The 288,358-nt window shown below is 45.6% G+C and overlaps 11 protein-coding genes across 21 annotated transcripts in view; 7 read left to right on the top strand and 4 right to left on the bottom strand.

Moving 5' to 3' along the window:
• The window catches only part of ABCB10 (ATP binding cassette subfamily B member 10), a 46,871-nt gene extending 43,426 nt beyond the window's left edge, over positions 1-3,445 (top strand). The window contains exons 12-13 of the mRNA XM_040355893.1: positions 1,607-1,641; positions 2,897-3,445. Coding sequence (XP_040211827.1) covers positions 1,607-1,641; positions 2,897-3,155 — 294 coding nt within the window. The 3' untranslated portion in view covers positions 3,156-3,445. The remainder of the gene's footprint in view (positions 1-1,606; positions 1,642-2,896) is intronic.
• A 2,906-nt stretch (positions 3,446-6,351) lies between these two features.
• Positions 6,352-15,473, top strand: LOC120942930. The gene is made up of 4 exons (XM_040355894.1): positions 6,352-6,798; positions 10,054-10,180; positions 11,152-11,228; positions 14,330-15,473. Exons 1-4 carry the CDS (start codon positions 6,480-6,482, stop codon positions 14,740-14,742), a joined length of 936 nt encoding a protein of 311 aa, XP_040211828.1. The 5' UTR covers positions 6,352-6,479; the 3' UTR covers positions 14,743-15,473.
• Positions 15,474-29,136: 13,663 nt separating this feature from the next.
• Positions 29,137-43,657, top strand: LOC120942928. The gene is made up of 4 exons (XM_040355892.1): positions 29,137-29,588; positions 37,460-37,586; positions 40,448-40,515; positions 43,192-43,657. Exons 1-4 carry the CDS (start codon positions 29,270-29,272, stop codon positions 43,566-43,568), a joined length of 891 nt encoding a protein of 296 aa, XP_040211826.1. The 5' UTR covers positions 29,137-29,269; the 3' UTR covers positions 43,569-43,657.
• Positions 43,658-60,147: 16,490 nt separating this feature from the next.
• On the bottom strand, positions 60,148-80,397 carry LOC120942927. 3 transcript variants are annotated; one of them, XM_040355890.1, is made up of 10 exons: positions 80,323-80,397; positions 78,143-78,423; positions 73,888-74,079; positions 71,649-71,671; positions 69,721-69,795; positions 65,418-65,492; positions 62,530-62,613; positions 62,221-62,283; positions 62,024-62,107; positions 60,148-60,347 (listed from the first exon to the last, which is right to left on the bottom strand). In XM_040355890.1, the coding sequence occupies exons 2-10, from the start codon at positions 78,393-78,395 to the stop codon at positions 60,288-60,290; spliced, it is 909 nt and encodes a 302-aa protein (XP_040211824.1). In that variant the 5' UTR covers positions 78,396-78,423; positions 80,323-80,397; the 3' UTR covers positions 60,148-60,287. The 3 variants fall into 3 exon arrangements, with proteins under 3 accessions (XP_040211824.1, XP_040211823.1, XP_040211825.1); XM_040355889.1 differs by having other exon boundaries at positions 80,318-80,394; XM_040355891.1 differs by lacking the exon at positions 80,323-80,397 and adding an exon at positions 80,298-80,321.
• A 4,912-nt stretch (positions 80,398-85,309) lies between these two features.
• Positions 85,310-102,566, bottom strand: LOC120942926. Of its 3 annotated transcripts, none has more exons than XM_040355885.1 (10): positions 102,464-102,566; positions 99,073-99,354; positions 96,427-96,681; positions 96,000-96,031; positions 94,297-94,371; positions 91,911-91,985; positions 90,000-90,083; positions 88,154-88,225; positions 87,955-88,038; positions 85,310-85,483 (listed from the first exon to the last, which is right to left on the bottom strand). In XM_040355885.1, exons 2-10 carry the CDS (start codon positions 99,326-99,328, stop codon positions 85,424-85,426), a joined length of 993 nt encoding a protein of 330 aa, XP_040211819.1. In that variant the 5' UTR covers positions 99,329-99,354; positions 102,464-102,566; the 3' UTR covers positions 85,310-85,423. The 3 variants fall into 3 exon arrangements, with proteins under 3 accessions (XP_040211819.1, XP_040211820.1, XP_040211821.1); XM_040355886.1 differs by having other exon boundaries at positions 99,073-99,360; positions 102,464-102,540; XM_040355887.1 differs by lacking the exon at positions 87,955-88,038.
• A 3,490-nt stretch (positions 102,567-106,056) lies between these two features.
• LOC120942925 lies at positions 106,057-130,410 on the bottom strand. 3 transcript variants are annotated; one of them, XM_040355882.1, is made up of 16 exons: positions 130,153-130,410; positions 125,510-125,571; positions 125,190-125,218; positions 123,126-123,194; positions 122,242-122,307; positions 119,385-119,480; positions 119,214-119,297; positions 117,650-117,899; positions 116,226-116,417; positions 114,535-114,563; positions 113,075-113,131; positions 112,421-112,492; positions 110,958-111,026; positions 108,782-108,871; positions 108,616-108,687; positions 106,057-106,358 (listed from the first exon to the last, which is right to left on the bottom strand). In XM_040355882.1, the coding sequence occupies exons 2-16, from the start codon at positions 125,526-125,528 to the stop codon at positions 106,278-106,280; spliced, it is 1,275 nt and encodes a 424-aa protein (XP_040211816.1). In that variant the 5' UTR covers positions 125,529-125,571; positions 130,153-130,410; the 3' UTR covers positions 106,057-106,277. The 3 variants fall into 3 exon arrangements, with proteins under 3 accessions (XP_040211816.1, XP_040211818.1, XP_040211817.1); XM_040355883.1 differs by having other exon boundaries at positions 106,264-106,362; XM_040355884.1 differs by lacking the exon at positions 110,958-111,026 and having other exon boundaries at positions 130,153-130,409.
• Positions 130,411-140,718: 10,308 nt separating this feature from the next.
• LOC120942924 (3-oxoacyl-[acyl-carrier-protein] reductase FabG-like) lies at positions 140,719-172,747 on the top strand. Its single transcript, XM_040355881.1, has 8 exons — positions 140,719-140,806; positions 145,654-145,824; positions 146,220-146,398; positions 153,913-154,006; positions 160,023-160,092; positions 161,794-161,830; positions 168,643-168,706; positions 172,499-172,747. The coding sequence occupies exons 1-8, from the start codon at positions 140,786-140,788 to the stop codon at positions 172,655-172,657; spliced, it is 795 nt and encodes a 264-aa protein (XP_040211815.1). The 5' UTR covers positions 140,719-140,785; the 3' UTR covers positions 172,658-172,747.
• Positions 172,748-175,556: 2,809 nt separating this feature from the next.
• On the top strand, positions 175,557-211,000 carry LOC120942922. 2 transcript variants are annotated; one of them, XM_040355878.1, is made up of 4 exons: positions 175,557-175,766; positions 195,689-195,750; positions 206,867-207,217; positions 210,189-211,000. In XM_040355878.1, the coding sequence occupies exons 1-4, from the start codon at positions 175,627-175,629 to the stop codon at positions 210,371-210,373; spliced, it is 738 nt and encodes a 245-aa protein (XP_040211812.1). In that variant the 5' UTR covers positions 175,557-175,626; the 3' UTR covers positions 210,374-211,000. The 2 variants fall into 2 exon arrangements, with proteins under 2 accessions (XP_040211812.1, XP_040211814.1); XM_040355880.1 differs by lacking the exon at positions 175,557-175,766 and adding an exon at positions 195,412-195,571.
• Positions 211,001-230,340: 19,340 nt separating this feature from the next.
• On the top strand, positions 230,341-240,032 carry LOC120942921. Of its 2 annotated transcripts, XM_040355876.1 has the most exons (5): positions 230,345-230,861; positions 233,444-233,665; positions 235,372-235,403; positions 238,089-238,163; positions 239,884-240,032. In XM_040355876.1, the coding sequence occupies exons 1-5, from the start codon at positions 230,594-230,596 to the stop codon at positions 239,989-239,991; spliced, it is 705 nt and encodes a 234-aa protein (XP_040211810.1). In that variant the 5' UTR covers positions 230,345-230,593; the 3' UTR covers positions 239,992-240,032. The 2 variants fall into 2 exon arrangements, with proteins under 2 accessions (XP_040211811.1, XP_040211810.1); XM_040355877.1 differs by lacking the exon at positions 238,089-238,163 and having other exon boundaries at positions 230,341-230,861.
• A 10,509-nt stretch (positions 240,033-250,541) lies between these two features.
• Positions 250,542-264,023, top strand: LOC120942920 (flocculation protein FLO11-like). 2 transcript variants are annotated; one of them, XM_040355874.1, is made up of 5 exons: positions 250,542-250,727; positions 253,696-253,962; positions 254,159-254,244; positions 257,835-257,885; positions 258,850-264,023. In XM_040355874.1, the coding sequence occupies exons 2-5, from the start codon at positions 253,713-253,715 to the stop codon at positions 260,734-260,736; spliced, it is 2,274 nt and encodes a 757-aa protein (XP_040211808.1). In that variant the 5' UTR covers positions 250,542-250,727; positions 253,696-253,712; the 3' UTR covers positions 260,737-264,023. The 2 variants fall into 2 exon arrangements, with proteins under 2 accessions (XP_040211808.1, XP_040211809.1); XM_040355875.1 differs by lacking the exon at positions 250,542-250,727 and having other exon boundaries at positions 253,645-253,962.
• A 21,032-nt stretch (positions 264,024-285,055) lies between these two features.
• Positions 285,056-288,358, bottom strand: part of LOC120942919 (interferon-induced very large GTPase 1-like) — a 20,567-nt gene continuing 17,264 nt past the window's right edge. For both annotated transcript variants that reach the window (XM_040355873.1, XM_040355871.1), the window contains exon 4: positions 285,056-288,358. This exon is cut by the window's right edge and continues 1,812 nt beyond it. In XM_040355873.1, coding sequence (XP_040211807.1) covers positions 285,510-288,358 — 2,849 coding nt within the window. In that variant the 3' untranslated portion in view covers positions 285,056-285,509.

Below are 288,358 nucleotides of genomic sequence, written 5' to 3'. Positions count from 1 at the left end.
AAAGTCCCGGACCCTTTTTTTCAGGCGGCATTGGCGTTCGGCCATAGACAACAATGTGTTGTAAAAAAAAAAAAGACCCGTTTTGTCGCAGCAAATCGCGGGTTAAATACGCCGCAATTTGTCGCGGCAAAATACGCTGAAATACGCCGCGTTACAGTGTGAATGCAGCCTTATTGTGGTTACCATAGGCGTGCACACAGGGTGTGCCAGGTGTGCCCAGGCACACCCTAATCACCCTGTGCAGCACAAATTCCCCCTACTACCCTGGCTTCCCCCCCCTTCTCCCCACAGCGCTTCTGACTTCCCTCCTCTCCTCTCCCGCTGGCTGTTGCTGTGGGGATGTTTTAGAATGAGTGGGGGGCGGGAGGGGCTGATAAATATGTTATTTACTGGCCCCCTCCCTTTCTGAATGAAGGTCGTGAGTGATCGGTAGTGTGTGTTTGAGCTTTGCGGTGCACACCCTAATGCAATAGGCTGCGCACACCTATGGTGGTTACCCATACCTCCATACCTGTTCACCTATAAACACCTGGATGCCTAAGGGGACATTCTTAAAGCTGAGCTCCATGTATTGTCTTTATTGCATGGAAACCTGGTTTTGGCTTGTACCAATGCAGTGTGTTTGTTTGTTTGTATGTGTGTGTGTGTGTGTGTGTATGTGTGTATATATATATATATATATATATATATATATATATATATATATATATATATATATATATATATATATATATATATATATATATATATATAATTACATTTTATTTATTTATGGTTCATGTGGTCAAGGAGAGAAGCACACACGTCTCACCCCCTTCCTGGCATGCCTGGCTGCATAAGGGTCTGGTATGGTTTTTGGAGGGGGTGCATTTTGCATTGGGTTCCCCAAAAATTCATACCAGACCTGAAGGGCCTGGTATGCATTAGAGGAGTTTTGATTATTTTTTTTATTTTTTATTTTTGGTGTGTGGGGTCTCTGATAAAATCCATTTGGAGAGTACCTCAACCTTTGGTTTGTTTTTGGGGTGTTTGCATTGGTTCCCCCCAAAAATTAATGCCAGACCTTAAGGGCATTGGATTAAAGAAGAAACCTCTTCTTTTTTTTTTTTTTTTTGTGGGGGTTCCCCAATAAAGTCCATTTGGAGAGGACTCCAAGATTTTTTTTTTTTTTTTGTTCATTGGATCCCCCCAAAAAATCATACCAGACCTGAATTGCCTGGTATGCATCAAAGGAACCACGTGTGTGTGTGTGTGTGTTTATTTTTTTGGGGTTTCCCTAATAAAAACAATTTGGAGAGAACCTCAAGCTGTTTGTTTGGGGGTAGGAGTTGCATTGGGCCCACTGTAAAACTTACGCCAGGCATGAATTGGAGAAGGCAGTCTGCCTCTTACCTACTTGATGTCGGTTTACCTGCACTGTCATCATTGTAGGGGCCCCAGAGCATTTCTTTGCCCAGGGGCCCATGATGCTATTAAGATGCCACTGATTGGACACCCAAACTTTACTCCTATTCACTGAAGTGTGTTGAACTCCTCACTTATTTTCAGGGTAATGTTATTATTTCCCCTAATGTGTACTATAACTCTGTATTCTTCTCCTCCACAGGATCCCAGAATTCTCCTCCTGGATGAAGCAACGAGGTAATAATCCGTTCTCAGCTTTGTGTCCCAGCCAGACATGGTCTAAAAGTGTAAAAGAAAATAAAAAAAAAGGATTAAAAATTAAAACAGCCTGAAGCGTCGTACATACAGGCCGTATGGCACCCAGTCCAACAAAAGTTTTTGTCGGGCGAGCATGCTTGAAAACCAGCAGCCATCCGGCTTCCGATCAGCGCACTCAGCCATTGGCCTGCCTAATAGTACTGCAGTGTCCAACTTCCTAATAATGGCATGTCACATTTCTTTTCCTCCTCCTCCAGTGCATATCCCCCTCCTCCCAGGTAAATATCTCCCCCATTCCACCCCAAGTAGAGTTCACCTCCCCCCCTCCCCCCAGTAGAGTTCCCGTTCACCTCCCCCCAGTAGAGTTCCCGTTCACCTCCCCCCAGTAGAGTTCCCGTTCACCTCCCCCCCCTCCTCCCCCAGTAGAGTTCACCTCCCCCCCTCCTCCTCCTCCCCCCCCCTCCTCCTCTTCCAGTAGAGTTCACTCCCCCCCCCTCCTCCTCCTCCTCCTCCTCCTCCTCCTCCTCCTCCCCCCTTAGTAGGTCACGCTTGCCAAACCAGGGCAGTTCATATTAATGGAAGTCTTCCTTTTGGCTGGGTCAAGTGGCTGGAACAGGGGAGAAGCATCATCCCTCACTCCTAGCTGACAGGCTGCAGGAGCAGCCCCTGCTTTGGGTGCCCAGCATGGCTGTCGGCACCACAGTCACTCTGGGGGGGGGTTGAATCCCCCTGGCCCCCCCTTTTCTACGCCCCTGTATATGTGTGCCTTATCGGGCTAATGATATCACAGGGGGAAGGGGCGTTTTATACCTCCATAATTCATTGTAGTGCTAAAATTAGGACTACAGTATCATTGGATCCAAGACTAGAGTCACCCATGGTGAGAAGAACATGCTCTATTTGAGTGTCAGGAGCTTTCTCTGAGCCATTCCTGTATGGAATACGCTGCCAGTTAGAGGGAGGCCGTGTGCCATGTAGTCCATCACCGTTCTCAAGAAGGTCACCCAAAAGTGACATTCCAGGTATAGAGTCTGGTGGGCTCTTTTCCATTCGCTGTCAATACATTCATTGTTGGAAAGTGGAGATCTCCCTGTCGCAGTTTCTGACTCTGTGTTTTCGTATTATTGGCTTTTGGGTGTTCCCAAGGTGAAGGAGAAGTAAATCCTCTATTAAAAAAAAAATTGTATCAATGTGTTTTTTTTTTTTTACATTAAATTTTTTTATTGATTTCCAGCGCATTGGATGCAGAAAACGAATTCCTGGTTCAGGAAGCTCTGGACCGGCTGATGGAAGGACGGACGGTCCTGATCATCGCCCACCGCCTCTCCACCATCCAGAACGCGGACGCGGTGGCGGTCATCGACCAGGGCCGGGTGGTGGAGTGCGGTAAACACGAGCAGCTGCTGAAAAACAAAGACGGACTGTTCAGTAAACTCATGGACAAGCAGGCCACCCTCCTGCGCAGCAGAGACGCCGTCCTCGCCGCACAGTGACAAAGTTCTCCTCTGGGATGACTACTTCTTCTTCTTCTTCTTTTTTTTCTTTTTTTTTTACTTTTTAAAATTTTGACTTTTTTTATGTTTCTGTGAAAAGATACAAGAGGGGTATTTTTGACAACATGGTATTTTCTTTTTTTTAACCAACAATTTTTTAAGTGCCGGTCATGTTTACATTGTAATGGTCCTCCTGATTGTTAATGTTCTGATTTCCTGTACTGAGAACATATATATATATATTTATATAAATTGTCAAATAATAATGAAAATGATTGAGATTTAATATAAAATAAAAAAAAAAACTATAAATATATATTGCGAGAAATAAAAAATGACATTTTATGTGAGAGATTTCTGCCTGTTGGTCATTTTTCATTGGGTGGCTGCTAGAAGCAAAGCCTGCTGGGAGGAATTCCGGTTCTATAGAAGCCAATGGCTATCAGGTTTGTGAGGTCGGACTTTTCTTAGTTGACCGCATGATGACCCCGCAGTGCAGGGCAGCCATCAGGAATTATGGGGCCCCTTACACAGCTTCAGCAGAGAACCGGGGGGGGGGGGGGGGTGTTGCCACCTGAAATTGAGAATGAGAAGCGGGGGGGGCCTTTACAAAAAAAGAAATAAAGAAATATATATATAAAAAAAGGGGGGCCCTTTAATAAAAAAAAATATATAAAAAAAAAAATAATATATATATATATATATATATATATATATATATATATATATATATATATATATATATATATATAAAAAAGATTGTTTTTATAAAAAAAAGGGGGTTGTCATCCGGGGCCCTGGAAATCTCCGGGCCCCTGGGGACCTCCGGACCCCTTAAAAAAAAAAAAATTGGCCCTTTAAATAAAAAATAAAATACAAATATATTAAAAAAAAAATATATATTTTTTTTATAAAAAATAAATAAAAAAAGGGATGGGTTGCCATCCGGGCCCCTGGAGACCTCCGGACCTCTAAAAAATAAAATTGTCCCTTTTAATAAAAAATTAAACAGAAATATATTAAAAAAAATAAATATATATATTTTTTATAAAAAATAAAAAAATGGGGGCTGCCATCTGGGGCCCTGTGGGCCTCCAGGCCCCTGGGAACCTCTGGACCCCTAAAAAAAAACAAAAAAACATTTTTTTTTTTAAAGAGGGCTGCCATCCGGGCCCCTGGGGACCTTCGGGCCCCTTACAGGTGTACTGCCTGTACCCCCCTGATGGCGGCCCTGACCGCAGTACTATATACAGTATATAGATTAATTATGACTATGACCTCTGGCCTCCCCCTTCAGTCTTGTACAGGTGTACCGGCTCCTCTCCTCTACTGAAATGGCTTCCTTTAAATTTCACTAAAAAGAAGAAAGTATTCCGCGCTTAGGGCCCACCAGGGCTAGTGCAAATGACAGTGGAATAATACGCTGGGGGAAATGGGGTACTATAACAAATATCCAGTAAAATCCAAAAGAGTATCCAGTAGAATTTATGTATAAAATTCTAAAATAAAATTAAAATTGAAATGTCAGGCTGCAGCCCCCCAAAAACGAATCCCCATAGGGGATAACAAGAGTAAAATGAAAATAGGATGGGGTGTTGGCGCTGCCCTACCTATAGACTGTGCCAAGCCGTAGTTGTGAACAGTGACCCTAAGGGGTGCGTATTATAAGTGTAGTGATCAAATAACCAGCATAATTTATGGAGACAAAATCATGTCCCAGCTAGGTAATAAATGTAGTGGCAGTATCTAAGTGCTGGCATACATGGATGAACCAAAACAAATACAGGTGTAATATAAACAAATAAAGCAAACTGTGCTGCCACTGACAGACTGTCAGATAGCCTGTGCAAACCTCCTATGTGTAAATACTAACATTCATAAAAAAAAAAAAAAAAAATGATGCTCATAGTAATAATAAAGAAATAGTCCAATCAATGTGTGCAGTAAAATAGCTTTCTTCAGAGAAAAATATATAGATGCAAAGTCACATAGAAAAAGCCCATCCAAGGGGTGGTAAAGTCCGTGCTTGCAAAGGTGCACCTATAAAGGTGGGTGCTCAAATATGCAGTAGTGGAAATTCCACGCAGTGGTCGCGGTGCTCCCCCTCCTGGGTCCCCACTCACCAGAGGCACTAACCCCTGCACAGGGGTAAAGTGCAAGTAGTTAGCCTCCCACGGCTCTGGGATCTTCCACGACTCCTCTGCTATGCTTGGGACCTCCTTCACTTCGTTCTGATGGTTCTCCAAATCCAGAGATAAAGGTTGTTTTAAAGGTCCACAGTCCTTACACCTGTTGTGTACCACTTATCTTTGGAGCCAGATCTGAGCTATGTGGAGGGTCAGAGAGGGATGTCTGGGAGGTATGGGCGTGGGCCCCCTGGAGTAGAGAACCAGAAGGGGGGCTTCTGGTTCTCTACTTCAGAATGAGGGACAAATGAGCATACCCCCCCCAAATGAAGTTGTTGAGCGGGGGGGGGGGGGAATTCCGTGGATCGGAGTTGTTGAGCGGGGGGGGTTTGTCGCCAATCGCGGGATTTAGCGCAAATTGCGGGAACGCGGGATTTACCACGAATCACAGTACTCGCTGGGGGGAAATCGCAGGACAATAGCACTGCTCGCAGGACCGCGCAAATCGGGGGACAGTCAGGCGAAATGCGGGACGGTTGTGAAGTATGCACGCCTGAAGCTGTGTAAGGGGCCCCATAATTTCTGATGGCGGCCCTGGGAACTACAGGAGATTAGCAGCACTACGATACAGTAAAGGGTGGAAATAAGGTAAAAAAAAAAAAAGTACTAAAAAAATGACAATGAGTAAATGAAATGTCAATCTGTTGATGTTTAAAACATAAACAAAAGCAAATAAAAATGTTGTGAGATTGTGACAATTGCGAAATGCGTCTCTAATAATATTTGTGTGTAGGAAGTGCAGAAAAAAAAGTCTCTTTCCAAAGATCATTCTGGTATGTGAGGGGTTACTATGTATCGTGTCTGTTGGGGAGTGGCTCAGCTACCCGGAAATGTTTACACAGGAAACATTGTAAAAAGTAGACAAGCTACAAAAAGTTACAGATGAAGGTATTAAGAAAAAATAAATAAAAATACTTTTTGTATTTAATTAAACTTTTTTTAAATTGTTTATTGTGTGTGCGGGAAATATCCTCCCTTCCTGTAAACTCCCTCCTATTTTTTCTCGTCTGCACTGAAAGTGAAAGTAACTTTGAGCTTTTGCTACGCTGCAACTGAACAGAAAATAGAAACAAAATACTGAGAAAGATAAGGGGGGAAAAAGCAAAAAAAATTATAAAAAAAGTAAGAATTCTCAGCGATGGACATTAGACAGCTCGGGGTCAACATCAGGGACTTCAGCCTGGAAGACGGAGATCTGGGCAGTCAGGGTTACACCAGGGTCCTACTACAGCTGTTTGGCTACACAGGTCATGGGAAATCTTCCTTCGTTAACTCCTGTAAGTACGTCCTGGAAAAAGGCGAGAGCTTAGAAGAACACGCCGAGGCCCGAGAAACCGACCATGGACTGACCATGGTGAGAAACGCCTATCCGCTTACCGATGTGATCACCGTGGTAGACAACCGAGGCTGCAGCAGTATGAACGGTTTTCAAAGAGCTGAAGTGTATGCCCAGCTGGGTGAGTAACATTCTGAGAGCTTCAAAGGCATACAGGATTGGGAGGCTAGCCCAAAAATGAAACGTATTTATCTGGGTATAGCGCGCACCGGCGTATAGCGCGCACCCCAAGTCTAGAAGGGAAATTTCAGGGGAAAAAATGAATTACTTACAGTTTGAATGCCCCTCGTCGGTGTCTTGCCCGGCGTCCATCGGCGGCCTTGTCCGGTCCGGCGTCCATCTGCGGCCTTGGTGGTGTCCTCCCTGCTTCTCCCGTGCACTCGGGGCCTTGGTGGTGTGCTCCCCACTTCTCCCATACACTCGGGGCCCTGGTGGTGTCCTCCCCGCTTCTCCCATACACTCGGGGCCCTGGTGGTGTCCTCCCCGCTTCTCCCATACACTCGGGGCCCTGGTGGTGTCCTCCCCGCTTCTCCCATACACTCGGGGCCTTGGTGGTGTCCTCCCCGCTTCTCCCATACACTCGGGGCCCTGGTGGTGTGCTCCCCACTTCTCCCGTACACTCGGGGCCTTGGTGATGTCCTTCCCGCTTCTCCCGCGCTGTCTCTGAGCGCCGCCGCCGACATTGGTGGTGTCCTCCCTGCTTCTCCCGCGCTGTCTCTGAGCGCCGCCGCCGACATTGGTGGTGTCCTCCCCGCTTCTCCCGCGCTGTCTCTGAGCGCCACCGCCGACATATACCGAGCGCAGTACACTCGGCTAGGTTCGGGCACGCTCGGCTCCTCTCAGATAAAGGCTAGGAGGCGGCACAGGGCATGACCGCGAGCGGAGCCGAGCCTAGCCGAGTGTACTGCGCTCGGTATATGTTGGCCGCGGCACTCAGAGACAGTGCAGGTCGGCGTATAACACGCACCCATGATTTTCCCCTGTTTTTAAGGGGAAAAAGTGCGCGGTGTACGCCGATAAATACGGTAATAATAGATATGGCCAAAAATAAATCCAGATGATGTCTCTTAGCTTTGTGTTGGTCACTCCATAAAAGACCCTAAAGCCTCGTACACACGATCGGACTTCCATCAGACTTTTCCATGGATTGTTGTCCGAAGGGCGTTGGCCGCGAACTTGTTCTGCATACAGACGGCACAACATTTTCAGCCAACATTCACCAAATGGCGTGGTTTTTCAGTTCTTTACCGCCACCTTTTGGGCAACTTCTGCTATTGTTGTCTGATGTTTAGCATTGGTTCTGAGCATGCGTGTTTGTACTTTAGTCCGATGGACTTGTATACACATGATCAGATTTTGCTCCATCGGACACTTGTTGCCGGAAAGTTTGAGAGCATGCACAGCGAACATTTGTCTGTTGAAAAACCGAAAACAATTGTCCGATGGAGACGGTCGGATTGTGCGATCAAACACATCCGTCGGACCGTGGTTGTCAAAAAGTCTGATCGTGCGTATGGGCCTTATGTGTGCATGGACACATAAGCCTCGTACACACGATCGGATTTTCTGCAGACAAAGCGTAGGACTTTTGTCCGAAGGGCGTTGGCCAGGAACTTGTATTGCATACAAACGGCAAAGAATTGTCAGCCAACAAACACAAAAATAGGTGTTTTTTCAGCTTTTTAGCGACACCCTTGCCGACGGAAATCTCCGAACCTGGGCCGGCATCCAGGCTCATTCCTTAACATCCCTGTGGATTGGAGGATGTTAAAAAAAGAGCCAGGAGGCCGAGTGAAGCGAGGACGTGAGGCCGACTGGCCACTTTCCTCAAATTCCACGTCGCCCTGGATGCCGGCCGAGGTTCGGAGATTTCCGTCGGCAAGGATTGCGCCTGCGCAGTCCTTACAGGAACCATCTGCCTTGCTACTTTAAATTACGCGGGATTACGCCGGACCATTTACGTTACGCCGGCGTACATATGGGAGCAAGTGCTTTGTGAATACAGTACTTGCCTCTCAATGTTACGTCGGCGTAGCGCATATGAGATGCGCTACGCCTAACTAAAGATGCGCCAATCTCTCTGAATCTGGCTAATAGTGTCTACAAAATAGGGAATAGTTTTATGGCATTTTTATTAATCATTTTTTTTATTAGTAATGGCGGCGATCAGCGTTTTTTTTTTATCGTGACTGCGACATTATGGCGGACACATCGGAAGCTTTTGAAGCTATTTTGGGACCATTTCATCAGTTCAGTGTTGGATACTGGAGTGAACGGTCACAACTTTTCCCTAGCATTGGCGAATGCGTGGTTCCACGGCAGGCTAATCCGCCCCCACTTTGTGTGACATTGCACAATACTCGCAGGGTCGCTTGCAATTGTTTGACCCCCGTGGGTTCCCTGGCTCGCCCCTTTCTGGGATTATATGTGCGGTGGGGGAATTGTACCAGACTATCTACGCTCCCCCAGGGGTATGCCACCTCTTGGGCCTCTGGTGGAGAATTGAGAGCACACTTTGCTCTTAAATGCTTTTACTTAGAAGGGTCACACCAACTTGGTGTATATTACATAATATTCTTGCTTAACTATACCCTTGAAGAAGGAAATACTGATATATTCCGAAACGCGTCGGTGGCAAGATTTTTTTCAAACAAATTCTAAAAGCATTATGGTGATGTTGATAACTTTTCTCAAGCATTTTTACAATGTTATGTATTTATATATATATACATGTGTTTTATACAATTTTTTCTTATAAGAAAAACATTGAATAAATTATTATTACGCTATACATGCTTCAAGAAATCTGTGCCTTAAAAGTCCACCATACGGGGATTTTGTTTTTCTCTATATTGGGACCATTGTCATTTATACAGTGATCAGTGCTATAAAAATACACTGATTATTGTATAAATGATACTAGCAGGGAAGGGGTTAACCACTAGGGGGCGATCAAGGGGTTAAGTGTGTCCTAGGGTGTGATTCTAGCTGTAGGGGGATGGGCTACCACTGACATGACAGAGATCACTGCTCCCGATGACAGGGAGCAGTAGATCCCTATCATGTTGCTAGGCAGAACAGGGAAATGCCTTGTTTACATAGGCATCTCCCCTGTTCTGCCACTCCGTCTCACAATCGCGGGCTGCTGGCGAACATCGAGTTCGCGGGGAACGCTCTTGCGGCGTGTGGCGGGCACGCGTGCCCGCAAGGCGGCAAATTCAAAGGGACTTACCTGTAAGCCCATTTGCCTGCCTGTGCCATTCCGCCGACGTATATGTGTGTGCGGCGGTTGGCAAGTGGTTAAATGTAATAAGTATTTTTGGACTCCAGCTTTCTGGTGTGACGCATTCCAATCCCTTTGCCTTGTCAATTCCAGGGAACTTCTTCCCCATCGGACAGAGTGTAGAATGGAAAAACAATTACAGCGATATGATGGAGGCCATCGAAAGTTCAGAATTGGATCCGAATTTCTCAGACTTTATTGTCCCCATCTTTGTGTACAGGTAAGTGATCCCTGTGTGAGATGATACATCCTTGGAGCAGGTTGGTTGCAAAGGAATCAGATGGGGTGGCTGATCTGATGGTATATTTGTTGGTGATTGTCAGAGAACACCCCCGCAGAACAACTGGCACATGTGCTAATGCCCAGCAGAATTGTAGATTGGCGCATAGACATTCACCATTGGCGCATAGACATTCACCAATGCTAATACGCATGCGCACACAGGCACAACCTACCACAAAGATTCATGTGCCAGTGTGCATGCGCCATGCGTGACAGATTCTGGCGCCCAGTGGCCTATTTAAAGGGGAGTTCCACCCACAATTTCACTTTTTAAATATAAATACCCCTGTAATACACAAGCTTAATGTAGTCTAGTAAAGTTAGTCTGTAAACTAAGGTCCGTTTTGTTAGGTTGTTAGAGCATTTAGTTCGTTTATAATCTAGAAATAGACCGTGGCCATCTTAAGTGTGGGCATCATGAAGCCAGACTGTATGACTTCCTGGATTTTAGCCTTGCAGATCTCGCACATGCTCAGTGCTGCACAAGCGATGTAATAGGTTTCAGTCAGGTTTCCATAGCAACGGGAGTGTCAGAGGAAGTTGCCGCCCCTTCTCTATGCAAATAGGCTATTTGCAAGGACTACTGGGATACATGATGCCTATCCCAGAAACCCTTGCGAATAGCCTTGTGACTTAATAGCCTAGGCTAATAAGGAGGAGGAAGTAATGAAGGATTACAAAATAAAGGTATTTACAAGCAACAAAATAAATAAAAATTGTCCATTCTGACCACTATGAGATTAGAGCATGCAGCACAGACAAACATAAAAAAATGGGTGGAACTCCACTTTAAAGCCAGCAGCATCAGCCACTAGTTGCTGGATGATCTTCAGCATCCCTGTGTGTTCCTGTTCTTGGATACTATTGGATTTCCTGTTACCGACATTGTGTTCTTCTTTTCTTCTCCAGTGCCAGACAAGAAATATCAGCTAAAGAAATACAAGATGATGTGCAAACATTTATGGAAAACTGCGTAAAAATGACAGGTACCCATTTCCTGTTTGAAGACCTTATTTTGGTGTCAAGATTCTATTACCCTTTCCCTTTAATTGCTGTTCATTCTACTAACCTGCCAGCTGCCAGCTGTTTTGGCCAGCATGCGATTGGCCACATTACCTGTCATTCAAACACCAATGGTGGGATAAGTTCGGCCTGAACATTGTCCTTCGGTGAACACCCAAATTTGGCAGGATGTTCGCCCACTGAGCACCCCACAATGCACTTTGTGCTGCACAGTGCATTCTAAGCACTGATTGGGAAAAGCTTTGCCCAATCAGGGAACAGTGAAAGCTGGTTGTTAAAGCGGGGGTTCACCTGTATTTTTTTTTAAATCAGAATGCTACTAATACAGCAGCTGCTGACTTTTAAAAAACAAACCCTTACCTGTCCAAGTCGCCGGCGACGCCGGCAGCAGAAGCCGAGCGGCAGCTCAGCTCTCGGCTTCCCCCGCCTCCATCCTCTGTTAGGCCCCGTACACACGACCGGATCTATCCGCTGGAACTGGTCCGATGGACCAGTTCCAGCAGACAGATCCGGTCGTGTGCAGGCCAGAGCGGACAATTGTCCGGCGGATCGGACAGTTTCCAGCGGATAAAAATTTCTTAGCATGCTAAGAAATCTGTCCGCTGGAAACCTGTCCGTCAGACAAATCCGACTTGTCCGACCGACCGCCATCCCTCGGATGCGTCGAAGTGATTCGACGCATGCGTGGAAGTATTTACCTTCCAGGGTCGCGCACATCGCCGCGTCATCGTCACGGCGACGGCGCGGCCACGTTGCGACACGTCACCGCGTATGTTTTCCGCTGGGATTTTGGTCTGATGGTGTGTACAACCATCAGACCAAAATCCGGCAGCGGACATATCCGATGGAAACGGTCCGTTTTTTGTATTTCTTTTATTTTTTTTAGATGTTACTTTATAATTATTTTTTAATTAATTAATCTTTTTTTTTTTTTTTTTTTTTATAATTAACTTTATTGCTAACACATAGGTGACTAATAGCTGTAATGACTAAGTTCTCTTTATTGAGAAATGAGTGGTCTGACCGCTGATGTCTCCCTTGCCTTCTACTGAAGCTAATGGAGTGCAGATTAAGGCCCCTTTCACATTGGACCGCCGGGATTGCCGCGGGAATCGGCCGCTAGCGGTGCGGTTTTAACCCCCGCTAGCGGCCGATAAAGGGTTAATACCGCCCGCAATGCGCCTCTATAGAGGCGCATTGCGGCGTGATTGCCGTGGTTTCCCATTGTTTTCAATGGGAAGGAGCGGTGAAGGAGCGGTATACACGCCGCTCCTCTCACCGCTCCAAAGATGCTGCTGACAGGAGATTTTTTTTGTCTCCCCACCAGCGCATCGCCTCAGTGTGAAATCCCTCCGGATTTTACATTGAGGTAGCTGGGCAGGAGTTTTTCAGGCGGGATAGCAGCGCAGTTACAGTTGAACCCAGAAGTGATGCAATACAAATCACATCTATGTTCATGCAGCAGAGGGGAGATCAGAGAAAGAATGTTCAGTGGTCTCCCTCTATTCCAGGAAATGACCCCGGCCATACCACTCCCCAGTCTTCAGTTGGAGCCTAGAATACATGGGGGAGGGGGTCCCTTCAGCAGGCTACAGGAGCCATGACTGTATTCAACCACCTGCAGTAGACATTCGTTTTTGTTCCAAATTAGTTTTTTTAACAAATTTAGTCAAATTCAGAAATATCCGAATTAACGAAAACCTGTTTAATACATTTTTCTGAATATTTGTAAATTTTAATATTCGAAAATTCGGTAATTCGTAAATTAAAAAAATTAGTAAATTTTAAAATCTGAACTAATAACTAATAATAACTAACTATTAAATTATAGGTATAGGAATTTCCTTTCAAGTTTGGCTGTTAAATTCGTATTCGTTACGTTCACTATCTGAAGTTACGAATTATCCAAAATAACAAATGCCGCATCTAAACGAATGGAACGTAATGAATTAATAATGTTACTTTTTATTATTGTTCATTTGTTCCATTCCATTTGTTTAGAGGCCGCCTTTATTATTTCGGATAATTCGTAACTTTGGATACATTTGTATTCGTTACGTTCACTAACAGCCAAACTTGAAAGGTAATTTTTGAATTGACAAATTTTTGAATTTACAAATTTTTGAATTTACACATTTTTGAATTTACACATTTACGAATTGCGATTTATAAGGAATGACCCGAAAAATGAAAAAAAAAAAAAAAACGAATGAAATGAAAACAAACAAATTTCATGTTTTGTTTTCATTTCATTCATTTTTTTTTTTTTTTTCATTTTTCGGGTCATTCCTTATAAATCGCAATTCGTAAATTTGTAAATTCAAAAATGTGTAAATTCAAAAATTTGTAAATTCAAAAGCATATCTAACTAATGAATAATAACTATTAAACTATAGGTATTGCAAGTCGTTGTGGCTATAACCATTGGACCTCTTGAAGATTTACACCCCTTCATGACCAGGCCATGATTACAGCCAATTTTCTTGTCGAGAAACCTGAAAGCCTCGTACACACACTCGGTATACTCGGCAAGATAGCTCTGCCAGCAGTTTTCTGTCTCTTGCCGGGTAAACCCAGCGTGTGTACCAGGCTTTACACACAACCAGTTTTCCCATTGCCATGACAGCCTTTGGCCGGGAAAACCGCCGGGAATCCTGGTGGAAAAAATTAGAACCTGTTCTCTTTTTTTCCTAACGGGATTCCCGTCTGTCTTTTTCCTGGCAGTTTTCCTATGGGAAACACTGCGGTGGAGCATACACACGCTTGGGTTTCCTGGCCAAAGCTCTCATGACAGTTTTCCTGCCAGCAAAACCGGACGTGTGTAGGGGGAAAAAGCTGCTGAGCAAGTTCTCGGCGGTAAAAAGTTTTTACCGCCGGGAAACCCGTACATGTGTACGAGGCATAATAACATTCAGTTTTGCCCCCATTTGCACAGAACAAATGAACATGCAATTTCACAGTAATACACAACCACCCCTAGGCACAGGTCTGCCGTGCCTAATTAGAAATGCTCATTTGTCTACGGAGAATTCTTTGAGATGCTCACTGCGTTCCTCTTCTTCAGGTATTGTTCCCATCATTGTCCTCACCTTCAAAACCAAAGGAGATTACCTGGAAGTTGAGAAAAGATTCAGACTAATGGGGGCGGAGACGGTGATCGCCATCGAGAATTACACACCGGAGAGCCACATAAAGACCCTGGGAAGAACCACCGACATCCTGATGGTGATAGACAGCGCCTTGAGGAACGTCAGATTCCGCCTGGAACAGCCGAGAAACCCGAAAAGAGAACGGATTGAGAGGAAGAAATTTATGTACAACTACATCCATCAGATCCAACTTCATCAGGAGAGAGAAAAACTTGAGAGAGAAAAACACGAGGGAGTAAAATTTGAGAGAAACATAGTAGCATATCCAATATATGGAGGGAATCTGAGGAGCTTTGCTCGTGACGAAGATAAGTGCCGATTATCGTAACATTCCATCCTTATGGTAACATTATGAGCTGAAGGAGTGTTTGAAAATGGCTCCATCATTAAATCAAAAACAGTTTACAGATATAAAGTTCAGGCCCGGTAGGGGTGTTTATACCTGACAAGTTCCCCCAATAAGGTTGGATTCCAATCCGTTCTGACAAGCAAAGCTCTAACACTTCTTCATAGTATTAGGGCTCATTTACACTTCCTTCGACTTCAACACACATTACCGGCTAGTTTACACGCTTCAAAACAAGGCTTCGGACAGGCTTTGTTAAAGATCTCTGAACGCCAGTCAAAGCTCCTGTCACTAAATAAAATAGGGAGCTTACAGTCCTGTTTACATCTTGCTTTTGCTTTGCTTCGGCTTTACTTCAAAACTTATACCCGCGTGTAGTTTTAGTTGTGCTTCAAAGCATCTTCAAAGCCTTCATAGAAGTCTATGGCAAAGCTCACTTGAAGCCCCACTGAAGCCTGACTGAAAGCCTCATCTAAGCCCCACCAAATCCTCATTGAAGCCCCACCAAAGGCTCATCGAAGCCCCATTGAAGCTTTACCAAAGCATAATCGAAACCCCATCAAAGCCCTACCAAAGGCTCATCGAAGCCCCAACGAAGCCTCATCAAAGGCTCATCAAAACACCCCATCAAAGCTTTACCAAAGCCTCATCGAAGCCCCACCAAAACTTTATCGAAGCACCAAGCAAAAGCAAGGTGTAAACAGGACTGTAAGCTAACCATTTTATTTAGTGACAGGAGTTATGACTGGCGTTCAGAGAGCTTTAACAAAGCGTATCCAAAGCCTTGTTTTGAAGCAAGTGTAAACTAGACCTTAAAGCGGAGGTCCACCCTAGAAAAAAAAAAAAATTGCCAAAAAGGCTGAATACAATTTGTAAAAAATAAAATTAAATTAAATGTATACTTACCATGCTCGGAATCGAGCAGAAGAGCCGAACTTCATTTTTCTCGTCTCGTCGTACGTCTTGTACGTCACTGCGTTCTTGACGGATTTTATAATTGTGTGTACAGAGCAGGACATATTTCTATTGGCCAGTTTGGTAGTCCAGCATAGTCAGAGGCCAATGAAATGTGGGGGAATCTGCTCTAGACATTTCACAGCTTTGTCTACCGGAACGGCCTGGAAATTGGCCGGATCTGCAGGCTTTTTTTAGATGTTTTAAATGTTTTTTTTTGGGCTCATCAACATATTATATTATATATATTGTTAAAATATGATCTACTGTATAACATATGCCATCTATGGTCCATTATGAGTAGGGAGTCAATTGTGAATCCTCTATACTGTATGTGGAGATCAGGGGTTCTTAGGGGAATGGATGCTCTCACACATTGCAGCTATTCTTGTTACTGGCAGATGCAGCTTATAGGTCAGTTCTGTGTGGTAACTACTATACTGAACAGCTTATGCATTGCCAGCTCAGAGTCTAGGGGAGTGCTCTGAAACTCCCCCCCCCCCCCCAACCCACCCAACCACATACCTAACATGTGCCCATTTAGGTAAAGGGGGACACTGATGTAAGATGGACTCTGATGTAAGGGCAGCACTGATGTAAGATGGAATCTAATGTAAGGGGGGGAATGTTATGTATGATGGAGCATTGATGTATGTGGGACACGACGTTAGGGGAGACTTTACTGTAAAGAAAGACTCTGATGTAAGGGGGGCTATGATTATAGAGTGGCCACTGGTGTAATGGGGCACATTGATGTAAGGGGGGATTGCTATGTGAAAGGGGGACCTCTTATGTAAAGGTGGATAGAGGGAGACTCCTGATGTTAATGGGGCTCTTTATTTAAAGAAAACTCCTAAAGTGTAGGGGGTTGTCTAAAGTGAAGGCAGACTCTGATGTGAATAGGGGTTGTTAAGTAGTGAATGATTATTTTATGAAGTTCTTCTGTAGGGTAAGCTAAAAAAAAAACATATTTTATGGGAAGTTTCATTTTTTTTAACTGATTGTGAAGAGTGTTTGTTTGTGTCTGTTACACTGCCCATAGATGGATCAAATCTCAACCGGTTCAGCAGAGACCGGTCAGGATTCGACCCATCTATGGGCAGGCTGGGTGTACTGAAGCTGATCCATCGGTCAATTTCTTGTACAACTAGCCTGTCAGATTTATTTTCATTTGATCACTGCTGACGGCTTTAGGGCTTTGGCCTCAAGCAGTGATCATTGTGTTCTGCTGGCAGAGAAGGCTCCCTGGTAGCAGAACACAGTAGCTCTGCGGGAGGGATTCCCCCATCAATATAGCCAGTGTTGATGGGGGAATCAAGCATTTTTCTTTCCTTCCACCTGTGGGGGAATTGTGGTGGAAGGAAAGAAAATTGAAGGATCTGTGGGCTGCTTTAGACTCAGATTTTATTGAATTATGCCACACCCACCATTTGGCGTTGGCGTGGCGTGCCACGCGTGCTGCTTTACTAATACAAAATGTATGTTGAATGCAGGGTGTTCGAAAATACTTGTTTGGAACCAATGGAAAGGCAATTCGAAATTAGTTTAATGTACATCAGGGTCATTGTAGACCTCCTGACTTTTCCTAATGCTGCGTACACATGACCAGTTTTCCCGACGGGAAAACTGACATTTTTTCTCTTGGTCGGAAAAAAACACCCGCCCGACGAGAAAACGGTCGAGAATCACGATGGGAAAATTTAGAACATGTTGCTCAGCAGTTTCTCCATAGGGAAACACTGCGGTGGAGCATACACACGGCCGGTTTTCTCGACCGAGAGAAAACCTGTCGGGAAAACCGGCCGTGTGTAGGGGGAGCAAGATGCCGAGCAGGAGCTCAGTGGCCCCCCCTCGGTTTTTTAGCCGGTCTTTTGACCAATGAGAAAACCGACCGTGTGTACTCGGCATCAGACTTGACAAAAGTTAAAAGTTGGTTCATCCTCATTTAAGTGGCAGTTGGGGCGTAATCTGGAGTAATGACAGTTGTTTTCCATTCTTTTGGAGGTATAAAATAGATTGTTAAAGGTTCACAGTGGCTTCCTTTAACCCTTCCATCCCTTCCCTCCTCTCATCAGGGTGTTTTATTTGGTAGGTCAAGTTACGGTTGTAATATGTTACATTATTAATTATACATATACAACATATGTTACATAACTATATACAGTACATATATATATAAAAAAAAACAGGAAAAAAAAAAAAACATTATGAACCCAAATGACCCGATTTACCTAATGTAAAAAAAAAAAAGACCATGAACTACATATTGCACAATATACAAAGTCTTATTAGAAATATGAAATCCAAAACCTATTAAAAATATTATAAAGAAATATAGTATATACTGTATTATTATATTAATGTAAGAAGGGATTTAATGTCACTTTATTGAATATGAATATAACATTCTTCCCCGATGTGTACTTTGTATCCTTTATACTGTGTGAAATGTAAACTATGTATTCAAATATCAAACAAATACATTAAACCTGATAGATATCATTTGTAGAGTGCTAATCTGTCACTATGCAGCCTGGTCTCCAGCTGTAATCTGTCACTATGCAGCCTGGTCTCCAGCTGTAATCTGTCACTATGCAGCCTGGTCTCCAGCTGTAATCTATCACTATGCAGCCTGGTCTCCAGCTGTAATCTATCACTATGCAGCCTGGTCTCCAGCTGTAATCTATCACTATGCAGCCTGGTCTCTGGCTGTAATCTATCACTATGCAGCCTGGTCTCCAGCTGTAATCTGTCACTATGCAGCCTGGTCTCCAGCTGTAATCTGTCACTATGCTGCCTGGTCTCCAGCTGTAATCTGTCACTATGCAGCCTGGTCTCCAGCTGTAATCTGTCACTATGCAGCCTGGTCTCCAGCTGTAATCTATCACTATGCAGCCTGGTCTCCAGCTGTAATCTATCACTATGCAGCCTGGTCTCCAGCTGTAATCTATCACTATGCAGCCTGGTCTCCGGCTGTAATCTATCACTATGCAGCCTGGTCTCCGGCTGTAATCTATCACTATGCAGCCTGGTCTCCGGCTGTAATCTGTCACTATGCAGCCTGGTCTCTGGCTGTAATCTATCACTATGCAGCCTGGTCTCTGGCTGTAATCTATCACTATGCAGCCTGGTCTCCAGCTGTAATCTATCACTATGCAGCCTGGTCTCTGGCTGTAATCTATCACTATGCAGCCTGGTCTCCAGCTGTAATCTGTCACTATGCAGCCTGGTCTCCAGCTGTAATCTGTCACTATGCAGCCTGGTCTCCAGCTGTAATCTGTCACTATGCAGCCTGGTCTCCAGCTGTAATCTATCACTATGCAGCCTGGTCTCCAGCTGTAATCTATCACTATGCAGCCTGGTCTCCAGCTGTAATCTATCACTATGCAGCCTGGTCTCTGGCTGTAATCTGTCACTATGCAGCCTGGTCTCCGGCTGTAATCTGTCACTATGCAGCCTGGTCTCCGGCTGTAATCTATCACTATGCAGCCTGGTCTCTGGCTGTAATCTATCACTATGCAGCCTGGTCTCCGGCTGTAATCTATCACTATGCAGCCTGGTCTCCAGCTGTAATCTATCACTATGCAGCCTGGTCTCTGGCTGTAATCTATCACTATGCAGCCTGGTCTCTGGCTGTAATCTGTCACTATGCAGCCTGGTCTCTGGCTGTAATCTGTCACTATGCAGCCTGGTCTCTGGCTGTAATCTATAACTATGCAGCCTGGTCTCTGGCTGTAATCTATCACTATGCAGAATGGTCTCCAGCTGTAATCTATCACTATGCAGCCTGGTCTCCAGCTGTAATCTATCACTATGCAGCCTGGTCTCCAGCTGTAATCTATCACTATGCAGCCTGGTCTCTGGCTGTAATCTGTCACTATGCAGCCTGTTCTCTGGCTGTGATGTCAGAGGTCCTGTCTACTCTTCATCCTATCATCTCTCAGTGGGCAGAGTTTTGGGGAATTCCCACTTGCTGTGGATATTCTGTACACTTTGGGCCAGATTCACGTAGAATCGCGGCAGCGTAACGTATCCTAGATCTGTTACACCGCCACAATTTTTCATCGCAAGTGCCTGATTCACCAAGCACTTGTGATGAAAACTACGCCGGCGGCCTCCGGCGCAAGGCGGGCCAATTTAAATGGGCGTGTGCCATTTAAATTAGGCGCGCTCCCGCGCCGGACCTACTGCGCATGCTCCGTTTCTTAACTCCCGCCGTGCTTTGCGCGCCGTGACGTAATTTTTTTGAACGGCGACACGCGTAGCGTAATTCCGTATTCCCGGACGGCTTACGCAAACAACGTTGATTTTTACATTTCGACGCGGGAACGACGGCCATACTTTAGACAGCAATACGCTTGCTGACTAAAGTTAGGGCACTAAAAAAAATTACTAACTTTGCGACGGGAAACTAGACTAGCGGCAACGTAGCGAACGCGAAAATCCGTCATGGATCCGCCGTAACTCCTAATTTGCATACCCGACGCTGGTTTACGACGCGAACTCCCCCCAGCCGCGGTACTGCATCCTAAGATCCGACAGTGTAAAACAATTACACCTGTCGGATCTTAGGGATATCTATGCGTAACCTGATTCTATGAATGAGTCGCATAGATAGAAACAGAGATACGACGGCGTATCAGGAGAAACGCCGTCGTATCTCATTTGTGAATCTGGCCCTTTTGTCCTATTATTGCACCTCTGATCCAATGAAGGTGGATGATTCTCCCTAAAGGTAAACTACAATGATTTATTATTTTAATTAAAAAAATTATATTTACTAGCAAAATGTGCCCCTTCCAGAATGAGCAAGGTAGGAGTGCTGAGAGCAATAAGGGGGATGTTGCAGGGGCAATGCCAGAGAGGGGGGTACAATTTTTTCAGGTTGGTTGCATGGAGGGGGGTGGGGAGCTGCAGGAGCAGTGTTCAGAGCAGTAGGGGAGGATGAGGGTGATGGGCATTGGATGCCAGAGAGGGGGTGCGCTTCTTTTAGGTGGAGGGCATGGACGGGGGGATGGGGAGATGCAGCAGTGTTTAGAGCAGGAGGGGAGAATGAGGGTGATGGGCATTGGATGCCAGAGAGGGGGTGTGCTTCTTTTAGGTGGAGGGCATGGACGGGGGATGGGGAGATGCAGCAGTGTTCAGAGCAGGAGGGGAGAATGAGGGTGATGGGCACTGGATGCCAAGAGAGGAGGTATGCCTCCTGCAGGTGGGGGCATGTAAGGTGGAAGGAGGTGGGGAGCTGCAGGAGCAGTGTTCAGAGCAGGAAGAGGGGATGAGTGTGATGAGCAATAGATCCCAAGAGAGGGGGTATGCTTTCTGCAGGTGGGTTGCATGGAAGGGGACGGGGGGTGGGGAGCTGCAGGAGCAGTGTTCAGAGCAGGAGGGGAGGATGAGGGTGATGGGCACTGGATGCCAAGAGAGGGGGGTACGCTTTTTGCAGGGGGAGGGGCATGGAAGGGGGGTGAGGAGCTGCAGGAGCAGTGTTCAGAGCAGGAGGGGAGGATGAGGGCGATGGGCACTGGATGCCAAGAGAGGGGGGTACGCTTTTTGCAGGTGGAGGGGCATGGAAGGGGGATTAGGGGCTGCAAGAACAGTGTTCAGAGCAGGAGGGGAGGATGGGCACTGGATTCCAAGAGAGGGGGTATGATTCCTGCAGGCGGAGGGGGCATGGAAGGGGGATGGGGAGTTGCAGGAGCAGTGTTCAGAGCAGGAGGGGAGGATGAGGGTGATGGGCGCTGGATGCCAAAGAGGGGGGTACAATTTTTGCAGGTGGGGGGGGCATAGAAGGGGGATAAGGAGCTGCAGGAGCAGTGTTTAGAGCAGGAGGGGAGGATAAGGGTGATGGGCAATAGATGCCAAGAGAGGGGGTACGATCCCTGCAGGTGGGGGGCATGGATGGGAAAGGGGGATTGGGAGCTGCAAAAACAGTTTTCAGAGCAGGAGGGAAAGATGAAGGTGATTGGTACTGGATGCCAAGAGAGGGGGTACACTTTTTGAAGGTGAGGAACATGGAAGGGGGATGGAAGGCTGCAGCAGAGTTCAGAGCAGGAGGGTAGGATTAGGATGATGGGCACTGGATGACAAGAGTTCCTGTCCTGTTATACCGCTGGATGGTCTTGGCCACCGGGCTGCAGCTCAGTTTCAGGGTCTTACCAATCTTCTTGTAGCCTCGGCCATCTTTATGTAGAGAAACAATTTGTTTTTTCAGATCCTCAGAGAGTTCTTTGCCATGAGGTGCCATGTTGAACTTCCAGTGACCAGTATGAGAGAGTGAGAGCGATAACACCAAATTGAATACACCTGCTCACCATTCACACCTGAGACCTTGTAACACTAACGAGTCACATGACACCGGGGAGGGAAAATGGCCAATTGAGCCCAATTTTGGACATTTTCACTTAGGGGGTGTACTCACTTTTGTTGCCAGTGGTTTAGACAATAATAGTGTTGAGTTATTTTGAGGGGACAGCAAATGTACACTGTTATACAAGCTGTACACTCACTACACAACATTGTAGCAAAGTGTCATTTCTTCAGTGTTGTCACTTTGGGGGTATTTGATCACCTCTGCGGTTTTTATTTTTTTGTGCTATAAACAAAAATAGACCGACAGTTTTGTAAAAACACAATATTTTTTACTTTTTGCTATAATAAATATATACAGTTGTATGCAAAAGTTTAAGAACTGAACTGTTGGTATAAAGATATGAAACCGCCCCTAATATCCTGTACCACCACTGCGCCAAAGAAAAAAATGTGAAATAAAAGCTGCCACTTAAAAAATAATAAAAATGATAAACTGAATTTCAACCTACAAATCAAACTGTGAAAATAGGACAAAAATGTAGCGCTCATGAGATCAGTACCCAAGTACCAATCACTAGATAACTGTAAACAAATCGCCAGGGATGGACTGGCCATCGGGACTACCGGGAGTTTCCCGGTGGGCCGATGGCTCAGTGGGCCGGCTTCAGTGACAGCGGACAGGGGACTGGAAAAGCATGTGGGGACCAGAGAAGCATGAGGGTACAGAGGAGCATGGGGGAACAGAGGAGCAGGAGAGGAACAGAGAAGCATGTGAGGGACCAGAGAAGCATTGGGGAACAGAGAAGCATGTGAGGGACCAGAGAAGCATGGGGGAACAGAGAAGCATCGGGGAACAGAGAAGCATGTGAGGGACCAGAGAAGCATGGGGGAACAGAGAAGCATGTGAGGGACCAGAGAAGCATGGGGGAACAGAGAAGCATGTGAGGGACCAGAGAAGCATGGGGGAACAGAGAAGCATGTGAGGGACCAGAGAAGCATGGGGGAACAGAGAAGCATGTGAGGGACCAGAGAAGCATGGGGGAACAGAGAAGCATGTGAGGGACATGAGAAGCATGGGGGAACAGAGAAGCATGTGAGGGACCAGAGAAGCATGGGGGAACAGAGAAGCATGTGAGGGACCAGAGAAGCATGGGGGAACAGAGAAGCATGTGAGGGACCAGAGAAGCATGGGGGAACAGAGAAGCATGTGAGGGACCAGAGAAGCATGGGGGAACAGAGAAGCATGTGAGGGACCAGAGAAGCATGGGGGAACAGAGAAGCATGTGAGGGACCAGAGAAGCATGGGGGAACAGAGAAGCATGGAGGAACAGAGGAGCAGACGAGGAACAGAGAAGCATGTGAGGGAACAGAGGAGCAGGAGAGGAACAGAGAAGCATGTGAGGGACCAGAGAGGCATGTGGGGGACCAGAGAAGCAGGGGAGGACCAGAGAAGCAGGGGGAGGTCGGGAGGAGCAGGGGGGATGACAGAGGAGCATGGGGGGGAGGACCAGAAGGAGCACAGGGTAGGGGAAAGACAGCTGACTCAACAACTATGGCCTGGGAGTTTCTCACTTCTGCCTAATCTTGTCCCATTGGGGGGGGGGGCACCGAACTGATTCTTTGCCCCAGATGAAATAATGTCTAGCTTCCCCACTGGTACTGCCTATAAGAGTACCAGTACCAGACGTTCTACTCTAATAAAGTAGAACGGCTAGTGAAGGGGGAGGGGGGGCTTGGGTGGCCATCAGGGTTGGCCGACTGGGGGGGGCGGGTTTGTCTGGCTGCCATGGGAGAGACCTGTCAAAGTGGCCAAATTTGTTTCCCAGTCCAGCCCTGCAAATCGCTAGTGATAAAACTAATATATATATATATATATATATATATATACAGTGGGGATGGAAAGTTTGGGCACCCCAGGTAAAAATGTGTATTAATGTGCATAACGAAGCCAAGGAAAGATGGAAAATTCTCCAAAAGGCATCAAATTACAGATTAGACATTCTTATAATATGTCAAAAAAAGTTAGATTTTATTTCCATCATTTACACTTTCAAAATGACAGAACAAAAAAAATGGTGTTTGCAAAAGTTTGGGCACCCTGCAGAATTTCTAGCATGCACTGCCCCCTTTGCAAAGCTGAGACCTGCCAGTGTCATGGATTGTTCTCAATCATCGTCTGGGAAGACCAGGTGATGTCAATCTCAAAGGTTTTAAATGCCCAGACTCATCTGACCCTCCCCCAACAAGCACCATGGGTTCTTCTAAGCAGTTGTCTAGAAAACTGAAAGTGAAAATAGTTGTCGCTCACAAAGCTGGAGAAGCTATAAGAAGATAGCAAAGCGTTTTTAGATGTCAATATCCTCTGTTCGGGAATGTTATTAAGAAATGGCAGTCATCAGGAACAGTGGAAGTTAAAGCAAGATCTGGAAGACCAAGACAAATATCAGACAGAACAGCTCGCAGGATTGTGAGAAAAGCAATTCAAAACCCACGTTTGACGGCACGATCCCTCCAGAAAGATCTGGCAGACACTGGAGTTGTGGTACACTATTCCACTATAAAGAGATACTTGTACAAATATGGTCTTCATGGAAGAGTCATCAGAAGAAAACCTCTTCTACGTCCTCACCACAAAAATCAGCGTTTGAACTTTGCAAATGAACATATAGACAAGCCTGATGCATTTTGGAAACAAGTTCTGTGGACCGATGAGGTTAAAATGAACTTTTTGGCCGGAATGAGCAAAGGTACGTTTGGAGAAGAAAGGGCACAGAATTTAATGAAAAGAACCTCTGTCCAACTGTGAAGCATGGGGGTGGATCAATCATGCTTTGGGGTTGTATTGCAGCCAGTGGCACAGGGAACATTTCACAAGTAGAAGGAAAAATTGATTCAATAAAATTTCAGCAAATTTTGGATGGTAACTTGATGCCATCTGTGAAAAAGCTGAAGTTAAATAGAGGATGGCTTCTACAAATGGATAATGATCCTAAACACACCTCAAAATCCACGGGGGATTACATCAAGAGGCGTAAACTGAAGGTTTTGCCATGGCCTTCACAATCTCCTGACCTCAACATAATTGAAAATCTATGGATAGACCTTAAAAGAGCAGTGCGTGACAGACAGCCCAGAAATCTCAAAGAACTGGAAGACTTGTGTAAGGAAGAATGGGAAAGATCCCTCAAACCAGAATTGAAAGACTCTTGGCTGGCTACAAAAAGCGTTTACAAGCCGTGATACTTGCCAAAGGGGGCAGTACAAGATATTAACTCTGCAGGGTGCCCAAACTTTTGCAGACGCCATTTTTTTGTTTTCTGTAATTTTGAAAGTGTAAATGATGGAAATAAAATCTAACTTTTTTTGACATATATTATAAGAATGTCTAATCTGTAATTTGATGCCTTTTGGAGATTTTTCCATCTTTCCTTGGCTTCGTTATGCACATTAATACAAATTTTTTCCTGGGGTGCCCAAACTTTCGATCCCCTCTGTATATAAATAGTCCCACGTAACATGTGACTAATTAATAAATAAATAAATTAATTAATAGGCCATAAAGTGAAGTGATATTCAAACAAGATTCAATCTTCTTAAAATCTTCCACCACACCACCGTGCTTGTGACACCACCCCTCGCACTCACCAGCTAAAATTGCCTTCCACTCTCGTGTTCGGCTCAAGGGCTTATCCACACATGTAAATAGGAAAAAGTGCTCCAATAGTGTAAAATAATAACGACCAATTTATTAAAATCCACACTAACACTTCAATCATTGTACTCACATGACGAACTTTAAAAAACAGACCTGAAATATCACAGCAAACATGTGTATATGATGGCTCTGCAGTGCTTTGCGGTCACAGCGGACGCGAGATATGTGCTCAATCAAGGTCTCTCACCCCCTCCTGGATCCCAGACTGTGCTGATCGTATCCCGTGTTTAGCTGTGGCGTCTCACGTCAGTGTAGATTCCTGTCATGCATGAATCCCATGAATAAGTCCAAGTGACGAAACGTCGGGGGCGTGGCTGCATGACAGAGGACCGCCCGCTAAAGAAGAGAATACCGGGGTTATGGTATTTAGCTGCTACCATAACAACGATATTTATCTTCAAACAAAGGACGTAAAACTGCGGCGGGTGGTCCGGAAGTGGTTAAAAATGCATTTGCCCGAATTAAGGTTGAATCTGTCAATTGGAGGCTTATGGTGTCTGCATGGGCGCCGCGTCCGCTGAAATTTTTTCAGGGGGGCGCTTCGGCAGCGGTGATACACAGTCGCATTTAACACTTTCTTCAAACGCTAGCTGGGGTTAAAAGCAACCCCCTAGCGGCCGAATAGCATAGCTAAAACAATGCTGCTATACTTGAGATAGTTCAGCTTCACTCCATGTCTATATAAATATAGCCTAGAGAATGTACAGACCCCCCCCCCATTCTGCACAGACCCCCCTTCAGCGCAGACCCTCCATTCAGCACAGATGGACCCCCCATTATGCACAGACCCATCCATTCAGCACAGATGGACCCCCTTTAAGCACATACTCCCCCTTCAGCACAGATGAACCCCCCTTCAGAACAAACCCCCCCTTCAGCACAGACGCCCCCCTCCCCAATCCCATTCAGTACCTCAGATCAGCCATCAGCGCGACACAGGCATCAGGTTCCCTCCCCCTGTGTACACATAAACACTGGAGGGGGAGATGGCTTCACTCTGCTCACTGTGCCTGTGTGACTGCTCAGACAGCCCGCGGCCGCGAGACTCTTCAACACCTAAATTTTCCAGGGAGGGTCAATTGCCCCCCCCTTGCCCTATGGAGCGGATGCCCATGGGTGTCTGTTGAATGTTCTAAGAATATTCAACGGAGCAGCTACTAAACTATACAACGCCGCGATCGTACATTTCCGGACGAATGCTCTGCCCACAAGCTATAGTAGAATTCTAATGTTGTATGACACTAGTAATAATTATATTTATTATTTATTATCACTGGTCAACCAACATTAGAATTCTTCTATAGCCTATGGGCCGAGCATTTGACCATAAATGTCCGCTAGCGGCGATCGTATGTTTTTAGCTGCTTCGTCAAATCTTTATGTCTCTATAATGTCGAGTCTTTTCTCTCTATGTAGAATAATCTCGGACTAATAGAGTTAGGTTAGGCACATTCAACCGCAGGTTCCATAGACACAGATCACTATTGTCACCGTCATGTCCAATCTTCTATCTATATCGTCGTCACAACGAAAACGAAAATAAAGCATCTTTTTATGTCGGATTTCGGATTCTGCGCGTTCGTTATCGTTTGTTAAAGGGAAGGGGTTAACATCAGGGGTGATCAAAGGATTAACTGTGTGCCTAACCAGTGCTTCTGTACTTTGGGGAGGAGCTTTTACTAGGTGAAGGCATGGATCCATGTCTCTGCTTTGCAGGAACACAGGATCCATGCCTTCCCTCCTGACAGACTTTATTTTTATTTTTTATAGCTAAACCCTTTTATACCCCTTCCATAGCTCCATGCAGAAGCTATGAAAGGGGTGCTTTTAATGATTTTTTTATTTCATATACCTTTATTGCTATCACAAAGGGACCAACAAACTGCTTCTTACTACAATAAAAAGTGAATGGGTTGCCGTAGAGCTGCCCAGATCACTTTAAGGCCCGGTTCGCACCTATGCAGGTTGTACTTTGCATATTCCACGTGCGATTTGCGTTTTTTCAATACATGCTTTTGAGCCATTGAAGTCTATTGAACCAAAAACCAGAAAAAAAAGTCCCCGGCCCTTTACCATAAAATGCACAGATGTAAACTACAGTGAAACCTCGGATTGATTGCGAGTAATGCGGTTAAAGAGCGTTTCGCAATACGAGTATTTTTTTTTCTAAAATCCTGACTCGGTTTGCGAGTGTTGTCTTGCGAAACGAGCAGGATTCAAGCCTCTGCGGTGTGCAGTACCACATTTGGCCACCGGTGCGGGGGCGCCGGAGCCAAGCGGAAGCCGTATGGAGCCGTTTGGAATTACTCTGAAACACTCCGTTCCCGAGGGTTTCCGAGTTCAGCCGATCTGTAAGGAAAGGAACTGCCGCTCACAAAGCTTCGGGAACCTTCACAAAAAAGTGTCCCGCCCTACTATGAGCTTACAGGTGGACGGCCGCACTCCGTGAAAAGGCATCTTTATTGTAGAAAATAAAATTAAATCCAGTATACAGCAGTCAGGTCATAGAAACAGGGGAGAATAGCTAATGTGTTTCACATCATTCGATGCTTAGTCATAGCTCCGAGCTGTCCCAAGTATTTCCGAGGCTCTCTGGCGCCCCCTCACCTCTGGCCACATGCGGTATTGCATGCCATAGAAGTCAATGCGGAACGGATTATTTTTGTTTCCATTGACTTCTATGGGGAAATTCGCTTTGATATCCGAGTGCTTTGGATTACGAGCATTCTCCTGGAACGGATTATACTTGTAATCGGAGGTTCCACTGTACATCCATAGGAAACCATGTTATATGGACTTATGGACTTAGGTGTGTTTCTGCAAAACTGAAAATGCATAAAAAAAAAATGCATAGGTGTGAACCAGGCCTAACTGAACGGCCTATTGCCGGTGATCTGATGTGCTGGTTCCATGTATCATGGAAGTTCCAGCGCATGCGCGAACTGATGCGCTGAGATGGTTCCAGCCATCGGGAAAGTTCCTTCAAGCACTGCGCAGGTGCAAACTTGCTGACGGAAATCCCCGAACGGCGGCCGGCATCCAGGGCGACGTGAATTTTGAGGTAAGTGGCCAGTCGGCCTCACGTCCTCGCTGCGCTCGGACGTCTCGCTTCGCTCGCTCGGCCTCCTGGCTCTTTTTTTAACATCCTCCAATCCACGGGGATGTTAAAGAATGAGCCTGGATGCTGGGCGAAGGTTCGGAGATTTCCGTCGGGAAGTTTGCGCCTGCGCAGTCAGTGGAGGAACTTCCCCCATAGGGGAACATTGAGGACAAGTCACCGGCTATAAAAATGATACCGGCTGCAGCCTTGAGCTTGTTATAATCACTTGAATCCAGGACTTTTTATGAGTGGTTAATAAACTCTATCTCTGTTTGCTGTGTGTCGAAAGTATCTCCTCCCTCCTGCTAATCTTTTATTGACACAAGAAACAGAAAGCGAATGCAAAGTCCTTTCTACTGAAGTCCTAACATTGACAATAGAGAAAACTGAGAAAGAGAAAAAAAAGCACAAAATAATAATAACTATCAACAATGGACATTAGACAGTTGAAGGACAACATCAGGAGCTTCAGCCTGGAAGATGGAGATCTGGGGAGTCAGGGATATAAGAGGGTCCTTCTACAGCTGTTTGGCTTTACTGGTCATGGAAAATCTTCCTTCATCAACTCCTGTATGTATGTCCTGGAAGAAGGTGAGAACTTCATAGAATACGCCGAGGCCCGAGAAACACTAGAAGGATATACTATGATAAGAAATGCCTATCCGCTCACCGACCAGATCACCATCGTAGACAACAGAGGCTGCAGCAAACTGAACGATTTTGAAAGAGCTGAAGTGTATGCCCAGCTGGGTGAGTAACATTCGGAGAGCCCCAAATGCTATAGGACTATATACTATAGGACTGGTAAAGTAATGTAGCACTACCCCCTAAGGTGCCTCTGAGTTGTGGGTCCCCCTATAGTCTGCACAGCCAGGCAACATTCATTTTCCCACTAGCATCTAGACACAAGAACATGGACTTTTGGATTTTTAACTACTTCCCACCCGGCCACTATACTTACACGGCTGGGTGGGCGCTTCCTCCTTCTGAGTGGACATTCAAGAACGCCCCTCAGAAGGAGGGGGAACGTGCACGTGCGTGCCTGCGCAGCAGCGCGATCCTGATGCGCTCGTGTCACCTGGACACGGCGCAACTCGGATCAGCAGGAGGGCTCTGTGATTGGCCCTCCTGATCACATGACAGCTGTGTCCAATTAAATCTGTGATGTAAATAGAGAGCCAGTTGCTAGGCGATTGGCTCTCCTCACGCAGAAGTTGTCAGTGAGGAGAGGAGAGCCCAGCTTGACTTAAGAATAACAAAATGAGGACAGTTTCCTTCTCTAGCACATATAGATGGGCCAAATTCCCCCCCCCCCCCCCCCGTTCAGTTTGCAGCAGAACTCCTGAACAGGGGAAATGTTCTAACCCGAACAGCGAACCCCATTTATGGAAAAGTCAAAAGTTTCCATTTTGAAAGCTCATATGCAATTTTTTTGGCCATAGAAAGGGGTATAGGAGTCTGGGTACTGCCCTGGGGGACATGTATCAATGCAAAAATTTAACTCACATTTGCGCGGTCGTGCGACGTGGCTCCCAAACAAAATTCGTGTTTTTTTCCCCCACAAATAGAGCTTTCTTTTGGTGGTATTTGATCACCTCTGCGGTTTTTATTTTTTGTGCTATAAACAAAAATAGAGCGACAATTTTGAAAAAAATTCAATATTTTTTACTTTTGCTATAAAAAATATCCCCCTAAAATATATGTAAAAAAAAAAACAGTTTTTTTCCTTAGTTTAGGCCTGTTACGTATTCTACTACTTATTTTTGGTAAAAAAAAATCGCAATAAGCGTTTATTAATTGGTTTGGAAGGGCTTAAGTGTGTGGGGGCGGGGCTTACTGTGACACAATACTGATCACTGCTCCCAATGACAGGGAGCAGTAGATCAGTGTCCTGTCACTAGGCAGAACAGGGAGATGCCTTGTTTACATAGGCATCCCCCTGTTCTGCAGCTCCGTGATACGATCGCGGGACCTGGGGGGTCCCCCTTAATGTGCCTGTAAAGTGGCACATTAAGGGGGATGCCCATGCACTGTATTTAAAGGAATTTTTCATGTGGGATCCCCCCTCCAGTCCATACCTGACCCTATGGATCTGGTATACATTATAAGTGGAACCCCACACCAATTTTTTTTTTTTTAAATAGCAAGGGGTCCCCCCCCCCCAAAATCCACACCAGTCTCTTATCCAAACACACAGCCTGGCAGGTCACATGCGGTCATCCTAAAGCACCTTGTCCCCATGTAGATGGGCTGGCCTGTGCTTGTGGGGGTCTGTGGGCATGGAGCTTATCGTAATCTGGAAGCTCCCTTTAACAAGGGAAACCCCCAGATCCCAGCCCCCCCATGTGAATGAATATGGTGTACATTGTACCCCTACCCATTCAACAAAAAAGTGTCAAAGTAATAATAACACAGAGACAGTTTGTGACAATTCTTTTATTATAAAAAAATATGTAAATCCATTGTCATTCACGCTGCCAGTCGCACCCAAAAAAAAAAAAAAAAACACCCCAAAAAACACTCTGCCTTTATTGATGGCCGACTGCTGAACACCTCCTGGTGGCACTCTTGTGATGTCACGGATCGGTACGTGTTGGGGAACTTCATGCAAAAAACAAAAAGTCCTTATCCAAGCTTTCTTGTGATACCAATAAAGTAAAAAAAAAAGTAAAAAAATATAAACTATGGCCCGGATTCACATACATCGGCGCATATTAATGCCGCCGTAGCGTATGTCTTTTACGCTACGCCGGCGCAGCGCGGAGAGGGAAGCATGGAATTCACAAAGCAAATGCTCCCAACGTTGCGCCGGCGTAGCGTATAGTCGTAGGCGTAAGCCGGCGTAAGTGGAAGTAGGTGGAAGTGGGCGTGATACATTTAAATGAAGCGTGACCCAATGCAAATGATGGGCCGAGCGTCACACAATTCCTTAAAACGAACTGCGCATGCATCGTGCCTTGGACGCATCCCAGTGCGCATGCTCACAATCACGTCGAAACAACTGCCTAAGATACGTCAAATCACTGCCTACGACGTGAACGTAACCTACGCCCAGCCCTATTCACGTACAACGTTAACTACGTAAAATGCGACGGCATTCGTTCCCTGGTCCATACCTTTGCATGAGTTGCGCCTCCTATATGGGGAATAACTTTACACCGGACGTACGACTTACGCAAACCGCGTATATTATGCGCTGGGCGCAAGTACGCTCGTAAATCGCCGTATTTGCCTCATTTGCATATTTGAATCGAAAATCAATGGGAGGGCCACATGCGTCCAGCGTAAATATGCGCCCACTCTACGCCGGCGTAGGAAAGTTACGTCGGGCGGCTGAAGCCTATTTTTCGACGTATCTTGGTTTGTGGGTCGGCGCATAGATACAGCGACGCACATTTGTACTTACGTCGGCGTATCTGGAGATACGTTGGCGTAAGTGCTTTGTGAATCTGGCTTTTTATGTCTAGATCTCTGTAAAAAGGAACACCGACGTCCCTATATCTTTTTGTTCAGTCCTATGAATAAAACATGAACATGTACATTTGTTTGATTTTCTAATAGTTAATAGGGACTGTGTGTAGGCTCCATCTAACTTTTTCTGTCGAATTTCTGACAGCAAAAATTTGAGAGCTGGTTCTCAAAAAGAAAAGTTCTGTATGCAATTCCGACGCGCAAAAAAAAACATGCATGCTCGGAATCAATTAGACACATGCTCGGAATCATTGAACTTCATTTTTCTCGGCTCGTCGTAGTGTTGCACGTCACCACCTTCTTGACGGTCGGAATTTTGTGTGACCATGTGACGGTCGGAATTTTCCGATCGTGTGTACGCGGCATAAGTGATGAGAAAATCTGAACGCTCAGGTGAGCGAGTTCTCCTCATAAAGAATTGTCACCAAAAAAGTAACAACCAGCTGTTGACGAGTGTGCCTACAAACTATCCACACAGCTTTGAATTACTCCTAAGGCAAGCCATGCATGGGTTGAATTTTGAAAGAATTTTCTTTTTCGAAAATCTTTTCTTAGGCCCCGTACACACGATAGAATCCATCCGCAGATAAATCCCAGCAGATGGGTTTCAGCGGATAGATCCTATAGTGTGTACACGCCAGCGGATCTTTTTCCGCGGATAAATCTCCCCTGGGATGGATTCCAGCAGATCGGATATTTGCTGACATGAAGAACATATCCATCTGCTGGAGTCCATCCCAACGGATGGATCCGCTGGTCTGTATAGACTCACCGAATCCATCCGTCCGAAGGGATCCCCCGCATGCGATTCGACGCATGCGTGGAATTCCTTATATGACAGTGTCGCGCACGTCGCCTTGTCATAATCGCGGCAACGGCGTGACACGTCATCGCCAGAGGATTTCGGCGCGGATTTCAATGCGATGGTGTGTACACTCCATCGCATGAAAATCAGCCGAAATCCTCGAGAGGATTTATCCGCGGAAACGGTCCGCTGGACCGTATTCGCGGATAAATTCTATCGTGTGTATGGGGCCTAAGAATTTTTGTTTGTATTTCTCACCATTAGTGGGCTGCAGCAACAGCAGATTTTCTTGCGGCCATAGAATTTTACAGGGGGAGTTTCTAAAAAACTTAGGACTGTTAGGCCCCGTACACACGACCGGATCTATCCGCTGGGATTTATCCACGGATCAGTTCCAGCGGATTGATCCGGTCGTGTGTAGGCCCGAGCGGACATTTTCCAGCAGATAAAAATCCAGCCGACGGATTTCCAGCGGATAAAAATTTTGTAGCATGCTACAAAATCTATCCGCTGGAATTCTGTCTGTCGGTCGTCTGTACAGACTCACCGGATAAGTCCGTCCGATCCCCATCCCTCGCATGCGTCGGAATGATTCGACGCATGCGTGGAAGTATTTACCTTCCAGCGTCGCGCACGTCGCCGCATCATCGTCGCGGCGACGGCGCGTACACGTCGCGCCACGTGACCGCGGATGTTTTCCGCCCGGATTTTAATCTGATGGTGAGTACAACCATCAGATCAAAATCCGGAGGAGAAATGTCCGATAGAAACGGTCCGGCGGACCATTTCCATCGGATAACTCCTCGTCTGTACGGGGCCTGACTGATTAAAATTTTCATGTTTGATCAATCTATTTTTTTTTTAATCGATTAATCAACTAATTTCGATTAATTATATCTCACATACAGATCCAACTACTTGTAGCTGATCTCCTTGCATTGCAACTCTGCATTAGTCAGTGGTAAATGTGGTATACACTATATACCAGGCAAGTCCAAAGTCCGGCCCATGGGCCTGGTGATTTAATACGGCCCCCTGGGGATTTGGATATATATATTGTTTGTGGCCCCCAGGGCCACAAAAGGATATATACCGTATTTATCGGCGTTGCCTCGGAGGGGACAGGGAGGGGGCGGGATGAGCGCCATTAGATTACACAAAGAGAATCTCCTGTTTAATCAGCGGCGTCTGTAATAGGAAGTCCCGTCTCCTGGGATGCCATTGGATGACTTTTCTGTCTATCATAGGAGGCGAGACGTTGTATTAAAGAGGTAACTGAGTAAACAAGAGATTCTCCTGTTTGTAATCTGTCGGCACCCCCCGTCCCGTCCCCTCCGAGGCTGCAGATGGGCATCAGTCAGGCTGCATTCATGGCATGTGAGGCTGCATTAATGGCATATGGTAAGCCTGTGCGTGTAATACGCAGACAAATACAGTATATCTAAATAACACGCCCAAGCTCATCCTTATTCCTGACCAGCGCTCAGGGATTCGTTGGGGCCACAAAAGAGATATATACAGTATATCCAAATAACACGCCCAAGCTCCTCTCTTCACCATACACAGCCACAAAGGCAAGAGAATTCTTGTTGGGTATTAGTTCTCAGAGTGCACCAAATTTTAATGGTTCAAAGAATGTCGGGGCAAAATGGTCGGCCCTCATACATGTTCACTTCATCAAATCTGGCCCTCTTTGAAACAAGTTTGGACACCCCTGCTATATACAATCACCATAACACTGGTTAGTTTCCACAATCCATGACTTAACTTCACAGTTCACACAAATACGTTTTAAATTCAAACTGTGGCACTGACATGAGTAATTTTTTCTTATTAAACTTTAAGAAAAATTTAGAAAGTTTGTTTAACTTTAATTATAAAACTTATCTAGTATATTGACTGTCAGTCACTTTATAGGAGACAAGTAGGCATCACTTTAGCCAGTCACACAGATACACCAGAGTGTTTACATTTTCTGGAAGCAGACATGGTCACATTTTATTGACAATATACCCTGAAGAACTGAACAGTCTTTCGCACGGAACAGATGTTCCGATACACAAAGAATTGTCTGCACAAAACTGCTTAGGACAGGAAAACAATGGTTATTTTTGCCCCCTTCCCCTGATGCATCCTCCTGCTCCACAGATGCAGAGGTACCTCAATCCAATGGGTGCAGTTTGCTCGCATCCAACAGGGTAAGTCTCACTGTCCAGGCTGTCCAGTGATGTCAAGAATTTTGATCGATCAAAAAAATTAAAGATTAATCAAGGAATTAATCTTTAATTTCCCCAGCCCTAAAAAAAGAGGGCCAGATCCTCAAAAGGGATAAGCCGGCGTATCTACTGATACGCCGTCGTATCCCTGTTTCTATCTTTGGAACTGATCCACAGAATCAGTTTTCCATAGTTAGGCAGAAGATCCGGCATGTGTAAGGGACTTACACTGCCGGATCTTAGAATGCAGTACCGCATCCGCCACTGGGGGCATTTCGTGTCGAAATGCCGCCTCGGGTATGCAAATTAGCACTTACGGAGATCCACGAAGCGGTTCAGCTTCGTGAAATCTCTGTAAATACTTACGTTGCAATCGTAAAATTAGGGCTGCTTTTACAAAGTGTAAACTGTTTACACCTTGTAAAAGTAGACCCTTCTTTGCAGCGACGCTGATTATTATTATTTTTTTATTTATTTTTTTCCACCGTATCTTTTTTTACCCGGCGCAATTTACAAAACACGGCGTGACGTAATTTCGCGCTATGCCCGTCGGGAAAATGACGTCACGAGCATGCGCAGTACGTCCGGTGCGGGAGCGCGCCTAATTTAAATGGGACTCGCCCCATTTGAATTGGGAACGCCTTGCGCCGGCCGGATTTAAGTTACACAGCCGAAAATTTCTAGGTAAGTGCTTTGTGGATCGGGCACTTAGGTAGAAATTTTGCGGCAGTGTAACTTAAATCAGAATAGTTAAGTTACGGCGCCTCTTTGTGGATCTGGCCCAGAATTTTTCCCCTTTTTCCGACAAACCGAATGGGATCTGGGAAAGGTAGGGGTTTTTAGGGTGGGGAGAGTCACTAGGTGGAGATGCACTTAGGGTTAAAGTTCATAGGTCAAAGGTCAGTTAGGGGCTAGGGGGTTAGGGTTAGTGTTAGGGGATTAGGGTGTTATAGGTTTAGGGTAGGGTTAGTGGTTGGGGATTAGGGTGTTATAGGTTTAGGGTAGGGTTAGTGGTTGGGTTGGGTTGGGGGTTGGGTAGGGGTTGGGTTGGAGTTAGGTACACACGATCAGACCTTTTCGATGAAACTGGCCTTAAGGCCAGTTTCATCAGACCAAATTGATCGTGTGTACGGCCCATCCGACCGTTGTCAATCGGACCAAAGTTTTAAAACTTGCTTTAAAATCTGTCTGATGGACGCCTGACCGTCGGACCAAAACGATGGTTAGTACACAAAAGCATCGGACCAAAAACCCGCGCATGCTCAGAATCAAGTCGACGCATGCTTGGAAGCATTGAACTTCGTTTTTTCAGCACGTCGTTGTGTTCTACGTCACCACGTTCTGACCCGATCGGATTTTGGACTGATGGTGTGTACACGCATCAGACCATCAGACCACTTCAGCGGTGGTCCGTCGGACCATTCTCATCGGACCGGTCTGATCGTGTGTACAGGGCCTTAGGGTTATGGTGTTAGGGTTAGAGGGTTTGGGTTAGGGTTTTCCCTTAAAGAAGAAGGCTAGGACTCAGGAATTGGAACAGGGACCTCCCCAGAGGTCAAAGGTTAGAAGGCGGGTTCCCAGAGGCCAACGGTCATGGGGCGTGGCTGACCCACCCCCACCAACGTGTACCACCTACCCCAACTAGGTCAAGGAATAAACAAGTCGGGGAATGAACAAGTTGGGGGAAAGCATCGGACATGTTGGAAACGTTTTGAAAAACAAACAATTTTTTTATCAAGAATCGTGCGAGAAATGTAATTGGAAAATAAATACGCATGTATAAGAAAAGAAAATTCCCGGAAAGAAAAGAAGATTCCCAGACACAAAAATTATTTTCTGCAGCAACATGAGGTGAAATTAAAGGTTTAGTTAGTCTAATTTCAAAATCAATAGTGGCGCCATCAGATCACAAGAAAACTCACACATTTCCTGATTTTCAAAAGAAAATTCGATCCATGTATGGCCAGCCTAACTCACCAAATTCACATTTTGTTTAATGCCTGAACAAGGAGGAACTCTTAATGCATTGGCTGCACATACAGATTTTGTTTGAACTGTTTAAATTAAATAAATACTTTTGGACTCCACATGTTTGGTGGAGCCCATTCTCTGTGTCTTATCAATTGCAGGAAACTGCATTCCCATTGGACAGAAAGTTGATTGGGAAAAAAATTACAGCGCTATGATGGAGGCCATAGAAAATTCTGAGTTGGAACCAAATTTCACAGACTTCCTCGTCCCCATCTTTGTGTACAGGTAAGTGATTCTTGTGTCGGATGATCCTTGGAGCAGTTTGTTTGCCCGGAATTAGGTGAGGGGCTGATTTGGTGATGTATTCGGTTGTGAAAAAAAAAATGTCTTCCTCGGTTTAAGCCAATACATATTTTTGGTAAAAAATCACAATAAATGTATACTGATTGGTATAGCGTCTACAAAATAGGGGATAGGTTTATGGCATTTTTTTTTGTTACTATTAATGCAATTTTTAGTGGGACTGCGACATTGCGACAAACACTTTATTTGTTTTTTGGCCCAGTGACATTTATACAGCAATCGGTGCTATAAAAATGCACTGATCACTGTATAAATGACACTGGCAGGGAAGGGTTTAACACTAGTGATGATCAAGGGGTTAAATGTGTTTCCTGGGAGGTGTTTCTAACTGCGGGGGGAGGGGACTGACTGGAGGAGGAGAGAGATCACTGTTCCTGATCACTAGGAACAGCAGAGCTGTCTCTCCGCCCCTGTCAGAATGGGGATATGTCTGTTTACATTGACAGATCCCCATTCTGGCTCTCTGTGGAGCGATCGCGGGTGGCCGGCAGACATCGCCTGCGATCGCACGCCCACTGTATCTATTGCACAAACTGAAGTACAGCTATGCCGATTTGCTCAATAGAGCCAACCTGCTGAAGTTAAATGACGCCGGCAGGTCAGCAAGTGCTTAATTAGTAAAATGAAATGACCCACCTACAGGTAAAATAGCAGGGATCGGCACGCGGAAGTGCTGGAGATCACTCTCAGATACAGGCCAGGCAACCAATCCCCAAATGACACATGGGATAAGAAGGAAGCTGTATTGATACTTTAAAAAATGTAAGACTCCATGAGACTCCGCCCAACGTGTTACGTCCGATTGGACATCATCAGGGGCTCCTTCTGAAATGCCTTCAAGTCTGTGCATGTCCATGTTACAAACATGTTCCTATACTCTATAGCCTTTAAAATGCGCAGCAGTTTCAGATGTTTCCAACATGAAATAATAAGCCCCCCCTGACACAAACACCCCCTCCCCCCACAAAAAAAAACTTTTTTTTTTCCAATAACAACTTTTACTCAATTAAAATAAACATATTATTGAATGTACACAGCTGAGAATAGGCCTTTTTTATCCATTGTACGTCGATATACATGGTGTAAGGTTAGAGGTTTTACTGAACCCAGGCTTTATAGGACTTCTGGATGTATGGAACCCTATCATGCATCGGCAAGTCAATCCACCCACACGGACATATGGTGTAAAAAAATAGACTTTATTTCTCCTGCGTACATATTCAAATCATAAAATAAAGGAACGCCCTTGTCTCAGCCAATCATATCTAAGTAATTAGGTTATACAAGTAATATTCATCACAATTTATACAGCGTGTGCAAAATATAGCAATCTATCTTCTATGTGTCCGACTAACCCTTGTTTATACTGCGTCTTATCTATGTTATTGTTCTTTGCCCAGTACATAATAACATTTGGCAAGGTTCCTGGCTTTTGTGTAACTAATCCTAGAAGCTCAAGAATACATCTTCATACAAGCATTAATCACTATGGGGGAACTCTAGCAAGCCTTATAATGCATTGATATTATGGGGGAACTCTAGCAAGCCTTATAATGCATTGATATTATGGGGGAACTCTAGCAAGCCTTATTATGCATTGATATTATAGGGGAACTCTAGCAAGCTTTATAATGCATTGATATTATGGGGGAACTCTAGGAAGCCTTATAATGCATTGATATTATGGGGGAACTCTAGCAAGCCTTACAATGCATTGATATTATGGGGGAACTCTAGCAAGCCTTATTATGCATTGATATTATGGGGGAACTCTAGCAAGCCTTATAATGCATTGATATTATGGGGGAACTCTAGCAAGCCTTACAATGCATTGATATTATGGGGAACTCTAGCAAGCCTTACAATGCATTGATATTATGGGGGAACTCTAGCAAGCCTTACAATGCATTGATATTATGGGGGAACTCTAGCAAGCCTTACAATGCATTGATATTATGGGGGAACTCTAGCAAGCCTTATAATGCATTGATATTATGGGGGAACTCTAGCAAGCCTTACAATGCATTGATATTATGGGGGAACTCTAGCAAGCCTTACAATGCATTGATATTATGGGGGAACTCTAGCAAGCCTTACGATGCATTGATATTATGGGGGAACTCTAGCAAGCCTTATAACGCATTGATATTATAGGGGAACTCTAGCAAGCTTTATAATGCATTGATATTATGGGGGAACTCTAGGAAGCCTTATAATGCATTGATATTATGGGGGAACTCTAGCAAGCCTTATAACGCATTGATATTATAGGGGAACTCTAGCAAGCTTTATAATGCATTGATATTATGGGGGAACTCTAGGAAGCCTTATAATGCATTGATATTATGGGGGAACTCTAGCAAGCCTTACAATGCATTGATATTATGGGGGAACTCTAGCAAGCATTATAATGCACTGATATTATGGGGGAACTCCAGCAAGCCTTATAATGCATTGATATTATGGGGGAACTCTAGCAAGCCTTACAATGCATTGATATTATGGGGGAACTCTAGCAAGCCTTACAATGCATTGATATTATGGGGGAACTCTAGCAAGCCTTATAACGCATTGATATTATAGGGGAACTCTAGCAAGCTTTATAATGCATTGATATTATGGGGGAACTCTAGGAAGCCTTATAATGCATTGATATTATGGGGGAACTCTAGCAAGCCTTACAATGCATTGATATTATGGGGGAACTCTAGCAAGCCTTATTATGCATTGATATTATGGGGGAACTCTAGCCTTTCACATTGTGTTCTTCTACTCTTATCTAGAGCCACAAAGATGATAAATGAAATGGAGGAAGTAAAAACCTTTATGGAAAACTGTGTGAAAATGACAGGTAACTTATTCCTGTGTGAAGATCTTTTTTGGTGACACCAATCTATCTACCCTTTTCTTTTATTGACATTCTTTTTACAGCAGTGCTGCAAGTTATTTGGCTCTTTTGAAGTAATTAAGCTTGCTGGTCAAGATCTCATGTGTTGTTGAAGAGACTAAGGCCTTGTACTGCTTGTCCCTCAGGGGTCTCCAAACTACGGCCCTCCAGTTGTTCAGGAACTACAATTCCCATCATGCCTGGTCACGTCTGTGAATGTCAGAGTTTTACAATGCCTCATGGGACGTGTAGTTCCGCAACAGCTATAGGGTCATAGTTTTGAGATCCCTGCTGAATTTTCTTCTACATTGTGACTTGGTGGCCATGAATCTACGACCCACACTGAATCATTAACTGACACCTTTTTTTATTCATAGGCTGCATATACATTTTAAACGTAAGAGCTGGCTACTCCTTTAACAAAACACATACCGTATATACTCGAGTATAAGCCGAGTTTCTCAGCCCTTCTTTTTGGGCTGAAAATGACCCCCTCGGTTATACTCGAGTCAGTACCTGGGTCCATTGCCGCCTGACCATTGCAGAATCCGATCTGTGTACCCGAGTCTGTGACATAGATGGTGACCATGCTGTTTTAAAAACTCGCACACCTCCTTGTGCTGCTCCGTGATAGGTGGAACGCTTGGTTTCCCAGAAAACACTGTGTTCAGTGTTCCGCCTATGAGGATCGCCCTCTCGTCTATCACAAACGAGAGGGCGATCCTCATAGGCGGAACACTGAACACAGTGTTTGCTGGGAAACCAAGTGTTCCTCCTATCACAGAGCAGCACAAGGAGGAGCGTGAGTTTTTAAAACAGCATGGTCACCATCTATGTCACAGACTCGGGTACACAGATCGGATTCTGCAATGGGCACGGTGAGGTCAGGCTGCCGGTTACAGTAGAGAGAATGTAGGTGAGAGGATGGTTGAGTTGAAGAGCTGCAATGGGCACAGTGAGGTCAGGCTGCATATGGGCACAGTGAGGCTGCAAATGGGCATTGTTGACCCTTTTTTCCACTTACAGTAGCTTCTGCATTTCTCACCGTAGGCTTATGCTCGAGTCAATAAGTTTTCCCATTTTTCTGTGGTAAAATTAGGTGCCTCGGCTTATATTCGAGTATATACGGTACTTTGCCTTAATTACCTCTTCTTTTACTTAGTATGTCTCTGGTGGTGGAGGGTGGGAGGGTCACATTGTCAATATTAGGAAAGACAGGGCATTTCCTTGGCTATCTGATAAGTGAATGGGTCCAAATTTAAACCAACGAAAGCATAATTCACACGATCAGAAATTCCGACAAGAAAACCGTAGATTTTTTTCCAACGGAATGTTGGCTCAAACTTGTCTTGCATACACACGGTCGCACAAATGTTGCTTGGAAATTCCGAACGCAGTGATGTACAACACTACAACGAGCTGGTAAAAATGAAGTACAATGATTTTGAGCTTGCGTCAAATTGATTACAAGCATGCGTGGGATTTGGATACACACAATCGGAATTTCCAACAAGAACTTTTGGCTCTCAATCTTTTGTGGTCGGCTGTCTCGGCTCCTCCCTGCAAGAGCTAGACCCCTTCTGGGAAGCGCTCTCCCAAGGGGGTTATCTTGCAGGCGGGCTCCCGTGTGATACAGTCGGCGGCCATAGCTGCCATGTGTCTTATTCGGCCCTGTCCCAGGCACGCCGCGTCATTGATTTGATTGACAGCAGCGGGAGCCAATGGCTGTGCTGCTATCAATCCCCAATGAAGAGCTGCCCCAAGGTGGGGGAAAAGCATCGCGGAGATCACACCCACAGAGTTTCGTGGCTCAGGAAAGTAAAACGGGGGGCCCGAGAGTGCAAGGTGTTTTTTCATGTTTATATTTTTGTCCTGTTTACCATTATCATTAAAAAGTGAAAGTAAAAGAAAATCCCAAATTGGGTCGTCCTTAGAAAGTTAATATTGGGGAAATCTTCTAATTTTGGTGACCTGGGGTACCCCAATAAACTCCCTTCTTTTGCAGGGATTTCCTCTCACTTCCTGCTTCGGCTGTAGGACAGGAAGTGATGGAAAATCTCACCATTGGGACATAAAGCGCAAAAATAAACCTTATTGGGGGTTACAGAGTTTTGCCTATAGTTCTACTTTTTTTTTATGATAAACTTAAAAAAGTAAATATATATACATGAAATAGATCTAGAAATACTTTAATGCTCAAGGTCAAACAGAGGAGGCTCTTTGCTTTGTGATGCCTTAGGCAAATCTGAGACATGAGGCCCCACTCACATCCATAATGGGAAAAATAATTCAAGCGATGAAAATTAACTGTATAAATTGCATATATTAAGAGTTTTAAATTCTATGAATTCAGTGTTTATAGAATTTTCTCTAACCAATTCTTTAGGCAAATTAGACGGCCGCGAGGCCCCTGTGGGGGCGAGGCCTAAGGCGACCGCCTAATTTGCCTATTTAGAGAGACGCCTCTGAGGTCAAAATATGGCATAGTATTATAGGCCTTGCTTAATCAAATGTGACATTTCCAGCATCTGATTGGCCACTTTATCTGACAGATACCTATGGATAGGAGCACGACAGACCACTGAGGTAGGGAGGAAAATACTGAAAACTTTGAGATGCTCACTACATTCTCTTCTTCAGGTATCGTTCCCATCATTGTCATCGCCTTCAAAACCAAAGGAGATTACCTGGAAGTTGAGAAACAATTTAGACTCATGGGAGCGGAGACGGTGATCGCCATCGAGAATTACACAACGGAGAGCAAAATAAAAACTCTGGGAAGAACCACCGACATCCTGATGGTGATAGACAGCGCCTTGAGGAACGTCAGATTCCACCTGGAACAGCCGAGAAACCCGAGAAGAGAAAGGATAGAGAGGAAGAAATTCATGTACAACTACATCCATCAGATCCACCTTCATCAGGAGAGAGAAAAACATGAGAAAGAAAAAAGTGAAAGAGAAAAAGAGAAAAAAAAACAGGAAGAGGAAAGAAAAGGGATATGTACACTATTGTAACATTCCATTGCATTGGGACTGTTTAACCACTTCAGCCCCGGACCATTTGGCTGGTCAAAGACCAGGCCACTTTTTGCGATTCGGTACTGCGTCTCTTTAACTGACAATTGCGCGGTCGTGCGACGTGGCTCCCAAACAAAATTGGCGTCCTTTTTTTCCCACAAATTTAACTTTCTTTTGGTGGTACTTGAACACCTCTGCGTTTTTTTTTATTTTTTTGCGCTATAAACAAAAATAGAGCGACAATTTTGAAAAAAAATGCAATTGTTTTTACTTTTTCCTCAGTTTAGGCCGATACGTATTCTTCTACATATTTTTGGTAAAAAAAAACAAAAAAAAAACAACAAAAAAACGCAATGATCGTCTATTGATCAGTTCGCGCAAAAAAAATTATAGCGTCTACAAAATAGGGGATAGTTTTATGGCATTTTTATTAATATTTTTTTTTTTTTACTAGAAATGGCGGCGATCAGCGATTTTTATCGTGACTGCGACATTATGGCGGACACATCGGACACTTTTGACACATTTTTGGGACCATTGTCATTTTTACTGCGATCAGTGCTATAAAAATGCACTGGGGTAGATTCAGGAACAATTTCCGCCGGTGTAGACTGAGATGCGCGGCGTAAATGCCAATTTGCGCCGGCGTATCTCCGCGCCGTATTCAGCAAACAATATTACGCCGTAACGTAGATTTTTTTTTTTCGTTTGGACCTTTCCACGCCGGTGCGGCGTGGGCGCCCATTTACGCTGGTCTGAACTAGCGCGGCCCTGGTTTTTCTATTTTAAATATGCAAATGAGGGAGTTGGTCCGATTCAGCAAATTACGAATTGCCGGCGCAGGCTACTCCCGGTGCGTGTAACTCTGGTTTGCAGCGGAAAGTTACCCTTTATAAAGCAGGGGTAACTTTACACCACACTTGCACAGGTCAGCTGGAGAGCAGCTAAAGCAGCAGCGTTACAAACGACCTGAGCAACAACACTTGCTGGACAACACATAGAGGCGGTCCCCATGTTGGGAGAGGCCCTCAATAATTACAGCCCTCTCCTCTGGGCTGAAATTGGTCATCCGCCCACCTGAGGATTCCTCATCAGCCATAACTGCCCCACCACAATGCAAACCACCTAGCTTAGAAAATAAAAAGCTTCAGTACATTTGCACCTGCAGGGCGGAAGTCTGGGCTGATTCATGGACTGGGCTTTGGTAGTGGGTCGGCGTAGCTCAGGGATCACGCCGGGGCGCAGTTCTGAGCATATGCAGATTGGGGCATTTACCCCTGGATGTCACTGAGCATGTGCGGTCTAAGATGCGCCCCGCCGTGACCCCTGCGCCACGCTCCCCGCTTCATTAGCATAGGGAGCCACCCATTTTATTCTACCCCGCCTTACGCCGCGCTACGCCGCCTTACGCCGTGTAAAATCCGCCACGCCGGGGCAAGAGACAGGAAAAAAGTTTCCTGAATCACTAGCATGCCTCTCTGCGCTGCTCCGGCGCAGTGTAAAAAAGATGCACTGCGCCGGACCAAAGATCCGCTGATGTTCCTGAATCTGGCCCACTGATTACTGTAAATATGACACTGACAATGGCAGCGAAGGGGTTAACCACTAGGTGGCGATGTAGGGGTTAAGTGTTCCCTAGGGAGTGATTCTTACTGATAGGGGGCGTGGCTACACATGACACATCACTGATGACCGTTCCCGATCACAGGGAACGGTCATCAGTGACAGTGTCACTAGGCAGAATAGAGGAATGAAAGATGATATGAATCCGCGCTACGGAATAGAGTTTAGAAAATATATACTGCAAGAAAGTAGATGCTGGAAGTATGAAATGGTAATCTACAGTGGCTGCCCCTACATATGTACCCCACCTGGGTGGAGTATGGAATGGATAAGAGATATTAGTAGGTGGTGGCGCCTACTAGTGATAGTGATGACTAAAGTATAAAAAGTGTGTCCTCAATATGTAATTAAGTGCTATGGGCCAGATTCACAGAAGAAATACGCCGGAGTATCTGCTGATTCACCGGCGTACTTTCAAATTTCCCGCGTCATATCTTTAGTTTGATACCTCAAACCAACATACGACGGCTTCTGGGTTCGATCCGACAGGCGTACGGCTTCGTACGCCTTCGGATCGTAGGTGTAATTTTCAGGCGGCCGCTGGGTGGAGTTTGCGTCGTTTTCCAGCGTCTGGTATGCTAATTAGCATTTTCCGTCGATCCACGAAGGTACGCGCGGCCGTCGCATTTTCTTACGTCGTCGCTAGTCGGCTTTTCCCGGCGTATAGTTAGAGCTGGTATTTTGTGGCCTATATTTAGACTTGCCATGTTAAAGTATGGCCGTCGTTCCCGCATCGAATTTAAAATTTTTTTTTTTTGCGTAAGTCGTCCGTGAATAGGAAAGGACGTAACTCACGTCGACGTTCAAAAAATTACGTCGGTGCGACGTCATTTCGCGCAAAGCACGGCAGGAAATTTCAAAACGGAGCACGCGCAGTACGTTAGGCGGCGCGGGAACGCGCCTAATTTAAATGATCCACGCCCCCTACCTGGATCATTTGAATTAGGCGGGCTTGCGCCGGAGGGATTTACGCTACGCCGCCGCAACTTTACAGGCAAGTGCTTTGTGAATCAAGCACTTGCCCGTAAAACTTGCGGCGGCGTAACGTCAATGCGATACGTTACGCCGCCACAGATGTACCTGAATCTGGCCCTATGTCTTCACTGCTGTGGGCGCACAGCCACTGTGACTCATCAAAAAAGTGCAAAGTTTAGCTAAAATAAAAAATAAATATCCAATGATCTACCCTTGGTGTGATCAATCAAATAAATAAATTAATAAATACATTTACATGCAGTTTTAACCATCAAAAATACTGGCCCAGATTCAAGAAGCACTTGCGCCCGCGCAACCATAGGTTGCGCGGCGCAAGGGCTTACTTGCTCCGGTGTAACGAGTGCTCCTGATTCAGGAACCTCGTTACACCGACTGCAGCCTAGGATGTGACAAACATAAGCCTCCTTATGCCTTCACATCCCAGGCTGCATTCTTGCGTTGGCCGCTAGGGGGCGCGGCCATTGTGATCGGCGTATAGTATGCATTGCATACTACCACCGATTCACAAAAGTTGCGCGGGCCCTGCGCACGCAAGGTACGGAGTTACCCTACGGCCACTTTAGCATAAGGCTGCTCCTGCTAATAGCAGGCGCAACCAATGCTAAAGTATAGCTGCGCTTCCCGCTCGCGACGTTCAAATTTTACGTCGTTTACGTAAGTGAACCGTGAATGGCGCTGGACGCCATTCACGTTCACTTAGAAGCAAATGACGTCCTTGCGACGTCATTTGCCGCAATGCACGTCGGGAAAGTTTCCCGACGGAGCATGCGCTGTTCGCTCGGCGCGGGAGCGCGCCTAATTTAAATGATTCCCGCCCCCGGCGGGATCATTTACATTAGGCGCCCTTACGCAGGGCTATTTAGCATATCGCCCGCGCAATTTACGGAGCAACTGCTCCGTGAATCGCCGGCAAAGCGCAATATTTGCGTGGGCGCAGAGAAAAATTTTTGCTCTTTGCCCACGCAAATATTGCGCGATTCTACCTGAATCTGGGCCAGAGTGTATAAATAAATACATATGAATTGAGCTGAATAAGAACTCAAATCATCCAATCAGGTGATGTAATTAATTGTATAACTGCATATAACTTAAAACTGCTAGAATAATAAATAATAGTCCATGCAAAGTGCTGTGTGCTTGGTGCCAATTCTAATAAATTGTTCTGGTGTTTCACTCTGTGCTCCCTTCCCCCGTGCTCTGGTGTGCCCCCCCACTCACCAGATCCACACCCCCTCCTGGGGCGACAGGCGTTCACAGTATACGCTCTGTGCAGCGCTCTGGCGGTTCCTATTAATCCCTTTTGGTCCTTTTTCCAATGTCCACTCAGAAAGAGAAAAGAGTCCCAATAGTGTGATACCGGATGCAACTCAAATTTTATTGATAAAAAATCGCTGGGTACTCACATTTAGATAAAATCAAACAGGCGTTTGTGTAATTCCGCGTACACACCATCACTTTTTGACGACGTTTTATGTGATGTTTTATGTTATGTTTAAAAAACGACGTAGCATACACACCATCGTTTTTTCAAAATGCTCTAGCAAAGCGCGGTTACGTTCAGCACGTACGACGGCACTCTGTTCCATTCAAGCTCGCTTCATAACTTGCTTCTGAGCATGCGCGGGTTTAAAAACGTCGTTTTAGGCCCCGTACTCACGACCAAACATGTCTGCTGAAACTGGTCCGCAGGCCAGTTTCAGCATACATGTTCGGTCGTGTGTGGGCGGCGAGCGGGCCGAATTCCAGCAAACATTTGCCCGCCGGGCCTTTTCCCAGCAGACAAATATTCCTGGACTTGTTTTAAAACCGTCCGCTGGAATTCTGCCCGCTCGGACATGTACGGTCGTCAGTACAGACCTACCGTACATGTCCAGGCGCCCGCCGTCCCTCGCATGCGTCGAATGACTTTGACGCATGCGTGGAAGCATTTTAAAGGCGGGCCGCCCACGTCGCTGCGTCATTGTCGCGGCGACACCGCGTCATCGACGCGGCGACACCGCGGACACGCCCCGCGTATTGTTTACGCGCGGACTTCTGTACGATGGTGTGTACAACCATCGTACAGAAGCCCTCTGGCAGACATGTATGGTGAAAACGGTCCGACGGACCGCTTTCACCATACATGTTTGGTCGTGAGTACCCGGCCATAAACGTCGTTTTGCCCACACACACACTGTGGTTTTAAATGACACAAAAAACGACGTTTTGAAAAACGACACAAAAAATTGAAGCATGTTCGAATTTTTATTTGTCGTTTTTCAGAAGACATAAAACGACGTTTTCCCCCACACACGGTCATTTTAAATGACGTTTTTAAAAATGTCTTTTTTTTTCCATCACAAAAAGTGATGGTGTGTACGCGGCATTAGTCTGTGGAAGTGTTGTGATCTGCGTGCGTCCGCTCATAGAGGAATGCTTTGTTTTACAAAGGCATCCCCCTGTTCTGCCTTTGCCGCCCGCAATCGCAGGCCGCCCGGAAACATCGAGTTCCCGGGACCCGCGAACACGCTCACGAGACATGCGGCGGGCGCGCGCCCGCTGAGCGGCAAATTTAAAGGGACGTACCAGTACACCAATCTGCCTGCCCGTGCCATTCTGTCGATATACATCTGCGCGCGGTGGTCAGCAAGCGGTTAAAAAGCACAAAAACGTCTTCAGGTATAAATGTCAGGCTCATACCGTAGATGTACTTATAGCTAAACCAGCCACACAAAAAAAAGCCCCATTAGGGTCAGGTTTTGGGCCATTTTGACAGGCAAAGCTTTGACACTTCCTCATAGTGCCAACGTCTGCCCACATACTTCTGCCTCTTGCACATTCCTATTGGCCAGTGATGAAACCCATCTTAGTGATAGGCCAATTGAATGTGGTGGAAGTGGCGGGTAGCAGCTTAAGAAATGTCCCAGCTTTGTCTATGAGAACAGCCTGCATCCAGGCACAAATATGTTGATTTTGGTTGACCAACATATTTGTTGTTAAGGCTCCATTAACGCCTTGCGGGTTCTCGCAAATCACGTGAGAGAAATGCACAAAAATGGTGCCTGACACATTTTAAAAATCACACAGTACCAAAAAGTGTGGTACATTATGGGCCAGATTCTCAAAGGCGTTACGACGGCGCAACACCATTAGCGCCGTCGTAACTCCTCATCTGGCCCCGGGTATCTATGCGACTGATTCTCAGAATCAGTTGCGCATAGGTACCCATTAGATCTGACAAGCGTAAGGCTGTTACGCTGTCAGATCTTAAAAGTAATTTTTTTTTCCCGCCGCTAGGTGTCGCATCGTCGCTTTTCCCCGTCGTCTATGCAAATGAGGTAAGTACGGCGATTCCCGAACATACGCGAGGTCGACGCAGCGAATTAACGTCGTTTGCGTAGCGTACCCGACGCGTAAGGTTGCCCCTGCTAATTAGCAGGCGCAACCAATGTTAACTATGGCCGTCGTTCCCGCGTCGAATTGAATAAAAATTACGTTGTTTGCGTAAGACGTCCGTGAATGGCGCTGGACGCCATTTACGTATACATCTAGGCAATTGACGTTGGGGCGACGTCATTTAGCGCAATGCACGTCGGGTAATTTACGCGACGGAGCATGCGCAGTACAGTCGGCGCGGGAGCGCGCCTAATTTAAATGGTGCCCGCCCCATTTGAATTGCAATCTAACGCTACAGCAATCTAACGCTACACCGCCGCAAGTTTACAGGTAAGTGTTCTGAGAATCAGGATTTAAACCTGTAGACCTGCGGCGGTGTAACGTAGAGCTCATACATTACGCTGCCCAGGAGCAGCGCTAATGTATGAGAATCTGGGCCTATGTTTTTTCGGCATGCACAAACACATACGTGTTAGCAAGATCCATGGGGGTGTAATTAAAGCGGAGGTTCCATGGCAAATCGTTTTTTTTTTTGTTGCATTCAATGTATTTTTAGATCACTAATTAGTACTCACGTGTTTGGTGACTTCAAACCTCCCCTGTCTGTTTTCGGGCAAAAGATGAACTTTTAAAACCAGCTTTATGAAGATTCCATTTTAGTTGTGGGCATTGTGAAGCCCACAAGCACTGACTTCCTGGAAGTGGTGGACGGTGTTCTGCTGAAGAAGGTCCCCCCCCCCCGGCGGATAAGGACCCCCCTGTCCTGCGCAGGCGTGGCATGAACCTCAACAGTGTTTCTGAAAGTAGTAACATGTAGAGCTGCGAGTTAGCTCTACACGGCGCCTGCGCAATCACTAGGAGCCGTGTAGAGCTGACTGCGCAGGCGCCGTGTAGAGCTAACTCGCAGCTCTACATGTTCGGGTACTTCCAGAAACTCCGTTGAGGTTCATGCCACGCCTGCGCAGTACAGGGGGTCCTTATCCGCCGGAGGGGGGGGGGACTTTTTCTGAACTCCCAGATTACATTGCGCCTCAGAATAGAAACGCCTACTCCCGCAGGAGTTAGTGACATAAACATAATACGGTATGTACAACATTAAAAAAAAAAGATGTGGCTACTGGACATGTTAGTAGTGTAAGGAGTGTGCACAGCGGCGGAGACCACGCCCACTGGGCTGCTTCTGGGAAAATAATACTCAATACACCCAGCCCGCTGCATTTCCAACCTTGACCCGTGGTGACAGCGACACCCACAGTCAAGTGGAAAATGTGCAACGCAGCTGAACTAGAACAGAAATTTGACATAATCATTCCGAGCTAAACTACAGCTCAGATAACTTAAATTTACAAATAGCGCCTACCCAACAGGAGCAGGGCGCTACATAAACATAAAATTAAATATTGAAAAAAATAAATACATAAAAATAAAATAAAAATTTCTGTACATTTTGATGTATTTCTATTTTTTAAGTTGTGTTTTTTTTTTTTTTTGTTAATTTTATTTATTTATTTTTTCAATATTATTTTTTTACATTTTTCAAGATTATTTACTTGTTCAATATATTGGTTTTATTATATTTGGAGTAATGTATAACCATGGTTAAGATGGCTACAGTGTGGGGGAATAGTGTGCAGAGTCCGATTTGTGCACATTATTTATGGTACATGTATCGGGCCAATTGATCTGGTTGTGTCCCCAGTAGAATTCTGAGTGACCCCTTCCTGTGCACGATATGTCCGTATGGGCGGCGTGAGATGCGCTAATTAGCTACCTGTGCGTGCTGGGTAATAAAGGGGAGTATATAACCTTTAGTAGGGATGTGTTAACTCCACTCGTTTCTGAGGAAGCCAACGCCCTGATGACATGCGTCTAGGGGGCGGAGCTTGCAGAGTGACATCACATCGTGATTTCAATGCTTTACAGCTTACACAAGCTGATTGTGCTATCCATGTGAGTGTATTTATTACTTTTTACCATTGTTTTATCAAGCGGAGAGCACTATACAGTATGTTGCCTTTTTCTTGCATATATATTATACCTGATGAGTAAGATGATCGGGGTCTTTGGAACCCATTAAGGAGTCTTTCTGGAGAGCAACATAGGAAATAACTATTTGCTTGGTTAGTTCTCTTGCCTCTCTTGTCATCTTTATCCACCGACCACCGCCTCCCAGTTTGGACCTCCAAGTCTAATACAACTCCTGCAGTAGACCTCCTTTGGTGGTTCCCTACTGGACAGTCGTGTTTTTTTAATATGGGCTGAACTGTACCTCATCAATAGCATATTCTCTTGATGAACTGGATAAAGTATAACTAAAGGCAGAAATTATGGGGCCCCTTACACAGCTTCAGGCATGGGCCCCCTGGAGCAGAGGACCGGGGGGGCTGCCGCGAATTGAGAAGCGGGGGGGGGGCCCTTTACAAAAAAAAGAAGAAATAATGAAAAATATATATAAAAAAAGGGGGGGGTAGCCATCCGGGGCCCTGGGGACCTCTGGGCCCTTTAACCACTTCCCGACCGCCGCATGTAGATATACGTCGGCAGAATGGCACGTACAGGCACATTGGCGTACCTGTACGTCCCTGCCTAGACGTGCGGCGGTCGGATACCCGCGGGGAGCGATCCGGGACGACGGCACGGCTATTCGTTTCTAGCCACTTCGTCGCGATCGCTCCCCGGAGCTGAAGAACGGGGAGAGCTGTATGTAAACATGGCTTCCCCGTGCGTCAGACCTACAGCCACACCCCCCTACAGTTGTAAACACACACTAGGTGTACCCTAACTCCTACAGCGCCCCCTTGTGGTTAACTCCCAAACTGCAACTGTCATTTTCACAATAAACAATGCAATTTAAATGCATTTTTTGCTGTGTAAATGACAATGGTCCCAAAAATGTGTCAAAATTGTCCGAAGTGTCCGCCATAATGTCGCAGTCACTAAAAAAATCGCTGATCACCTCCAATAGTAGTAAAAAAAACAAAAAAATAAAACTATCCCCTATTTTGTAAACGCTATAAATTTTGCGCAAACCAATCGATAAACGCTTATTGCGATTTTTTTACCAAAAATATGTAGAAGAATACATATCGGCCTAAACTGAGGGAAAAAAAAAAGTTTTTTCATATATTTTTGGGGGATATTTATTATAGCAAAAAGTAAAAAATATTGTTTTTTTCCCCAAATTGTCGCTCTATTTTTGTTTATAGCGCAAAAAATAAAAACCGCAGAGGTGATCAAATACCACCAAAAGAAAGCTCTATTTGTGAGGAAAAAAGGACGCCAATTTTGTTTGGGACCCACGTTGCATGACCGCGCAATTGTCTGTTAAAGCGATTCAGTGCCGAATTGTAAAAACCCCTTGGGTCATTTCGCAGCATATTGGTCCGGTCCTTAAGTGGTTAATAAAAATAAAAATAAATAAAAAATATATATAAAAAATATATATTGATTTTTTTTTTAAAAAAGGGGGGTTGCCATCTGGGGCCCTGGGGGCCTCTGGGCCCTTTAATATATATATAAAAAAAGAAACCTCTGGGCCCTTTTAATAAAAAAATAAATTATATATATATATATATATATATATATATATAAAAATAATAAAATAAACATTTAAAAAAAAGGGGGTGGTTGCCATCCCGGGCCCTGGGGACCTCTGGGCCCTTTAATAAAATATATATAAAAGAAATAAAAAGATATAAAATAATATAAAAATGTTTTACATTTTTTTTTATAAAAAAAGGGGGGGTTGCCATCCCGGCCCTGGGGACCTGTGGGCCCTTTATTAATAATAATAATAATAATAATATATATATATATATATATATATATATATATATATATATATATATATATATATATATATATATATATACTGTATATATATTTAAATAAAAAATAAAAGAAATAAAAAAATATATAAAAACAAGATTCTTTTTTTTAAAAAGGGGGTTGCCATCCGGACCCCTTACAGGTGTACTGCCTGTACCCCCCTGATGGCGGCCCTGACTAAAGGTAAAACGTTTTATTTTAGTTTTGGATAGAGATGAGAGGTATTAGAATGCTTGCCAGCTTTGAATGCTGTTTGTACCCCCATTAGAGAGATTCACCCTGTATTCCCCCTCTATTCACCCTCTCTATTTTGTCCTGTTTACCGTTATCATTGAAAGTGAAAGTGAAAGAAAACCCCCACATTTTGGGTTCTCCCTAGAAAAGTAATAGGGGAAATCTTTCAATGGGGACACTAGTCCTGGGCACCTGGGGATCCCCAATGAATTCCCTTAATTTTTCAGGGATTTCCTCTTACTTCCCGTTTGGCTATGGGACAGGATATGAAGGGGAATCTCTGTAATAGGACACAGATGGAGAAAAAGTGACAGGTGTTATTACCCTCCCTTTGAAAAAAATGAAAAAAAAAAAGTTTTACCTACTGTATAGCTCTTCTGCTTTATATTCCCAAAACACTTTGAGAAATGAAAGATATGGCCCCACCCGGTGGACCTGTGTGAGCAGGGGCGGACTGACCATTGGGGCTCTTGGGCACTGCCCGAGGGTCCCATGCCACTAGGGGGCCCCATCAGGATTGTCAGCCTCAGTAAAATCAGGGACAGTATGTAAAAATCTGTTTTTCTTTTAAATACCAAGATTATAGCTGCCCCGCCTCTCCAGTACCTTTTCAGTGTGTGTGTGTGTGTATTCTGTGTGTGTATATTGTGTGTCTGTGTATGTATAGTGTGTATGTATACTGTATGTGTGTGTACTGTGTGGCCCCATAATCTATCTCCTGGGGGCCCCATAATCTCCTATTACCCAGGGACCCCATAATCTCCTACTGCCCGGGGGCCCCATAATGTCCTATTGCCCGGGGGCCCCATGAGTTGTCATTCCGCCCCTGTGTGTGAGAATTACTCAATCCAATATGGATAACCCCTGTTTTTGAGAGGCCCACACTTTGTCGAGCTCTTCTGAGCCCAAGCCATTTGGCTCTACTAAGGGCTTACTTTCTATTGGCAGAGGATCCATATCCAGAGTCTCACCTCCAATTTATGAGCTTGGATTAGAGAAAAGGTATTTTACAAGTTCTATTGCATAATCCAGGTCAGCAACCAGACCTGGGTCTGTAGCACCCCTGCATCTGTGTCTACTTGCCCTACTATATGTCCATTAAAGTATGTTATGTATGTTATGAGCATTGGCATTTTATAAAGTATTGCCTGACACGAGAGGGATCACTTTGGTATAGCTGGTCAGCATTATTATTTCTTGCTATACATGTGCATCTTATAAAATTAGAATATCATAAAAAAGTTAATTTATTTCAGTAATTCAATTCAAAAAGTGAAACTTATACATTTTGGCCCAGATTCACGTAGGGCAGCGTAACGTTGTGCGGGCGTAGCGTATCTTATTTACGCTACACCGCCGCAACTTAGAGAGGCAAGTGCTGTATTCACAAAGCACTTGCGTCCTAAGTTTACAGCGGCGTAGCGTAAATGGGCACTCATTAAAACTAGGCTGGTAGGGGGCGTGTTGTATGTAAATGATTTGTGACCCCACGTAAATGACGCGCTTTACGAACGGCGCATGCGCGCACATGCTCAGTATCACGTCGAATTTTCAAAGTAAATTACGCCCACTCAATGCTTAGACGACGTGAACATAACCTACGCCCAGCCCCATTCACGGACGAATTACGCAAACGACGTAAAATACGACGCTGTTCGTACGTCCATACCTAACATGACTTACCCCTGCTTTATGAGGGGTAACTTTACGTCGGTCCGACGCCTTACGTAAACGACGTATCTTGATACGCCGGGTGCGGGTAAGTTCGTGAATCGGCGTATCTAGCTCATTTGCATATTCAACGCGGAAATATACGGAAGCGCCACCTAGCGGCCAGCGGAAATATGCACCCCAAGATACGACGGCGTAGGAGACTTATGCCGCTCGTATCTTGCCCAAATCTATGCGTAACTGATTCTATGAATCAGGCGCATAGATACGACGGCTCGGATTCGGACTTACGACGGCGTACGTGGAGATACGCCGTTGTAAGTCCGTTGTGAATCCGGGCCTTTATGTACACACACAGTGATATATTTCAAGCATTTTTTTCTTTTAATTTTGATATTTATGGCTTATGGCTAGTGAAAACCTAAAATTCTGTATCTCAGAAAATTAGAATATTACATAGGACCAGTAAAAAAAAGGATTTTTAATGCAGAAATGTTGGCTTACGGAAAAGTCTGTCTATGTACAGTATAGGATGCACTCAATACTTGGTCGGGGCTCCTTTTGCATGAATTACGGCATCAATGCAGCGTGGCATGGAGGTGATCAGCCTGTGGCACTGGTGAGATGTTATGGAAGTCCAGGTTGCTAGGATAGTGGCCTTCAACTCATCTGCATTGTTGGGTCTGGTGTCTCTCATCTTCCTCTTGACAATACCCCACAGATCCTGTGGTTTAGGTCAGGCGAGTTTGCTGGCCGATCAAGCACAGTGATACCATGATCATCATGTGACCAGGTATTGGTAGATTTGGCAGTGTGGGAGGTGCCAAGTCCTGCTGGAAAACAAAATCAGCATCTCCATAAGGATGGTCAGTAGAGGGAAACACGAAGTGCCCTAGAATTTCCTGATAGAGGACTGCACTGACTTTGGATTTGAAAAAACACAGAAGACCAACACCAGCAGATGACACGACTCCCCAAATCATCACCGACTGTGGGAAATGTTGGATTTAATTTGGAGATCAAGGTGCTAGAGTCTGGAGGAAGAGTGGAGAGGTACGCAATCCGAGTTGCATGAGATGCCGTCCACAGTCAGCATGACTATATCACAGTGCTGAGAAATGACCAGTGTGTAACATGACCTTGCTGCAGTGATGAGGAATGACCAGCAGATGGCAGAGGCGAGTGTGTGACATGACCTTGCTGCAGTGCTGAGGAATGACCAGCAGATGGCAGAGGCGAGTGTGTGACATGACCTTGCTGCAGTGCTGAGGAATGACCAGCAGATGGCAGAGGCGAGTGTGGAACATGACCTTGCTGCAGTGATGAGGAATGACCAGCAGATGGCAGAGGCGAGTGTGTGACATGACCTTGCTGCAGTGCTGAGGAATGACCAGCAGATGGCAGAGGCGAGTGTGTGACATGACCTTGCTGCAGTGATGAGGAATGACCAGCAGATGGCAGAGGCGAGTGTGTGACATGACCTTGCTGCAGTGCTGAGGAATGACCAGCAGATGGCAGAGGCGAGTGTGTGACATGACCTTGCTGCAGTGCTGAGGAATGACCAGCAGATGGCAGAGGCGAGTGTGGAACATGACCTTGCTGCAGTGCTGAGGAATGACCAGCAGATGGCAGAGGCGAGTGTGTGACATTACCTTGCTGCAGTGCTGAAGAATGACCAGCAGATGGCAGAGGCGAGTGTGTGACATGACCTTGCCGCAGTGCTGAGGAATGACCAGCAGATGGCAGAGATGAGTGTGTAACATGACCTTGCTGCAGTGCTAAGGAATGGCCAGCAGATGGCAGAGGCAAGTGTGTGACATGACCTTGCTGCAGTGCTGAGGAATGACCAGCAGATGGCAGAGGCGAGTGTGTGACATTACCTTGCTGCAGTGCTGAAGAATGACCAGCAGATGGCAGAGGCGAGTGTGTGACATGACCTTGCTGCAGTGCTGAGGAATGATCGGCAGAGGTGAGTGTGTAACATGACCTTGCTGCAGTGCTGAGGAATGACCAGCAGATGGCAGAGGCGAGTGTGTGACATGACCTTGCTGCAGTGCTGAGGAATGACCAGCAGATGGCAGAGGCGAGTGTGTATCATGACCTTGCTGCAGTGCTGAGGAATGATTAGCAGGCAGCAGAGGTGAGTGTGAAACATGACCTTGCTGCAGTGCTGAAGAATGACCAGCAGATGGCAGAGGCGAGTGTGTGACATGACCTTGCCGCAGTGCTGAGGAATGACCAGCAGATGGCAGAGATGAGTGTGTAACATGACCTTGCTGCAGTGCTAAGGAATGGCCAGCAGATGGCAGAGGCAAGTGTGTGACATGACCTTGCTGCAGTGCTGAGGAATGACCAGCAGATGGCAGAGGCGAGTGTGTGACATTACCTTGCTGCAGTGCTGAAGAATGACCAGCAGATGGCAGAGGCGAGTGTGTGACATGACCTTGCTGCAGTGCTGAGGAATGATCGGCAGAGGTGAGTGTGTAACATGACCTTGCTGCAGTGCTGAGGAATGACCAGCAGATGGCAGAGGCGAGTGTGTGACATGACCTTGCTGCAGTGCTGAGGAATGACCAGCAGATGGCAGAGGCGAGTGTGTATCATGACCTTGCTGCAGTGCTGAGAAATGAACAGCAGATGGCAGAGGCGAGTGTGTATCATGACCTTGCTGCAGTGCTGAGGAATGACCAGCAGATGGCAGAGGTGAGTGTGTAACATGACCTTGCCGCAGTGCTGAGGAATGACCAGTAGATGGCAGAGGTGAGTGTGTAACATGACCATGCTGCAGTGCTGAGAAATGAACAGCAGATGGCAGAGGTGAGTGTGTAACATGACCATGCTGCAGTGCTGAGGAATGATCGGCAGAGGTGAGTGTGTAACATGACCATGCTGCAGTGCTGAGGAATGACCAGCAGATGGCAGAGGTGAGTGTGTAACATGACCTTGCCGCAGTGCTGAGGAATGACCAGCAGATGGCAGAGGCGAGTGTGGAACATGACCTTGCTGCAGTGCTGAGGAATGACCAGCAGATGGCAGAGGCGAGTGTGGAACATGACCTTGCTGCAGTGCTGAGGAATGACCAGCGGGCGGCAGAGGTGAGTGTGTAAGATGACCTTTCTGCAGTGCTGAGGAATGACCAGCAGATGGCAGAGGCGAGTGTGTGACATGACCTTGCTGCAGTGCTGAGGAATGATGGCAGAGGTGAGTGTGTGACATGACCATGCTGCAGTGCTGAGGAATGACCAGCAGATGGCAGAGGCGAGTGTGTGACATGACCTTGCTGCAGTGCTGAGGAATGATTAGCAGGCAGCAGAGGTGAGTGTGAAACATGACCTTGCTGCAGTGCTGAGGAATGACCAGCAGATGGCAGAGGTGAGTGTGTAACATGACCATGCTGCAGTGCTGAGAAATGAACAGCAGATGGCAGAGGTGAGTGTGTAACATGACCATGCTGCAGTGCTGAGGAATGATCGGCAGAGGTGAGTGTGTAACATGACCATGCTGCAGTGCTGAGGAATGACCAGCAGATGGCAGAGGTGAGTGTGTAACATGACCTTGCCGCAGTGCTGAGGAATGACCAGTAGATGGCAGAGGTGAGTGTGTAACATGACCATGCTGCAGTGCTGAGAAATGAACAGCAGATGGCAGAGGTGAGTGTGTAACATGACCATGCTGCAGTGCTGAGGAATGATCGGCAGAGGTGAGTGTGTAACATGACCATGCTGCAGTGCTGAGGAATGACCAGCAGATGGCAGAGGTGAGTGTGTAACATGACCTTGCCGCAGTGCTGAGGAATGACCAGCAGATGGCAGAGGCGAGTGTGTAACATGACCTTGCTGCAGTGCTGAGGAATGACCAGCAGATGGCAGAGGTGAGTGTGTAACATGACCTTGCTGCAGTGCTGAGGAATGACCAGCGGGCGGCAGAGGTGAGTGTGTAACATGACCTTGCTGCAGTGCTGAGGAATGACCAGCAGATGGCAGAGGTGAGTGTGTAACATGACCTTGCTGCAGTGCTGAGGAATGACCAGCAGATGGCAGAGGCGAGTGTGTGACATGACCATGCTGCAGTGCTGAGGAATCACCAGCAGATGGCAGAGGCGAGTGTGTAACATGACCTTGCTGCAGTGCTGAGGAATGACCAGCAGATGGCAGAGGCGAGTGTGTAACATGACCTTGCTGCAGTGCTGAGGAATGACCAGCAGATGGCAGAGGTGAGTGTGTAACATGACCATGCTGCAGTGCTGAGAAATGAACAGCAGATGGCAGAGGTGAGTGTGTAACATGACCTTGCTGCAGTGCTGAGGAATGACCAGCAGATGGCAGAGGTGAGTGTGTAACATGACCTTGCTGCAGTGCTGAGGAATGACCAGTAGATGGCAGAGGTGAGTGTGTAACATGACCTTTCTGCAGTGCTGAGGAATGACCAGCAGATGGCAGAGATGAGCAAGCAGTGTGATAGGAATGTGCTCCTTATTGAGCAACATGCACATAATATAAATAATAAATGTGCTTTATCATAATTACATGGATACATTTTTTTTTCTTTATTTATTTATTGGAGTTAATATTTTATTTTATATTCATTACAGCAGCATATTTATGAAACAACAAGCGTGTCTCAAAAGATTTAGCAGCAAACATTTTGAATTGTCGACATTTATTGTATACTTTAATGATTTATTTTATTTAAAAAAAAAATATTTTCATAATTAAACAAAAAGTAATCAAATACAAATAATCTATCATAAAAAGTTCAAATGTTCCCTCTTGATGAACCAAAGCAAATTCTACTAAAAGTAAAAAAAAACAAATGTCAGTTTGTAGACATAGAAGATTAAAAACAGGAGTATTTCGTCAATAAACTTTATTAGTAAGTATTTGGTTACAATGGTGGAAGAAAAGGTTGTAGGAGGGAACATACTGTATCTTTTTATGTATTTTCCGGTATATCATGGTGACTCCAGTGATCTGCCCATTGGTGGTGAAATTATAGAGCTGCCAGGATGGATGGAGAACGCAGGACTGTCTGAACTATCATCTCCCATACCTAGAAAAAAAAAGAGATGGGGGTTTAATACATTTTTATTGCTTATTTCAAAAGAAAAATATATATAACACAGCGCAGTGGCGTAGCGTGGGGGGTGTCACGAGTGTGAAGAGGAGGGAGCACCAACAACAGATGGGACATAATAACATATGCATGATGTCACCACTCCATGCTTATCCAGTCATTATCAAGCACGCTCTTCTCTTCCCTACTGTCTCACATAGTGGATAATCTGACCAGACTGGAGATAGCTGAAAATAGGTAAGTCCATGGGTCAGGGGAGGTGCAAATTGCTTGCCTCGCCACAGGCGCTGACAATCCACGCTACGCCACTGACACAGCGTCAGACGATAACTCATCGGGTCACATTTAAACTTGTATATTTTGTACCAATTGCATTCCCAAAAATATAAATTGTCCTGAGAAGTCCGCTGGATGGGCTGGTGAGTGTCATTCTGAAGGACTGTGGTGGAGAAGTTAGCCTGGAGGGCTAGTGAAAGGGACAGCTGCACCCAGGTGGGTTGGCAGTGCCTAAAGAGGTGGTGGATATTTGCCCAGCAGTGTCCTCCTGCTGTCCTTTCCTTGCTCCTATGGCTCTTGGTCAGGATCCCTATGTGTGTCATGAGAAGGGTCCCTCTTACACCTCCCCCCCAGACTAGGGGGTTACTCTCAAATCACTCCAACAGCCTAACACTCAATTTCCAGCTTCCACATGAACTCCATTCTCCAGCTGGGCTAACCTTGAGTATTTGAGGGGGGGCCTGCCTCCTGCCAACCCATCAGTTGGGGATTGGTCATTGCCCTCATAAATACTCCAGGCAGCCCCACCTCACCTCCTCTTTCATTATTCTAGGAGTCTCCAGTAATTATCTGTTGGGGATTGGCCACGGCCCTCATAAATACTCCAGTCATCTCCACCATACCTCCCCTCCGATTCTTCTTGAAGTCTCCAGTAAGTATCTGTTGGGGATTGGTCAGGGCCCTCATAAATACTCCAGGCAGATCCACCTCACCTCCCCTCCCATTCTTCTAGGAGTCTCCAGTTAGTATCTGTTGGGGATTAGTCAGGGCCCTCATAAATACTCCAGGCAGCTCCACATCACCTTCCCTCCCATTCTTCTAGGAGTCTCCAGTAAGTATCTGTTGAGGATTGCTCAGGGCCCTCATAAATACTCCAGGCAGCTCCACCTCACCTCCCATTCTTCTAGGAGTCTCCAGTTAGTATCTGTTGGGGATTGGTCAGGGACCTCATAAATACTCCAGGCAGCTCCACCTCACCTCCCATTCTTCTAGGAGTCTCCAGTTAGTATCTGTTGGGGATTGGTCAGGGCCCTCATAAATACTCCAGGCAGCTCCTTCCCACCTGCCCTCCTATTCTTCTAGGAGTCTCCAGTAAGTTCTAGAAGTAGGGGGAAGGCTCAGTGATGCTGTCTGTGAGTCACCCAGCCCTCCCTGGATCAATCCCCTGATCCAGATAAAACAACACCAGCCAAGCCTGACAATATACCTACTCTGTACAAAAAAATAGATTTACACTTCTAGCACACTGGAGGGTGCTAAATGTCCGTTTACAGACGTCACCCCATCAGCTGTTGCCAAATCAGGATGCCAACTCTTTCAATTTATATTGGATTTCCATGAAACGTATGAAGAATAACACAACGTAGTTGACTCACTTTGGTGGTATTAGGCATTTTCCAGCCTTTCCAAAAACTGTAAATCACCAAACTATAACCCATCGTCTTCAAGGCCGTCCGATTCTAAATGAAATGAATATAAATAAAGTTATTTAGAGAACATATAAAACAAAGGTGAATAAAATGACCGCTTTACACAAATGGCAACAGACACGATCGACTTGGAATGTACTTACCAAATTGAATTGGTTACGAGGGAGGATTACACTGGCTATAAGCCAAGAAAAAGAAAGGCTGGCCTATAGAAACAAAAAACAAGGACAACAACCGTAATACAAATCATCCATAATTAATTAAACACGTGTAGCACACCCCCTTGGGGGCCGCCAATTAACTGGGATCCCCCACACTGCACAGCCAAAGACTGTAAAGACTTTTTTGAAAGATGACACTTTAGAAGGACTGATCGGCAATCGTGTTATCTTCGGTATCATGGAGATCAATACTCGAGAAGGACAGACAGCAAATATTCAATATAAACTTACATTAGAAGCGGTGGGTCTGTAGTACGTGTTGATAAAACTGGCCAGGGTCACGGTCCAGGACAACGTGGAATGAATCCGGGGGGTCTAGTACAGAATTACATTTGTATCAGTATTTTGACTAAACAACACCAGAGACATTAGAACGATGGATGTATTTAGGTCTGCTGCACTCATTCTTGATCCAGCACGGGGTCTTCTTTAACTCACGGAACAATCACGGTTACACCCAGAGTGCCAACACCACAGCCAATAGACTCTAAGGTGCCATCTTTGAAGGCTAAGCAGTGCATTGCTTCACATTCAAGTAACACATCGATTCTCATAAGCCGAGTCCCCCCTTGTGCCCCCAGCATTCCCTGTGTTTCCAGTGACTCTGACTTCTGTGCACTTCAGTGACCCCTATACATCTGTGCTTTTAGAGACCCCTGCACTGGAGTGCAGTGGCGTATCTAGGGTATGGCAGCCATGGCAAGTGCCATGGGCGCCATTGGGAGGGGGGCGGCAAAAAGCCACCCCTCTGCATGAAAAAAAAACCCACTCCCGCGGCCGCCTTCCGAACTAATGTAGCTCCCAGCGCCGCACTCGCCCTGCTGAAGCGCGGTGCAGGCACAGCAATTGCTAATATTTCTCTTTCTGCCTGGGGAGGGGAGTGACAGGTGCACCCAAGATGGCCAATGACTGGCCAGACCAGATCCACATAGGGTAGTGGCTGCGTTTGATGGGCACAATGGCTGCAATTGATGTTTTTTTTTTCAGTTTGTTTGCGCCCCCCCCCCCCAAAAAAAAAATCAGCACCAGCCGCCAGTGGTCCCCGGTGTCCCTCTCTGTCCCCACCGTGCCCCTGGTTATCTGAAAGATGGGTTTCAAATGTTTTGACAAGGGTGCAGTTTCAGTGCTTGCCATAGGCGCCATTTTCACTAGATACGCCTCGGATGGAGTGACCCCAGTGTCTCAATCAGCACCCGGCCACACCTAGCCCTGCCCACTGCTTTTTGGATTGGAAGCGTTGCCTCTGTTGGTGTAACTGTGCAGGGGCAGACTGACAACTCATGGGGCCCCCGGGCACTAGGAGATTATGGGGCCCCTGGGCACTATGAGATTATAGGGCCTCCAAGCAATAGGAGATTATGGACCCCCCAGGCAATAGATTATGGGGCCACACAGTATACACACACACATAAAGTATACATACACAGTATACACACACAGACACACAATAGACACACACAGTATACACAGACACACAATATACACACAGAATACACATACACACACTAAAAAGGTACTGGAGATGCGGGGCAGCTATAACCTTGGGATTTTAAAAAAACACCGATTTTTACATACTGTCCCTGGTTTTACTGAGATTGGCAACCCTGATGGGGCATGGGGCCATCAGGCAGTGCCTGAATGGTCAGTCCGCCTCTGGAACTGTGTGCTGCAGTGCCTGGGAGGGGGAGAGCATGAGACACAAATAAAGGAGGATTTGGTTCCTTAAAGAGGAAGTAAACCCTCTGATGGGTTTTACTTCCTCTTTGTTTCCCTGCATAGGTAAAGCATAATGGGCTACTATGGCATCACATAGTAGCCCATTATGTGCCACTTACCTGAAACCAAAGCCTGCGATGTCCCTGATTTCCTTGCCGGCTGGAAGCGTCCATTCTTCACCCCTCTTCCTTCCGGGGCCGCAAACTCCGGCTCTGTGACTGCCCGGAGTCACATGACGTCACTCCCATGCATGCGCGCAGGAGCAGCCAGTCACAGCATGACCCCCTTTAGAAACGGCACAGCAAGCCCTTTCTAGAGCGCGCACGTGCCGAATACACCGGAGCATGCGTGTTAGACATCGCCGTTTGGGGGATTTGTAAATATCTCCTAAACCGTGTAGGTTTAGGAGACATTTCCAGCACCTACAGGTAAGTCTTAACTGTAGGTGAAAGTGGTCTGTAAGGGTTTACAACTACTTTAAGAGAAGACAAGGGAAGTTTTATGTATAGTTTTTGAGGCTTGTATACCCCATAGTAACTGGATTTTGAACTTGATTAAAGTGATATTAAAGGCAATTTTTTTTGTGAAATGCTATTCTGGCCTCTTACCACCTCTTTGACAATCTCCTGTCTTCTCCTTCCTGCTTCGAGTGACCCATTAGCAGGTGCACTCCCGAGCCAGGCTGTGTATACCTATAGATGAACACAGGGCCGGTAAGCCACGCCTCTGCTTCCCCCTTACAAGAGTTTGACTGACAGCGACAAGACCCTATGGCTCTCACTGCTCTCAGTATTTCCTGTGAGACCAGGAAGAGAGAGGAGAGTGGTGCTGTAGGTGGGACAGACTGGAATGGTGAGAGAAGGCCAGTGGGTGTTTAGGGAGGGGGGACAGTTAGTGGGGTGTTTTTTACCTAACTGCAAGGAATTCATTAAAGGAGAAGTATAGCCAAAGCTTGTTTTTGGCTGTACTTCTCTTATGGATCACAGGAGGGCTGAAGTCTGCTCTATGCTGATGTCACTGCTGTCAGTACAGGTACCGTGTCATCCCGAAAATGGAAATTGAGATCTGGTAGGTGCCTGGACTGACACCCGGGTCAGGCTCTCAGCAAGCCGATAAGAGCCTGAGTCGGCCACCCCCCGCCCCTCCACAGCCCAGCGCTCCAATGAGAGAGAAGGGAGCACAGCAGGGAGCCGTGACTGACAGTCTACATCTTTCTTCTCATGGAGCTCTGAAAACTGAGTGATCGGTGGTGTTCGATCGCTCAGTTCTCACTGTAGAGGCGCTGGGGGACAGATGTAGCAAAAACCCTGGACTTCTCTTTTAAGATATAAAACGTTTAGCCTTTAAACTGTCATCGAGGAACCTTTAGTTGCACTTTACAAAGCCAGTCATTGTATACTTACAAACCAAAAGCGTTTTGATGGCTTCTTGTAGAAAGTCCTGATGGCCCCGGCTGACCAAAGACTAGCAAGGAGCAACTGTGTGACAAGAAAATAACAACACACAAGAATTAGAACTGTTTAGAGGGGACCTAAATATCTGTGCACAGGAGCTACAATGGTAAAGGCCTATTGAAACCACAATAGTGTCATGGATATGCAATAATGTCTGGCAGCTTACCTTCTCCTCCATGTGTTCATCAGAGGCCTGACTCCCTTATCTGGCTGCATTTATCATCTCTCCTCCCTGTATGGCCCCACCCCAGGCCATCCCAGGAACTCTATATCAACTAGTGCACTGCAGGTCTGCTTTGCTGTTCAACATTTTTTGTTAGCTTGTGTTCCTGCTTGCCGTGTGCTACGTTAATCTTGGAGCCCCCTGCAAGTGAGACACAAGAATTCTGTAATGAACTATCTGACTTTTTTATTGCCAAAATTGAAAAGATTCGGGCAACAATTCAACAGGAAAAAAACACCAACCCCATTCAGATAAAGCAAGAAGAAGCAATCGACACGATCAACGAATTTCGAGCTGGTCCCAATTACCATTGACACCACTAAAAACATCAGCAGAAGTCTCCGAGACAACACATCTCCTAATGACACCATTCCTACAAAACTCTTGAAAGAATGTACTGAAATTTTGGCACCCATCATAACGCACATCATAAACCAATCGTTCAGGGAAGGGATTGTTCCGATCACCCTCAAGCAAGGCATAATAAAACCTCTCTTAAAGAAACCCAACCTCGACCCTAAAGACCCTAACCATCGTAGACCGGTAACAAGCCTGAACACCATCTCCAAGATCATGGAGAAAGCAGTAGTACAACAGCTACAGCCCCATCTGGACGACCACAAACTCCTACAATCAGGTTTTCGCCCAGGCCACGGCACAGAAACGGCTCTCCTCAAGATATGGGATGACGCCCTTGAAGCAGCAGATGACGGAGAATCCTGTCTCCTAGTGCTGCTCGACCTCAGTGCAGCCTTCGACACGGTAGACCACAACACACTGCTCACGCGACTCAAAGAAGTAGTCGGAGTCTCTGATTCGGCCCTCCCGTGGTTTGCATCTTTTCTAGAAAATCGCACTCAGACCGTGAAACTGTGAGGCTTCACGTCACAAACACGGACCATTACATGCGGAGTCCCTCAAGGATCACCCCTTTCACCTGTACTCTTCAACATCTACATCCGCCCGCTCCTTAAAATCATCAGCAACAGGACCTGCGCTACCACTCCTATGCGGACGACACGCAGCTTTACCTTCGAATCACCAACAATAAAGACCAATATCAGGAACTAGGAAAATGCCTCACACTGATCGACAATTGGATGACTGAAAGCTCCCTCAAACTCAACGGATCCAAAACAGAACTTCTCATCCTTCACGCAAATCGGAATGCCAATTCTAGGACCACATGGACACCACCCACCATCCTCGGACAAACCATAGCGCCAAGCAACAAAGTCAAAAGTCTTGGAGTTATCGTTGACTCAGACATGACGATGGATGCACAAATAGGATCAGTTGTCAGCGGCTCTCATCATCTGCACCGCATGCTACGTAGACTCATCCATTTCATCCCGGAAAAGGACACAGGAGTAGTGGTTGGAACCATCATCAACTCACGACTCAACTACGCAAACTCCCTCTACTTAGGACTACCGAAATACCAGATTTCACGTCTACAAGTTGTCCAGAACACAGCGGCCAGACTGGTAACAGGTAAAAAAACATGGGATTCTATCTCCCCGGTCTTGAGGTCCCTCTACTGGCTGCCCGTACAGGACCGGGTGACATTCAAGACTCTCTGCCTCACCCACAAATGTACACAGGGTAACGCTCCGCAATACTTAAGCGAGAAAATAAAACCCTACATCACCAATCGCGTGCTCCGGTCAACCAACCAAAGCCTTCTCCAAATCTAAGGGAGAACGTAGATTTGCAGTCCAAGGACCACGGCTCTGGAATGCTCTACCCACTACCATCCGCTTGGAAGAAAACCATCGGGCTTTTAGGAAAAAACTAAAGACCCACCTCTTCTGAAGGACCAGGACGACACTGGATGCAAAGTGCCTTGAGGCGATTAAGTTCGCATTTGTTGCGATATACAAGTTACTCACTCACTCATTCACTCACTGTGTACCGATTTTGGCTTGTCCCCGACTACTACTGTTTTCCTGTGACCCTGACCCTTGGCCTGTCCCTTGGTTATCCTCGTCTGCCTGTTGCCCCGACCTCAGCTTACCCTTCACTATCCCTTGTGTCCTGAGTGGCTGTTTCCCCTCTCTCCCCATGGAGCGTGACCTGGGGGACTCCAGGGACCGCGACCTGGGTTCAGTTGCAGCGAAGGCCATCCTCACCACTAGAGGCTCTGGTGAACACCTGCTGGACCTTAGACTCCGCGCCCTGGGGAATCTTGGGCTCACGCTTCCTGTCCATCCGCAGCAGTCTGCTATTGGGTTCACTACCTTGCGGTACACCCCTGACTCCAACAGGGTGCATTTGTCACCTGGCCACAGGTGACCTGACAAATAGGAGGTATACAGGTTGGGTTGCCACCACATCCCTTTAAACCCGAACACATATTAATTACACGATAAGGTAAAGGTAAGGCAACAAGTGAGTTTAATTACCACCTTAATCAGCCACATAACTGGTGTAATTAATAATTGTTCAGGATTAAAGGGATGAGGTGGCAACTCTATGTACAGGGGAACCCTATGATATGGGGTTGGCAGTGATGGAGGAAGGTGGCAGTACCGAAAAAGATTTTTCAAAACCCGAAGTGCACATAGGAAGAGCGGCAGATACAATGTACATTCTAAGTCGATTATTGGCTTGTACGCAGATCTGGCGAAGAGAGAGGCTTATGATTTTTTTAACCAAAGTGTTGGAACAGGAAGGGGACGCCCCCAAAACTATTCCCACAAAGTTGGGGGCATGAAATTGTCCAAAATGTCTTGGTATGCTGACACCTTAAGAGTTCCCTTCACTGGAACTAAGGGGCCAAACCCAACCCCTGAAAAACAACCCCACACCATAATCCCCCCTTCACCGAATGATTTGGACCCGTGCACAAAGCAAGGTCCATACAGACATGGATGAGCGAGTTTGGGGTGGAAGAACTTGACTGGCCTTCACAGAGTCTTGACCTCAACCCGATAGAACACCTTTGGGATGAATTAGAGCGGAGACTGCGATCCAGGCCTTCTCGCCCAACACAAATGCTTTTCTGGAAGAATGGTCAAACATTCCCATAGACACACTCCTAAACCTTATGGACGGCATTTCCAGAAGAGTTGAAGCTGCTATAGCTGCAAAGGGTGGGCCAACTCAATATTGACCCCTACAGACTTGGGCTGCTTTAAAAATGAGGTGCTTTGCAGGAGCCTCTTCTTTCACTCCAATGGGGGTTAAAAGTGACCCGCTAGCAGCCGAATAGTGCCACAAAAACCATAATAGCAGCGCTTTACCTCCGACGCCGCTAACGCCTCAGTTTGAAAGCGGCCTAATGCCACGTACACACGACCGTTTTTAATGTCATGAAAAAAAAACTTTTTTCTCAACGTGATTCTTGTCAAGCCTGCCTTGCCTACACACGATCGTGAAAAAAAATGCTTAAGTAAAGTGCGGTGACATACAACACGTACGACGGCACTATAAAAGGGGAAGTTCCATTAGATTGGCGACACCCTTTGGGCTGATTATTCAAATCTCCCTTCTCATAACCTGCTTCTGAGCATGCGCGTTTTTTTTTTCCCCATCGTTAAAGCCTACACACGACCATTTTTCACAACGTGAAAAATGACGAGAAAAAATAGAGCATGTTCTAATTTTTTTATGCCCATTTTTCACGTTGAGAAAAATGCTCTGGAGCCTACACACGACCGTTTTTAATGACCATGAAAAACGATCGTGTGTACGCGGCATAAGACTGGGATGCCGTTAAAGTTCATGTGCGTGTAAAGGCAGGGGTCCCAATACTTTTGGTATTATAGTGTATTTACTTTTTATTAGCTCATACGGTATATTCTGTACTTTGTTTATGAGACTTTCAATTTCAAGCTTTTACACACTGGGGAAACATTTTTTAGATTTTAGGGCCAAAATAAGTCTAAGTGCTACAAAACAGGAAATAATGTAACCGATCCGATATATATATTTTTTCTCTCTTTTTGATGCAGGTGATTTTGAACCTGAATTCTGTAAGTTGTTTCATGGCTACCATAGAAAACACACACACTATTTCCTACTTACATTTCTTCCATCTGGTGAGCGAATCGTTTCTCGGATTACAGTCGCTGATAGAGCCGTCACCCCCAGAATTAATACCTGTTGGTCCAACACAACAAAGTCACCTGAATGTACACACAGAGGGCCATATTCTGAGTAAAGATACGATGGAGTATCTCAGGATACTCCACCGTATCTCTCTTTTTTGGCCCGCGTATCTATGCGACTGATTCTTAGAATCATTTTCGCATAGATACACTGAAGATCCGACATGTGTAAGTCACTTACACTGTCGGATCTTAAATGTAATTACTCCGCCCGCCGCTAGGTGGCGTTTACGTTCAGGTCTCATTTGTTTATGCAAATGAGCCCGATACGCCGATTCCCGAACGAATTTGCGTCGCGTAACCGTCGCTTACGTCGTTTGCGTAAGCGTAAACTTACCCCTGCTATATGAGGGGTACGTTTACGCAAGTCCCACGTAGGCCATGTTAAGTATGGCGTCGGGTCCGCGTCGTGTTTTCCCGTCGGCTACGTCGTTTTACTAATTCGTTCTTGAATACGACTTTACGTCAATGACGCACACGTCGGCGTCATTGACGTTTTACGCCGAGAACTGGAGCATGCGCACTGAGCTATTTTAAGCCCGGCGCATGCGCAGTTCGTTAGAATCGGGGGCGCGCTTAATTTAAATAGAAGCCGCCCCCTTGGAGATACGCGGAGATACGCCGGGCCAAATACACTCCGCCGCCCCAAACTACGGAGCAAGTGTTTGGGGAATACAGCACTTGCTCCTGTAGGTTGGGGCGGCAGAGTGTAAATGGCTTACGCGCCGCCCGCCTACATTTACCAAGAATATGGCCCAGAGGAAGTAGGAAATAGAACATATACTGTACTGTATGGGGTTTACATCCCAGGGTATCTAGAGCAGTGATGGTGAACCTCGGCACCCCAGATGTTTTGGAACTACATTTCCCATGATGCTTAACTACACTGCAGAATACAAGAGCATCATGGGAAATGTGGTTCCAAAACATCTGGGGCACCGAGGTTCTCCATCACTGATCTATAGCTTGCTGGGATTCAGAAGACCAGGGCCGATCCTGCACCCAGGCGCTGCAAAGGTGGGGGGGCGCCGAAGCGCCAGAGTGCTCCCCTCCCTCCTCCACTCCTTGGCCTTATCTGTGTCTCACACACACAGTGGCATTGCAAGTTTTTTTCCACTGGTTTTCCAGCTGGGAGATTTCTCTATCTGTCGCCCAGCACGCCCAGCACAGGAGAGCATAGTGAGAACTGAGCGTAGGGAGGATCGGCCCATCGCCCCATGCCCACCTAGGTACTGATGATTGAGAGCTGAGCTCCTTTTTTTTACTACTAATGGCGGCGATCAGCGATTTTTTTCGTGACTGCGACATTATGGCGGACACTTCGGACAATTTTGACACATTTTTGGGACCATTGTCATTTTCACAGCAAAAAATGCATTTAAATTGCATTGTTTATTGTGAAAATGACAGTTGCAGTTTGGGAGTTAACCACAGGGGGCGCTGAACGTGTTAGGCTTCACCTAGTGTGTGTTTACAACTGTAGGGGGGTGTGGCTGTAGGACTGACGTCATCGATCGAGTCTCCCTATAAAAGGGATCACACGATCGATGCGCCGCCACAGTGAAGCACAGGGAAGCCGTGTTTACATACGGCTCTCCCCGTTCTTCAGCTCCGGGGAGCGATCGCGACGGAGCGGCTATAAACGAATAGCCGCGCCGTCGTCCCGGATCGCTCCCCGAGGGGATCCGACCGCCACATGTAGCGGGGGGGGTCCCGATCGGACCCCCGACCCACGTCTAGGCAGGCACGTACAGGTACGTTGATGTGCCTGTCCGTGCCATTCTGCGGACGTATATGTACATGCGGCGGTCGGGAAGGGGTTAAAACACAGACACAAATACTTACAATCTCCCTGGACTCTTCTTTACCTGTAAAGACAGAACACAGAAACATTGAACATTTATTATTCATATGTGATTTACATACCTTGTCCTGAAATAATTTCTCACGCCCGATGTTCAGTCAATAACTGTGCCTTAAAAGTCAATCTCAGGTTTTTTGTTTTCTTTTTTGATTAATTTACTGGATGTCGTTCCCCCCCCCACCCACCCCACTCAGGACCAATTTTCAGCTTTCAGCGCTATCACAGTTTGAATAACAATTGCACGGCCATGCAACACTGTAACCATATGAAATTTCAGTGCATTTTGTTTGATTAGCTGTGATTGGCCACAACTAATCACATGGTATAGATGGGCTGTGATTGGCCCTGTCTGTACCATGTGATCACAGTGACTAATCACAGCTGGTATCACAATTGAAGGGCACGAAAGGAAGGATTGTTTAGGATTGTGGCCTGCTGTGATTGGTCACAGTGATCACATGGTGCTTGCAGAGGATAAGTCATTGGTGGACGCTGTTCTGTCCACCAGATTTCTATTCTGATTATCTGCATCTGTGTTTTTTATAATAACATGTAAGGTTTTCTAATTTACATAAGTCAATCATATGCTGGCACCATCTATCACTCTCTTTTGGTATTGCTTCAGTTGTTCTGTTTATTTGATACATTCTGTGTGTGGTTAATAAAGTTGTTAGTTAGCAGGGAATTCTGGGTAGAATCTTCACAGGAAGTGAATCATCCACCATTTTCTGAGAAGATGCTGCAGAAAGCAGGACATGTATTTCTCAATCCATCACCATCACCCCTTAGAGAACTTAAAAAGTATGTTTTTGTTATATCATCCTGTATTGTAGATCGTTGTTTCTTTAATGTATGCAATATTGTACTTATTGAGGTCTATTTCTGTTATTTTTCACCTGGCTTGTTCTAATAAAACTGAGATCGAAGAAATATGGTATCTGAAGTTTATGGAACAGGAAGGTTTAGCTCTCTGTCCTAGAGTTAGGTGACCAGATTTTTAAAATGAAATCCGGGGACATTTTTTTTTATTTTTTACTAATAATGGCGTCAATCAGCGACTCTCTGCCTGTCGCCGCCCGCCTCACAGCCTGTCAAGTCTTACTCTCCAGGCCCCCAGCTACCCTGTTTCCCCAAAAATAAGACCTACCCTGAAAATAAGACCTAGCGTTATTTTCCAGGAGGGCTGCAATATAAGCCCTACCCCGAAAATAAGCCCTAGTTACAAAAATGCTTGTAAAATCCTATAATCCAACATATTACAGTAGTATATAATGTACAATGTGTGTGTTTCTGTAATATAATTGCGGGGAAGAGAGCTCCGGCGGGAAACAGAAGTGCAGAGCGGCGCTATAACAAATGTATTTGGCACAAGTATATTACAGAAACGCAAACATTGTAAATTATATACTACTGTAATAGAGTGGATTATAGGATTTTACAAGCATTTTAACTCAGTTTACACTAGGGATTCCTGACAGGCAGGGAGGGAGAGGGGGAGAGAAGACAGCACATTACATGGTAAGACCTACCCCGAAAATAAGCCCTACTGTGTCTTTTGTTGGCATAATTAATATAAGACCCGGGCTTATTTTCGGGGAAACGCGGTATTACTGGGTGGGGAGCGGAGGAAGATCACTCCACCAGGGAAGGCAAGGAGATAAACAGGCAGGCAGCTGGCCGAAGCTGAAGAAATAGTCCCTCTGCACCGACCAGCACATGATCATCAGAAAGGGGCACACATAATGGAAAAAAAACACCCCCTTAAGCTAGAAGAAGCGGGGGGGGGGGTGTAATTCAGTCATTCTGCACTGACTGTCTTTGAAATTGCCCCAACCCCTGTTCAAATCCGATTCGGGGACAAAACCGGAGACAGACTTGGTCCGGGGACAGTGTCCTCAATCCGGGGACTGTCCCCAGAAACCAGGGATGTCTGGTCACCCTATCCTAGAGACAGAACAGACGCAGCTTGTGATAGATCGCCCATCATGCTGGGAGGACATCATATGACGTCCATCTGGAACCACAAAGGTCTTGTCCGGCCGTCATTTAACTATTGGTTGGGCAGGAACTGGTTGAGACCGGCTAATATCAAATGAAGTGCAACCTTTACAAATGTGGCCTTACTCTGCATAAACGAGTATGTTTGTGAATTTGCTGTCCCGTGTTTAATTTCATATCTGAGGTTAGAATTTTCCGTGTGTTCTGCAGCATTGAACGTACCTCTTTGGATCACATCAATTATAGGCTGTATTTTTTCTTTTAATATTTGCTCGTTTAGCTTCTCAGGTTTGGTGAACAGGAAAATGTTGTGAGCCTTGGTTCCAAGGGTGGGCTGACTGCTCAGGATTCTTTGCTTAACCTCCTCACTGCTGTCCTCCAGATCATCAATGACTACTAGGACATGACTTTTCCCTGTGATACAAAGGAGAGAGGTCAGATCCATCATTTACAGTACTTCCATACTTAGTTCCCACAATACATATGTAGCGCTTCCCCATTCAGGAGCCGCTGGTTTGATTTGGGATCGGCAAATTAAGTTACCCTGCTTGGTCTAGGGATGCACCAGAAGAACTAAGTGGTAAAGGAGGTCCACACAGTCAATAAAGATTTTCTCAATGCTTTAATTCCAGGCCAACATCAACTTTGGTGAAGGAAGAATAGGTTGACGAGAGAAGAGAAACTTTAGACGTCAGGCCTGGATATACGCAAGGCAGATCAGCCCTTAGTAGCACAAATTTTCACACGTCGCCACTCCTATGAGACTGAGTGGGTAAGGTGCCCCCGGACAGGTGTCTCTCACACAGACCTGGCAGCCGAGGCGCCACCGCAAATTTTGGCTGGGAGGAACGGGTCTCTCTCACAGGCCCGGCTCTAGACCTCTGCCACAGGCCAGTTAATTTGAATAGACTAAATGTGTGAACAGAGCGAATCCTCCCAGTAATTTCTCAGCATAAGTCACCGGGTGACAGCAAAGCGTACCTGTCAGCATCCCCGGCACAGAATCCTCGTCTGAGATTCTCTTAAGTTTCGGGGACCCAGTAAGTCACTGACATCCCTTGATTCTCGTCTCCGGCTGAGACTCAGGAAGGCCCAGGAACCTAGCCAGGCGGGCCGCGCCGGCGGGGTCCATGTGCGCGCACACCCTGAAGGTGGATGCCGCACCCCGAGTCCGGGACCCCGCACACATGAAGAAGAAGAACCGACCTAGGTCCCAGATATACCCCTCCCCAGCATGCCCAGTGAAAACCCTCTCCAATTGGCTGCTGAGGAAGACTCCACCCACCAGAAGTCCCGCTGGCTCCCACTGCCAGCCAAGGATGAAATTACATCCCCAGAATGCAGTCCGAGCCAGTGGACCCTTCCAGAATGACATAGGTCAACAACCTAAACAAATCACAACTACGAGCAACATAACTCTCCTAGTTCAACTAGTTTTAACGCAGCGCCCATGCAAAAAGCAAGGGGGCGCTACACATATACACAGGGCTTTGTTTCAGCAGGAACGTGGGGGAGCGCAGTTCCGGCACCTCCCGAACTGAATGTATGTAATGGAAAGAGGTGCTGGGGTGTGCTGGAGAGTCTATTGATGCTGGCCGCTGGGGGATATATTGTTGATAGAGGGGATCTATTTTTGTGAAGGGGTTTATTGTTGCTGGGGAGTACTGTTGCTAGTGGGGAATCTATTGTTGCTGGGGGGTCAGTCGTTGCTAGGAGGGATGTACTGTTGAGGGAGGGGTCTTTGTTGCTGGCTGCTGGAGGGTCTATTGATGCTGGAGGGGATCTATTTTTGCAGGGGGTTCGATTGTTGCTCGGAGGTGGGTAGAGGGCGGAGTCAAGGGTGGCTTGGAAGGGAGGAGTTCTTGCACCTATTCTCTGAGAAAAAAAAGCCCTGCATATACAGTATGAGAGGACATTGATGTATCTGCCATGGTGTAGGTCAATGTCCCTGCATTGAGCATTTGTGGCTTATGATCCCAATGGAGAGCGGTTGGTCTATGTAGCCAGGACCAATGAGTGCACTTTCTGGCCATGTGACCATTGTGACAGTCAGAAACAGGGCGACTAAGAACCTTTTGCCTGAGGGGAAAACACAACCAGCATGCACTGACCCAGCATGCACCGGTTGGTGATGTCAAAAGGAGGCGGTGCCACCAGGTGACGTCGCCAGTTGGCCCCACCCTTACCTATATAAGAACTTTTAAGCGGCAAGCCAGCCATTAGGCAGTGTGACTTGACGGTGGGCGGAGCAATTTTTTTGTTTTGTTTTTGGGGTTGGCGGTGCGGCGGGCGGCATAATTGACAATGGATCTATATTAGGGGGCGTTGTTTTTTTTTTCCTTTTGTTTTTTTAACAAAGGAAATGTCAAAAACTCTCTCTATGTTTTCATTACTTTTTTAAAACTTTTTTAGTGAATGGGTAGGGGTACTATGTACCCCATACTCATTCAGATATCAGGGCCAGGATCTGGGGGTCACCTTGTTAAAGGGGGCTTCCAGATTCTGATAAGTCCCCTGCCAGGCCCCCTCAACTACGGCCCAGGGTTGTGGGGAAGAGACCCTTGTCCCCATCGTATGCGGAGGCGAGCGGAGGCAGGCACCTGTGATATCATTAGGCTTCCTGTCTCACCTGGAGCAGCGAGTTCTTTGTTTGGATACAGAGGCGGCTCTTTAATTAGGCAAATTAGGTGGTCGCCTAAGGCCTCGAAATCACAGGGGCCTCACGGCCGACTAACTCACCCAATGCATTACCCCAGTTTTGAGGAACAGGGGACCTTAACGTTGCTGTGCTCAGGCATCGTTAAGAGCCCTGACTCAGGAGCGTGGCCGCCAGCATCCCTAACAAGCAGTGAATATCAGTGGCACCACCCCTTGTGACGTCAATGACCCAGCATGTCCTCAGTCAATGACGTCACAAGGGGGCGGGTTCACCAGGTGACATCACTGGATGCCCCCCCGTCCCTTAGTTAATAAAGAGCAGGATCTGGGGGCCACCTTGTTAAAGGGGCTTCCAGATTCTGATAACCCCCCTGCCCAAAGACCCCCACCACCACCGGCCAGGGTTGTGGGGAAGAGGCTCTTGTCCTTTACTTATTTTTCGCACCATGGGCATGAGTGGGGCCCCATGTCAAGTTTTGCCTAAGGCCTCACAAAGCCTAGAGCCGCCTCTGGGATATATGGGGAAAAGGTGCTTCAGGGTGGAGGGGGCATAGCCCTTCTGCCTCAAAACCCCCATGCTCTTATGCTGAGGGCATGTAGCCTGTTATGGTTTGGCGGGGATGCTCGCTCCCCCCCTTCCTGACCTGCCAGGCTGCGTGCTCAGATAAGGGTCTGGTATGGATTTTGGGGGGGACCCCACATCATTTTATTTATTTTTTTCAATTTTGGCATGGGATTCACCTTAAAATCTTTACCAGACCCAGCAACCACGCCATTTTTTTTATTATTTTTACAGGAAAATTTTTCATTCAGCTGTCAGTGGGAAAGCCCATTGGCAGCTGATGACTCATCATTTGTTAAGGACGCTGTGGCCGCCTTCCTAGCTCAGCTCCTTAACAACCAGCTTTTACTGTGCCCTGATTGGGCAAAGCTTTGCCCAATCAGGGCGCAGAATGCACTGGACGGGGCGAACACCCACCTTACACCCTGCATGGAACAGCCAATGTTCAGCCTGAACTCATGCTTGGGTTGAACTCTTCGCCCAGCACTAATTGTAAATCTTATGTGAGATATTAGGGCCAGATCCTCAAAAGGGATACGCCGTCGTATCCCTGTTTCTATCTTTGGAACTGATCCACAGAATCAGTTTCCAAGAGATAGGGAGAAGATCCGACATGTGTAAGGGACTTACACTGTCGGATCGCCGCTGGGGGCATTTCGCGTCGAAATGCCGCCTCGGGTATGCAAATTAGCACTTACGGAGATCCACGAAGCTTTTCAGCTTCGTTTTTTCTTCGTAAGTATTAAGTTGCATGTGTAAAATTAGGGCTGCTTTTACAAAGTGTAAACTGTTTACACCATGTAAAAGCAGACCCTTCTGTCCAGCGGCGCGTTTTTTTTTTTTGTTTTAAAATTTTTTTTCCCCACCGTATCTTTTTTTTTTTTCCCGACGCAACTTTATTGACCCGGCGCGATCCACAAAGCTTGGCGTAACGTAATTTCGCGCTATGCACGTTGGGAAAATGACGTCACGAGCATGCGCAGTACGGCCGGCGCGGGAACGCGCCTAATTTAAATGGGAATCGCCCCCATTTGAAGAGGAACGCCTTGCGCCGGCGGAATTTAAGTTACACAGCCGAAAATTTCTAGGTAAGTGCTTTGTGGATCGGGCACTTAGGTAGAAATTTTAAGGGAGTGTAACTTAAATGGGAATTTTTACGTTACGCCGGCTCTTTGTGGATCTGGCCCATAGTGTTTGGGTTTAAAAGGAATTACAAGTGTGATGGACATTCGAAGTTGAAGATGTCTTTTTACTCACCATGTCTGTCAGACAGAAGATCTATCTCACTGTCATAGAGGGAATCCGTGACATCGGTGATATTAACTCGGCCTCGATGTTTGGTGTGATACAATATGACCCATTGGCATTGGTTGGAGCGAAGTATCAGTTCATTGCGATTGTTATTAGTGATGCACACTGTAAGAACCTCACAGTGTTCTCCTAGCCGATCCGTTAACCAGGCATAATCAGTTTCACCCGACCTGGAGAATATTCCAACGATTTGTGCCATCAATAGATCTTCTACCAAACACAACTATCTGGATAAAAAAATAGAAAAGTACAAACTGAGTTATTATCTAAATGAATAATTTGCAGACTTCCTGACCTCAACCTAAGGTGCCGTCTGAGGACCTCGGGCTTTATTCTCAGCAGGATGTCATAAACTAAAATAGAACCCCGGGCAAAAGCAACTATGAGATATATAATGCAGTCTGTCCCTAGTGAAAACATAACAGTTTTTTGCTTTTCTAAGTCCCCCGGTAGTTTTATTACTCATTGATCCTGCCAGTTTATTTTTTTATTTTTATTTTTTTAGATAATAGGGTGGTGATGATGTTCATTACGCCTCTCACCCTTTGGACAGGGTGGTCTATACCAAAGCAAACAGTAGGACATCAGAAGCGGGACGTTAAAAAAAAAAAAAAAAAACCTGGGACGAACATGAAAAAAAAAACACACAGGGAAGGACATGTCAGGCCCCGTACACACGACCAGTTTCCTCGGCAGAATTCAGCTTCCGACCGAGTTTCTGGCTGAATTCTGCCGAGGAAACTGGTCGTGTGTACACTTTCGGCCGAGGAAGCTGACGAGGAGCTCGACGAGGAAATAGAGAACATGTTCTCTATTTCCTCGTTGTTCTATGGGAGCTCTCGTCCCGCCGAGCTCCTCGGCGGCTTCAGGGCTGAACTGGCCGAGGAACTCGATGTGTTTGGCACGTCGAGTTCCTCGGCCGTGTGTACGAGGCCTGAGACAATTGTATAATAATTTATCTATTGTAAGTTGTATCTGTTGTATATTGATGTGTCTGCTTTGTAATATATCTGTTGTATATTGTTGTATGTTTTGTAATATGATGTATCTATTGTTTGATAATGTGTTTGTTATATATCGTATCTCTTGTATCATGATGTTTTTGTTGTATATTGTATCATGATGTTTTTGTTGTATATTGTATGATGGTGTTTTTGTTGTATATTGTATGATGGTGTTTTTGTTGTATATTGTATCATGGTGTTTTTGTTGTATATTGTATCATGGTGTTTTTGTTGTATATTGTATCATGATGTTTTTGTTGTATAATGTATCTGTTGTATAATGTGTATGTTGAATATCTGTTGTATATTGTATCATGATGTTTTTGTTGTATATTGTATCATGATGTTTTGTTGTATAATGTATCTGTTGTAAACTGCATGGTGATGTACTATATCTGATGAATAACAATGTAACTGTTGTATAATGTGTATGTTGAATATCTGTTGTATCTTGTATCTGTTTTGTAAAGTTGTACCTTGTGTACGTATAAGGCTGCATTCATACCTGAGCGTCGGTCGTTTTTTTGGGCGTTTTTTTCTGGCGTTTTGTCGCGCGTATGCATACAGCGTCGTGCAACGTTTTTGTACTTCAGCGTTTTTTATTTTAGCCAATAGGAAAAATGATCATCTTTTCATCACTTGTTGCTATGTTGGTAGATTTTTTTTACCTTCTGCATGGGCGACAAGTTCTATTTATTAAAGCGACGAAACGCCCGTAGCAAACGCCCGTTGTCGCGCGATACGCTCAATTCGCGCGTTTCCCATTACTTTCTATGGGAAAAAAACGCTCAAATACGCCCAAACCGCACGATACGCGCGACAAAAAAAGGTCCGGGACTTGTTTGAGCTTCGCGCGACAGGCGTTTGGGCGTTCAGGTGTGAACAGTCACCATAGGGAATAATGTTAATTCTCCCCTCTGGCGTTTGTGAGCAGTGCGCTTCAGGCGTAAAAACGCCTAGGTGTGAATGGGGCCTTATAATGCATCTGCTGTGTACAGTTGTATTTATTTGTATAATAATGTATCTGTTGTTTTCTCCAAGACCCCCCCCCCCCTTTTCTCTTATATCTGACCCCCTCCCATCCCCCCCTCCTTTACCAGTTTGTAGGATCTCTGACCTTACTGTATGTTGGGGCCCGTCTCTCTTCTCTTCTTGATATAGAAAGGACAGAGTGCCAGTGAAAGTGAAACTAACTGCAAGAGGAGGAGGGGAGGGGGAGGGGGAGGGAGAGCATGCTTTTATAGAGCCGGAATGAGGCATATAGGTGAATGTGAATATTGCCTCTTACAAGACGACCGCATGAAAAAAGATCAGTGTATACATTCATATCGATATGTGAAATGTTTTATAAATGTTGTTTTTTAGAGTTTACTGCTTATAATATAAAAATAATGATTTAAGCCTCGTACACACGGTACGATTGTTGGACAACCGAGCGTCTGATTTTTGTCAAAAGGGGCGTGTGCGTGACCGACTCACCCGGGACATCCCCGGGCCCTCTTATGTCTAAAATCATCCTATGTCCACTAGGGGCATAGGATGACTGAGAAATGATATCTTGGACTACCTGAGATGGGATTATTATGTAATTATTATCCACAATATATTCCAGGATATCTGTAAAGAACTATTTACCGTTTGTTGATTCTGAACTCAACGGGTTAATTGTAAGAGTGACTCATTCATCATGTTGGGACACATACTGTTAGATGCTAATGCCCTCGCCTCCAGCCATCTGAATGTGCTCTGTGCTAATTGACCCTGCTATTGTGTGAAGATGTCCCCTGTTTACACTTATGGTAATGTGTATTGTACAGCAGGTGAGCGAGGAGACGTGACGTCTACCCTGAAAGGTCATATCTATGAGTCTCCTTGTCTGGGTAAATGATTAGTTAATTAGCTCATGTTAATTTATGTTCTTGGTTCTATTAAACACTCCATGTTCAGCAGACAAACAAGTCTCGTCTCGTTGTGTGCTTGAGAGCAGCTGGAATATCCGATATCTATATCCAGACTGATAGGAAGCGGTATATGATGGAAGCACTCAAGCGGAGTGTGGGACGTTCTGTTACAGTGTGCCAGGATCTTGTCTTGCATACTAACGGTACACAATTGTTCTGCCACAAACACGAACATAGTAACGTACTACGAGGAATTTCAAGTCTTGAGCGCCGCCCTTTTGGCCCCTTCTGCTAATTTCGCGTTTGGTGAGCATTGATTCCGAGCATGCGTGTTCGTACTTTTGTGTGACGGATTTGTGTGCTGACCATCCGAAAATCTGATGTGGAGCTGTCGTTTGACAAAAATTTACTAGCATGTCACCCAACATTTGTTGTCGAAAAATTGGACAAAAACTGTCAAAAGGAGCGTACAATGGTAAGAATTTCAGACAACAGTCTGTCAACAGACAATCCCCAGTATATTTCAGTGTGTTACTGCATGTTTAACGCAGTATATTTCAGTGCGTTAGTGCACGTTTAAGGAAGTACAGAATGTTTCTGTGCATTCCTGCAAGTTTAATGCAGTATATATCAGTATGTTGGTGCACGTTTAGCAAAGTATAGTTCAGTGCTTTGCTGCACATTTAACGCAGTATATTTCAGTGCGTTACTGCACATTTAACGCAGTATATTTCAGTACATTAGTGCACGTTTAAGGAAGTACAGTATATTTGTCAGGTCACCTGTGGCCTGATGACAGATGCACCCCGTTGGAGTCAGGAGTGCACCACAAGGTACCTTATGGCAGGCTGCTGCGGATGGACCACAGAGTGGATATGGAGGACAGGTCCACTGGAGCTCAAACAGGGATCCCACAGGAAGCTTAAACCCAAGATTCCCCAGGGTGTGGAGTCTAAGATCCACCTGTACCAGAGCCTCTAATGGTGAGGATGACCTTAGCTGCAACCTAATCCAGATCCCGGCCCCCAGGGTCCCCTAGGTCACGCTCCGTAGGGAGAGAGGGGAAGCAGCCACTCAGGACACAAGAGATAGTGAAGGGTTAAGCCAAGGTCAGGGCGACAAGCAAACAAGGATAAACAAGGGACATGCCAAGGGTCACAGGCAAACAAGAGTAGTCAGGGACAAGCCAAGATCGGTACACAGAGATAAACGTAGCATGCGGCATGCAGGAACCCAAAAACACAATGCTTAACAAACAACGTTGATCAGCACGGCTGGCTTGCAGTGCACAGGTTAATTTAGAGTTCCCTGATAGGGACTGGGGTGGAGCTTTGCTAGAGGAGAGATTATTTAGGCAGCCAGGTGAGAGTGTCTGGCCTCTAAGGTGAACACATGGAGGAGGTAAGCTGACACACAAACATTACAGCATATCCATGACAATATTGCTGTGCGTTCCTGCAAGTTTAATGCAGTATATATCAGTGTGTTAGTGCACGTTTAACAAAGTATAGTTGAGTGCTTTACTGAACGTTTAACGCAGTATAGTTCAGTGCATTACTGCTTGTTTAATGAAGTATATTTCAGTGTGTTACTGCACATTTAATGCAAGTTTAATGCAGTATAGTTCAGTGCCTTAATGCACGTTTAACGCAATATATATTATTGTGTTACTGCAGTTTAAAGCAGTATTTTTCAGTGCTTTACTGCACGTTTAATGCAGTATACTTCAGTACGTTAGTGCACATTTAACGAAGTAAAGTTCAGTGATTTGCTGCACATTTAATGCAGTATATTTCAGTGCGTTAGTGCACGTTTAAGGAAGTATAGTTCAGTGCTTTGCTGCACATTTAATGCAGTATATTTCAGTGCGTTAGTGCACATTTAACGAAGTAAAGTTCAGTGATTTGCGTCACGTTTATTGCAGAATATTTCAGCGCAGTATAGTTAAGTGTATTACTGAACGTTTAATGAAGTATATTTCAGTGCGTTACTGCACATTTAACGCAGTATAGTTCAGAGCATTACTCCACGTTTAACGAAGTATGGTTCAGTGTGTTCCTGCGCGTTTAACGCAGTATATTTCAGAGCGTTACTGCACGTTTCCTGCAGTATATTTCAGTGTGTTCCTGCACGTTTAACGCCGTATATTGCAGTAGACTTGGGCATGGTGATTATTTTTAGTGATTCAAATCATTTGGATCAGTTCAGTGAAATGATTTGAATCACTGAATCGACTCACAACTCATTTCCTCCATGCTAAGATTCAAGGTCATGAACCTCAGTCCTGTGATACATTCAGTATATGTGTATTTTAAATGTTTATTAATTTTGCTGCTGTAATGTATATAACAAAAACTGTTCTATAATAAATCCAGTGTAAAGTTTGAAAATCAATAACATTACAAAAAACTAAAGCTGATTTTAACCTGATTTCACAGCGCCTCTCAGCGCTCACGTGTCTTCTTGGTTCTCTCCTCTCCCCGTCTGACAGCTCCAGCGGGTGGGGAAGAGAACTCATGCTGGCATCAGCTGAGGAGGAGGGGCAAGAGGACGAGAGAGCAGAGGAGTCACGTGAGCGACGGGATGGCACTGTGAAATCAAGTAGAAATTGGCTTTTTTTAAAAAAATAAAGCACAGGCACTAAGACACATGTTCTTATCTAACAGAGGGGATGGTAGAAACACCACTTTAGTTTTGTAGTAGCGGGGAGGGGAGAGGAGCGGCGCTATTGAGAGCTGACAGGCAGGGAGTGGGGGGGGACAGAGGGAGACACAGGAGAGCTTCAGATAGCAGCGGATGAGGGAGGTTAGTAAACTGTCCACAATGTCAGGGTTTAGCAGCCATGATTACCGTGGTCAGTTTACAAAGGAAGAGTGCAGAACCAGTCAGGATCAGTCAGGTATTTTAGGTAATACAAAGGGCCAAATTGCACAGCACCCCTACCTGACCAGGCCATTTTTTGCGATACGGCACTGCATTAACTTAACTGACAATTGCGTGGACGTGCGACGCTGTACCCAAATACAATTGATGTCCTTTTATTCCCACAAATAAAGCTTTCTTTTAGTGGTATTTGATCACCTCTGCAGTTTTTATTTTTTGCGCTATAAACAATAAAGTGGTCCCGTAAAGAATGATGAATGAGATCTGGTTACAAAGGATGAAATGATGGCGAAGGTATTGAATTTATTCTTCTCCTCAGTCTTCACAAAGGGAATCGGGGGGCTTCAGTAACCAAAACGGCAATGTAATTCGCATGACACATCACAGGAAGCACCTCCATGGCTAACAGAGGTCAGAATTAGAATTAGACTTGAATAACTTAACATTAACCACTTAAGGACCGCCTCCTGCACATATACGTCGGCAGAATGGCACGGCTGGGCACAGGCACGTACAGGTACGTCCTCTTTAAGTGCCTAGCCGTGGGTCGCGGGCGCGCGCCCGCGGGGCGCTCCCGCGACCCGGTCCCGCATTTTCTAACGTCGTCTGTAGTCGGCGTTTTCCGGCGTATAGTTAAAGCTGGTATTTTGCGGCGTATAGATAGACTTGCCATGTTAAGTATGGCCGTCGTTCCCGCGTCGAAATTTTAATTTTTTTTTTGCGTAAGTCGTCCGTGAATAGGGATGGACGTAACTCACGTCTAAGTTCAAAAGATGACGTTGTTGCGACGTCATTTCGCGCACAGCACGGCGGGAAATTTCTGGATAAAGCATGCGCAGTTCATTCGGCGCGGCCACGCGCTTCATTTAAATGAAACCGGCCCCCAACCCGCCCAATTTCAAATCCGCCGCCAGAAATACACTACGCCGCCGTAACTTACGGCGCAAACTCGCTGAGGATTCGAATATACGCCAGGTAAGGTACGGCGGCGTAGCGTATCTCTGATACGCTGCGCCGATCCAAATGTATGTGGATCTGGCCCTTTAAGTAGCACATTTATGAAATGACAAGCATGTCAAAAGAGCCTCCAACAATTTTGCAGCAAACATTGTGAATGGTGTACTCATTTAATGTATACTTTATTTTTTAATACTTAATTTGTGAAACATTTTCATAATTTAAAATAAAAATCATCAAATGCACATCTATGAGAAAAAGGGAAAGGTAAAAGGTTCCCTCCTATGGTAATCCAAAGCAAATTCTAATACAAGTAAATAAAAAATAAAAAAAGTCAGTTTGTAAACATCGAACATTAAAAACAGAACTGTTTTGTCAAACTTTATTAGTAAGTATTTGGTTACAATGGTGGAAGTGAAGGTTGTTGGGGAAAACCAACAAGATGTCATGTGTCTCCGGTGATCTGTCCGTTGGTGGTGAACTCATAGAACTGCCAGGGTGTAAGGAGAACTCAGGACTATCTGAACTAATAACTCCGATATCTAGAAAAGAAGAACAGGAAGTCATCCAGAATTCATTTTGGTTCCTCCATGTGAGGTGCTTCATACAAACATATTAAAGAGGACTGTTATTGAGACTAGGATTGACACCTTTTCTTCAAGCCAAACCCCAACACTTTACCGTCACACAGCATTTTTATTTTAAGGGGGAACACTGGTGTAAAGGGGAACTCTAATGTAAGGGAGTTTCTGCTCACCAAACCTCCCGCTTACATCAGAGTTCCCAGGATTTCCCTTACATCTGAGTCCCACTTACCTTAGAGACTCACTGACTTGGAGGCAGGAGAGAGAAGGGAGGGAGGGGGAGACTTAAAGTGGAGGTTCACCCGGAAATATACATTTTTAACATTAGATTGAGGCTCATTTTGTGAAGGGAATCGGCTAGTCTTTTTAAAATCGAAGCAGTACTTACCGTTTTAGAGAGCGATCTTCTCCGCTGCTTCCGGGTATGGGCTGCGGGACTGGGCGTTCCTATTTGATTGACAGGCTTCCGACAGTCGCATCCATCGCGTCACGATTTTCCGAAAGTAGCCGAACGTCGGTGCGCAGGTGCCGTATAGAGCCGCACCGATGTTCGGCTTCTTTCGGCTACTCGTGACGCGATGGATGCGACCGTCGGAAGCCTGTCAATCAAATAGGAACGCCCAGTCCCGAAGACCATACCCGGAAGCGGCGGAGAAGATCGGTCTCTAAATTGGTAAGTACGGCTTCGATTTTAAAAAAACTACCCGATTCCCCTTCACAAAATGAGCCTCAATCTAAGGTTAAAAATGTTTTATAGGGTGAACTCCCGCTTTAAGTCACAGACATTGGATGGGGAGCTCACTCACCGAGGATGGAGGCTCCAGCATCGACACCTTTCATCCACATGTATCTTCCAGTTGCTGAACTTCAAACATCCAGTCCACACATCGCTTTCCTGAGGCACAGAATACCAGGAATTGGTGTGTGGGTGGGCAGACATAGAAGTAGGGGAGGGGGGTGAGGAGCAGATCAAGCCCTCTCTCCTCTCCTGTCTGTGTATGGGGGCGGGGCTCGTGTGCAAACCTATGCACTCGGCAGGTGTGATACTCGGCCACAGTCTATTCTGAATATTGTGTCCAGGTATCAGCTGGATTGAAACCCGGACACACAATTCAAAACCCGGACACACAATTCAAAATCCCGACACACAATTCAAAACCTGGACTGTCCGGGTAAATCCCCATTGGGTGGCAACCCTAACTGAGACAAGGCTGAAGGCTGCTATTGCTGACCGTCTAAAAATGCTAGCTGCCTGGCTGTTTCTGGTCTTATTATTTTCAGAGTTACAGTCCTGAAATAAGCATCCGGCATGCAAAGTCTATGAGAAGTCATTGCCCCTGAACTGTATGCTTCTTGTAGGCCTCAGCACTGAAAGCTGAACCCTAGGTATGATTTGTATAGCATAGTTACATGGTTCAGCTTAACACAAGTATGCATATCTGAGCGATCCCTGTGTAATCTGCAAATCTATGTACTGTTCACTGCACCCCCTCACACCCCCATCAGGCACCCCCCACACCCCCATCAGGCACCCCCTCCCCATCTGGCACTCCCTCATTTGGGAATAATCTAGATGAAATACCGCTGTACGCACACTTACCACAGTGGTGCTAGTTTGCAGGACAAGAGGGTGTGGTGTGATGTACTTGGTGACAGTGGAATCAGGGTGTAAAGGTTTCTGGGGTGTATGCTGAGGTACAAAGCATGAAGAAAAACGTGGTTCTGCAATGTGGAACGCTTGACAACTACAGGGACCAGAACATGGGGCCAGAAATGCATTCTAGCGGGCACTTCCTGCTGCCGTATGCGACATTTCTAGAGGTCAATGCTCCCTATGCAGAACTGTTGAATAAGCGGCATCCTCCTGACACCCCCGAAGTGGTGCCGGCCTGACACCCCCCCAACTCGGGGCGGACCACGCCCCCCCCTCCCGTTGGTACGCCACTGTCTCCATTACACCGGAGGTACCACAATAGGGGAAGTTCAAAAGCGTGCTCGGTGTACTGGAGTAGTTCCTGATCAAAAGGTTCCTGATGGTCCCTAGCACTGCTTCCAGGTCCTGTTTTTCATATACTGACTCCTTCTATGGAGGTGACCTCTCCGGGTTGTCCTCTGTTTCCTGTAATACGACTCTGTCTATCCGCTTTCTTCCTCAGCCTGTGATTTGACCCCATATATCTGCTGGAAGCCCTGGATGTCTGCCTGTCATACAAGACTCTGTTTGCCAGCTACCTGTTGAACCTTCTGTCTGTACCATGACTTCTACTCTGACCTTGTAACTATTTGATGACCTCCTGCCCTGATCCTTGTCCGTTTATAAATGTCTCCCATCAGCTGTTGCCAGTGGGGCAAATCAGGTCCCCAACCCTTTCTCTTTATATTGGATTTATAGGAAACTGATAAAGCGGAACACAACATTGATGACTCACGTCGGTGGTATCGCGTATCTCCCAACCTTTCCAAAAGGTGTACAGCACCAGACCATAAGCCAACATCTTCAAGACCAATTGATTCTAAATTAAATTAAGTTAAACACAGTTATTTAAATAACAGGTGGAACAAAGGAAAAAATAATATTATAATTGTAAACAAATGAGAACAGGAACGATTGATTAGGAATTGACTTACCAAATGGGATTGGCGCCTATTAACATGAAGGAGGCCTAAACTGGCTGGAAGCCAAAAGGCAGGAAGGGCAACCTAGAGAAAGGGCAAAACATTATAATACAAATCATTTTATTTTATATCATATTTTTATATATACGTGATTATTTTGACATTGAATACCGTTGTTATGGCAGCCGCAGCCATACCATAACCCTTTTTTTATATATACTGTTGCCGATTCTGCATCTAAAAAAAGTGGTCCCGGCTGCGGATTTGCCACAGGATCACTTTTATAGGAGGCGAGAGAGGTGGAACCCCCCCCCCCCCCGCGCGCGGCTTCCGGGTCTTCTCCAGGCTTACCGGAACTGTTGGTTAATACGGAGCCGATCCGATCCCATTTGTAGCTGGGCAGGAAGCCAAGTGAGGGCAAGGTGGTCCCCACTCAGCTCTATGCCCTTGGAGGACCGGAGCGACATCCGACATCACTTCCGCCTTCCGGCCTTAAAGGGATGATTTATTCTTTTGTTTGTAAGTGTAAATATGAGATCTGAGGTCTTTTTTGACCCCACAATAGAGAGACCTGGGGTCCAAATCTCTCCAAAAAGAGGACCTGTCACAGCCCATGCTATCATTCCTGTGAAAGCAATAAAGTTGATAAAAAGTAAAGGTACAATGTAAATAAATAAATAAACCCCCCAAAAAAAAGGCATTTTTACTGTAAAGGTGGACTAATGACGCTTACACAGGATCGTTTTTCGGATTGTAAAAAACAAAGTTTTTTTAAAAATGTCATTTAAAACGATCGTGTGTGGGCTTCAGAGCATTTTCCGGGTTCTGAAAAACGGCCAAATTGTTTTCCGAACATGTTCTAGTTGTTCGCGACATTTTAAACGTTGTCGTTTTTCGGGTTGTAAAAAATGGTCGTGTGCGGGCTTTAACGACTTGAAAAAAACGCGCGTGCTCAGAAGCAAGTTATGAGACGGGAGCGCTCGTTCTGGTAAAACTACCGTTTGTAATGGAGTAAGCACATTCATCACGCTGTAACAGACAGAAAAGCGCGAATCGTCTTTTACTAACACGGAATCAGCTAAAGCAGCCCCAAGGGTGGCGCCATCCGAATGGAACTTCCCCTTTATGTGTTGTACGTCACCACGCTTTGCTAGAGCATTTTTTTTTCACGATCGTGTGTAGGCAAGGTCGTTTTAATGATCAAGTTGAAAAAAACGTCATTTTTTCTAGAGCCTGAAAAATGTTGTTTTTTACAATCCGATAAATGATTGTGTGTACGCGGCATTACACTTTAAAGTGGTTCTAAAGGCAGAAGTTTTTTTTATCTTATTGCATTTTGTACATTCAAAAAAAAAAAAACTTCTGTGTGCAGCAACCCTACTCAGCCCCCCATACTTACCTGAGCCCATCTCCATTTAGCAATGTGCACAAGAGCCTTGGCTGTCGGAAGCCTCTCCCTCCTCATTGGCCAGCAGCGGGCACCATTGGCTCCCTCTGCTGTCAATCAAAGTCAGTGAGCCAATGAGGCGAGAGAGGGGGCGGGTCAAAGCAATGGCTATGTGTCTCAATGGACACACAGAGCAGCGGCTTGTCTCAGGTGCCCCCATTGCAAGCTATTTGCTGTGGGGGCACTCGGTAGCAGGGAGGGGCCAGACGCATCAGTGAGGGACCTGAGTAGAGGAGGATCAGGGACATGTTAATTATTTTTAAACAACAAAAAACAAACACAAGACTTTAATATCACTTTAAAGGCTTTTTTGAAAGATGACACTTTAGAAGGGCTGATCAGTGATCGTGTTGTCTTGGGTATCATAGAGATCAGTACTTGAGAAGGACAGACAGGAAATATTCAACTTACATCAGAAATGCTTTGTCTGTAGCTAAAGTTGTACAAACTGGCGAGGGTCACGATCCAGGAAAACATGGAATGGATCCGGGGATGCTGGTATAGAGTTACATTTGTATCAGTAATTTGTATAAACAACACCAGAGACACAAATACAGAATTACAAAGTTTAACTTCTAAGTGATGTGATGTAAGGTTGGATGTGTTTTAGGTCTGTCACACTCAAATCATACTCAATCCAGCATGGACTCTGCTTGGCACTTCGGGATTACATGTGAAGTGCCACCACCATTGCCAATAAGCACTCATGTGCCATCTTTAACAGCTAAGTGGTGCATTTCTCCACATTCAAGCAACACTTTGCTACTCGTAAGTTGAGCCTCCAGCATTCCCAGTGACTATGACTGTGCTATTAGAAACCCCTGAACTCCAGTCACCCAAGTGTCTCCAGTGGCCCTAGCCCTCTGGTGATTCATGTATCTCCAGTGATCCTGTGCTTCCAGAGACCCCTGCACTCCAGTGACCCAAGTAACTCCAATGCCACTTTCACCCTGGTGACCTCAGTGTCTACATTAACCTCAGTGCACCAGTGCCTTTAGAGACCCCTGCACTTCTCTGCTGCCAGAGACCCCCTCACTCCAGGTACTGAAGTGTCTCCAGTGCCACTTGCACTCTAGTGACCTCAGTGTCTCCAGTAACCCCAGTGCACCAGTGCCTTTAGAGACCCCTGCGCTCCTGTGCTTCCAGAGACCCCCTCACTCCAGTTACTGAAGTGTCTCCAGTGCCATTAGAACTTCAGTGACCCCATTGTCTCCAGTAACCCCAGTGCTCCTATGTCTTCATGGACTCTTGTACTCCTGTGCCTCCAGAGACCCCTGCGCTCATGTGCTTCCAGAGACTCCTGTGCTTCCAGAGACCCCTGCACTCCTGTGCTTCCAGAGACCCCTGCACTCCAGGTACTGAAGTTTCTCCAGTGCCATTAGAACTCCAGTGACCCCATTGTCTCCAGTAACCCCAGTGCTCCTATGTCTTCATGGACTCTTGTACTCCTGTGCCTCCAGAGACCCCTGCACTCCAGTGATTCCAGAGACCCCTGCACTCCAGTAACCCAAGTATCTCCAGTGCCACTTGCACCTTGGTGACCTCAGTGTCTCCAGAAACCTCAGATCACCAGTGCCTTTATAGACCCCTGCACTCCTGTGCTTCCAGAGACCCCCTCACTCCAGCTACTGAAGTGTATGCAGTGCCAGTTGCACTCTGGTGACCTCAGTGTCTCCAGGAACCTCAGCTCACCGGTGCCTTTAGAGACCCCTGCACTCCCGTGCTTCCAGAGACCCCTGCACTCCAGATACTGAAGTGTCTCTAATGCCTCTAGAACTCCAGTGACCCCATTGTCCCCAGTAACCCCACTGCTCCTGTGTCTTCATGGATTCTTGCATGCCTGTGCTTCCAGAGACCCCCTCACTCCAGCTACTGAAGGGTCTCCAGTGCCACTTGCACTCTGGTGACCTCAGTGTCTCCAGTAACCTCAGGTCACCAGTGTCTTTAGAGACCCCTACACTCCTGTGCTTCCAGAGACCCCTCTCACTCCAGTTACTAAAGTGTCTCCAATGCCTCTAGAACTCCAGTGACCCCATTGTCACCTGTAACCCCAGTGCTCCTGTGTCTTGGTGGACTCTTGCACTGGGGAATCTTAGGCTCTAGCTCCCTGTGGAATCTCTGTTAGTGCCCCAGTGACTTGCCTTTCTTAGCCACCCAGTGTTCCGTCCGCAGCAGTCAGCCGTAAGGTCCACTACCTGACCCCAACGGTGTGCATCTGTCACCTGACCGCAGGTGACCTGTCAGTAACTGAGTTAGGAGCTTGATTAAACTGTCATACAGGTGCATAGTTGTACTTTAGAAAGACCGTCATTGCATACTTACAAACCAAAAGACATGTGATGGCTTCCTGAAGTAAGCCCTGAAGGCCCCAACTGTCCAAAAGCAGGCAAGAAACCACTGTGTGTGGAAAAAATAATAACACACAATAATTAGAACAAATTAGAAGTGACCTAATAATCAGTGCATGCGGCTACAAATGGAAGAGGCCCATCAAGACCACAATAAGAGGTGTATAGAGGTGTGGGGTGGCAGTAATAAGTAATGGGGGAAGAACTAAGACTAATGCCAAACCTTTAAGTGTTCAGGGGTCATAAAAAACAGGAATATAGACATTGGCGAGGGCAAAACTGGCACAAATATGTCAGTAGAGAAAAGATAAGAAGGTAGATGGTTGGGGACACACTGAGGAGCTGCAGATACATAAATATTCTCATTGGGCTATTGGCTCATGCATGGATACCGGTGAATCAGCACTAAATTAGTGCCACCTGGAAGAAGTAATATTTTACGAAACGGACGTAGGGCGGAGCGACGCTCTGTCGTCACCCAAGAGCTCCAAACGTTCCCCCAGTGGACAGGTTTCTGGGAATTTGTGTACCGGCCGACACATCAGATTCGAGGCATTTTTTTTACTGCATGTTTGTAAGTGCAACACAACTTTTAATAAACCTTTATTTATTTTTTTACTCATTTAATGCGCTATGTGGAGCTGTTATTGTTTTTTACATGGTGGGCATTGATGTTGGTCAAGTTTAATTACTTGTGTATGAGACCCAATGTTAAGGATCGTATCTGTCTGAACTGCAAGACTGGGAGCGACTACCTATTATATGCTGTTCATGATCCCCTGTCATAAGGCATCATGGCGATTTGGTAAGGAGCCAATCTATAGTTTGGTGGAGGATACATCACTTTTCTTTGGACACGTTTTCAACTGATTTTGGAATTTGGCACAGAGCACGGGCGTTTGGCATTTCATGTGTTAAACATTTATGGACTTTATTGCTACAATTTTTGTTTTATTTATATGTCTATATATATTTTTATTTTTGGTTAATATTTATTGATCTAATGATATGATCTAAACAAATTTTGATGTTCATTTATCACTGTTTCACTGTTATTGAGGGACTTGAGAGTGCTATATAGTGCCCTCTAGTGGCTATCAACCTCTCTTGTTTTTTGGTATATTCGTAATTTATATATACCATCATAACCACATAGTTTATGATTTATATCAATATATATTACATAGTTTTCTGTGTTTTGTGATTCAAACATTTGTTTCACATATTTTAGTTGTTGCGCGATTTATATTTTTTTCACATTTTTTTCACAGAAGTGAACTGTCTGAGCTCCTACTTCACTGAAAACAACCTATTTGGCCTTTTACATTCTGAAATTCGCTTGCAGAAACTGCCCTACTAAAACTCACTATTAATTTACTAAATGCTAAAACCAACTACTACTTCATACCCTTACTCCTAGACCTTTCTGCTGTCTTTGATACTCTTGACCACCCGATCACCCTCAATAATCTCCACTCCATTGGACTCCAAGATTCTGCTCTGTCCTCGTTTTTCTCCTATCTTCTACAGCTTTCCTTCAGTGTTACCTATACAGTACCTGGCCGCGATATTGGGCCAGATCCACGAAGACTTACGACGGGCGTATCAGTAGATACGCCGTCGTAAGTCCGAATCCCCGCGGTCGCAACTTTAAGCGTATTCTCAGACTAAGATACGCTTAAATGTTGCTAAGATACGGCTCCTGCGCCGTCGTATCTTAACTGCATATTTACGCTGGCCGCTAGGTGGCGTTTCCGTCGATTTCTGCGTCGAGTATGCAAATTAGCTAGATACGGCGATCCACGAACGTCCGTCCGGCCGGCGCATTTTTTTACGTCGTTTTCGTTAGGCTTTTTTCGGCGTATAGTTACCCCTGCTATATGAGGCGTATCCTAAGTATGGACATCGTTCCCGCGTCGAATTTTGAAAATTTTACGTCGTTTGCGTAAGTCGTTCGCGAATAGGGCTTTGCGTAGAATGACGTTCATGTCGTAAACATTGGCTTGTTGCAGGTTAATTTCGAGCATGCGCACTGGGATACCCCCATGGACGGCGCATGCACCGTTAAAAAAAACGTCAATCACGTCGGGTCACATAACATTTACATAAAACACGCCCCCCTTTGAATTAGGCGGGCTTACGCCGGCCTATTTACGCTACGCCGCCGCAACTTACGGAGCAGGTGCTCGGAGAATACTGCACTTGCCCACCTAAGTTGCGGAGGCGTAACGTAAATATGATACGTTACGCTTGCTCAAAGATGCGGCGATCTACGTGGATCTGGCCCATTGTGTCTAAACGCGGCTCGGCAGCGGCGATATTCACCCTCTACGAGGAGGAGGCAACAAAGTCTTACTTACATTTCTACCATCCGGTGAGCGATACAATTCTTGGCACATAATCCCAGATAAAGCCAAAACCACCAGAAATGATACCTGTTGGATCAACACAACAAAGTCACCCTTGGGATCCCATGTACAGAAGAATGCACAGTGAAAGTAGGATGAAAAAATGCAATTCTTTTGCAAGCAGTGCGAGTTCAAAGATTTACTAAGAGGAGGAGAAGCTGTCATCGTTGTAGAGGGAGGCAGAACAGGATCGGTGTCTGCAGTAAGAGAGCACAGCCAGACCTCCTGCTCAGCAGGTGCCTGGGCCCCCCTTTTGAACTGATGGTGCCCGGGCCCAGCACAGGAGGGCTGGCTGTACTGCCTTAACATGTAGTTATAGCCGAGTACATAACCTGTAATATACAACACAGCTATACCCCCACCGCCACTGTCAAGGTTATTGGTTGCAAGGACCATCGGTCATAGTGCTCCACCACCTGCTGAAAATGGGACTCTGAGAGGATGGGGGGACACAGATGTAAGGGGGAGTAGGGAAACTGATTTAAGGGGGGAACTCTGATGTAAAGGGGAACTCTGTGGATTCCTATCTATGGAGGAAAGTGAAGAACCCTGATATAAGGGTAGACTCTGTGGATTTATATCTATGAAGGAAAGTGAAGAACTCAGTGTGGATTCTTATCTATTAAGGAACGTGAAGGACTCTGATATAAGGGTAGACTCTGTGGATTCATATCTATGGAGGAAAGTGAAGGACTCTGATATAAGGGTAGAATCTGTGGATTCTTATCTATGGAGGAAAGTGAAGGACTCTGATATAAGGGTAGACTCTGTGGATCCTTATCTATGGAGGAACGTGAAGCACTCTGATGTAAGGGTAGACTCTGGGGATTCCTATCTATAGAGAAACGTGAAGGATTCTGATGTAAGGGTAGACTCTGGGGATTCTTATCTATGGAGGAATGTGAAGGACTCTGATGTAAGGGTGGATTCTTATCTATGGAGGCACGTAAGGGACTCTGATCTAAGAGGGGACTCTGCGAAGTCTGCTGTAAAGGGAAAGCTTGTAACTCTGATGTAAGGGGGGGGATCTGGAGAATAGTTGTCCAGCTATCATGTTGTTTTGGGGGTTTAGGAATAGATCCTTAGGGCTTGTTCCAAAGGCGTGCGCACAGGGTGTGCCAGGTGTGCCAGGGCACGCCCCAATCACCCTGCGCTGCACAGATTTCCCCTGCTGCTTGGCTGCAGAGACAGGGACTGGGGAATCTCTGTCCTCAGTCCCCTTCTCTCTCCCAAAAATGAGACATCAGGGGTCTGGTTGCACCCCTTATTTTTCTCCAAAGCCCCCCAATGGGGCCTTTTACAAAAATTGTAAAAAAAGACAAAAATAAAAAAATGATTGTAAAAAAATATTGTAAACATTTAATAATATATTTTTTTTTTATACAAAAACAAACTAACCAATCTCTGCCCTACTGATATATATATATATATAGACAGACGCGCATGAGTGATTGAGACACATGCACATGAGTGATTGAGCTTTGGCTGCGCACACCTGTGACTTGTTCACATTTACTGCAATTTAATAAATTTAAGAAAATTTACTGCTGCCGGCCCGTGCTGCACCCGAGGGAAAGCCCATTGTGATCACCAATATGTAATGCAGCGTTGCTGAATAAAATAAGCTTTATTTAAAGCAATACATAGACACTCACACTGCCCCTGGAATTTATTTTCTTTTCTTTTTCTGTAAAGACAAAACACAGAAACATTGAGCATTAATACCTGACAGCAGGGGCGGACTGACAACTCATGGGGCCCCTGGGCAATAGGAGATTATGGGGCCCCTGGGCAATAGGAGATTATGGGGCCCCTGGGCAATAGGAGATTATGGGGCCCTTGGGCAATGGGAGATTATGGGGCCCCTGGGCAATGGGAGATTATGGGGCCCCCGGGTAATAGGAGATTATGGGGCCCATGAATGACACGGTCAGGTGGGCGGCCATTTTATTTTAGATTGTGAAAGCGAATGAGGGGGGTGAACTTGTCCTTTAAATTTGAGTTTTACACAACATATAAAAATGAAGTGAGGAGGCGTTTTTTTGTCATTTGTAAATGAGTATGTTTGTGGATTTTTAGTACCTTGTCCAGGTTCAGGTATGATCCCAGGCGGACCGGCGGGTTTTGGAGCCCTGACCGTACCCCTTTGGATCAGATCAATTATCGGCTGTACTTTTTCTCTCAACCTTTGCTGGTTTCGCTTCTCCTCTTTGGTGAAAAGGAAGACGTTCCCCTCAGTCTTGTTCCGAAGGGTAAACTGACTGTCCAGGATTCTGTCCTTGGTCTTCTCACTGCTGTCCTCCAGATCATCGATGACCGCTAAGACTTTACCTTCTCCTGTGATACAAGGGAAAGGGGTCAAATCCATCATTTATCTACTTCCGTACTACCCACAATACATATACCGTATATACTCGAGTATAAACCGAGTTTTTCAGCACAATTTTTTGTGCTGAAAATGCCCCCCTCAGCTTATACCTTTTTGCGCCGCTCCGCCGCTCCCCCAAGCCAGCTTCTTTCTGCTGCTCACCTGTGTGCTCTCCGAACCTCTGTGCTCTTTCTTAACCCCCACATCCCCCGCAGCTCTGCCAACTTTCCCCTTCTCTTCTCCTGCCATCTGCTGCGGGAGATGCTGTCAGGATTGAGAATAGGGAAGAAGCCGGTAAATGTGTAATTTGCCGGCCCCTTCCTTGTCCTAATGAAACTGTGTTTACTGTGCTTCAGTTTATGAATGAACGGGAAGCCTCTATACAGAGCTATTCCTGTCCATTCAGTCTGTGCAGCTGAGGATGCAGAGAAGATTGAGGGCTGTGTCCATATTCTCCTTTCTCTGTCTCAAAGGTGAAACACCAGAAGTTTGTTTAGACCCCTGATATCTCACCAAAGCCCCCCAACAGGGCTCCTAAAAAATGTTTTAATTGTATTTATTTTTTTAATAATACCTGGTTGATCCCTGTGAAAGTGGCTGCCCTGCTGAATAGTAAACACAGGAGGTCATTTTGTCAATGAATGCAAATATTGTACAACAAAAAAAAAATGGTAAAAAATAAAAGAATAAAATAACAAAAATAAAAAAAAATATTTACACCAGTGGTGGAACTACCAGGGTCACAAAGGTCGCACTTGCAACTGGGCCCTGGTGTTCCGCCACTGAGCTCAAAAGGAAGGGCCCTGGTGTTCCGCCACCATGCTCGAAAAGGAAGGGCCCTGGTGTTCCGCCACCATGCTCGAAAGGAAGGGCCCTGGTGTTCCGCCACCTGGCTCGAAAGGAAGGGCCCTGGCCAGGTGTGAGGGGAGCCCTTCTTGCACCAGGGCCCTTAAGGTTCTAGTTACGCCACTGACACCAAGACAGTGTAACCAGCCAATCTGAGGGATCGGGTACCATGTGATCACTGTGATTGGTCTACACAGCAATCATATGGTACTATTTATAGTGCTGATCTCTCCCCTTCCCCTTACAACAGGGAAGGAGAGAGATCAGTAATTACTAATGGGAAGAGAATGAATGGATCATCATTTGCGGATTTATAAAAAAAAAACTGCAGTTATTAAACATCGCCAAAAAACAGTTCTATTAGAAAATCAATTTTTTTTATAAAATGGTATAAAATGGTATAAAACTAATTTGTGTACAGTTATGTGTGACTAAGTAATTGTCAGTCAAACTATCACAGCACTGAAAACCCCCCAGAATGGCCTGGTAACTAAGGGGTATTACAGGCTGGTACTCAAATGGGTAAAGCTGAAGTCCATGGGCTAGATTCAGGTAGATTTGTGCATTGTTACGGCGGCGTAGCGTATCGTATTTACGCTACGCCGCCGTAAGTAAGTGAGGCAAGTGCTGTATTCACAAAGCACTTGCCTCCTAAGTTACGGCGGCGTAGCGTAAATGGGGGCGAGCGCAAGCGCGCCTAATTCGAAATAGGCTGAGGGGGCGTGTTTTATGATAATATGTTTTGACCTGACGTGATTGACGTTTTTTTGGAACGGCGCATGCCCCGTCCGCCTACATTTCCCAGTGTGCATTGCGGCTAAGTACGCCGCACGGTCCTATTGGTTTCGACGTGGACGTAAATGACGTAAATCCCTATTCACGGACGACTTACGCAAACAACGTAAAATTTTCGAATTTCGAAGCGGGAACGGCGGCCATACTTTAACATTACTATTCCAACTATTTGATGGAATAACTTTAGGCCTGATAATGCGTTACGTAAACGGCGTATCTGTACTGCGGCAGCCGGGCGTACGTTCATGAATAGGCGTATCTAGTGATTTACATATTCTACGCCGACCACAATGGAAGCGCCACCTAGCGGCCAGCCTAAATATTGCACCCTAAGATAGGACGGCGCAGGCTGTCGTATCTTAGATAGGTTTAAGTGTATCTCTGTTTGAGAATACACTTAAACCTAGGTCGACGCAGATTCCGAGTTAGGTCGGCGTATCTACTGATACGCCGACCTAACTCTACCTGAATCTAGCCCCATGTTTGCATAGTTACAATGGGTCCAGCTAGGACAAATATTCCATATTCCATACCTGGTTGATCCCTGTGAAAGCGGATAGTAAACCCAGGAGGTCATTTTGTCAATGAATGCAAATAATTGTCTGATAGGAATTCAGCTTCAACATTGTGAATCTTATATGGACATTTAATGATCGATTTCAGATCTTCCCGTATTGTAAATGACACATCTAATGGACAGTTTAGGCTTTTTTGCTCACCGAGTCTGTCCGATAGCAGGCGTATCTCTTCATCGTAGATAGAATCTGTGACATCGGTGATATTAATCCGGCCTCTGTTTTTGGTGTGATACAAGATGGCGAATCGGCATTGGCTGAGGGATTGTATCAGAACATGGCGATTATAATTAGATATGTAGACTGGAAGAACGTCACAGCATTCTCCAAGCCGGTCCGTTAACCAGGCGTATTCAGTATCTTCAGACCTGGAGAATATTCCAACGGTTGGCGTCATCATAAGATCTTCTAGGAGATCACAATTCTCTGGGTCAAAACATAGAAAAAAATAATTATTATAAAAATGGGGCGTTGTCTGTCTTCCTGACCTCTTTCTTCTGAGGGCCTCAAGCTTTCTACCCAGCAGGATATGGAGCTCTGGGCAAAGTGGGCAAAGTGGGCAAAATGGAAAATAACAATAATAATGCAATTAGTCACTAATGTTATTAGAACTGTTTTTATTATTTATTTATTTTCTGTCTCCCCCAGTAGTGTTATATAGCTTGTCTATACAGTAAAACCTTGGTTTGAGAGCATTTTACAAGACAAGCAATCCAGAAATGTTTACTCGATATACAAGCGATGTCTTGATATAAGAGTAGCGTCATGTCACAACTGAGTATAAAAGAGAAGAGAGGCGCCTCCTCTAAGTGTAGCAATTTGGTTACATTTAATGAAGATACAACATTTAGCAACTTATTGCTACACTTAGGCCTTGTACACACGGCCGAACATGTCCGATGAAAACGGTCCTCGGACCAGTTTCAGCGGACATGTTCGGTCGTGTGTACAAGGCCTTAGAGGCGCCTCTCTTCTCTTTTATACTCTGGAGCTCCTGCTGGATTTTTGCTTCTAATCCAGTGGTTTTCAACCTGGGGGTTGAATGATGATTTGCCAGGGGTTACCAAATCCCCCCCCCCCCTCACCTGCAAAGGTTATTCTGTGCTCCAGCAGGTTTCTTCTGCGAAGTGTTCTACCTCTATGTCTGGCATTGTATGTATTTCAGCCTTTTCCTCTACCCCCCTAGACATAACATGCATGTGACCCCTGCATCACAGGGGGATTGGGGGGGCATGCAGTGGTATTTTTTTTTAAGTCGCAGAGTTCAACTTGAAATGGGCCGTGCTACCTCATTCCCTTAAAGCGGGGGTTCACCCTTAGAGGGCACTTTTCCCCCTTAGATTCCTGCTCGTTATTACTAGGGGAATCGGCTATTTATTTTAAAATATGAGCATTACTTACCCGTTTACGAGACGCATCCTCTCCGTCGCTTCCGGGTATGGGCTGCGGGAATGGGCGTTCCTTCTTGATTGACAGTCTTCCGAGAGGCTTCCGACGGTCGCATCCATCGCGTCACGATTTTCCGAAAGAAGCCGAACGTCGGTGCGCAGGCGCAGTATAGAGGCGCACCGACGTTCGGCTTCTTTCGGCTACGAGTGACGCGATGGATGCGACCGTCGGAAGCCTCTCGGAAGACTGTCACTCACGAAGGAACGCCCGCTCCCGAAGACCCATACCCGGAAGCGACGGAAGAAGATGCAGCTCGAAAACGGTAAGTACGGCTCATATTTTAATATAAATAGCCGATTCCCCTAGACCGAACGAGCAGGAAGCTAAGGGGAGATTTTTTTTTTTTTTTTAAATGGGTGAACTCCCGCTTTAACAACATCATAATAACAATATATATGAGAACTAACAGTATAATTTTAAAAGTATAAAAATATCAAAATTCTAAATCACAAATTATTTATTTATTTTCATATTTGGTCATCATGTACATCACATTATTTACATCTTTTATTTTTTATTTTTTTACTTTCTTCAAGTAAAATGATACACATGTTGTGTTTTATTTTTTTTTGTGATATTTACAAAGGAAAAAAGTGTTTAAAAATAGGCAGCAAATTACATGACAGCTTAAAAAAAAACAAACAAAAAAAAAAACAGCACACAGACAATCTAAGGGTCTGTTATGTAATTTTTGGGGACCTTTGAGGGTGTGTGTGTTGTTTTTTGTTTCCTCATAATGTAGTCTATTTGTTGTATATTGTTGTATTTCCTTTAACATGTATCTTTTGTATAATAATGTGTCTGTTATATGATAAAGCATTTACTACAATATACGTCTAGTGTACCTTTTGTACATTGTTGTATCTGTAGCATATTGCTGTGTATACATCCATTGTATGATGATGTATCGGTTTCCTCCCCCACCTGTTTCTTTGCATCTCCCTGTCTGATCTGTTATCTATTGTATAATGTTGTATCTTCTATATAATGTATCTGTTGTATAATAATGTGTCTGTTTTATATTGTGTAGTAAATGCTTTATAATGTATCTACTGTACATTTATAATGTTGTATTTTCTTTCTAGTGCACAGTTTGCATATCATTGTATCTGTAGTCATAGGCGTGCGCACAGGGTGTGCCAGGTGTGCCCAGGCACACCCTAATCACCCTGTGTAGCACAGATTTCCCCTACTATCCTGGTTCCCGCCTCCTTCCCCCCCCCCACATCGCTACTGGCTTCCCTCCTCTCCCCTTCCATCGTCTGTTGCTGCGGGGAGGCTTTAGGATGAGTGGGGGAAGGAGTCGGTAAATATGTAATTTACTGGCCCCTTCCCTTTCTAAATGAACATGGTAAGTGATCGGTAGTGAGTGTTTGAGCTTTGGGGTGCACACCCTAATGCCATAGGCTGCGCACACCTATGTCTGTAGTATATTGCTGTGTATGTTGTATAATAATGTATCAGTTGTATGATGATAGTATCTGTTTCCTCCCAGACTCCCCCACCTGTTTCTTTGCATCTCCCTTTCTGATCTGTTATCTGACCCCCCCTCCATTTACCCCTTTGCAGAATTTCTGCCTTTACTCTGTATGTTGGGGTATTTTTTTATGGGTTTTTTTTATAATGTATTTATTAGATCTGCTTTGTAATGTATTTGTTGTATATTGGTGTCTCTTCTATATAATGTATTTGTTGTGTATTGGTGTCTCTTCTATATAATGTATTTGTTGTATATTGGTGTCTCTTCTATATAATGTATTTGTTGTATATTGTTGTATCTTCTATTTAATGTATCTTTTGTATAATAATGTGTCTGTGGTATATTGTAGTAAATGCTTTATAATGTATCTATTGTACATTTATAATGTTGCATTTTCTTTCTAGTGTACCGTCTGCATATTGCTGTGTATATTATATATTGCTGTGTATGTTGTATATTGCTGTGTATATTATATATTAATGTATCTGTTGTATGATGATGTATCTTTTGTTTCCTCCCAGACTCCCCCACCTGTTTCTTTGCCTCTCCCTGTTATCTTCCCCCCCCTCCCCTCCATTTTCCCCTTTGCAGGATCTCTGCCCTTACTGTATGTTGGGGTTCCGTCTCCTCCTGATATAGAAAGGGCAAAGTCCCAGTTAAAGTGAAACTAACTTCAAGAAGAAGAGGGGGAGGAGGAGGAGAAAGAGGGGGAGGGAGATCACAGCGAGGCCAATATACCACAATGTAAATATTAACTCATAGAGACGTCCTTTAACCTTCTCAATGTGCTCAGATGACCATGTGAAAGAAGATCAGTGTATTTTATAATATCCATATGTGAAATGTTTTATAAACCTTGGGGGGGGGGGGCTTAGTTCCTATCATAATAAGGTTCATTTATGTAAGGAATAGATTCCGATCACTTAGCAAAGTCTCCATTCACAGTTGAGTGCGTCTTTGATCGTTATTCGGGTGTTCTTTTTTTAGCACTCATGCCGGCATTTCTTTTGTGACTTGGCACATTCTTCTGGCTTCATTTATTTCATTTATTTTTTTGGCACGGAGAGTTAGTTACTAGACAAGTAAATGCAGAAAAACGCATTACACAATTTTTCAGGCACTTCTATTGAGGTCTACTGAGGCCAAAACACGTGACTCTGCCCCAAAAGAAGCTCATGTACTTTTTGGAGCAAGGAGCTTTAATCTTCAAGTGACACGTCATCCAGGTGTGAAGGGCATCTTAACTTGTGGACTGCCCGTCGTCATTGTACGTCAGTACTTTGACGTAGAATACCAGGGTTATGGCAGCAGATAGCAGCCATAACCCCGGTTTATTTTTAAATGGCGGACAGTCCTCTTTCTAAAAAAGTGGTCTCTGCCACTTACAGGAGCCACCGGTAGCAGTGGAGCTGATCGGGTCCTCTCCCCTCTGAGACATGGAGCTGAGTGAGGGAAAAATGGCCCCTGCTCGGCTCCATAACATTGTATGGTGGAAGCAACATCAAACATAACTTCCGCACAGGGCTGGACACTGCGCCTGTCCCTCCCGAAGCAGGGCTGGACGCTACGCCTGTCCCTCCCGAAGCAGGGCTGGACGCTGCGCCTGTCCCTCCCGAAGCAGGGCTGGACGCTGCGCCTGTCCCTCCCGAAGCAGGGCTGGACGCTGCGCCTGTCCCTCCCGAAGCAGGGCTGGACGCTGCGCCTGTCCCTCCCTAAGCAGGGCTGGACGATGCGCCTGTCCCTCCCGAAGCAGGGCTGGACGATGCGCCTGTCCCTCCCGAAGCAGGGCTGGACGCTGCGCCTGTCCCTCCCGAAGCAGGGCTGGACGCTGCGCCTGTCCCTCCCGAAGCAGGGCTGGACGCTGCGCCTGTCCCTCCCGAAGCAGGGCTGGACGCTGCGCCTGTCCCTCCCTAAGCAGGGCTGGACGCTGCGCCTGTCCCTCCCGAAGCAGGGCTGGACGCTGCGCCTGTCCCTCCCGAAGCAGGGCTGGACGCTGCGCCTGTTCCTCCCGAAGCAGGGCTGGACGCTGCGCCTGTAACTCCCGAAGCAGGGCTGGATGCTGCACCTGTCCCTCCTGAAGCAGGGCTGGATGCTGCACCTGTCCCTCCCAGGTCCAAAAAAAAAACATGGGATGGGATTAACTGCAGCTAGACGGCCCCGTGTGCAGTAATGGTGTGAAGTATATGCTAATCATTGTCAGTACTGTACCTCTTTATAAAAACAAGAAACAAAATAAGATGCATCATATCAGCCAATTACATAGCATACAAATTAGTCCCAACACCCCCCCCCCCCCCAGAAAAAAAAAAAAAACATTTAAATCCTCACCCTCCGCCTCTAACCCTAATAATTAATAGATATACAATAATGATACATTTTAATACTTCTATCTATGTTCTGGCATTAGAAGATCAATGCCCTGGAAGTACAAATAAGTGTTACCTTTGTCCCCTTTTAACGGCAATAAAACTAACAACGTAAGTAATAAAGATAAAGGCTGAGAGATTCTGAAACTTGGAAATGGTGGAAAAGTCTGTGGGCCAGATTCACAGAAAAAGTACGCCGGAGTATCTGCTGATACTCCGGCGTACTTTCAAATTTGCCGCGTCGTATCTTTATTTGTAATTCACAAACAAAGATACGACGGCATTTGGCTACGATCCGACAGGCGTACGGCTTCGTACGTCTTCGGATCTTAGGATGCAATACTTCGGCGGCCGCTGGGTGGAGATCGCGTCGTTTTCCGCGTCTGGTATGCTAATTTGCTGTTTACGGCGATCCACGAAGGTACGCGCGTTCATTGCATTCTCTTACATCGTCGCTAGTCGACTTTTCACGTCGCAAAGTTACGGCTGCTATTTAGGTGGTGTAACAATAGACCGCCCATGTTAAAGTATGGCCGTACGTCCGGCGCGGGAACGTGCCTAATTTAAATGGTCCCCGCCCCATTTGAATTAGGCGGGCTTGCGCCGGACGGCTTTACGCTACGCCGCCGCAAGTTTACACGCAAGTGCTTTGTGAATCAAGCACTTACGATGAAAACTTGCGGCGGCGTAACGTTAAGGACATACGTTACGCCCCCGTAATTTTTCGTGAATCTGGCCCTGTATTCTTATTCAAATAAACAGTTATTATTCAGGTTTACTCCAAAACTGGTGTTGCCTAGTTATTGGGGCTATTTAGCTAGATCCACTGGTCTCATGTTACAGAGCTTAGGAAGCGATATATATTGACGGAAGCACTTAAGCGTAGTGTGGCACGTTCCGTTACACCGATGTCTCGTCACACAATGTCCCACTTTTCAGTCGCTTTCTCTGGCTGTTCACACCACCACACAAGAACATGTAGTAAAACATATATATATTTTTTTTTTATTAAAGCAAAATCATTATGCTTTGTGTCATATAAAAACATAAATTCACAAGTGGAATCAATAAGTTATTCCCTTTATAGAGCAGCGCTGAAAGAAAAATCACAATAGCCAAGGAAGGGAGGGGATATTTTTTGGGGGGTGGCGGGTGAATCTTCATGGATGTAGGCCCTTTTGGACACATTGGGGCAGATCCACGTACATCGGCGCATATATGCGTCGGGCGTAGCGTATCTCTGAAACACTACGCCGCCGTAACTTTTTTTTTTAAATCCTCAAAGAATGCGCGCCGTAAGTTACGGCGGCGTAGTGTATCTTTGGCGGCGTAATGGCGCGCCATTCAAATAGATGTGATGGGGGCGTGTTTTATGTAAATACGTCTTGACCCGACGTAAATGATGTTTTTTTTCAACTGCGCATGCGCCGTCCGTGGGGGTATCCCAGTGCGCATGCTCGAAATTAAACCGGAACAAGCCAATGTTTACGACGGTGACGTCATTCTACGCAAAGCCCTATTCGCGAACGACTTACGCAAACATTTTTAAAATTCGACGCGGGAACGACGGCCATATTTGGCTGCGCCTCATATAGCAGGGGTAACTATACGCCGGAAAAAGCCGATCGCCGTATCTAGCTAATTTGCATACTCAACGCGGAAAATCGACAGAAAACGCCACCTAGCGGCCAGCGTAAATATGCACCTTAGATCCGACGGCGTACTAAGACGTACGCCAGTCGGATCTAGCACAGCTTCAGGCGTATCTTGTTTTGTGGATACAAAACAAAGATATGCCGGAGGAAACTAGAAGTTACGTGGCGTATCAATAGATACGCCAGCGTAACTTCTTTGTGGATCTGCCCCTTTGTGGCGCAGGGAAGGTAGATTGATTGGGGGAGGGGGTGTGCTGGGGGCCAAGTGGGAGCTCTTTGTGGGAGGGAGAAGAGAATTAAAATGGGAAGGGATGGAGGACAGTGTCAGTGTATAAGATTTCTAGAGTCCCTTTTTAAAGCACCATGCTGTGGAGGAGACCTTCATCCAAGACTTCTTCATTAGACCGACACCAAAGGTGATTCTGGACTCTGGCCATGTTCTCTTATACTGTTCTCTTCACTGGCTGCAGTATTAAGGAGCTGCCTGGAAAAAAAAGATGGGAAGTTAAACTACCGCGGGCATCAGTGCTGTATACCTTCCAGAACACAAAAGCAGAGAACCCGTCATACACGGTGAAGACACCAAACATTGCACTCTGGGGTTGATTTACTAAAAATCTGCTACAGCTTTGCATGGCAGCCAACTTCTAAGTTCAGCTTGTTAAATTAAGCTTTGACAAATGTAAAGTAAATGCACTTGAGGGCTAAAAATTTGAAATGCAAGTTACTCATTAGGGGGAGAACCTCTGGAGGGGGAATGCAGGATGGAGAAAGATCTGGGGGTCATAGTAGATGACAGGCTCAGCAGTAGCAGGCAATGCCAAGCTGCAGCAAGAAAAGCCAGCAGAATATTAGCATTCATTAAAAGGGGAATTTGCTCTAGAGCAGTGGTCATCAACCCCGTCCTCTGGGCCCACTAAGGCTGCTTTCACACTGAGGCGTGCAGCCGCGGTGACGGTATAGCCGCGCTATTTGTAGCGCGGCTATACTGTCGTATTTACCGCGATATTCGGGCGCTAGCGGTGAGGTTTTAACCCCCGCTAGCGGCCGAAAAAGGGTTAATACCGCCCGCGTTGCGGGCGGTATTACCGCGCTTTCCCATTGATTTCAATGGGAAGGCGCGGTATAGGAGCGGTGAACACACCGCTCCTATACTGCGGTAAAGATGCGGCTAGCAGGACTTTTGGAGCGTTCCTGCTAACGCACCGCTTCAGTGTGAAAGCCTTCGGGCTTTCACATTGAAGACTACAGGGCATGATTTTTCATGCGGTATAGCAGCGCTATTTTTAGCGCTGTACCGCATGAAAAACGCCCCAATATGAAAGGGGCCTTACAGGCCAGATTTTAAATATTACCTTGGGGGAGATGCAGACTGCAATACGGCAATCACTGAGCAGCAAATGATATCACCTGTGATGTATTTCAGTTATCTTGCAAACCTGGCCTGTTAGTGGGCCCTGAGGATAGGGGTTGATGACCACTGATCTAGAGATAAAACTAGAATTCTCCCGCTCTACAAAACTCTGGTTAGGCCACATCTGGAGTATTCCGTCCACTTCTGGCCACCAGCCCTTAGGAAGGATGTGCTGAGACTGGAGAGAGTCCAGAGAAGGCCAACAAAGTTAATAAGGGGACTGGGGGACCTCAGTTATGAGGAACGACTACAAACATTAAACGTATTCTCTCTGGAGAAGAGACGCTTGAGGGATACGATAGCGATATACAAATACCTCAATGGTGAACAATTTTCAGGCAGGTTATAGCGAGATAGAAATAAACATTGTTTATAAACATTGATCAGACGGGAGATCGAGAGATACAAAGTAACATTGTTTATAAACATTTATCAGATAGAAGTAACATTGTTTATAAACATCAGACAGGAGAGATACAAAGTAACATTGTTTATAAATATTGATCAGACAGGCAACATCTTGTACACATTGTTATCGTAAAGCGGAGTTCCACACAAAAATGGTACTTCCGCTTTTCTGAACCCTCCCCCCCTCCAGTGTCACATTTGACACCTTTCAGGAGGGAGGGGGGAGTAGATACCTGTATAATCAAGGTATTTGGGGGGCAAAATAATGCACTGGGGCCCCTACCAGTCTGCCCCAATTTTCAGCACCTACTCCAAAGATTTAAAGTACAAATAGTTGATGGAATTAAACATACATTTAATAGTATTTTGAAATTGATTTTAAACAGCAAGAAAACCCATGCCATAAATCAAAGACTAATCAACAAAAAAGGGCACAGAAATGGGGGTGCAGAAGGGCAGATTACAGGGGTTGTAAGGAGGGCACAATACAGGTTCTGGGATTCTGCCTGGGCCATCCTGGGACAGCTTAGTAAAAAACATGACTGTCCCGGCAAATCCGGGCTAGTTGGTAAGTATGATGTAATGCAAGATTATCATGGCCCCCCCCCCCCATGCACCTGGGGCTCCTGGGCAATGCCCAGGGGTGCCAATGCATTAAGACAGCCCTGCCCAAGACAACCAAGCTCTTTCACCAAATCCTTACCAGTTAATTGCCACCACTACCCTCACAACTGGCCAGACAAGTGAGGGGCCAGGAGACTAGAGGACACCATAAGAGATCAGATCAACAATTGGTGAACCTTAAACATCCAACCTCTGCAAAATGGTCACCAGGGCTCGAGAATCTCTTCTGGAATATTCAATAAATTACCTGCGTGTGCCATAATTTTGCCCTTTTTATGGTGATTTACTTACACTGAAGGTTGATGATGCTGATAACAGAACAGCGTAGAGCAGTGTTAAAACCGACTGCGCAAAAAGCAGGACCTTTTATATGAGAACGAGGAAAAGGGGGAATTGTTAGAGAGAATGAAAAGTACAGGATATTTACTAAATGATGCAGAGATATTCCGACCCTTACCGCCTTCAAGCCGGAGCAATACCAATACGCAGCCAACGATTCCAACGCCATCACCACCACAAGAGCGGGGAGGCCTGCCCATGGAGAGCCCTGGAAGACAAATTGTTTTTTTTCATTTTAATATTATTTTTTTCTCAACCAACCAGAGTCAAATGATCCATATGCAGCGAAAAAAGATCTGACTTCACTGCCTGCACACTTTTTCAATGCCAGTAAAGCCATACACAGCCAAGAGGTTCCTCATGCAACTATGTTTCAAAAAAAGTAGAACGGGGGGGGGGACTTTGGCTGTGCCTCTGAGGAGTGTAAGAAAGGGAATACAGATACTGTATATACTCGAGTATAAGCCAAGATTTTCAGCACATTTTTTTGTGCTGAAAATAATGCCCCCCTCGACTTATACTCAAGCCACCTTTTTGTGCCTGATCTCCCGGATTTTGGGGACCCGGTACTGGCCGGCCATAGGTCCCCTGAACTTGGCACACATGTAGCCACACTCTTCCTCTACAAATGTACGAAGTTTGTTGTCTGGGGGACCTACGGTCAGGGAGGACCGATTTTTCAAACCCGGGCACCCCTTCCATAGACTCCCATGTTAAACGGTCATTTCTGCAGTGACTTTGGAGACCCGGTACCGGCCGGTCGTGGGTCCCCTGGATCCGGACCTTGACACACATATGGCCCCATTTCGCCTCTACAAGTGTGCAAAGTTTGTTGTCTGGGGGACCTACGGCTGCGAAGCACCGAATTTTTCAAACCTGGGCACCCCTTTCTATAGACTCCCATGTTAAACAGTCATTTCTGCAGTGATTTTGGGGACCCGGTACCGGCCGGTCGTGGGTCCTCTGGACCCGGATCTTGACACACATGTAGCCCCATTTCGCCTCTACAACTGTGCAAAGTTTGTTGTCTGGGGGACCTACGGCTGGGAAGCACCGATTTTTCAAACCTGGGCACCCCTTCCATAGACTCCCATGTTAAACGTCAGTCTAGGCATGGGCACAGTGAGGTATGGGCACAGTGAAGCATGGGCACAGTGAGGCATGGACACAGTGAGGCATGCAGATGGACACCCTAGGCTTATACTCGAGTCAGTAAGTTTTCCCAGTTTTTTGTGTTCTTTTGATTTATAGAACAATAGATGCATTACATTTTTCTGCCATAAGGCAGTACAATCTAAGAATAAAAATCAAGTATGAATGAGTAAGGCCCCTTTCACACTGAGGAGTTTTTCAGGCGTTTTAGCGCTAAAAATAGCGTCTGAAAAACTCCTGCCCTGCAGTCTCAATGTGAAAGCCCGAGGGCCTTGAGAATAGCACAGTAGGAGATCACATAGATTCTATAGGTAAAATATTGATAGAAAAACCATGTTACTTATGTATTGTTTATCAATTTTTTTACCTATAGAATCTATGCGACATCCTACTGTGCTATTATCAAGGCCCTGACGAAACGTGTAGGCCACATTGCTATAACCAGGGCAGCCATCACAAGTTTTGGGGCCCCTGAGACAGCTTTAGTAGGTAGGACCCCCCTGGAGCAGAGAACCGGGGGGGGGGGGGGCTGCTGACGATCTCCTGACGCAAGATAATAAGCGGGGGGGGGGGCATGTGGGCTTGGGAATCATTGGGACCCTTACAGGTTTAATGCAAAAAAAATGGGAGGGGGCCGTCCAGGGCTGTAAGGAGCCCTGGGGACCATTAAGCCCCTTACAGGTGTAATGCAAAAAATAAAAAATAATAATAGTAAAAAAAAAAAAAAGGGGAGGCAGGCAAGCCGGGCCTGTAAGAGGCCCTGGGGACCATCGGGCCCCTTACAGGTGTAATGCAATTTTTTTTATAAATAAAAAATGGGAGTGGGGCATGCGCCGTTCGGGAAAAACGTCAATCAGGTCGGGTCACCAAAAATTAACATAACACACGCCCCCTCATCCTCATTTAAATTACGCGCGCTAACGCCGGCCCCATTTATGCTACGCCGCCGTAACTTAGGAGGCAAGTGCTTTGTGAATACAGCACTTGCCTCTCTGACTTACGGCGGCGTAGCGTAAATACGATAAGCTGCGCCGCCGTAACAATGCGCGCCCCTACCTGAATCCGGCCCCATGTCTATAGCAACCTGCAGGGACACAATCTGTCCACGGCCCCATCATTACACCCCACAGGGGCCAACCTACCTTCTTCGTGCCCCGGGGCACACGTTTCGTTCGGTCTATGGGATAGGTAAGCGGGAGCACAGTGCCGGACTGGGAGTCACAATTATGCCATAAAGGAAAGAAAACAGTGGTGTCCCCTCAATATTATGTTAGTATAAAGCATGTTTAATCAGATAAATGATATTGATTCATTTAAAGGAGATGTAAACCCAATCACTCAAATCTCATAGACACTTTATCATGGAAATGTCATTTCAAAATTAAGTTTATTCATTTTAAATCTGCAGTTTTCAATGAAATCCCATCACCAATAACAACCAATGAAAAGCTTTTTGCTTTTAAATGTCCTTATTTCTTCTGAGAAATCCTCACTTCCTGTTCTTCTGTCTGTAACTCCACACAGTAATGCAAGGCTTTCTCCCTGATGTGGAGTGTCGTGCTCGCCCCCCCCTCCCTTGGACTACAGGAGAGTCAGGACGCTCTCTACGTTGCAGATAGAGAAAGGAGGTGTGTGTTAGTGGGCGTCCTGACTCTCCTGTAGTCCAAAGGAGGGGGCGAGCACGACACTCCACACCAGGGAGAAAGCCTCACATTACTGTGAGGAGTTACAGACAGAAGAACAGGAAGTGAGGGTTTCTCAGAAGAAATAAGGACATTTAAAAGCAAAATGGAAGGATGAGGTAAGTGAAGGAAGGCTTTCACACTGAAGCGGTGCGCTAGCAGGAACGCTCCAAAGGTCGTGCTAGCCGCATCTTTACCGCGGTATAGAAGCAGTGTGTTCACCGCTCCTATACCGCGCCTTCCCATTGAAATCAATAGGAAAGCACGGTAATACCGCCCGCAACGCTTTTTCGGCCGCTAGCGGGGGTTAAAACCTCACCGCTAGCACCCGAATATCGCGGTAAATACGACGGTATAGCCGCGCTACAAATAGCGTGGCTATACCGTCACCGCGGCTGCACGCCTCAATGTGAAAGCAGCCTAAGGCCCCTTTCACACTGGGGCGTTATTCGAGCGAAGCCTCATCTGCAATCCCAATGTGCTGGTAAAGCACCGCTAAGACCCTAACGTTTTAGGGCGTTTTTGCGGCGCCTCGGTGTGAAAGGGCAAGGCGTTTTTACAGCGCTTTCAATTCATTTCAATGGAGAGGGGCGTTTTTGGAGCGTTTTTTTTTTTTCAGCGCCCAAAAGCTGCTCCAAAGATGCTGCTTGTGGGACTCAGTGTGAAAGGGTCCATTGAGATGCATGGGGAGCGTTTTATGAGCGTTTTAATAGCGCTATTTTAACGCTGTAAAAACGCTTCAATGTGAAAGGGGTCTAACTCTGTAGCTTTACCAATTTCAAATATTGCACATTATCTATTGTAAAAAAAAAAAAAGTGAAAATAAATAAAAGGAACGTACATCTGATCGGACTGCATAATAATTCATTCGATTTGATTCGGGTCATTCAAGAACAATTTATAGAATTATTCGATTTTCTTACCAGGCCGAAGGGAAGCAGGAAGTTGTAGATCAGCAATGAACCCCCAATATTAGATAAGATCAGGATGGCGCCCTATACACAGAGGAACACAACGATATATTAACTTTGTATCCATATGGTTTGATTTATTTACATTATTTATTATATTTAGAAGTTATTTTTATGCATTTTGGTGGATAATAAAAGCGAAGTCCAGTTGGGTTCTTATATCTTCTTACAGATGATGAAGATTTGGGGGGTCCGATTAATTATGGGAAAGAAACCTCATTGCTAAGGGTCTAATGCAGGGGGTCTCCATACTGTGGCCCGAGGGCCAGAGGTGGCCCTTTGCTAGCCTTTATCCGGCCCCTGGGGCAAAATACCTCCCACCGATAGGAGACACTATTCCTCCCACTAGGGGAACTACCGTATTTATTGGCGTATACCGCGCACTTTTAGAGGTGTGATAGTCAGGTCAGGGGTCAACTGACGTTGTTTTTTTTTTCTTTAGAGGAGAGTAGGGGACAAAAATGATGTGCCAAGATTAGTAACCCATAAATTAGGCCAATATAATGTAAGCAGATTTCTGATTGGTTGCTGTCAGTTCAGCACTTTGGGACCATCAAGGTTCATAAACCCGACTGTGTATCGGATACAAAATTGAAATTTACTCACGTCATAAACACCAACACAATAATGAAGCCACGGCCCACACAGGATGAGAGTCCCGACCTGTGGGATGGAAAATAAAGGAAATGAATAAGGAATAGGGAGAGAAAGATGTCCAAGCTGCCCCGTTCCAGGAATCCTCCTTATCTCCACCCCAAAGGACAAGGCATGGTCTTTCCAACACCACTGGAGCCTAATCTCTCCCTAACCCCAGGACAGAGCTGTAACCAACAGATCCCTCCATAGTCCCATGGCAGCAGTCCCAGCATTGAAGACCACCATGCTTTGGATGGTGTAGCTCAAGGATCCTCAAACTACGGCCAGGGATGGACTGGCCATTGGGACTACAGGGAGTTTCCGGGTGGGCCGATGGCTCAGTGGGCCGGCTTCAGTGACAGTGGACCGCCGCCCCCCTCTGCTCCTCTGTCTCTCCCTTCCCGCAGCGTTCACCTCCTCTTCCTCTCCGCAGCACTCATCTGGGGGGAACAGGGAAGCAGGAGGAGGACCAGAGGAGCATGGGGGAAGGGGACAGACAGCTGACTCAACAGCTATGGCCTGGGAGTTTCTCACTTCTGCCTAATCTTGTCCCATAAGGGGGGGCACCGAACTGATTATTTTCCCCGGGTGAAATAATGTCTAGTTTCCCCACTGGTACTGCCTATAAAAGTACCAGTACCAGAAATTCTACTCTAATAAAGTAGAACGGCTAGTGGCTAGTGAAGAGGGGGAGGGGGCTTGGGTGGCCCGGGGGGGGGGGGGGGGTGGGAGTTGTCCGGCCGCCATGGGAGAGACCTGTCAAAGTGGGCCAGTCTGGATGAAGTCCAGGGCCAAGTTTTTGTGCCAGTCCAGCCCTGACTACGGCCCTTCAGCTGTTGCGGAACTACACATCCCATAAGGCATTGCAGAACTCTGATATTCACAGACATGACTAAGCATGATGGGAATTGTAGTTCCTGAACAACTGGAGGGCCATAGTTTGAAGACCCATGGTGTAGCTGCTAAGAAAGAGACTATAACTAGTAGAACAATAAAAATAGAGTTGCAGGAAACTCAAAGATGACCCCATAATAATAAATCTGTTACTGTTACTCTGCAACATACACAATATAACCCGACCTATGGACATGGGCGTAGCATAAGGGGTTGCAGGGGTCACAATGGCAACCCCACCCATAGCTCCAGGGGGCCCCTGCAGCCTCCCTGTCATATTATCATATTCTCTACAAAATCCAGCTACGATCTTCCCAAGGGCCCCACAGTCACGCTCCAGAACTGGGCTTCCACTTTGCCTTCCACAGTCCACACCCCTTCATTCTCATTGGCTGGGGACAAGCTGTGAGCCATTTTCTGAATGGAGAGGAGCACGGGGTGAGAACAGCCCAGGGGCCAGGTCAACTTTTGCATCGGGGCCCACAAGCTTCAAGCTACGCCTCTGCCTACGTACTCACCACATCTGCAACACTTACCACATCTACTATCAGATGACTGGATGACCCTGAAGACGGAAAATGAAATGGATATTTTTAGAAAACGACTTACATACCATTTTTTTTGGACTTACTATAATGAAAAAAAAAAAAAAGTGTAAAATAAAGTTTGGTGTGTTCTCTAGGTTCCAGTGGCGGTGCGTCCATAAAGGGCGCAGGAGCGCCGCCCCCTCTCTCCTGCACCCCTATAATCACCATAGATAGAGTCATGCATTACCTGACTATCTATTGTCGGTGCTGACACCCCCTATTCATGTGTCCGGACCCTTTTCGGGCACCTGAATTACAGCGGTGGGGGTGTATTTCGGCAGTACCCGATTAGAGCCACTGGCTCTAATAGGCGTCCAAAAATGTGAGAGACGCGGGCTGAACGCTGTATGTTCGCTTTTCGATCAGCTGTGTGTTAGCAAAACAAAGGAATTCACTTTGCTAACATTGAACCAGCTTAGACCAATCAGGTGCGCCGGGTCTGTGTTACCTGTCATCTGATTGGCTGAAATGACAGGCGCTGTGATTGGACGCCTATGGGCGTCCAATCACAGCAGAGGACAAGAGGAGGAGCAGGTGGGAGAAGACATTGGGTCGGGAAAGAAATGGAGGACACCGTTCGCTGCCGTCACCCGCTGTGCACCCGAGACAAGGGAAGTGACAAAATTTGGGGCATAGTGGCAATGTTTAATGGGCAAAGTGGCTGCGTTTGATGGGCAAATAGGCTGTGTTTGGTGGCACAGTGGCTGCGTTTGATGGGCACAGTCAGGCTGCAATTAATGGGTGTTTTTTTTATCTGCGCCCCCCCCCCCCAAAAAAAAAATATTTGGAGCACCAGCCGCCACTGGTAGATTCTCTAAGCTACTTCTTCAGTTCTAACAAGTGTGAGGACAATACCCCATCATGTATATCCACAGAGGTAGCATGGGCACCTTAAAGCGGAGCGCCACTTAAAAGTACTCGTCACCCTCTTTTATGCCACATTTGGGGGGCGGGGGAGTGGGTACCTGGTTTTGACAGGTAGCCAGCTACCACTTATTGCTCCAATCACCTCACCGCCTAGACGACTCCTCCTCTCCCCCTAGGTGACTCCTCCTCCTCCTCTCCCCCTAGGTGACTCCTCCTCCTCCTCTCCCCCTAGGTGACTCCTCCTCCTCCTCCCCTAGGTGACTCCTCCTCCTCCTCCTCTCCCCCTAGGTGACTCCTCCTCCTCCTCTCCCCTAGGTGACTCCTCCTCCTCCTCCTCCTCTCCCCCTAGGTGACTCCTCCTCCTCCTCTCCCCCTCCTTCCCTGTAATCTTCTGGGGCACGTCACAGGTCCCAGAAGATTGCCTGCCCACTAGGAGAACGTAGCGCGACTCGCGCCCCAAGGCCCAACGTGACAAAAGCCTCGACGTAGGTCACATGACTAAGTACTTCCAGATATTGCATGATTCTCATTTTGACAGGAACATTAAAGTATATTCAGAAAAAAAATTACTGTCTAATGTGCTGAATTTCAGAACATTCAGTCCTCAGGACTCGTCTGTTTCTATAGAAAGAACGGGATGTCTGAGGTGACCGACAAAGGTTGTCATCTATGTTATACGTAGGTTCAAGCCATAGAACACCCAATGCCATGCATAATGGCCTTCAGCACAACCTCATCTGTGCCTCAATCTCCGGAGGATTCCTCAGACCTACCCCGGGACAGCGTTCTCAGGAAGGGTTGCAGCTTCTCTTTGATCCGTTCCTCGTCCCTTTTCTCCTCCCTGGTGAAGAGATAGAGGTCCCGGGTCTGGTCTCGGATGGTCCCCTGGCTTTGGAGGATTCTGTTCTTCGCCCCTTCGCTGCTGTCATCCAGATCATCCACCACAACCACAACCTTCTCCCGACCTGTGCGGGGGAAAGAAAAGTGATGAAATGTCATTGGTCACAGTACTGGTTTCAACAAAAGACGAGTATTTGAATCTGAAGCATGACCACTCCAAGGGTCCCCCAGGCACACACCAGTAGGGTCCCCTTACAATCAAGGGCCCATAGTCAGTAGGCAAGAAGGAGTCCTCTCCAAAAGCCCCTAAACCTGGTTGGGTCGGTCACAAAACCAAAGACGTGTTTTTTCATTAAATGTAAGTGCTCAGGGTAGAGCCTGGACGCTGGCCGCGCTCGCGCATGCGCAGAACCCTCTGTTGGAGGATTTGACCGGTTTGAAAATAGAACAGAACACCGGCCGCCGACTGACTGCATGACACCGCGGGAGACTCGGAGGCTTTGTTACACTGGCCGGAGGTACATGAGGCACAGTGAGGCATTAAGATGGACACAGTGAGGCACAGTGAAGCATGCAGATGGGCACAGTAAGGCTGCAAATGGGCATAGGGAGGCTGCAAATGGGCACAGGGAGGCACAGTGAAGCATGCAGATGGGCACAGTGAGGCTGCAAGTGGGCACAGTGAGGCACAGTGAAGCATGCAAACGGGCACAGTGAGGCTGCAAATGGGCACAGTGAGGCTGCAAATGGGCACAGTGAGGCACAGTGAAGCATGCAGATGGGAACAGTGAGGCATGCAAATGGGAACAGTGAGGCATGCAAATGGGAACAGTGAGGCATGCAAATGGGAACAGTGAGGCATGCAAATGGGAACAGTGAGGCATGCTAATGGGCACAGTGAGGCACAATGAAGCATGCAGATGGGCATAGTGAGGCTGCAAATGAGCACAGTGAGGCATGCAAATGGGAACAGTGAGGCCTGCAAATGGGAACAGTGAGGCCTGCAAATGGGAACAGTGAGGCCTGCAAATGGGAACAGTGAGGCCTGCAAATGGGAACAGTGAGGCCTGCAAATGGGCACAGTGAGGCATGCAGATGGGCACAGTAAAGCATGCAGATGGGCACAGTAAAGCATGCAGATGGGCACAGTAAAGCATGCAGATGGGCACAGTAAAGCATGCAGATGGGCACAGTAAAGCATGCAGATGGGCACAGTAAAGCATGCATTTTTTTGTAGTAAAATGAGGTGCCTTGGCTTATATTCGGGTCGTCTTATACGCGAGTATTTACGGTAATACATTTGACAATTTTTTTATAATTTTGTATAAATATTTATAATAAGTGTATAATCCCTTACCCAAGGCTTGTGACATGTGTTTGACCTCGTCGTCGTAGAGCGAGTCGGTGACGTCGGTGACGTTGACCCGCCCCCTGGTCTTGGAGTGGTACAATATGGCGAAGGCACATTTGGAGACCTGGTCCCGGAACTCCCGGAAGTTGCTGTTGGTGATGTAGAACGGGACCGCCTTTCCCGAAGATCTGAGGGCGGCCGACAGCCAGTTATATTCTTCCGCCGCGCTCCGGGAGAAGATTCCGATGACCTGAGACTGCACCAGGAAGACATTTACGACAATCCAAAATTTTAAAGTGGTCACCATAACAGGAAGTAGAAGGAAATCTTCCAATGGGGGGACAACTAAAGAAGGATTTGCCCTCAATTTAGGGCAATGTCCTCTCACTTTGTGTTATAGGCAGGGAGGGGTTTTTTTCAGCAGAAGCTCAGGGGAACGCCGTTCCGGCACCTCCAGGACTGAATGGTAATGGCAAAGGATGATGGAGTGTGTTGGGGGATCTTTTGATGCTGTCTGAAGGGGATCTATTTCACAATTGTTGCAGGGGGCCTATTGTTGCTGGTGGAGGATCTATTGTTGCTGGGGAGGGTTGGGGGTGGAGTCAATTTCTGTTGAGAGGAATGTACTGTTGGGGGGGAGGGAGGGGTCTACTAATGCTGGCTTCTGGGAGAGTTATTGTTGCTAGTGGGAGTATATTGTTGCTGGGGTGGATCTGTTGTTGCTGGGGGGGGAATATTGTTGATGGGGATCTATTGTTGCTGGGGAGGGTGGGGGGGTCAATTGCTGTTGAGAGGAATCTACTGTTGGAGGGGGGTGGGGTCTACTAATGTTGGCTTCTGGGAGAGTTACTGTTGCTAGTGGGGGTATATTGTTGCTGGGGTGGATCTGTTGTTGCTGGGGGGTATATTGTTGATGGGGGATCTATTGTTGCTGGGAAGGTTGGGGGGGGGTCAATTGCTGTTGAGAGGAATCTACTGTTGGGGGAGGGAGGGGTTTACTAATGCTGGCTTCTGGGAGAGTTATTGTTGCTAGTGGGGGTATATTGTTGCTGGGGTGGATCTGTTATTGCTGGGGGGTATATTGTTGATGGGGGGGGATCTATTGTTGCTGGCTGCTGGGGATTAATTTTTACAGTTTTTCTTGGTATCATTAACACATGCAATGCAAATTACTTAGCACCACTAAATGATACTTAATTTTAGTGGCGGCAGTACACCTGTAAGGGGTCCGGAGGTCCCCAGGGCCCCAGAAGGCAACCCCCCCTTTATTTTTTAGGGGTCCGGAGGTCCCTAGGGCCCCAGATGGCAACCCCCCTTTTTTTTATAAAATGTTTTCTTATATATATTTTTCTTTATTTCTTCTTTTTTTTGTAAAGTCCCCCCCCCCCCCCCCTTCTCAATTTGCGGGGCCCATGCCTGAAGCTGTGTAAAGGCCCCCCCCCCCCCCGATTTTATCTGCTCCAGGGGGCCCATGCCTGAAGCTGTGTAAGGGGCCCCATAATTCCTGATGGCGGCCCTGAGTGTACTCAGATAATTTATGATTCGGTATTGGCCATTAAGGTGCACTCACATTGCTCCTCCCCTCTTCCTGGTGGTCCGGTTGTGATAGGAAGATGCCAACTCCAGAAACGGTGGATAACGGAACCAGAACAATCTTCAGGAGGAGACATAAGAGAGCGGCGTTACATTACCAGGCAGTCCTCATGGCGGCACACCTTGTACATGGCCAACGGGTCCTCACCAAGGAGAAGGTGGAGATCCGGAGGTCTTCACCGATGATGTAGATTTGCAGGACAATCACCCCGGACACAAGTATCAGCCACTGCGGAGGCGGAGTCTACAATATAATAATGCCAGAACATCGCTGTCAGCACCGGGGCTTTTTTTTCCCCTCAAACAATAGGTGCTGGAACTTAAAGGGGAGCTCCACCCACAATTTCACTTTTTAAATATGAATACCCCTGTAATACACAAGCTTAATGTAGTCTAGTAAAGTTAGTCTGTAAACTAAGGTCCGTTTTGTTAGGTTGTTAGAGCATTTAGTTAGTTTATAATCTAGAAATAGACTGTGGCCATCTTAAGTGTGGGCATCATGAAGCCAGACTGTATGACTTCCTGGATTTCAGCCTTGCAGATCTCGCACATGCTCAGTGCTGCACAAGCGATGTAATAGGTTTCAGATCAGGTTTCCATAGCAACGGGAGTGTCAGAGGAAGTTGCCGCCCCTTCTCTATGCAAATAGGCTATTTGCAAGGACTACTGGGATACATGATGCCTATCCCAGAAAACCTTGTGAATAGCCTTGTGACTTATTAGCCTAGGCTAATAAGGAGGAGGAAGTAATGAAGGACTACAAAATAAATGTATTTACAAGCAACAGAATAAATAAAAATTGTCTATTCTGAACACTATGGGCCATATTCTCGTAGATTTGAGGTGGGCGTCGCGTAAGCCATTTACACTCCGCCGCCCCAACTTACAGGAGCAAGTGCTGTATTCCCCAAACACTTGCTCTGTAGTTTGGGGCGGCGGAGTGTAATTGGCCCGGTGTATCCCCGCGTATATCCAAGGGGGCGGCTTGTATTTAAATTAAGCGCGCCCCCGTGCCGTTTGAAAAGGGCGCATGCGCCGGGGTTAAAATAGCCCAGTGCGCATGCTCCAGTTCTCGACAGAAAACGTCAATGACGCCGACATGTGCATCACTGACGTAAAGTCGTATTCAAGAACGACTTAGTAAAGCGACGTACCCGACGGGAAAAGACGATGCGGACCCGACGCCATACGTGGGACTGGCGTAAGGTTACCCCTCATATAGCAGGGGTAACCTAACGCTTACGCAAACGACGTAAGCGACGGTTACGAGACGTGATTTTGTTCGGGAATCGGCTTATCAGGCTCATTTGCATAAACAAATGAGACCTGAACGTAAACGCCATCTAGCGGCCGGCGGCGAATTACATTTAGGATCCGACAGTGTAAGTGACTTACACTAGTCGGATCCTAGCCTAAATCCGCCGTATCTTGTTTTGTGAATACAAAATAATGATACGCCGGCGGGAAATTCGATTTACGCCGGTGTATCAGTAGATACACCGGCGTAACTTGTTTGAGAATATGGCCCTGTGAGATTAGGGCATGCAGCACAGACAAACATAAAAAAATGGGTGGAACTCCACTTTAACCACGACCCCACAAAACCCCTCCCCCGAAACACACACCCTCCAAATCACATCAAATAGTGGGTGTGGTCAGTCAAATTTCACGAACAGTAGGAGGGCCTTAAATGGGCATTAAATTCCAGGATTGCATTACACACAGAGTGCAGAGTTCAGGGGGTTACACAGAGTGCAGAGCTGTCACTTGTAAAACACAGAAACCAGACTTCTGTGTTTACAAGTGATTGTGGTGAGCAGGAACCAAAGGGTCTGAGCCAGAGGTGGTGGGACCGAGTCCCCCCCAAGTTCCCCTTAAAAAAAACATTCCATCTCCTGCCATATGAAAAACAGAGGGGCGAGTCTATCTCCTCCTACAATACTACGACTTATATCGCTATCCCTCAAGTCTGTGCTGCTTCTTCTTTCACTGTCCAATCACAGGCTGGGGGGGGGGAGGGAGGAGGGCCAAAACCCGTAATTGTTACTAAACTTCACCAAAGGTAACTCAGGCCTCCTTGCCCTGCCAGAGACGGCGGGGCTGTTTGGGGGCCGGATGCATGGATAGGGATAGGCAGCTCCTCCTATTCAGCTAAATACAAAGCAACAAAAAAAAAACATCAATGTACATAAAGAGAGTAAATAGCAGTGCGCACCTTACAGAGGGGAATTTGCTTATCAAAGTGAAGTACAATACACTGCAAAGGATCAAAGTTCAGACAGAAAACAGAATATTACTTTCACTTTCCACCGAGAGAAGAAAACCTTTAGAGAAAAATGAGGACTTGGAGGAATTCTTCTTCTCTATCTTCCTGAGCTAAACAAAAAATGTCCCCTTAGCTCTAATGCTGACAGGTGAGAGGTGACAGGTGACTAAGGCTTTTCCCAAAAGATCAAACAACGCGCACAGTCACTCACTTCCAGGCCGAGTCATCTACTCCATCGCTCACAACTGTCCCTGATTTCGAGGGACTGTCTCTCATTTTGAACAATGTCCCTCTGTTCTCCTCATTTGGGTCTGATCTATGTACAGTAAAACCCAGGGCCGTTTGAAGGAATTTGGGGGCCCCGACCAAAATGGGCATGGAGGCCCCCCCAACCCCCACCTCCCTACACGCACAATCCCCCTATGTTCTTTTTACGTCCCCCGGGCCCCCCCCCTCCCTATCGGGTCCGTACCGCGCGGCAGGAGATTCAGTTTCCTGTTCCTGGCCACACTGAAAGGAAGTGAGCACGGGGTCCGGACTGACAGGAGGAAGGAAGAGGAGCGCGGCAAGGGCCCTGCCAGGGGCCCCAGGCCAGCTTGGGGCCCCAAGCAATTGCTTGGTTTGCCTGCCTTGTAGCAACGGGCCTGGTAAAACCTTGGTTTGAGAGTAACTTGGTTTGAGAGCGTTTGGCAAGGAACATCCTGTATTGGTGTCAGTATATTTCTGAAGACATACTCACATATTTCCAGATACACCAACGGGAGAGAAGGGACCCTTTCAGGAGAATTGTAATTATCATGCAGAGCTGTGAGGAAGAGAAGAGACGTATAAGAGACATTCCGGGGGGTTCACATAGACCACAATCATGAGGACTCCTTCTAGAACAGAGGAGGCACGGGGGGGGGGGGGGGACTTCTTTAGTGACAACATTTATAGAACTGTAATGTCTCGTACACACGATCGCTTAAACCGATGAGAATGGTCTGATGGACCGTTTTCATCGGTCAAAACCGATCGCGTGTGGGCCCCATAGGTTATTTATCCATAGGTTAAAAAATAGCCAACTTGTTTTAAATTTAACCGATGGATTCCTAACCGACAGGACAAAAACGATCGTTAGTAGGCACGACCATCGGTTAAAAATCCACGCATGCTCAGAATCAAGTCGACGCATGCTTGGAAGCATTGAACTTCGTTTTTTTCCGCACGTCGTTGTGTCTTACGTCTCCGCGTTCTGACACGATCGTTTTTTTATCCTGTGGCGTGTAGGCGCGACGGACCATCAGTCAGCCTCATCGGTTAACCTATGAAAACGGTCCATCAGACCGTTCTCATCGGATGGACGGATCGTGTGTACGCGGCATAATGCACATTTTGGATTGGTCGGTGTTCTTCTGCCAAATCTTCATATCTCCATATTCCAGCGGAGATTCTATTATTTATAAACACAACTAATGTTATATTTGTTGGCAATTCACCGACTGACACTTCTTCCATCTCACTTGGCAAACTAACTGACTCCATGGTGTGGCCGTGTGCGTTTATCTTTCTGAAAATGATTTGAGCTCCATAATAGATCTTCATTTCCACACACTGCAGGAATAGAATTGTAGAGATACTTACAGAATACAGGAGAGAGTTTTCACCGATAGAAAAGAAGATCCACAAGGAAAGCAAGAATATGAAGAGTATCTGCATGAAAAAAAAAAAAAAAGTTTATGTAAAAGATGCATTTCCCCACATGTCCCTCAATTCAATATGTCTCTTATGTTCCTCCACCCCACATGTTCCCCAAATGTCCCTCAATTCAACATGTATCTTATGTTCCTCCCCCCACATGACCCCCATGTCCCTCCTTCCCTCATGTCTCCTATGTGCCTCCACCCCTCATGTTCCTTATTTTCTTCCACCACTTATGTCTCTCCACCCCACATGTCCCCCATGTCCCTCCCTCCATCAGGCTTTTATGTTCCTCCACCACTTATGTCCCTCTACCTCGCATGTGCCTTATGTCCTTCCATCCATCATGTCTCCTATGTTCCTCGACCCCTCATGCCCCTTATTTTCTTCCACCACTTATGTTTCTCCAACCCACATGGCTACCCCCCCTTTTCTCTTATCCATCATGTCTCTTATGTTCCTCCACCCCACATGTCCCCCATATGCCTCCCTCCATCAGGCTTTTATGTTCCTCCACCATTTATGTCTCTCCACCTTTCATGTTACTTATGTCCCTCCATCCATCATGTCTCTTATGTTCCTCAACCCCTCATGACCCTTATTTTCATCCACCACTTATGTCTCTACATCCCACATGTCCCCCATGTCCCTCCCTCCATCATGCCTTTATTGTTCCTCCACTTACTATATTTGGAGAAACGTTTTTTGGGGTGATTTTCAGCACAGACAGAACATGCACCAGTCCTTAAAGCAGGGGTCTTCAAACTACGGCCCTCCAGGTGTTCAGGAACTACAATTCCCATCATGCCCAGTCATGTCTGTGAATGTCAGAGCTTTACAATGCCTCATGGGAAGTGTAGTTCCGCAACAGCTGGAGGGCCGTAGTTTGAGGATCCCTGCCTTAAAGAGTTAAAAAAGAATTTGAACCGAACAAACGTAGTGGGTTCCTCCACTTACTGTATGTCTCTCTACCCCTCATGTCCCTTATGTTCCTCCACCCCTCATGTCCCTTATGTTCCTCCACCCCTCATGTCCCTTATGTTCCTCCACCCCTCATGTCCCTTATGTCTCTCCATCCCATATATCCTCCATACCTCATGTCCCCCATTTCCCTTCATGCCTTTGTACCTTTTATTTCTCACCCCTCATGTCCCTCCACCCCTCATGTCCCTTATGTTCCTCCACCCCTCATGTTCCTCCACCCCTCATGTCCCTTATGTTCCTCCAACCCTCATGTCCCTTATGTCTCTCCATCCCACATGTCCTCCATGCCCCTCCATACCTCATGTCCCCCATTTCCCTTCATGCCTTTGTACCTTTTATTTTTCACCCCTTATGTCCCTTCAGCCCACATGTTCCTCCATCCCTCATATTTTTTCTAGACATACAGGCCTAATCTCATACAAAGACTAAAGCCAGCCATACATGGATCAAATTCCGAAAGAATTGTCTTTGGAGAATCGGAACTAATAATTTGTGTTTGAATTTCGCACCATTAGTGGGCCGCAGCAATGGACGACTTTCGTGAGGCCAATCAATTTGTGTGATTGGGCATGTTGGAAATGTTTAGAAAAATTAATGAATTTTGAATCAATGATGGGGAATTATAATTGAAAATAAGGCAAATGAGCTGTGACCTGGGAAGAAGAGAAGATTCCTGGCCACAAAAATCATTTTCTGCAGCACCGTGAGGTGAAATTGAAGGCTTGGTTGGTCGAATTTCTAAATCAATGGTGATAACATCGGGTTACAAAAAAAATAATTCAGAAATTTGACCCATTTACGGCCTGCATAAGGCAACTGTAAAATAGGGAAGCGCTAAAGCAAGGGTTTGCTTGCCGAAAATGTTCCTGCCGGGGAAATTGTATCTCACTTCCTGTGCTGGAGAAGATGTAGAGCCTTTAGGAAGACTAACCCCTTATCCCATAGCAGTACGATGTTTGTCTATCACTATGTCTTCCCTCCAGGGTGCAAAGCCAGGGTGTAAATGTACAAACAGGTACTTACAAAGGGAAGTGGAATAGGACCCAATTTAGCTAGGATAGAAATAGAATAAATATACATATTAATATACCATAAATATAAAATAAATATTAATACATACAGTAAGAATACGATAATTAGTAAAATAATATAATATAAAATACATATTATTAATACAATAAAGTACATAATAATAATAATAATATTATAATAATAATAATAATAATAATAATAATAATAATAATAATAATAATAATAATAATATTATACAATAAATATTAAATATGTATTATTAACCACTTTAATAATAACACAATTCAGAAAGTAAAAAGACATTCACAGACCTTTGGTGAATTGATCCATGGGGAGGAGCTCCAGATATCGGCGATAAAATGCCCAAAATGAACTAGAGATAAAGAAGAAATTTTAATGATATAAATGATGACCAAATCGGAGTACACATCATTATGATCCTGTAATTACAAGCTATTCCCTATACAAGCCTTGCTGTGTCCTCCCTAGCCACCCAGAGGGGCGCACGGTCACTCTTGCTCGCTATAGAAAGTGGTAGTCATGGGTGTCCGCTGAATTTTTTTCAGAGGGGGGCGCTTCAGCAGCGGTGATACACAGTCGCATTTAACCCTTTTTTAAACCGATAACGCGGCCACTAGACTCTTCAACACCTTATCAATTTTCCAGGGGGGGTCAATTTCCCCCCTTGCCCTATGGAGCGGATGCCCATGGTGGTAGTATACAAATTTATATCTTCCTTTATTACTTTTTCTGCATTTATTGTATCTCGTTTGGATTTGTGTTCATGTCGTATTTTTTCTGTTTGAAAATAAATAAATAAAGATTGAAAGAAACAAGTCTTGCTATGGGTAGTGGTTAGCGGTTTTATGAGGGAAATATCATTCATGGATGGGTTCTATCTATAAAAAGTTTGTATGACTAGTAGAGGAGCACGTGGCCCCAAATGTATAATTACGATGATACGTGGTGGTAGGTCGGGTCGCTGCTCTGTATGTACCATGGGATTTAATGAATTCTCAATATTCAGCCGTAGGGATGAGCTGAAGGTTCAGACTGAACACAAGTTCCCGCCGAATGTCGGCTGTTTGGGATAGTGGAAAAAACATTTACCTATTCGGTGGGAGCTGAACCTCATGTACAGTAGCAGTCTTATTTCTGCTTTCAATAGTTGTTAAGGACGCCAGCGGCTGAATCCTCAACCTTATCCTTATAATTGTCCCCACAGTATGGTTCATGCTGAGCCTATCGGACCCCCAGATCCCTACAGGCTGCAGATTGGAGCCCATTCATAGGGGAGAACAATGATGAGAAATCCATGATTGCCCCTGGAATGGTTCATGTTCAGAACCTTTAGATCCCTTCATGCTGAAGGTTAGACCCCATCCACATGACTACAGATTGGACCTCATTCAAAGGGGAGAAAAGTGGTGAGAAATCCATGATAGCCCAATACAGTTCCTGCTGAGCCTAGTGGACCCCCAGATTCTTTACAGGCTGCAGATTGAACCCAATTCATGGGGGAGAACAATGATGAGAAATCCATGATTGCCCCAATACAGTTCATGCTGGGTCTATCGGACCCCCAGATCCCTACAGGCTGCAGATTGGACCCAATTCATAGGGGGAGAACAATGATGAGAAATCCATGATTGCCCCTGGAATGGTTCATTTTCAGAACCTCAGATACATGCAGGCTGCAGGTTTGATCCCATCCACATGGGCGAAAAAATGAGAGATTTATGGTTGACCCCAACATAGCTGGACCTATAGGACCCTCAGATCCCTACAGGCTGAGGATTAAACCTCATTCATAGGGGTAGAAAAGTGGTGAGAATCCATGATTGCCCCAATACAGTTCATGCTGGGTCTATCGGACCCCCAGATCCCTACAGGCTGCAGATTGGACCCCATTCATAGGGGAGAACAAAACACTGATGAGATAATGTATGTATTAATGCCCCAGTAGGGGTTATCCTGGGCCTTTCATACCCTCAGATCTCTACAAGCTGAAGATTAGGTCCTACTCATAGGGGGTGACGAGGAATCTATGATTGCACCCGGGATGGTTCAGGTTCTGGCTGGACCTATAGAACCTCCAGATCCCTACAATGTACATCTCGGGGGGTCTCTCACCTTGCATGGGGTAATTTTTTTTAAACTGCCCTGCAGAGTACACACAGATCTATAGATAAAGCCACACACATCATCATCATATATCAGACATCATATCGGGGCAGTGCAGGGCGCGGCAGTGGAGCAAAGTGCAGTAAGCCATAACAACCAATCAGAAATGATTAATCTTCCGGATTGGACTTTGCAGCTGTGATGGATTGTAGCACTTTGCATTACTTTATCACACATCTGTGGGGTGGGGGTGGGGGGGTGCTCTCTGTGTAAAGTGGGTTCCTCTTCCCTTCCCAGATGAGACTCAGAAACATTACAAATGATTGAATAGATTTCCTAATCAATAGGCAGACACTTATCTGTGCCCCTCCTGTCCTCATCACATCGGCCATCTGCTATCTCTATCTATGTTCACATTCTCGTCCCCTGCGGTCTCTCTGCTCACATTCTGGTCCCCTGCTGTCTCTCTGCTCACATTCTCGTCCTCTGCGGTCTCTCTGCTCACATTCTGGTCCCCTGCTGTCTCTCTGCTCACATTCTCGTCCTCTGCGGTCTCTCTGCTCACATTCTGGTCCCCTGCTGTCTCTCTGCTCACATTCTCGTCCTCTGCTGTCTCTCTGCTCACATTCTGGTCCCCTGCTGTCTCTCTGCTCACATTCTCGTCCTCTGCTCACATTCTGGTCCCCTGCGGTCTCTCTGCTCACATTCTGCTCCTCTGCGGTCTCTCTGCTCACATTCTGCTCCTCTGCTGTCTCTCTGCTCACATTCTGCTCCTCTGCGGTCTCTCTGCTCACATTCTGCTCCTCTTCGGTCTCTCTGCTCACATTCTGCTCCTCTGCGGTCTCTCTGCTCACATTCTGCTCCTCTGCGGTCTCTCTGCTCACATTCTGCTCCTCTGCGGTCTCTCTGCTCACATTCTGCTCCTCTGCGGTCTCTCTGCTCACATTCTGCTCCTCTGCGGTCTCTCTGCTCACATTCTGGTCCCCTGCGGTCTCTCTGCTCACATTCTGGTCCCCTGCGGTCTCTCTGCCCACATTCTGCTCCTCTGCGGTCTCTCTGCTCACATTCTGGTCCCCTGCGGTCTCTCTGCTCACATTCTGCTCCTCTGCGGTCTCTCTGCTCACATTCTGGTCCTCTGCGGTCTCTCTGCTCACATTCTGGTCCTCTGCGGTCTCTCTGCTCACATTCTGGTCCCCTGAGGTCTCTCTGCTCACATTCTGGTCCCCTGAGGTCTCTCTGCTCACATTCTGGTCCCCTGCGGTCTCTCTGCTCACATTCTGGTCCCCTGCGGTCTCTCTGCTCACATTCTGCTCCTCTGCTGTCTCTCTGCTCACATTCTGCTCCTCTGCGGTCTCTCTGCTCACATTCTGCTCCTCTGCGGTCTCTCTGCTCACATTCTGCTCCTCTGCTGTCTCTCTGCTCACATTCTGCTCCTCTGCGGTCTCTCTTCTCACATTCTGGTCCCCTGCGGTCTCTCTGCTCACATTCTGGTCCCCTGCGGTCTCTCTGCTCACATTCTGGTCCTCTGCGGTCTCTCTGCTCTCTCCTCCTCCAATCTTTCCTTTCTCCCTGCTATCTCTCTGCTCTTCCCTATCTGCTGGATGTCTCTTTCCTAGAACTCTGCTGTCTATCTGCTCTCCACCCTGCAGACTATCTCCTTCCTGGTCCTCTGCTGTCTTTTTCCTACCAGAAGGATGTCCCTTTCTTGGCCCTCTGCTTTCTCCTCCTCTCTTTCCTTGCTTCCTGCTATCTCTCTGCTCTCCCCTACCTGTTGGATGTCTCTTTCCTGGTCCTCTGCTGTCTCTCTTCTACCAGAAGGATGTCCCTTTCTTGACCCTCTGCTCTTATCTCCCGGCGGGATCTTTTTCCTTGCTCTCTGCCATCTGTCCGCTCTCTCCTTCCCTGCAGGATGTCACTTTCCTACCCTGCCGTCTCTCTGCTCTTGCCTCCTGCTGTCTCTCTGCTCTCTCCTCTCTTCAGGATGTCACTGTCCTGGCTCTCTGCTGTCTCTTTGCTCTCTCCTCAGGATGTCACTGTCCTGGCTCTCTGCTGTCTCTTTGCTCTCTCCTCCATGCAGGAGGTCTCTTTCCTTGCTCTTTTGCGGTCTCTCTGCTCTCTTCATCCTGCAAGATGTCTCTTTCATTGATCTTTTGTGTCTCTCTCTCTGCTCTGGTTCTCTGCTGTTCCTCATTTACTCTCTCTTCTCGTCTCAATATCACTGTCCTTGTTCTCTGCTGTCTCTCTGCTCTATTCTACCAGTGGGAATTCAGTCTCTTGGCTTTCTCTCCTCTTTGCAGAATGTATCTTTCCTGGCTCTCTCTCCTCCCTGCAGAATGTCTCATTCCCGACTCTCTCTCCTCCTTGCAGAATGTCTCTTTCCTGGCTCTCTCTCCTTGTAGAATGTCTCTTTCTTGGCTCTCTACTCTCTTCTACTTACATAATGTCTGTTTCCTGGCTCTCTGCTCTCTCTCCTCTCTGTAGAATGTCTCTTACCTGTCTCTCTCTCTCTCTCTGCTCTCTCTCCTCTCTGTAGAATGTCTCTTTCCTGGCTCTCTCTCTCTGCTCTCTCTCCTCTCTGTAGAATGTCTCTTTCCTGGCTCTCTCTCTCTCTCTCTCCTCTCTGTAGAATGTCTCTTTCCTGTCTCTCTCTCTCTCTCTCTCTGTAGAATGTCTCTTTCCTGGCTCTCTCTCTGCTCTCTCTCCTCTCTGTAGAATGTCTCTTTCCTGGCTCTCTCTCTCTGCTCTCTCTCCTCTCTGTAGAATGTCTCTTTCCTGGCTCTGCGCTCTCTCTTCTCATTCTCACCCCATCCTGCACTCTTCTGTCTCTTACCTGCAGCGGTCTCTTCCTCTTCAGTCTCTCATGTGCTGGATGTCTCGTCCTCCTGTCACCTCTTTCCTTCTCTCTCTTTCACTTTCACCTGGTGATGAGTGACACGTATGTGGGTGACACGTATGTGGGTGACATGTATGTTGTACACGGTCACGTCTGGAGATTTTCCTGTAACCCCCTCCTGCCTGGACAGAGCCCTCTGTGTGTCTGCAGAAGGGAAGGGAAGGGAAGGGTGGTGAGTGCAGAGAGTGAAAGTGAAAGTAGATGGAGAAGGAAGGGGGGAGGGGCAGAGACACGAAGTCCCTGCACACTGATATGGGGACACCTCCCTTCTCTTAGTGATGATATGGGGGGCACCTCCCTTCTCTTAGTGATGATATGGGGGACACCTCCCTTCTCTTAGTGATATGGGGGACACCTCCCTCCTCTTAGTGATGATATGGGGGGACACCTCCCTTCTCTTAGTGATGATATGGGGGGGACACCTCCCTTCTCTTAGTGATGATATGGGGGGACACCTCCCTTCTCTTAGTGATGATATGGGGGGGACACCTCCCTTCTCTTAGTGATGATATGGGGAGGGACACCTCCCTTCTCTTAGTGATGATATGGGGGGACACCTCCCTTCTCTTAGTGATATGGGGGACACCTCCCTTCTCTTAGTGATGATATGGGGGGACACCTCCCTTCTCTTAGTGATGATATGGGGGGACACCTCCCTTCTCTTAGTGATGATATGGGGGGACACCTCCCTTCTCTTAGTGATGATATGGGGGGACACCTCCCTTCTCTTAGTGATGATATGGGGGGACACCTCCCTTCTCTTAGTGATGATATGGGGGGACACCTCCCTTCTCTTAGTGATGATATGGGGGGGGGGACACCTCCCTTCTCTTAGTGATGATATGGGGGGGGGGGACACCTCCCTTCTCTTAGTGATGATATGGGGGGGACACCTCCCTTCTCTTAGTGATGATATGGGGGGGGGACCTCCCTTCTCTTAGTGATGATATGGGGGGACACCTCCCTTCTCTTAGTGATATGGGGGACACCTCCCTTCTCTTAGTGATGATATGGGGGGACACCTCTTCTCTTAGTGATGATATGGGGGGACACCTCTTCTCTTAGTGATGATATGGGGGGACACCTCCCTTCTCTTAGTGATGATATGGGGGGACACCTCTCTTCTCTTAGTGATGATATGGGGGGACACCTCCCTTCTCTTAGTGATGATATGGGGGGACACCTCTTCTCTTAGTGATGATATGGGGGGACACCTCTTCTCTTAGTGATGATATGGGGGGACACCTCTTCTCTTAGTGATGATATGGGGGGACACCTCTTCTCTTAGTGATGATATGGGGGGACACCTCCCTTCTCTTAGTGATGATATGGGGGGACACCTCTCTTCTCTTAGTGATGATATGGGGGGACACCTCTTCTCTTAGTGATGATATGGGGGGACACCTCTTCTCTTAGTGATGATATGGGGGACACCTCTTCTCTTAGTGATGATATAGGGGGACACCTCCCTTCTCTTAGTGATGATATGGGGGGACACCTCTCTTCTCTTAGTGATGATATGGGGGGACGTGATGGTCAGGGCACGGTGAACGTCAGATTTAACTAGTTCAAGACATTGGACATGCCACACAATCCCCCAATAATAGTACACAGGACTATGTAGCCTATCCAGTCCTTCTGCCCTGCTATCAGGACCCCCAGGACCCCTCTGCCCCCCACTCTCCAGCAATTTCAAGGCAATAGTTGCTGTGCACACCGAGCAGCTGCTGCTGTAAAAAAAAAAGCTGTCTGACTCAATGCCTATAAAACTAAACAGAGAGATACAAAGTAACATTGTTTATAAACTTGTATCAGACAGGAGATGGAGAGATACAAAGTAACATTGTTTATAAACATCAGACAGGAGATGGAGAGATACAAAGTAACATTGTTTATTTTTAAAATCTTTATTTAAGATATGCGGAATGAACAATAAGGTATGGCATTACATACAGTAACTAATGACATCCAGAATTGGACATTAATCCCATCACTTCAAATAGGCAACTGAAAAAGCAAACAAAGTCCCTTAACCGCTTAAGGACCGCGTCACGCCGATATACGTCGGCAGAATGGCACGGCCGGACAGATCAACGTATATATACACACGTTGGCCCTTTAAGAGCGGCATTGTGGGCGCGCGCCCGCCCACCGCGAGCTCCATGAGTCCAACCACGGGTCCCACGGACTCGATGTCCGCGGTGACAAGAAAGCTCTATTTGTGAAAAAAGGATGTCAATTGTGTTTGGGAGACACGTCGCACGACCGCGCAATTGGCAGTTAAATCGACGCAGTGCCGAATCACAAAAAAGGGGCCTGGTCTTTGGACAGCCAAATGGTCCGGGGCTGAAGTGGTTAAAATGTGTTAACGGTTACCAGTTTAGACTTAGAGGACGTCTAGTGCTAGAATTATTGCTCTCGCTCCAATGATACCTCACATTAAAAAAATAGCAACTGTAGGTTATTGCCTCTACATCCCATAAAGCCTGTTTTTTTTCCAAACAGAACTGTGGTGGGAACCTCAGATTCTAAAAGACAAATAGTTTTATGGGTCATAGGTACGCACACAGGGTGTGCCAGATGTGCCTGGGCACACCCTAATCACCCTGGGCTGCGCAGATTTCCCTCTGCTGCTTGGTTGCAGAGTAAGGCCCCTTGCACACTGGGGCGTTTTTCATGCGGTACAGCGCTGCTATACCGCATGAAAAATCATGCCCTGTAGTGTTCAATGTGAAAGCCCGAAGGCTTTCACATTGAAGCGGTGCGCTAGCAGGAGCGCACCAAAAGTCCTGCTAGCCGCATCTTTACCGCGGTATAGGAGCGGTGTGTTCACCGCTCCTATACCGCGCCTTCCCATTGAAATCAATGGGAAAGCGCGGTAATACCGCCCGCAACCCTTTTTCGGCCGCTAGCGGGGGTTAAAACCTCACCGCTATCGCCCGAATATCGCAGTAAATACGACGGTATAGCCATGCTACAAATAGCGCGGCTATACCGTCACCGCGGCTCCACGCTGCAATGTGAAAGCAGCCTAAGGCTCCAGTCACACTAATGCTTTTTTAGTGCATTTTTCAGAAATGCAGGGAAATTTTTTAACATGGTTTCCTATGGAAGACGTTCACATCAATGCTTTTTTGTGCCTCTGCGTTTTTGGAAAGGGTCGGGGACTTTTTTCCCGCAAAAAGCAGCGTTTTGCATGCAATCAAATTCAATGGAGCTGCATCCAAAACGCATTTTGCCGCGATTTGCGTTATTTTTTTCAACCTGTTTATAGCTGGTTGTTAAAGGAAATGTAAAAAAATAAAAAAAATTACTGGCTAAAAAAAAAAAAAAAAAAAAAACGAAAAACGCGGTAAAAACGCACGTAAAGCACCACAAAAGGCATTGCAAAAACGCTCAAAAGCAACATGCATAGGTGTAATTAAAGCCTTAGGACTGGGGAATCTGTCCGAAAAGTGAGATATTAGAGGTTACATAGTTAGTCAGGTCACAGGTGGAAAAAAAAGACACAAGTCCATCTAGTGCAACCAATAAGAGGAACAAAAAAATAAATAAAAAAAAATCTGTTTAAACCCCTGATATTTCATCAAACCCCCCCCCCATTATTCCTAATAAATTGTAAGAAAATAAATATAACAATAATATATATATATATATATATATATATATATATATATATATATATATATATATATATATATAATAAAACAATAAAATGGTAAGTAATAATAATAATAATAATAATAATAATAATAATAATAATAATAATAATAAAGAAAATAAAATAAAAATAAACTACTGACACCAATCTCTGCCCTACTGACATCTTTTTTTTTTTTTTTTTGTTAAAATGAAAAACGTCTGTAAACGAAATGCTGCTAAAACGCGAGTTACCGCGTTTACAAGCTGTTACAGGCGTTTGGCGTTTCAAAAGCGTTTAAAGCATCTGTCTGAACCCATTTTTTTTTTTTTCGCATAACAAAAAAAAACTTTTAAACTTAACTGCCTATAAACAACCCTCTGTACGGATAAGATAACATGGAGGAAAGTTCAGGGGCAGCTGAAAAAAAAAATGCCCAACTGCTTTTAAACGTCAGTAAGGATGAGCTCCGGCGTGAGTCTGGGCGGCGCTGCGCTAATCGCAGCCAGGGAGACATTTCCCGATGCTCGGCTGCAGCGATCGGGAAATGTCTGGCTGTGATTAGCGCAGCCTTCCTGGCGGGCTCTGCACGTGTACCACGCCGGAGCTCATCCTTAACCAGCAGCAGTGTACATGAGGCATCATACGGGGAAAGGTTTGGTTGGACCTCCATAATATGAAGGTGAGAGGCTCGCAGCGCCATGACTAAGGCTGCATTCACATCTAGGCGGACGCAAATCGCGGTAAAAAATAGCTGCGTTTTGTACCGCGATTTGCGGCGACAAAACGCCGGTATTGTCCGCCTAGATGTGCCCCAAGATGACCCCCTCTATGGAGAGGATTCCCATCTCCTAGCCGAACGCTCGAAGACGCCTGAAAAAAAGGTCCGGGACCTTTTTTCACGCGGCAGGCGACAGGCGTTCGGCGTGGAGATGTGAACATCTCCATAGAGGGACATCTGTTTTCAGCCCTCTGGCGGCAGCAGCGTAGCGCTACAGGCGTAAAAACGCCTAGGTGTGAATGCGGGCTAAGGGAACCTTGATGCGCAAAACACGTTAATCTCGCCAGGCCTGCATAGAGGTCTCAGGATGTAGATTTGATGGGTTTTTATCTTCAATAAAGTAATGATCACAGCTTCATACCTGGGAGTGTAGGTCAACCTACCTTGAACCATTGAACCTCATTCAGGCTGCGGACTGGACCACAAGGTTGAAGGGATCATTCATTCATTCCCACCTGGAGCCGCACAGCTCTGTCTTTGTATCAGTCAGGTGGAGAGTGACCACAAGTTGGAGGACAAAGTGATTTGTGGTGCAATAAAGATGTCATTAAAGTTCATGTGCGTGTAAAGACAGGCGTCCCAATACTTTTGGTAATATAGTGTGTATATATATATATATATATATATATATATACACACACACAATATTACCAAAAGTATTGGGACACCTGTCTTTACACGCACATGAACTTTAATGACATCCCAGTCTTAGTCCGGAGGGTTCAATATTGAGTTGGCTCCGCCCTTTACAGCTATAACAGCTTCAACTCTTCTGGGAAGGCCTCCCACAAGGTTTAGGAGGGTGTCTATGGGAATGTTTGACCATTCTTCCAGAAGCGCATTTGTGAGGTCAGGCGCTGATGTTGGACAAGAAGGCCTGGGTCACATTCTCCCATCAAATTCATCCCAAAGTTGTTTTATCATGTTGAGGTCAGGACTCTGTGCAGGCTAGTCAAGTTCCTTCACCCCCAAACTCGCTTATCCGTGTCTTTGTGCGCATTCATGTTGGAATAGGAAAGGGTCATCCCCAAACTGTTCCCACAAAGTTGGGAACATGAAATTGTCTTGGTATTTTGAAGCCTTACGAGTTCCTTTCTCTGGAACAAAGGGGAAAAGCTAGGGGGTTGCCACCTTATCCCTTTAAATCCAAACACATGTGAATTACACAGGTTCTGAGTCTAATTTACTGCAGATAAGGCTCCACTTGAGTTTAATTACCACCATAATCAGCCTCAGAACCTGTGTGATTCATATGTGTTCAGGTTTAAAGGGATAAGGTGCCAACCCCACATCATAATCCCCCCTCCACCACATGATTTGGACCTGTACACAAATCAAGGTCCATAAAAACCATGGATGAGTGAGTTTTGGGGTGGAGAAACTTGACTGGCCTGCACAGAGTCCTGACCTCAAGAACACCTTTGGGATGAATTAGAGCAGAGACTGCGAGCCAGGCCTTCTCATCCGACTAGGGTTGCCACCGCATCTCTTTAAACCCGAACACATATTAATTACACGGGTTCTGAGGCTAATTAGATGCAGATAAGACAACAAGTGAGTTTAATTACCACCTTAATCAGCCTCAGGGCTGCCATCACGGGGGTACAGGCAGTACACCTGTAAGGGGTCCGGAGGTCCACAGGGCCCCGGATGGCAAAGCCCCTTTTTTAAAAAATGTTTCTATCATTTTTTTATATATATATATGTATATTTTTTTAATTTCTTTTGTTTTTATTAAAAGTCCCAGAGGTCCCCGGGGCCACAGATGGCAACCCCCCCCCCCCCCTTTTTTAAAAAAAAAAAATATATATATATTTTATTATTGCTTTATATATATATATATTATTTTTTTAAATTAATATTTAATAATTAATATTTTTTTTTGTTGTAAGGGGCCCCCCCAGGGCAACAACCCCCCCCCAATTTGTGGCACCCCCCGCTTCTCAATCCATGCTCCCCGCTTCTCAATTTGCGGCAGCACCCCCCCCCCCGGTTCTCTGCGTCAGGAGGGCCCATGCCTGAAGCTGTGTAAGGGGCCCCCATAATTCCTGATGGCGGCCCTGATCAGCCTTATAATCTGTGTAATTAATATTTGTTTGGGTTTAAAGGGATGAGGTGGCAACTTTATGTCAAACATTCCCATAGACGCACCCCTAAACCTTGTGGACAGACCTTCCCATAGACGCACCCCTAAACCTTGTGGACGGCCTTCCCAGAAGAGTTGAAGCCGTTATATCTGCAAAGGGGGCGGGGCCGACTCCATATTGAACCCTCCGGACTAAGACTGGGATGCCATTAAAGCGCATGTGCGTGTAAAGGCCGGCGTCCCAATACGTTTGGTAATATCGTGTAGAGGGCGGGGCAAACCCAATATTGAACCCTACAGACTAAGACTGGGATGCCATTAAAGTTCATGTGCGTGTAAAGGCAGGCGTCCCAATACTTTTGGTAATATATTTATATTAGAATTGTTTTTACTTTTATATACATAAAAATATGTAAACCTTGACCTCAGTTTTAGGGGTGGAGAGCGCAATAATACAATCTCATCGGAATAGACAGAATGTATCTTCCGGGAGAGACCTCTCAGGTCAGCTCTCTGTCTGTTCCTGGGGCTCGGTTTCCACTATTGCGACCTGAAAGTTGTGCAATTTTGATGCGACTTGAAGCAATGCCTGTGTGTTCTTGAGGTCTATGGATCTTAAATCGCATCAAAGTGGGACCACCGTAGTGCGGGGGATACATTGCAGTCGCTGTGACTTGAAGTCGCACAGACGTGAACGGTACTCATTGGGGGGGGGTACGGCTTGTCATGCAGCTTTGCAGTCCCAAGTCGCACGTGTGAAAACTGAGCCTCACTGACCAATCAAATCTTTGTCTATCCGGGGCTCCTGCATTCTTCCAGGAGGGAAACCATTAAAAGCACAGCGTGTCACTTCTCAGGGCTAATAAAGTTAAAACAAATAAAAAAAAATCTGACCTGGATTGGAGCAGACATGGGTAAGCAGTGTGTGTGTTAGGCTGGGTTCACACTACGATTTTCCCGTCCGTCAGCCGCATACGATTTCAGTATTGAAAACGTACGGGCACGGACGGGAAAACGTATAGATAGACAATGCATTGCAAATCGTATGCACTCAGATGCATCCGGGTGCGTACGATTTGCTGGCAAAACGTTTTTTAAACGTACACAAAACCGTGTTCAACCACGGTTTTGCGGTCGTTTTTAAAACAGTATGGCAACCGCATACGTTTTCCTTTAACATTAATGTTAATGGAAAACGCACATGTGTGCGGTTCCATACGTTCCCGTCCGTTTCAGCCGCATACGGTTTTTCATATAAATCGTATGCGGCTGACGGACGGGAAAACCGTAGTGTGAACCCAGCCTAACATGGGTCTCCAATGAGAGTTCTTATTCTTAAAGAGGACCTGTCATTCATGGCTGTAATATGGAAATGCCCATTGCTGTCTGCAAGGCTCTGCTGCTGTCATTTCTAGCTTTGTTACTAGTGTTGAGCAGAATACGCCATATTCGATTTCGCGATATATCTCGAATATATAGTCGAATATTCGAGATATATTTGCTAAATTCGAATATTCGTGATATTTTATCGAAATGAAATGATTGCGAATTTTCGCTATTGCGAATGCGAAAATAATTGCGAATGTTCGATAACTGCGGTAGGAGCACTCTGATTGGCTCAGAATATTCGTGATATTTTACAATACAAAATAATTGCGAATGTTCGATAACTGCGGTAGGAGCACTCTGATTGGCTCAGAATATTCTTGATATTTTACAATACAAAATAATTGCGAATATTCGGCAAATGCGGAAGGAGCACTCTGATTGGCTCAGAATATTCTTGATATTTTACAATACAAAATAATTGCGAATATTCGGCAAATGCGGAAGGAGCACTCTGATTGGCTCAGAATATTCTTGATATTTTACAATACAAAATAATTGCGAATATTCGGCAAATGCGGAAGGAGCACTCTGATTGGCTCAGAATATTCTTGATATTTTACAATAGAAAATAAAAAGTGTTTTGCATTGGTGGTGATTCTTTACTCTATCCATCTGTCACAGCCGTTTGTCAATCAAACACCTTGAAGATTGAACACGTTCATGCTGCATGCTTTGGACTTTTTTTCACTTCACATATCAAAGACATTTTTATGAAAGATTATTTTTCTATTATTGGGACTATATTTCTTTATATATTTGTTTCACTGTGTATTTCACAAGTTATTTGCGCTTGCTTATTTTATAATTTGCCCACATGTCTTGTCACTAGACATATTTTTTATTCTTGTAGAGCGACTCCATTTTCTGTCTTGTATTAATTTATGTTGTATAACATTTTTGAGTTGCTGCTGTATTCTCCCCTTTTTTAAGGTATGCGCAATTTTTTCCTTCTTACAAAAAAAAATAATATCAAACATACAAATATTCATAACATACACATACACAAAGCCCCCCCCTTTTGCATCAGAGACAATCAGAGTTCTCCTACCACAGTTATCGAAAATTCGCAATCATTTTCGCATTCGCATTAGCGAAAATTCGCAATTTTTTTTTTTTATATTCGGCAACATAAAAGGATCGCCTCAGCTTAGCTACTCGGCCCAGGGTCTCTAATCATACCAGCAATGCTTTTCGACGTCGATAGGATGTGATCTGTTTTAAAAATAAAATTGAAAAAATGCGAATATTCGGAATAGCGAATATTCACCGCGAAATTCGAGATATATCGCGAATACTCGAATATGCCATATTCGAGCCGAATATTCGCAATACGAATATTCGTGAGCAACACTATTTGTTACCTAATAACCACTAGCCTGGCTGTAACAAGCATGTGGCCATAGATTCTGATATGCAGATGCTTGTTCTGAGCTGGGGGGGGGGGGGGAAATCACATCACCGAGTGCTGTAGTGAGGATAACCGTGATTACCCCCCCCCCCCCCATGTGATGATACCTGGCCACTGTGATTGGCCCTTTACCCCAATCTGCGATCACAGAGAGTGCTGCCGGTGATCTGCCCATATGGTTCCGGCTAACGTGAAAGTTCCTTTAAGGACTGCGCAGGCGCAATTAGGCTCCATTCACGCTAATGCTTTTTTTTATGAATTTTGCAGAAATGCAGGGAAATGTTTTAACATGGGTTCCTATGGAACGCGTTCACATCAATGCTTTTTTGTGCCTCTGCGTTTTTGGAAAGGGTCGGGGACTTTTTTTTCCTGCAAAAAGCAGCGTTTTGCATGCAATAGAATTCAATGGACCCGCATCCAAAACGCAAGTGCCGTGATTTTGCCGCGATTTGCGTTTTTTTTTTAACCTGTTTATAGCTGGTTGTTAAAGGAAATGTAAAAAACGTACGTCAAAAAACGCAGCAAGCACCGCAAAAAGCACTGCAAAAACGTTCAAAAGCAACATGCATAGGTGTGAATCGAGCCTAAGGATGAGTGGGGGAAGTGGGCGGTAAATGTGTAATTTACCGGTCACTTCCCTTTGTGAATGAACACCATGAGTGATCGTAGTTTATGTTTGAGCTTTGGGGTGCACACCCTAATGCAATAGGCTGCGCACACCTATGTAAACACAGCATTTGATATTTTTGGTCATTGAGTTAATAATTTTCGCAGGTGTTTAATAGGTATACATATTTTTTATATATAATAATAATAATAATAATAATAATTTATTATTAATAAATATATATATATATTTTTATGTTTCCTTTTTTCTGTTTTTTTTTTTTTTTTTTTAAACAAAAGTACTTGAGGTGACTGTAGCCGTATTGTACCGCTTGGACCTTGAAGAAGGGGGTCACACCCCGAAAGCTCGTCCATGAAAAGTTATATGTTAGTACAAATAAAAAAAGTATCACGGACGGCACTCAACCTACTCTTTTAAAGAAAAGCAAACTTTAGTGACGGAGATCTCCGTAACACATTCTGTTTATTTGAGTTTGTAGTTTCCGGCAAAAACCACGACAAAGCATTTTTTTTTCATTCCTGAGCTTTCGCTATTTCGACAGCAGGGAAAGAGTTGAAGGCACAGCTGGTCAGTGCTGAGTGTTAATAAAGTTTCTCAAAAAAAAAAAAAAAAATCCTTTAACCTGGATTGGAGCAGAGATGGCAGCACAGCAGGAACAAGTGAGCAGCGTGTCCCCCCCCCCATGTGTATAATGTGTCCCCCCCCCATGTGTATAATGTGTCCCCCCCCCATGTGTATAATGTGTGTCCCCCCCCCATGTGTATAATGTGTCCCCCCCCCATGTGTATAATGTGTCCCCCCCATGTGTATAATGTGTCCCCCCCCCCCATGTGTATAATGTGTCCCCCCCCCATGTGTATAATGTGCCCCCCCCTATGTGTATAATGTGCCCCCCCCCTATGTGTATAATGTGCCCCCCCCATGTGTATAATGTGTCCCCATGTGTATAATGTGTCCCCCCCCCTTGTGTATAATGTGTCTCCCCCCCATGTGTATAATGTGCCCCCCCCCCTGTGTATAATGTGCCCCCCCCCATGTGTATAATGTGTCCCCCCCCCCATGTGTATAATGTGTCCCCCCCCATGTGTATAATGTGTCCCCCCCATGTGTATAATGTGTCCCCCCCCCCATGTGTATAATGTGTCCCCCCCCCAATGTGTATAATGTGTGTCCCCCCCCCCCATGTGTATAATGTGTGTCCCCCATGTGTATGTGTCCCCCCCCCCCCATGTGTATAATGTGTGTCCCCCCCCCCCAATGTGTATAATGTGTGTCCCCCCCCCCATGTGTATAATGTGTGTCCCCCATGTGTATGTGTCCCCCCCCCATGTGTATAATGTGTGTCCCCCCCCCATGTGTATAATGTGTGTCCCCCATGTGTATGTGTCCCCCCCCCATGTGTATAATTTGTGTCCCCCCCCCATGTGTATAATGTGTGTCCCCCATGTGTATGTGTCCCCCCCCCCCCATGTGTATAATTTGTGTCCCGTCCCCCATGTGTATAATGTGTGTCCCCCATGTGTATGTGTCCCCCCCCCCCCATGTGTATAATTTGTGTCCCCCCCCCATGTGTATAATTTGTGTTCCCCCCCCCCATGTGTATAATGTGTCCCCCCCCCCCATGTGTATAATTTGTGTCCCCCCCCCCATGTGTATAATTTGTGTCCCCCCCCCCATGTGTATAATTTGTGTTCCCCCCCATGTGTATAATTTGTGTTCCCCCCCCCCCCCCATGTGTATAAGGTGTTATCAATGACTTTATATGTAGCACAGAGTTCTTCTTCTTCTCCATCAGGGAGCTCCCATTGCTGTGTGATCTATGAAGGTTGTGCTGCTTTAAATGTGTACTTTGTTACAGAATAAGTCACTAATCTGTAACAAGCGCGCGGTCCTCCTTCACCAGTCCTGAAATGTGATCTGCAGATGATTGTTCCGGGCTGGGGGAGGACGGGGGGGGGGGTCTCCAAGTGCTGGAGTAAGGATGACGGCTTAGGATCCCATAGCATGATCCTAGCCTCAGACTATAGAATAGATTATACTATGTTGCATACAGTAACTTTCAACTGTCCCTGATTTGGAGCAAAGTCTCTCTGTCCTCATTTGTCCCTCATTTTGGTCTGATCTATATAGTTGTGTATTAATAATAATATTACCGTATTTATCGGCGTATACCGCGCACTTTTTTGCCCTGAAAATCAGGGCAAAATCGTGAGTGCGCGGTATACGCCGATACCCGCTTCCCGCGCCATGTTTGAATGCCTGCGCTGACATATACCGAGCGCAGTACACTCGGGTACGTTCGGCCAGGCTCGGTATATATATATATATATATATATATATATATATATATATATATATATATATATATATATATATATCGTATAATTTTCCTTTAAGAGGGCATGACAGGGGGTGTGTCCTATGCTTACATACTTTTGCTAATAGGTGACCCTCATTTCCATCTCAATGATGTTGGCAGGTGTTAAAACTCATAAAAAAACAAAAAAAAAACCATAAAATATATTCTAAAACTTAAATAAAAAAAAATATAGTAGGCATGTCTTAAAACTCCAATAATAATATTAAAAAAATATATACAGTACAGTACTATGAAGGCATGTGTTAAAACTCAAACATAAATATATACAGTGGTGCTCATAAGTTTACATACCCTGTGGAATTCCTCCCGGTTCTCTGAGGGGTTCCTTTCTACTTTGTGGCCTTTTTTTCTGGGGTCCCCTTTGGCTCTCCAGCCCACGTTGGGATCCTTCTTGGTTCTCTGAGGGATCACTCTCTACTTTCCGGCCCTCTCTCTGGGGTACCTTTTTGTCTCTCCCACCCTCTCTGGGATCCATCTTGGTTGTCTGAGGAGTCCTTCTCCATTTTATAATCCTTTTGTGGGGTACCACTTGGCTCTAAAACCCTCCCATTGAGTTCTAGACACGCGCACACTACAATATTTTGTTTCGGAATTTCTTTTTTAATCCGAAAAATGTATTTATTTAGTTACTCCCGAAATTCATTTTCATTTACTTTGTTTAGTTAAAAAATGCATTCCTCCGAAAATCTGAATGAATGAAGGTTGAATCTGTCATTGAAGGCTTATGGTGTTCGTCAGATGTTCTAAGAAGATTCGATGAAGCAGCGAAACTGTACAACGCCGCAAACGTACATTTCCGGTCGAATGCTCCGCCCACAAGCTATAGTAGAATTCTAATGTTGTATGACACTAGTAATAATTATATTTATTCATTATTATTACTAGTCACCCAACATTAGAATTCTTCTATAGCCTATGGGCGGAGCATTTGTCCATAAATGTCAGTTTGTGGTGATCGTATGTTTTTAGCTGCTTCATCGAATCTTCATGTCTCTGTAATGTCGAATCTTTTCTCTCTATAATGTCGAATCTTTTCTCTCTATAATGTCGGATCTTTTCTCTCTATAATGTAGAATCTTTTCTCTCTATAATGTCGAATCTTTTCTCTCTATAATGTCGAATCTTTTCTCTCTATAATGTCGGATCTTTTCTCTCTATAATGTCGAATCTTTTCTCTCTATAATGTGGAATCTTTTCTCTCTATAATGTCGGATCTTTTCTCTCTATGTAGAATCTTTCCTCTCTATGTAGGACCTTTCCTCTCTATGTAGAATCTTTTCTCTCTATGTAGAATCTTTCCTCTCTATGATGTTGAATCTTTTCTCTCTATAATGTCGAATCTTTCCTCTCTATGGAGAATCTTTTCTCTCTATGTAGAATCTTTCCTCTCTATGTAGAATCTTTCCTCTCTATGTAGAATCTTTTCTCTCTATGTAGAATCTTTCCTCTCTATGTAGAATCTTTCCTCTCTATGTAGAATCTTTCCTCTCTATGTAGAATCTTTCCTCTCTATGTAGAATCTTTTCTCTCTATGTAGAATCTTTCCTCTCTATAATGTTGAATCTTTTCTCTCTATAATGTAGAATCTTTTCTCTCTATGTCGAATAATCTCGGACTAATAGAGTTAGGTTAGGCACATTCAACCACAGACACTTGGGTAGATTCACGTAGGGGCGCCTAAAATTAGGACGGCCTAGCCTACTCTTTTTAGGCTACACCGCCGAAAACTATTTAGGTTAGAAGTGATTCTCAAACCACTTACCTTCAAATTTTCGGCGGCGTAGCCTAAAACGAGCGGGCGTAAGCGCGCCTAATTCAAATGACTGGGAGGGGGGCGTGTAGTATTGAAATGAGGCTTGACCTCACGTTTTTTGACGTTTTTTACACTGTGCATGCGCCGGGCGACTACATTTCCCAGTGTGCTTTGTGGCTAAGTAGGCCGTACGGGCCAATTGATTTTGACGCGTACGTAAACGACGTAAATCCCGATTCGCGGACGACTTGCGCAAACGAGGTAAAAAATTCAAACCTCGCGGCGGGAACGGCGGCCATACTTAACATTGTTATTCCACCTCATAGGTGGAATAACTTTTTGCGGCCTATCGTGTACGGAAACGACGTAACTCGACAGTGTAGGCCTGGCGTACGCTCGTAAATCGTCGGGAATCGGCGTATCCCCTCATTTACATAATCTAGGCCGGCCGCAATGGAAGCGCCATCTAGCGGCCAAAAGAAACATTGCAGCCTAAGATAGAATGGCGCAAGCCAGCCTATCTTAGATATGTTTAAGTGTATCTCTGTTAGAGAATACACTTAAACATAGGCCGGCTTAGATTCAGAGTTAGGTCGGCTTATCTGTAGATAAGCCGGCCTAACTCTTTGTGAATCTACCTAACAGATCACTATTGTCACCGTCATGTCGAATCTTCTATCTATATCCAACTGTTGTCACAACAAAATTAAAATAAAGCATTTTTTGTCGGATCTTTTGGATTTTTTCGGATTCTGCACGTTCTTTATCGTTTGTTAAAATGAACGTGAAAATCCCTGAAATTCTGATGAAAATTAATGTGTATTGGGTTCTTCTTGGTTCTACACCATCTGTGGGGTCCCTCTCTACTAGCCTCTCATGGGGCCCTTGTATGCTTTGTGGTTCTTTGAGGGGCCCGTCTTGGCTCTGTGGGAAAAGTGTCCTTTTTTTAACACATGTTGTGTGTACAGAGTGCAGGTGGAAAGTATCATTATGAATGTAAACTGTAACTCGTTGTGTGATTGAGGGGTGCCTGTTGGATACAATGTAACATTTGTAATTAATAACAATTGCTGGATGTGATCATGTGAGAGGGATGGGGAAGACTCAACGGGTGTCAATGTTTCCCAAATAAAAAAAAGAATCTCCCTGTCTATTGGGCAGCAGCAAGTCCAGAGGTGGGGACAGTAGCTACAGTGGGTGGGGCAACTGTCTATGGGCCCTTAAGGTCAGGGGCCCCAGCTGTGTGCTCAGGGAGCAGGGACTCACTCGTTATACAGAAAGTGTGCAGAGAAAGAAAATTTTTGTTCATATATGGGGTGCCTGTCTGTAACATTTCCCAATAGATTCATCCTCTATTCTGTGTCCCTCCTCAGGTGGTGTCCCTGCAGGGGAAGGTGTGCCTGGTGACGGGAGCCAGCTCTGGAATTGGAGCTGGAACTGCCATCCTCTTCGCTGGTCTAGGGGCCCGACTGGCCCTAAATGGAAGAAACCAGGAGAAGCTGCAGGAGACGGCCAAGACCTGCAAAGAGATCTCTGGCCTGAAGGTGGCGTGATATTATTATTATTATTATTATTATTATACAGGATTTATATAGCGCCAACAGCTTGTGCAGCTCATCAGGGAAGACAGTACAGTCACAATATCAATACAAATCAATACAGCAGGGATCAGAAGGCCCTGCTCGTTAGAGCTTACAATCTAGAAGGGAGGGTCAAGTGGAACAAAGGGTAGTTGGCTGTGGGGGATGGACTCAAATGAAAAGTGATATGTCATATGTACTGTCATTACGGTTTCCTCATCTCTGCCCCCTGTGTGTCACATTGATTAGTGTCTCCTTAACTCCTTCTGTGTCACATTCCTGAATGTCCCTCATTGCCATGGTCAGATTTTGTCACCTTCGTTTACATGGTTATCAGACTTTTTTTTTCCCCCCTACAGCCCCTCCTGGTCCCTGGAGATCTGACCGATGAGAAAGTTGTCCAGCGGATTGTAGAGGAGACAGTCGCTCACTTTGGAGAGCTGGATGTGCTGGTGAACAGCGGGGGGATCCTGGCGATGGGGACGGTGGAGAACACCACACTGGAGGACTATGACCGAGTGATGAACATCAATGCGCGGTGAGGAGAAGGACTCTTCCAGTATGGTGGATGGGTGGTATGTGATATGGGCGGTGTCTGTGTGATATAAAACCTTTCATATCTGTGGTTTCAAGTATTTACTAATTCACCAGAACTCCAGAGAGAAACATAAGACATGCAACAGAGGATCGAGAGCTGAGATGGGGACCATGGAGGGCCAGAGAGCCAAAGGAGGGCTCCACAGAGGTCAATATAAAGCCAAAAAGGTATCCCCATGGAGGGCCATAGAGCCAAAGGCGGGCTCCACAGAGATCAATATAAAGCCAAATAGGTATCCCCATGGAGGGCCATAGAGCCAAAGGCGGGCTCCAAAGAGATCAATATAAAGCCAAAAAGGGATCCCCATGAAGGGATCCCCATGGAGGGCCATAGCGCCAAAGGCGGGCTCCAAAGAGATCAATATAAAGCCAAAAAGGGATCCCCATGGAGGGCCATAGAGCCAAAGGCGGGCTCCACAGAGATCAATATAAAGCCAAAAAGGGATCCCCCATGGAGGGTCATAGAGCCAAAGGCGGGCTCCACAGAGATCAATATAAAGCCAAAAAGGGATCCCCATGGAGGGTCATAGCGCCAAAGGCGGGCTCCACAGAGATCAATATAAAGCCAAAAAAGGGATCCCCCATGGAGGGTCGCATAGCTGAAAGACATTCCTTCAGAGGGCATAAGAGCCAAGACAGATTCTACAAGGGCCATAAAACTAAGAGGGACCTCTGAGTGGGGCAAGAGGGTGAAAGTGCCAAAAAGGGCATTCTATACAGGGACAAAAATTTAAAAGGGACCCCTCAGAGAGCCCTCCAGAGGGTGAGAGACCCAAGAGGGGATCTCACAGAGGGTTCCCGAGACTGTAGACCTGCTGTGTCATTTATGAAGGGTGCCCACTAGGGATGAGCCCGATGTTCGTAAGTTTGACTCGAACATCGGGTGTTCGCCAAATAGTGAACAATTTGGGGTGTTCGTGGAAAATTTGAAAGCCGCGTAACACCGTTTGAAAGTCTATGGGAGATTAACATGAAAAATCAAAAGGCTAATATGCAAGTTATTGTCATAAAAAGTAAAATTTTGGGGACCCGGGTCCTGCCCCAGGGGACATGTATCAATGCAATTTATTTTTTCTGGAGCAGTAATTTTAATAATGCTTAAAGTGAAACAATAAAAGTGAAATATTTCTTTACATTTCGTACCTGGGGGGAGGGGGGTATAATATGCCTGTAAAGTAGCGCATGTTTCCCGTGCTTAGAACTGTCCCTGCACAAAATTACATTTCTAAAGGGAAAATAAGTCATTTAAAACTCGCGGCTATTTATGAATTGTCGGGTCCCGGCAATACAGATAAGTCATTGGAAAAACAGCATGGGTTCCCCCCCAGTCCATTACCAGGCCCTTTGTATCTGGTATGGATATTAAGGGGAAACCCGAACCAAAAAAAAGAAAAAAATTGCATGGGGCTCCCCCCAAATTCCACACCAGGCCCTTCAGGTCTGGTATGCGTATTAAGGGGAACCCTGCGCCAATTAAAAAAAAGCAAAATGCCGTAGGGGCCCCCCTCAAAATCCATACCAGACCATTCAGACAGCAGGAAAAGTGGGGGGGACGAGAGAGCGCCCCCCCCGAACCATACCAGGCCACATGCCCCCAACATGGGGAGGATGCTTTGGGACCCCAAAGCATCTTGTCCCTATGTTAATGGAGACAACGGCCTCATCCCCACAACCCTTGCCCAAAAATTAAAGGAATATTTCGCTTTAATTGTTTCACTTTAACCACTTAAGACCCGGACCTTTATGCAGGCGAAGGACCTGGCCAGTTTTTGCGATTCGGCACTGCGTCGCTTTAACTAACCATTGTGCAGTTGTGGCTCCGAAAAACAAAATTGACGTCCTTTTTTTTCCCCACAAATAGAGCTTTCTTTTGGTGGTATTTGATCACCTCTGCGGTTTTTATTTGTTTGTTTTTTTTGCGCTATAAACAAAAATAGAGCGACAATTTTGAAAAAAAATCTATATTTTACTTTTTGCTATAATAAATATCGCCAAAAAAGATATACATTTTTTTTTCTCCGTTTAGGCCGATACGTATTCTTCTACATATTTTTGGTAAAAAAAATCGCAATAAGTGTTTGTTGATTGGTTTGCTCAAAATTTATAGCGTTTACAAAATAGGGGATAGTTTTATTGCATTTTTATTAATATTTTTTTTTTTTTTTTTTTTTTTTTTTTTTTCGTGACTGCGACATTATGGCGGACACATTAGACAATTTTGACACATTTTTGGGACCATTGTCATTTTCACAGCAAAAAATGCATTGTTTACTGTGAAAATGACAATTGCAGTTTAGGAGTTAACCACTAGGGGGGGCTGTAGGGGTTAAGTGTGACCTCATATGTGTTTCTAACAGTAGGGGGGCGGGGCTGGACGTGTGATGTCATTGATCGTGTTTCCCTATATCAGGGAACACACGATCAATGAAGCTGCCATTAGTTTTATTGCATTTTTTTTTTTTTTTTTACTACTAATGGCAGCTTCATTGATCGTGTGTTCCCTGATATAGGGAAACACGATCAATGACATCACACGTCCAGCCCCGCCCCCCTACTGTTAGAAACACATATGAGGTCACACTTAACCCCTACAGCCCCCCCTAGTGGTTAACTCCTAAACTGCAATTGTCATTTTCACAGTAAACAATGCATTTTTTGCTGTGAAAATGACAATGGTCCCAAAAATGTGTCAAAATTGTCTAATGTGTCCGCCATAATGTCGCAGTCACGAAAAAAAAAAAAAAAAAAAAAAAATCGCTGATCACAAAAAAAAAATATTAATAAAAATGCAATAAAACTATCCCCTATTTTGTAAACGCTATAAATTTTGCGCAAACCAATCCATAAACGCTTATTGCGTTTTTTTTTTTTTTTTTTACCAAAAATAGGTAGAAGAATACATATCGGCCTAAACTGAGGGGGGAAAAAAAGTTTTTTTATATCTTTTTGGGGATATTTATTATAGCAAAAAGTAAAAAATATTGAATTTTTTCAAAATTGTGGCTCTATTTGTTTATAGCGCAAAAAATAAAAACCGCAGAGGTGATCAAATGCCACCAAAAGAAAGCTCTATTTGTGGGGGGAAAAGGAACGCCAATTTTGTTTGGGAGCCAGGTCGCACGACCGCGCAATTGTCAGTTAAAGCGACGCAGTGCCGAATCGCAAAAACTGGCCAGGTCCTTTTACCTGCATAAAGGTCCGGGTCTTAAGTGGCTAAAGCGGGAGTTCACCCAATTATATATTTTTTTCTCTTTTCCCCATAGCTGGATGCTCGTTTTGTCTAGGGGAATCGGCTATTTGTAGTAAAATATGAGCAGTACTTACCCGTTTTCGAGATGCATCTTCTCCGTCGCTTCCGGGTATGGGTCTTTGGGAGCGGGCGTTCCTTCTTGATTGACAGCCTTCCGAGAGGCTTCCGACGGTCGCATCCATCGCGTCACTCGTAGCCGAAAGAAGCCGAACGTCGGTGCGGCTCTATACTGCGCCTGCGCACAGACGTTCGGCTTCTTTCGGAAAATCGTGACGCGATGAATGCGACCGTCGGAAGCCTCTCGGAAGACTGTCAATCAAGAAGGAACGCCCATTCCCGAAGCCCATACCCGGAAGTGGCGGAGAAGATGCATCTCGTAAACGGTAAGTACGGATCATATTTTAATACAAATAGCCGATTCCCCTAGACCGAACGAGCATCCATCTAAGGCTAAAAAGTGTTCTCCATGGGTGAACTCCCGCTTTAAGTAATAAAAAGATGGTTTGGCTCGACATGTTTCGCAAAGACCGCTTCTTCAGGACCCAATAGAATCTCTAAGAGAAAACAGAATGTTATTGGTTTTCATTCAAAAAACAAAAAATTTAAAATGGGAAAAGAAAGAAACAATATGTCAAATACATTAGAGTAAAAATAGCAAACCAACTGTTCAAGATATGTGAGTGACACCAGAGAGTCCCCGTGTAACCACTAGGTGGCACCCTACGCAATCACATCCTAACAGAGGTTGCCTGTTCGTGTACTGAGTTCAATTTCCACCAGAATCCACTCCGGTTCAAGAAATATTTGCGATACGCAGTCTTTGGACAATGTATCTAAACAAGTCATGCAACTACTGCCCGCCATTACCTCATGTCACCACTAGATGGCCCAGAATATTGGCTCATTTATTTTACATTTTACATTTTACATTTTTCTAACCTGTAAGGATGTAGAATGTATTCATCTCTGGGTATTTATTATTACCTTCTAATGGAAGGACATGTATGTGAGAGTCAACAACTCTGCACACCCCAAAAAATGTACAAAAATGGAAGAGTTCCCCCAAGGGTTTTTTTTTTTTTTTTTTTAGCAGCAAAATATTTATAAATCAATACAGGGAAACCTTGGTTTACGAGTAACGCGCTTAAAGCGGAGTTCCACCCTAAAAACAAACTTTTTATTAACAGCTTGCCTTTAATGTAAAAAAAATCTTAAAAAAAATGTTTTTACTCACTTCTATGTGGCTTTTACTAGGCAGATTTTGTAATCTGCCTAGTTCCTAGTCCGCGGTGGTTCAACTTCCTGTCCTAAGACCCCATTGCCTTCTGGGAAATGATGACACTCCTTCCCCGTTCTTTACAGTGTCATTGATCGTTAGTGGTTAACTCCTAAACTGCAACTGTCATTTTCACAGTAATCGGTGCATTTTTATAGCACTTTTTGCTGTGAAAATGACAATGGTCCCAAAAATGTGGCAAAATCGTCCGAAGTGTCCGCCATAATGTCGCAGTCACAAAAAAAATCGCTGATCGCCGCCATTAGTACTAAAAAAAAAAAAATATATATTAATAAAAATGCCATAAAACTATCCCCTATTTTGTAGACGCTATGGCCCAGATTCAGAAAGGACTTACGACGGCGCAGCGCCATGTACGCCGTCGTAAGTCCAAATCCGACCCGTCGTATCTATGCGCCTGATTCTTAGAATCAGTTACGCATAGATATCCATTAGATCTGACAGGCGTAAGTCTCTTACGCCGTCGGATCTAAACTGCATTTGTTTTTTGACCGCTAGGTGGCGCTTCCGTCGAATTCTGCGTCGAGTATGCAAATTAGCTAGATACGCGAATTCCCGAACGTACCCGCAGCTGTCGCAGTAAAGTTACGACGTTTACGTTAGGCTTTTCCCGGCGTATAGTTGCCCCTGCTATATGAGGCATAAGTGCGGCGTACCAAGTACGGCCGTCGTTCCCGCGTCAAAATTTTAAAAAGTTACGTTGTTTGCGTAAGTCGTCCGTTCACGTCGAAACCAATGACGTCCTTGCGGCGTACTTTGGAGCAATGCACACTGGGAAATTCCACGGACGGTGCATGCGCCGTTTCCGCAAAAACGTCAATCACGTCGGGTCACAGTAGTTTTACATAAAACACGCCCCCCTGATCCGAATTTGATTTAGGCGGGCTTACGCCGGCCGATTTACGCTACGCCGCCGCAACTTATGGAGCAAGTGCTTTGAGAATACAGCACTTGCCCGTCTAAGTTGCGGAGGCGTAACGTAAAGCATATACGTTACGCCCGCACAAAATTACGCCGCTGGACGAGAATCTGGGCCTAAAAATTTTGCGCAAACCAATCGTTAAACGCTTCTTGCAATTTTTTTTTTTCTTCAACCAAAAATAGGTAGAAGAATAAGTATCGGCCTAAACTGAGGGAAATTTTTTTTTTTTTTAATATCTTTTTTGGGGATATTTATTATAGCAACAAGCTCTATTTTTGTTTTATAGCCCAAAAAATAAAAACCGCAGAGGTGATCAAATACCACCAAAAGAAAGCTCTATTTGTAGGAAAAAAAGGACACCAATTTTGTTTGGGAGCCACGACGCACGACCGCGCAATTGTCAGTTAAAGCGACGCAGTGCTGAATCGCAAAAAGGGGCAAGGTCCTTAACCTGCATCAGTGGCGGTTCGTCCATAGAGGGCGCTGGAGCGCCGCCCCCTCTGGCTCTCACTGCCACTGAGTGAAATAACATAGATTCATGCATTGCACGAATCTATGTTATTTTCGCCGCTGCAGCTGTCATTCAGATGGTCGGCGCTCAATTTCCGGCCATCTGAATAACGCCAGCTGGTTGGCTGTAGGGAAATGTCTATCAAAGCCAGCGGCTCTGATAGGCTTTCCCAATACAGCCCGGAAGCTTATTCTCGGAGCGCACAGACTGTACGCCCCTTGAATAAGATGACAGGCGTCTCAGCCAATCAGGTTGGCCGGTTCTGGCTACCAGTAACCTGATTGGCTGAGACGCCTGTCAGTCATCGAGGGCGGGAGAAGACATCGTGGGACGTGGATGCCTAAAACCAGTAAGGTAAGTGCCGGGCGGAGGGGGAAGAAAGCAATTTACAGGGCACAGTGGGGACAATTGGCACAGTGGTGACCATTAAAGGGCACAGTGGTGACAATGCATGGCACAGTGGCTGCGTTTAATGGCATGGCACAGTGGCTGCGTTTAATGGCATGGCACAGTGGTGACAATGCATGGCACAGTGGTGACAATGGATGGCACAGTAGCTGCGTTTAATGGCATGGCACAGTGGTGACAATGGATGGCACAGTGACTGCGTTTAATGGCATGGCACAGTGGTGACAATGGATGGCACAGTGGCTGCGTTTAATGGCATGGCACAGTGGTGACAATGTATGGCACAGTGGCTGCGTTTAATGGCATGGCACAGTGGTGACAATGCATGGCACAGTGGTGACAATGGATGGCACAGTAGCTGCGTTTAATGGCATGGCACAGTGGTGACAATGGATGGCACAGTGGCTGCGTTTAATGGCATGGCACAGTGGTGACAATGTATGGCACAGTGGCTGCGTTTAATGGCATGGCACAGTGGTGACAATGGATGGCACAGTGACTGCGTTTAATGGCATGGCACAGTGGTGACAATGTATGGCACAGTGGCTGCGTTTAATGGCATGGCACAGTGGTGCGAATTGATGGCACAGTGACTGCATTTGACGGCATGGCACAGTGGCTGCGTTTAATGGCATGGCACAGTGGTGCGAATTGATGGCATGTAACAGTGGCTGCATTTGATGGCATGTAACAGTGGCTGCATTTGATGGCATGTAACAGTGGCTGCATTTGATGGCATGTAACAGTGGCTGCGTTTGGGCACAGTGAGACTGCAATTTTTTTTTTCCTTTGCGCCCCCCCAAAAATTTTGAGCACCAGCCGCCACTGACCTGCATATTGGTCCGGGGCTTAAGTGGTTAAAATTCATTGTATATTTGAATCTAGTTTCTGATATAATAAAAGTTTTTTACCCAATTATCAATTTTATAAATATTTTGCTGGTAAAAAAAAAACCCCTTGGGGAAACTTTTCCATTTTTATTATTTCCTTAGACCAGCTGATTTTAGGTTTATTATTATGCTTTCCTCATGAGGTGAGTGTATATTGTAATTACTTTACATTTCCAGGTCCCTTTTTCATCTCACTCAGCTGGCAGTGCCTCATCTCATTAAGACCAAAGGAAACATCGTCAACGTATCCAGCGTCACAGGCCAGAGAGCGGTGAGGGTTTTTTTGTTTTCTCCTCTGTAGGAAATACAGTAGATGAGGGATGCAGAATATTATTTTATTTGTCTTCAGAGTGAAATACTGCATACCAGGGGCGGACTGACAACTCATGGGGCCCCCGGGCAATAGAAGATTATGGGGCCCCTGGGCTTACAGATGGCCACCACGCCTAGAGGCATTACAGAGGCGGGGCAGCTAAAATCTCGGGATTTTCACATCAAAAGCATGTCGGTTTCGGACATATCAGGGACAGATCTAAAAAAAACACAGATTTTTACATACTATCCCTGGTTTTATTGAGCCTGGCAACCCTGATGGGGCCCCCTAGTGGCATGGGGCTCTCGGGCAGTGCCCGAGTGACTCAATGGTCAGTCCGCCCCGGCTGCATACCAAAGAACAGTTCTTCTAATGTGCTGCTTTTTCTCATTTACCTTCCAAAATATTTCTAATTTTGGTCAATTCCTTTCTTGAGTGCACATTGAGTGCTAAAATGGAAAAAAAAATATTAAGGGGTTGTAAGGGTACAATTTTTATAATAGTTTTTTTCCCCCTAAATAGCTTCCTTTACCTTAGTGCAGTCCTCCTTCCCTTACCTCATCCTTCCATTTTGCTTTTAAATGTCCTTATTTCTTCTGAGAAATCCTCACTTCCTGTTCTTCTGTCTGTAACTCCACACAGTAATGCGAGGCTTCCTCCCTGGTGTGGAGTGTCGTGCTCGTCCCCCTCCTTTGGACTACCGGAGAGTCAGGACGTCCTCTAACACACAGTTCCTTTCTCTATCTGCAACGTAGAGAGCGTCCTGACTCTCCTGTAGTCCAAGGAAGGGGGCGAGCACGACAACCCTAACCCCATACTAGATCCGAGCATGCAGCCTGGAGGTCAGGATAGGGAGGGGGATGAACGAGAAACCCCCCCCCCTCCTGAACTATACCAGGCCACATGCCCTCAACATGAAGGGGACAAGAGCCTCTTCCTGACTACTCTGGGCTGTGGTTGTCGGGTTCTGTGGGCAGGGGGCTAATTTTTCAAAGGGGGTTGTAAAGGTTCGGTTTTTATTTTCTAAATAGGTTCCTGTAAGCTCGGGCATTGTTGGTTCACTTACCTTTTTTTTTTTCTTCTAAATGTTTTTTATTCTTTGTCTGAATTTTTCACTTCCTGTTCCTCCTCAGTAAGCTTGCCCCCATCATCCGAGCCGTTCTGGCTGGGGGTTAGTCAGAGTGCTCGCCCCCTCCCTTCGGACTACATCCCTGCGGGGATGTAATGCGAGCGCCGCCGCATTACACAGAGCCGCAATCTCCAGTGTACCCGGCGCTCAGTCACACTCACAGTCCCGCCTCCTGGCCCAGCTCCTATGTTAGACAGAACGCTGGTCCAATGCTGGTCCAGGAGGCGGGACTGTGAGTGACTGAGCATCAGGTACACCGGAGATTGCGGCTCTGTGTAATCCGGCGGCGCTTGTCCACTCCTTCTCCTCCGAGGCAGCCAGGGGGGAAAATTGTGTGATTATATTTATATATATATTTTTTTCCACTTTACACTTTTTTGGACTTTATTTCAATGTGCTGTCCATTTATAACACAATATTCACATTCCATTGCTGTTCATGTACTTTTGGCACTACACACTTTTTTTCTTAAAGCAGTTGTATACCCGCAATTTTTTTTTTTTTTTTTACACCTGTAAGGCAAAAGCCATAATTAGCTAGTATGCACCGCATACTAGCTCATTATGAAATACTTACCTTAAATTGAGGTGTAGAGAACTTACCTGGTCCACACCGAGTGAGATGTCATCTTGCCTCGGCGTGTCTTCCGGGTATCGCCGCACCAGCGCTGTGATTGGCTGGAGCGGCTGCCGGCGCTTTAGCCGAGGATCCCCCCTGCGCATGCGCCGCTGCAATGAGCGGCGCATTGCGAGGGGAATATCTCCTAAACCGTACAGGTTTAGGAGGTATAGGTTTAGGAGGTATAGGAGGTATAGGTTTAGGAGGTATTCTCTATAATAAGGCTTACCTGTAGGTAAAAGTGGTAGTAAAGACTTTACTACCACTTTAAGGTTATTTATACGTTTGTTTGTGTTATTTCCTTGTGTCAGCTGCCGCCCCCCCCCCCCCACATCGCAGAGATTTACCTTTTGTATTCCTTTCTTGATTCTCACACCCCAGATTCATCACATATCTCCCATGGGCAGGGCAGGACTTGGGGTGGTGGGGGCCCCTGGGCTTGAGTCACTTTCAGGCCCTACCTTCTATACATTACTTACTTAAATAGAACAAAATGATACATACACAATTCTGGATAAACTGAGAATAAAAATAAAAAATAGTACTTTTTTTTCCCCTGTGTAGGCTGGGCTGGCTGCCAGCACCATAGAAACCAATGGATGCTTAGTAGGGATGAGCTTCGTATTCAAGTCAAACTCATGTTCGACTCGAACATCGTATGTTCGATCGTTCATCGAATTACAAACGTTTTGGGCCGTTCGCGCCAAATTCGAGTTGCGTTTCACCGCCCATAATTCACTGCGGCATCGCTGGCTGATGATTGACCAAGCATGCACTATGACCTGCATGCTTGGCCAATCACAGCGCGCAAAAAACGGAGAGCCATAATTGACCAAAGCCAGGGTGGCTTTGGCCAATTATGGCTCAGGGGGTTTAGTACACGCCCCACACTATATAAGGCCGCCTGCAGGTTGGCCTTGTGTAGTGTGTTGTGGTGGTTAAAAGAGAGAAGACAGAGAGAGAAAGAGAGAGTGTCATTTTTAGTAGCTAGATAGAGCAGGCTAGTCAGTTAATGTTGCAGTGTGTAGAGCAGTGGTCATCAACCTTGTCCTGCAGGGCCCACTAACAGGCCAGGTTTTATGTATTACCTTGGGGAGACGCAGACTAGAATACTACAATCACTGAGGAGCAAATGATATCACCTGTGATGTATTTCAGTTATCTTGCAAACCTGGCCTGTTAGTGGGCCTTGCAGGACAAGGTTGATGACCACTGGTGTAGAGGATATATATACATCCCAGGTGTTGTACATATATTTATACACTGTATAGTTTAGCTAGATCAGTTCTTCCTAATTTACTGGCAGGCAGGTGATTGTGCTAGCTGCAGTATTCTCACGTGGTTTATTGCCTGTGTCCTCTGCAGTGTGCACCTAAATTGATACATGTTCCCTGGGGCAAGACCCGGGTTCTCAAAGACGCTTTCCTACAATAACTTGCATATTGGGCTTTAAAATGAGCACTTTTGAATTCGAACGTTTGAGTCCCATAGACATCAATGGGGTTCGAAATGTTCGCGCAAACGTTTGGTCCGTTCGAAGGTTCTGGTGCGAACCAACCGGGGGGGGGCTGTTTGGCTCATCCCTAATGCTTAGCAGTGCTCCGGTTTGGAGACCACGGCTTTAGAGCGATACTTCTTCTTCTAAAAGTGTTGGTTTCTTCCGGCACTTCAGCTGGGGAGTTTTCTTTAGTAATGTGATCGGCGGCAGGAATGGAAAGTATTTTTTTTCTTTCTTTCCAGAAATGCAGTTTCGGAAGTTTCCCTTTGTATGGGCGGTTCCCTTTTAATCTCTTAGCCAACAAACCATCTTGACGTGACCCTCCTGTCGATGACAACAAGATGTCATTGATTCTCCAGAAGTCTTTTGTCAAATACAAGGGTGAATCTAGACAAGCGTTCCTTTCACAGCAGCATTGGGAAATCAAATCTTTCTGGTTTACCGGGACGTTGTTCTGGCTCTGTGACAACGCCAAGGTGTAGAACCGGTTTTTGGAACTTGAGATGGCCTCAGAAAAACCGTTCAGTGGTGCCAAAAAGTCTTCGCTGTGCCCATGCCCAGAACAATCTGTAACCTTTCCTAGCCGCCGTTACTCCGTTCTCATAATTATCCAACCTCAGCCTGGTCGCCACTTTTTGCGATTCGGCACTGCGTCGCTTTAACTGACAATTGCGGCGTGGCACCCAAACAAAATTGGCATCCCTTTTTTTCCACAAATAGAGCTTTCTTTTGGTGGTATTTGATCACCTCTGCGTTTTTTATTTTTTGCGCTATAAACAAAAATAGAGCGACAATTTTGGAAAAAAAAGCAATTTTTTTTTTACTTTTTGCTATAATAAATATCCCCCAAAAATATCTAAAAAAAAATAAAAATATTTTTCCCTCAGTTTAAACCGATGCGTATTCTACATATTTTTGGGAAAAAAATCGCAATAAGTGTATATTGATTGGTTTGCGCATTTTTTTCCTTTAACCACTTGCCTACTGGGCACATACACCCCTTTCCTGCCCAGACGAAATTTTAGCTTCCGGCACTGCGTCGCTTTAACTGACAATTGCGCGGTCGTGCGACGTGGCTGCCAAACAAAATTGACGTCCTTTTTTTCCCACAAATAGAGCTTTCTTTTGGTGGTATTTGATCGCCTGTGCGGTTTTAATTTTTTGGGCTATAAACAAAAATAGAGCGTAAATTTTGAAAAACACAATGGGCTAGATTCACTTTGCTGCGCCCATTCGTACGGCGGCGCAGCGTATCGTATTTACGCTACGCCGCCGCAACTTACAGGAGCAAGTGCAGTATTCACAAAGCACTTGCTCCGTAAGTTGCGGTGGCATAGCCTAAATGGGGCCGGCATAAGCGCGCAGAATTCAAATGTGGAAGGGGGCGTGTTTTATGTAAATCGATGATGACCTGACGTGATTGACGTTTTGTACGAACGGCGCATGCGCCGTCCGTGTACATATCCCAGTGTGCATTGCTCCCGAGTACGCCGCAATGACGTACTGGTTACGACGTGAACGTAAATTACGTCCAGCCCTATTCATGAACGACTTACGCAAACGACGTAAAAAAAATTAAAATCGAAGCGGGAACGACGTCCATACTTAACATTGCGTGCGCCTCATAGAAGCAGGAGCAACGTTACGCCGTAAAAAGCCTTACGCAAACAATGTAAACAACTACCGCCGGGCGCACGTACGTTTGTGAATCGGCGTATCTAGGTAATTTGCATACTCTACACCGAAAACAACGGAAGCGCCACCTAGCGGCCAGCGTGAGAATGCGACGGCGTAAGAGAATTACGCCAGTCGGATCTTAGGCTAATGTCGGCGTATCTAGCTTTCTGAATACAGAAAGAAGATACGCCGGCGCAGATTTGAATTTACGCGGCGTATCAATAGATACGCCGGCGTAAATTCTTTCTGAATCTTCCCCGATATTTTTTACTTTTTGCTATAATAAATATCCCATTTTTTTTTTATTTATTTTTTTTATCTCAGTTTAGGCCGATACGTATTCTTCTACATATTTCCTATGTTGATGGGACAAGGGCCTCTTCTCGACAACCCTGGGCTGTGGTTGTTTTAGCGGTCTGCGGGCAGGAGGCTTATCAGAATCTGGAAGTCCACCCTTTAACAAGGGAGCCCCCAGATCCCACCACCTCTGGCTCAGACCCTTTGGTGCCTGCTCACCACTATCACTTGTAAACACAGGAGTCTGTTTTCTGTGTTTACAAGTGACAGCTCTGCACTCTGTGTGTAAACCCCCCCCCCCCCGCGAACTCTGCACTCTGTATGTAATGCAATCCTGGTATTTATTGCCCCTCTAAGACCCTCCTACTGTTTGTGAAATTTGACTGACCACACCCACTATTTGGTATGATTTGGAGGGTGTGTGTAGGGGGAGGGGTTTTGGGGGGTCATGGTTGAGTTCCAGCACCTATTGTTTTGAGAAAAAAGCCCTGGGTTAGAATAGTATCAGAATGGAGGTAAGAGAAGGTTTAGGCTCAGTTAGAATTTGACTGGAATTACAAACCAGTAAATCCATTAAGAACTCTACAAATGGATACAGAGCGGACACAACAATCATCCACACTGGCATCTGATTATCTATGTGTGAGCCGTATTACTATTACACTTGGTCTGCCTATGAGAGACAAAATCAAAAATGAAAAAAGAATGACGAGCTACGTGTTGGCCTTTTCAAATCTCTCCAATTGTTTTTCCAGTTCCCGGGCGTCCTGGCTTACTGCATGTCCAAGTCAGCGGTGGATCATATGACCAGATGTGCCGCTCTCGGTAAGTAGGATACACTCTCTATTTCTCCTCGGGGGGGGGGGGGAGCCCCACCTAGTACTTGGGTGGGTCTGTTTCGGCACACCAAGTGTAAAGTACCCTTGTCCCCGTCTGGTGCCCAACGCCCCGGGGGATTCAGGGCAAGGCCCTCTGATTTTACAATTGCTTCTCAGTCAAGGAGAAGCACAAGCACATACAGGTACGTCCTCTTTAAGTGCCGAGCCGGAGCTGAAGAACGGGTAGAGCTGTGTGTAAACACAGCTTCCCCATTCTTCACTGTGGTGGCATCATTGATCATGTGTTCCCTTTTATAGGGATACACAATCAATGACGTCACACCTACAGCCACACACCCCTACAGTTAGAAACACATATTGGGTCACACTTCACCCCTTCAGCGCCCCCTTGTGGTTAACTCCCAAATTTTAATTGTAATTTTCACAGTAAACAATGCATTTTTTGCTGTGAAAATTACAATGGTCCCAAAAATGTGTCAAAATTGGCCGAAATGTCCACCATAATGTCGCAGTCACGGAAAAAATCGCTGATCGCCGCCATTAGTAGTAAAAAAAAAAAAAAATTAATAAAAATGCAATAAAACTATCCCCTATTTTGTAAACGCTATAAATTTGGTGCAAACCAATCGATAAACGCTTATTTCGATAATTTTTTTACCAAAAATAGTTAGAAGAATACGTATCGGCCTAAACTGAGGAAAAACATTTTTTTTATATATATTTTTGGGGGATATTTATTATAGTAAAAAATATTGCATTTTTTTTCAAAATATATCGCTCTATTTTTGTTTATAGCGCAAAAAATAAAAACCGCAGAGGTGATCAAATACCATCAAAAGAAAGCTCTATTTGTGGGGAAAAAAGGACGCCAATTTTGTTTGGGAGCCACGTCGCACGACCGCGCAATTGTCAGTTAAAGCGACGCAGTGCCGAATCGCAAAAACTGGACAGGTCCTTTAGCTGCCTAAAGGTCCGGGTCTTAAGTGGTTAATGATGAGAAGTGGGCTGGGAGAGGGGAGAGTGATGGCCCTGGGGGGGGGGGGGTGAAATTCACTGGTAGAGATGAAGGTGCCCCAAACCTAGCAGGGACCCCCCCACTGGAATAACTCCACTTGTCTTCTGATCCTTGTAATGTTTTTTTTTTGTATGTTGGATATTTTTAAAAAAAATATATAAAATAATATATTTTGTTCTTCTTCCCGGGTGAAGCCAGTCAAACTCCTCAACCCACCATCCAGGTCCCTTCCTGGAAATAAATCCACCTGCGGGTCCGCTAGTCCAGCACCGGTTGTTGTCCTTGGCTAGTTGGTCCCGTCACTCCCATCAATCCAGTGTCACCCCTCTTCTGGCTCCTGAGTTTTTTTTTTTTGGGGGTGGGGTGGGTTGGAGGGGGATGGGTACAGGTAGCTGGTCTTGCCTTGGGTGCAAAGTCTAGCCCAACGACAAACTGAAAGAGTCTTCACAACAGGCTGATAAGACTATTGCTAATTGAGAGGCAGCGTCTTGTAACTGAAAGGATCTCCGGGTAACAAATTTTACAAAACATTACAAAAAAAAAAAAAAAATGAAGAAAATTTGTGTACAGTGAGATACGATGCCAAACGGTGAAACCAGGTTTTGGGTCTAGGTACAAATAATAGAAGTCTTCCATTATTATCCCATTTACAGTGTTTTTCTTTTATTCTAGAATTGGCCAGTAAGCAAGTCCGAGTCAACGCCGTTTGGTGAGTAGAATTACTAAAACCTGACAAATGGTTTGTATGTCCCGAGATGTTCTATTGACATAACTATATTGTCAAAAGTATTGGGACGCCTGCCTTTACACGCACATGAGCTTTAAATAGGAAGTAACCGCTGATGGGTTTTACTTCCTCTTTGTTTCCCTGCAAAGGTAAAGCATAGTATCCCATTATGTGACACTTTTAGAGAAAAGCAAGGAGTGCTAGACTCGGTGCAGTATTAAAAGTGCATTTATTATGACAAGACAAAACCTTGACAGGTCCGTGAGGTAGGTGACTGTTACCCAGGTCAGATGGCAGGCCGCTGGAGAGTGGGGCAGCGATGGAGCCTCTTACAGGAAGCCCTGGGGCTGGCAGCCCTGCAAGCCCTGTAGTAACTGCAACATCCGGAGAGCCGGAACCGGAAGTGCGCCTCTACGCGGAGCGCAAGCTCCGAAACCGGAAGTGACGTGGCGATGAATCTGCTTTTATGGTTGTTACGAGACCCTTGCTCGCTCGGTTCCACTCTCCCAACACTCCTCTGCTGCTATTGAATCAGATTGCAGATCGCAACGTCTGATGGTTCGGTCATCCAAGGCTCCGGGATTCTCGAACTACAGCTATGTGCCGTTCGAAATCCATCAGAACAAACACCAGGCAGGCTGTATGTAAGTTCAAACAGGGAAAACTCTCTTTATTTGGATGCACACAACACACTTTTATACAGCAGTTCCAACACCCCACCCCCAACAACCGCTTTCCTATTGGTCAATTGTAAAGTACATTGTAGTTCTCTATTAGGTCCTCTTAGCCATGCAAATGAGGACTTGAAACAGGGTCAGCAGGGATTGGTCCGATAGCTTGAATAGAAGGACTGCTATGTGTAATGAGACAGAAGCCCCAGGGGGCAATCGATGTACACAAACAGCCAGACACAGAACAATGCTTTTTCTCCAGACCATGGAGACGTCTGGAGGTGGGGGGGGTTTGGGGGGGGGGTTACCCTTAAGACAGGGCAGAAGACCCCCCACTGTGTAACAGATTTCAAGTAGAAACACTTCAGCATTCCAAGGTCCATGACAATGGTAGCTGCCGCTAGTGCAATTTTATACAGATTGTGCCACCTGCCCTGCATATAACTTTGGACTTGTTCTTTTATTGATATAAATACTGTGCCTGCGCGTGGGAGTCACCAGTCACGGCAGGACCCGAGCTAGAAAAGGCACAGCGAGCCCTTTCTAACTCCGGCACATGCGCAAAAGAAATTGCCGTACGGCGATTTGTAAATATCTCCTGTGGAGGTTTAGGAGATATTTCCAGCACCTACAGGTAAGTCTTAATCTAGGCTTACCTGTAGGTGGAAGTGGTATGTAAGGGTTTACAACCAATGTCATCCCAGTCTTAGTCCGGAGGGTTCAATATTGAGTGGCCCCGCTCTTTGCAGCTATAACGGCTTCAACTCTTCTGGGGAGGCCGTCCACAAGGCAGGGTTGCCAAATTTTTGAAAATTTACAAACAGTTTGTAAAATCCGTACTTTTTGCATCTGTCCTTGAATGTCTATTGCGGACATGTAGGCTGCATCTCCGTAACTGATGTCATGGACAGATGCAACAATTATGGATTTTACAAACTGTTGGTTGCCAACTTTCAGTAAATTTACAAAGAGTTTGTAAAATCCATAATTGTTGCATCCGTCCATGACATCAGTTACGGACATGCAGCTTACCCATAATCTACTTGATCCATTTCAATCAGGTTTCCGTCCTGATCACGGGACAGAGACAGCATTACTCAAAATATGGGACGACGCCCTTGAAGCCGCAGACGAAGGAGAATCTTGGCTCCTGGTTCTGCTGGACCTAAGCGCAGCCTTTGACATGGTAGACCACAAACTGTTACTGACGCGACTGGCTGAAGTAGCCAGAGCCGCAGAAGGTGACTTACCATGGTTTTCCTCCTTTCTAGAAAACCGATCACGAACAGTGATACTGGGATCTTTCACGTCTGAAAAGCGCACGGTGTCATGTGGAGTCCCCCAAGGATCCCCCTGTCACCGGTACTTTTCAACATCTATCTTCGCCCTCTCTTTGAAATCATCAGTAGCCAAGAACTACTCTATCACTCATATGCAGACGATACGCAATTGTATTTTCGCATCTGCAACAAAAAGGATCATCTCAGTTTAGAGAAATGTCTCTCTTTGGTAGAAAACTGGATGACTAAGAGTTATCTGAAACTCAACAGCTCCAAAACAGAACTTCTTATGTTTCACGCCAGCCATAAGAGTCAACTGGCACCAACCGGGACACCCCCGCCCATTCTGGGCCAAATCATCACCCCTAGCTCCAAAGTTAAAAGTCTCGGGGTCATCTTCGACACCTTCATGACAATGGACGCACAAATAGGGTCAGTAGTCAGCGGATCGCACCATCTGTTGCGCCTACTACGCAGACTTATTCCATTTATCCCCAAAGAAGACGTAGCAGTCGTGGTGGGAACAATTGTGAACTCCAGACTGGACTATGCAAATGCCCTTTACCTCGGACTCCCAAAGTACCAAATCGCTCGTCTGCAAGTCGTTCAGAATACGGCCGCCAGACTTGTGACTGGGAAAAAAACATGGGAATCAATCTCACCTTTAGTTGAGAACCCTTCACTGGCTGCCAGTAAAAGACAGAATTGCTTTTAAAGCACTCTGTCTGACCCATAAGTGCATCCATAGGAAGGCTCCGCAATATCTTTGCGACAAGATAGACCCTCACAATTCCAATCGCGTTCTGCGATCCACCAACCAAAATCTAGTCAAGGTACCCAAAGCAAGATACAAGTCCAAAGGAGAAAGAAGGTTTGCTTCCCAAGGTCCTAGACTATGGAACGCTTTACCAACCAGCATTCGGTTGGAGGAAAACCACCTGGCCTTCAGAAGACAGATTAAAACTCTGCTCTTTTGATGTCATGAGACAGGAACAACACGCGCCCAGAGGCGATTCAGTTCGCATGTGCCGCGCTATATAAGTTTTCCATTCATTTCATTCATTCATGTCCGTGTAGCGCTACCCCCGTAGGAGCCGCTAAATAGATTTGGGATCGGCGTATTTAAGTTACCTCTGTGATGTGTCTAGGGGTGATGATGGCAACGAGAGCAGTAACGGAATCTCCAGACTGTTGGTTGACGTTTTCAATGCTTTATTTCTGGTCCAACATGACCAACAGTCAACTTGAGGTAGATAGGACAGATTGGTGAAAAAAAGAATAAACCTTGCAGATACAGGCAATGGATGAACAGAAGCAGTCCTGCCTCCAGTAGTAACTCTTTCCTCGTCGCCACTTCAGCCGGAGTGGGTAAAGTGCCCCCGGACAGGCCCCCCTCACAGGCCTGGCAGCCAGAGTGTCACTTGGCTCTCCTGGGAAGGAACAAGTCTCTGCCACAGACTTGGCTCTAATGGAATTTGGATCTTAGGATGAGACCTCTGCCACAGGCCTAGAAGTTTAGAAGTTTGGATAGTAGAGCGAATCCTCCCAGTGCGTAATTTGGAGTCACCGATTGACAGTTTGCCGCATACAACCTGTCAGTGTCCGGTACCCAGATCCCCGATGGTTCGTTCAAGCCCTATTGGATCACCTGCCTTGAGGTTTTCCTCAAGCCGATCCCCCACCGAACAGCACAACTCGATTGGGATCTTCTCAATAGAGATAGGGGGACCCAGAAAGTCACTGGGGCCCCTTTGTAGCATCAGATGCTCCGGGCCATGAGGGCCCAGAATCAGAAACTCCGCGTAGCACCTTCCCCCCCGGCCTGGTAGGCCATATCGCCGGGGCCCGTGATGTGCGTACACCCTAAAGGTGGGTGCCGCACCTGGAACCAGGAACCCGCGAAGAACCCTGAGCAAAGGCCTCCGCTACAGAAATACCCCTCCCCAGCATGCTCCGCGAGGGAAAACTCCTTCAATTGGCTGCTGGGAAGAAGCGGCTCTGCCTGAACCCCTCTGGCGCCACCTACCGTCCAGAGATGAAACGACATCTCCGGAGAACAGAGTGACCCACAGGACAGTTCAGGGCTGACGACAGCCAAATTTAAATAAATCAACCACAGATGAGAGCAAGTAAGTCTCTCATCCCACTAGATTTAACAATAGCACCTGTACTGATAAGTACACAGGCGCTACATCCGTAATAGACATTAAAGGACAGATGCAATAATTATGGATTTTACAAACTGTTCGTAAATTTACTGAAAGTTGGCAACCCTTCCACAAGGTTTAGGAGTGTGTCTATGGGAATGTTTTTCCTAAAATGTACCTGTACTTGCCCAAAAGAACTACTCTCCCACCTACCTAGGTAGAGGGTGCTACATATGCCATTGGAAGTATCTGATCAAGTCTACAAAGTCTCTGTTTCTTGGCATGGGAGCCTTCAGATGGAGCTGGGAAGGATGAGTTCTAGGTCATGGGCTCAATGCTGCACTCTGGGGCAATGTCCTCTGAGAATCGGTATCTGAGCACGAGTGATGAGCGAGGAGTGCCGTAGTATTGGTGAGAGAGGCGTGATTGCACGCTCAATAGTCACAATGAATGACTTGTTGGTAAAAGCAATGTGCAACAATCATAACAATTCCTCCGGAGCGTAACTTGTATATTATAGATCTGTCTTCTTGGACAATTGTAAAATATATTAGAGAAAGCATGAATGCTGGGAATTTTAGAATATATTGTTACGAGAATTTACAGCTGTCATCCGTAGAGTGACAACCTAAAGAAAAAGTAATTCCTGTAAAGCTTGTTTTACCGGTTACAATGTGTCTGCCTGACAGACAGATCTTCAAAAACATGCCAGCTGTGTTCGGAAATCCCATTGCTGGAACTCGTGTGTCCGGGGAAATCAGTATTGAGGGTTTTTAGAAGTCTAGGGTGACCAGAAATGAGGTTGGTGGATGCCTTTTACACATGGAAATAGAACTGGATAGCAGTGGCGGCCTGTCCATTAGGGGCGCCGGAGAGCCGACCCCCCCCCCCCCTCTATCCCCAGCCACCACCCCCATGCTCTATCCACGGCCCCTATTTTGACAGGACACCGCCATCCCCCCTATTCATGTAACTGACCCCTTTTCAGGATGCCAGATGCATGACTTACAGCAGTTTTTTTTTTAACCACTTAAAGCGGATGTGCCATGGGAAAAAAATATTAAAAGCCAGCAGCTACAAATACTGCAGCTGCTGACTTTTAATATTAGGACACTTACCTGTCCTGGAGTCCAGCGCCGATCGGGGCAGAGGACAAGCGATCGCTCGCCTCTCTGCTGCTCCCCCCACCATCCACGCTGAGGGAACCAGGAAGTGAAGCGCTGCGGCTTCACTGCCCGGTTCCCTACGGCGCATGCGCGAGTCGCGCCGCGCCCGCAGATTGGCTCCCGCTGTGTGCTGGGAGCCGAGTGTTCCCAGCACACAACGGGGGGGCGACGGGATGTGACGGAATGCCCGTCTTTTGCCCGTGAATGCCGGGCTGGAAGTGGGTGCAAATACCTGTCTTTAGACAGGTATCTGCACCCCCCTCCCCCCTGAAAGGTGTCAAATGTGACACCGGAGGGGGGGAGGGTTCCGATCAGCGGGACTCCACTTTAGGGTGGAGAACCGCTTTAAGACAAAGTAACATTACTTCAAGGGTCCCCAGGCATACACCTCGCAAAGAGTATTGTCCCCTTCAAATCCAGGGCCCATAATCAGAAGGCAAGACGCCGGCATTCAGTCCCCTCCAAAAGCCTCGGTCCCGCCTAGGTCTGTGACCATCACAAAAACATATTTTTTTCTTCTTTCAGGATCTATGTACTTGTGTGTCACGAGAAACATCCGTCACGTAGTATTGTCTCTACCTGACAGAACAATAACAAACGCAAAGGTCACTGTATCTATTTAATATGACCGTTGTGTCTCTCTCTCTTTTAAAGAGCTAAAAGGGCATGGCTTCTATTTAAAAAAGCTAAAAATGTTAAAGTACGCAAGAATGTACTTTGTTTTATCGTTGGGTGAAAAAAACTAAAATACCCCAAAACCAAACATAGAAAGGAGGAATAAACTCACACTATGGAAAGGTTTTTTTTTAATTTTTTTTATTTCATCAGGTATTTTGCATAAATGTTGAATTTTGTCTTTTTGTCACACATCCCGACGCCACAAGTAAAAGCTCTATTTAATATTAGAAAAAAATATATAAATATCTTAACCACTTAAGACCCGGAACAATATGCAGCTAAAAGGACCTGGCCCCTTTTTGCGATTCGGCACTGCGTCACTTTAACTTACGATTGCGCGGTCGTGCGACGTGTCTCCCAAACAACATTGGCGTCCTTTTTTCCCCACAAATAGAGCTTTCTTTTGGTGGTATTTGATCACCTCTGCGGTTTTTATTTTTTTGCGCTTTAAACAAAAATAAAGCGACATTTTTGAAAAAAAATTCAATATTTTTTACTTTTCGCTATAATAAATATCCCCCAAAAAAGATATAAAAAACATTTATTTTCCTCAGTTTAGGCCGATACGTATTCTCCTACCTATTGGTAAAAAAAATGTAATAAGCGTTTAAGGATTGGTTTACGCAAAATGTATAGCGTTTACAAAAATAGGGGAGTTTTATCATTATGGCATTTTTATAATTTTTTTCTTTTTACTAGTAATGGCGGCGATCAGCGTTTTTTTGCAAGATTTGTTTTGTTGGCTAACATTTTGTCTGGGGCACCATGTATCAGAAGGCCGTGACCATGAAAGCTTTTACACCCTTCTTCCCTTGCATGTTCTAGCTGACAATGTCTCTGGTTCTCTTCCAGTCCGGGGGTGATTGTAACTGAAGTTCACAAGCGGGGTGGAATGAGTGAGGAGCAGTACCAGGAGGTAAGTAGCTGGAGGAGCTTTCACTCCCTATGATAATTAACCACTTCAGCCCCGCACCATTTGGCTGGCCAAAGACCAGAGCACTTTTTGCGATTCGGCACTGCGTCGCTTTAACTGACAATTGTGCGGTCGTGCGACGTGGCTCTCAAACAAAATTTACGTCCTTTTTCTCCCATAAATAGAGATTTCTTTTGGTGGTATTTGATCACCTCTGCGGTTTTTATTTTTTGCGCTATAAACAAAAATAGAGCGACAGTTTAAAAAAAAAAACACAATATTTTGGACTCTTTGCTCCCGCAAATGTATTCCTGATTATTTAGCTGTTTGCCTAAAGTTCAGCTTTAAAATTATTTTTGTTTGTTTTGGATAGATAAGTGAGGGAAATGAAGTTGTCACTGGAGCTGGTGCCCTATTTGTAGATTTTAGTGTTTCTTCTCTCCTGTTGCCTTATCCTTGATCTTTCAGCTCTCTATTCTTGAGTCTTGGCATTGATCTCCCATCTCCTCCTCTCCTTGTCAACGTCTCAGCTCCTTCTCTCCTCATCTTGGCATTGATCTCTCAACTCTTTCTGTAATCACCTCATCCTCTCCATGTGTCTTGGCGTTAATCTCTTTAATCTCTCCTTGTGTCTTATCCTTGATCTTTCAGCTCTCTTCTTGTTTCTTGGTAATGATCTCTCAGCTCCCTTTTCCCTTTGTGTCTTGACTCTAACTTCACAGCTCCTTCTCTCCTCGTGTCTTGGCGCTCCTCTCTCAGCTCCTTCTCTCCACGTGTCTTGGCTCTCCTCTCTCAGCTCCTTCTCTCCTCGTGTCTTGGTGCTTCGCTCCTCATGTCTTGGTGCTTCTCTCCTCATGTATTGGTGCTCCTCTCTCAGCTCCTTCTCTCCCCATGTATTGGTGCTCCTCTCTCAGCTCCTTCTCTCCCCATGTATTGGTGCTCCTCTCTCAGCTCATTCTCTCCCCATGTCTTGGCGCTCCTCTCTCAGCTCCTTTTCTCCTCGTGTCTTGGTGCTTCTCTCCTCATGTCTTGGTGCTCCTCTCTCAGCTCCTACTCTCCTTGTGTCTTGGTGCTTCTCTCCTTATGTATTGGAGCTCCTCTCTCAGCTCCTCTCCTCGTGTCTTGGTGCTCCTCTCTCAGCTCCTTCTCTCCTCATGTCTTGGTGCTTCTCTTCTCATGTATTGGAGCTCCTCTCTCAGCTCCTTCTCTCCTTGTGTCTTGGTGCTTCTCTACTCATGTATTGGTGCTCCTCTCTTCGCTCCTTCTCTCCTCCATGTATTGGTGCTCCTCTCTCAGCTCCTTCTCTCCTCGTGTATTGGTGCTCCTCTCTCAGCTCCTTCTCTCCTCATGTCTTGGCACTCCTCTCTTAGCTCCTTCTCTCCTCGTGTCTTGGTGCTTCTCTCCTCATGTCTTGGTGCTCCTCTCTCTGCTCCTTCTCTCCTCGTGTCTTGGTGCCTCTCTCATGTCTTGGTGCTCCTCTCTCTGCTCCTTCTCTCCTCGTGTCTTGGTGCTTCTCTCCTCATGTCTTGGTGCTCCTCTCTCAGCTCCTTCTCTCCTTGTGTCTTGGTGCTTCTCTCCTCATGTATTGGTGCTCCTTCTCTCCTCATGTCTTGGTGCTTCTCTCCTCGTGTATTGGTGCTCCTCTCTCCGCTCCTTCTCTCCTCGTGTCTTGACATTGATTTCTCTTTGTGTGTTTTGGCATTTGTCTGGTTTTTCTCTCCTCCTGTCTTGGCATTGAGCGCTCAGCTATTTTTCTCTGTCTTGGCATTGATCTCTCGACTCCTTCTCTCCTCATGTCTTGGTGCTCCTCTCTCAGCTCCTTCTCTCCTCGTGTCTTGGTGCTTCTCTCCTCATGTATTGGTGCTCCTCTCTCAGCTCCTTCTCTCCTTGTGTCTTGGTGCTTCTCTCCTTATGTATTGGAGCTCCTCTCTCAGCTCCTCTCCTCGTGTCTTGGTGCTCCTCTCTCAGCTCCTTCTCTCCTCATGTCTTGGTGCTTCTCTTCTCATGTATTGGAGCTCCTCTCTCTGCTCCTTCTCTCCTCGTGTCTTGGTGCTTCTCTACTCATGTATTGGTGCTCCTCTCTCCGCTCCTTCTCTCCTCCATGTATTGGTGCTCCTCTCTCAGCTCCTTCTCTCCTTGTGTCTTGGTGCTTCTCTCCTCATGTATTAGTGCTCCTTCTCTCCTCATGCCTTGGTGCTTCTCTCCTCGTGTATTGGTGCTCCTCTCTCAGCTCCTTCTCTCCCCGTGTCTTGACATTGATTTCTCAGCTCTTTCTCTTTGTGTGTTTTGGCATTTGTCTGGTTTTTCTCTCCTCCTGTCTTGGCATTGAGCGCTCAGCTATTTTTCTCTGTCTTGGCATTGATCTCTCGACTCCTTCTCTCCTCATGTCTTGGTGCTTCTCTACTCATGTATTGGTGCTCCTCTCTCAGCTCCTTCTCTCCTCATGTATTGGTGCTCCTCTCTCAGCTCCTTCTCTCCTCATGTATTGGTGCTCCTCTCTCAGCTCCTTCTCTCCTCATGTATTGGTGCTCCTCTCTCAGCTCCTTCTCTCCTCATGTATTAGTGCTCCTCTCTCAGCTCCTTCTCTCCTCATGTATTGGTGCTCCTCTCTCAGCTCCTTCTCTCCTCATGTATTGGTGCTCCTCTCTCAGCTCCTTCTCTCCTCATGTATTGGCGCTCCTCTCTCAGCTCCTTCTCTCCTCGTGTCTTGGTGCTCCTCTCTCAGCTCCTTCTCTCCTTGTGTCTTGGTGCTTCTCTCCTTATGTATTGGTGCTCCGCTCTCAGCTCCTTCTCTCCTTGTGTCTTGGTGCTTCTCTCTTCATGTCTTGGCGCTCCTCTCTCAGCTCCTTCTCACCTCGTGTCTTAGTGCTCCTCTCTCAGCTCCTTCTCTCCTTGTGTCTTGGTGCTTCTCTCCTTATGTATTGGTGCTCCTCTCTCAGCTCCGTCTCTCCTCATGTGTTGACATTGATTTCTCAGCTCTTTCTCTTTGTGTGTTTTGGCATTTGTCTGTTTTTTCTCTCCTCCTGTCTTGGCATTGAGCGCTCATCTATTTTTCTCTGTGTGTCTTGGCATTGATCTCTCTTAGCTCCTTCTCTCCTCGTGTCTTGGTGCTTCTCTCCTCATGTATTGGTGCTCCTCTCTCAGCTCCTTCTCTCCTTGTAAATAAAAAAGGAAATAAAAAAGGAATTACCGTGCTAAAGAACAATCAAAAAAATTACTAAAAAAGCTGCAACAACAGAGTGTCATACATACACAATATAGATAGAAACAGGGGGAACTTCTTTTCCCCCTTCTCTCCTTGTGTCTTGGTGCTTCTCTCCTTATGTATTGGTGCTCCTCTCTCAGCTCCTTCTCTCCTCGTGTCTTGGTGCTTCTCTCCTTATGTATTGGTGCTCCTCTCTCAGCTCCTTCTCTCCTCGTGTCTTGGTGCTTCTCTCCTCATGTATTGGTGCTCCTCTCTCAGCTCCTTCTCTCCTCATGTATTGGTGCTCCTCTCTCAGCTCCTTCTCTCCTCATGTATTGGTGCTCCTCTCTCAGCTCCTTCTCTCCTCGTGTCTTCGTGCTTCTCTCCTCATGTATTGGTGCTCCTCTCTCAGCTCCTTCTCTCCTCGTGTCTTCGTGCTTCTCTCCTCATGTATTGGTGCTCCTCTCTCAGCTCCTTCTCTCCTCTTGTCTTGGTGCTTCTCTCCTTATGTATTGGAGCTCCTTCTCTCCTCTTGCCTTGGCCTTGACTTGCCTCCTTTTCTTCTTGCATCATGACATTAATCTCTCAGTTCCATCTCTCTCTGCTTCCAGTTCCTAAAGCGCACAAAAGAAACGCATGCTCTGGGGCGTCCTGGCAAAGTGGAGGAAGTGGCACGGACAATCGCGTTCCTGGCATCAGATGCAGCATCTTTTATCACTGGAGTGACCATGCCCGTGGATGGCGGCCGCCATGCTATGTGCCCACGATAGATCTGCAGACAACAGAGAAAACTGTGATACATTTCCTCCAGGGTTTATATCAGTAGATGCGCAATTAATAAATCTCCAATTTTCCATTGATCGGTCTGTACAATCTTTTTCATATTTACCTCCACCTGTCTGTGATTATTGATGAGGAAGCAGTTCACCAATGGTGCATTGTATACTTTTTATACTTATGTGTATAGCTATGTGTCCAATAACAACTACCTGTTCACTTAATTTAGTCATCACTCGACACATCATCCATCCTGGCGCCGGCTACTTTCAGATTTCACCGGGATGCTATGCTTAGTGAAGAAATGAGTAGCCTCAGAAAAGGAATGCTACATGCCAAAGTGGTTACATTTTATATCATTTTCACTGCTGATATTGGAATCGCACACACTCGCTGATGAACCCCAACTCTTTATACCCAGCTAAAAATGGGTTACAGCCCACACCGTAACACGCCTTCCTCTCCAATCCAGCTATGTTCCTTGTGTTAGCAGGGCCCTGATTCACCACCAGCAATGCTTATACTGGCTGAGGGTCCCTCCCACTATTCTGACTTCTTAAGGTCTGTCCCGGGCAGCTTTACTCTGGGACAATACAGTGTCCCCGAATGAAACTGACACAAGTCCCAGCATGAACCTCTCAGAGCTTAAGATGTGACACCCCCCCCCAAACTAGTGACGAACTACAGATCACAGCATGAACCCCTCAGAGCTGAAGATGTGACCCCCTGCCCCCAAATAGTGAAGAACTACAGGTCCCAGCATAGATCTGTGAAATCTATGGGATCACATTCTAGATCTCACAGGTTCATGCTGGGAGTTTCAAATTTGGGGGGGGGTCACACCTTTAGATCTCAGGGGGTTAATGCTGGGACAGGTAGTCCTTTACATTGGGGGGGTGACCCCCTGTGAAATCTATGGGATCACACCCTTAGATCTCAGGGGTTCATGCTGGGTGTTGTAGTCCTTCAAATTTGGGGGGTCACATCTTTAGAACCCCTCAGAGCTGAAGATGTGACACCCAGTGAAGAACTACAGGTCCCAGGATGAACCAGTGAAATCTATGGGACAACAAAAAAAGGTATAAAAAAAATATATTTTTTTTTTAAGAAGGGGGGGGGGTACTATGCAGAATACATGTGGTTCCGTTAGCTGAGTCCATTACACAGGAAGCACAATCCCAGGAGGAAGGGGTGGAGCATTACATACAAAGGAAGTGTGTCATACATCAGAGAAAGGAACATGGGAAAACAAATGCATTACAACAAAAGGCCACTAGATGGCAGCATGTGAACTAAATATAAACGTCTATAGAAAAATGGTTCAGGGAAACAATATATACAAATTTGATGCCCCATTGGGGCGGCACATGCACCATAGTGACCACGTGTCTCTGATTGTCCGGGACAGTCCCGCATTTTGCAGGTCTGTCCCGGGCAAATATATTCCAGGACAATATAGTGTCCCGGAATGAAACTGACACAGCCCCCCCCCCCCCCCCCCGGGCCAATCTGATGCCCCCAAAAAAGCCCGCCACATCACCGCTTTACTCACTGACAGTACTTGTCCTGGCCAGGAATGCCCGGAGGAGCACAATCCCCGCCCCCTGCTTGTGATTGGAGGAATCATAAATCCCGCGCCTTGTGTCCAATCACTGTGCTGTGATTCGTTACAGCACAAGCTGATTTTTGGGAAGGGAGGGTGTCCCTAAGTGGTATTTTGGAAATGTGGTCACCCTAACGCACCATCCTCCTGCGTTGTCGTATCTATAGATTTCCCTAAGATCTGACCGGCGTAAGTGTCTTACACCATCGTATCTTAGGCTGCTTATTTACGCTGGCCGCTAGGTGGCGCTTCCGTATATTTACGCAAGTAATATGCTAATTAGGTAGATACGCAGATTCAGAAACGTACGTTCGCCCGGCGCATTTTTTTACGTCGTTTATGTTCGGCTTTTTACGGCGTAAAGTTACCCCTATATGAGGGGTATCCTATGTTAAGTATGGACGTCGTTTCCGCGTCGAATTTTGAAAATTTTACGTCGTTTGCGTAAGTCATTCGCGAATTGGGCTGTACGTAAGTTCCGTTCACGTCTAAAGCAATGACGATTTGCGGCGTAATTTCGAGCATGCGCACTGGGATTCTTTCACGAACGTCGCATGCGCCATTCGTAAAAAAACGTAAAATACGCGGGGTCACATGAAATTTAAATAAAACACGCCCACATCATCCAGATTTGAATTAGGCGGGCTTATGCCGGACCACATACGTTACGCCGCCGTAACTTAGGGCGCAAGTCCTTTCTGAATACGGAACTTGCAACCCAATTTACGGCGGCGTAACGTATCTGCGATATGTTACGCCCGCCGATAGATAGGCAATTCTATCTGAATCCGGGCCACGGATTTTAGCTTGTAAACACCAAATGTCATAAATAGGCTTAGGCATGAAAGGGTTTAAGTGTGACAAATACGTAAAAAAAAAAAAGAAAAACACAAAAAAGGGGCAAATACTTTTTCACAGCGTTGTATACAAGGTTTGAAATAATAACAATAACATAATAATTCACATCTGAACTCGTAAAACAGACAATGCGACGTGTCGCCATAAAAGTCCCGCTAAAGGGTTAAGGTACACTCGTCTTCGTCTTCATGTTTGTTGATCGAAGGCAGAAAAGCGGCAGAATCTGAGCTTTTCCAGGTAGATAAGAGACCGTTTACCAAGCAGGAGGGTCTGACAATTCTTTTTCCTTTTAGCTATTTGCTCCAAAACTTTGCTCGTGTCAATAGGACTTAGGCCGGGCCTCTCCGCAGTGCTGCAGCTCCCAGGGGTTGGGCTGTTTTTTTTTTTTTTTTTTTAAATGAACTTGTTTGCGTTCTCTCTCAGCAGCCTGAGCTGAATGAAAGACGATCGTACGGCGTTGGCACAAAACCTTCTGCCTGTCCCTTTGCTTGGAAGCAATTGATGTTTCATGAAAAATGCCAACCGCCACAGGGAAACCTGCGATGTGAGCTCCGAGGAGATCCACGGCACCGGAGAACCGCCTGGCACCTGGTGGGCATTATTTTCAGGATTGACCGGTGGTGGCGGGAGAGCTCAGGCAGGTAAGGGACGGGCACTCCTCATGTTTTCATTGGAGGTCAAATACCTCCGTCATCTCCACTGAGAGTGCCAGGAGCTTGTCGTATAAAAAAAATGCTTTGGGTGGCAAACAAAACCCCCCCCCCCCCCCAGCACACACCTTACCCTCCCCTCCTTATCCAATTAGCCAGCATTTTACCCCCCCAAGCTCTTCCGTATCACAGAAATGAGGCTCAAGCTTTATGGTCGTTCCCAGATCTGTCAACGTACTTATCGTATACTTATACCAGAACCCTTTCTATCTTATGCCTGATGCCCACACTTACACAAGTAGACCGATAATTGTTTGAGATGTTTCCATGTAAAAAAGTTGTAAAGGATGCATTCATGGGTACAGTTTGATGGTAGACCAATGGACCAGTGGCGGCTGGTGTCTAATGTTTTTTGGGGGGGCGCAAACAAACTGAAAAAAAAACCAAACACCAATTGCAGCCACTGTGCCCATTAAACGCAGCCACTGTGCCCATCAATTGCTGCCACTATGCCATTAAACATAGCCACTGTGCCCATCAATTGTCGTCACTGTGCCATTAAACGCAGTCACTGTTGCCATCAATTGCCGCCACATCAAACGCAGCAACTGTGCCCATCAAACGCAGCAACTGTGCCCATCAAACGCAGCCACTGTGCCCATCAATTGCCACCACTGTGCCATCAAATGCCGCCACTGTGTCATCAAACGCAGCCACTGTACCCATAAATTGCCGTCACTGTGCCATTAAACGCAGTCACTGTGCCCATCAATTGCCGCCACTGTGCCATCAAACGCAGCCACTGTGCCATCAAACGCAGCCACTGTGCCATCAAACGCAGCCACTGTACCATCAATTGCTGCCACTGTGCCATCACTTGCCACCACTGTGCCATCAAACGCAGCCACTGTGCCATCAAACGCAGCCACTGTACCATCAAACGCAGCCACTGTACCATCAAACGCAGCCACTGTACCATCAAACGCTGCCACTGTACCATCAAACGCTGCCACTGTGCCCATCAAACGCAGCAACTGTACCCATCAATTGCCACCACTGTGCAATCAATTGCCGCCACTGTACCCATAAATTGCCGCCACTGTGCCATCAAACGCAGCCACTGTGCCATCAATTCCCACCACTGTGCCCATCAAACGCAGCCACTGTACCCATAAATTCCCACCACTGTGCCCATCAAACACAGCCACTGTACCCATAAATTGCTGCCATTGTGCCATCACGTGCAGCTACTGTACCCATTAATTGCCGCCACTGTGCCATCAAACGCAGCCACTGTGCCCATCAAACGCAGCCACTGTACCCATAAATTGCCGCCACTGTGCCATCAAACACAGCCACTGTGCCCATCAATTGCCACCACTGTGCCCATCAAACGCAGCCACTGTACCCATAAATTGCCGCCACTGTGCCATCAAACACAGCCACTGTGCCATCAATTGCCACCACTGTGCCCATCAAACGCAGCCACTGTACCCATAAATTGCCGCCAATGTGCCATCAAATGCAGCCACTGTGCCCATCAACTGCCGACACCGTGCCCCTTATAGACGCACCGCCACTGCAATGGACCTCTGATATGTCGTTACCATGTACTGTTCTTTGATTTCAATAAAATCTTTGTTGGAAAAAAAAAAAGGTTCATAACTTGTAAAAGCAAAAAAAAGTGCCAATAATTCCCCCCAAAAAAGTCCACGAGTCCAACATCCCTCTGTGCAAAAAATCACAAGACCTAATATATAACGTGCCCGTGCAACCCTCCACCTGTGCCCTCTGGCTGCTCATCTGCCAGATCTACCGGTGAGTCACAACTCGCTGTTCTCCTCGGGGATTTTATCTGTGTGCTTTGGTATCCTTCCATTTTCCTAAACCAGTTTTCTCCTTCCCATGTGATCTCCCAGAATCACGCCAATGTAACACGGAAAACACAGCGGGCCAGATTCATGAAGCACTTACACCGTTTTTTTGGTAGATGCGCGGCGTAAGTGCAGATTTGCACCGGCGGATCGCTGCGCTGTACCCAGAGAACCAGATTACACCTCCAAATAGACTTCATCGCCTCAGTGTAACCTTTCCACGCCGGCGCGGCGTTGGCGCAGATTTACGCTGGTCGGATCTGGCGCGGCCATGGTTTTTGTGTTTTAAATATGCAAATGAGTTTTTTTGGGCCGATTCATCAACTTAAGCTTGACCGGCGCAGGCTACTCCCGGTGCGCAGAGCTGAAATTTCCGGCGCCAAGTTACACCTCATAAAAGCAGGGGTAACTTTGCACCAGACTTGCAGAGGTCAGCTGGAGAGCAGCTAAAGCAGCAGCGTTACAAACGAACTGAGCAACAACACTTGCTGGACAACACATCTGTGTGCCAACATGCCAGGGGCAGCCACTCTGTGGCCCATAGAGGCGGTCCCCATGTTGGGAGAGGCCCTCAATAATTACAGCCCTCTCCTCTGGGCTGAAATTGGTCATCCGCCCACCTGAGGATTCCTCATCAGCCATAACTGCCCCACCACAATGCAAACCACCTAGCTTAGAAAAAAAAAAGCTTCAGTACATTTGCACCTGTGGGGCGGAAGTCTGGGCTGATTTATGGACTGGGCGTTGGTAGTGGGCCGGCGTAGCTCAGGGGTCACGCCAGGGCGCAGTTCTGAGCATGTGCAGATTGGGGCATTTACCCCTGGATGTCACTGAGCATGTGCGGTCTAAGATGCGCCCCGGCGTGACCCCTGCGCCACGGTCGGCACTTCATTAGCATAGGGTGACTCCCATTTGGCGTTACGACGTCCAAAATCCGCCCCGCTGGGGCATCGTAGACAAAAAAAGTTTCTTGAATCACCTAACTGCCGCTCCGCGCTGGACCGGTGTAGTCTAAAAATGATGCACCACGCCGGTAAAAATCTGCACCATTGTACATGAATCTGGCCCAGTATCTCATGCTCTCGGTCTAAACGTTACTTTATTGTTATATAAAACATATTCAATCACACTCACATAAAAGGCAATAGAAGCCTTTTATGTTTTTATAATAATACCGCTCTCTCTCTCTCTTAGTGTCCTATCATCACAAATAAACACTCCTAAGTGCACATGTTTCAGCTCTTCATCAGTAAACCAGCTTCAAACTGCCCAATAACTGACCTATTAACTACTCGTAAAAAAAAATAAAAATAAAATAACGACACTAACAGCTGTGTACATTTTCTGGGTGTCTTCATGATCCACCCTAACTCGTTTCGTCACCCACATAAGTAATAACAATAAAGACAATCTAACCTATCATCTTAACTTCACAGATCAAAGGATTTAAGCAACCAAGATCTTTAAAGGAGATTAATATGGCAGCCTTTATATTTAGTAATTCTTTTTATTGGTCATAATAACATCAACCAGCACCTTTCTGTTGGATGCCAGTCAGTCAGTCAGCCAGTCAGATATATACACAATTGTTTATGTTCCTCCTTTTTTTTACAGACAACAATAAGTTTCAGGTCATGGTTCTGAGATTGCAACAATGTCAAAACCACGGCCCTATAGCTTGCATATAGATTGTTCAGGTTGTTGAATTATTTAGGTTTTGTACACTATGGGGTAGATTCAGGTACATTTGCGCAGTTCTTACGGAGGCGTTTTGCCGCTGCGCCTCCGTAAATTACCTGCGCTACGCTTGATTCACGGAGCAGTAGCTCCGTAAATTGTGTGGGCGCTCCTGAAAAATGCCTGGCGTAAGAGCGCGCAATTTAAATGATCCCATAGGGGGCGTGGATCATTTAAACTAGGCGCGTTCCCGCGCCGAACGTAGTGCGCATTGCTCCGTCGGGAAACTTTCCCGACGTGCATTGCGGTAAATGACGTCGCAAGGACGTAATTTGTTTCAAAGTGAACGTGAATGGCGTCCAGCGCCATTCACGATTCACTTACGCAAACGACGTAATTTTTCAAAAACGCGACGCGGGAACGACGGGTATACGTAGCATTGGCTGCCACTGCTAATAGCAACACGCAAAAACCAACGTATGCAAACGACGTAAACTGCGTACGCAGGGCTCGCGTAGGGTTGTGAATCGGCGTTAGTATGCAATTTGCATACTATACGCTGACCACTACGGGAACGCCCCCTAGCGGCCATCGTAAGAATGCAGCCTACGATATGACTGGCATAAGAGCCTTATGCCACGCATATCTTAGGCTGCAGTCGGCGTAACGAGGTTCCTGAATCAGGAGCATTCGAAACGCCGGCGCAAGTAAGCAATTGCGCTGCGTAACTATGGTTACGCAGACGCAATTGCTACCTGAATCTACCCCTATATTGTCAAAAGTATTGGGACACCTGCTTTTACACGCACATTAACTTTTTATTGGCGAAGGCCTGGCTCGCAGTCTGCTCTCTAACTCATCCCAAAGGGGTTCTATCGGGTTAAGGCCAGGACTCTGTGCGGGCCAGTCAAGTCCCTCCACCCCAAACGCGCTCATCCATGTCTTTATGGGCCTTGCTTTGTGTACTGGTGGGCAGTCATGATGGAACAAGGAGGAGCTGTCCCCCAAACTGTTCCCACAAAGTTGGGAGCATGAAATTGTCCAAAATGTCTTGGTATGCTGATGCCTTAAGCGTTCCTCACACTATTGCTAAAAGTATTGGGCCACCCCTCCAAATCATTTGGTGGAGTGGGGGGGTTTTATGGGGTGGGGTTGTTTTCCAGGGGTTGGGCTTGGCCCCTTAGTTCCAGTGAAGGGAAGGTAAACCTCGTTCCTATCCATAGGGAGAGTGTACAGGTGTGAGGGCTAAAGTGGTAAAAATAATTGTATTTCTTGGCCCAGATTCACAAAGGACTTACGACGGCGTATGTCCAGATACGCCGTCGTAAGTCCGAATGTGAGGCGTCGTATCTATGCGCCTGAATCAAAGAATCAGATACGCCAGAATTTCTCCAAGATACGACTGATGTAAGTCTCATACGCCGTCGTATCTTGGTTGCATGTTTACGCTGGCCGCTAGGGGCGCTTCCGTAGATTTACGCGTTGAATATGCAAATGAGCAAGATACGCTGATTCACAAACGTACTTGCGCCCGGCGCATTACTATACGCGGTTTACGTAAGGCGTACGACCGGCGTAACTTTACCCCTCATAAAGCAGGGGTAAGTCACCTTAACGTATGGGCGTCGGAAACGTCGGAACAGCGTATACAAGCTTTCCCGAAGCCGGCCGGGCTCGGGAAAGCTTGTATCCGCTCGGCCGGGCGGTGCATGCACAGATACGTAATCGAGCCACCCGGCGCCATTTTTGAATAACCGATCGAGTCAGGAGGGACACTTTGGCAGAGCCACTCGTTGGCTCGTGCAGTGCACTCGCCAGAGGCAGAGGACGGAGCCGTGGCAGCCCAGCGGCCATCTTTTTTACGGGCACCCGATGCCCATATCGGCAATTTTTAAGCTGTTTCGGCATGTCGCCAGAACAGCTGTTTTCGGCCGATATGTATCGGCCACCGATATATCGGTGCATCCCTAGTTTTTACAGCAAGACATAAAGTTTTCGGTTTTAATAGTTTTTATAACGCCAGGGGATTAACTTCATTCCTTTCCTCATTCCATCTATATGCAAACTATAGCGCCGTGGTTTTGAGTTTGTTTGCAAGTTTTGAACCCTGACCTGAAACTCATTGTTGTTACCTGTAAAAAAAAAAAAAAAAAAAGACGTCTCAGAATTGACATGAACAATTGTGTGTATATTTGTCTTGCCATTACAGAAAGGTGCTGGTTGACATTATATGACACATGCAAAGGGGTTACAAAGTAGTAGTGTTGACGTACTTTATCTCCATCAAGGACCTCGATTGTTTTATTCCTTTGTCCCATGAAGTTATTACAATATAAAAATGTCAGGTGTGCTAAACAAAAGATGGCAAGGAAAGCTACAGCCATGAACAAAAGATGGAGGGCTAGATTCAGCAACAAGTTACGGCGGCGTATCTCCAGATACGCCGCCGTAATTTCAAATCTGCGCCGTCGTATCTTTACGCCGATTCTCAAAGGCAGATACGTTGAAAAAATAGGCTTCCTCCGCCAACGTAACTTGAATAAGGCGGCGTATAATTGTGTGCATTTTTACGCTGGCCGCTAGGGGCGCTTCCATTGTTTTCGGCGTAGAATATGCAAATGACCTAGATACGCCGATTCACAAATGTACGTACGCCGGGCGCAATTTTTTACGTCGTTTAGGCTTTTTCGGCGTAAGGTTACTCCTGCTATTAGGAGGCGCAGCCAATGTTAAGTATGGACGTCGTTCCCGCTTTGAAATTTGAATTTTTTACGTCATTTGCGTAAGTCGTTCGCGAATAGGGCTGGACGTAATTTACGTTCACGTCGAAAGCAATGACGATTTGCGACGGAATTTCGAGCATGCGCACTGGGATTCTTTCACGAATGGCGCATGCGTAAAATACGCCGGCGTCACCATTCATTTAAATAAGACACGCCCCCCCTCATAATCATTTGAATTAGGCGCGCTTAAGCCGGACCCATTTACGCTACGCCGCCGTAAGTTAGGAGGCAAGTGCTTTGTGAATACAGCACTTGCCTCTCTAACTTACGGCGGCACAGCGTAAATACAATACGCTGCGCCGCCGTAATATTGTGCGCAGCTACCTGAATCTAGCCCGGACTTTCTTGTTATGATTTACACCACGGGTGACGTAACACGTTAGGAGCTGGTCATGAAGAAACGCTCATTAAGAAAATGTCCAAAGCTTGGGAAGGTAGGCTTGTCATGGATAGTTTATAGGATGCTAATTGGGCAGTTTATAGCCGGGTTACTGATGAAGAACTATAAGAGGAAGAGAACGTTTATATGTGATGATAAGACGTTGAGCAAGAGAGAAATACAATTATTTTTACCACTTCAGCCCTCACACCTGTACACTCCCTATGGATGACAACGAGGTTTACATTTCTGCCATGAGCCTTTTTATTTTATCTTGGGAGATTTATTCCCATTTTTTGATATTTAACAAGGTTAAGACCCGCACCGTTTTGCAGCTAAAGGACCAGGCCCGTTTTTTTTGCGATTCGGCACTGCGGCGCTTTAACTGACAATTGCGTGGTCGTGCGACGTGGCTCCCAAACCTAATTGGTGTCCTTTTTTTCCCCACAAATAGAGATTTATTTTAGTGGTATTTGATCACCTCTGCGGTTTTTATTTTTTGCGCTATAAACAAAAATAGAGCGACAATTTTGAAAAAAATTCAACATTTTATACTTTTTGCTATAATAAATATCCCCAAAAATATATAAAAAACATTATTTTTTCCTCAATTTAGGCCGATACGTATTCTTCTACATATTTTTGGTAAAAAAAAAAAAAATCCCAATGTACAAGGCACCCAGCTTCATGGGTGGTTTCTTTTAAAGCAGTTTTTATAATAACAGAAATAGATGAATTGCCTATTGATTTATAAATGAATATGTTGCTTTCCACATATACGTATTGTCAGGCCTGTCGCTACAGGACAGGCAAAACAAACAATTGCTTGGGGCCCAGAGCAAGCCTGGGGCCCCCAACTTCCCCTTCCCAGGCTGTAGCGTGGCCGAGCTCCTCTTCCTTCCTCCTGGAGTCCTGTCAGTCCGGCCGAATACCGCGCGTGGTACAGGAGATTCAGTTTTCTGTTCCCGGCCGGACTGAAAGGAAGTGCTTACTTCCTTTCAGTCCGGCCGGGAACACAGGAAACTGAATCTCCTGTACCGCACGGTACCTGGCCCAGCCCGGGCACTATCTGATAGGGGACCCATAATGATAGAACACTGGACTGACTGGAGGAAGAGGAGCTCAACCACGCTACAGTGGCAGCCAACAGGAAAGAAGGGGAGGTGAAAATAGAAAAACATAGGGACTGGGGGGAGTAAGAACATGGGTGGAAAAAAATTGTGTAGCGCTAACTTAGGCTTTGCATGCAGGGGGGTGCTTGGGGGGCCCCCCATTTTGCTTGGGGCCCCCAAATTCCTTCAAACGGCCCTGTGTATTGGACTTGCTTTGATACTGTATTTTGATCCGATGGTGTGTACAAGCCATCAGATCAAAATCCAGAGGAGGAATCTCCGCTGGAAACGGTCCGGCTGACCGTTTCCAGCGGAGATCCCCTCGTCTGTACGAGGCCTAAGGGATATCTATGCGTAACTGATTATATGAATCCGCCGCATAGATACTCTGAGAGATACGACGGAGTATCTGAGATACTCCGTCGTATCTCCGCTGTGAATCTGGCCCAATGATCTTATAATTATATATAGGGATACAAATTTAAATTGAAATCAATAACATTAATCCTCATTTAAAATGCATCTAAATCTGCCTAGGAATCCTTCCAAAAAAAATGTCGTCTATGTACCTTCACCATATAATGGGATTTTCATCCTCCTGGATGAATCGGATGAATTGAATGCTCAATATGCTATAAAGAATTTGGCAAAGCTGAGTGCAAACCTTGTTCTGGAATCCTTCCAAAAAGTTTAATGTCGTCGATGTACCTTCACCATATAATGGGATTTTCATCCTCCTGGATGAAATGGATGAGTTGGATGCTCAATATGCCATAAAGAAGTTGGCAAAGCAAACCTTGTTGTTCCCTTGGCTGTGCCAATGTTCTGCTGCAAAATTGAATCTTCAATCATAAAATAATTATGTTGTAGTATAAATCAGATACCATTTAACATAATATTCATCTCCTTCTTTGTTAAAATACCTTTCTCCACCAGCAGGTGTCTCCTGTCATACAACCTTTCTTATGATAAAATCCGAGGGCCGGATTCATGTAGATCAGCGGATCTTTAGATCCGCTAGATCTACCTGGTTTACGATCCGCCGGTGCAATTTAGCGAGGCAAGTGCATGATTCATAAAGCACTTACCTCGCAAACTGCACCGTTGGATCGTAACTCCCCCCGGCGGAATGCAAATTCCGCGGCTAGGGGGAGTGTACAATTTAAATCAGGCGCGTTCCTGCGCCGATTTAACTGCGCATGCGCCGCCGCGAAAAAGCCCAGTGAGCATGCTCCAAATGACGTCGCTAGGACATCATTGTTTGCGGCGGGTACGTCGATTGCGGCCATCGGTATTCCCGATCGCGTTACGCAAACAACGTAAAAAATTTAAAACTCGGCGCGGGAACGTCGGCCATACTTAACATTAGCTACCCCTCATAGAAGCAGGGGTAGCTATCCGCTGGAAAAAGCCGAACGCAAACGACGTAGAAAACGAGCGACGGGCGGGCGTACGGACGTGAATCTGCGGTTTTCCTCATTTGCATATGCGACGGGTAAAAAATAGCGGCGACACCTAGCGGCCGGCGGGAGATTACAGCCTAAGATTCGACTGGTGTAAGTCACTTACACCAGTCGGATCTAAGGGAGATCTATGCGGAACTGATTCTTATGAATCAGTCGCATAGCTCCGACGGTGGGATCTCACAGATCCGACCGTCGGGTCTCACAGATACGACGGCGGATCAGGAGATCCGCCGGCGTATCTATTGATGAATCTGGCCCCGAGACTTCTCTTCTATTGACTTTAAACTTTTTGTTGTATTCTTTATATAAAAGGGGATAGTTTGAACATTATACATTTACCATCAATGATCTTAGAAATAATTGGATGTCCTGGAGACTGTATTGGACTTATATGTAACTTGGGTAATAAACCCTATTGTGCCTAAGGTTAACCACTTAAGACCCGGACCAAAATGCAGCTAAAGGCCAGGTTTTGCGATTCGGCACTGCGTCGCTTTAACAGACAATTGCGCGGTCGTGAGACGTGGCTCCCAAACAAAATTGGCGTCCTTTTTTTCCCCACAAATAGAGCTTTCTTTTAGTGGTATTTGATCACCTCTGCGGTTTTAATTTTTTGCGCTGTAAACAAAAATAGAGCGACAATTTTGAAAAAAATGCAATATTTTTTACTTTTTGCTGTAATAAATATCCCCCAAAAATATATATAAAAACATTTTTTCCTCAGTTTAGGCCGATACGTATTCTTCTACCTACTTTTGGTAAAAAAAATCGCAATAAGCGTTTATCGGTTGGTTTCCGCAAAATTTATAGCGTTAACAAAATAGGGGATAGTTTTATTGCATTTTTATAATTTTTTTTTTTTTTTTACTACTTATGGCGGCGATCAGCGATTTTTTTTTTTTTTTTTGTGACTGCGACATTATGGCGGACACTTCAGACAATTTTGACACATTTTTGGGACCATTGTCATTTTCACAGCAAAAAATGCATTGTTTATTGTGAAAATGACTGTTGCACTTTGGAAGTTAACCACAAGGGGGGCGCTGATGGGGTTATGTGTGACCTCATGTGTGTTTACAACTGTAGGGGGGTGTGGCTGTAGGTGTGACGTCATTGATTATGTATCCCTATAAAAGGGATCATACGATCGATGACGCCGCCATAGTGAAGAACGGGGAAGCCGTGTTTACACACAGCTCTCCCCGTTCTTCAGCTCCGGGGACCGATGGCGGGACTCCAGCGGACTGCGAGATTGCCGTTATCGGGGGCGGGAGAGGGCCCCCCCTCCCGCCGCTCTCCCGCGCCCTCCGCCGCTTACCGGAGCCGTCGGTAGCGAAGGAGGCGATCGGGTTCTTTCAGCTGCTGTGTGGGGATGCGAGTGAGGGCAAGATGCATTGCTGAGCGGAAGTGACGTCAGTCCCGCCCAGCGTCTTAAAGAGGCATTTTTTTTGTTATTTTTCCAAATGACAAAATTTCCATTTTTTTTTGCATTTAAAGGGGAGTTCCAGCCTTTTATTTAAGTTTATTAAAAGTCAGCAGCTACAAAAAGTGTAGCTGCTGGCTTTTAATAAACAGGCACTTACCTGCTCCACGGCTCCAGCGACGCGCCGGCCGGGGCTCCGCTCCTCTCCCCCCCTCTTCATTCCTAGTGTGGGCACCCGGCAGTGACAGCTTTCGGCTTCACGGCCGGGCACCCACTGCGCATGCGCGAGCGGCGCGGCGCCGTCCGATTGGACAGGCGCTCGCCTACAGGGGAGGGGCTGCAAGAAGGCGATTACGCTAATCGCCTTTCCAGCCCCTCGGCGGAAGGAGGAAGTGGGACAGGAAGTCCCCCTTCTCCTGAAGCCCCCACTCCCCCCCCCCAAAAAAAATGACATGCCAAATGTGGCATGTAAGGGGGCGAGGAGTGGGTTAAGCGGAAGTTCCATTTTTAGGTGGAACTCCGCTTTAAGTCTAAATATGAGATGTGACGTCTTTTTGACCCCCCAGATCTCATATTAAAGAGGACCTGTCATGCTTTTGTCTATTGCAAGGGATGTTTACATTCCTTGTATTAAGAATAAAAGTGATACATTTTTTTTTTTTTATTTCAGTGTAAAAAATTATAAAATCAATAATAAATAAGAAAACAAAAAAACATTTTTTTTAAAGCGCCCCGTCCCGACGAGCTCGCGCGCAGAAGCGAACGCATACCCGATTAGCGCCCGCATATGAAAACGGCGTTCAAACCACACAAGTGAGGTATCGCCGCGATCGTTAGAGCGAGAGCAATAATTCTAGCCCTAGACCTCCTCTGTAGCTCAAAAAATGAAACCTATAGAATTTTTTAAACGTCGCCTATGGAGATTTTTAAGGGTAAAAAAGTTTGACGCCATGCCACGAGCGGGCGCAATTTTTAAGCGTGACATGTTGGGTATCATTTTACTCGGCGTAACATTATCTTTCACAATATATACAAAAATTGGGCCAAATTTATTGTTGTCCTATTTTTTCATTAAAAAAAGTGTTTTTTTTTAAAAAAAAAATGCGCTTGTAAGACCGCTGCGCAAATACAGTGTGACAAAAAGTATTGCAATGACCGCCATTTCATTCTATAGGGTGTTAGAAATAATATATATATAATGTTTGGGGGGTTTAAGTAATTTTCTAGCAAAAAAAAACGGTTTTAGTCTTGTAAACACCAATGGCTAGATTCAGAGAGATGGCCGCAACTTTGCGGCGGCGTAGCTTAGCGTGTTTAGGCTACGCCGCCATAAGTTAGCGAGGCAAGTACTTGATTCTCAAAGTACTTGCCTGCTAAGTTACGGCGGCGTAGCCTAAAGCGGGCGGGCGTAAGGGCGCCTAATTCAAATTTGTCTGAGGGGGCGTGTTTTATGATAATGAGGCTTGACCCGACGTGATTGACGTTTTTTTTTAACTGCGCATGCGCCGGGCGCCTACATTGCCCAGTGTGCATTGCGGCTAAGTCCGCCGCACGGGCCTATTGATTTAGACGTGGACGTAAACAACGTAAATCCCTATTCACGGACGACTTACGCAAACGACGTAAAATTTTCGAATTTCGAAGCGGGAACGGCGGCCATACTTTAACATTACTATTCCATCTATTAGATGGGATAACTTTACGCCTGATAATGCCTTACGGAAACGGCGTATCTGTACTGCGTCGGCCGGCCGTACGTTCGTGAATAGGCGTAACTAGTGATTTACTTATTCTACGACCGCAATGGAAGCGCCACCTAGCGGCCAGCCGAAATATTGCACCCTAAGATAGGACGGCGCAAGCCGTCGCATCTTAGATAGGTTTAAGTGTATCTCTGTTGAGAATACACTTAAACCTAGGTCGGCGCAGATTCAGAGTTAGGTCGGCGTATCTACTGATACGCCGGCTTTACTCTTACTGAATCTAGCTACAAAACTGAAAAACACCTTGGGAAAGATTCACGTAGAATCGTCCTACGCTGCGGCGGCGTAACGTATTACATTTACGTTACACCGCCGCAAGTTTTCAGCGTAAGTGCTTGATTCACAAAGCACTTGCCTGAAAACTTGCGGCGGCGTAGCGTAAATCCCCCCGGCGCAAGCCCGCCTAATTCAAATGGGGCGGGGACCATTTAAATTAGGCATGTTCCCGCGCCGAACATACTGCACATGCTCCATCCCTAAAATTTCCCGACGTGCATTGCGCTAAATTACGTCGCAAGGACGTCATTGGTTTCAACGTTAACGTAAATGGCGTCCAGGGCCATTCACGGACGACTTACGCAAACGACGTGAAATTTCAAATTTCGACACGGGAACAACGGCCATATTTAAAGCGTTAGTTCCCCCTCAAAAAATGTTTTCCCCTTAGATTGATGCTCATTTTGTCTAGGGGAATCGGCTAGTTGTTTTAAAATCTAAGCAGTACTTACCGTTGTAGAGAGCGATCTTCTCTGCCGCTTCCGGGTATGGGCTGCGGGACTGGGCGTTCCTTCTTGATTGAAAGGCTTCCGACGGTCGCATCTATCGCGTCACGATTTTCCGAAAGTAGCCGAACGTCGGTGCGCAGGCGACGTATAGAGCCGCGCCGACGTTCGGCTTCTTTCTGCTACTCGTGACGCGATGGATGCGACCGTCGGAAGCCTGTCAATCAAGAAGGAACGCCCACTCCCGAAGACCCATACCCGGAAGCGGCGGAGAAGATCGCTCTCTACAACGGTAAGTACAGCGTCGATTTTAAAACAACTAGCCGATTCCCCTTGACAAAATGAGCCTCCATCTACGGGTAAAAAAAATGTTGGGGGGGAACTACCGCTTTAACATTGGTTAGGCCACCTAGAGGTCATGCTTAGTTTTATGCGGCGTATCTCGACGGAAACGACGTAAATTTACAGCGACGGGCAAAGCGGACGTTCGTGAATCGGCGTAACTAGTCATTTGCATATTCTACGCCGACCGCAATGGAATCGCCACCTAGCGGCTGGCCTAGAAATGCAGCCTAAGATCCGACAGTGTAAGTCACTTACACCTGTCGGATCTTAGGGATATCTATGCGGAACTGATTCTATGAATCAGCCGCATAGTTAGGACGGGCGGATCACAGAGATACGACGGCGTATCAGGAGATATGCCGTCGTATCTCTTTTGTGAATCTGGCCCAAGGTTCCCAAAGGTGTTTCCAAAAATAAGGTTCCAAAATAGAGTAGGCAGGTTGGAGAAGCTGGGCGTGGACCTCATGCCTGCGTGCCTTCTGTCATCAGTCATTAAAAATAATTATGGTGTAGTACAATTAATATTTTGTGGAATTGAAATACTTTATCTTTCTCCACCAGCACATCTTTCTTTGTCAGACGACCTTTCTCATGATAAATGATTGTATATAAAGAAGTCACATCTTCTCCGAATATCCAGACCTCTTCCATTCTGATCCCCTGCAATGCCTTTCGAATGTTTCTCCAATTCTTACTAGAAGAAGCGGGTTGTTTGAACCTCTGGAGGAAGATGTGCCGCAACAAACTGCGAAATCTTCTGTCAAAGATTACATTTCAGAAACAATTGGATGTTGTGAAGGCTGCATTGAGATTTTACGTAATTTAAGTAGGAGGGGCCACTTGATGATGCTTGTCCCCATAGGTGTGCGCAGACTATTGCATTAGGGTGCGCACCCCAAAGTTCAAACACACATGTGCAGTCGAGCAGTGGATGGTGTTAGTAGGGATGACATCGGTGTCGGTAGTTTTTTATTTTATTTTTTTTAATGTTGCAATTTTTTTTTTTTTTTTTTTATATTTTATTCATAAAAAAATATTATAAACAACATTTATTTTAAAAATATTTTTTTTTTTTTACAATTTGTTTTAAATAATTTTGTTCATAATATTTTTTCATGAAACAATTACCGTATTTATCGGCGTATAAGGCCCCGTACAGACGAGCAGACAGTCCGATGGGAGATTTCGGTCTGATGGCTGTACACACCATCAAACCGAAATCCGCGCGGACAGAGAACGCGGTGACGTAGACGACACCGACGTTCTCTAACGCGCGAGTTCAATGCTTCCACGCATGCGTCGAATCAATTCAACACCGAAGGGGGCGGGTTCACCAGGTGAAATCACTGGGTGGCACCCGCCCCTTAGTTATTAAAGAGCAGGATCTGGGGGGCTTCCAGATTCTGATAAGCCCCCTGCCCGCAGACCCCCACAACCACCGGCCAGGGTTGTGGGGAAGAGGCTCTTGTCCTTGAATACTTTTTCCCATCATGGACGAGAGTGGGGGCCCATGTCAAGTTTTGCCTAGGGCCTCACAAATCCTAGAGCCGCCTCTGTGGGAGAACAATGTAAACTGTAGAAAACAAACAGCCTTTCTTCAAATGTCTCATCCTGACACACTTCTTCTATTATATAATTACACTGGATGTTCAGCTACTCCCTTTCCAAAGAAACATTCTCCAAATCTCCTAATCCCAAGGCCATCCCTTATGTTTGTCTGATCTCCTATAACCCAGAACACCCAACCCGGTGTAGCCGAGTCCTTAAATGAACTGCTGAATAATTTGCTCACATTCAATGCGTACGCTGTGCTTCCTGTTTGCAGTAAACCTTTATCATGAAAATCAAGTGCATGTCCTGTCAAAAAATTCCCGTCAAAACATGTCTGTTTTTACTGCTATCCAGTCTGTGATAGATATATATACACGTTGCTTTAAATTTTGCACGTGCGCCCGTCGCAAGTTCTGTGACCGTTCCAGCGGGACCCGCAGACTCGATGTCTGCTGGTGTCACGGAGCTGCAGAATGGGGGGATGCCTGTGTAAACAAGGCATCTCCCTTTTCTGCCTAGTGACAGGACACTGATCGTCTGCTCCCTGTCACCGGGAGCAGCGATCAGTGATGTGTCACAGGTAGCCCAGCCCCCACACAGTTAGAATCACTCCCTAGGACACACTTAACCCCTTCCTCGCCCCCTAGTGGTTAACCCCTTCCCTGCCAGTGTCATTTACGCAGTAAGCAGTGCATTTTTATAGCACTGATCGCTGTATAAGAGACAATGGTCCCAAAATAGCGTCAAAAGTGTCCGATGTGTCCGCCATAATGTCTATATGTGCAGTGTCCTTCACGCTACTGTGAGCAGTGCCGATCCTGACCTCCCTGGGGTCCTAAGCAAAATGACATGTCAGATTAAACTTGAGAAGTGGGGGGAAGGGCACTGCCGACAGTGACATGTCACATTAAATGTTCAAGTTGAGAAGCGGGGGAAGGGGATGTTCTGCTATCGGAACTGACATCTTACATAAAAGTGAGAAGGCAGGAGTGCTTACTTCTTACCTCTTCTCCCATGCAGCCAGCGAGTTGAGAAGTGGGGTGAGGGGCCAAAAATGACTTCTCACCAGGCGGGGGCCTCCAGTAATTTGGGGGGCCCCCTGCAGCTTTGCGGGGCCCTAAGCGGCTTGTATAGTGAGCCTATAGGGTGGATCGGCCCTGACTGTGAGTAATAAATGTCACCAAGTATCCAAAGGATAATCAAGTGAAATATGCAGCAAAAAACGAATAGTGTTTACAATACACGAAAAAAGAAAATAAGTAAAAAAATGTGTTCTCGCGCAAAATTGATAATCGGTCACGCTAAAAATAAAAAGTGTTAGGTGTGAAGAGTGCTATAAATAAATGTATGAATATATTTATTTATAGCACTCCGCCATAATGTCGCAGTCACGATAAAAATCGCTGACATTTCTAATTAAAAAAAAATTATATTAATAAAAATGGCAGAAAACTATCCCCTATTTTGTAGACGCTATAACTAATCAATGAATGCGTATTGCGTTTTTTTTATACCAAAATATACCAAACATATGTAGAAGTATACGTATCAGCCTAAACTTTATATCTTTTATATATATATATATTTTTATATATTTTTGGGGGATATTTATTATTGCAAAAAGTAAAAAATATTAATATTATTAATATGAATAAAATAGCCTTTTTTTTCAAAATTGTCGCTGTATTTTTGTTTATAGCGCAAAGAATAAAAACCGCAGAGGTGATCAAATACCACCAAAAGAAATCTCTATTTGTGGGGGGAAAAAAGGCGCCAATTTTGTTTGGGAGCCACGTCGCACAATTGTCAGTTAAAGCGACGCAGTGCCCGAAACGCGTGGCCCGGTCATTTGGCAGCCAAATCCATCAGGGCTGGTTAAGTGGTTAATTAGCTCATGTTAATTAGGTTTCTGGTTACAGTTTGTATCGTCGTTCTGCTGTATATATATATATATTTGTGTGAGATCTCAAATAAAACAGTTCATGTCCCAGCTTTGTAACTGGGCTAGTCTCGTCTGGTTCTTGGTTACAATATTCAGCTGTAAAATATGGATATTTGAAGGTCCAGATTGGAGGAAGCGGTGTACTGACGGAAGCACTCAAGGATCCGTTGCACAGTTTATGTTCTTGTTCTCTATTTTCTCTCAATTACTCCTTCCCCATGAGTGTATGCATCTAGGGGGGTTATACCGGGATGATGCCCGCAGCTGTACCGTTTTTTAGAGCCAGCGGCCGGCTTTCCAGGGATAACAACCGATGCGGCTAAAAGACGCTCGATTACGGAGCGGGAAGGAACATTCCACCCTCCTGCTTCCTTCCGCCACTCTTACCGGGCCTCCTGTGCCATCGATCCACCACTTCCGGCACCTAAAGACAGACTGGCACGAAGCCGGAAACGGCTTCCTTCCAGTCTTCTCTCTGTAAACAAGGAAGCGACGCCACAACGTCACTTCCTGTTTACGCGTCTGCCAATGGAGCCAGTTTTTAACCACTTAAGGACTACCTCCTGCACATATACGTCGGCAGAATGGCACGGCTGGGCACAAGCACGTATAGGTATGTCCTCTTTAAGTGCCCAGCCGTGGGGGATATTTATTATAGCAAAAAGTAAAAAAAATATTGAATTTTTTTCAAAAATGTCGCTTTATTTTTGTTTATAGCCGCAGAGGTGATCAAATACCACCAAAAGAAAGTTCTATTTGTGGGGAAAAAAGGACACCAATTTTGTTTGGGAGCCACGTCGCACGACCACGCAATTGTCAGTTAAAGCGACGCAGTGCCGAATCGCAAAAACTGCCCGGGTCCTTTAGCTGCCTAAAGGTCCGGGTCTTAAGTGGTTAAAAAATACACAGGGGCAGATCCACAAAGAAAGTACGCCGGCGTATCTATTGATACGCCAGCGTAATTTCAAAATTCCCGCGTCGTATCTTTGTTTTGAATCCTCAAATCCTAATAAATACAAATAAAAACCCACAACCCTAGCCTTTGGTTGTTGTGGTCTGTGGGCGGGGGGCTTATCGGAATCTGGGAGCCCCCTTTATGAATGTGAATGAGTATGGGAGTACATCGTACCCCTACCCATTCACCTGGGGAAAAAAGTGTCAAAAATAAAACATACTACACAGGTTTTTTTAAGTAATTTATCAGGCAGCTTCGGGGGTCTCTTCTGATTTCTTCTCCCCTTTCCGGCTCTTCTCCACTATCTCCTCAGTTCTTCTCCTGCTGTCCGGTGTCTTCTGCCAGGCTCCTCCGCTATCTTCTGCTTTTTTGCTTGTTCTTGCTCAGTCTTCTCCGTCATCTTCCTCCCTCTTCTTCTGATGTTGACGCAACGCTCTCTCCCGCTGTAATGCCGTGTGCGCGGTGTGCAACGACTTATATTGGCATGGGGCGTGGTCACCGGGTGATGTCATCCGGTGACCCCGGCCCATATGACGTCACCACCCGGGGCATGATGGGACAGATATATATATGTGTGTAATTTTCTAGTAAAAAAATATGATTTTTAACTTGTAAGCAACAAATGCCAGAAATAGAATTAGGCATGAAAGGGTTAAGTAGTGCATTTTATATACAAATATATATATATAGATCAGACCAAAATGAGGGACAAATGAGGAGGAGGGACAGAGGGACTTTGTTCCAAACAAGCAGAGGCGGCTCTTTAATTAGGCAAATTAAGGCCTCGAATGCCCAATGCATTATCCCAGTTTTGAAGAACAGGGGACCTTAACGCTGCTGTACTTTTTTATTTATTTTTTTATATAGTTTTTATTTTTTTAAAGGGCCCGGAGGTCCCCAGGGCCCCGGATGGCAACACCCCCTTTTTTTTATATATATATAAATATATATATTTTTAAATTTTATTATTTTTATATATTTTTTTATTTCTTTTTTTTTTATTAAAGGGCCCAGAGATCCCCAGGGCCCCGGATGGCAACCCCCCCCCTTTTTTTTTTTTTTTTTTAAACGTTAAAACGTTTTTAATTTTATTATATATTTTTTTTATTTATTTATTTATTTTTTATTAAAGGGCCCGGTGGTCCCCAGGGCCCCAGATGGCAACCACCCCCCTTTTTTTTATAATTTTTTTTTTTATTTATTTCTTTTTTCTTAATTAAAGGGCCTAGAGGTCCACAGGGCCCCAGATGGCTAACCCCCCTTTTTTTTTTATATAATTTTTTTATATACATATTTTTATATATATATATATATATATTGTAAGGGGCCCAGAGGTCCCCAGTTCAACTCCCCCAATCCGTGGCACCACCCACTTCTCAATTTTCTCAATTAGTGGCGGCACCCCCGGCTTCTCAATTTGCGGCAGCTCCCCGCTTCTCAATTTGAGGTTCTCTGCTCCAGGGGGGCCCATGCCTGAAGCTGTGTAAGGGGCCCCATAATTCCTGATGGTGGCCCTGTGTATGGGTAACTGATGCTGTAAGGAGGACTGATTCACCAACCAAGGCAGATGCCCAACATTTGAGTGTTGCATCACCACCAACCTTCTTCCTAAAGTCAACAGGTAAAGAGTTCTGTAAACCCGATTGTTCCTCAGTGGGTTGTTGGAGACGAGACAGTTAGAGGTTTAGCTCCGGGGAGACTGGTCTACTTTGATTCGCACTCCTTAGCATCCCAAAGTGGATTTTCAAGTTTCTGATCTGTCATTAAAGGAAGGTGGAGATTGTAGCCGGGTGACTTGTGTGAGGTGTGTGGAGGAAGGAGAAGAGAGTACGAGAGGGAGCCGGGAGCACCTAGAGCTCTGCCTAATTCTTCTCTTCATCCTTCCCAGGGAAATCTCTATTATTATTATTTTATTTTACAGCAGAACAATGACCAGCGTGGTGCAAGATCTACTTCTCGTCTTGTGTCTCCTCCTCAGGAAAGGTGAGTGAAAGGAAGATTGTCTGTCCTTTATTTTGTCATTGAAACTAAGAAGAGTGGCAACAAAATAACAAAATACAAAGTGGTCTATTAAGCCCCCCCCCCCCCCTTTGTTTATTATTATTCATTTTAGTTGTTTTTTTTTTTTTTATAGATTTTTGCCTATCCTTAGCATGTGTAAATTTTAAGTAAAAAAAAACAAACAAAAAAAAAAGTCCACACCACAACAATTGTTTTATTTTTTTCTTAATTTTTTTTTATATAAATGAAAAAAAAACAATTCAATTGTACAACACCTCACACTCAAACAAAAATCTGAAATTTGCTGACACTAGCAACCATCTCCACCCACCCAATAAACTAACCTATATTATTGTGCCAAAAAAATAAAAAATTACAAGCGAAAAATCCAAAAACTATAATAAACAATTAAAACGTGTCTACATCACAACAATTGTTTTTTTTTTTATATATATATAAATTACATAAAACAATTTAATTGTACAACAGTTTCTAATGTTAAAATGTTCTGAAAAAAAACATGTCCACACCACAACAATTGTTTAATTGTTTTCTTATTTTTTTTATATAAATTAAAAAAAAAAAAACAATTCAATTGTACAACACCTCACACTTAAACAAAAATCTGAAATTTGCTGACACTAGTAACCATCTTTACCCCACCCAATAAACTAACCTATATTATTGTGCAAAAAAAAAAAAAAAAATTACAAGCGAAAAATCCAAAAACTGAAATAAACAATTAAAACATGTCTACACAAAAAAAAAAAAAAACATTTGTTGTGGTGTAGACATGTTTTATTGTTTATTTCAGTTTTTGGATTTTTCGCTTGTAATTTTTTTTTTTTTGCACAATAATATAGGTTAGTTTATTGGTGGGGTAACGATGGTTGCTAGTGTCAGCAAATTTCAGATTTTGAAGTGTGAGGTGTTGTACAATTGAATTTTTTTTTTTTTAATTTATATAAAAAAAATTAAGAAAAAAATTAAACAATTGTGTTTTTTTTTAATAAGTTACATAAAACAATTCAATTGTACAACAGTTTCTAAAGTTAAAATGCTCTGCAAAAAAAAAAAAGTCTACACCACAACAATTGTTTATTTTGTTTTACATTTATTTACCACAACAATTGTTAAATGTATTTATTTATTTTTTAATATAAATTACATAAAGCAATTCAATTGTACAACAGTTTCTAATGTTAAAATGTTCTGCAAAAAAAAAAAAGTCTACATCACAACAATTGTTTCATTTTTTTCTTTTTTTTAATATAAATTACATAAAACAATTCAATTGTACAACACCTCACAAATATACAAAAATATGAAATTTGTTTACACTAGCAACCATCTCCACCCCCACCCAATAAACGAACCTATATTATGCCTGTGCAAAAAAATATATATAAGCGAAAATCCAAAAACTGAATAAACAATTAAAAAATGTCTACACCAACAATTGTTTTTTTTTTTTTTTTATAAATTACATAAAACAATTCAATTGTACAACACCTCACACATATACAAAAATCTTTTTTTTTTTTTACACTAGCAACCATCTTCACCCCACCCAATAAACTAACCTATATTATGCCTGTGCAAAAATGTGTAAAAAAAATAATATAAGCGCGAATCCAAAAACTGAAATAAACAATAAAAAATGTCTACACCACCAACAATTGTTTATTTTTTTTTTTATTTATTTACCACAACAATTGTTTAATGTTTTAATTATTTTTTAATATAAATTGTATAAAAAAAAAATTCAATTGCACAACACCTCACAAATATACAAAAATGTGAAATTTGTTTACAATAGCAGCCATCCCCACCTCACCCAATAAACTAACCTATATTATGCCTGTGCAAAAAATGTGTAAAAAAAAATATAAGGGAAAAATCCAAAAACTGAAATAAACAATAAAAAAATGTCTACACCACAGATTTATATATATATATATATATATATATATATATATATATATATATATATATATATATATATATATATATATATATATATATATATATATATATATATATATATACACATATATATATATATATATATATATATATATATATATATATACACATATATATATATATATATAAATTACATAATACAATTCAATTGTACAACAGTTTCTAATGTTCAAATGTTCTGCAAAAAAAAAGTCTACACCACAAAAATTGTTTATTTTTATTTTTTTATATAAATTGCATAAAACAATTTAATTGTACTCCTCACAAATACACAATTTTTTTTTTCACCCTGGCAACTGTCTCCCCCCCCCACCCAATAAACTAACCTATATTATGTCTGTGCAAAAATGTGTAAAAAAAAAAATATAAGCAAAAATCCAAAAACGCAAATAAACAATAAAAAATGTCTACACCACAACAATTGTTTTTTTTTTTTTTTTATATATATATATAAATTACATAAAACAAATTAATTGTACAACACCTCACATATATACACAAATCTGAAATCTGTTTACACAAGCAACCATCTCCACCCCACCCAATAAATTAACCTAGATAAGAACTGTGCAAAAATGTAAAAAAAGATATATGCAAAAAATAAAATAAAAAATACATAAAAATAAAATAAACAAGGAATGTATAAATGTATATATTACAAAGTACAAAAATCTGAAATTTGATAACCCTAATAACCATCACCACCTCATCCAATAAACTAACCTAAATTATATCTGTGCAACAATGTGAAATGTATATAAAAAAAATATATAAATGTGAAATATATATATAAAAAATCCAAAAACTGAAATAAACAATAAAACAATTAAAAAATTAGGTATATGTTACTGTGTATATTACAAAGTACAAAAATATGAAATTTGATTACCATAGAAACTAGGGTTGTCCAGATACCGATACCAGTATCGGTATCGGGACCGATACCGAGTATTTGCGGGAGTACTCGTACTCGTGCAAATACCCCTGATACCTAAATAGAATACTTCCACTTGCACCGCCGCATGGGTTAAACGCTGTGCGGGAACATCACAGCTATTCAAATGAATGCTGTGATCTTCTCCATGCGGCGGCAGCAAAGGTATGGGGGACATGGCTGGACTCGGGACATGGCTGGACTCGGGACATGGCTGCATATGTGAGGGACATGGCTGGACTCGGGACATGGCTGCATATGTGAGGGACATGGCTAGAGGGACATGGCTGCATATGTGAGGGACATGGCTAGAGGGACATGGCTGCATATGTGAGGGACATGGCTGCATATGTGAGGGACATGGCTGCATATGTGAGGGGCATGGCTGGGGGGGACATGGCTGCATATGTGAGGGACATGGCTGCATATGTGGGGGACATGGCTGGGGGGGACATGGCTGCATTTGGGGACACATTTAAAAAAAGTATCGGTATTCGGTATCGGCGACTACTTGAAAAAAAGTATCGGTACTTGTACTCGGGCCTAAAAAAGTGGTATCGGGACAACCCTAATAGAAACCATCTCCACCCCACCCAATAAACTAACCTAGCTGTGCAAAAAAAATAAAAAAAATATATGCAAAAAAAATAATAAAATAAAATAATATATACATAATTATATATATATATATATATATATATATATATATATATATATATATATATATATATATATATATATATATATATATATATATATATATATATATATATATATATATATAATGTGTGTATATATATATATATATAAATTAAAAATGAACAATTTAAGTATAAATGTATATATTACAAAGTACAAAAATATGAAATTTGATAATCCTAATAACCAGCACCACCTCATCCAACTAACCTAGATTATACCTGTGCAACACTGTGAAAAATAATCCAAAAACTAAACTAAAACAAACAAAAAAATAAAATAAAAATAGACATGTGTAACTGTGTATATTACAAAGTAGAAAAATAAAAAAAAAATGTGTACCCTAGCAACCATCTCCACCCTACCCAATAAACAAACCTAGATAACAGCTGTGCAAAAATTTTAAAAAAATATGCAAAAATCAAACAAATTATGAAATATAAAAGTTAAACAAACGAGGTATGTATAAAGTATTAATAGATAATGGTTGTGCAAAAATGTAAAAGAAATATATGAAAACATTTAAAATAAATGTAATATATTAATAAAATTATATATATATTAGCTGAATACCCGGCGTTGCCCGGTCTTCCTATCTTAACCTTTTGGGGAGGAAAATGATAGTAATATAAATATACCCATCTTTTATATAAGGGTGTAGGTAAGGGTTAATTTAACTGTCATATATTTTTATTTGGCATATAAGTAATATGTGTAGCAGGTATTATTGAAATATCTCCAGGCGTACAGAAGTTATGTGGGAACATACATTTCCCATGAAAACCCCGACCCTCACAAATGGGGGTAGTTAAGGGATAAATTAACTATCCTATAGTGTAAGTGGACATATAAGTAACATGTGACCAAGTGTTATGGAAATATCTACAGCCGTTTGGAAGTTATGAAGTAACATGTATTTCCCATAGAGTTGAATGGGACTTTAAAGGAAAACCCCGACCATGGCAAATGTGGGTGGGTAAGGGTTAAACCACCTATCCTATGTTTGTTGCTGACATATAAGTAACATGTGTGCCAAGTTTCATGTTAATATCTTTAGCCGTTTGGACGTGATGCTGGAACATACATACACACGTTGAGTGTTATATATATATATATATATATATATATATATATATATATATATATATATATATATATATATATATATATATGGCTTTTTTTCAGGGGGAACTTGGGGGAACTCAGTTCCACCACCTCTGGCTCAGACCCTTTGGTGCCTGCTCACCACAATCACTTGTAAACACAGAAGTCTGGTTTCTGTTTTTACAAGTGACAGCTCTGCACTCTGTGTGTAACCCCCCCTGAACTCTGCACTCTGTATGTAATGCAATTCTGGTATTTAATGCCCCTTTAAGACCCTTCTACTATTTGTGAAATCTGAACGGGGTCGTGGTTGAGTTTCTGCACCTATTTTCTGAGAAAAAAAGCTCTGTATATATATATGTATATGTATATATATCACACACGGGATAAAATATTAAATAAGTAAGTACTAAATAAATAAAGTACAGTATAAATGTGTATTTGTTTACACTAGCAACCATCTCCATCCCACCCAATAAACTAACCTAGATAAGAGCTGTGAAAAAATGTAAAAAAAATAAAATAAAAAATGAAATATTCAAATGAAATAAACGATGTATGTATAAATGTATATATTACAAAGTATGAATAGATAATGGCCGTGCAAAAATGTAAAAGAAATATATGCAAAAATTAAAAATAAATGTAATATTAATAAAATATATATCACAGAGGTGTTCTCCAGGTTAGTTTGTTGAATAGATCGGTGATGGTTGTTGGGGTTATAACATTTCTGATTCTGAACATTGTAATTGACACCTTTTTACATACAGTATATTTTATTTTGTATGTGTTTACATGGTGACTTATATCATACACTCGCACTATATTGCCAAAAGTATTGGGACACCTGCCTTTACACGCACATGAACTTTAATGGCATCCCAGTCTTAGTCCGGAGGGTTCAATATTGAGTTGGCTCCGCCCTTTGCAGCTATAACAGCTTCATTTCTTCTAGGAAGGCTGTCCACAAGGTTTAGGAGGGTGTCTATGGGAATGTTTAACTATTCTTCCAGAAGAGCATTTGTGAGGTCAGGCACTGATGTTGGATGAGAAGGCCTGGCTCGCAGTCTCCGCTCTAATTTATCCCAAAGGTGTTCTATCGGGTTGAGGTCAGGACTCTGTGCAGGCCAGTTAAGTTCCTCCACCCCAAACTCGCTCATCCATGTCTGTATGGACCTTGCTTTGTGCACTGGTCCAACTCATTTGGTGGAGGGGGGGGGGGAGTTATGGTGTGGGGTTGTTTTTCAGGGGTCGGGCTTGGCCCCCTTAGTTCCAGTGAATTGAACTCTTATCCTCATACACACGATCGGATTTTCCGTCGGAAAAACCTTGGATGCTTTTTCCAACGTAATTCCGCTCAAGCTTGGCTTGCATACACACGGTCACACAAAAGTTCTCTGAACTTTCGACCGTCAAGAACGCCGTGACGTAAAACACTACGACGAGCCGAGAAAATGAAGTCCAAAGCTTCCGAGCCTGCGTCAAGATTTTGTTATAGTTCGGACTGCAGTATACAGAGAGCCTTGACGGGGCCTGCAGTATACAGAGAGCCTTGACGGGGCCTGCAGTATACAGAGAGCCTTGACGGGGCCTGCAGTATACAGAGAGCCTTGACGGGGCCTGCAGTATACAGAGAGCCTTGACGGGGCCTGCAGTACACAGAGAGCCTTGACAGGGCCTGCAGTATACAGAGAGCCTTGACAGGGCCTGCAGTATACAGAGAGCCTTGACGGGGCCTGCAGTATACAGAGAGCCTTGACGGGGCCTGCAGCTTACACACGCATTTGCAAATGCGTGCAACTAATCCTCTGTTTTTAACGCACACAGTTAGACAGGTGAATTTGGTTGGTTGCTGATTGGTCGGTAAGTTTGAGCCTGGATATTCCGTGTTTTTGAACGTATATGCGCCCTTTCCAGCGCTCCTTATTGTATAGACCAGTCATAGGTAGGGGCAGTGACTTTTGTTTGTCAAGATTTTGCGCGTCGGAAATGCCACAGACGATCGTAATTTCTGTTTGGAAAATTTGACGACCGGCTCTCAATCTTTTGCTGACGGAAATTCTGCCAGCAAAAGTCCGATGGAGCCTACGCACGGTCGGATTTTCCGACCGTGTGTACGGGGCATTAAGTCGTCAGCATACCAAAACATTTTGGACAATTTCATGCTCCCAACTTTGTGGGAACAGTTTGGGGACGGCCCCTTCCTGTTCCACCATGACTGCCCACCAGTCCACACAGCAAAGTCCATGGATGAGTGAGTCAGTGTTGCCAACCGTCTGTATTTTTAGGGACAGTTCGTAAAAACGGGCACTTTTTTCCCCCGTTCATAAATGTCTGTGGTTGCAGGAATGTGCCAGTAAAAATAGCCGAGATCGGTTCGGCTTGGAACTGCGCATGGAGATTGGAGGCAGGGGGTGATGGTGGCTGTGGTGGCACCGCAGAGGGGGATGGAGGCAGGGGGAGATTGGAGGCAGGGGGAGATTCGAGGCAGGGGGTGTTAGTGGCACCACAGAGGGGGATGGTGGCACCGCAGAGGGTGGGGGATGGAGACAGGGGTTGTTGGTGGCACCGCAGAGGGGGATGGAGGCAGGGGGTGATTGGAGGCAGGGGGAGATTGGAGGCAGGGGGAGATTGGAGGCAGGGGGAGATTGGAGGCAGGGGGCCTGGAGTAGATTGGAGGCAGGGGGAGATTGGAGGCAGGGGGAGATTGGAGGCAGGGGGCCTGGGGGAGATTGGAGGCAGGGGGAGATTGGAGGCAGGGGGCCTGGGGGAGATTGGAGGCAGGGGTAGATTGTGGCACCGCAGAGGGGGATGGAGGCAGGGGGAGATTGGAGGCAGGGGGAGATTGGAGGCAGGGGGCCTGGGGGAGATTGGAGGCAGGGGGAGATTGGAGGCAGGGGGCCTGGGGGAGATTGGAGGCAGGGGTAGATTGTGGCACCGCAGAGGGGGATGGAGGCAGGGGAAGATGGAGGCAGGGGGTGATTGGAGGCAGGGGGCCTGGGATTGATTGGAGGCAGGGGGCCTGGGGGAGATTGGAGGCAGGGGGAGATTGTGGCACCGCAGAGGGGGATGGAGGCAGGGGAAGATGGAGGCAGGGGGTGATTGGAGGCAGGGGGCCTGGGGGAGATTGGAGGCAGGGGTAGATTGGAGGCAGGGGGAGATTGTGGCAGCGCAGAGGGGGGTGAAGGCAGGGGGTGTTGGTGGCAGAGGGGGATGGAGGCAGGGGGTGATGTGACTAAATAATTTGCCCTTATTATATCGAAAATAACAAAAATATTTTTTTTACCTTAATATCTATCTTAAATCACATTGCTATTTGCCTAGCGTACTTGTTTGTAGCCTAAATACTGAAATTTGCACCTACAAATTAAATTTAGTAACTTTTGTGAAATGCCAGTAAAAACATGGCTGCGCCAGTCAATTTTGGGTGTCATGCCAGTAAATTTCAATCTGGTAGGTTGGCAACACTGGAGTGAGTTTGGGGTGGAGGAACTTGACTGGCCTGCACAGAGTCCTGACCTCAACCAAATAGAACGCCTCCAGATTCTCAAAGAATTACGCCGGCGTATCAGCAGATACGCCAACGTAACTCCGAATCTAAGCCCGTCGTATGTTTAAGTGTATTCTCAAACTGAGAAACACTTTCACATGGCTAAGATACGACGGCCTGCGCCGTCGTATCTTAGGGTGCAATATTTATGCTGGCCGCTAGGTGGCGCTTCCATTGCGGTCGGCGTAGAATATGCAAATGAGCCGTTACACCGATTCACGAACGTACGCTTGCCCGTCGCAGTAAATTTACGCCGTTTCCGTAAGAGATACACGGCGTGAAGATAAAGCTGCCTCCTAGGTGGCGTATCCAATGTTAAGTATGGCCGTCGTTCCCGCGTCGCAATTTGAAAATTTTACGTCGTTTGCGTAAGTCGTCCGTGAATGGCGCTGGACGCCATTTACGTTCACGTCGAAACCAATGACGTCCTTGCGACGTCATTTACCGCAATGCACGTCGGGAAATTTTAGGGACGGCGCATGAGCAGTACGTTCGGCGCGGGAACGCGCCTAATTTAAATGATCCACGCCCCCTACCCGGATCATTTGAATTAGGCGGGCTTGCGCCGGGGGGATTTACGCTACGCCGCCGCAACTTTACAGGCAAGTGCTTCGTGAATCAAGCACTTGCCCGTAAAACTTGCGGCGGCTTAACGTAAATGCGATACGTTGCGCCGCCGCAGATGTACCTGAATCTGGCCCCATGTGTGTGTGTGTAAAGGTCGGCGTCCCAATACTTTTGACAATATAGTGCGTGTGTGTAATATATATATATATATATGTGTGTGTGTGTGTTTTGTTTTTTTCCTTCTATTGGTTGGTCTAGATGGACTTGTGTCTTTTTTCAACCAGACTAATTATGAAACGAAAGAAAAAAAATGTGCTTCTCATACATTGTTATTTTATCGACACCCCAGATTGCTTCTATTTCTGCAGACACTCCTAGATGCCTCCAGCCCAAAACCTTTGTTATCTGTATGAATAATAACCTGTGTTGTCAATTTAGACCATTTACTTTGTCACGTACCTTTCATCCTCTCTCAATGGCTGTTTCACTAATCTGTGAGGTCACGAAACTTCTACATTCCTCCCACCTTAACATCTGTTATAATAAGGCTGATGGTGTCATAATAGTGATTATTAAATCAGGGTGTGTGACTTTTAAACACCTTTGTCATCTAAACCTATAAAGGAAATAATAAATATTAAGGAAGTGTTCATCAAAATGGGAAAAAAAAAAAAAGCTTTGTAAAATTCATCCCTGTACAGTTCCCAAAATCTGCATGCCGAAGAAATGAGCACCGATATGACCATGCAATTGAAAAAAAGGCCCTGCGCAAACCCATTATGAGATTACGGGGCAGATCCACAAAAGAATTACGCCGGCGTATCTATTGATACGCCGCGTAATTTCAAAGGGCCAGATCCACGTACAGCGGGCGCAACTTAAATATTCCGATTTAAGTTACACCGCCGCAAAATTTCTACCTAAGTGCCCGATCCACAAAGCACTTACCTAGAAATTTGCAGCGGTGTAACTTAAATCCGTCCGGCGTAAGGCGGGCCCAATCTAATGGGGCGAGTCCCATTTAAATTAGGCGCGCTCCCGCGCCGGACGTACTGCGCATGCTCCCGACGCTATTTTCCCGACGTGCTTTGCGTTACGTTGCGCCGAGTTTTGTGAATCGCGACGGGTAAAAAATGTTTTAAAAAAAAATTTGACAGCGACGCGGGAAAGAAGGGTATACTTTTACATGGTGTACTAAGTTTACACTTTGTAAGAGCAGCCCTAATTTTGCGACGGCAAACTAACACTTACGGAGACTTAACGAAGGGAAAAACCTTTGTGGATCTCCGTAAGTGCTAATTTGCATACCCGACGCGGAATTTCGACGAGAAATGCCCCCAGCGGCGGCCGCGGTACTGCATCCTAAGATCCGACAGTGTAAAACTATTACACCTGCCGGATTTTAGGAATATCTATGCGTAACTGATTCTATGAATCAGCCGCATAGATAGAAACGGGGATACGACGGCGTATCAGCAGATACGCCTGCATATTCCTTTTGTGGATCTGGCCCATAGTTCCCGCGTCGTATCTTTGTTTGGTATCCACAAAACAAGATACGACGGCATCTCGGATCGATCCGACAGGCGTACGTCTTAGTACGCCGGCGGATCTCAGGTGCATTTTTTCGGCGGCCGCTAGGTGGCGTTTCCGTCGAATTCCGTGTCGAGTATGCAAATTAGCTAGTTACGGCGATCCACGAACGTACGTCCGGCCGGCGCATTTTTTTTACGTCGTTTGCGTTCGGCTTTTTCCGACGTACAGTTACCCCTGCTATATGGTGGCGTACTCAATGTTAAGTATGGCCGTCGTTCCCGCCTCGCATTTTTAAATTTTTTACGTTGTTTGCGTATAGGGATTTGCGTAGAATGACGTCACCGTCGTTAGCATTGGCTTGTTCCGGTTTAATTTCGCGCATGCGCACTGGGATACCCCCAAGGACGGCGCATGCGCCGTTAAAAAAAAAACGTTGTTTACGTCGGGTCACGACGTATTTACATAAAACACGCCCCCATCACATCCATTTGAATTCCACGCCCTTACGCCGCCAAAGATACACTACGCCGCCGTAACTTATGGCGCAAATTCTTTGAGGATTCAAAAAAAAAAGTAAGTTACGGCGGCGTAGTGTATCTTAGATACGCTACGCCTGCATACAGATCTTTGTGGATCTGGCCCTAATTTTGTACCTTGACCAAAATACAAACAATGAACAATAATTGAATTAAAAATATTCTTCTCTCTCTATCTCGCAGCCTGCGGTGATTTTGTGGCGGAGGATCTGCACGTAGTGGACGGGCTGATAAACCAGTACATTACATTACCGTGTTCCTTCCCCATCCCAGACAATTGGAAAGGCCAAGACATTCACATTACTTGGTACAAAAACTTTACTGACAAATTGCTGGACTGCATGGTGAGGGACGGAAAGACTCCGGTGTGCCAGAAATATCCAGACTCATCCAGAATTCAGCTCTCCTGGAAATTCCTGGGAAATGCCGACTTGGACATCTACAGATTCCAGGAGTCAGATGAAGGGCCGTACCAATGCTGGGTTATCTTCGACGATGCGTATCAAAGACAGGACACATTGCTCCGATTTCACGGTAAGACCCGATTGTGCTGTTCAAAGGACAACACCATACCAAAAATCATTTCCCATTATGGCAGTGGTTCTCAACCTGTCTAGTGCCGTGACCCCTTGACAAAATTTCCCAAGTTGTGAGGACCCCTAACGGTAAAATTAAGTAATTTGCAAGTAACAAAAAACAAGTACCCACGGACATTTAGTGCTCCCTGAGTCTCTTTCACTCGTACAATATTAAAACCCCTTATAGTACATTTTAGGATGTACCACTCTTTCTCTTTGTTCTCCTTTCTTTCCCTTTTATCTCTCTCTATCCTAATTTCTTGTTTGTTATCCCCATCCCTCTCTAGACGTCTTTCTTGTTCTTGCTCTTATTCTTTTTCTCCCTTTTTCTTTGTTCCTCCCCCTCTTTTTCTCTCCCTTCCATGTATTCTCTATTTTTATTCTATCTCTTATTCCCTGGCGGGAAGTTGGGATCAGTGGCGGTGCTGGCGGGAAGTTGGGATCAGTGACGGTGCTGGTGGGGAGTTGGGATCTTGATCAAGGTCATCTGCTGATCTGAGAACTGTAGTGGGGACTTTTAAAAGGCAACTCTAATCACAGGAAGTGTTACTCACTGTGTCTCCGACTTTGTGGTTTCTCGTAGCAGTGACACCTATGCTGAAATCAGCAGATAGGTTCTCCTCCAGCCCCTTCAATTTCACATTCCTCACCAGTCAGCTTACTTCTAGTCCCTGCCCCCCTGTTATGCCACAAACTGAATGGGCGGCTGTGAAGAGGCTGAGTGGGCATCCGCAGGCTTCAGGAACAGCCCAGGTTTTGGGGACCCCTGGCAAATCCTCATTTGACCCCCAGGTTGAGAACCACTGCATTATGGGTTGGGAGGATCCAAATTTCGCTCTCTATGGGGTCTTCAGAACCCCGGAAAGCACATCACTTCTGGGTGGGCCTCTCCGTGTCTCCGGCTTAGCTTAGCCGGGAAGGAAGGTTTTTCAATGCAGATTGCCGATGGAGTCCAAGGGAGACATGCAGGGTCACCTAAAAATCATCATTGGGGACTTTTTGTCCCCTATGTGAAAAAAAAAAAAAAGTAAAATACACACAAGCAAATAAAATCCCCCCCAAAAGTTTTTTGAGCCCCCCTTCACCTCCACATATACACACATACAAACATAAACGCATGCTTCAGGATACAAATGTTACATATCGGCCTCCCAGGGGGCGCGAGCGCCTGGCGCCAGAGTAAAAGCAATTATTTTACAACAAGACCTCCTCCGTAATACTAGACTGATACCTATAGGGGGCTTTTGAAGCATCGCCTGGTTGATCAAATTACAATTTTCCAAAATTTCCATTCTAGTTGAGCTGGAATAGCCGTAGATGGATTGAATTCGGTCGGTCCCTTGTGAACCAGACTTGCTACTTTTTTAAGCAGCAGACTTACTTGTCTTAAAAATGAGGGGGGAGGGGAAATATTTAAGCCTAGTTGGTGTTAGTTTCGGATTTTACTTTAACGGGTTCCCGACCGGCTCACGCACATTTACTCCGGGTATACTGTGGGTATAGAATTGGGTATGTGGGATTGTACGATATTTTTTATTTTATTTACCGTATATACTCGAGTACTCCCCTGGACCCCATACTTGGCACACATGTAGCCCGACTTTTCCTATACGAGTGTGTAAAGTTTGTTGTCCGGGAAGCACCGATTTTTCAAAGCTGGGCACCCCTTCCATAGACTCCCATGTTAAATGTCAGTCTAGGCATGGGCACAGTGAGGCATGGACATGTCTACAGTGAGGCACAGTGAGGCATGCAGATGGACACCCAAGGCTTATACTCGAGTCAATACGTTTTCTCATTTTTTTGTGGTAAAATTCGGTGCCTCGGCTTATATTGGGATCGGCTTATACTCGAGTATATACGGTACTTATTTTTTTATGGTTGAACTGGATGGATTTGTTTCTTTTTTCAACCTGACTAACTATGTAACAATGGCACTACTGTGCTAAATCCAGTACCTATACGGGGTTCCCTTTAAGAGCTGAAGCCAATAGGTAAAAGTTTTCCAACATTACCATTCCACAAAACTTGATCTAACAATCGCTCATGCATGGACTGATATTCAGCCAGTCTCTGCTGAACCTGCCAAATTTTGACTCATCCCTTGTCACGATGATACTCAGAGAACCAAATAAGCCCCCAATTATTTGGCATGCATTGGCAAGATTGTGGTTTGGCAACTTAGGTATGGAGTCAACAGGAGCTTATAAAGTGCTGTGCTAGTCTATAAAGTGGGTGTGTGGCAAAGCTGTATCTCGGCCTAGGCCAACAAGGCCCAGACCTAGGACAGCCCTTTGCAGGGGGGCAGCATTGCCCCCAATCCTTAATTTTTTCAATGCCTGGACCACATACCTTTATCACTGTTTTCTGCTGCACCACTGGCATGGTTATACCCTCTTAGTCCTCCATAAATTTAGCAGAAATGTGTGCTTAAAGTAGAACTATAGGTACCACTTTTTTTCCCCATTTTGGATAGAGTAAGGGATGGTTATAGCCCGTAAAAATATTTTTTGCCATCGGTTCATATCCCTTTATTTCCTGCCCCATAGCCAAACAGGAAGTGAGAGAAAATCTCTGCAGATTAAGTAAATCCCCCCCCCCCCCAAGGTCCTCAGAACTAGCGTCCCCCCACTGGAAAATTTTAGGGCGGGTCTTAAAGGAAGGGGTGTGACCTTGACAGGAAAGGGTGGATCATATTTAAATTAGGGGTTGCACGAGTTTAGTCAGGCCTAGGGCAGCACAAAAACTAAATACACCACTGGTGCGGGGTTCAAAAACCAAGGACTGATGCTAAAACTGCTTCTTGATAGGGATGAGCGGAACATGTTTTCCATAGACTTCTAACAACTAGTCCTCCGTGTGCTTGTTATATACTATATAGTTTAATATATACTATATCTATTAAAATACCACATTTCTGTCTGTAGGTGACCTCGCTGGCAGACGGGATGCATCTCTTTTTGATGGATTTGTTGGCTGGCATTCAATATTGGTGGTGTCTACATGGAATGTTCTTCTACTCAGTGGATGGCCTTTTTCCCTTTTACTTGCCTGGATCTTTTTATCTCAGAGATGCCACAACCGGAGAAAGGGGAAACGTATTAACATCTAACCGAACCTACCCAACCAAGATCTATGCATGTTGCAATTACCAGACAATGGCCTCAAACCCTGGACAATGTGGAAGAACCTTCAAAGTTTTGGGTTGTTTTTGCACGTTATTAACCCTCGACTAAGAAAATATATTTTGTTTTGCTCTATAATTATAGATTTTGAATGTGAAATCCATATCAGTATCCATTGCTGGTTACAAGGATAGGTAGGTGGTACAGTTCACCCAATCTTCAGAAGAGGGAAAGGGCAGTGAGGGCCATCTTATGACACTTCCAGATATGTATGGTTTCCTCAGACCTACATAATGATCCCGTCCAACTGGTCTGCCATGACTAATATACCCAGAACCCCTTGCACTATGAATGACTTTTGTGGTTCTGAACTTGAATCTTCTCGTATTTATTTCTTCATCTGGAATTTGCACCCCAAGAATTGAACACTTGGTTACAACTCAGAGAATCTTCTGTAACCTGAAATTTTTACGGCATGGTGATATGTTATAAGAAAAATATGGTTGCACTAACCCTACAGTGATTGCACAACTAAGTGCAAAGCTAAAAATAACATTGTGAATACATCAACACTTGAATTAAAAAAGTTTGCCCACTTCATAATTCCGATCTTAGCAAAGTTTCTCCCCCATTTTTTCATGAAGATATGTTTTCCTATTTTCAATGAAGAGGTGGAGAATGGTGGGGGAAGAGGAAGAGGGGAAAAGGGAAAAAGAAAGATGAAGGGGGAAGAGGGGGAAAAAGAAGAGGAAGAGGGGAAGAGGGGGAAAAAAAGAGGAAGAGGGGGAGATAGAGAACGGAAGAGGGAACCAGAAGAGGGAAAGTAAGGGGAAGAGGGGAAAGGAAGAGGAAAATGGGAAGAGGGAAAAGAAAGATGGAGAGGAAAAGGAAAATAATTGGAGCGGGGGGAGAGATAGAGGAGAGGATAACAGAAAACTGGAGGGGAAGGGGATAGGAGTAGAAGGGGGAATGGATAGGATGGAAAAGTAGAGGAGGATAGGAGAAGGAGAAGGAGGGGAGGTGGAGGAGGATAGGAGAAGGAGGAGAGGTGGAGAAGGGTGGGGAAGAGGGAAAAGGAAAGAGGAAAAAGAAGAGGGAAAGGGCGAAAGACAAGGAAGAGGGAGAGAGGAAGATGTAGAGGAAGATGAGAGAAAAGAAGCTAAATTAATTGGATGGGGGGGGGGGGAGAAGAGAAAGAGGAGGGGATAACAAAATCTTCTCATATTTATTTCTTCATCTGGAATTTCTACCCCAAGTATTGAACACTTGGTTATTCTGTAACCTGAAATGTATACAGCCTGATGATATGTTTTCCTTTTTTCAATGAAGAGGTGGAGAGGGTGGGGAAGAGGAAGATGAAGAGGGAAAAAGGGAAAAAGAAAGATGAAGAGGGAAAAAGAAAGAGGAAGAGGGGGGATAGAGAAAGGAAGAGGGAGGGGAAGAGAGGACGAGGGGAAGGGGGAAAGGAAGAGATAAATGGGAAGAGGGAAAGGAAGAAGGAGAGGAAAAGGGAAAATAATTGGAGGGGGGACAGATAGAGGAGAGGATGACAGAAAACTGGAGGGGAGGGGGACAGGAGTGGATAGGAGAAGGAAGAGAGGTGGAGAAGGGTGGAGAAGAGGGGAAGAGGGAAAAAGAAGAGGGGAAGGGTGAAAGACAAGGAAGAGGGAGAGAGGAAGATGTAGAGGAATAGGGAGAGAGGAAGATGTAGAGGAAGAGGAGAGAAAAGAAGAGAAAATTAATTGGATGGGGGGGGGGGGGAAGAGGAGAGATAGAGGAAAGGATGACAGAATATTCTCATATGTATTTCTTCATCTTTTCTACCCCAAGAATTGAACACTTGGTTACAACTCAGAGAATATTCCGTAACCTGAAATGTATACAGCATGGACCATTCAGAAAGATATGAAGTCTTTTGGAATCCTGAGGACAATGTTTATATGTTTTACTTGGGTTCAGTTGACTTTGAAATATAAAAAAATGTCAATTGTCTGTTGGAATGAACATTATTTTAGATGTTTAAAAGGTTTTATCTATCACGATAGCCCTATAATCTACATACTGCATTGTCCCGACTCTCAGAATGAAGAGTGTCATTGTCTCTGCATAATATGGTCACAGTCAGTGAAAAGAACAAATGTACAGATTATGTGAGAAGACAAAGAACAATGAGTACATTGTAATGATACATATCACACAAAGAACACTTATTTGATTTAATGGATTAGAAGAACCATTGGAACCTCTCAGTAAATGTGTAACCTTGGGTCATCACCTTGGTACAAATAGAGGTTATCTAAAGGTTCTTTGTAATTGACAAAAGTAATATTAACTACTTCCCACCTGGCCACTGCACATATAAGTGGACGTTCAGGAAGGTCCCTCAAATGGAGGAACCGCACGCGCCCGAGCAGCGGCGCGATCCCGATGCCCTTGTGTCACCCGGACACGGCGCATCTCCGATCGGCAGGAGGGTTCTGTGATTGGACACGGCCGTCATGTAATCAGGAGGGCCAATCACATCCATCTTGTGATGTATATAGAGAGTTGGTTGCTAGGCGATCGGTTCTCCTCACACAGATGTTGTCAGTGAGGAGAGGAGAGCAGATCTCTGCAGCCAGCCGGTGATCAGTGAGTATGAGCTGTTTTTTTACAGCTTTTTACTCACTGATCACCAGTCTAGTTTCCCCCCTCAGTGTAAACACACAACGTTAACACACTTGTCCCCAAAACACTTGTCCCCACACAGTAAAAACACCTGTCCCCCACATATGTAACAGTAAAATCACATGTCCCAATGATCATCTGCATACATATGTCCCAATGATCATCTGCATACATATGTCCCAATGATCATCTGCATACATATGTCCCAATGATCATCTGCACACATCTGTCCCAATGATCATCTGCACACATCTGTCCCAATGATCATCTGCACACATCTGTCCCAATGATCATCTGCACACATCTGTCCCAATGATCATCTGCATACATATGTCCCAATGATCATCTGCACACATATGTCCCAATGATCATCTACACACATATGTCCGTGATCAGGTTGAGGCCCCGTACACACGACCGAGTTTCTCGGCAGAATTCAGCCAGAAACTCGATCGGAGCTGAATTCTGCCGAGAAACCCGGCCGTCTGTACACTTTCGGCCGAGGAAGCCGATGAGTTCCTCGTCGAGCCAAATAGAGAACATGTTCTCTATTTCCTCGTTGTTCAATGAGGAAAGTTGGCTCGCCAAGATCCTCGGCGGCTTCACACAGAACTCGACGAGCAAAACGATGAGTTTTGCCCGTCGAGTTCCTCGGACGTGTGTACGGGGCCTGACTCATCAGTAGAGTTGGGCTGAACACCCCCCGGTTCGTCCAGACCAGAACGTGAGAAATTAAAAGTGGCCATTTCGAAGGCTTATATGCAAGTTATTGGCCATAAAAAGAGTATAGGGCCCTGGGTACTGCCCCAGGGGACATGTTTTTATGCAAATTTTGTTTTTCTTGAAAAGGATTGTTTTCACAGGAGCAGTGATTCTAATTAGGCTTAAAGTGAAACAATAAAAATGAAAAATTCCTTTAAATATATATATAGTGCCTGGGTGGTCCCCTTAGTCTTCCTGTAAAGTGGCACATCTGTACTGTGTATAGAACCTACTGCAGCAAAAACTAAAATTTCTAAAGAAAAACAAATTGAAATTAAAATGGGGATTCTTCAAAAAGACTGTATGCAAACTCACTGCAAAGTATATTCCGATGGGCAATGAGTTTAAAAGGCTAACAATAAAATGTGTCTCACAGCCAAAGTAAAAAAAAAAAAAAAAGCTATAAATAATAAGAAAAGAACCTTTAAAAAAAATATTAAAATTAAGGAACACTATCATCGTTTAAATGTGACAGAGAATATAACAGAATAGGTAAAAAGGAAATCAAGAATGCAAAATTCAAATTGCCAGCAATACAATACCATTGCCGGCAATACAAACATGTAAATGTAAAAAAAAAAAAAACATGGGGGTCCCCCCCAATCCATACCAGTCCCTTTGGGTCTGGTATGGACTTTAAGGGGACCCCCACACCAACATTTAAAAAAATAAATTCTTTCATCTTCTCCTTGCCCTACACATGCACCAAACTTCCATGGACTGGACTCTTGATACCCATGCCACTCTGTATCTTCTCATTCCCTCTGCTCCACTTCAGGGGTGTCTGGACTGGAGTTGTGAAGGAAGCCTCAAACCAGGTAAGTGATACAGTATATACAGGGAAACCACCATTAATAATATATGAAGACAGATGAAATCCAACCTGCCTGGTCTGTGACATCGCCAGGCATGCCAGCTCCTGGAAGTTCATCTCAAGGTGTTCAAGCCGGTGCTTTGTGTGGCATCTCTTACTTGGGTGTGATTTATCTATATTTATATAATAATAAAGTTGGTTTTACGCTAAGTGGGCTGTTTTCCTTCTTTGGTTTGTATCAATAACCCAATGAGGCTTCTATGGACTGGAGGAGTTTGCAGTAAGAACACGGACTTACTGAATTCCATTCATAGGTGTGCACAGCCTATTGCTTTAAAGCGGGAGTTCACCCATAATTTTTTTTTTACCCGTAGATGGATGCTCATTTAGTCTAGGGGAATCGGCTAGTTGTTTTAAAATCTGAGCAGTACTTACCGTTGTAGAGATAAATCTTCTCCGCCGCTTCCGGGTATGGGTCTTCGGGAGCGGGCGTTCCTTCTTGATTGACAGTCTTCCGACAGGCTTCCGACGGTCGCATCCATCGCGTCACTAGTAGCCGAAAGAAGCCGAACGTCGGTGCGGCTCTATACGGCGCCTGCGCACCGACGTTCGGCTACTTTCGGAAAATCGTGACGCGATGGATGCGACCTTCGGAAGCCTGTCGGAAGACTGTCAATCAAATGGGAACGCCCAGTCCCGCAGCCCATACCCGGAAGTGGCGGAGAAGATCGCTCTCTACAACGGTAAGTACTGCTTTGATTTTAAAACAACTAGCCGATTCCCCTAGACAAAATGAGCATCAATCTAAGGGTAAAAATTAACTTTTCGGGTGAACCTCCACTTTAACTAATCAACAAGATCTGGAGAGTGAACCCTGGAGAGCGGGGTGCATGTTTCAGGATTACTCTCGATTTGTCACAATTTGGTGGGAATCAAAAAGAGAAAACTATAAGCTGCTTGGAGGAGTTGTTATGAGTTTCTTCAAGGAGAGCACAAGAGAACGCCGTGGACTCTGCCAATAATACAAAAGTAGTGCTGAAACGTCTCGCTTGAACTTGCTTTGCGCATACGTCATTGTTTCCTAGTCGCGTGAAGTGAGAGGATTGAACATGTACTAGTAGAGTGTATAAATAAGCCCCGGGCTCTCTTAATACTATAATACTTATAATTAATACGTTTCAAAATATTTGACGCCCCAGCTAGAGGCGATGATCCTATTCAACAGCCTTCTACCCCAGATGAACCCTTTAAATAATATTCAGGTCTGATAAACCCATTTAATGGCGGGTTAATGAGGAACGCGACCTTCACATCGGTGGTCAGTAGGAAGCCTGCAACCCCTACAGGAGGTTTCAAAGCGATAAAAAGAGCCACAGCGCAAACACAGCCAATCGCCTCATAGATGATAAGAGCCAAGTGCACGCTTCACAAGTCCATGTACAGGGAGTAACAGAATGGCTATGGTCAAACATTCCCATAGACACCCTCCTAAACCTTGTGGACGGCCTTCCCATAGACACACCCCTAATCCTTGTGGACGGCCTTCCCAGAAGAGTTGAAGCTGTTAAAGCTGCAAAGGGGCGGAGCCAACTCAATATTGAACCCTACGGACTAAGACAGGGATGCCATTAAGGATTTATGTGCATGCAAAGGCCGGCGTCCCAATAATTTTGGCAATATAGTGTATATATACAGTATCTCACAAAAGTGATTTACTGTAACCCCTCACATTTTTGAAAATATTTTTATTTTACCTTATGTCAGCCCCCAATTCCTGTGCCATCAGCAATCTAGGAGATTTACATTCCTACTGGCTGCACCCCAGTTCATCCCAATTCCTACACCTTCATACCTCAGATCACCCCAATTCCTGCACCTTCACCGCTCAGATCACCCCAATGCCTGCACCTTCACCCCTCAGATCACCCCAATGCCTGCACCTTCACCCCTCAGATCACCCCAATTCCTGCACCTTCACCCCTCAGATCACCCCAATACCTGCACCTTCACACCTCAGATCACCCCAATTCCTGCACCTTCACCCCTCAGATCACCCCAATTCCTGCACCTTCACCCCTCAGATCACCCCAATTCCTGCACCTTCACCCCTCAGATCACCCCAATGCCTGCACCTTCACCCCGAAGATCACCCCAATTCCTGCACCTTCACCCCTCAGATCACCCAAATTCCTGCACCCCTCAAATCACCCCAATTCCTGCACCTTCACCCTTCAGATCACCCCAATTCCTGCAACTTCACCCTTCAGATCACCCCAATTCCTGCACCTTCACCCCTCAGATCACCCCAATTCCTGCACCTTCACCCCTCAGATCACCCCAATTCCTGCACCTTCACACCTCAAATCACCCCAATTCCTGCACCTTCACCCCTCAGATCACCCAAATTCCTGCACCTTCACCCCTCAGATCACCCCAATTCCTGCACCTTCACACCTCAGATCACCCCAATTCCTGCACCTTCACCCTTCAGATCACCCCAATTCCTGCACCTTCACCCCTCAGATCACCCAATTCCTGCACCTTCACCCCTCAGATCGCCCCAATTCCTGCATCTTCATACCTCAGGTCACCCCAATTCCTACACCTTCTCCCCTCAGATCACCCCAATTCCTGCACCTTCATCCCTCAGATCACCCCAATTCCTGCACCTTCACCCCTCAGATCACCCCAATTCCTGCACCCCTCAGATTACCCCAATTCCTGCACCCTCACCCTTCAGATCACCACAATTAATGCACCTTCACACCTCAGATCACCCCAATTCCTGCACCTTCTTACCTCAGAGCACCCCCATTCCTGCACCTTCTTACCTCAGATCACCCCAATTCCTGCACCTTCACACCTCAGATCACCCCAATTCCTGCACCTTCACCCTTCAGATCACCCCAATTCCTGCACCTTCTTACCTCAGAGCACCCCAATTCCTGCACCTTCTTACCTCAGAGCACCCCAATTCCTGCACCTTCACACCTCAGATCACCCCAATTCCTGCACCTTCATACCTCAGATCACCCCAATTCCTGCACCTTCACACTTCGGATCACCCCAATTCCTACACCTTCAATCTTTAGATCACCCCAATTCCTGCACCTTCACCCCTCAGATCACCCCAATTCCTGCACCTTCACCCCTCAGATCACCCCAATTCCTGCACCTTCACCCCTCAGATCATCCCAATTCCTGCACCATCACACATCTGATTCCCCCAATTCCCATGCCTTTACACCTCAGATCACCCCAATTCCTGTGCCATCAGGAATCTAGGGATTTTACATTCCTACTGGCTGAAGCTGGTAGTTCCACTAGGGGGAGGAAGACAGATGGGCTGCCTACTAAACAATGCCCACAGCCAAAGGTAGGCCTATACTGCTACCGAAAAAAAGCTAGCACCTGAATGTTAGTGATGTTGGGTGGGCCTCTTTGAAATGTCAATTCCATCTTATGGCAACTTAAGTATTATTGTAGGGAGCAGGGGCCCTCCCGAAGATCCTAAGATTTTCCAGTGGGCAAGGCCAGGCCTGTGCACATGTCATGTGATCATCGTTTGGGTGCTACTGTAAGGGACATTGCTTGACTTGGTTGCCTATCTTGAATGACTTGGTTGCCCATCCTGCCTGACTTGGTTGCCCATCCTGCCTGACTTGGTTGCCCATCTTGAATGACTTGGTTGCCTATCTTGCCTGACTTGGTTGCCCATCCTGCCTGACTTGGTTGCCTATCTTGAATGACTTGGTTGCCCATCCTGCCTGACTTGGTTGCCCATCCTGCCTGACTTGGTTGCCTATCTTGAATGACTTGGTTGCCTATCTTGCCTGACTTGGTTGCCCATCCTGCCTGACTTGGTTGCCCATCCTGCCTAACTTGGTTGCCCATCCTGCCTAACTTGGTTGCCCATCCTGCCTGACTTGGTTGCCCCTCTTGCGTGACTTGGTTGCCCATCCTGCGTGACAATTTGACACCCAGGACAATTCTGAAATTTCTCTCCTACATGTTAAAATAATATTTTTTTTGATAGAAAATTAAATTTCCCCCAAACATTATGTATGTTTTTCAGCAGACACCCTAGAGAATAAGATGGCGGTTGTTGCAAGTTTTTGCAGAGGGTGGGTGGGGGGGTGGGGGGGGACGTCTTCTCTCGCCACCTATAAGAACGAGAATGATCAAGTGGTTGAACACTATGATCAATCTTATGGTGAAGGGAATCGCCGGCTCTAAAAGACGATATCTGAATGATGCCTGGAGCTGCACACATAATTCAGATGCTCAAAGTTCTCAGCGTCATATGAAGTTACGCAGGCGGAAAGCGGCTAATCCAAACTGAGTATAACAATGGTATTCCTCTTCAGAGGACATAAAAAAGTGGCGGACGGTCCGGAAGTGGTTAAAAAATATACATATATTGTTAAATTGACTTTTATTTTTCTATTCTGACACTTTCGTTTTACATTTTTATATTTTTTGATCACTTTTATTCCTATTACAAGGAATGTAGACATACCTTGTAATAGGAACAGTGTGTGACAGGTCCTCTTTACAGTGATATATGAGGTCAATAAGACCCCACGTCTCACCTCTAGGCTGGGAAGCCTGAAATACAAGAAAAAAAAAAGATCTCAGCATCCCAGCCGAGACGGCGGCATTCCGGACTACCCATCTGGCCCGCCGGAAATCTCTATGGTCAACATGCGGGGCCGGTCGGTTCCTTCTCTGGTTCGCTGATGGCAGGGGTGATCCGGGAGAAGCACCAGAGGGTGTGGGGGGGGGGGGGAGACATCTCCTCTCGCCACCTATAAGAACGATCAGGCGGCTGAACACTATGATCAATCTTAGGCCCCGTACACACGACCGAACATGTCTGCTGAAACTGTTGTACGGCCGATCGGACAGGATTCCAGCGTACATTTGCCCGCCAGACCGTTTTCGAGCGGACAAATGTTTCTAAACTTGCTTAGAAACATGCCCGCTGAAATCCTGTCCGTCGGACATGTTCGGTCGTCTGTACAGACTTACCGTACATGTCCGAGCGGCCGCCATCCCTCGCATGCTTCGAATGACTTCGACGCATGCGTGGAAGCATTGACCTTTCAGCGTCGCGCACGTCGCCGCGTCATCGTCCCGGCGACGGCGCGAACACGTCACCGCGCTGTCTGTCCGCGCGGATTGTCTCTCATTTCTGTATGATGGTGTGTACAGCCATCATACAGAAATCTCCGGGCGGGCATGTCCGCTGAAAACGGTACGGCGGACCGTTTTCAGCGGACATGTTTGCCCGTGTGTACAAGGCCTTATGGTGAGAGAATTCGCCGGCTCTAAAAGACGATATCTGAATGATGTCTGGAGCTGCACACATAATTCAGATACTCTGCAAAGTCATATGAAGTTACGCTGGCGGCAAGCGGCTAATCCAAACTGAGAATGTAGTCAGTCAACAATTCAGCAATTTTCAAATATTTGTTTTCAGTTCCGTGGAAGTCTTCACCTTTCTTTTCCATCTCTGTATGTCAAGTCACATGCATTCACAACAGGTAGGTCGTATGTCAAGTCCGGAGGCGACTCTTTAATTAGGCAGTCGCCTAAGGCCTCGCACTCACAGGGGCTTGGCAGCCGCCTAATTGGCCTTTGATCAATCACTGTGTGATAGGTTCGTGCAACTTTCTGCAGCTATTTTTATTTTCTTGAAGTTTTTTACCCATTATGGGCATTGTGGGGCCCCCGTGTCTAAGTTTTGCTTAAGGCTTTACAAAGCCTAGCGCCGCCTCTGGTCAAGTCCTTTAAATTGGACCTGCCATATATGTGTGTAGCGCCCTGGGGTTTAGTCTGGGAGCTCCTCACCAAGTTCATTGGCAGGGGAAGCTACCATAGTTAAATTGTTAGAGATCCATTGATTTCTCCCTAAGTTTGGCCTTGTCGTACCTTTTTCTTCTACCACTAGGTGGCCGGGCACTCGGTGGTGTTAGATATGCGAAGGGCAACCAAAGGTCAGGTTATGGGTATGTGGGTGTCCCAGCCGATGGGCAGGGGTTTTCTTTAACCACTACAGTCCCGAGCCTCTTTCTGAGATTTGGTGCTTACACTTTAAAAACATTTTTTTTTTGCTAGAAAATTACTTAGAACCCCCAAACATTATATATATATATTTTTTCGAACACCCTAGAGCAGGGGTGTGAAACTCAATTTCACTGTGGGCCACATTAGCTTTATGATTGCCCTCTAAAGGGCCCCTCTCCCGCCACCGATAAAAGTGATCTTGCGGCAAATCCGCCGCAGAGACCACTTTTATCTGAAAGAGAACCGCCGGCTCTTGAAGAGGATCCCGGGGTTATGGTAGCTAGCTGCTACCATAACAACTGTATTCCCATAGGTTTGCGCAGCCTATTGCATTAGGGTGTGCACCCCAAAGCTCCAACACATATGCATTTGACATATTTACCGGCCTCTTCCCAGCTCTCCATCTTGAATCAATGGGAGCAAGGGGGAGCAAGGGAGCACCATGGGGGACCCGGGCAACAGAAGAGTTTCTCAGAGTGTCAGCTGCGCCCCCACACCTCTGACCACGTGCGGCACTGCACACCCCAAGGGCTTAAATTCTACTCGTCTTGAGAAACAACTCTTGCAAATCAAGTCAGGATTAAAAAAAAGAAAAAGCTTGTATTGTGAAACGCTCGTAAACCGCGTTATTCGCAATCTGAGGCATTACTGTCTATGGACCCCGACTCCCCCATATCATCACTACAGTATATGGACCCCGACTCCCCCATATCATCACTACAGTATATGGACCCCCGACTCCCCCATATCATCATTACTGTATATGGACCCCCGACTCCCGCATATCATCACTACAGTATATGGACCCCGACTCCCTCATATCATCATTACTGTATATGGACCCCCGACTCCCCCATATCATCACTACAGTATATGGACCCCGACTCCCTCATATCATCATTACTGTATATGAACCCCGACTCCCCCATATCATCACTACAGTATATGGACCCCGACTCCCCCATATCATCATTACTGTATATGGACCCCCGACTCCCCCATATCATCACTACAGTATATGGACCCCGACTCCCTCATATCATCATTACTGTATATGGACCCCCGACTCCCCCATATCATCACTACAGTATATGGACCCCGACTCCCCCATATCATCACTACAGTATATGGACCCCGACTCCCCCATATCATCACTACAGTATATGGACCCCCGACTCCCCCATATCATCACTACAGTATATGGACCCCGACTCCCCCATATCATCATTACAGTATATGGACCCCCGACTCCCCCATATCATCATTACTGTATATGGACCCCGACTCCCCCATATCATCACTACAGTATATGGACCCCGACTCCCCCATATCATCATTACTGTATATGGACCCCGACTCCCCCATATCATCACTACAGTATATGGACCCCGACTCCCCCATATCATCACTACAGTATATGGACCCCGACTCCCCCATATCATCACTACAGTATATGGACCCCCGACTCCCCCATATCATCACTACAGTATATGGACCCCGACTCCCCCATATCATCATTACTGTATATGGACCCCGACTCCCCCATATCATCACTACAGTATATGGACCCCGACTCCCCCATATCATCACTACAGTATATGGACCCCCGACTCCCCCATATCATCATTACAGTATATGGACCCCCGACTCCCCCATATCATCACTACAGTATATGGACCCCGACTCCCCCATATCATCACTACAGTATATGGACCCCCGACTCCCCCATATCATCATTACAGTATATGGACCCCAGACTCCCCCATATCATCACTACAGTATATGGACCCCGACTGCCCCATATCATCACTACAGTATATGGACCCCGACTCCCCCATATCATCATTACTGTATATGGACCCCGACTCCCCCATATCATCACTACAGTATATGGACCCCGACTCCCCCATATCATCACTACAGTATATGGACCCCCGACTCCCCCATATCATCACTACAGTATATGGACCCCGACTCCCCCATATCATCACTACAGTATATGGACCCCCGACTCCCTCATATCATCATTACTGTATATGAACCCCGACTCCCCCATATCATCACTACAGTATATGGACCCCGACTCCCCCATATCATCATTACTGTATATGGACCCCCGACTCCCCCATATCATCACTACAGTATATGGACCCCGACTCCCCCATATCATCACTACAGTATATGGACCCCGACTCCCCCATATCATCACTACTGTATATGGACCCCGACTCCCCCATATCATCACTACAGTATATGGACCCCGACTCCCCCATATCATCACTACAGTATATGGACCCCGACTCCCCCATATCATCACTACAGTATATGGACCCCCGACTCCCCCATATCATCACTACAGTATATGGACCCCCGACTCCCCCATATCATCACTACAGTATATGGACCCCGACTCCCCCATATCATCACTACTGTATATGAACCCCGACTCCCCCATATCATCACTACTGTATATGGACCCCCGACTCCCCCATATCATCACTACAGTATATGGACCCCGACTCCCCCATATCATCACTACAGGAAAAGCTTCTCTAAAGAAGAAATCACTTGCTTGTAACTTTTCCTTTCACCATAATATTTGTTTTAGGACAGAGCCACCTAGTGGCAGACTAGCTAACTGCACCTGCTTACACACCCTGTCTATGAGTTATTGCAAACTATAACAAGAATGGTGGCGACTCGGAGGGGGCAAAGACACAAAGGCAGCCCAGGGTCAAAGTTACACTTGACTCACAAACAACCTAGAGACACCCCAACAATCCAACTTAAAGTAAACCTTTTGCAGAGGAACGTAACTAGGCTGCCATTGCTCCCCTGCTTCTCAATGTCGGCCTTTCTCTGATTACTGTCATTTAAAATTTGTGGCCTCAAACAAGCATGCAGCCAGTGAAGTCATAGTAAATTCAGAACTGACATACTCCTTCCATGGTCACTTGACCACACCTGTTAAAAAAGGGGGGAATGGGGGTGGGACTTTGAATGAGGCATATGATAGACACTACCACAGGTCTCCATCCCTGTAAATGTATGAAAAAGGGGGGAGAGTTGGGACTTTAAATGAGATGCGTTTTTAGCAATATGTGATTAAGTATATATATGAAATATAAAAAATGTTTCCATAAAAGCCAAGCTCAAAGTTGCCTACCAAAAAAGCACTAAACCGAATTCATCTGTCTAACTGTATGTAATTAAAAACAGGTTTAGTTGCATGTATTTGCAAATACCTGGTAAGCTGCAGGCCAAGCGTCAAGGCACTCCGTGTACTTCAGTCCTAGCTATGATTTTGAAGCCTCCTAAAGAGGAGCACAGGCGTGCTAATCAATAGATAGGGGGCAGGTGATAACCTAAACCCGCCCCTACCTATAGTTGGTCAGGCAAAAAGGAGCACTGGAAAAAACAAAGGCAAAACAGGAGTGGAACCAAAACATGCCTACCAAACCAAAATACCACCAGACTAGGTGCGAACCACATCAAACTGGGTCAGCTAGTCAAAAAATGACAATGCATATTGGTGGTAGATCTGTGCAGTACACGGAGTGCCTTGACGTTTGGCCTGCAGCTTACCAGGTATTTGTAAATACATGCAACTAAACCTCTGTTTTTAATTACATACAGTTATAGACAGATGAATTCGGTTTAGTGCTTTTTTGGTAGGCAACTTTAAGCCGTCCGTGAAAGTATCCCAGTGCGCATGCTCCAAAAAGCCAATGCTTTCAACGTGAACGTAAATGACGCCCAGCCCTATTCGCGAACGACTTAGGCAAACGACGTAAAACGTGAAAAATTCAACGCTGTTCCGACGTCCATACCTAACATTGGTGAGCCTCATCTACGCCTCATATAGCAGGGGTAACTTTACGCCGGGAAAAGCCTAACGTAAACAACTTATCTGTACTGCGTCGGCCGGGCGTACGTTCGTGAATAGGCGTATCTAGCTGATTTTAATATTTCTAGGCATAAATCAGCGTACACGCCCCTAGCGGCCAGCGTAAATATGCAGTTAAGATCCGACGGCGTAGGACACTTACTCTGGTCGTATCTTAGAGAAATTCTGGCGTATCTGATTCTTTGAATCAGGCGCCAAGATACGACGCCTCACACTCAGAGATACGCCGTCGTATCTCCTACAAGAATCTGGCCCACAGTGTGCATTAGAAGCTGCAGCAAGCTAGATAGAGCCCCACCTCATTTCCTGGCTGAAGGACGTCCAGCATCATCCAGCACTTTTCTCCCCAGCCTGACTGTCCCTGGCCCCACCCCTTTTCATTCATTGGATTTCAGGTCTTTCAATCATGGAGGCTCAGCATCACATGTGGGCATAATCTAGAGATGAACAATAATGATATCATACAAATAAAATGGAAAGGCTTTATTTAAAAATGTCCTCAGCATGTTTTAAGAAGGGGGAGGGAGGAGACTGGGAAGGAAAGACTATCAGCACATTAAATGTCATTTTTCAAATAAATGTATATTTTTATATGTGTAGCACTACCCCCGGAGGAGCTGCTGGTTTGTTTTGGGTCTACGCTCTGTGATCAACCCCCAGGGGCGGACTGACCATTAAGGCACTCGGGCACTGCCCAAGGGCCCCATGCCACTAGGGGGCCCCATCAGGGTTGTCAGCCTCAGTAAAACCAGGGACAGTATGTTAAAATCTATGGCCCAGATTCAGGTAGCAATTGCGCCTGCGTAACCATAGTTACGCAGCGCAATTTCTGACTTTCACCGGCGTAACGAGTTCTCCTGATTCAGAGAACTCATTACGCCGACTGCAGCCTAAAATCTGCGTGGCATAAGGCTCTTATGCCACGCAGATTTTAGGCTGCATTCTAGCGATGACCGCTAGGGGGCGCTCCCATTGTGATCTGTGTATAGTATGCAAATTGCATACTAACACTGATTCACAACGTTGCGCGAGCCCTGCGTACGCAAATTACGTAGTTTGCGTACGTCGGGTTTCGCGTAAGATTACACATCCTAATAGCAGGCGCAGCCAATGCTATAGGATACCCACGTTCCCGCGTCGCGAGATTTAAAATCTACGTCGTTTGCGTAAGTGATTCGTGAATGGCGCTGGACGCCATTCACGTTCACTCTGAAGCAAATGACGTCCTTGCGACGTCATTTGCCGCAATGCACGTCGGGAAAGTTTCCCGACGGAGCATGCGCTCTACGCTCGGCGCGCGAGCACGCCTAATTTAAATGATACCTGCCCCCGGCGGGATCATTTACATTGTGCGCGCTTACGCCGGGCAATTTTGCCGCGCGCCCTCGCAATTTACGGAGCTACTGCTCCGTGAATCGAGGGCAGCGCAAAATATTTGCGTGGGCGCAGGGCAAAATCGTTGCCCTGTGCCTCCGCAAATAAAGCGCAAATGTACCTGAATCTGGGCCATTGAATTTATATATTCACTTTTGAGCACTGCACATCATTTTTATATACGTACTTTTGGTTTGCACTTGTTTAGTGTTGTGCTTGGCTGCTATTTGATTACCTTTTTTTGGAGTGTTAGCGCGATATATACAATTTTTTACATATGATGTTCACCCAGACTGCAGAGTGCAGGAGCATCATGGGAAATGCAATTCTAAACATCTGGGGTGCCGAGGTTCCCCATCACTGCTCTAGGGGATTGGAACCAACAAGTATTTTGTCACTTCCAGTTATGGAAAGGTGAGTGTGAAATGTAAGACTCCGGCGGGTGTAAAAAGATGTCCACTTGGTGACTTCAGACTGTAAGCTTACTGCGGCCGAGTGCTGGGTGTACCAAGATGGCCGCCACGGAATGTCACTTTACAACAAGTTTCGATGGGTCGCCTAATCTGAGGAAAACACCTGCAAGGTTTTGTAAACATTAGTATGTCTGCTGCCATCTACAGTAACTCATAAGTACTGCAGTCATTCAGAATTACTTTGCTTGTTGTATCTTAGTTGACGTTACAATGATCTGAGACTGCAGAGTGCCCATCAGTACCGACCACCTAATCCCATACACATGGACTGACCACAGAGAGCGTCATCTGTCACCATATTGTATATAAATAAAACTACGACACATTCGTATAAAAACCTGGAATAGTGTGGAGCACTTTCACTTTCATTATGAACACGACGTTCGCTGTTCTGGACAAAGTCCAGCGACAGTAATATTATATTACACGTAGAAGACGGAACTGGGAGCAGTCAGCAGCGACTCCTCCGTCCGATGATCGGAAACATTTTATACCAATTGATAAAAAAAGATTTCCAATAAACGACAAATACTGGAAACGTGAGCGGAGGAAGAGCAATACACAGCCAAGTAAGTGTGCGATATAATACTGTGCTTTATTTTAGATATACTTTATAATAGATGATAGTTGCTTTCTTTCTCCCCCCACCCCCTCTATTTATCTCTCCCCTCCCCCTCTCTATCCCCCCTATTCTCTCTTGACTCCTCTCTAATCCTTTACCTCTCCCCATCTCTCTACCTTTTCTTCTTTTTCTCCCCTCCTCCTTTCCTCTCTCCCCCTTCTTTCTGTTCGATCCTCCTCCCTCCTCTCCCCCTCCTTTTCTCTCTCACCCTCTCTCTATCACCGTCTATTCCCCTCCTTTCATCTCCCCCTCCTCTCTCTCTCTTTTCCTTTTATTTTCTGCCCCTCCTTCTCTCCTCTCTCGCCCCTCTTCCTTTTCCCTTCTCCCCCTTATCCCCCCTCTTTCTCTCTCCTGCCTTCTCCCCTCCTCCTTTCCTCTTTCCCTCCTCCTCTCTCTCTCTCCTCTTTTCTTTTCTGCCCTCCTTCTCCCCCTCTCTCCCCCTTATCCCCTCTCCTTTCCTCTCTCCCTCCTCCTTTCTTTTCCACCCCTCCTTCTTGCTCCTCTCATCCTCCTCCTTCTCCCCTCCTTTTTCCCTCTCTCCCTCTCCTCTCCTCCTCTATTGCCCTCTCCCCCTGCTTCTCTCTCTCTCCCATCTCGCTCCCCTTCCTTATCCCCTCCCCCTTTCCTCTCTTCTCTCCCCCCTATCTCTCCCCACCCCTCCTTTCCTCTCTCTCTCTCTTCTTCTTTCTTGTCCCCACCTCTCCATCACCCCTCCTCCTCTTTTCCTCCTTCTTCTCTATTATCCCCCTCTTTTCTGTCTCCCTGTCTCACTGTGTCCCCCCTCTATCTCTCCTCCTCTCTCTTCTCCTTTCTTTTTCACCCCTCCTCCTTTCCTCTCTCACTGTGTCCCCCCTCTATCTCTCCTCCTCTCTCTTCTCCTTTCTTTTTCACCCCTCCTTCTTTCCTCTCTCTCCCTCCTTCTCTTTCTCCTCCCCCTTCTATTTTGCCCCCCTCTCTCTCTCCCCTTCCTTCTCCCCTCCTACTTTCCTCTCCCCCCTATCTCTCCCTTCCCCTCCTCCTTCCCGCTCTCTCTTCCTCTCCTCTCCTCCTTCCTCCCTCCTCCTTTTCTATTTTTTCTCCCCTATTCTCCCCCCTCTTCTCCTCTTTTCCCCATCTACTCTGTCTCCCTACCCCCCTTCTCTCCTCTCCTCCCTTTTCTCTCCCCCTCCTCCTCCTTTTTCACTCTCCCCTCTCTCTTTCTCTTTTTTTCCCTCATCTGTCTCTCTTCTCCCATCCTCATGCCGCATACACACAACCATTTTTCATGCAATTTTTTTAAATTGGTCATGAAAAACGGTCGTGTGTGGGCTCCAGAGCATTTTTCTCAACGAGAAAAATGGGCAATAACATTTTTGAATCTGCTCTATTTCTTCTCGTTTTTCACGTTGTGAAAAACGGTCATGTGTACGCTTTAACGAGGGGGAAAAAACGTGCATGCTCAGAAGCAAGTTATGAGACGGCGAAATTAGAAAAAGGAGCCCAAAGGGTGGCGCCATTCAAATGGAACTTCCCCTTTATCGACGCCGTTCGGAAATGCACGGGAAGGCAAGAGGACAGCTCGGCTGACCTCGGCAAACTTTGGAAATGGAGTCTTTTTGGGATTTGTCGAGGTCAGCCGATGTTTCCTCGGGCCTTTCCGGACTTTTCCGAGGCTCTCCGGCGCCCCCCCCACCTCTGGCCACATGCATTATTGCATGCCATTGAAGTCAATGTGGAACAAATTATTTTCATTTCCATTGACAATGGGGAAACTCGCTTTGATATGCCTGTACTTTGGATTACGAGCGTTCTCCTGGAACGGATAATGCTCGTAATCCGAGGTTGCGCTGTACTTGATTATGGTCCTATGCTCTTCCATATTGATATTTTTCTGGAGGTGCTGCCATGTTCAATTTGGACCTGAAAAAGAAAGATAAGTAGTTGATTTTTGCACCATTGTATAAAAATAAATTGTCCCGTACACCCTGCAATTTACAGCTTCCTAGCTCAATTTCTTCTGGGTAAGGCGCCATACTCATCAGCACCCCTTTGCACTATTCGGTCAACAGTTTGAGGACCCCCCGGCTATCACATCTATATGAGCTTGTTGGACATTCCATTCCAAAACCATGACCATTAATATGGAGTTGCTGCACAACCACCACCACCTTTATTTCTATTAAATCCTCCACTTTTCTGGGTGAGCTTTCCATGATTTCTATGATTTCGGAGTGTTTCTGGTATATGTGCCTGGTCATGTCTTTATGGAGCTTGTCGTTCTCAGGGGCATAGTTATGCTGGAACAGAAAAAAGCCTTCACTAAACAACTAATACTGCAGGGTTGAAAGAGCACAATAGACTACCATGCAGAGGTGGCTCTCTAATTAGGCAAAGAAGGCAGTCGCCTAAGGCCTCACTCTTTCAGGGGCCTCACTGCTGCCTAATTTGCCTGATGTATGTGATAGAATGGGAAGGAATGTCCCCAGTCAGTGTCCCCAAGCTGGTAGGGTGAGCGGGCCAGGCTGGTAAAGGATCACCGTCTTTCATATACAGCGCTGCCTGCTGCAGACGAATTGTAGAGGTAGAGGCGGATTTGCCGGCCCCAGGAGGTAGGGGCTGACAGGGCCGGGGGAGGGGCGGGAAATTTAGGGAGATCTCTGATGCCTCGTAAAAATGGTGTTATTTTTTATTTAGCTTGAATTATTTTTCCCATTATGGGCGTGAGTGGGGCCTCATATCTAAGTTTTGCCAAAGGCCCCCGTACACACGGTCGGTTTGGTCTGATGAGAATGAACCAAAGTTCATTTTCATCAGACCAAACCGACCGTGTGTACAGGGCCATCGGTCTGGTTTCCTTCGGTCTAAAATTTCTAAACATGCTTCATAACCGAACCGATGGACCGCTGCCCCATCGGACCAAACCGATGGTTAGTACAGAAAAGCATCGATTCAAAAGCCACGCATGCTCAGAATCAAGTCGACGCATGCTTGGAAGCATTGAACTTTGTTTTATTCAGCACGTCGTGTGTTTGACGTCACCGCGTTCTGACACGATCGGATTTTGAACTGATGGTGTGTACGCACATTAGACCATCAGGCCACTTCAGAGGTGAACCGATGAAAACGGTCTGATGGGCCAGTCTCATCGGTTTGGTCCGACTGTGTGTACGGGGCCTAAGGCCTCACAAAGCCTAGAGCCACCTCTACTACCATGTCTTTGTATACTGGATCCATAGCAGTCCTCATTGGAAACACCTGAATGACTTGGATGGGGTGCTAGATACCTTTGGCCATATAGTAGAAATGAAGGTCAGGTGCCCAGAAACTTTGGGCCATAACGGTAATTCTTGTTGGGAATTCCAGGAGAACCCTGGAGATGCAAAGCCCCAGAACTAACCAGTAAGCTGCCATGTTTTGAATGTTGTTTCTCCATTGTATAAGGTCCTCTCTGTAATCGCACACATTCCAGTGACGACGATCCAATTCTGATGGAAACATTGCGATTGTGTCTCATTTCAGAAGCTCCTCCTCCTGGTGAAAATGGTTTCTAAAAAGCATGTTGTAGGGATATTCACCCGAGAGCATCCAGATCTGTACCAGTGGCTGGTCCGTTTCCTTCTCATCATTTCCGTAGTGAAAGATGTCCGCCAGGTCCTTATCACCAACAACTTCTTTGAGTTTCAGCAGGAGGTGTTCAAATGTAGCTTTGCCGTCCTCTACCACTCCAAGAAAAGAGGAAGACTCAACGTCACCGACGTCAACGACTCTCTGTACAACGCGGAGCTCCAACATCTCAGCGAAACGTTTGGTGAGCACTAGACCAATAATTTATAGACACTGTGGGCCAGATTCACAAAGAGATACGACGGTGTATCTACAGATCCCCCATCGTATCTCTGACTTACACTGGTCCTATCTATGGGCCTCATTCATAGAATCAGATACGCATAGATATGGCTAAGATCCGACAGTGTTACACTGTGTTACACTGTCGGATCTTATTTTCGATTTAAAAATGGCGCCGGGGGCGTTCCCGCTGATTTACCTTGAATAATATGTAAATCAGCGAGATACGCAAATTCACGAACGTACGCGGACCCGACGCAGTCTTCTTACGACGTTTCCGTAGCGGCGTACCCGTCGTATACTTACCCCTGCTTTCATCAGGCGCAGCCAATGTTAAATATAGCCGGCGTTCCCGCGTCGAATTTGAATTTTCTAACGTCGTTTGCGTACGCCGATTCACAAACACGCGCGTCGCAAGTCACGCTCACGTCGAAACCACTGACGTACTAGTGACGTCAGTGGGAGCAATGCACGCCCGGAAATTCCCCGGACGGCGCATGCGCATTTAAATCGGCGCGGGAACGCGCCTGATTTAAATAGTACACTCCCCCTAGCCGCGGAATTTGAATTCCGCCGGGGGATTTAGGATCCGCCGCCGCAAGTTTGGAGGTAAGTGGTTTGTGAATTAGCCACTTGCCTCTCAAACTTGCGGGAGCGGATCTTAATTCACGTAGATCGAGCGGATCTATAGATCCGCTGATCTACGTGAATCTGGCCCATTGATGTGGCAACATTATACCACCTCTACACACTGGCCCGGATTCAGAAAGAGATACGACGGCGTATCTCCTGATACGCCGTCGTATCTCTGAGTCCGGCCGTCGTATCTATGCGCCTGATTCAGAGAATCAGTTACGCATAGATATGCCTAAGAACCGCCAGGTGTAAGTGTCTTACACCGTCAGATCTTAGGCTGAAATCTCCCGCTGGCCGCTAGGTGGCGTTTCGTTTTTTGCACACAACGAATATGCAAATGAGGAGTTCCGCTGATTCAGAAACGAACGCCCGCCCGTCGTTTTTTTTTTTTACGTTGCTCGCGTTCGGCTTTTTCCGGCTTATAGTTACCCCTGGGTCTATGAGACGCAGCCAATGTTAAGTATGGCCGTCGTTCCCGCGCCGAGTTTTGAAATTTTACGTTGTTTGCGTAAGTCGTTCGCGAATACGGATTCGCGAACGAAACCAATGACGTCCTTGCGACGTCATTTAGAGCAATGCACACTGGGATATGTACACGGACGGCGCATGCGTCGATCACGTCAATCAATCAATCAATCACGTCAGGTCAACACACATTAACATAAAACACGCCCCCCCCTCCACATTTGAATTACGCGGCCTTACGCCGCAACAGATACGTTACGCCGCCGTAACTAAGGGCGCAAGTTCTTTATGGTAAACCACAATCCTTCTTTGTCGACCCTCAGAACCTAAAAAAGGGAGAGGTGACGGGGGGGGGGGGGGGGGTGGAATTTAGTGGAACTGATCTGTATTTTCCTCCTGCAGCAGCTCTGGGCCCCTTACAAAAAAAAAAGAATTAAAAATATATATATAAAAAAAGGGGGGTAGCCATCCGGGGCCCTGGGGACCTTTGAGCCCCTTAGCAAAAAAATAAAAAATAAATAAAAAAATATATAAAACTTTTTTTTTTTTAAATTAAAAACAAAAGTGGGGTTGCTATCCGGGCCCCTGGGGACCTCTGGGCCATTTTAATAAAAACAAAACAAAAAAAATATATAAAAATTATAAAAAAAAGGGGGGGGGGTGCCATCTGGGGCCCTGGGGACCTCTGGGCCCTTTAATAAAAAAAAAAAAATATATATATATATATATATATATATATATATATATATAAAAAAATTAAACATTTTTATATATATATATATATATATATATATATATATATATATATATATATATATATATATAAAAAGTGGGTTGCCACCTGGGGCCCTGGGACCTCTGGGCCCTTTAATAAAAAAAAATAATAAAAATATATATATAAAAAAATTATAAAAAAGATGGGTTGCCACCTGGGGCCCTGGGACCTCTGGGCCCTTTATTAAAAAAAATAATAAAAATATATATATAAAAAAATAATAAAAAAATAAAAAAGGGGGGTTGCCATCCGGGGCCCTAGGGACCTCCGGGCCCCTTAAAAAAAAAGGGTGGTGCCATCCAGGCCCCTGGGGACCCCCCGGCCCCTTACAGGTGTACTGCCTGTACCCCCCTGATTGCGGCCCTACAACAAGGCACCTCTGTCATTGGGGGCAATGAGGACAAGGCTTAGACGGTGGCCCTCACACAGAACCGCCATGCAGAACAAAGCATTGTAAGTCAATAATATGTAAAAAGATCAGCTGGAGGAAGACTGAAGACAATACAGGCGACCAGTTCTGCCCTCTACTGCCTTTAATGGCCACACCTTCTTAATATAATGTTCACCTTATAATAAAGCTGTCTATACTTTGATCCAGCCCAGGATCTGAAGACATTATATGAGGAGTTCTTGTTGATAATACGACATGTTTTGTATTTATTGATCAGGTAAGAAGAGAGTCCTGGTTGTGATCGATGATCTGGAGGACAGCAGTGACCATGTGAAGATGGAAATCCTCATTAGCCAGCAAAGTATACAGAATCTGGCCGAGGATCTCTTCCTGTTCAGCACATCGGAGAAGGCTCTCCTCGGAGATATGATGACCGGCGGATATCAGAGGGAATCCGACCTCAAGAACAAGTTGGATCGGATGAAATCTATTGTTGAAGGTGAGAGGAACACTCACTATAATGAGATTTGTGTCCCTCGAAATGTCACTTACATGTGTTCTGTGAGAAGAGGGGCTAAATCGAATGTTAAAGGCGATACAGCGGGACCTCGGTTTACGAGTAACGCGGCTAAAGAGGATTTTGAAAGACAAACAACTTTTAAAAAAAAAATTCTGATTCGGTTTGTGTGAGTGATATCTCCCAAAACGAGCAGAATTCAAGCTAATGGGGTGTGCAGTACCGCATTTGGCCAGAAGTGCGGGGGGCGCCACTGACACTCGGAACGGTTCCTAGACGTTCGGAATCACTCAGAACCACTCGGAAATACTCAGTTCCTAAGTGTTTCCGAAGCTTTCCGACGGTTTCCGAGTTCAGCCGCGCTGTCCCAGAGTTTTTCCGAGGCTCTCCGGCTCCCAGGGCCGCCATCAGGGGGGGTACAGGCAGAACACCTGTAAGGGGCCCGGATGGCAACCCCCTTTCTTTTTTTTTAGGGGTCCGGGCCCTGGGTGGCAACCCCCCTTTTATTTTATTTTTAATTTTTTTTTATATTTTTTTTATTTATTTTTTATTAAAGGGCCCAGAGGTTTCTTGTTTTATTTTTTATTTTTATTAAAGGGCCCAGAGATCCTGGATGGCAACCCCACATTTTTTTGTAAATTCTTTTTATCATTTTTATAAAAATTTTTATATATACATATCTATTTTATTAAAGGGCCCAGAGGTCCCCAGGGTCCTGGGTGGCAACCCCCCTTTTTTTGTAATTTTTTTTTATAATTTTTATATATATATATATATATATATATATATATATATATATATATATATATATATATATATATATATATATATATATATATATATATTTTATTATTAAAGGGCCCAGAGGTCCTGGATGGCAACCCCCCTTTTTTTGTAAATTATTTTTATAATTTTTATATATATATATATATATATATATATATATATATTTTATTAAAGGGCCCAGAGGTCCCCAGGGCCCTGGATGGCTACCCCCATTTTTTAATACATATTCTTTTAATATATATTTTTATTTACTTCTTCTTTTTTTGTAAAGGGACCCCCCCGCTTATCAATTTGCGGCGGCCCCCCGCTTCTCAATTTCAAGCGGCAGCACCCCCCCCCGGTTCTCTGTGCTCCAGGGGGCCCAGGCCTGAAGCTGTATAAGGGACCCCATAATTCATGATGGCGGCCCTGCCGGCGCCCCCCCCCCCACCTCTGGCCACATGCGGTATTGCATGCCTTTGAAGTCAATGCGGAACAAATTATTTTTTGTTTCCATTGACTTCTATGGGGAAAGTCGCTTTGATATGCAAGTGCTTTGGATTACAAGCATTCTCCTGGAACGGATTATCCCGAGGTTCCATTGTACAGTATATACGAAACGAAGGCTGAAGATACAAAATTAGTTCCGAAAAACGAATCGGGTCAACATAATGAATGTGACCAAATAGAGTTCTTCAATGTATCAATGCATTCGAAATGAAACACAAATTTTCCGGGGTGCACGTGTCTAGTGGGGGTGTACAATTAGGGTGACAACGCTGTCACTGCATACAGACCATAGGCCAAGTGTTGTCACCCGCTTTATAGAAGAGGCTTTAATTAAAAATAATGTAAAAAAATTGCGACAGTTCGAATTTAATCCGCAGAATGCAATCTCACTGTCACCTCTGTATCTTCTACAGGCAGGAAAGCAGAATCCAGGCTGGGCAGATGGGTAAGTACCATTGACTCAAACTTCCACTGGTAGACAGGGCCGCCATCAGGAATTATGGGGTCCCTTACAAGTGGGGGGGCTGCCGCAAATTTAGAAGCTGGGGGGCTTTACAAAAAAAAGAAAAAAATATATATATATATATATATAAAAAGGTAATTATAAAAAAGAGGGGGTAGCTATCCGGGGGCCCTGGGGACATCTGGGCCCTTGAATAAAAATAAAAAAAAAGAAAGAAAAAAAAATATATATAAGTTTTTTTTAAATAAAATTATAAAAAAAAGGGGGGGGGGGTAGAGGGTTGACATCTGGGGCCCTGGGGACCTCTGGGCCCTTTAATAAAAAACAGAAACAAAAATAAAAAAAATATATAAATATATATATATTTTTTTTTTATAAAAACATTTTTTTTAAAAAAGGGGGGCTGACATCCAGGGCCCTGGGGACCTCTGGGCCCTTTAATAAAAAAATAAAAAAAAAATAAAAAAATATATAAAAAAAGGGGGAGTTGCCTTCCGGGGGCCCTGTGGACCTCCGGGCCCCTGGGGACCTCTGGGCCCTTTAATAAAAAAATTAAAAAAAATATATAAAAAAAGGGGGAGTTGCCTTCCGGGGGCCCTGTGGACCTCTGGGCCCTTTAATAAAAAATTCTAATAAAAAAAAATATATAAAAAAATATATTTTTTTTTTATAAAAAAAAAGAAAAAAAAAAGGGGAGTTGCCATCCGGGGCCCTGGGGACCTCTGGGCCCTTTAATAAAAAATTCTAATAAAAAAAAATATATAAAAAAATATATTTTTTTTTTATAAAAAAAAAGAAAAAAAAAAGGGGAGTTGCCATCCGGGGCCCTGGGGACCTCCGGGCCCCTTACAATAAAAAAAAGGGGGGTTGCCATCCGGGCCCCTTACAGGTGTACTGCCTGTACCCCCCTGCTGGTAGATGTTAAATATTGCATGTAAGCGTTTTGTATTTTCATACCCAACCAGCAGTTGGTGGCCGTTCCTTCAGAGCGCATGCGCCAGTGATGTCACTGGCTACATGTAATGTAGATATAATGGTGCACCTTTAGGAGATATGACATTACCTATAGGTAAGCCTTATTATAGTCTTACCTTGCACTGCCCGAGGGCCCTATGCCACTAGGGGGGCCCCATCAGGGTTGCCAGCCTCAGTAAAACCAGGGACAGTATGTAAAAATCTGTGTTTTTTTAAAAATCCCAAGATTATAGCTGCCCCGCCTCTCCAGTACCTTTTCAGTGTGTGTATGTATATACTGTGTGGCCCCATATTCTATTGCCCGGGTGCTCCATCATCTCCTATTGCCCAGGGGCCCCATCATTTCTATTGCCCAGGGGCCTCATAATTTCCTATTGCCCGGGGGCCCCATAATCTCCTATTGACTGGGGACCCCCATAATTTCCTATTGCCCAGGGGCCCCATAATCTCCTATTTTCCGGGGGCCCCATAATTTCCTATTGCCCGGGGGCCCCATGAGTTGTCAGTCCGCCCCTGCGTCCACTTTGATTATACATGTATACTAAGTATCATGTGACATTTTTGAGGTCCAGGAGGTATGTGGACAACATGTACCAAACATGGAGGAGTTTTAGGGCCAGATTCTTGTAGAGTCTGCGGCGGCGTAGCGTAAGCCATTTACACTACGCCGCCGCAAATTACTGGAGCAAGTGCCGTATTCTCCAAGCACTTGCTCCGTAATTTGCGGCGGCGTAGTGTAAATGGCCCGGCGTAAGGCCGCGTAATTCAAAGGGGGCGGCTTGTATTTAAATTAAGCGCGCCCCCGCGGCGATCGAACTGCGCATGCGCCGGGCTGAAAAATAGCGCATGCTCCAGCTCACGACGGAAAACGTCAATGACGCCGACGTGAGCGTCATTGACGTAAAGTTGTATTCGCGGACGACTTAGGAAAACGACGTAACCGACGGAAAAAGCTGACGTGGACCCGACGCCATACTTAACATGGCATACGACGGACCTTCGTAAACTTGCCCCTCATATAGCAGGGGCAAGTTTACGCTTACGGAAACGTCGTAAATTCACTGCGTCGTCCGCGCGTACGTTCGGGAATCTCGCGTAAATAGCTAATTTGCATAGACGACGGGGAAAACGACGAGGCGACACCTAGCGGCGGGAAAAAAAACTGCATTTAAGATTTGACAGCGTAAGAGCCTTACGCCTGTCAGATCTAATGGGTATCTATGCGTAACTGATTCTAAGGCCCCGTACACACCATAGAATCCATCCGCAGATAAATCCCAGCAAATGGGTTTCAGCGGATAGATCCTATGGTGTGTACACGCCATCGCATAGAAATCCGCGGAAATCCTCGAGAGGATTTATCCGTGGAAACGGTCCGCTGGACCGTATCCGCGGATAAATCCTCCCGTGTGTATGGGGCCTAAGAATCAGGCGCATAGATACGACTGCCCAGATTAGGACTTACGACGGCGCAAATGGCGTTGCGCCGTCGTAAGCCCTTTGAGAATCTGGGCCTTAGTGTCCAGCTCACTGCCACATAGATGAAAATGGGGGAGGTGGGCCAGATAGACAGGGGGGAGCGACTGAGAATTAGAAGACGCACACGAGATGTGTTACAGGTAGAAGTGATGTTCCATCCTGTTCCTGGGTCACGTGACCATTACGTCTCCCTTCCATTTGTTCAATACACAGCCTGGAGGAACAGGAATTCCAATGCCAGATCACGATCCTCAAAGACCGACACAACGATGGCAATGCCCCTCTCCAGTAAGAATACAAGTTCTTTTGCTTTATGTTCTGCAAATTTGGGTCATTACTCTACAATGAATCAGTGTAAGCAAGCTTTCATCAGTTTGCAATTTGAGCAGGGCCGTCTTTAAGGTGGCGCAAAAGGGACAGCTGCCCTGGGCCCTGTCATTGTTGTGGGGCCCAAAGCAGCTGCTTCATCCAACTATCCCAGTTTAGATTCCCTTGCCCTTGAAGTTTTAGTCCTGTGCTGTGTCCTGATATCTCAGTGTGAAGTGCTGCTACTAATGCTGCCCAGCTCTGCCCTATTATTGTGTGCAGGTGACTCACCTGCAGACCCTGTGTTTACATGTAAATAACCTTCATTGATATGGAAATGGCACAGTGGCTGCGTTTGGCATGGCACGGTGGTGACAATCGATGGGCACAGTGGCGACAATTGATGGCACAGTGACTGCATTTGGCATGGCACAGTGACTGCATTTGGCATGGCACAGTGGCGACAATCGATGGGCACAGTGGCGACAATGGCATGGCACAGTGGCTGCATTTGGCATGGCACAGTGGCGACAATCGATGGGCACAGTGGCGACAATGGCATGGCACAGTGGCTGCGTTTGGCATGGCACAGTGGCGACAATCGATGGGCACAGTGGCGACAATGGCATGGCACAGTGGCTGCATTTGGCATGGCACAGTGGCAACAATTGATGGGCACAGTGGCGACAATGGCATGGCACAGTGGCTGCATTTGGCATGGCACAGTGGCGACAATCGATGGGCACAGTGGCGACAATGGCATGGCACAGTGGCTGCATTTGGCATGGCACAGTGGCGACAATTGATGGCACAGTGACATTTGGCATGGCACAGTGGCGACAATGGCATGACACAGTGGCGACAATTGATGGGCATAGTGGCTGCATTTGATGGCATGGCACAGTGGCGACAATTGATGGGCACAGTGGCTGCGTTTGGCATGGCACAGTGGCGACAATTGATGGCACAGTGACATTTGGCATGGCACAGTGGCGACAATGGCATGACACAGTGGCGACAATTGATGGGCACAGTGGCTGCATTTGATGGCATGGCACAGTGGCGACAATTGATGGGCACAGTGTCTGCTTTGATGGCATGGCACAGTGGCGACAATTGATGGGCACAGTGTCTGCGTTTGATGGCATGGCACAGTGGCGACAATTTTATGGCACAGTGGCTGCGTTTGATGGGCATAGTGGCGGACATTGATGGGCACAGTGTCTGCTTTGATGGCATGGCACAGTGGCGACAATTGATGGGCACAGTGTCTGCTTTGATGGCATGGCACAGTGGCGACAATTGATGGGCACAGTGTCTGCGTTTGATGGCATGGCACAGTGGCGACAATTGATGGGCACAGTGTCTGCGTTTGATGGCATGGCACAGTGGCGACAATTTTATGGCACAGTGGCTGCGTTTGATTTGCATAGTGGCGGACATTGATGGGCACAGTGAGGCTGCAATTGATGTTTTTTTTTTCGTTTGTTTGCACCCCCAAAAAAATGTGAGCACCAGCCGTCACCGTGTCTGAGGTTTTTAGCCACTTTAAGAAATTGGCTAATAATACAGCTGGGGTGACCACAACATGGTATAGCCTGGTATATGGCCACACACTATGACACGCTAAAAGGTGGGAAAGGGGCGGGGCTACATCTTACATTACTCTTTGATCTTGATTGTGATTTTCTTTTCCTTTCAGACATGTCTCCTCATTATCGCGTTCGCTATTGCTCTTCTACTCCTGGTGATTGTTCTACCAATAGTGCTGCGCCCTGAAAAAAAGGACCCTTCTACCCCCGCCCCCTGAAGAACAGCAGATCATATACAACAATATAAAAAAAAAAGGAACTTTTTGGGTCATTTTTCTCGTGAGAATAATTTGTTGCATTGGATGAAGTGAATGGATAAGCGGTCTTCATTGTCAGAGTGGAAAAAGTCTTCACCCCCCCAGTACTAAAACAATAAATGAACAGGACGGGACATTCACACAGGAGGTCCCCAGGGCCCCGGATGGCAACCCCCCTTTTTTTTTATAATTTTTTTATTATTATTAAAGGGCCCAGAGGTCCCCAGGGCCCTTTTTTATTTATATATATATATATATACCGTATTTATCTGGGTATAGCGCGCACCGGCGTATATAGCACGCACCCCAGGTCTAGAAGGGAAATTTCATGAAAAAAAATGAATTACTTACAGTTTGAATGCCCCTCGTCGGTGTCTTGCCCGGCGTCCATCGGCGGCCTTGTCCGGTCCGGCGTCCGTCTGCGGCCTTGGTGGTATCCTCCCAGCTTCTCCCGCGCTGTCTCTGAGCCCTGCCGCCGACATATACCGAGCGCAGTACACTCGGGGCCTTGGCGGTGTTCTCCCGCGCTGTCTGTGAGCGCCGCCGCCGACATATACCGAGCGCAGTACACTCGGGGCCTTGGCGGTGTTCTCCCGCGCTGTCTGTGAGCGCCGCCGCCGACATATACCGAGCGCAGTACACTCGGGGCCTTGGCGGTGTTCTCCCGCGCTGTCTGTGAGCGCCGCCGCCGACATATACCGAGCGCAGTACACTCGGGGCCTTGGTGGTGTCCTCCCCGCTTCTCCCGCGCTGTCTCTGAGCACCGCCGCCGACATATACCGAGCGCAGTACACTGGGGGCTTTGGTGGTATCCTCCCAGCTTCTCCCGCGCTGTCTCTGAGCGCCGCCGCCGCCGACATATACCGAGCGCAGTACACTCGGGGCCTTGGCGGTGTCCTCCCCGCTTCTCCTGTGCTGTCTCTGAGCACCGCCGCCGACATATACCGAGCGCAGTACACTCGGGGCCTTGGCGGTGTCCTCCCCGCTTCTCCAGCACTGTCTGTGAGCGCCGCCGCCGACATATACCGAGCGCAGTACACTCGGCTAGGCTCGGCTCCTCCCGCATAAAGGCCAGGAGGCGGCACAGGGCGTGACCGCGAGCGGAGCCGAGCGTGGCTGAGTGTACTGCGCTCGGTATATGTCGGCGGCGGCGCTCAGAGACAGCGCGGATCGGTGTATAACGCGCACCCACGATTTTCCCCTAATTTTTCATTATTTTTTTTTTTTTGTAAGGGGCCCTGAGGTCCCCAGGGCAATAACCCCCCCCCCCCCCCAATTCGTGGCACCCCCACTTCTCAATTTGACGCGGCAGCACATCCCCCCCCCCTCCCCGGTTCTCTGCTTCAGGGGGCCCATGCCTGAAGCTGTGTAAGGGGCCCCATAATTCCTGATGGCGGCCCTGCTTCTATTCTAGATTGTAAGCTCTAATGAGCAGGGACCTCTGATCCCTCCTGTATTGTAACTCTACTGTCTTACCTGATGTTGTGAAGTGCTGTGCAAACTGTTGGCGCTCTATAAATCCTGTATAATAATAATCCCTTTTCCCATCCAAGTTCAAAATAAATACAAAACCCCAAATACCTTGGACTGGTCTTTGAGTAACGAGCAAACTGGAGTAAGGGGTGCAACCAGTAGGAGCCAACAGCAACAGCGGGAATCCCTAGCAACAAAGTGGGAAAATCCTTAGCAACCAAATGGGAATCCCCCTAGCAACAGTGGAAACCCTCAGCTACCAAGCGGGAAATCCTCTGCATCTAAGTGGGAATCATTGGCAACCAGCTGCAGGTAACCAGGGTGAGACCAATGAAGCCAACACGGCAGGGGTAGGAACCCTCGGCCCTCCAGCTGCTTTGAAATTACAAGTCCCATGAGACATTGCAAGACCCCGACAATCACAGGCATGACCCCCTAGAGGCAGAGGCACGATGGGATTTGTAGTTTCACCACAACTGGAGGGCCAAGGTTTCCTCCCCCTGGCCTACGGGGACAGTGCTACAAAAGTATAACAAAATGTCAGCAGGGTTGGTGCTACCACTAGGCAAACTAGGCAGCCGCCTAGGGCGCACTGCTGCCTAGGGGCAGCCGAATGCTGATTTCCCTCCGTGTCTGCAGGCTGCAGCATGTAATGTGATTAGGGACGCAGCACTGGAGGAAGCGCTAGGGGAAGCAGAGCCCATGCATGTACTGACTTTTTAATATTAACAAAATAAAAATTTGTTAACCTTTTCTATATATTTTTGTATCTTACAATTTTTTTTTTTTAAATAACAAACATGTTATACTTACCTCCGCTGTGCGGCTCGTTTTGCACAGAGTGTCCCCGAACCCTGGGCCGGATTCAAGTAGATTTGCGCAATTATTACGGAGGCGCAGGGCAACGATTTTGCCCTGCGCCCCGCAATTTTTTTGCGCTGCCCTCGATTAACGGAGCAGAAGCTCCGTAAATTGCGTGGGCGCGCCGCAAAATGCCCGGCGCAAGCGCGCGCAATTTAAATGATCCCGTAGGGGGCGGGAATCATTTAAATTAGGCGCGTTCCCACGCCGAGCGTAGAGCGCATGCTCCGTCGGGAAACTTTCCCGACGTGCATTGCGGCAAATGACGTCGCAAGGACGTCATTTGCTTCAAAGTGAACGTGAATGGCGTCCAGCGCCATTCACGATTCACTTACGCAAACTACGTAAATTTAAAATTTTGTGACGCGGGAACGACGGGTGTACGCAACATTGGCTGCCACGCTTGGCCACGCTTGGCTCCACCCGCAGCCACGCGATAGAAGCCGAGTGAAGCCGAGTGCGCAGGAAATCCCGCTCTGCACAGCGCGCCAAATTCGAACACACGACGCTGCAACCCCTCGACGGACCCCGCCGCAGACGGACACCCACAAGTCTCGACGTACCCCGCGCAAGGCCGCGCAAGGCTGCTAATAGCAGGGGCAACCTTACGCAAAAACCGGCATACGGAAACGACGTAAATTGCGTACGCAGGGCTCGCGCAACGTTGTGAATCGGTGTTAGTATGCAATTTGCATACTATGCGCTGAGCACAACGGGAACGCCACCTAGCGGCCATCGCAAGAATGCAGCCTAAGATATGCGTGGCATAAGAGCCTTATGCCGCGCATATCTTAGGCTGCAGTTGGCGTAACGAGGTTCCTGAATCAGGTTACACAGGCGCAATTGCTTCTTGAATCCACCCCCCTGTCTTCTGGGGTCCCTCGGTGGCTGTCTCGGCTCCTCCTCGCAAAAGCTTTCTACCTTCATGCGAGCTCGCATTGTGGAAAGCTTTTGGCATAGCCACCGACTGTATCACTCGGCCCCGCCCCCCCGGCGCGCCGCGTCATCCGCTGTGATCGACAGCAGCACCAGCCAATGGCTGCGCTGCTATCAATCCATCCAGCCTAGCCAATCAATGGCCAGGCTGGGAAACGAAGACCATCACATGGACGCGCGCCGGACTTTCGAGGGGTGAGGTAAGTAAAACGGGGGTTCGGGAGGGGGGGGGGGGCGGTACCGTCGGATGTTTTTTCACCTTAATGCATAGCTGAAAAAACATTTACCTTTACAACCCCTTTAATATTCACAACCCTCTGGGGGGGCTCCTTTCTATTTATTTGTTAGTGGGATGTTCCTGCTCCTCTTTTGGTGAATCCCTTCTACAATATTTATACTTCTATAGTTTGTTCACTTTTTTACTGGCTGGGCTGTAAGTCACATTTCCCTTCCAATCCTGATATTTTATTTCATGTCTCTCTGCTATGAACTGAACTTTGGAGTTATAAAAAGCATTTTATTGACCAAAGATCATAAAAACTCAGAAGAAACTCCGGTCACGTGAAAGATTCCAGACTTCGATAATAACAAGCAAACTGTTACGTTGCGCCATTTTATACATAGAACGTGGACACAGCCGCCATTACCGATCCAATGTCAGAGCTAGGAAATGTTAAAGTGAACCTGTATACAGTAGGGGTGTACGCAACCTGTGCTGTTCACATTCCATAATCCTCCAATCAGTTTCTGTAAAAAAGCAATTAGGCACATTTTTTTTTTTTGTTCCAAATTCGTCTTTATAACAAATTTTGCCAAATTTGTTCATTTGGAAATATCCGAATTAACGAAAACTAATTTACCACATATTCGAAAATTCGTAAATTCATAAATTCGTAAATTCTGAAATTCTGATATTCCGAAAATCTGAAATAATAACTAACTAATAATAACTTAACTATTAAATTCTAGGTATTGGAATTTCCTTTTAAATTTGTCTGTTAGTGAAAGTAACGGATACAAATTTATCCAAAGTTACGAATTACCGTATTTATCGGCATATACCGCGCGCCGGCGTATAGCGCGCACCCCAAGCTGAGGAGGGAAGTTTAGGGAAAAACTTACATTTTGGATGTCTTGCCCGGCGTCCATCGGCGGCCTTGTCCGGCGTCCGCCTGCGGCCTTGCGCGGGTCCGTCCAGCCTTGCGCTGTGGTCCGTCTGCTGTCTTGCCCGGCGTCCATCGGCGGCCTTGTCTGGCGTCCGTCTGCGGCCTTGCGCGGGGTCCCTCGAGACTTGTGGGTGTCCGTCTGCGGCGGGGTCCGTCAAGGGGTTGCAGCGTCGTGTGTTCAAATTTGGCGCGCTGTGCGGAGCGGGATTTCCTGCGCACTCAGCTTCTCTCGGCTCCTCTCTGTTCCTATGGCGTGGCTGCGGGCGGAGCCAAGCGTGGCCAAGCCTAGCTGAGTGCGCAGTACACTCGGCTCGGATAATGTCGGAGACAATGTCGGAGACAGCGGGGATCGGCGGGGTATCGGCGTATTTCGCACACCCGCGATTTCCCCCCGATTTTAAGGGGAAGAAAGTGCGCGGTATACGCCGATAAATACGGTATCTGAAATAACGAATGCCGTATCTAAACGACTGGAACATAACAAATTATTATTAATAAATAAAAATTATAATGATAAAAACGTTTTATTATTATTTATTATTAATTTGTTCCGTTCCATTTGTTTAGATGCGGCATTCGTAAGTTTGGATAAATTTGTATTCGTTACGTTCACCAACAGACAAATTTAAAAGGAAATTCCAATATCTATAATTTAAAAGTTAGTTATTATTAGATATTCTTTCAAATTTTCCTTCCTATTTTTGGATTTTCGAATTTATGAATTGCAATCATAACGAGTGACCCAAAAAACGAAAAAAACAAAACAAAACAGAATGTAGCGAAAATGAACACATTTTTCGGCCGTGCACATGTCTAAAGGCAACGAATCCCTGGTCCATGTTTTAGGCATCAACGCTTAACTGATGGGTTCTAAACCACAACACCTGTCGGCACTGGGGTAGATTCAGGTAGGGGCGCGCACTACTACGGATGCGCAGCGTACCGTTTTTACGCTACGCCTCCGTAAATTACTTGAGCTACGCATCATTCACGAAGCATTTGCTCCGTAATTTGCGGGGGCGTTTCGTAAAAGTGGCCGGCGTAAGCGCGTGTAATTTAAATGATCCCGTAGGGGGCGTGGATCATTTAAATTAGGCGCGTTCCCGCGCCGAACGTACTGCGCATGCTCCGTCAGGAAAATTTCCCGACGTGCATTGCGGTAAATGACGTCACAAGGACGTCATTTGCTTCGACGTGAACGTAAATGGCGTCCAGCGCCATTCACGATTCACTTACGCAAACGACGTAAATTTTGAAAATCGCGACGCGGGAACGACGTGTATACTTACCATTGGCTGCGCCTCCTAATAGCAGGAGCAGCCTTACGCAGAAATCGACGAATGCAAACGACGTAAAACTTGAACGCCGGGCGCGCGTACGTTTGTGAATCGGCGTGAGTATGCAATTTGCATACTCTACACTGACCACTATGGGAACGCCACCTAGCGGCCATCGTAAGAATGCAGCCTAAGATATGACAGCATCAGAGCCTTATGCCACGCATATCTTAGGCTGCAGTCGGCATATCGAGCTTTCTGAATACAGAAAGTCGATACGCCGGCGCTACTTAGCAATTACGCTGCGTATCTATGGATACGCAGACGCAATTGCTTACTGAATCTACCCCACTATTCCCACCTCTACATTTTAAGAGAGCAATGCTCAGGGATGTAGATAAGGGCAGATAAGGAAAACCCACAAGAGTATTATTTTCTGCACCAGAGGAGCTTACACTCCAATTTCACACCACAGCCACACACTAATATTATTATTATACATTTATATAGCTCTGACATATACCGCAGTGCTGTACACAGATCGCTGAGCCAGTCACATCAGTCTGTGTACCAGAGGAGCTTACACTCTAATGCCCCCCACAGTCACACCCTATCATTATTACAGATCTTCAATACCTCCCTATTAGGGATGAGCCCGATGTTCGAGTCGAACGTAAGTTTGACTCGAACATCGGGTGTTCACCTGTTGGCCGAATAGCGAACAATTTGCGGTGTTCGCGGCAAATTCGAAAGCCGCGGAACACCGTTTAAAAGACTATGGCAGAACAACATGAAAAATCTAAAGTGCTAATTTTAAAGGTTAATATGCATGGTATTGTCATGAAAAGGTGTTTGGGGACCCGGGTCCTGCCCCAGGAAACATGTATCAATGTAAATGTTTTTTTTTTTTAAAACTGCTATTTTTTCGGAAGCAGTGATTATAATGATGCTTAAAGTGAAACAATAAAAGTGAAATATTCCTTTAAATTTTGTGCCTGGGGGGGTGTATAGTATGCCTGTAAAGTAGCGCATGTTTCCCGTGTTTAGAACTGTCCCTGCACAAATTGATATTTCTAAAGGAAAAAAAGTCATTTAAAACTACTCGCGGCTATAATGAATTGTCGGGTCCCGGCAATACAGATAAAAGTCATTGAAAAGGGAGCTGCGGTGGCTCAACGCGATTGGCACTGCGCTGACAAGCCATTCACCTCTGCAGCTAGGGGTTTCGGATCACGGTCTCAGCTACATGTGAATTGAGTTTGGTGGTCTCAGCCTGGCTCCCGGTGGGTGTGCTATGCGAGGTAAGCCTGCGCTTAGTACGCCCACCCCCCTCCCACAAAAACCACCACACTTACACGCACTCGGAATTGGGTTAACATGCACGCACTTTGACCACGCGGTCTCTAAAAAAGAGAGGCGAAGGACTAACGGGGCTGGTTGAGCGGGCAAATCCTCTCACTCCCTTATAGGGAGTCCCTCTGCCCCGTTGGGCTTCAAAGCGGAGCAGGTAGGGCGGGCTGTGTGGGAAGACTCCCTCACACACCCGCCATTGCCACCCGGGGCATGGAGAAAGGTGGCAGATTGCCTCTGGGGGAGGCCTGCCTACTCCCAACTCCTGCAGTCCGGCTCCTCTCTCGAGTACACGCACAAAATACACTTTTAAAAAAAAAAAAGAAAAGGGGTCTGGTATGAATATTAAGGGGAACCCGAACCAAAATTTAAAAAAATAATTGCGTGGGGGTCCTCCCAGATTCCATACCAAGCCTTTCAGGTCTGGTATGGATATTAGGGGGAACCCTGCGCCAATTTATTTTTTAAATGGCGTAGGGGTCCTCCTGAAAATCCATACCAGCCACCTTTAGGTTTGGTATGGATTTTAAGGGGAACCCCCTCCCCGCACCAAAAAAAAAAGGCGTAAGGGTCCCCCAAAAATCCATACCAGACCCTTATCCGAGCACGCAACCTGCCAGGCCACAGGAAAAGAGGGGGGAGAGAACCGTGCCAGGCCACATGCCCTCAGCATGAGGATGATGCTTTGGGGTCTGGACTCCAAAGCACCTTGTCCCCATGTTGATGGGGACAAGGGTCTCATGCCCACAACCCTTGCCCGGTAGCTGTGGGGGTCTGCAGGCAGGTGGATTATCAGAATCTGGAAGCTCCCTTTAACAAGGGGGCCCCCTGTGTGAATTGTTAAAGGTGGTACATTGTACCCCTACTATTCCATCAGAAAAACTGTCAAGAATGGAAAAAAAAGAAGAGCCAGCTTGGGACAAGTCCTTCATTAAAAAATAAAAAAATAAAAAAGCACAACGATGTGATCCATTTCGCTCTGACGGGACGGAAAAAAAAAGGCGCTACAGATGCGCCTTAATAGGACGCTTCTCTTTCTCTGACAGCTCTTATATAGCTGAGGGCGGGGCCACGCGGTGATGTACACGGGTGTCCCCGCCCCCTCTGATGCCACCCGTTTCCTGCAGTTTCCCTGTGGTGTCAGAGGGGGTGGGGTCATCCGTGTACGTCACCGGGTGGCCCCGCCCTCAGCAAATTCAGATTGCACAAACTGTTGGCGCTTTAAAAATCCTGAATAATAATAATAATAATATTATAATAACATCCCCCCACAGTCTCACACTATTATTATTATAAATGTATATAGCACTGACATATACCGCAGTGCTGTACAGAGATCACTGAGCCAGTCACATCAGTCTCTGTACCAGAGGAGCTTACACTCTAATGGTCCTGGTTTATAGGCTTTTTCTGCAGAGCTGAATGAATGGTGGTCCAGTGAAAAGCCTGAGGGTCCGACATGGTAAACTCCTGGGTTACATTGCCCCATGTCTGAAAATGCTTTGGCAATGAAAAATGAGAAAATTTAAGCCGCGTACACACGATCAGTCCATCCGATGAGAACGGTCTGAAGGACCGTTGTCTTAGGTTAACCGATGAAGCTGACTGATGGTCCGTCGCGCCTACACACCATCGGTTAAAAAACCGATCGTGTCAGAACGCGGTGACGTAAAACACAACGACGTGCTGAAAAAAAATGAAGTTCAATGCTTCCGAGCATGCGTCGACTTGATTAGGAGCATACGTGGATTTTTAACCGATGGTCGTGCCTACTAACGATCGTTTTTGACCTATCGGTTAGGAATCCATCAGTTAAATTTAAAGCAAGTTGGCTTTTTTTTTTTAACCGATGGTTAAATAACCTATGGGGCCCACACACAATCGGTTTTGACCGATGAAAACGGTCCATCAGACCGCTGTCCTCTGGTTAACCTATCGTGTGTACAAGGCCTTAGTCTCTTCTTGGGAAGGCCTGGGAGAGGAGGGTTGTTGAATCTGCCTTGAGTGAACCACTGGCCTTGAAGCATTGCCCAGGCCCTGTTTTGAGGGAGGGTCTGCGTTTGCTGAATCTAGAAAGAATCCCTTTAAAAGTTTGGGGATTTGGCCTGGCACTTGTTCCATGGCAGACTCTATGGGCCAGATTCACAGAAAAAGTACGCCGGAGTATCTGCTGATACGCCGGCGTACTTTCAAATTTGCCACGTCGTATCTTTATTTGTAATTCACAAACAAAGATACGACGGCTTTTGGCTAAGATCCGACAGGCGTACGGCTTCGTACGCCTTCGGATCTTAGGATGCAATACTTCGGCGACCGCTGGGTGGAGTTCGCGTAGTTTTCCGCGTCGGGTATGCAAATTAGCTGTTTACGGCGATCCACGAAGGTACGCGCGTTCGTCGCATTCTCTTACGTCGTCGCTAGTCGTTTTTTCCCGTCGCAAACTTAAGCCTGCTATTTCATGGCTTAGATTTAGACCATCCATGTTAAAGTATGGCCGTCGTTCCCGCGTCGAATTTTACATTTTTTTTTTTGCATAAGATGTACCGGAATACGAAAGTACGCTACACACATCGCCGTTCAAAAAACACGTCGGGGCGCCGTAATTTCACAGAAGCACGGCGGGAAATTTCCAAACGGAGCATGCGCGGAACGTTCGGCGTGGGAACGCGCCTAATTTAAATGATACACGCCCCATTTGAATTAGGCGGGCTTGCGCCGGACGGCTTTACGCTACGCCGCCGAAAGTGTACACGCAAGTGCTTTGTGAATCAAGCACTTACGCTGGAAACTTGCGGCGGCATAACGTAAACGGGATACGATACGCCGCCGCAAATCTACATGAATCTGGCCCTATGTGAAGAGCAACCTGAAGCTTCGTTCTGTGGAGAACCATGGTTGTCCAAGAATGGAGTGTGGCGGTTTGGAGGAGAGAGTGGACCATTTCTTGCTTCAGTCCCCCTTCAATGTAGACGTCTATAAGCAGGTGGGTGGGGCTCTGGGTATCCCTTTCCTTTCCGGCTTGAGTTATGCAGAGTGGTCATACGGGTCTTTTTAGACTCACCTGGATTTTGATTTTGAGACACTTTTTCTAGTTCGCTTAGTAGCCTGTTAGTTCGAGTGGAACGCACAGTGTCAGGTTTTCCTGTTGAGTTGGTGGTGCACAACATTCTGGGTGAGGTTTATGTTTTTTTGTTCTGTTTCTATGCTGATGTAAGATATTTTATATATATATATAACTCTTTAATTTTCTTTGTATATGTAAATATGTTTTTATTTTGTTTTATGTTTGTAAGATTTTTAAAAAAACAAAAATTTACACTTGAATGTCCCCCTCACAGTCACACACTATTATTATACATGTATATATAACTCTGACATATACCGTGACGCTGTACAGAGAACACTGAGCCAATCACATCAGTCTCTGTACAGAGGAGCTTACACTCTAATGTCCCCTACCCCACAGTCACACTCTATTATTATTAGCAATAAAGGTGGTTTTCCCCTATTCTTTCCTAATACATTACTCGGATTACTCCGGGAAGGACTTTGAGATGAAAAATTCCAGCATTAGATAAGCTCAGCGAGTCGATAATAAAACTCCCCGCAGTGTGTGATGTGCTTCACAAGCCCGGTAAGTGCGACAATTTTTGTATTATTATTACTTTTATTCCAATATAATGTTACATCTGTCTGAATTGTGCTTGGTGAATCTACGGTGTTCTGCTGTGTTATGCCGTGTTCTGCGGTGTTCTGTCCCTGTGGTGTTCTGTCCCTGTGGTGTTCTGTGGTGTTCTGTCCCTGCGGTGTTCTGTCCCTGCGGTGTTCTGCGGTGTTCTGTCCCTGTGGTGTTCTGCGGTGTTCTGTCCCTGCGGTGTTCTGTCCCTGTGGTGTTCTGCGGTGTTCTGTCCCTGCGGTGTTCTGTCCCTGCGGTGTTCTGTCCCTGCGGTGTTCTGTCCCTGCGGTGTTCTGTCCCCGCGGTGTTCTGTCCCTGCGGTGTTCTGTCCCTGCGGTGTTCTGTCCCTGTGGTGTTCTGTCCCTGCGGTGTTCTGTCTCTGCGGTGTTCTGCGGTGTTCTGTCCCTGTGGTGTTCTGCAGTGTTCTGTCCCTGCGGTGTTCTGCGGTGTTCTGTCCCTGCGGTGTTCTGTCCCTGTGGTGTTCTGCGGTGTTCTGTCCCTGCGGTGTTCTGTCCCTGTGGTGTTCTGCGGTGTTCTGTCCCTGTGGTGTTCTGCGGTGTTCTGTCCCTGCGGTGTTCTGTCCCTGTGGTGTTCTGCGGTGTTCTGTCCCTGCGGTGTTCTGTCCCTGTGGTGTTCTGCGGTGTTCTGTCCCTGCGGTGTTCTGTCCCTGTGGTGTTCTGCGGTGTTCTGTCCCTGCGGTGTTCTGTCCCTGTGGTGTTCTGCGGTGTTCTGTCCCTGCTGTGTTCTGTCCCTGTGGTGTTCTGCGGTGTTCTGTCCCTGCGGTGTTCTGTCCCTGTGGTGTTCTGCGGTGTTCTGTCCCTGCGGTGTTCTGTCCCTGCGGTGTTCTGTCCCTGTGGTGTTCTGCGGTGTTCTGTCCCTGCGGTGTTCTGTCCCTGCGGTGTTCTGCGGTGTTCTGTCCCTGCGGTGTTCTGCGGTGTTCTGTCCCTGCGGTGTTCTGTCCCTGCGGTGTTCTGCGGTGTTCTGTCCCTGCGGTGTTCTGCGGTGTTCTGTCCCTGCGGTGTTCTGCGGTGTTCTGTCCCTGCGGTGTTCTGTCCCCGCGGTGTTCTGTCCCCGCTGTGTTCTGTCCCTGCGGTGTTCTGTCCCTGCGGTGTTACTATCAGACTCCTATGCCAGAGTCGTGTCACCTGTAGGAAGTCTAAAAATCTGTCATGTGTTACAATGTGATCATTTAAGACACTTTGATCCTTAGACTTTCATATTCCTCTTTCAGAATCTATAGGCAGAGGAGGGGGGAGGGAGCGAATATCCTGAGCCTCGCAGGCTGTACTCTTCTTCCTGGTGGTTAGCGGGGTTCCCATCAATATTCGTACCGTATTTGCCGGCGTATAAGACGACCCCCTAATTTTCCAGCTAAAATGTTGGTTTTGGGATCTACTCACCGTATAAGACGACCCCTCACTGTGCCATCTGTACATGCCTCACTGCGCCATTATACATGCCTCACTGTGCCATTATACATGCCTCACTGTGCCATTATACATGCCTCACTGTGCCATTATACATGCCTCACTGTGCCATTATACATGCCTCACTGTGCCATCTGTACATGCCTCACTGTGCCATTATACATGCCTCACTGTGCCATCTATACATGCCTCACTGTGCCATCTATACATGCCTCACTGTGCCATTATACATGCCTCACTGTGCCATCTATACATGCCTCACTGTGCCATTATACATGCCTCACTGTGCCATTATACATGCCTCACTGTGCCATCTATACATGCCTCACTGTGCCATTATACATGCCTCACTGTGCCATCTATACATGCCTCACTGTGCCATTATACATGCCTCACTGTGCCATTATACATGCCTCACTGTGCCATTATACATGCCTCACTGTGCCATTCCATTCCCTGCCTCGACCATCTCCCTACCTTCTTCTGTTTGCAGAGTATGTCAGATGGCGGCCATCCATTATTCAAAAGCCGCGCCTCCTCCTCAGGCTGTTCCGTGATAGGCGGAACACTCATTTTCCCAGCAGAGCCTCTGTTCAATGTTCCGCCTATCACGGATGTCCTCTCGTCCGAGGCCGAGGATGAGAAGGCACCCGTGATAGGCGGAACACTGAACAGAGGCTCTGCTGGGAAAATGAGTGTTCCGCCTATCACGGAACAGCCTGAGGAGGAGGCGCGGCTTTTGAATAATGGATGGCAGGTACCCGCCGTATAAGATGACCCCCGACTTTTGGGGCATGATTTTAGATGCAAAAAGTCGTCTTATACGCCGGAAAATACGGTAATTTGGTTATTGAGCAGACAAGGAGGCGAATAAAGAATACATATATGGACATCTAAGCCCCCTTTCACACTTGTACGACTTCAAAGTCCCGCGATTTTACCGCGATTTTGCCGCGATTCGCGGCCGCGATTTCAATGAATGCCTGTGTAAGTGGCATCAAAATCGGACCAAAGTAGTGCAAGGACTACTTTGAAGTAGGCACAACTTAAAGTCGTGCCAGTATGAATAGTTGTCATTGAAAATAATGGAGAATGACTTGTCATACGATTTTGCAGTCCAAAATCGTGAGACAAGTCGTATAAGTGTGAAAGGGGACTTAGGCTGCATTCACACCTAATCGCAGCGTTTTGTCCCGCGAATTGCGGCGACAAATTGCGGCGTTTTGTACCACGATTTTGTCGCCGCGATTTTAACCCCCATTAACCCCCAGGTCCACATCTCCTATGCCGAACGCCGAAGCCGCCTGAAAAAAATGGTCCGGGGCTTGTTTTGAGCTTCAGGCGATCGGCGTTTCAGCGTTCGGCGTGGAGATGTGAACCATCTCCATAGAGGGCAATTGTATTTCTCCCCTCCAGCGTATCGAGCGTCGGGCGTAATTATGCCTAGGTGTGAATGGAGCCTAAAAACTGATATAAGTTCTGTCCTGACCCACTTCTAGGGCAGAAAAATCTTCTGATGGTGACCGATGAACCAGAGAGGAGCACCTCTGAGGAGAAGACCCAGAACCTCCAGAACCAGGACAGTTCTAAGCAATGGATGCAAGAACTCTTCCCATTCCCCGGGCAGTACACAACGTCTCCCCTCCAATCAGAGCACTCTAATGGGATGGTGACAACCGATCTGCAAAACAAAGATCTGTCCGGAATACAAATCACAAAGGGATCGATAAAGGAAGATGTGGGTGATCGGGAGTCTGTTTTAAAAGGTCTGTAGAAGATGTGTGATTTGTTTCATTATGAATCAAAATTTAGACAAAATTGGCATCATTTGGAGATATAGCATAGTAAACTTTATTTTTTTGTGTGTGAGGGGGGCCCTGTCTGGTTGGCTGTATGGGGCCCATGTTTCTAACAGCAGCCCTGCTCGTAAGCTTGTCGTTTTATTTATATTTCTCTTGACAGGCGATGCTGAAGCGACTTCAAGTTCATCAGTAGATGTCCAGACAATATTGACCAGCAGGGGGAGCCCTGACAGCACCACAACCAATGTAAATATCATATATGTTCAGTTTTCTGCCTCCTTACCATCATATAAATACTTTACATTATTTGTATTCCCAATCAAAAGATAAATGTGCCGCACTCAAAACACCTTCTAAACATAATTCTTAATTACGCTATATTGGTTTGAACCAGCAAATGAAAATGGTGTTTGAGGTTTTTATTACAATCACCTATTTGGTCTCAAAAAAATTACCAGGAGAAGAAGAAATAGCATGTGATGGATTTGTGATGAGCAGAACCCGCCTGGGTCCGGTATGGGCAGGGTTCTGAGTGAAGTTTGGGTGCCGTCAAATTCGATGGGAGATGAAAGTTTAAAATAAATTCTGGTCATTTTCCAAAACGAATGAGCAAAGAGTCATCAAATAAATGGCATGGGGAGGGGGAGGGGGGGTGGGCACTGTCCTAGAGGGCATGTACTGAAGCAAAAATAAATAAATTAAATTCCATTTGGAGGGGAGCAGCAATTTCAATAAGGTTTAAAGTGAAATTTGCAAAACTCTATGAAATATCATGTCTGGGGGGTGCCCTGGCCCTGCCTGTCAAGTGGCGCATCTGTGCGATGTATACAACCTACCGCAGCAACACTGACATTTACAATGTACAACGGGTGTTTAAATCAATGGTAAAAAATTACAGTTCCTGGCTGCTTCAAAGCAGCCATGGATTAGAATAAACTCGGGGTTAAAAAGGGGTCAAACAAACAGAGGAACATTTAATAAAAAAAAATGTGTTCACTTGTCAGGTTGCTTTAACTGACTTCATCTGCAGATGGAAGTTCATCCCTTTGATCTGTAGATGAATGAACAGAAAGATACAAAATTAAACAATGTTTCATTGTGTCTTTCTGTATTCACTCCTGCTGCCCGAACCTTCTCTGTGTACTCGGCAATGCAGCTGTGATTAATCAGAGTTGAATTGCTGTGTATTGGGACAGAGGGGGGGGGGGGTCACGGCAGCAGGGCAGAAGGACTGGATGTACTAGACATGACGGGCCAGATTTAGAGAGAACTTACGCCGACGTATCTGTTGATACGCCACGTAAGTTCTAGGATGCGCCGTCGTATCTCTGCACCATATTCACAGTACAAGATACGCCTGAATTTTGGCTTCCTACGACCGACGTATATTGGGTGCATATTTACGCTGGCCGCTAGGGGCGCTTCCGTTGATTTACGTGTCGAATATGTAAATGACCTAGATACGCCGATTCACGAACGTACTTGCGCCCGTCGCAGTAAGCTACGCCGTTTACGTAAGGCGTACGTCCGGCGTAAGTTTACCCCTCATAAAGCAGGGGTAAGGCATGTTAAGGTATGGGCGTGGGAATAGCGTCGTATTTTACGTCGTTTACGTAAGTCGTACATGAATGGGGCTGGGCGTAAGTTACGCTCACATCGTACGCATTGAGCCGTCGTATCTTAGGGAGTATATGCTACGTGATTCTACGCATGCACGCGCATGCGCCGTTTGATCGGCTATTCATTTACATGGGGTCACGGTTAATTTCAATACATCACGCCCACTACCTGCCTACTTTGAATTAGGCGGGCTTATGCTGGCCCATTTACGCTACGCTGGCATAAATATGGGAGCGAGTGCTTTGTGAATACTCAGCTTGCCTCTCAATGTTACGTCGGCATAGCACATATGAGATGCGCTACGCCGGCACAAAGATACGCCGATGTACCTGAATCTGGCCCGCCCTGTGTACAATGATGACATTTTTTGGCTGTTTGTAGAACAGCCAATGTCTGCAAGTGGTTAATCTATACCAGACCCTTATCTTAGATGAAGGTAAGATATAGATGTCAATGGGGGAAACCCACACAAAAAATCAGCCATGGATTAGAGTTAACTAAGGGTTAAAAAGGGATGAAACAGAAGAACTTTTAATAAAAAAAAATTTGGTTCACTTGTCAGGTTGCTTTAACTGACTTCATCTGCAGATGGAAGTTCATCCCTTTGATCTGTAGATGAATGAACATAAAGATACAAAATGAAACAATGTTTCTTTATATCTTTCAGCATTCACGGCTGAGCAATGTTGTTGATAAACATTGCCAAACTGCTTCTTTTTTTTTTTTTACTACTCCTGCTGCCCGAACCTTCTCTGTGTACTCGGCAATGCAGCTGTGATTAATCACAATTTAAATTGCTGTGTACTGGGACAGAGGGGGGGGGGTCACGGCAGCAGGGCAGAAGGACTGGATGTACTAGACACGCCCTGTGTACAATGTTGACATTTTTTTGGGGCGTGTGTAGAACAGCCAAAGTCTGCAACTGGTTAATCTATACCAGACCCTTATCCTAGATAAAGGTATGATATAGACGTCAATGGTGGAAAACCACACAAAAAAGTGGCGTAGGGGTTTCATGATAATTCATACTGAAGTGGTTAATGTCAATAAGGAGGACAAGGAGGAATATGGGAAGGCAAATTAAACTTCAGATTTAAGTCTTCTATCTAGAGAAATGACTTCAGTCAAATTGCTATAAAGATACTGGGCCGGATTCAGAAAGAAGATACGCCGTCGTATCTCTGAGTCTGGCCGTCGTATCTATGTGGCTGATTCATAGAATCAGTTACGCATAGATATCCCTAAGATCAGACAGGTGTTAGTGACTTACACCGTCGGATCTTAGGCTGCAATTCCAGGCCGGCCGATAGGTGGCGCTTCCATATCTTTTACGCATCGATTATGCAAATGAGGAGTTACGCCGATTCAGAAACGAACGACCGCCCGTCGCTTTTTTTTTACGTCGTTTGCGTTCGGCTTTTTCCGGCGGAAAGTTACCCCTGCTATAGCAGGGGTAAGTGCGGCATATCCTATGTTAATTATGGCCCTCGTTCCCGCGCCGAGTTTTGAATTTTTTACGTCGTTGGCGTAAGTCGTTCGCGAATACGACCGGGCGTAATTTACGTAAACGTCGAAACCAGTGACGTCCTTGCAAAGTCATTTGGAGCAATGAAAAATTTGCGGACGGCGCATGCGCTGTTCGATCAGCGCGGGGACGCGCCTGATTTAAATAGTACACGCCCCCTAGCCGCGGAATTTGAATTCCGCCGGGGGATTTACGATACGCCGCCGCAACTTTAGAGGCAAGTGCTTTCTGAATAAAGCACTTGCCTCAAAAAATTGCGGCGGTGTAATGTAAATCAGATAGGTTACGCGGATCTAAAGATCCGCTCACCTATCTGAATCTAGCCCACTGTTTTCAGTGGCAGTGCAATACTGCTTTTTTTCTGAGCATGCCCAGAAGCGAAGCACTCGCCCTTTACACCCCGAATGCCTCCCTCTCTGACCTCCACCAGATCCCTCTGCTGGTGCATCCTAAACCCATACTTTTTGTATTTTGGAAAGCTAGCAAAAAGGAGCAGCTTGAGATTTTTTTTTTCAAAATATCAGAACGATCTACTGAAAATATAGAGGGCGGGGCCAATCGAGGGGGGTTGGGGGGCAGAATCAACAATGATTAAATCTGTAATATTTAATCTTTTCTGTCTCTCTCTCCTTTTATTTAAACTGAAAATCAGTCCTTTTGCAGCTCCTGACACTTATGTTGTATTTGGCAGGAGGACATTGAAAGCTTTTTTGAGGAGACCCGCAAGAGGAGTACTTTCCAGGTTGGTGATCCCCCTAAGAGAAGTTGTGATGTAATACAAAAATATTCAGTCTTACATTAGAACAGTGGTGAGGCTCCAGACATAGACCCACTCCAGGCTTACTATTGTAGTGTTGTCTGGTTGAACCAATCCATGTGCTCTTTGCTGTGAAGGCCAGTTATAGGTGGGGGCAGGGGCCATTTGCTTGTTACTGGTGTAAATATGGTCCCGGGACACACTGGGCACCTTTGCTGCCATTGTTCTACATGCTGGGTGTCCAGTGTGCTCCTGTTCCTTTAAGGGGGATTGGGCCACCTCCAGGCCCACCTGCCCCTCATATATGAAGAGGCCTTGTAGCTTATGCATGTGTTTGCAAATGTGTGCTAACTAGGGGCGGATTGACCATTTGGGCACTGCCCAAGGGCCCCATGCTAAAATTTTAGTGAATCTGCTCAATTTTGCTGGTCTCCATCAGTGGCATTGCTAGGGGGTGGCTTTTGGGGCTATAGCCCTGAAACTGGGGCCCATAGCCCTGATGTCCTTGCCTAACCAGCGGGCTGTGGCCTCTCTGCAGCCAGGTGGCAAGAGCGGCGTGCAGGCAGGTTGCATGAGAGAGCCAGGCAGGGGGATGAGAGAAACAGGTGGATGAGCAGAGATGGCATCATCTCTCCCTGCCCACCCTGCATCACCGCTCTTCCGCCCTCACAGCCAGGTCTTTTCAATGTCAGAGGTGCGGCTGTGATGATTGAAACGCCAACACCAACCATTGCCTACAAAAAATTGCTTATCACCCGCGTGCCCCCCCCTCCCCCGGGGCCTGCAAAAAAGTTGGTATCTGCCACTATGGGCTCTAGCCCCAGATATTTTGCAGACCTAGCAATGCCCCTGGTCTCTATTGCTCGTAGCATGGTCTCTTCGTATTACATGATGAGGAATGCCACCATCTATGTTTAATAGATCCATCACATGCTTTTATGTCTTTCAGAAAAACTTCTATTGGATAACTATCTTAATTATTTTCAATATTATGATCCTCATCACGGGACTGGGAATAAATGAAGTAAACAGACAAAATTTAAAAAACACGGCTGCCATCCCGGAAAATCACACCTATTTCCCAGAATACACCACCATGGCAACTTCAAGGAATACTATGACCAAAACCACTACGTCTCTTCCTGTATATACAACGCAAAATGCCACACCGTCAAGGAATGATACTACACAATATACAACCCCTAGTGCAACAACGACAAAAGGTTACACTACTGATTATGTCACAAACACTATTACAGCATTAACAACTAACACAACTACTCTTCCTCCAGCAATGACCACAACAAGCCCAGGAATCTCTATCGGCATTCCAGAAGACACCACCAATACAACATCGGGCACCAGCGTAAAGGAAAGTACCACCTCTCCTTCAGTACATACAACACCAACAACTTATACTACAGAGTATACAACATTCAATGTCACAACCACAGGAGGCTATAGTGATAATGTCACAAACATTAGCACAACACCAACCACTAACACAACTACTCTTCCAGCCATGACCACAACAAGCCCAGGAATCTCTACTGACTATCCAGTAGACAGCACCAATACAACATCGGGGAGCAGCATACATGAAAGTACCATCTCTCCTTCTTCAGATACACCAAAGAATTATACTACAGAGTATACAACATACAATGTCACAAACATTACAACAGCTAACACAACTACTCTTCCAGTCATGACCACAACAATTCCAGAAATCTCTACTGGCATTCCAGGAGACACAACCAATACAACATATAATGTCACAACCACAGGAGGCTATAGTGATAATGTCACAAACATTAGCACAACACCAACCACTAAAACAACTACTCTTCCAGCTATGACCACAACAAGCCCAGGAATCTCTACCGACATTCCAGAAGACACCACCAATACAACATTGGGGAGCAGCATGAATGAAAGTACCACCTCTCCTTCAGTACATACAACACCGACAACTTATACAACCACTCTTCCAGCCATGACCACAACAAGCCGAGGAATATCTACTGACTATCCAGTAGACAGCACCAATACAACATCGGGGAGCAGCATACATGAAAGTACCATCTCTCCTTCTTCAGATACACCAAAGAATTATACTACAGAGTATACAACATATAATGTTACAAACATTACAACAGCTAACACAACTACTCTTCCAGTCATGACCACAACAATTCCAGAAATCTCTACTGGAATTCCAGGAGACACAACCAATACAACATATATCCAATACAACAATACAACAACCACAGGAGGCTATAGTAAAAATGTCACAACACCAACCACTAACATAAATACTCTTCCAGCCATAATCACAAGAAGCCCAGGAATCTCTGCTGACATTCCAGGAGACACCACCAATACAACATTGGGGAGCAGCATGAATGAAAGTACCATCTCTCCTTATGTAGATACAACCCCAAATAATTATACAACCAAGTATACAACATATCATGTCACAAACATTACCACAGAACTAACAGCTAATACAAATACTCTTCCAACCATGACCACGACAAGTCCGGGAATCTCCACTGACTATCCAGGAGACACAACCAATACAACATTGGGGAGCAGCCTAAATGAAAATACCGCCTCTCCTCCAGTACATACAACATCAACAACTTATACTACAGAGTATACAACATATAATGTCACAACCACAGGAGGCTACAGTAGTAATAATGTCACAAACATTACCACAGCACTAACTACTAACACAACTCTTCCAACCATGACCACAACAAGCCCGGGAATCTCTACTGACCATCCAGAAGATACAACCAATACAACAATCGGGGGAAAACATAAATGAAAGTAGCATCTCTCCTTCTGAAGATACAACACCACATAATTATACAACAGAATATACAACATATAATGTCACAACCACAGGAGGCTACACTAATGATAATGTCACAAGCATTACCACAACACTAATAGCTAACACAACTACTCTTCTAACCCAGCCCCAAGGTCACAACAAAGTACATTACACATAACACAACATTACACAACATTACACATCATATAACATCCCACAATAGTTTTCTAGCAGACAGACAGAAATAATAGGTGAGTTAATTAGCACAATTAACAATGGGTGAAAGACACTTATGAGGCACACCATGGGAGAGACCTACTTACAATAATCAAATTATAGCAGGAGACCCCAGACGGGTGGCTTGAGCTGATGATACTAAAGTCTGCTATGAGTCTCACAGTTTGAAGCAGTCATTGCTGGTAATTTTGCATCTAGGCCCTAAACATGGATCCAAAGCCTGTGTGTATTTGGGAGACATGAACGTGAATCACAAACACCACTCCAAGGGTCCTACAGGCATACCCTCCCAAATAGTAGTGTTCCCTTAAAAGCCAGGGCCCATAATCAGTAGGCAACAGGCTAGCCCGCAGTCCCCTCCAGAAGCCTCTGTCCCAGTTTGGTCTATCACACTTGCGATAAATGCACAAACATTTTCACAACACTAACATCTAACACAACTCATCCAAACAGAACCACAACAAACCCAAGAATTTCCACCGACTATCCTAAAGATACCACCAATGTAACATTAGGAAGCAACATACACAAAATTATCACTTCCCTTCCAGTACATACAACACAGAATGCCACAATTAAACTACAGAATATAGAACATATAATGCCACAATGACAGAAGGCTACACTAGCAATAACGTCCCAGACATTATCACAACACTAACATCTAGCCCAACTACTCTTCTAAACACAACCACAACAAGCCCATACATCTCTACTGACTGCCCAGAAGACCCCGCCAATACAACATTATGGAAACAACATAGATACAAGTATCACCTCCCCTTCTGTACAGTATATACCACACAGAAAACCACAATGCCAACAGATGGCACAATTGATAACAGCACACTACTCCGGGTAAGGTCACCAAGCTTACAACACCTAGAACATTTACTCCAGCTGTAACCAATTCTAACATATCAACCCCAATTTTAAGAAATACATTGCCACAACCTCAACTACACCATCTAGGAATTGTTGTTAACTGATCCTGAAAAACAGGACTGTCAGTTTCCACAGTCACCATGATAAGTCTTAAATAAATGTTTACACCAACCACAAATGATACATCCCTTCACTCAGAGGACGCTGCAGAAAGAATTTTAACCTTCCTGTCAGCTCAGTTCCAGGATATGTAACTCTTAATATGACATTCTGCTATACCTACACCAGGAGAAACAACGACTTCAAGAGAAGACAACACCTTGCCTAATTCTGAAACTCCACTCTCAGTTCTTGTACATGTCTACATCATCACAGCAACAGAAATAACTAATACTCTGTTTACAGTGGATATACTGTATCTGCAGATGTAGAACTTACTACTTTATAGGACATTGACAGTAATGCTGCAATTATACCTTCAGCTCCAGGCTATAGAACTTCCTTAACTAACTTGAAATAACCACACTCTATAAAGAACATCTCTTTACATTGAAGACACAACTACAAATCTAGGCCCAACTATGTCCAACTCTCTCCACTGTCAGATCTTCTACAAACAGTTTCACCACTGTTCTACCACCAGAGACAACTCAAATGTAGAGCTTTTTTTTCAGGACTTGATGACTAATCTTCCAACTACTTCACCTACTCCTGGGCTTATGGGACACGTAGCCCTGAAGATGTCACCTCTGATCCCCAGACTGGAACACTTGGCCCTGAAGATGTCACCTCTGATACCCAGACTGAAACTCTTGACCCTAATGATGTTACCTCAGGTCTCGAGACTAGAAAACTTGGTCCTGAAGACGTTACCTGTCATCCCTTGACTAGAACTTTTCACCCTAAAGATGTCACCTCTGGTCTCCAGACTGGAACCATTTGCCTTAAGATGTCACCTCTGGTCCCCAGACCAGAACTAGTCTTGACCCTATTGATGTGACTTCAGGTCTCCAGACTGGAACACTTGGTTCTAAAGATGCTCCCTCTGATCCCCTGATTAGTACTTATCAGCCTTAAGATGTCAACTCTGGTCTCCAGCCTGGAACACTTTGTCCTAAGGTGTCACCTCTGATCCCCAGACTAGAACTCATCTTGACCCTATTGATGTGATGTCCAAAGACATGCTGGTAGGTTAATTGGATTGTCCAAATTGGCCCAATGTCCGCACCAGCCAGCAAGACACTTGGCTGCAAAAAGCACCTTGAGGCGATTCAGTTCGCATCTGTGTAGCGCTATGCAAGTCATTCACTGCATCCAGGCCAGTAAAGGAGCTAGATTAAGAACATCAGAATCGTCCTGCTCACTATGGTCATACACATCGAGGCCCATGGTTAAGACTGCGTTTATAAGCATTGTTTATTAATAATAATAATAATAATAATAATGTCAGGTCTCCAGCCTGGAACAATTGGCCCTGAATATGTTACCTCTGATACCCAGACTGGAACTCTTGAAGATGTTACCTCAGGTCTCTGGACTGAAACACTTGGTCCTGAAGATGTTACCTCTGATCCCTTGACTAGAACTTTTCACCCCAAAGATGTCACCTCAGGTCTCCAGACTGGAACCCTTTGCCTTAAGATGTCACCTCTGGTCCCCAGACCAGAACTCATCTTGACCCTATTGATGTGATGTCAGGTCTCCAGACTGGAACACTTGACCCTGAAGATGTTACCTCTGATCTCCAGACTGGAACACTTGACCCTGAAGATATCATGTCACCTTTGACCCACAAGAAACATTCAATTACACCAAAATAATCACTCGTTCTAACAGACTTAAATCCATGATGCAACAACATCACATCATAAAATACTAAAGCTACTAAAGCACGTAAAACTTCTGAATCAGAAGATGCAAAACCGCTCTTACAATTTTGAACTGTGTAGGATAATTTCTTAGAAACATTATATAACAATAAAATGAGCTTTATAAGCTTTACTAATAGTGGACTTACTTGATGATCAGCAAAGTTAGTCCACTACTTTAATGTCTTATGGAATACAGTTCTGAATACAGGAGTATTTTCAGAATTATGCGAACTAATCTAAAATGTACATTTAAATTGAAATAAAAGTAAATTATTAAACTTTCAACTTTCTTTACTTTCATTTTATGAAACATTGTTCCTTAATTTTTAGCAGTGAATTTGATTTCGGATTAGAAAGGACATCATGAGGACATGAAGGTGTTTGTAGAAAACTTTAGCCTGGATAATTGTAGTCTGGGGAACCAGGGTTACAACAGGGTCCTCATTCAATTCTTTGGATATTCTTGTGTACAGTATTTGTGCAGCTGTTTTTCTAATGCAATTTTTTGGGATTTTTTTTTTTTTTAATTATGGTGGGGGATGGTTGTCAACCACCAATGCTTTGGAGAACACACACTTAAACCCTCGTAACACACGGTCAGAACTCCCAACAGAAAAAGTCAGATGGGAGCTTTAGGTCGGAAATTCCGACCGTGTGTAGGCTCCATCTGACTTTTTCTGTCGGGAATTCCCATTGTGTGATGTTGTGGGTGGAGTGTGTCATTGTCCCTTTGATTCCTGCAGCATGCTTTCTAACTGTATATAAGAAACCTGAGTTTACCATTAAAGTGTCATTCTGTTTGGAACCAGAGGACAGAGCTGTGTCTCGTTATTCTGGGGAAAATCCAATGGGTCGTGTCTGCTGGATTGTGGAGTGTCGGAAGCTGTCTTGGGTTGGTGGAATGGAATATCGTAACGGCGTTAACCCCTGACCGTTACAATTAGTACTTTCAATAAAATCAATTTTAAATAATGAGAACACATGTCATAAATCAAAGACTAATCAACACAAAGGGCACAGTATAAGGGGAGGCAGAAAGGCGCAGTACAGGGGTAGGTCAGGAGGGCACAGTACTGGTTCCGGGATGCTGCCCAGGACACGGCCATCCTGGGAAAGCTTAGTAAAAAATATGACTGTCACACCAAATCCAGGACAGTTGGCAAGTATGATGTAATGCAATATTATCATGGGGCCCCCATGCACCTGGGGCCCCTGGGCAGTGCCCAGGGGTGCCGATGCATTAAGATGGCCCTGGGGGTGAGATGAGGCTAGGAATGAAACCTGTTGGAAGTTGCATCCTCCTCCGCTCTGAATGCTGGAGCCTCTCTCTGCATTATGTGATGTCATTGGTTGCTAGACGCCAAGCGGTCCTAGCAACCAGACAGTGGGCAGTATCGGCCAGTGGTGGAACCAGAAGAACCCGGTCTTGGCCAAGACTATTAAAGTGAGTGAAGCAGCAGCCTTTTTTGAAAGCATTAGAGTGGCCCGAGAACAATTGTCACCCTGCCCCCTGGTCCAGTCCACCCCTGATATGCAAATGCCTGGTGGGTCCTATGGCCAGTCCGGGCCTGCATAATAATGAGCTGATAACTTTTCTATGTCAATAAAATGTTCAAATATTGCAAAGATGTATGAACGTGTCTTTATTTTTGCCCAGACATACACAGATCAGACTACATATCGTGAGAGTTTTTTTCATGAGGGAGCCGGGCAAAGGACAGGTACAGAGAGGATGGCAGCTGAGCTGGTGCTGGACGACAGACAACACCCTCAGAGAGATAGAAAGGGGAGGAGGAGGTCACATGCATAGATATCAGGGGTTAATTCTGGGACTTGCATTTCTTTCAATTGGGGGGGGGGGGGCACATCCATAGATCTCAGGGGTTCATGCTGGGACTTGTAGTCCTTCACTTTTGGGGCTCTAATCCCTCCAAAAGCAAAATAACTACAAGTTCCAGCATAAACCCCTCAGCATTGAGGACATAATACCCCCCAAATCAAAGAGATATTGGCTGCCACAGAGGGGATGACCCCAGGAACCTTTCAAGAGATACAGGACAATTGCCCCAGGTGCCCAAACTAGTACCCCCCTGCCAGGCAAATTAGTGGAGCCAAGGTCTGACACTGGTCTCAAGGACACAGGGCTGGATCACACCGTATTCAGGGAGGGACTGTAGGCTGGCAGTCTAGGCAACCTGTCGGAGAAGTAATGAGATGTATTGGGCTATCCACATCTCGTAGGCTACGCAACGTGCTTCGGATACACTATGGGCGTAGATAGATACGGTCTTTATTCTTCTTCTCTGATGCTGTGCTCGTCTTCCACCCTTCAATAAGACTGCAGGGGTCTTGGTCCTTCTCTCACAGTAAGGTTTTGGTTTAAAAAATCAAAAATTTGGGCTGCTCAGTCTAAAATGGCGGGCCTATTTTGTGTCCCAGTCCGGGCCTTTTATTATGTTCTATACTAAGACCCACATCTCAGTGCATATTATTCTGATCACACATTAAAAATGTAAGACGCAAATAGGACATTATAGATAAATAAATGCAAATGAGTACAGAATCTTATATACAATATTTATTAATTATGAAAATAATGAATACATATATAAAATATACAAAAGACATAGGCCAGGAACTATGGCAGAGAAAGAGATGTAAGAGAATAGAGGTTCATATTGTCGGCCTGCCACTGCTTCTCTGCAGTAGATAAAATATGACCAGGGATGTTGTGGGGAATTTATAAAATTGCTGGCTCGTCTTTCCTTCCTTGAAGTTTATTTGAATAGTTTTTTTTCCCCCTTCAGTTTTCATGACCTAACTTGTCCCTGTGGAGATTATGCCCGGTCTTCTTCCTGGTGTTGAAGATCCAGAACTGCAGGGGTAACTAGGTTCAGGCCTTTAGGACAGGGGTCTCCAAACTTTTCAAACAGGGCCACTTTAATGTCCTCCAGACCTTAGGAGGGCCGGATTGTGGCCAGCGGGGGCAGAAAATGTCCCGGACCCAGCACCGGTGAGAATAAATGTGGCCTCAGGGTTGGTGGTCAGTAGGAGGGAGGAGTAGGGCCCCTATTAGTAGGAGGAATAGTATCCCATCATTGATATCAGTAGAAGAAATAGCGCCCCCTTGTTGGTGTCAGTGGAAGAAATAGTGCCTCGTATCAGTGGGAGGAATAGTGCCCCAAAGGCCGCATAAAGGCTAGCAAAGGGCCACATCTGGCCCTCGGGCCACAGTTTGAAGACCCCTGCTTTAGGACTTTAAATTCAAAGTGATATTACTATGGGTTCATTAAAAAAAAAAAAGAAAAAAAATTATAACAAACATGTCATACTTACCTCCACTGTGCAGTTCGTTTTGCACAGAGTAGCCCCGACCCTCCTCTTCTGGGGTCCCACGGCGGCTGTCTTGGCTCCTCCCCGCAAGAGCTCTCTTCCGAGGGGGTTACCTTTCCCATGTTATACACTCGCCGTGTGTAGCCGTCAAGTGTATGACTCGACCCCGCCCCCCCGGCAACCGCGACATTGGATTTGATTGACAGCAGCTGGAGCCAATGGCTGCGCTGCTATGAATCTATCCAAAGAGGAGCCGATCGGGCATGGAGAGAATGACGTGGGATCGCGTCTTCGGAAATTCGTGGCTCAGGTAAGTAAAACGGGGGGCGGACACACCAGGGTTTACAACCCCTTTAATAGAAGAAGCTCCTGATGGGGTCCTACTCCCTCCTCCCCTCTTATCCAATGAAAAAAGCATGTTCATAGTGTACACTTCATGTAACATGCTCTGTGAATGGGGGAAGAGTCTGATGAATGACAGGATTCTCTCCCCCATTCACAGAGAGGGGAGGAGGGGGTGGAACCCCGTCATGAGCTTCTGCTATTAAGTTCAGCCTGGAGATCCAACCTTTTAACTGCCAAAGCACCAGAAATTCAAATCCAGGAAGGGGACCGAGCACCCTGTGCAGAAGATTTCCAGGGGGTCCAGCAGCCTGCACAACATGTGGTATCCTTCTTTACAGGTAAGTTCGGTCATTAACCGCTTAAGGACTGCCGCGCGACGATATACGTCGGCAGAGTGGCACGGCTAGGCATAAGCACTTACAGGTACTTTACCTTTAAGAGCCCAGCCATGGGTCGCGCACGCCACTCGGTCCTGAGCTCTATGACCACACCCGCAGGACCCGCGGACCCGATCGGGTCGCAGAGCTGAAGAATGGGGAGAGGTGAGTGTAAACAAACCTTTCCCCGTTCTTCCAAGTGGCATGTCAGTGATCGTCTGTTCCCTGTCATAGGGAACAACGATCAGTGATATGTCACGCCAGGCCACGCCCCCTACAGTAAGAATCACACACTAGGGCACACTTAACCCCTACAGCGCCACCTAGTGGTTAACCCCTTCACTGCCAGTGTCATTTACACAGCAATCAGTGCATTTTTATAGCACTGATCGCTGTAAAAATGACAATGGTCCCAAAAATGTGTCAAAAGTGTCCGATGTTTCCGCCATAATGTCAGCAGTTACTAACTTTACTCTTCCTAGCTGACTCTGGGTATCTGGCATTGGATACAACTTTAACATTAGATGGCATGCAACTTCTCCAAAACCCTGAAAAAGGGAGATTTGTTTAACCTCCAAAACGCGTTGGCTTTCAACTCTGAGTTAAGAATGATTTGCCCATACCGGATTATTAGGTTGATCTATTCACCTCAAGTTTTATCCATGATCCCCTAGTGGTTGGTGGGCCTCTATGACCCATGTTCATCACAAGGCTACAATATCAAGTTACAGTGGAACCTCGGATTACGAGTATAATCCGTTCCAGGAGAATTCTTGTAATCCAAAGCACTCGCATTTCAAAGCGAGTTTCCCCATAGAAGTCAATAGAAACGACAATAATTTGTTCCGCATTGACTTCTATGGCATTCAATACCACGTGTGGCCAGAGGTGGGGGGAGGGGCGGCTCCGGAGTGCCTTGGAAATACTCAGGGACAGCTCGGCTGAACTCGGAAACCCTCGGGAACTGAGTATTCCCGAACAGCTTGGAACGTCTCAGATCGGCTCCAGCGCCCCTGCATCTCTGGCCAAGTGCAGTACTGCACAGAGCTGTGGCTTGAATCCTGATCATTTTGTGAGACAACACTCGCAAACCGAGTCAGCCCGTTAACCGCGTTACTCGCAATCCAAGGTTTTACTGCAATAAAAATGTTGCCGCTCCGCTCCCAAACCAGTTTGCCAATACTCTACACGTTGAGTCCATCTGGAGCCACACTGTCCCCGTCTCTCGCTCCAATGGTGTGTATACAGAGTTGACAGACTGTAACGCCATAAGAAGCCCCGTGCGTTACTATGGGGGGCCAGTACTATGTACATGGGGGGGGGAGATACCTTCAGAGGGACATTTCACCACTGCAAAACCCAGTCATTATACCAAAAGAACGCAGCCCAAAATAGAGCAAGAGCGATGGCGATTGTCATCAGTTTCATCTTCAATCCACAGATCTGAAAGAGAACAGGAGGGAGAACAATGTGAATATCTTGTGACAATCATAATATGTTTTATTTCATTTGTAACTTTTCAATGCTTTGTACCATTGCCGACAGCTGAAGCGTAAACAAAACAGTGGCGGCAGGTATCGGTAATTGGTATCGGCGAGTATGAAAAAAAAAAAGTATCGGTACTCGCTGTAAAAAAAAAAAAAAATGGTATTGGCGCATCCCTAATTTTCATGATGTAAAATCTGTACTTACCATTGGATGATTTGGGTTGATGGATAATGTAGAGGGCCGGGCTGCTGTCAAAACAAAAATCTACATTTTAGGTAAATTCATCACCAGGAATAAAATGTACATTGTATATCATTGTGTGATCGTCAACATGACCGGAGCCCAATTTTTATCTATCTCCTATAAAAGTGACAACCAACATCCATTGTGCAATCACAACATAGACCAATATTTATTAAAATGAGTTCCAACCACAATTAGCATTTTTTAAATGTATGTCCTTTCATCCTGTGTTTTTATAATATATATCCAGTCTCTTAATATTTTACAATCCGCCACCAATCCGCATAGATATTCAAAAAAGATAGTTTATAAAACTATATCTACACCGTTGTCATTTTGCTTGTGGGCACTGTGAAGCCTACAGGCACTTACTTCCTGGAAGTCTTGGATGGGGAGTGATAATTGGACAGCACACTGCATCCTGGGAAATGCTGACACACATTTCCCAGGAGCATTAGAGGGAGATGATGTCAGAATCCTAGGTGATTTCAAAGGCAGATTTCGTGAGACCGCATAGCAACAGGCATTTCCAGATGAATTTTTTTTCTTTCTTACTTTTGTAGGTCTAATGAGCACAATAATGGAAAAAAAAATTGTGATGGAAACTCCACTTTAAGTCCTCGTTTATTACACAATGTAAAATAAAACAAAGACATACAACCAACAAATCTATAACCTCTGTGCCTTAACCCTTACATAGGGGATTTCATGTCTTCACTACCATTTTTTCTATTGAAAAGCCTGTGGCGTGCATAACACAACCCAAAAACTCCACCCGGTGCAGGAAAAATGCGCACACACATAAAGAGGTGCAACAAAAAAGGAACAAAACCACACCCCACCCATACATCACACGTTGAGCTTCAATCACATTCTTTTAGATAATTACATAGAGGAGGTAATTATCCCCCAGACGTTACGTCTCCGACAATAAGTCATTCATCTGCACAATACACATTGCACAGACATCTGACCTTTAGAGTCACAACACATCTATCATCAATAGCACACAATGAAAGGTCTTCCAGAAGCCTGACTCAATTAACAACTCACTAGCCAGGGCTAATCATTGAAAAGAGTCATTATTGACCGGTAGGGTCAGAATATTCTTTACAGACATTAAAGAATATATGGTAGATTACTGTCCATGTTAAAACAATCCAATATATGTCTCTTTATTTCCTGGCTCAATCTGTGCCCAAAAGTGACTCCTGTTACAGTGACAAACGGGGGTAAAATAAAAAAGAAAGTGGGGGGAAAAGGAAGGTGGGAGATGTGAGTGGAAAGTGGCCACCGTGCAATACGAAGGCCGGCCCTCCGGCCAGGAACAAAAATTCCCCTGGTCCTAGCCAAAAGGCTCGGCCCTAGAGGCAGGTGTTAAAAAGGTGTATGTGGAGATCGTGACCTAAGTTGCCACACGATGAGTGAACAACTGAACAACTGACAGGGGCAGGCACCACCAAATCAAGGCCAGAGGCCAGGGGCCCAGCCCTCCAGCTTCGACCTCATGCCTCTCTGTCCAAATCAGAAGGCTTCCACCTCCACACCAGCAGGCTTAGCGTCTGCCGACCGCCATCCCTTTTCACTACCATGGTCAATAAACAGGCATGGGCTCAGAGCCGGGACAAAAGGTGGGCAGGAGGCATCTTCAGCTATGTGACCCGATCGCGGGACACCGTCAGACACGAGTCCGTGGGTCCCACAGGCATGGTCATGGAGCTCACGCAGGCGCGCACACGGCGGCAAATTCAAACTGACGTAATATACATTGATTTGCCTGCCGGTGCCATTCTGCTGACGTATATATCCACGTGAGCCGGTCCTTAAGTGGTTAAGTAAGCCAATGACACCTGCTTGCCCTTTGTTACCCTTTATTCCCTTAGTAAAAAAAAAAACGCAAATGGCCGAAATAAAAATTCTAAGAAGACCAAGAACCTACACATCTCTGTGAAGAATACAAAGCCTGTCCAGAAGAGGCAACGGTTGGGCATTGCTGGTCTAGATCGGAGATGTGCACCCTGTGAATGAGGACCCCCAAGGAAACCCTACAGTCAATTTTAGGGATCCCAAGCATATTGCATTTGTCAGATTTGGGTTATTTTGAGGTGGCCTCCATGTGGAATTTGGGATCCTAATGTGAAAAAAAAACTCACACACGTTGATTTGGGAGAAACTGTGCACTGGCGTGTGGGATCGCACCACGGATAGTCTGACCACCTCCAGCTATGGTGGAGAAACCTTCCTACCTTGAATAATTTCCCTCATCCTCCGTTTGTTGGTGATGTGCACATGGTTGGTGTCGGTGTTGAGTTTTGCCGCCGGGGTGAAGAGGAAGAGTTCATGGGCCATTCTGTGAATTGTGGGCTGAGCTATCAGGATTCGGGTCTTCTCCTCATCGCTGTTGATATCCAGATCATCGATCACCACAATGACGTTCCTCTTTCCTGTGAGTAGAACATTCTGTCATTATCTAGGTAAAAATAATAATAATAATAATAATAATAATAATAATAATAATAATAATAATAATAATAAAGGTGTGTGACCTACACCAAAGGCTGAATAAAACTAACCAGTGATATTATTATTAATAATAACAATAATAATAACAACAACAACAACAATAAATGTGTGGAGAAAATCAAGAAAAAAAAGAAAAAGAAAAAAATATACATATACATTATATATATATAGTCCACCTCAGCAATGCCTCCACATTTCCTCATACTTTGTTTCATTAAAAACACTATAAGTGAAGAAAAAACCTATTGGTCCACCAGAAATCCAGTGAGCTACTAACTTCCTCTAGTGAGCTGACAACACACTGCCTATGTTCTGTTTAACCACTTCCATACCGGGGGGCACTTATACACCTTCCCGCACAGACCAATTATTAGCTTTCAGCGCTGTTGCACTTTGAATGACAATTGCGCGGTCGTGCTACACTGTACCCAAACAAAATTTTTATTATTTTGTACCCACAAATAGAGCTTTCTTTTGGTGGTATTTGATCACCTATGCGATTTTTATTTTCTGCAAAAAAAAATAAAAAATGACCGAAAATTTAGAAAAAAAATGTTTTTTTTGTTTCTGTTATAGAACATTGTAAATAAGTACATTTTCTCCTTCACTGATGGGCACTGATGGTACTGCACTGAGGGGCACTGATAAGGTGGCACTGATGTGGTGGCATTGATGGGCACTAATATGCAGCACGGATGGGCACTGATAGGCGGCGCGGATAGTCGGCATGTATAGGCACTGATAGGCGGCACAGATGGGCACGGATAGGCGGCACAGATCGGCACGGATAGGCGGCACAGATGGGCACAGATAGGCGGCATGGATGGGCACTGATAGGTGGCACTATGGTATGTGTTGTACTAATGGATGCCAATCAGTGCCAAACAATGCCTGCCAATCAGTGATGCCCATTGTGGGCACTGATTGGCATCCATTGCGGGCACTGATTGGTATCCATTTTTTGTGTCATTGTCATCCCTGGTGGTCTATGGTGGCATACCTGTGTTTTTTTTTGCATCCCTGGTGGTCCAGTGGGCATCCTCGGGGGGGCTGTGCTGATAATCGATCAGCACAAACCCCCCATGTCACAGGAGAAGCCGATCGGCTCTCCTCTACTCGCGTCTGACATCGTGATCAGCCGTGATTGGATATGGCTGATCACGTGGTAAAGAGTCTCCGTGAGAGACTCTTTACCTAGATCGGTGTTGCGGGGTGTCAGACTGACACCCTGCAACAACGATCGCCACGATGCGCGCCCCTGGGGGCGCGCAGCGGCTCAATATCCCGAGGACGTCATATGACGTCCACTCAGGATATTAAAACCACTTTGCAGCCGTCAATATGTCATTGGCGGGCGGCAAGTGGTTAAAACCCAAACAGTGATAGCCCTGCCCACTTCTCATCTTCTGAAATACAGGGCTCCTCCTCTTATGAAGATGAGGATTGGGGGGGTGTTTTTTAATCCAGCATATGGGCAGTGCCAGGACAAGTTCATCTACAGCTTAGGGCTAACATGCCAAACTCAATAAAAGTGTTCCCCTTCTCAGAAGATTACGTACAAACGGGTGCAAACAGTATAAATGTGTTCCCACATCCAATTGCATAAATGAAAAACATGTCACTGTTGCACCTCCCTAATACCATAAGCTAAAATTAAACTCAACGTCTCACAAAGGTGCAATAGATTCAAAATAACAAACTGTACATGTGCAGTACCCCCACACGTACCCCTTAGGAAATCACGTGATTGTGACGACACGCATCGGAGCGGAGCTGGGTGACTGATTGCTGAAACCGGAAGTGACGCGGGAGCTGTGACCCCGCTGTTTTGTAACACAAGACGTTTTTCATTGTTTGATTGTAAGTGTAATTTTAATAATCAAATATTCATTTTAATGCACACTACACTATGGGGATCCCTTCTTTTATTTGAGCCCATTACAAGAAACACACACAGTTTTTTTTTAAAGGGCCATACATCCCATTATTTGACAATCTGAAAATGGTGAAAGGAGGAGATTCTGAGATGACCAAAAGGCAGCCCCAGCTTAAGGGGAAAGCGATATTTGACCTACCAAGCTTCGGGTCCAACAGCAGAGGTGAGAACGTAATTGAATGGCGGTGGTAATCAATGTTCCAGATTTGATCAGCACTACACATATATACACTTAGGGCCAGATTCTCGTAGATCGGCGTATCTTTGCGCGGGCGTAACGTATCCGATTTACATTACGCCTCCGCAACTTAGACGGGCAAGTGCTGTATTCTCAAAGCACTTGCTCCGTAAGTTGCGGCGGCGTAGCGTAAATAGGCCGGCGTAAGCCCGCCTAATTCAAATGTGGAACAGGGGGGCGTGTGTTATGTAAAATAACCATGACCCGACGTGATTGACGTTTTTCACGAACGGCGCATGCGCCGTCCGTGGACATATCCCAGTGTGCATTGCTCCAAATACGCCGCAAGGACGTATTGGTTTTGACGTCAACGTAAATTACGTCCAGCCCCATTCACGGACAACGTACGCAAACGACATAAAATATTCAAAATTCGACGCGGGAACGACGTCCATACTTAACATTGGTACGCCGCATGTACGCCACCATATAGCAGGGGTAACTTTACGCTGGGAAAAGCCTAACGTAAACGGCGTAACTGTACTGCGTCGGCCGGGCGTACGTTCGTGAATTCGCATATCTAGCTGATTTACATATTTCTAGGCGTAAATCCGCGTACACGCCCCTAGCGGCCAGCTTAAATATGCAGTTACGATCCGACGGCGTAAGAGACTTACGCCGGTCGGATCTAATAGAAATCTATGCGTAACTGATTCTAAGAATGAGGCGCATAGATACGATGGCACAACAGCCGTCGTATCTCCTTTGTTAATCTGAGCCTAAAAGTGTGTCAAAAGTATTGGGACGCCTGCCTTTACACGCACATCAACTTTAATGACATCCCAGTCTTCGTCCGGAGGGTTCAATATTGAGTTGGCTCCGCCCTTTGCAGCTATAACACCTTCAACTTTTCTGGGAAGGCCGTCCACAAGGTTTAGGGGCGTGTCTATGGGGATGTTTCACCATTCTTCCAGAAGCGCATTTGTGAGGTCAGACACTGATGATGGGCGAGAAGTCCTGGGTCACAGTATCCACTTTAAAGAGGAGTTCCACCTAAAAATGGAACTTCCGCTTAACCCACTCCTCGCCCCCTTACATGCCACATTTGGCATGTAATTTTTTTGGGGGGGGAGTGGGGGCTTCAGGAGAAGGGGGACTTCCTGTCCCACTTCCTCCTTCCGCCGAGGGGCTGGAAAGGCATTTAGCTTAATCGCCTTTTCACAGGCCCTCCCTGTAGGCGAGCGCCTGTCCAATCGGACGGCGCCGCTCGCGCATGCGCACTGCCGCTCGCGCATGTGCAGTGGGTGCCCGGCCGTGAAGCCGAAAGCTGTCACTGCCGGGTGCCCACACTAAGAATGAAGACGCCGGCCGGCGAGGGGAGGCGAGGAGCGGAGCAGGTAAGTGTCTGTTTATTAAAAGCCAGCAGCTACACTTTTTGTAATAAACTTAAAAAAAAGGTGGAAAACCCCTTTAATTCATCCCAAAGGTGTTCTATCGGGTTGAGGTCAAGTTCCTCCATCCCCATGTCTTTATGGACCTCCCTTTGTGGACCCTCCCAACACAAACCCCCCTAAATCACAAATCCTAGAAACCCCCCCCCCCCTCAAATTGACCCAACACAAATGCCCTCCCCTCAATTAAGTAATATTTTCTTTACCCAGGGTCCTGGACAATCTCTCCAGCTCATCGTCATACAGGGAGTCTGTGACGTCGGTTACGTTGACGCGCCCCCTTGTCCTCGAGTGATACAAAATGGCGAAGGTGTAATTCTGAGGCTGTATTTTGAACGCATTACTGATCAAGACAGATTTGACATCCCCCGCCCACAGGAAGGTGCGGAGGAAATCTATGAGCCATTGGTAGTTTGTTTGATCCTCCCTAGAGAAGATGCCGACCGTCATGGTGATTCTGCAAAGAGAGAGGGAGAGAGAGGCAATATCCAACAATCAGCAAGACACAGAATACAGAATACACGCTACATTGTTACAATTCTCTGCCTTGATATGGTACAGTTGATAGTGGTGGCTGCCCCTGTAGTAAGAATGTTCCTATATTGTGTCTGCAATCTCTGACCGTCTCCTGTATTGTGGCTGAGCTCTCTGACCGTCTCCTGTACAGTGTCTGCACTCTCTGACCATCTCCCTTACCGTGTCTGCAGTCTCTGACTGTCTCCTGTATCACGTAGGCAGTCTCTGACTGTCCCTTGTTTGATGTCTGCAGTCTCTGACCATCCCTTGTATCATGTCTTCAGTCTCTGACTGTCTCTTGTATCACGTAGGCAGTCTCTGACTGTCCCTTGTTTGATGTCTGCAGTCTCTGACCATCCCTTGTATCATGTCTTCAATCTCTGACTGTCTCCTGTATCACGTAGGCAGTCTCTGACTGTCCCTTGTTTGATGTCTGCAGTCTCTGACCATCCCTTGTATCATGTCTTCAGTCTCTGACTGTCTCCTGTATCATGTAGGCAATCTCTAACCGTCTCCTGTATCATGTAGGCAGTCTCTGACCGTCTCCTGTATCATGTAGGCAGTCTCTGACTTCCCTTGTTTGATGTCTGCAGTCTCTGACCATCCCTTGTATCATGTCTGCAGTCTCTGACTGTCTCCTGTATCACATCTGCAGTCTCTGACCATTTCCAGTATCGTGTCTGCAGTCTCTGACCGTCTCTTGTACCATGTCTGCACTCTCTCACTGTCTCTTGCATCATGTCTGCAGTCTCTGACCATCTCTTGTATTGTGTCTGCATTGTGTCTGCACTCTCTGACCGTTTCCTGTATCAGTTTGGCAGTCTCTGACCCAGGACAATTGCCATCACACCTGGGGAAGACTCTGCAGGGACCTCTGATCCTTGTAGGGTCATCATATAGAAATATGTATACAATGGGCCAGATTCAGGTAGGAGATACGCCGTTGTATCTCTGAGTGTGCGGTGTCGTATCTATGCGCCTGATTCTTATGCCCCGTACACACCATCACTTTATGTGATGAAAAAAAACGACACTTTCTGTGAAGTAAAAGTTGATGTTTTGAAAAACGACACATAAAATTGAAGCATGCTTCAATTTTTTTTGGTCGTTTTTTAGAAGACATAAAATGACGTTTTCCCCCACACACGGTCAATTAAAGTGACGTTTTGAAAAACGTCATTTTTTTTCATCACATAAAGTGATAGTGTGTACGCGGCATTAGAATCAGTTTCGCATAGATTTGTATTAGATCTGACCGGCGTAAGTCTCCTACGCCGTCGTATCTTAGCTGCCTATTTACGCTGGCCACTAAGGGTGTGTACGCTGATTTACGCCTAAAATATGTAAATCAGCTAGATACGCGAATTCACAAACGTACGCCCGGCCGTCGCAGTACAGATACGCCATTTACGTTAGGCTTTTTCTGGCGTAAAGTTACCCCTGCTATATGAGGCGCAGCAAATGTTAAGTATGGACGTCGGGCCAGCGTCTAATTTTCCGTCGATTACATTGTTTGCGTAAGTCGTTCGCGAATAGGGCTGTGCTTAATTTACATTCACGTCAAAAGCATTGGCTTTTTACGGGTTAATTTGGAGCATGCGCACTCGGAGCAAGTGCTTTGTGAATAATGCACTTGCCTGTCTAAGTTGCGGAGGCATAGCGTAAATAGGATACGCTACGCCCGCACACAAATACGCACTCCCTACCTGAATCTGGCCCACTTTGATCATAGAGATACAATGTATACATAGAGATACAAGGTGATTATAGAGATACAATGTGATCATAGAGATACAATGTATACATAGAGATACAATGTATACATAGAGATACAATGTATACATAGAGATACAATGTGATCATAGAGATACAATGTGATCATAGAGATACAATGTGATCATAGAGATACAATGTGATCATAGAGATACAATGTATACATAGAGATACAATGTATACATAGAGATACAATGTATACATAGAGATACAATGTATACATAGAGATACAATGTAAAGGAATGTTTTTCCCTTTTGTACTCTGATAATCAGATAGTATTAAGTAAAAAGGGACAATGCTGAGACGAGGGTCTTCCAGGAGGGTTCCAGAACCCCATATTGTCCCCCAAAATATCAAAGAAGCCCCCTATAGATACAGAGAGAGGAACCTACCTGATCTATAGTGTCAGTCCTGGAAATGAACATTGCGGACCTTCCTTCCCGTCACATGACACTCACATTCCACCAATTTACTTTCACATTCACTTCTGTTAACCCTTCAATAACCCCCGACTGTCTGTAATTATACAACGCACTCTTCACAGGAAGTGATACAGGGAGATGTACTATAAATATCTGTTTTATGTTTGGAATGTTTGTGGGGCTCATTCACCTCTCTGGGGGGTCAGTTCACAAATAATTTGCTTCCAGGTAATATTGCAGACGCTTAAATGAACAAGCTGACGTTAGAAGCTGATTGGCTACCGTGCACAGCTGCACCAGATTCTGAGCGCTCCGGTCTTTGTATGTCTACCTCGATGTATCAATGTGACAACACAATGTATATCAATGTGACAATACAATGTATATCAATGTGACAATACATGTATGTCTGTGTGTGTGTGTGTGTCTTTATGTCTGTGTGTGTGTCTATGTCTGTGTGTCTCTATGTCTGTGTCTCTATGTCTGTGTGTGTGTCTTTATGTCTGTGTGTCTTTATGTCTGTGTGTGTGTGTGTGTGTCTATATGTCTGTGTGTGTGTGTGTCTGTATGTCTGTGTGTGTGTCTGTATGTCTGTGTGTGTGTCTGTATGTCTGTGTGTGTGTGTCTGTCTGTCTGTGTGTGTCTGTATGTCTGTCTGTATGTATGTGTGTGTGTCTGTATGTCTGTGTGTGTATATCTCTATGTATGTGTCTGTCTGTGTCTCTATGTCTGTCTGTGTGTGTCTCTGTATGTGTATCTCTATGTCTGTGTGTGTGTCTTTATGTCTGTGTGTCTTTATGTCTGTGTGTGTGTGTGTGTCTATATGTCTGTGTGTGTGTGTGTCTGTATGTCTGTGTGTGTGTCTGTATGTCTGTGTGTGTGTCTGTATGTCTGTATGTCTGTGTGTGTGTCTGTATGTCTGTGTGTGTGTGTCCGTCTGTCTGTGTGTGTCTGTATGTCTGTCTGTATGTATGTGTGTGTGTCTGTATGTCTGTGTGTGTATATCTCTATGTATGTGTCTGTCTGTGTCTCTATGTCTGTCTGTGTGTGTCTCTGTATGTGTATCTCTATGTCTGTGTGTGTGTGTGTGTGTGTGTCTGTCTGTCTGTGTCTCTATGTCTGTCTGTGTGTGTCTCCGTATGTGTGTCTCTATGTCTGTGTGTGTGTGTGTCTGTGTCTCTATGTCTGTCTGTGTGTGTCTCTGTATGTGTATCTCTATGTCTGTGTGTGTGTGTCTGTCTGTGTCTCTATGTCTGTCTGTGTGTGTCTCCGTATGTGTGTCTCTATGTCTGTGTGTGTGTGTGTCTGTGTCTGTCTGTGTCTCTATGTCTGTCTGTGTGTGTCTCTGTATGTGTATCTCTATGTCTGTGTGTGTGTGTGTGTGTGTGTGTGTGTCTGTCTGTGTCTCTATGTCTGTCTGTGTGTGTCTCCGTATGTGTGTTTCTATGTCTGTGTGTCTCTATGTCTGTGTGTCTCTATGTCTGTGTGTGTGTCTCTATGTCTGTGTGTGTGTGTGTCTTTATGTCTGTGTGTGTGTCTATGTCTGTGTGTCTCTATGTCTGTGTGTGTGTGTGTGTGTGTCTTTATGTCTGTGTGTCTTTATGTCTGTGTGTGTGTGTGTGTGTGTGTGTGTGTGTGTCTATATGTCTGTGTGTGTGTGTGTCTGTATGTCTGTGTGTGTGTCTGTATGTCTGTGTGTCTGTATGTCTGTGTGTGTGTCTGTATGTCTGTGTGTGTGTGTCTGTCTGTCTGTGTGTGTCTGTATGTCTGTCTGTATGTATGTGTGTGTGTCTGTATGTCTGTGTGTGTATATCTCTATGTATGTGTCTGTCTGTGTCTCTATGTCTGTCTGTGTGTGTCTCTGTATGTGTATCTCTATGTCTGTGTGTGTGTGTGTGTGTGTGTGTCTGTCTGTCTGTGTCTCTATGTCTGTCTGTGTGTGTCTCCGTATGTGTGTCTCTATGTCTGTGTGTGTGTGTGTGTGTGTGTGTGTGTGTCTGTGTCTCTATGTCTGTCTGTGTGTGTCTCTGTATGTGTATCTCTATGTCTGTGTGTGTGTGTCTGTCTATGTCTCTGTATGTGTGTCTCTATGTATGTCTGTGTGTGTCTCTGTATGTGTGTCTCTATGTCTGTCTGTGTGTGTCTCTGTATGTGTGTCTCTATGTCTGTCTGTGTGTGTCTCTGTATGTGTGTCTCTATGTCTGTGTGTGTGTGTGTCTGTGTCTCTATGTCTGTCTGTGTGTGTCTCTGTATGTGTATCTCTATGTCTGTGTGTGTGTGTCTGTCTATGTCTCTGTATGTGTGTCTCTATGTATGTCTGTGTGTGTCTCTGTATGTGTGTCTCTATGTCTGTGTGTGTGTGTCTCTGTATGTGTGTCTCTATGTCTGTCTGTGTGTGTCTCTGTATGTGTGTCTCTATGTCTGTGTGTGTGTGTGTGTCTGTCTGTGTCTCTATGTATGTCTGTGTGTGTCTCCGTATGTGTGTTTCTATGTCTGTGTGTGTGTGTGTGTGTGTGTGTGTGTGTATGTGTCTGTCTGTGTCTCTATGTCTGTCTGTGTGTCTGTGTCTTTTTTGTTTTACTAGTAATGGCGGTTATCTGAAATTTTTGTCAGTACTGCGATATTGCGGCGGACACATCGAAACTTTTGACACATTTTTGGGACCATTCGCATTTATACAGCGATCAGAGCGATATAAATATGCACTGGTTACTGTATAAATGTGACTGGGAAGGGGTTATCACTAGGGGGTGATCAAGGGGTTAATGTGTTCCCTAGGGAGTGATTCTTACTGTGGGGGGAGGGGGGTGACTGGGGGAGGTGACCGCTGGTTGTTCCTATATACAAGGGACACACTGTCATTCTCCTCTCTCCCTGACAGGATGTGGATCTCTGTGTTTACACCCCATCATTACACACAGATCCATGTCCCTGGCTCTGGGATTGCCGATCGCGGCCGCCAGGCACGCGCATCGGCACCTTAGTGACGCGGCGTGCATGCGCGCACACCCCCCAGTGGCCGGGAGGAGCCAAGGACGTCAATAGACGACCTCCCGGAATTGTAGAGTAACCTTGTGGCCGTCATTTTTTTTATACTCAGTGGTGACATGACGCTACTCTTACATCAAGGCATCTTGCTTGTCTTTCAAAACGCTCTCAAACCAAGGTTTTGCTGTACCTGCTGGAAAAAAATACTTGCTGTCCCCCCAAAAATAAGTTTTCAAATGTGTAAAAAATAGAGGACCAAGATTATAATACCATTAAAGGTGAGCGAAGGTCCAATTTAACAGGTTAGAAAAAATAAGTCATGCACACATGTATGGCAAATGTTTATTTCTCATGCACAGCGGATCGATCCATTGGAATGATTCGATCAGTTTATTCTAACACACTGTAATTACTAATAGGACAATGCTTATATAAAATGCACTATATAAACTCCTAGCACGGAAACAAGAACTGCCCTGTGGTTTAATGATTGGCTAGTACACACTAGAGCTGCACGATTAATCGTCAAGAATTGTTAGCGCAATTTTTTTCCCCCCGTTGCGATCCTGACAAAGTATTTTCCGATCTTTTGTATTCAGAGAATTCTCTCTGCTCTGCTGAAGCCAAAGCCCTCAAAAGAAAGGAAGAAAAAAAATCTGGGCAGTCTGCCAAGTATGAGAACATTCTTTATCAGTGGAACATGAAGTCTAAACATTGTATCAATTTGTCTTTTACATCAGAGGAATAGACTTCTGTATGTAAATTAGGAAAGTTTAACCACTTAAAGTGGAGTTCCACCCCAAAATTGAACTTTCCCGCTTTTTGGACCCCCCACCCTCCGGTGTCACATTTGCCACCTTTCAGGGGGGAGGGGGGGGTGCCGTAACCTGTCTGAAGCCCTGTACACATGGCCCAGAATCTCGTCAGGAAAAAAACGTTGTTTTTCCTGACGAGATTCTTGGCAAGAATATCTTGCCGCCCGAGGGTACAGACTCTTCATTCAAAAGAACCGCCGTTCTTTTGAATGGAACGAACGCAGTGACGTCATCGACTACGACGAGCATGCGCTCATCACATTCGATGCCGTCGCCGCCATCTTGCTGCACCCTACCTTTGCCTAGGAAGCTACCGCGCATGCAGCAAAGTCATTTCGAGCATGCGCGGGTTTCCACGGCGCCAGGTAAGTATACACACTCTCGGGTTTTTCGGCAGGAGCACACTGCCCAGAATCACTACTAGAAAATAGAGAGCAGGTTCTCTATTTTTCTCGTCGAGATTCTGAGCAGTTTTCTTGACTTCACTCGGCCCCGCCCCCGGCGCGCCGCGTCATCCGCTGTGATTGACAGCAGTGCCAGCCAATGGCTGCGCTGCTATCAATCCATCCAGCCTAGCTAATCAACGGCCAGGCTGGGAACCGAAGAGGATCACATGGACGCGCGCGGGACTTTTGAGGGGTCAGGTAGGTAAAACGGGGGTTCGGGGGGGGGGGCGGTACCGTCAGATGTTTTTTCACCTTAATGCATAGGATGCATTAAGGTGAAAAAACAACTCCCGTCACGCCCCTTCCCCCCCTCTGTCTCCTGGGAAACACACTGTTCCCAGGAGAGAGTGGGGACCAGTGAGAGCGTGCAGCGCTACTCGCACATGTGCAGTAGGTAACTAGGTGGTGAAGCTGCAACGCTTTACTTCCTGATTCCCTCACTGAGGATGGCTGCGGGGGCAGCCGAGAGACGACCAATTGCTCGGCCTCGGCTGCCGACATCGCGGGCTCCCTGGACAGGTAAGTGTCCATTTTTTAAAAGTCAGCAGCTGTTGTATTTGTGGCTGCTGGCTTTTCAAAAAAAAAATTTTGGGGGGACCTCCGCTTTAAACACTAAGAGCCAGATTCAGGTAGAATTACGTTGCGCAGTGGCGGCGTAACGTATCCCATTTACGTTACACCGCCGCAGGTTTACAGCGTAAGTGCCTGATTCACAAAGCACTTACCTGTAAACTTGCGGCGGTGTAACGTAAATCCGCTTGGCGCAACCCCGCCTAATTCAAATGGGGCGGGCACCATTTAAATTAGGCGCGTTCCTGCGCCGAGCGTACTGCGCATGCTCCGTCCGTCAAATTACCCGACGTGCATTGCGCTAAATGACGTCGCAAGGACGTCATTGGTTTCGACGTTAACGTAAATGGCGTCCAGCGCCATTCACGGACGACTTACGCAAACGACGTGAAATTTAAAATTTCGACGCAGGAACGACAGCCATACTTAACATTGTTAGACCACCTAGGAGGCAGCCTTAACTTTATGGCGCATATCGCTACGGAAACGACGTAAATTTAGATCGACGGGCAAAGCGGACATTCGTGAATCGCCGTAACTAGTCATTTGCATATTCTACGCCGACCGCAATGGAATCGCCACCTAGCGGCCAGCCTAGAATTGCAGCCTAAGATCCGGCGGTGTAACACAAGTTACACCTGTCGGATCTTAGGGCTATCTATGCGTAACTGATTCTATGAATCAGGCGCATAGATACAACAATCGTATCACAGAGATACGATGGCGTATCATGAGATACGCCGTGGTATCTCTTTTGTGAATCTGGCCCTATATGTTTTTTTGACATTTGTTGTTTTTAAGTTAAAATATATGTTATTGCTAGAAAATTACTGAATAAAATGGTGGTTGTTGCAATATTTTATGGCACACTGTATTTGCACAGCGGTCTTTCAAATTGAATATTTTGCGGAAAAAAATACTTTAATGATTAAAAAAAAAAAAAAAAAAAACTAACCAGTAAAGTTAGCCCAATTTTTTTTTTTGTATAATGTGAAAGGTTTTTACGCAGCGAGAATCGTGATCTTTATTCTAAGCAAAAAAATTGTGATTCTCATTTTGGCGGGAATCGCGCAGCTCTAGTACACACATATCTAATTGTAACCTCATATTATGTTTTGATTTAACCATTGAGACAAACACAAAAATAATTGTCAGCATTTGCATAGGTGTGATCATTTGATTTGTAATATTAGAAAATACATTGACATTTCACGTTACAAAGTCTTCATAATTAGTAGCTATGTAAATGTTGCTTTAGGTTTTTTGGTAGAGCCACATAAACTGAGCAACATAGTACAATACTTTAAAGAATATCATATAAATCATAAAATATGTTCTAGGAAATTCAACTTTTCATTCGATTTTTTTATTGAACTATCACAAAATCATGAAAGGAGGTCTTCTGTTAGAAGCCACAATATACAGCCAAAGGTATGTGCCTCCAAAGTGGTTTAGGTTTTTCCAATGAAGGTTTCTGTTATTACTAAATCATACAAAGACATTGTAGACAGGGGCGTTGCTAGTCCTACAAAAGATCTGGGGCTAAAGCCCAGCAAACTAAAGAAAGTCCTATGCGCGGGCGGGCATACACATGGGGAATAACTTTACGCCGAACGTACAACTTACATGCATCCGCGTAGCATGCGCCGGGCACACGCACGTTCGTGAATCGGCGTATTTCCCTCATTTGCATGTTTGAATGGCTAATCAATGGGAGCAGCACCATGCACCCAGCCTAAATGTGCGCCCACCCTACGCTGGCATGTGCAAGCTACGTCGGCGGAGTGTAGCCTGTTTTTAGGCGCATGTTGGTTTGTGGGTCTGCCGCACACATACGCCGGCGCACATTTGCACTTACGTCGGCGTAACGTGTTATAAGTCGACGTAAGTGCTTTGTGAATCTGGGCCAATGTTTGACCAGTTTGGTGTGACGAAACTTGATTGTCCTGCACAGAGCCCTGACCCCAAGCCTACTGAACACCTTTGGAACATTGATGATGAGCCAAATCTTTTCATCCAACATCAGTACCTGACTTCACAAATGGACACAAAATCCCACAGACACCCTCCAAAAGTTTTCCCAGATGAGGGGAAAGGGGAAAAATGTCTTATTAATTTGTACTAGAATTTCCAACAAACTAATATAGGTGTGCTTTTCTGTATTCCACAAATATTTGGCCATAATATGTATAAATGTATTCCAAAGTATTAAAAATAGCAAATGCAGGAGAAAGAGGAACAAGAAAAAGAGCAGTCTAATGAGCCTGTACTGGATTATCAGTCATGTAAATGATGTAAGTAATGTCATATGCTGAGCACTGTACATACATTAGATGAGAGAGAGACCTACATTTCATTGTGTCTTGTCACATATTGAAGGTTTTCTGAAGACTTTCCTTTGCCATCTCTCTGGTCAGACTGTCCCATTCCTCAGGATAGTTTGCTGGTTTAGCATTATACTCTTCTGCAAACTGCTCATTGTACTCTTTGAGAATGAATTTCCAGTAGTCAGAAGCTTCAATACTCTCATCAGGTTGAATTTTCCAGTCTGGGTAGAAATCTCTATAATCCCTGAAGGGATGAGATTCCAATTCTGTGAGATGATTTGCAAAATGTGTGTTGCCAACCACTAAGGTAGTACAAATATCATGACAAAGAACTTGTGTTGTTCTCCATCTGTAACGTCCTAGTCCTTCTGGGCGATGTACGGATGCAAAGTGCTCTTTATGATCCGTCCCTCCAGCCTCACAGGGGACTTTGCAGAAAGGACATTGCTTCCCGCACCCAAACACCTTCTTGAACAGTTCATCCTGAGGCTTCACTACAAGTCTGGAAAGAACGTCTTCTGTACTCAGAGATTGCAGTTCAGCTCGGATATCTTCTTGTGTCTCAGTCAGGCTGTTCTTCATATAATCAATAAAATCCTCAATAGTTGCCGAATTTTCAAAAATGATTGCCTTCATTGTCTGCTGTGGTAACACCAGATCACTGTTCAATTTCTCACACAGATGGGACAAAAAATCTGAAACCCCTCGAAGGTTTAAAGTTGGGGGATTTGTGAGACTAGATCTGACCCGTCCCATGATATCAGACAGAATTCTCTCTTGTAAAGTACTGATATTTGTATATTCTTCTACAATATAGTTAGTTATCCAGGATTTTACAAAGTTTTTATAGTCACTTGAGTATTCCACATAATTTTCGAAAATGTCTTCCTCCAGAAGGTTCTCTAGAACAGTGAACTGGAAAAACATTCTAGAGGTATATTTTTCAGAACCTTTGCTATTAGTGATGTCATCTACCATTTCAATTCCAAGTTTTCTGTAAATATGATCAGTTAGCGATGGTTTAAAAACATCTTTACAGACTCGTTCAGTGAGGCTCTTGCTCTCATTTTTCTTCTGAAAAACATTTTTGAATGTATCAAAGTATAGTGGCTTCAGGGAATTGATCCTAGCATGGGGGTCATTCTTTTTTAAAAAATTAAAATGCATCGTCTGAAAATCAACAAGAACGTGTCCCAAAATGTTCAACTTCAAGTCCAATTCATTAACAGCTGAAAAAGAATTCTTTGCATCAGAATGTTTACAATTTTCATCAATGATCTTCAATATTTCTCTACAGTATGTGTCATCATAGTCCACATCTTTTTGTGTTTGTTTTTTTGAATACTTCTTACATTTACGTAACACACTCTGGAAAAAATCTTCAATTTGGAATTCCCCTTTCCATTTCCTATATGCTTGGTTAAATTGATTAAAAATTGAGCGTGCGTGATGATAAAATGATGGATTCTGCTGCCCCTTGGGTTTGGGAAAATGTTTTGTCTTCTGTAATTTTTCATTCGCACCAGAACCTCTTTCTTTCATGTCCTTGGTGAGCACTAGTAACATCTCTCCCTCAATGTCACGCTCTGGACGATGATTTACCTCTAGATCTTTGGTTGCATTTTCCCAGATTCTTTCAAGTTCCTCCTCCAATTCAGCATCATTTGGCTCATGTTTTTTCTTTCTACACTCTTCTATAAAGTTGTAGACCTTCTGTTCAATTTTTTCGATGTGCTGACTATATAAAAGTTCTATCCTGATGTGTTCTTTTTGTATCTGAATAGTTTTGTTAAGTTTGTTGATTGAAGAGTTTTCCAGACTTTTTCTCAGGCTCTGAGCACTGATCTCAAAGTCTGTTTTGTATTTTATTAGTTGGGCACCATCTGTCTCTTTACTGAAATACTCTTCCAACCAAGTTAAAATCTTTTTTTCCTCTCTTGTGAGAAGAATTTCTGCTTCTTTATAACATTCATTGGCTTTAGCTTCCAGCGTTTCATCAGACTGATTCTTGATCAGTGTCTCAGATTTAGTGAACCATTCATGCATCACTTTACTGAATTTCCATTCACGTTCAGAATATTTTATAGATAACTGGTTGTAGGCTTTCGCTATCACACTGTTTCTGAAACTAAATATGAAGTTTTCATGTTTTACGGCACTCCATAAATCAGATACCCATGAAATAAATTCATTAATGTTGTGTGTATTATGTCTGTCTTTCATGAACTTTAGTAGTTTTTGTTTTAGTTCATTGACATTTTCACTGTACGCACTGCTGACGGAAGCCATTGGTGGGACTCCATGCCAAAGACCAGCAATGTAACAATTGTCATGTTCTAGGTCATACTCCATGATATCAGAAAAATAGTTAAACTGAGTCTTGTTCTCCATAACTGCCACAGTTCTGGTCATTTCATCTAATTGGTCCATCAGCTTCTTCCTCCCCCTCATGTTCATGGAAGGAGCTGATACATCACTCACATTCTGATGTACAAATTGGCAGTTGGGTTTTTTCCCGATTTCTTTCATCCTAAGAAAAGCATGGATAACAATTTGTAAAATATCTTTCATTTCTGTTGTATTTTCCATGGACATATTAATTAAGGTGATGTCACTCAATCCAATCACTAATGTCGCCAATTCATTATCATGTTCATAGCTGCCCTCGAGAGAATCCAATTCTGGAGCTTTCAGTCCTTCGGTGTCAATCACCAATATGAACTCACAGCTCAAATCGTCCTGGAAATTTTCCTTCACTCTCAGAAGAGTCATGAAGGCTCCTCGTGTACATCGTCCGCTGGCCACCGGGAACTGCAACCCAAACATGGTGTTCAGAAGGGTGGATTTCCCTGTACTCTGCACCCCAAGAACTGTTATTACTCTCAGTC

Source organism: Rana temporaria, chromosome 6 (assembly GCF_905171775.1).
Source record: "Rana temporaria chromosome 6, aRanTem1.1, whole genome shotgun sequence".
Taxonomy (NCBI): domain Eukaryota; kingdom Metazoa; phylum Chordata; class Amphibia; order Anura; family Ranidae; genus Rana; species Rana temporaria.
Note: the sequence above shows the minus strand (reverse complement) of the source record. Positions and strands in the feature narration are given on the sequence as shown.

What these genes read in the sequence shown, in the direction of transcription:
- LOC120942928 (XM_040355892.1), top strand. Translation starts at nt 29,270, where the DNA reads ATGGACATTAGACAGTTGAAGGACAACATCAGGAGCTTCAGCCTGGAA. An exon ending in TGAAGTGTATGCCCAGCTGG is followed by an intron (nt 29,589 to 37,459) that starts GTGAGTAACATT and finishes TATCAATTGCAG; the next exon opens with GAAACTGCATTCCCATTGGA. An exon ending in AAACTGTGTGAAAATGACAG is followed by an intron (nt 40,516 to 43,191) that starts GTAACTTATTCC and finishes TCTCTTCTTCAG; the next exon opens with GTATCGTTCCCATCATTGTC.
- LOC120942925 (XM_040355882.1), bottom strand. An exon ending in CCTGAGAACGCTGTCCCGGG is followed by an intron (nt 114,564 to 116,225) that starts GTAGGTCTGAGG and finishes TTCCGTCTTCAG; the next exon opens with GGTCATCCAGTCATCTGATA. An exon ending in ATTGCTCCGGCTTGAAGGCG is followed by an intron (nt 108,688 to 108,781) that starts GTAAGGGTCGGA and finishes CTCATATAAAAG; the next exon opens with GTCCTGCTTTTTGCGCAGTC.
- LOC120942927 (XM_040355890.1), bottom strand. Translation starts at nt 78,395, where the DNA reads ATGGCACAAATCGTTGGAATATTCTCCAGGTCGGGTGAAACTGATTAT. An exon ending in AATTGATGTGATCCAAAGAG is followed by an intron (nt 71,672 to 73,887) that starts GTACGTTCAATG and finishes CTGTCTTTACAG; the next exon opens with GTAAAGAAGAGTCCAGGGAG. An exon ending in AAGAAGAGTCCAGGGAGATT is followed by an intron (nt 69,796 to 71,648) that starts GTAAGTATTTGT and finishes TTGGACCAACAG; the next exon opens with GTATTAATTCTGGGGGTGAC.
- LOC120942926 (XM_040355885.1), bottom strand. Translation starts at nt 99,328, where the DNA reads ATGATGACGCCAACCGTTGGAATATTCTCCAGGTCTGAAGATACTGAA. An exon ending in CATACCTGAACCTGGACAAG is followed by an intron (nt 96,032 to 96,426) that starts GTACTAAAAATC and finishes TTGTCTTTACAG; the next exon opens with AAAAAGAAAAGAAAATAAAT. An exon ending in ATAGGCGCCAATCCCATTTG is followed by an intron (nt 88,039 to 88,153) that starts GTAAGTCAATTC and finishes AATTTAATTTAG; the next exon opens with AATCAATTGGTCTTGAAGAT.
- LOC120942924 (XM_040355881.1), top strand. Translation starts at nt 140,786, where the DNA reads ATGGCAGCACAGCAGGAACAA. An exon ending in GTGATGAACATCAATGCGCG is followed by an intron (nt 146,399 to 153,912) that starts GTGAGGAGAAGG and finishes TTACATTTCCAG; the next exon opens with GTCCCTTTTTCATCTCACTC. An exon ending in GACCAGATGTGCCGCTCTCG is followed by an intron (nt 160,093 to 161,793) that starts GTAAGTAGGATA and finishes CTTTTATTCTAG; the next exon opens with AATTGGCCAGTAAGCAAGTC.
- LOC120942920 (XM_040355874.1), top strand. Translation starts at nt 253,713, where the DNA reads ATGGTGACCGATGAACCAGAGAGGAGCACCTCTGAGGAGAAGACCCAG. An exon ending in TCGGGAGTCTGTTTTAAAAG is followed by an intron (nt 253,963 to 254,158) that starts GTCTGTAGAAGA and finishes TTCTCTTGACAG; the next exon opens with GCGATGCTGAAGCGACTTCA. An exon ending in GCAAGAGGAGTACTTTCCAG is followed by an intron (nt 257,886 to 258,849) that starts GTTGGTGATCCC and finishes TATGTCTTTCAG; the next exon opens with AAAAACTTCTATTGGATAAC.
- LOC120942921 (XM_040355876.1), top strand. Translation starts at nt 230,594, where the DNA reads ATGGTTTCTAAAAAGCATGTTGTAGGGATATTCACCCGAGAGCATCCA. An exon ending in GATGAAATCTATTGTTGAAG is followed by an intron (nt 233,666 to 235,371) that starts GTGAGAGGAACA and finishes TATCTTCTACAG; the next exon opens with GCAGGAAAGCAGAATCCAGG. An exon ending in GATGGCAATGCCCCTCTCCA is followed by an intron (nt 238,164 to 239,883) that starts GTAAGAATACAA and finishes TTTTCCTTTCAG; the next exon opens with ACATGTCTCCTCATTATCGC.
- LOC120942930 (XM_040355894.1), top strand. Translation starts at nt 6,480, where the DNA reads ATGGACATTAGACAGCTCGGGGTCAACATCAGGGACTTCAGCCTGGAA. An exon ending in GTCCCCATCTTTGTGTACAG is followed by an intron (nt 10,181 to 11,151) that starts GTAAGTGATCCC and finishes TTTCTTCTCCAG; the next exon opens with TGCCAGACAAGAAATATCAG. An exon ending in AAACTGCGTAAAAATGACAG is followed by an intron (nt 11,229 to 14,329) that starts GTACCCATTTCC and finishes CCTCTTCTTCAG; the next exon opens with GTATTGTTCCCATCATTGTC.
- LOC120942922 (XM_040355878.1), top strand. Translation starts at nt 175,627, where the DNA reads ATGTTTCATGAAAAATGCCAACCGCCACAGGGAAACCTGCGATGTGAG. An exon ending in GTGTCTCCTCCTCAGGAAAG is followed by an intron (nt 195,751 to 206,866) that starts GTGAGTGAAAGG and finishes TCTATCTCGCAG; the next exon opens with CCTGCGGTGATTTTGTGGCG. An exon ending in CACATTGCTCCGATTTCACG is followed by an intron (nt 207,218 to 210,188) that starts GTAAGACCCGAT and finishes TTCTGTCTGTAG; the next exon opens with GTGACCTCGCTGGCAGACGG.